At 46.5% G+C, this 288,358-nt stretch overlaps 1 protein-coding gene across 1 annotated transcript; it reads right to left on the bottom strand.

Moving 5' to 3' along the window:
• Positions 1 to 61,859: 61,859 nt before the first annotated feature.
• MDGA2 (MAM domain containing glycosylphosphatidylinositol anchor 2) lies at positions 61,860 to 287,059 on the bottom strand. Its single transcript, XM_054400689.1, has 18 exons — positions 287,036 to 287,059; positions 286,886 to 286,937; positions 278,554 to 278,693; positions 248,610 to 248,784; positions 216,054 to 216,250; positions 209,020 to 209,152; positions 191,564 to 191,833; positions 171,642 to 171,971; positions 152,530 to 152,823; positions 128,035 to 128,304; positions 108,754 to 108,902; positions 89,491 to 89,668; positions 79,456 to 79,476; positions 73,133 to 73,288; positions 70,652 to 70,810; positions 65,628 to 65,758; positions 63,297 to 63,402; positions 61,860 to 61,948 (listed from the first exon to the last, which is right to left on the bottom strand). Exons 1-18 carry the CDS (start codon positions 287,057 to 287,059, stop codon positions 61,860 to 61,862), a joined length of 2,874 nt encoding a protein of 957 aa, XP_054256664.1.
• Positions 287,060 to 288,358: the final 1,299 nt, after the last annotated feature.

Here is a 288,358-nt window from a genome sequence, read left to right as displayed (position 1 = left end):
CTGCTGGAGAACTGCATCCAATTCTGGGGTCCCCTGTTCAAGTTGGTGTCTTCTCCCAAGTAAGAAGTGACAAGATGAAAGGAAACAGTCTCAAGTTGGACCAGGGGTGGTTTAGGTTGGACATGAAGAACAATTTCTTTCCCAGAAGAGCTGTCAAGGCCTGGACTAGGGCAGTGGTGGAGTTTCTGTCCCTGGAGGAATTTAGGATCATAGAATTCTAAAGATTGGAAACGATCTCTAAGATCAGCACCATGCTCATTAAACCATGTCCCAAAGTGCCATGTCTACATATCTTTGAACACCATCTTTGGGATGGTGTCTCCACCACTTCCCTGGGCAGTCTGTTCCAATGCTTGACATTGTGTAGATGTGGTGCTTAGAGACATGGCTTAGTGGCAGACTTGGCAGTGTTACTTAAATGGCTGGACTCAGTCTTGGAGGTTTTTCCAACCTTAATATCCTATGATTCTATGATGGCTAAGCCACCAAAAGGCATATTTACATGAGTGGTGACTCCAAAATAGTCCAAAACCAAGCAAGGTTGCAACCATCAAAAACCTCTTTGAAAGGAAATCTCTCTCTAGAGAACAATTCTTGTGAAGAGCAGCTGAGGTTTAGCCTGGAAAAGAGGAGATAGATGGGAGACCTCATTGCTCTCTACAACTCCTTGAAAGGAGGTTGGAGTGGTCCCTAGTTACAAGTGGTAGAAAGAGAGGATATAGCCTCAAGTTTCCCCAGGGGAGGTTTATGTTGGATATTAGGAATAATTTCTTCCCAGCAAGAGTGGTCAGGCACTGGAACAAGCTGCCCAGGGAGGTGGTGGAGTCACCATCCCTGGAGATATTCAACAAACCTGTGGACATGGCACATGGAAACATGGTTTAATGACCATGGTGGTGTTGGGTTGATTGTTGGATCTTATAGAAGGCTTGTCCAACCAAAACAATTCTATGATTCTATCATCTTATGATCCTCTTCCAGCAGCAGAAGCATGTTTCAGCTGTGCACTTAGCTTGAAACCCACACCAGCTCAAAACCTGAGTGCTTGTCCATCAATCTCGTGCCGTGGATTGAATTCATGTCTTCTAAATGAGCTGTCTTTAAGGCATGGAGATGAAATGGCACTAACAGCACAGCATTTTCTGGCACTCTCTGCTGCTTTTCATTTAAAAAAAAAAAAATCTAGGTCAAGATTATTTGAAAAGCAGCTTTCCCAGGGAGAAGCATCACTCAGACATTGAACATTTGCCTGAGAACAGTGAATAGAGAAGAGGTACAAAACTGCCAGATAAGCACAGGGTGCAAAAAAAAAAATATGTATATCTATAATTCCTGCTTCCTCTAATGTCTCAGCAGCTTCCCAGCACATAAAACCCAGCTGTAATCACACATTTCACTTTACTTCTCTCCATCACACTGATGGGACAATTTATCCACCGCAGCATGTTTATGGCATCCAAATTCGTCTCCGGCGCGGATGCTGCATCGCCTCGGAGTGCGAGAGGATTTAATTGAGGCAGCACGAGAGAGCTGGTGAATGGGAGGGTTGCAACCAGGGAACTGGGGCTGGGGTGGAATTTCAATGGAGGAATTAAAATACAACTCTAGCCATCCTTAGTAGGTAGCAGAGATGATAAAACTGTGCTCAGTTTTGGGGCTCTCACTCTAAGAAGGACTTTGAGGTGCTGGAGTACAGGCAACAAAGCTGGTGAAGGGCCTTGAACACAAGTCCTATGAGGAATGGTTGAAGGAACTAGGGTTCTTAGTCTTCAGAAGAGGAGGCTGAAGGGAGACCTCATCACCCTCTACAACTCCCTGAAAGGAGGTTGGAGCCAGGTGGAGGTTGGTCTCTTCTCACATGCAAAAAGTGACAGGACAAGAAGAAATGCCCTCAAGTTGTGCCAGGGGAGGTTCAGGTTGGATATAAGGAAAACTTTCTTCACAGAAAGGCTTCTCAGGCGTTGGAACAGGCTGCCCAGGGAGGTGGTGAAGTCACTGTCCTTGGAGGGATTTAAAAGATGCATGGATGTGGTGCTGAGGGACATGGTTTAGGGGTAGTGGCTTAGCAGCAGTGGTTGGGATTGTGAGCTCTAGGTGAGCAGCTTGATGATCTCAAGGGAAAAAGAGTGGCCTCTTCTTGACACTCACCCTTCCAATATTTGTAAACGTTAATGAGATCCTCCTCTCAGGCTGCTCTTCTTCAGAATGCACAACCCCAGGTCTGTCAGCCTTTCCTCATCAGACAGGTGTTCCAGTCTCTTCATCATCCTCAGAGACTCCACTGGACTCCCCAGTAGCTTCCTGTCTCTCTTGATCTGAGGAGGCCAGAAAAGGATACAATAATCCAGATGTGGTCTCTCCAGGGCGGAGCAGAGGGAGAAGAGAACCCTACAAATCCATATAAATGGAATCAAAGAGAGAAAATACGAGTTAAGGAATCCAGCTACCATAACTCTATCTACACATTAATATTATTCATTGCAATTGAGACATTTCACTTCTTCTGTGAGCACAACCTCATCGCTTTTTCCTTTTCTTAAGAGCTATTTGAAATGTCTGTGTATTATTCTACCTACCTTTGTTATCTGAATATCCTGTTTGTGGTAGATCCATTCTCATCAGGTGAATAGCAGCCCAACATGATGTGGCCACTGTGACTTCCAGTATTTATTATTTCCCCACTGCCTCTTCTTTTCTACCTGAAACATTCACATGGACACTTACTACAATTATTTGTTCCAGGAGTGTAGTAGAGGAAGATATCATCTATTTATCTAAATGTTACTCTGTAGAGCAGGAAAAAGAAAATAATTTTCACAGCTGAAGCTTGGTTTCATAAAAGAAAAAAAATTGGTTGCTTTATTTATTTAAATTTTCTGCTCAGCAGTTACCAGAAATTTAAAATGACAAAACAATTTGGAGGACAATAGACCCATCATGAGGCTTCTGTAATAACTGGTGGCAGCAGGGAGTTTATGGAAAGCTCTGCTTTGGATGTGGTGTGATGTTTTTGTGATGGCAGAACATCAGAAAACGTGCTGAATTTTGCCCACTACGTTATACAATCACCAAACTGCTTTGGCTGGAAAAGACCTCTAAGATCATCAAGTCCAGCTGTCAACCTAACACCACCAAGGGGATTAAACCATGGCCCAACGTTTTTTGAACACCTCCAGGGATGGTGACTCCACCACCTCCCTGGGCAGCCTGTTCCAATGTCTGACCACTCTTGCAGGAAAGAAATTGTTCCTAATATCCAGCCTAAACCTCCTCTGGTACAACTTGAGGACATTTCTTCTTGTTCTGTCACCTGATACCAGGGAGAAGAGATTAACCCCCACCTCAGTTAAATCTCTTCCACCTCCTTTTCCCCAGGCTGAAATACCCCAGGTTCCTCAGCTGCTTCACACCAGACCTGTTCTCCAGACCCTTCACCAGCTTTGCTGCCCTTCTCTGGACCTGCTTCAGCCTCTCAAATATATTTCTTGGACTGAGGGGCCAACAACTGAACCCAGTACTCAAGGTGTGGCCTCACCAATGCCCAGTGCATGCCCCACCATTTCTGATCCAGGCCAGGCTGCTGCTGATCCCTTTCAACCTGGCATTCTGTCATTCTGGGATATGGAAAGTATATGTGGATTGAATGCAAGACCTCCCAGAAGAGCCAGAAAATGCTAATTAAAATCCAATAGTTGCTTCATTACCTTCACAAATGCAAATAATGTACTCTAAACACTTGCAAATAAGTGTTATTGATCCTTCTGAGTCAAAGTAGCCCCAGTGCTAACAGGACTCTTTGGAAGCCTTCCCTCAGCATAGAGATTAATTGTACTCCCCTACCTCCTGGTAGACCTCATCTGTCCAAGTCTGCTGAGTGGCCATGGCTTTCCAGACTGAGGTTGTGGGTTTGCACAAAGTTAAGGCTGGAAATCTGTGAACTGGTCAACTATTAAAGTGATCTTTTGTTTTACAGTATAGTGGGCTTTTGAAGGGACCTTTGGAGATCATCCAGTCCAAGCCCCCCTGCTAAAGCAGGGGCACCCCCAGCAGCTTGCCCAGGATCACAATGACCAGGTGGGTTTGGAATCTCTCCAGAGAAGGAGACCTCTCTGGGCAGCCTGCTCCAGGGCTCCAGCACCCTCACACCAAACAAGTTTCTCCTTCTCTTCAAATGGAACCTCTTGGGTTCCAGTTTATACCTGTTGTTCATTGTCGTGTTGCAGGGCACCACTGAAAATAATCTGACCCCATCCTCCTCTCCCCCCACGGGTCCTTTAGCTCTTGCTGAGTGCTGAGACAATGAAGCTCTTGCTGAGTGCTTGAACAGGGGTTCAAGGTACTCTTCTCCAGGCTCAACAGCCCCAGGTCTTTCAGCCTTTCCTCCTCACAGAGATGTTCCAGGTCCCTCAGCATCTTTACAGCTTCCTTCCACTGGACTCTTCTCCGGTACATCTCTGTTTCTCTTGAGCTGGGACCCCAGAACTGGACCCTGTCCTCCAGGTGTGGCCTCACAAGGGAAGAGTAGAAGGGGAAAAGGCCCTCCTTTGACCTGTTGGCCACACTCTTCTTCAGGCACCCCAGGAGACCAGCAGCCTTCTTAGCCACAAGGACACATTTTTGTCTCATGGGGAGTTTATCACCATCACTCCCAAGTCTTTCTCTGCAGAGGTTCTTTCTAGCAGGTCACCTCTCACCTGTACTGGTGCAGTGGTTTATTCCTTCACAGGTGCAGGACTTTACCTTTGCCCTTTTTGAAATTCGTGAGGTTCCTCTCCAGCCATCATTCCCAGCCTGGCCAGGTGTCACTGAATGAGAGCATATCCTGATGGAGCGTCAGCCAGTCCTCCCATTTCCATAATCCTTGACTCTTCACCATCCCAATTCAACACTCAGCAGCTGAGCTACTCCCATTCTCCAGCTTTGTTTTTTCCCGGCATATCAAGATGCACCATCTCATACCTGCTGAAGAAGGTGACATCCTCTCACCCTGGCTGTACCATGGTTTTCTGAGCATCAGATTTATTGTCCAGCCCTATAATGTGTTAAGTTGTTATGACACATTTTGCTTGGTGAGAGGAGCTACAGTTCTAATTAGAATGAAAACCAAGTGATGACCTCAAGTTCAGTAAAAACAGCACATCAATCACATCCCCTTAACTTCAACGTCGGCTGAGCAGCCTCATGACTACAAGCAATGTAGCAAAACAATTGTTCCAATTAAAAGGAAATATTTGGTTAAGCTAATCTAGATGTTAGTCCAGTCTTAGCTCCATCACAGCCTCTCACCAGCTTGCCCATTAAGAGAGAAAAATCAAAGTCATTAAATTGAATTATGGATTCGGATCTTGTTGACAGGCACTGGAGAGCAAGGCACTGCTCTCTAAGCAGACAAGAAGCTGCAGGAGGCTCGTGGTCAAAATCAGAGGTGTTTCACAACTCTTGCCACTCGTTCTGATGGGAGGGTTGTAAAACTTGAGGTGACCACTGAGGTCTTACAGCTTGTCCTTCTACTCACACTAGATTCTGGATAGAGCAAAACAGTTGGAAAACCAGAATAGCAGCCTTGAAACATCACTGCTAGCTTTGCTGAATCATTCCAATTAATTAACCACCATTGGCTGAAGAAGAAAAGAAGCTGGAAGAGACTCATGGGCAAAATTAGATGAAACTCAACAACTCCTGCCACTAGTTCAGGTGTTTGGGTTGGAAACTTGAGACTTACAATTTGTCCTTCTACTAGCACCAGTTTCTGGATGTTAAAAAACACAGGATGGAGAAAAACAGTTTGAGAACCAAAATACAGCATGGAGACATCACTGGTGGTTTTCCAAGATAGTTCTAATGGTAATTAACCACCACTAGCTGAAGCAGCCAAGCAGGCAGCTGGATGCATCCAGACTGGGGATGAACTTAAATCCTTCAGAAGAACTCAGGAAATGCTGGTTGGTCTGGTGGAGGTAAAAACAATGAGCTCAGAGAGTCCAAGTACCAGTGGGATGTGAAGGGACCCTGTTTGGGACCAAAGGTTGGGTGTTGTAGATTGTTAACCACAGCTGGCTCTCAGACACAGGACAGACACCTGGAATTTTCTGGTGGTGGGTTTTCCCTCCTCTCTGGTACATGTCAGTGATTTATATAGGGCCACTAGACCAAGCAACAAGAGACATTTATGTGCCAAGAAAATATAACACAAAGCCCACCTGAGTACCCCCTAGATGATCTCTAGAGGTCCCTTCCAACCTCCACCATGCTGAGATCCTTGGTACTCCTTCTACGTATCTCTGCTGAAGTCACCAAACCATAAAATCATAGAACTGTTGAGGGTAGAAGAGGCATTGGAGATCATCAAGTCCAAATGCTTACCTGGGGCTCACAATCACACCACTGTTGCTAAGCCACTATCACTAAACTACATCACTCAACACCACACATTTTTTAATACCTCCAGGGATAGTGACTTCACCACCTCCCTCAGCAGCCTGTTCCAGGGCTTAATAACCCTTTCGGTGAAGAAATTTTTCCTAATTTATCCAACCTGAACCTCACCTGGAACAACTTGAGGCCCTTTGCTCTTGTCCTGTCACTTGTTGCATGTGAGAAGAGACCAAACTGCACTTGACTCCTCTGAAGTAGTTGCAAGGTCATCATCTGGCTGAATTAACTGGTTTGCAGTAGCCTCTTCCTGTTGATTTGAGAAATAAAACTAAAGCAAGTTAAAATGACCTGTACTTGGTTTGAAAAATCCCATTCACTCCTGTTTTATTTATGAGCTCTGCAGTTCCTGCTGATCCCACCTGCATGTATGTGTCTCCAGCTCCAGCCACATTTAGTCTCCTCAATATTTATATAAGCAGGAGCTAGTCATTAAAAGCTTTGCTGACTTCTACTAAAAGTTGTCTTTAAAATCCAATTTTTCCTTTCAGCAGTGTCATGAGGGAATTTGAAGCAGGCAAGGAAAGATGCTGAAACATCTCCAGCAGATGATCATTGGCTTCCACTAAAGGCCTTTGAAAGGATTAAGCTTTAGCTGACTGATCTGTTTTATTGAGTATTGGTCTGTGGATTTGTTGAATGGAAGATGAAAAGCTCTGGGCATTCTCTCTGCTTCTTTGTGAAGTACACCCTGATGCCAACATGAGTGGCATCACAGTCACAGAAAGCTCATCTTCACCTCTCCTAAGCACTGTCCAATGTATCTACTTCAGGAGATATTTGTTTAAGACCTCTTCTACGTTCTGTACAACTCTTTAAATGCACCAAATCATAGAAGTGTTTTGGTTGGAGAAAACCTCTAAGATCATCAAGTCCAACCACCAAGCTTGACAGCTATGGCCATTAAACCATGTCCAAAACAGTGCCATGTCCACAATTTCTTGAATGCCTCCAGGGATGGTGACTCCACCACCCCCCTGGGAAGCTTATTCCAATGCCTGACCACTCATTAAGTAAAGGAATTTTGTCTTTTGAAATGCATATTTAAATCCATCTTTAAAAAACATCTGCATTTTGGCATGAATTTGTAAATAAACAATGATTTGTATTTGGGAGGTAGGGGGATGCTGAGCTGTGAGGGGAAACCCACACAAAGCAAAACTAAACATAGAATCATAGAATCATAGAATCATAGAATCAAGAAGGTTGGAAGAGACCTCAAAGATCATCAAGTCCAACCTGTCACCCTAAACCTCGTGACTATCTAAACCATGGCACCAAGTGCCACGTCCAATCCCCTCTTGAACACCATAATGCTCATGACTGTGCTTTGCCTTGAAATAGTGAACATAACCTGTGGAGAGGAACTTTGTGAAGTTCAGCTAGGGCAAGTGTAGGGTCCTGCATCTGGGGAACAATAGCCCCCTGCACCAGTACAGGTGAGGGGTGACCTGCTGGGAAGCAGCTCTACAGACAAGAACCTGGGAGAGCTGGTGGGCAACAAGTTCACCTTGAACCAGAAATGTGCCCTCATGGCCAAGAAGACCAGTGGTCTCTTAGGGTCTGTGAGGAAGGGAAGGTTCTCTTTCTCTTCTACTCTTCCCTGGTAAGGCCACATCTAGAGAAGTGGGTCCAGTTCTGGGCTCCCCAGTTCAGGAGAGACAGGGAACTACTGGAGAGAGTCCAGTGGAGGCTGCAAAGATGCTGAGGGGCCTGGAGCATCTCTGTGAGGAGGAAAAGCTGAGAGACCTGGGGCTGTTGAGCCTGGAGAAGAGCAGCCTGAGAGGGGATCTGATCAATGCTCAGCAAGAGCTAAAGGCTGAGAAGCAAGACAATGGGGTCAGACTCTTCTCAGTGATACCCAGTGACAGGACAAGGGGCAATGGGCACAAACTGGAACCCAGTAGGTTCCACCTGGGTGATAGCACAGCCTTCTGTTGTGTCAGCCATTCCTCCCAGAAGAAGTTGTTTTGATTATTCACAGTTTCTCATGTCTGTTGGAACAAATGCTTTCCAAGCATCACAGAAGCATAGAAGTTGGAAAAGACCTCTAAGATCAAGTCCAGACATCAACACATCACCACCATGACCATTAAACCATGGTGCCACAACAACATCTATTTTGAACACTGAGATCAAAGCACCTAGTCCACAGGCAATAAAATACCATTGAGGTCACAGAATCACAGAATAATAGGGCTTGGAAGATTATGGATCTGGAGATCATTTAGTCTAACCACCCTGTTCAAGCAGGGTCACCACAGCAGGTCTACAATGTCTGTCTCAATGTTAATATACTTTTATAGACTGGGATTCCCCTAAGTGCCTCATGCTATGGAGTTCTTGCTTTTAGAGTTGTCATGGAGAGCTGCAAGGTTTCACAACCTGGTGTCAGCCCTGACAAATGTCCTAGCAGAGGGGAGCCTTCACACACTAAATCAGAAATGATTACTCCAGGAGCAACTTGATGGATTTGGAGAACACCAGAGATCGTTTCCTCACCAGATAGTTAGTGAAACAAATGAGTGCAAAGGTTGGAGGGATGATAAGAATTGGGACAAACATGTGTTGTGAGCAGCTACTAATGTCCCTTCCTTGGTGGAAGTGATTATTTTTCATTTAGCAGATCTGAACAGCTAAATAACTCACAGCCTTGTTCTTTCCATTCCTTAACATTAAATTACTGTACAAAGAGGAAAGTTATCCTAAGGGTAAAGAAAGAAAATAGAGTAATAAATTAAACCTGAGTTGTAAGTAATCCTGTATTTTCTGAAACAGCCTTTTAAAAATACATTTTCTACACTCCTTGAATGTGGGTTCAGTTTTGGGGCCCTTACTCCAAGAAGGACATTGAGGTGCTGGAGTGTGTCCAGAGAAGAACAACAAAACTGGTGAAGGGTGTGGAGAACAGGACTGGTGTGGAGCAGTTGAGAGAACTGGGGCTGTTGAGCCTGGAGAGAAGGAGTTTGAGGGGAGACCTCATTGCTCTCTACAACTCCCTGAAAAGAGATTGGAATGAGGTGGAGGTTGGTCTCTTCTCCCAAGGAACAAGTGATAGAACAAGAAGAAATGGCCCCAAGTTGCACCAGGGGAGGCTTAGGTTGGACATTAGAGGAAACTTCTTCACTGAAAGGGTTCTCAAAGACTGGAACAGGCTGCCCATTTTTGGAAGCTGTGGAAAGCTTTGGCTTAATGACGTTTTTTGTTCATCTTTTCCTGAAGATATGTCTGCTTAGAGATCTTTTCAGAAAATGCCTGAACATGAACAACTCATTATTGATGGAGACTACAAGCATCTGTTTCTGCTGTGGGCAGGCAGAGAGAAATTGTCTCATCTGTTGTGATCAGAGAAGGGGTGATAGGTTTAAACTAAAAGAGGAAAGATTTAGATTAGAGGAAAGGAAGACTTTTTTTTATGATGAAAGTAGTGAGCCCCTGTCCCAGGCTGCCCAGAAAGGTGGTAGATCCTTCATCCCTTGAAACAATCAAGTTCAAGTTGTTTGGCACTCTGAGCAGCCTGCTGTAGTTGGAGATGTTCCTGCTGACTGAGAGGGGGTTAGACTAGATGAGCTTTAAAGGTGCCTTCCAACCCAACCCAATCTATGATTCTATTATCTCTCACTTCAGGACATTAGATCTTTCACATGATAAAGCATCCTACCATCTTTTTCTGCTGATGAATCCAAGTCCACATAAGAACACTGATGCTCAAACAGTTTTTGTTAGTTCCTGTTTTGCATTTTCAGCTAAAGCACACAGCATGGGCTCTTCCTGATGTCCCCTCAACTTCAGAAGGAAAAAGTCTTCATTCTTTGAGGACGACCAATGATTTGTGTTGGTGCCTCTGTGAAAAAAAAAAATATTAATAATTTTAAAACTACAGTAAGTGGTGTCTGCAGTGGAGACACAAAGGGAGACTGAACAAGGTCAGAGCAATAGGATGTGCTCTATAGAGAACACAGAATCCCAGAATCTAATCATGGTGGGGGGTGGAAGGGACCTCTGGAGATCATCCAGTCCAACCCCCCTGCTAAAGCAGGGTCACCCACAGCGGGTTGTCCAGGATCACAATGGCCAGGAAGGTTTGGAAAGTCTCCAGAGAAGGACACTCCACAGCAGTAGGTAACAGCCCCAAAGGGAACATGGCCCAGGAATAACCTATGTGATTGCCCTGTTGAACCTCATCCCACTGGCCGTGGTCCATCCATGCAGCCTGTCCAGATCCCTCTGTAATAGGATCACATATGGACAAAGTTTGAATTTAAAGTTGAAATTTATCTGGAAATTTGCACAAAAAATCCATCTTAGCTGTGTGGCTGTGCTTTCTCCATCAAAGAAGATCTATGGCTGCACTACACTGACCAGCTCATTATGCTTTCAGCTTGGAGGAAACTCACCAATCACCTGCAGAGGGGCAGTTTGTTGTCTTGATGTTCCAGAAGAATTCATATCTACTTTCCCAAATTACCATCTGCAGTAAATAAGAGGAAAAAAACCCCAGCCAACAAACCTGCAACAATTTCTCCTGCTGCTGAGAATGATGAATGCCACTTAACCAGAACAAAGCCATAGCTTAGGTATCAATTCCCATTCTCTGTTTAAGATGATCTATCATTTTTTTTCAGGGTAGGCCAGTCTTGCTGGGGGAGGGGGGTGGAATTTCCTGTTTTTCTCCCTGACAGAATGTTGAGAGCTGTTACAGTGACATTTTAATAGATGAATGCCTGCAGGGTAGGAAGCAGATCCATCCTTTAAATATTAAAACATACAAACCAAGGTAAATGCTACATAATAACTCCTCCATCATCTCCTGAGCATTAAAATAGAGGTAAGATTTATGCAAAAAATGGCATTACTAACATTGTTGAGCCTGGTAAACAACAACCAGATTTCTGCTTAAATGATATTTTAAGATCATGTAGACTTGACACAGGAGGTGTTGAATCATAGAATTGCAGAATTGTTTTAGCTGGAAGAGACCCTTAAGATCATCAAGTCTGTGATTCTATGATTCTAATCCAACTCTATGATTCTATAATTCTAAGTCCAACCTTCATGACAACTCCCTACCCAAGCTTAGATCTGACAGCCAAACCCTGTGCAAGGGAAGAATATTTCTTCAGTTAATTTCATAGAATGATTGGATTGGAAGGGACCTCAAAAGGTCATCTAGTCCAACCCCCTCTGCAGTCAGCAGGGGATCCTCAACCAGATCAGGCTGCCCAGAGCCCTATCAAGCCTCACCTTGAATACCTTAAGGGATGGGACCTCAGCCACTTCCCTGGGAAACCTGTTCCAGTGTTCCACCACCCTCATGATAAAGAACTTGTTCCTAACATCCAATCTAAATCTGCTCTTCTCTAGTTTGAAGCCATTGCTCCTTGTCCTGTCAACACAGGCCTTTGTAAATAGTTCTTCTCCATCCTTCTTGTAGGCTGCCTTCAGGTACTGGAATGTTGTTATTAGGTCCCCCCAGAGCCTCCTCTTCTCCAGACTGAACACCCCCCGCTCCCTCAGCCTGTCCTTGTAGCAGAGGTGCTCCAACCCCATGATCATTTTCATGGCCCTCCTCTGCACCCACTCCATCAGATCCATGTCCTTCCTATATTGAGGTCCCCAGACCTGGACACAATACTCCAAGTAATGTCTCACCAGAGCAAAGTGGCAGGATCACCTCTCTGGATCTGCTGGAAATGCATCTTTTGATGCAGCCCAGGATGCAATTGGCCTTCTGGGATGCAAGCGCATGCTGTCTGCTCATGTCCAGCTTCTCATCCACCAGCATGCCCAAAACTTACAGGTGAGGCATTGGAGCAAGCTGCCTGGGGAGGTGGTGGAGTCACTATTCCTGGAGGTGTTCAAGAAACGTATGGACATGGTGATGGTGGGTTGATGGTTGGACATGATAATCTTACAGGGCTTTTCCAGCCCAAGCAGTTCTATGATTCCATGCATTCCCTACCTCTCAACTTTTGGCTATCTGGTGCACAGAGGCTTTCAACACTTTAGGACCAAGGTTGTGGTGCCAGATGTTCCTCCACGCTTTGCTGTGATGAGTAGCTTGTCTTGGCTAAGGCATGTGTAGAGTTGCAATAGTAGTGATCAATATCAATGTGTGAACCATTGCTAATTAACATGAATGAAAGTCACTTCCTGAAGGATGAAACCTCAGGATGTTGACCTCCATTATCATTTTGTAACAATTTGGGACTTGATTTGCTGTTTGTTTTGCTTTTTTTTTTTGTTACACACTAAGTATTTTGTATCACTGGAGTCACTTGCAGCAGACTAGCAGATTTTTGTGCCTTTAATACATTAGTGTTGTGGAATATTACCTACTTCTTTCAGTCTCAACCAGCACTCCTCATGATTTATGACAGCTAATGATACTTGATGGCATAACCCACTTATTTATTTTAAAATCTCTGCTGTGCAAAGCACTGCACAATGAAAAATGTCTTCTTCTTTTTTTTTTTTTTTTTTTTTTTTTTGGCACCTGGAAGATTCAGAAAGAAAAGGTAGAACTATGGAGTGCAGCACTCCCTAGTTCCATTCTGGCAGTCACATTCATTAAAGCAATTAAAATAAATTGAAATTAACTTCAGAGTATCTTTCACATGCTTAAAACAATCTATTTGCCTATAGGTTTGTTTTTTTTTTTTTTTGTTGCTCCTATTCTTTTGACATTACTGCCTAATCACTTCAAGAAATGATGATTAATGACACTTAAGAAATGATCTTGATTGCCCTGAGTGCCTGAACCGTTTATTTATTACAGTATTGGAAGGCTGAGCACAGAGTATTGATTCTCTTTCCTGAGAGGGTAGGACTTCAGTCCCCCCTACCCTCACAGGGCTTGTCACTTCACTGCCATAATAAATGATCGTCTTTCTCAGTTTCCCTCATCACACCTCAAAGCACTTGACAAACATAGTTATGTGTCTTCAAGGAACTGAGGCAGGTGAAGGAAAAGGAGTCAAACCTCCTGGTTTAACACCAGGCTTGGTAGAGTTAGTGTAACAGTGTGAGAGCTGAAATCCCCTTCCCACACTGACCATGACCAGGCTAGCTCAGTCTGGAAGCAAATGAAAGCTGTTTTTACAAGCAGATCTACAATCTGTGATGAAATGCAATGAATATGTACAAATACACACTATTCACAACATTTACTAATATGTACAACCAACAGAAAAGCACAACCAAGATCCCTTTGCTTCCCCCAAGGGGCCTTCCCCCCCCAAACCAGAAGGAATCCCCCCAGACTCCCCTGGCAGAAGGCAGAGAGTCAAGAAGCAGAGAGGCTGTTAGCTCATCAAGGTCAGTGGTTATCTTCAGCCAGAAAAGAAGCAGCAGCAGACAGACAGACAGAAGCCCAGCAAGCAAGCTGAGTCCCCGACTCAGACTGCCCCCAACTTTGTTTTGAGTAGTAGTTCTTAAACATTTCTACCTCTCCAATGGAAGTGTATAAAATAATCATTATTTTGCCTTCTTACACCCAATAGTGATTTATTTACATTCTTTCCCTTTCTCTGCTCGAGCTCTGTGAAGAAAAATCAAGAAGACAGTCTTAAAACCATCACAGTTAGATAATGGTTGAATTTGATGATCATGGAATGGTTTGGGTTGGAAGGGACCTTAAAGATCATCTAGCTCCAATTACCCTGCCATGGGCAAAACCACCTCTCACCAGACCAGGTTGCTCAAAGCCTTATCCAGGCTGATCTTAAACATTTCCAGAGCTGAGGCATCTACAACTTCTCTGGGCAACCTGTTCCAGTGTCTCATCACCCTTATAGTAAAGAGAACTTCTTCCTTATGGCCAATCTAAATCTACCCTGCTGTAGTTTCAGACCATTGCCTCTTGTCCTATCACCACATTCCCTTATAAAAAGTCCCTCCCCAGCTTCCTATACACCACCCTTCAAGGACTTTTCTGACTGAAGCAATTCTGTAACTCTGTGTCCTCAAGCCAGGAGTATTTATTCTCCACTCCAACTGAATGTCTGCTTAGCAAATGGAATTCTGGGGCCATGGAAATCAGAGGTGAAACACATCCCACCAGTGTCATAGAATCATTGATTTGTTTCAGTTTGAAGAGACCTCTAAGTTCATCAAGCCCAGCCATCAAGCCAACACCACCATGGCCATTAAACCATGTCCCAGAGTGCCATATCCACATGTTTCTTGAACACTGCCAGGGATTCTACCACCTACCCAGGCAGCCTGTTCCAATGCCTCACCACTCTTTATGGAACAAAACTGTTCCTCACATCCAACCTGTGTCCCCTGGCACAATTCCAGGCCATTTCCTCTTGTTCTATCACCTGATATTAGGGAGAAGAGACCAACTGCCACCTGGCTTTAATCTCCTGTCAGGGAGCCATAGAGAGCAATGAGGTCTCCCCTCAGCCTCCTTTTCTCCAGGCTGAACAGCCCCAGGTTCCTCAGCTGCTCTTCACCAGACCTGTCCTCGAGACCCTTTCCCAGCTTTGCTGCTTCTCTCTGCACCTGCTCCAGCCCCTCAATGTCCTTCGTGGAGCGAGGGGCCCAAAACTGAAGCACAGATTTAAACATCAGTCTGAGCAATGATCAAAGTGAACATTAGCAGAGATAAAATCTCTCTAGCTGCTTTGGTGTCAGGAAGATGTGCAGTATCTGGGACAAAGTGTTATCAGCATCTCAAGTTTCAAAGCTATTGACAAGAAGAGATGCCCAGATTTTAATAGTTCTTTTGGTACATTATTAATTACATGGAGGAGAATAATTTCTTTTTCTTTTTTTTTTAGTTGCCTGTAAGCTCCACATTACAGTTCTAGTTAAGGGAATTTTTTTTTTTGCTCTGTAGATGTTGCAGGCTGCAGATTTTGATGCAGGCCATTTGTATCTATTATCCCTACATAAAGCCATAAAGGTGGCAAGACAAAAAGTTCCCAAGCAGAACCCAAGAGTTCCCAAGAACCATAGAATCAGAGAACATTTGAGGTTGGAAGAGACCTTTGAGATCATCAAATCCAACCACTCACCTGGAGCTCGCAATCACAGCACTGCTGCTGAGCCTCTGCCACTAGACCACATCCCTCAGCACCACGTCCATGCATCTTTTAAATTCTTCCAGGGATGGTGACTTCACCACTTCCCTGGGCAGCCACTTCCAATGCCTGAGAACCCTTTCTGTGAAGAAAGTTTTCCTAACATTCAACCTCTCTTGGCACAATTGAGGCTGTTTCTTCTTGTCCTGTCACTTGTTGCATGAGCAGAGACCAACCCTCACCTGGCTTCAGCCTCCTTTTAGGGAGCTGTAGAGAACAATGAGGTCTCCCCTCAGCCTCCTTTTCTGAAGACTAAACAACCCCACTTCCCTCAATCTCTCTTCAGAAAACTTTTTTTCAAGGCCCCTTGCCAGCTTTGTTGTCCTTCTCTATACCTGCTCCAGCACCTCAAAGTCCTCCTTGGAGTGAGAGCCCCAAAACTGAGCACAATTTTGTCATCTCTGCTACCTGCTAAGGATGGCTAGAGTTGTATTTTAATTCCTCCATTGAAATTCCACCCCAGCTCCAGTTCCCGGGCTGCAACCATCCCATTCGCCAGCTCTCTCGTGCTGCCTCAATTAAATCCTCCCTCTGGGAGTGAGGGACCCAAAGCTAAAGCCAGTGCTCAAGGTATGAAAAGACCAAGGTGTGGTCTCACCAGTGCCCAGTAGATGGTTCCAAAGGACAAAGGTTAGTGAACAAAATAGCTTTTGGGACACTTAGCAGCAATTCAGAGGCAATATAATAATAATAAATACAAGAGGGGAGATTTAAGCTAGATATTAGAAAGGATTTTTTTTTATTACACTGAGGATGGTGGGACCCTGACTTGGGTTGCCCAGGGAGACGGTAGATGCCCCAGCCCTGGAACCACTGCAGGTCAGGTTGTCTGAGGCTCTGTGCAACTTGCTCTAGTGGCAAATGTCCGTGCTGACCAGGGAGGGGCTGGGCTGAATGGCCTTTACAGATCCCTTCTCACCCAAACCTTTCTGTGCTTGTATGACAAAAGGTGTGGTGGTCATGTATCACTCCTCAGCAGTGAAGATCACATGTGCTGTGTTCTAAGAGCATCTTAACTCAGGGATGTGAAAGATGGTTGTGACTTGTGATGGTTTGAAACTGTCTTTTTAATTTTTCCTTGCAAAGTTCAGAACAGAGAAAGTGAAAGAATGTAAATAAGTCACTATTGGGTGTAAGAAAGCAAAATAACGATTGTTCTAAACACTTCCATTGGATAGATAGAAATGTTTAAGAACTATTACCCAAAACAAAGCAGGCATTCTGCACATTCTGCGTTCGGCAGTGGGGGCAGTTGCTGGGCTGTCTGGCTGCTGTTTCTTCTTCTCTTCTGGCTGAAGATAACACGTACTGACCTTGGCAGCTAAGTTAACAACTTTCTGCTTAACTAACTCTGCTTCTCTGTCCAGGGGGGTCTGGGGGGGAAGCTCCTGGGAGAGGGAGGCCCCTTTGGGAGGGTCCCCTTGGGGGGAAGCAAAGGGAGATCGGTTGTGCTTTTTCTGTTGATTGTATATATTTGTGAATGTTGTGAATTTTGTATATTTGTACATATTCATTGCATTTCATTGTAGATTTTAGACTCTGCTTGTAAATACAGCTTTTCATTTGCTTCCAGACTGAGCTAGCCTGGTTATTGTCGGTGGGGGGGGGAATTTCAGCTCACACCGACACACTTTTTATTTTTGGCGCTCCAACTCAGGGCTCGATTGCTTGTGATTTATTCCTGCTCAGATTAGGAAGCAAAATGAAGCTGTTTTGGATTTTGAGTCATTCTATTTCCTCTGTTATCGGTGTGATTGTCTACAGATGGGCTGTTTCCTGCATGATAGACAAGATTGTGAGATATGTGGCATATAAGTCGTTTCTTTGGGTTAAGAACAAGTTACTGAATGTTGGTGAATTCTGTTGTGGTCTTATTGGGCTAAGAAGCTATGGTAACTCAACTATGGATCTGCTAGCAGACACATATGAGTTTGTTACTCCTCTTACAGCTACAGAGGGTCTTTGGAACCAGTGGTACCCTAGATATCTTGTGCTAGCCTTAATCTTAATTTTGTTGCTTCTTGGAATAATCATATGGCTACTGATAGCACTGTATCAAGAAAGACATAAGGCTACTTGCTCTTCCAACTCTGCTGTGAATGTGAAAACCAATCCAGTAAATTTGGTGGCCACTGTAAACAGAAAGCGTAAAGGAGCTGCAGGAGGAGATGCAGATGCTGCAGGAGATGGTGCAGATGGAGATGAGGGTCCTTCTATTCAGGGTCCCTCTGTTAAGAAAGATCCTTCTGATGAGGAAGAGAGGGTTAGCCTGGCACTTCAAAATTTCAGAAGTACAGGGCCTTGGTTGACACAGGAGCTCAGTGCACCATAATACCATCAAATTATCAAGGGGGAGAATCTATAACTATTCAGGGAGTCACTGGTGGATCTCAAGAGTTGTTTAAGATAGAGGTTGATATAAGTTTAACTGGGAAGCAGTGGAAGAAACATACTATTGTAACAGGTCCTAATGCACCTTGTATTTTGGGAATTGACTTTCTGAGAGAAGGGCGTTTTAAAGACCCTAAGGGTTACAAATGGGCTTTTGGAATAGCAACTGTAGAAATTGATGGAGGGAAATTGAAGTTGTCCATTAGACCTGAGCTTTCAGATGAATCTGCAGTTGTGGGACAACATGAGATAGAGGATGTAAAGCTGCCGGTTGCTTCTCAAACTGTGCATCACAGACAATACAGAACCAACCGTGACTCTTTGGTGCCCATTCAAAACTTGATTCGTCAGTTGGAGAGTCAGAAGGTCATCAGCAAAACTCATTCACCTTTCAACAGTCCAATCTGGCCTGTGAGAAAGCAGAATGGAGAGTGGCGTCTGACAGTTGATTTCCGTGCCTTGAATGAAGTAACTCCACCCATGAGTGCAGCTGTGCCAGACATGATGGAACTCCAATATGAGCTGGAATCCAAGCAGGCCAAATGGTATGCTACCATAGACATTGCTAATGCTTTCTTCTCTATTCCCATAGCAGAGGAATGCAGGCCTCAGTTTGCCTTCACCTGGAGAGGCATTCAGTACACATTCAATCGTTTGCCCCAGGGGTGGATTCCCAGTTCAACCATCTGCCATGCAGTGATCCATGATGCTTTGGAGAAAGGTGGAGCTCCAGAACACATTCAGTTCATTGATGACATCATCGTCTGGGGTGAGACTGCTGAAGAAGTCTTCGAGAAAGGTAACAAAATCCTTGACATTCTCTTGCAAGCTGGTTTCGCTATCAAGCGAGACAAGGTGAAAGGACCTGCCAGAGAAATCCAGTTTCTGGGAGTGCGGTGGCAAGATGGTCGCCGTCACATCCCAATGGATGTGATAAACAGAGTCTCCACCATGGCAAATCCCATCAACAAGAAAGAAACTCTGAGTTTCTTAGGCATAGTGGGATTTTGGAGACTGCACATTCCTGGATACAGTCAGATTGTGAAACCTCTCTATGATGTGACTTGAAAGAGAAACAGTTTCCAATGGGGTCCTGAGCAACAAGCAGCCTTTGACCAGATCAAGCGAGAGGTAGTCCAAGCGATGGGTCTGGGACCTGTCCGAACTGGTCCAGACATTAAGAACATTCTGTACACGGCCGCGAGTGACAATGGTCCAACCTGGTGCTTATGGCAAAGAGCTCCAGGTGAGACACGAGGACGTCCTCTTGGTTTCTGGGGTCGTGGCTACAGAGGCTCAGAGGCAAACTACACTCCAACAGAGAAAGAGATTTTAGCTGCTTATGAAGGAGTGAAAGCTGCTTCTGAAGTGATTGGAACTGAGTCACAACTTCTTCTAGCTCCTAGATTGCCAGTTCTGAATTGGATGTTCAAAGGCAAAGGTTCTTCACCACATCATGCAACAGATGCTACCTGGTCTAAGTGGATGGCTCTGATAACACAGAGAGCTCGAATGGGAAATCTCGAAAGGCCTGGTTTGGTGGAGGTGATCACAAACTGGCCAGAAGGCACAAGCTGTGCAAAACCTCCAGAGGAGAGAGTAACTCGTGCTGAGGAAGCTCCTCCTTACAGTGATCTGTCTGATGATGAAAAGAGATATGCTTTGTTCACAGACGGTTCCTGTCGTCTTGTTGGGAACAAGCGGAGGTGGAAATCTGCAGTGTGGAGCCCAACGCGCAGAGTTGCAGAAGCAAGAGATGGAGAAGGAGAATCCAGTCAATTTGCAGAGGTAAAAGCTGTCCAGCTAGCTCTTAACATAGCTGAACGTGAGAGATGGCCAAAGCTTTATCTCTACGCTGACTCGTGGATGGTAGCCAATGCCTTGTGGGGTTGGCTGAAAGACTGGAAGAAGAATGGCTGGCAGAGGAAAGGAAAGCCAATCTGGGCTGCAGATCTGTGGCAAGACATTGCTGCTCGCATTGAGAGAATCCCAGTGAAAGTGAGACACATCGATGCTCACATTCCTAAGAGCAAAGCTACTGAGGAACAACAACACAACCATCAGGCAGATCTAGCTGCAAGAGTTTCCCAGGTGGACACAAACTCTGATCCTGATCCTGATCTTGACTGGAAACACCGAGGTGAGCTGTTCTTAGCTCGGTGGGCCCATGACTCGTCAGGACATCAAGGCAGAGATGCAACCTACCGATGGGCTCGTGACAGATCCATTGACATTTCCATGGTTATTGTTGGTGGGGGGGGAATTTCAGCTCACACCGACACATGACTCCAGTTATGGATCCAGAAGTGACAGAGGCTTCCATTGGCCTCTATTCAAATGGAATTATTGTTACAGAATCACAGACTCATGGATTGGTAGGAGTTGGAAGGGACCTCTGGAGATCATCCAGTCCAAGCCCCCTGCTCAAGCAGGGGCACCCACAGCAGCTTGCCCAGCATCACAATGGCTAAGGGGGGTTGGAATCTCTCCAGAGAAAGAGACTCCACAACCTCTCTGGGCAGCTTGCTCCAGGGCTCCAGCACCCTCACACCAAAGAAGTTTCTCCTCCTGTTCAGGTGGAACCTCCTGGGTTCCAGTTTGTGACTGATGGCCGTGGTCCTGTCACTGGGAATTGTCAAGAGCTTGGCCCCATCCTCTTAACCCCAGAGGTCCTTTATCTCTTGCTGAGCATTTAAAAGATTCACTCGTAGGCTGCTCTTCTCCAGGCTCAACAGTCCCAGGTTCTCTCAGCCTCTCCTCACAGAGATGCTCCACTTAATTACTGCACAACTCAGCCTTTAAAGGCTATCACCCCACTTCCAAACTCCTGGAAGCCAAGCAGGAGGATGGAATAAGTTGCCTTCTACCGTCCTGTGGAGGGCTGGACCATTCTTCCTCTCCCAAGCATTTCCAAAGCAACAGTCAATAGTTCTCTTGTTGAGACAACAGTCTATTGCACTCCTGCTGAGAGGAATTTGCATTTCATTTGCAGCTTATTACACCCCAGGCTTACTCTAAACTGCTTTCAAATTTCCTCTGCTCCTACTTGGTCTTCAAATCTATTTCTAGACAGGGTTCAGAAGCTGTATGTTATTCTCAGGTCATCTACAAGACCATATGTTTCACCCTAAGAAGTTTGTAAGAAGGAAATGCCCATCATTTCCCACAGCTAGGTAATGGAAAATGGACAGATTAATACATTCAGGAGCAACCACCTTCTCTTGCATCTCCATGGATAGATGTTTGAGAAGTAAAGTGGAGGTATGGAAAGTAACTGGCCATCAAAGGTTAAAAGGTTGGACCAAATGGTCTTTGGGGTCCCTTCCAACCTGGCTTTCTGTGATCAAGGCTGAACTTGTTTTGGAAGAAAAAAATGTTTCATAGGGTCATGGAATCTTTAAGGTTGGAGGCAGCTCTGGAGATTTTCTGAACAGAAAGAAGTCCACTGCTGTGTCCAACCATGTTTGACTGTCTCCAGAAATGGAGTGACAAACTCAGAGCATGGTCAGTCTGCTGTGGAGTGAAAGGTGGAATCCATAGCTTCCACCTTCCAACCCACCACCCATAGCATAGAGCATCCCCATCCAAGTCTTCTTACCTGGTTTGGTTTCAAGCAGGTCTTCACCACTGCTTTTGGTCTTACAAAACTATGTGATCCAATTGTGCCTCACATTGACAGCTTCCTGCATTCCTTCTGTGTTCCTGTTGCCCATCTCACTCTTCCATAGACTGTGGGATGCTGTCTGAGTGTAATTTGGAGCAGACAGAAAAATGAATTTTACCCCTCCCAAAAAGGAGTAAAACAAAGCCACCCCACACCAGAACTGGAAATCCAAATGGCTATGTGGTTTACAACTATATACACTATTTACAAATATAGAGGACTCCTGGGTCCACATTTCAGCAGGCTTCCATGCCCTCCCAGCCCTCCCACTCCTTCTCCCTACCCTCCCAAGCTCGCCTGAACTGGGAAACAGGCCTCCCCCAAATCACAGGTGGTAACTGCACTGAGAGAGAAGGAAGAAAGCAAGCCAGGAAAAAGAGAGAGAATGATATCTGCACCCCCATTATGCAGTAGTGTGGGGGGTTGAAAATTCCCCCCCTCCAACATTGACTTTGCCAGACCAGCTCAGTTTGGAAGCAAATGAAAGCTGTATTTAAAGGCAAATCCACAGTCTACAATGAAATGCAATGAATATGTACAAATAGATTATCCTTGTGGTCCCTTCTAACCCTGACTGACTCTATGACTCTATGATAAATATATTTACAATAGGGACAGGTATTTACAAGTAACAAAGAGCACAAGGAGGCCAGAGGAACTGCAACAGCTTCTCTCTCCCTGCCTCCCCCTTACCCCACTGTGCACAAGGGAAGAGAGAGAGAGAAGCAGAGAGATTAGATTTAGCCAAAATAAAAGGGATGCAGCCAAGGTCAGCAAAAAACAGTTAGCATCTCCCCAGTGAAGAAGCAAGAAGAGAGAGAAACTGATTTGGGAACCAAATCTTATGGGACATCTCTCTCCAATGGGATGGGTTAGAATAATCATTATTTCCCTTTTTACACCCAGTAGTGATTTATTTACATTTTACTACTTTCTGCTCAGGATCTGTGAAAAATTTTAAAGGCATAGTGTAAAACTACCACAGGTAGACACAAGGCTTATGGGGTAAAATCACAGCACTTACGATTTCCAGGGGCATCCAGCCCTAACCCACAACAGATGCCAACTGGCTCCTCTGCACTACAAGGGCTGCATGAAGAGAAACCCCAACTCTCCCAGCTTTGAGATGATCTACTGCATGGTGGGGCTGAAGATGATGTTGAAAGTCCTGCAATAAAAAAACGGAATAGAATTAGAAAAAAAGAAAAATTCTCTTTCCTCTCTGCAAGCTGTGGGCTCCTCAATTCAAGAGAGATGTTGAGGTGCTGGAATGTGTCCAGAGAAGGGCAATGAAGCTGGTGAGGGGCCTGGAACACAAACCTTATGAGGAGAGGCTGAGGGAGCTGGGGGTGTTTAGCCTGGAGAAGAGGAGGCTCAGGGGTGACCTCATTGCTGTCTACAACTTCCTGAGGGGAGGTTGTAGCCAGGTGGGGGTTGGTCTCTTCTCCCAGGCAACCAGCAGCAGAACAAGAGGACACAGTCTCAAGCTGTGCCAGGGGAGGTATAGGCTGGATGTTAGGAGGAAGTTCTTCACAGAGAGGGTGAATGCCCATTGGAATGTGCTGCCCAGGGAGGTGGTGGAATCACCATCCCTGGAGGTGTTCAAGAGGAGACTGGAGGAGACTTAGTGCCATGGTCTGGTTGATTGCTTAGGGCTGGGGGATCGGTTGGACTGGATGATCTTGGAGGTCTCTTCCAGCCTGGTTCATTCTATGATTCTAAGCTGTTGCCTCATTTCCCAGGGAAGGTGGGTTTGGTTTGTGTCCCTTCCCAAAACATTCATTGGGCATGTAAACCCATGAAATCATTGCAACACTGTTGATCATCTAAAACAGTAAATGTCTAAATGAACCTGGAGGAACATCATCCTAATGTCCTTCAAAAGTGTGACAAACACTCCTGTCTCACTGCTTGTTACATTACCTAGCCATTAAACATGTATTATCTTTGGAAGGAAAAGCAGAGATTAATGGCCTGAACCACAGTGATGGATTCACTGTGCAAGATGAGGCAGACTTCTGAAACAAGCCAGACAACAGAGGGAAGAAATATTAAAACTTGATAAATAATAGAACAAGAAGGTCAAAGAAGGAGAAATGAGTAAGTTGTTATTTTAAAATCTTTGATTTCCATTTGTTGAACCATAGAATTACAGAATCCCTTTGCTTGGGAGAGAATTTTAAGATCATGGAGCCCAAAATTTAACCCAGCACTGCCAAGTTACCATTAAACCATGTCCCTCAGCACCACAGCTCTGAAACTCCTTCAGAGCTGGGGACTCAACCACTGCACTATGCAGCCTGTGCCAGGCCTTGACAAATCTTCTGGGGAAGAAGCTGTTCCTCATGTCCAATCTAAACCTCCCCTGGAGCAACTTGAGGTAATTTCTTCTTGTGCCTTGGGAGAACAGACCAGCTCCCACCTGGCTCCAGCCTCCGCTGAGGGAGGTGCAGAGAGTGAGAGGGTCTCACCTCAGCCTTCTGTTATCCAGGCTAAACAATCCCAGTTCTCCAGATCCTTTCCATGTATTGAAAAAAAACTATTAACCCAAACATCCCCTGCTAAGGCAGGGTCATCCACAGCAGCTTGCCCAGCATCACAGTCTCCAGGTGGCTTTGGAATCTCTCCAGAGAAGGAGACTCCACAACCTCCCTTGGCAGCCTGCTCCAGGGCTCCAGCACCCTCACATAAAACAAGTTTGCCCTCCTCTTCAGATGGAACCTCCTGGGTTCCAGTTTGTGCCTGATGTCCCTTGTCCTGTCACTGGGCACCACTGAGAAGAGTCTGGCTCCATCCTCTTGACCCCCAGCTTTGGCTGTTGCTGAGCACTGAGGAGATCCTCTCTCTCCCTTACTCTTCTTCAGATTCAACAGCTCCAACTCAGCCTTTCCTCCTCACAGAGATGCTCCAGGCCCCTCAGCATGTTTGTAGCCTCCACTGGACTCTTTCCAGCACTTCCCTGCCTCTCTTGACCGGGGGAACCCAGAACTGTACCCAGTACTCCAGCTGTGGCCTCACTAGGGCAGAGAAGATCAGGAGAGGTATTTTGACTTAGAAACTCGAAAATTTCAATCATTCAACCATTCAAACATTCAGAAAGGTGGTGAGAAGAGGGGGAAAGGCTATTAAGATATGAAAATGAAAAGGGACAAAGGAGAAATTCATAGATTCATAGAATGGTTTGGGTTCAAATGAGCCTTAAAGACCATCTAGTTTCAACTGGACTCCCCATTCCCACCTTTGCTGTCACACTGGAAAATGCAGCGAAGCAGCTCTGAATAACCACACTTCTGGATTTTCATTCCATCCTCTTTGGAACTCACACAAGAATTACCTCTGCTGGGGTGGGAATTGGTTGCATGAAGGATATCGATGCAGTTTATAAGAACAGCAATCACCCAGCAGTGGCCCTAAACACATCCAATAAGTTTTTAATGATTTTGGTGGGTTTGCTCCTTTTTTTTTTTTTTTTTTTTTTTGGGGTAATTTGCTACCATAAAGTCACTGGGCCAATTAATGTCCATTTCATCTCCAAGAGGAGGATTTCTGATCTGAGTTGTTTGAAATGTTGGCATTTTTCTCCTGATGTTTGGGCATACAATCATCTCAAACATCACTGACCATTTGCAGGGGCAGTTTGCTCCCAGGGTTGATTACATTCTGTAGAGAGGAAACTATTTGCATTTATGGTAAGGAGCATGCACTGAGTGGGCTGTAAGGACATAAAATGCATAAAGCTAAAGCAGTTACTGGAGCTCCATGGCAAGGAGTCTGTACTGGTTTGAGGTCACCCAGAACTAGTTCTGGTCACTGCTGTAACTTCCCAGCTCAGTCTCTGCTCAGGGAGACACTTGCTGAAGTTCAGGGCAGGTTTGCACAGCCAGGGGCTGCTTCTAGCAGGGAGAAGCTGATGAGAAGAGTTCCTGCCAGGGGCTGGGCTGCAGAAAGCCTCTGCTTCAGACTCTGCACACCAAGGGCACTGCCACAGTTTATGCCCCAGCTTGGGGGGCAGGAAGGCAGAGGTGGCACCGGTGGGGAGGAGCAGCCAGGACAGGTGACCCTCAACTGCCCAACAAGGGATTGCAGCCCATGGAGGGCATCTTCAGCAGCAAGGTGAAGCATCCCCAGGCCCAAGTCTCTTCTTCCCTGGCTGGTGTCCCAGGAGGACTTGGTCCCTTCTGCCTTCTATCCCAATCCCTCTGTTCCTGAATCCAGTTCCAGAATCTGGTTCCCATCTGCTGCTGAGATCAGTCTGGGACTTGCCCAGTGCCTGCCCCCAACATCAGTGGTGCCAATGATGCTGTCATTGCCATCAGGGCTCGGGCTGGCTCTTGGGTTGTTTCTCTGTGTCTCTATTCCATGGGATTGTTCTTCTTTCCATTGCAGCTGGTTCTGTTTCTTTCCCAGCCCATCAGTGACTTTCACTTCTTCCCTTTGAGCAGGCAGAGGGCTTCATAGGGTGCCTCTGGCACTCCTCTGGTGGCTGACCCAGCCCTGACCTTTGACACAGCAACAATGCAGATGACTCAACAGGTTGGAAAGCCATTGTGGGTCTCTCATTTCACAAAGAAAGGCACTGACCATCACAGGTGTGAGACCTCTTGCCTCTCCAAAACTGTAGCATCCCTTCTAGCTGCAGAGGACACACATTGCTTCATGACAAATGATTTTTGTGGTCCTCCACTAGTGATTCACATAGAATCACAGAGTAGTTTGGGTTGGAAGGCACCTTTCAGGGTCTAGTCCAATCCCTCTACACTCAGAAAAGACTTCTTACCTTGAGTGTTTTCAGTGATGAGGCACCAGGGATGCACAGCACTTCACCACTGGTTCTGTCTCCAGCTCAGGTGCTCAGTTTGCAGTAGAGAAAGGAAAGCCCTGACTTTATTCTTTACCAGTAACCTTCCCTGAGAACTGCAATGAGGAGGAACAAACATCAAGAGTACAAAAAGAAATGGGGATAAACAAGCCATTTGCCTGTGCTGTGACAAACAACTTCAATAGCAGGACAAAGACTGGGGGGTTGTTAATACAGGCACTGCTGCAGCAGCCTGATGTTGTCCTCTTGGATTTGAAAAGGTATCCCAGGTTAGAGCTGCCTTTGGAGCAGAACAGCAGGAGTCCATGTGGAGAGCAAAGCTAAGAGGAGTAAGTGCACTCTAAAAGCAAAATGGTTGTTAGGGAGGAGGGAGTCGGAACTCAGCATGAAGGCTGGAGGAGACTGAACCTGCTGTGCAAGAAGAGAAGGAGGAAAATAATCATGAAAGGAGAAGCACATTCTGGAGGTGAGGATGCTAAGTGTGATGCCTTTGGGGTATTTCAAATATACATTGTGTTTAGAAACCTGGATTCCTGCTCAGCCAGGCTGTGATCATAGAATCATAGAACTGCCTGAGTTGGAAAAGCTCTCTAAGGTTTAATCGAGTCCAACCATCCACCCAACACCACCACAGCCATTAAACCCTGTCCCAAAGGGCCACATCCACACATTTCTTGAACACCTCTGGGGACAGTGACTCCACCACCTCCCTGGGCAGCCTGTTCCAATGCCTGACCACTCTTGCAGGACAGAAATTTTTCCTAATATCCAACCTTAACCTCCTTTGGCACAACTTCAGGCCATTTCCTCTCATTCTATCACCTGATACTAATGAGAAGACACCAACCCCCACCTGGCTCCAACCTCCTTGCAAGGAGTTGTGGAGAACAGCCTCCTTTTTCCCCAACCCCAGGCCCCTCAGCCACTCCTCACAAAAGTTCTCCAGACCCTTCACCAGCTTCACTGACCTTCTCTGGACACTTCCCAGTCTTCCCAGCAGTGACTAGACATGCTAGTCAGGGCAAGGAGCACTTGTTCATAGCTTGAGAGGAGCACAGTTCATGGGGTGCTGAGTACCATTGTAAAATATTCACCCATACATGCTCCTTCTAACAGCACCTTAGGTCACTCAGTGATTGTGCTATGGCAGGAGACGATGGATGTGCTTTGGGTAAGGAATGTGGTTGGTTCCAGGACTTCCCACTCCCAGCAGAAGTGGAGCTCCTTGCAGTACCCAGATGCTCCTGGCAGATTGCTGCCTGATAGAAGGACTGACTGTGCTATGCTGAGGAATGAAATGATCATCACATTGTTTTGCTTCAAACAGCCCCAGGTTTCTTAGCCTTTCCTTCTCAAACAGATTCTCCAGGCCCCTCAGCATCTTTGTGGCCTCCACTGGACTCTCTCCAGTAGTTCCCTATCTCTCTTGACCTGGGACCTAGAACTGGACACAACAGTTCTCACTAGGGCACAATAGAGGGTAAAGAAGGACTTCCCTCATCCTGCTGGCCACACTCTTCATGCACTCCAAGATACCATTTGCCTTCTTAGCCACAAAAGCACATTGCTGGCTCATGGGGAACCAAAACTCCCAGGTCCTTCTCCACAGAGCTGGTTTCCAACCTGTAGTGGTGCCAGGGGTTATTCCTCCCTAGGTGCAGGACCCTACACTTGTAGTTCCTGAGCTTCATGTGGTTGCCCTGGAAGAGGTTGCTCAGAGAAGATGTGCTCCCCCCCATCATTGCAGTTATTCCAGGCAAAGTTGGATGGAGTTTTGAGCAACCTGTTCTAGTGGAAGGTGTCCCTGCCCATAGCAAGGGGAGTTGGATGAATTTTCGAGCCCCTTCCAACCATTCTAGGATAAAAGACAAAAGAACTTTAGCCAGTAAATGGAACATATGTTTTAAGATTAATTCTTCCCAGCCACTTGAGGTCTGTCACCCCAGATCATGCACATAGCTATTAGGTCATTTATTCTCTGAGTCATTACTACCAACTGTGCTAACTAATGTGAAGGAAAAAAACCAACCAACCAAAGACTAATGGATTGCTTGAGGGAAAATCCATCTGCAGGGTCAACTATATTACTCTTTTTTTTTTTTTTTTTTTTTTTTGTGTGTGTGTTTTCAAAGAGGCAGGCAATTATCCCTACTTCTCATTTCATAATGTCTTCTTTGAGTATCTGTCATATTTCTTGGAATAAAAGTCTCCAAATTGGAGCATTCACTTGAAATAGAATCATTGATTCCCCTGACATCCAATGCACCACCTCATAATCAGAGGCAATGAAAAGCTCCTCTCTCTTCCACCCAACAGTGTCAAGCTGTTTGCACCAACCAAGAAATGCTGAAGAGCATCACCAAAAAAGGGAGCATGATTTGAGATGAATGATGGGACTTACTGTTCAGCCCAACCCTGTGAGATGCTGAGGGTCCTGAGGTCAGCTGGCAAAATATCAGAGAGTTTTCTTGTCATCTGTCAGGGAAAAATAGCCACAATTACTGTGTTGTAAGTAAGATCAGAGTAGATTTTGAGAGCAAGTATTGCATGGACAACAGATCTGAAAGGGGCGTACAAGAAAGCTGGAGAGGGACTTTTGACAAGGGCTTGTAGTGATAGGGGGAGAGGCAATGGCTTTGAGCTGGAAGAGGGGAGATTTAGACTGGAGATTAGGATGAAATTCTTGATGGTGAGGGTGGTGAGACACTGGAACAGGTTGCCCAGGGCCGTTGTGGATGCCATCGTGCTGCAGATGTTCAAGGCCAGGTTGAATGAGGCCTTGAACAACCTGGTCTGGTAGCAGGTATCCTTGCCCATGACAGGGGGGTTGGAACTAGATGATCTTTGAGGTTCCTACCAGCCCAAACCAGTCTATGAATCTTGAGCCAGTAGTAGAGTGATGACCAAGAGAGGATTTCTTGTAAAACACATTTTAACAGAGAATGACCTATGGTGGCTGGTTATTAAGCAAAAATTTGGGACTACTTTCATTTCATATTTTGCACTCAAGCACAAATAACCCTTTTTTTTTAGCTTGAAGGTAATGTTTAGTGGTACAGTGAGAAGGTCTCCCCTCAGCCTCCTGTTCTGCAGGCTGAACATCCCCAGTTCCCTCAGCTGCTCATCACCAGACCTGTTCTCCACACCCTTCACCAGCTTTGATGCCCTTCTCTATGCCTGCCTCAGCACCTCAATGTCTTTCTTGGAGTCAGGGGACCAAATCTGAACCCAGGAAGTTGTAGAGAGCCAGAAGGTCTCCCCTCAGCTTCCTTTTCTCCAGAGTAAACAATCCCAGTTTCCTTGGTTGCTCCTTAGAAGACCTGTTTTCCAGACCCTTCACCAGCTTCATTGCCCTTCTCTAGTCTAGTCCCTCCTGGAGTGAGGGGCCCAAAAACTGAATCCTGGATTCAAGGTGCATCCTCAAGTCCAGGGAGACAATAACTACCCTGGTCCTGCTGGCCACACTTCCTGAGCTCTCCATTTCATTGCAGTCACTGGCCCCAGAAATTCAGTCTGTTTGCAGAGGCAGACTTCAGAGTGTGGGTAGCAGGTTCCTATCCATTCCTCCAGGGTCTATATCCTGACTGGCTTATTAAGGAATACATTCAATATGAATTCACAGCAGACTCTAAAATAGCCCCCATTTGTAACAGACCCATGGGCAGCACTGCCATGCCTGCTTTCATCTGGTGAATTTCTTGTCTGCTGTAAAATAGAATCATAGTTTAACAGAATGGTTTGGCTTGGAAGGGATCTCTAGAGGTCAGCCTGCAGTCAGCAGGGACATCCCCAACCAGATCAGATTGCTCAGGGTGCTAGAGCCTGAAGCAGGCTGCCCAGAGAGGTTGTGAAGTCTCCTTCTCTGGAGACATTCCAAACCCACCTGTATGTGTTCCTGTGCAAGCTGATCTAGGCAGACCTGCTTTAGGAGGGGGGTTGGGCTAAATGAATCTCTAGAAATCCCTTTCAACCCCCAACACACTGGGATTCTGCAATTTGTTTTCCATTAGTTGCAAAGAAACGAGGGAAACCTACTTACCTGCTGGTCCCCAGGTAGAGCCTTGAAGAAGAAAGCAAGATTTTAAATTATGTGGGCTGCTAGAAATGCTAACATTAAAGTAGGAGAGGTTGAAAGTATGAAATTAAAAGGAAGAAAAGAGAAATTACAGCAAATTTGAAAGATTTTTAACAGGAAAACATTTTCTCCTCTGCTCATTGAGAAAGTGTGTCACGAGCCTCCAAAACAAAATGTAGAGAAAAGGAAATTACTACCAGGAGTAAGTGCATTGTGGAGGGGGTTTTCAGAACAGCACTAAGTGCTGGAAGACAAATGAAAATTCCCATGACCACTGTCAACTAAAAGCAAATTAGCTGCTCTCATCTCCCTATGACAGGGCTGTGGGCGTATTAACTCTGCTCTGCACACAGCTGGGACACACACAGGAGGTGCCTCAGCAGTTGCTGAGAGAGTGGACTATGTCCTGTTCCTGCACTGGGACATCAAACCTCTACTGCAACACCACTACCAGAAGTCTGGCTCGGTTGAACCAAGCACTACAGGGCTAATGGATTGCCAATTACCCTTTATCAATGGGCAGGGATGGGCTGGCCACCAGAGGAGTGCAGAGGCTCTCCATGAAGCCATCTGCCGGCGCAAAGGGAAGAGAGAGGGAAGAAGGGAGAGAGGCTGATGGGGTGGGAAAGAAACTGAACAATCTGCATGGAATAGAGACAAAGGGACACAAACCAAAAGCCAGTCCAAGCTCTGATGGCAATGACAGCACCATTGGCACTACTGGTGCTGGGGACAGGCACTGGGCAAGTCCCAGACTGGACTCAGCAGCAGATGGGCACCAGATTCAGGAGCACATGGATCAGGACGGAAGGAACAGAGCCCTCCTAAGACAGCAGCCAGGGAAGAAGAGACTTGAGCCTGGGGATGCCTCAGCTTGCTCCTGAAGATGCCATCCATGGGATGCAGTCCCTTGTTGGGCAGTTGAGGGTCAGCTGTCCTGGTCACTCCTCTCCACCAGTGCCACCTCTGCTTTCCTGTCCCCGAAGGTGGGGCACAAGCTGTGGCAGTGCCCTTGGTCTACAGAGGAGCAAGTCTGAAGCAGAGGCTTTCTTGCAGCCCAGCCTTGGCAGGAACTCTCCCCATCAGCTTCTCCCTGCTAGAAGCAGCCCCTGGCTGTGCAAAGCTGCCCTGAGCTTCAGCAAGTGCCTCCCTGAGCAGAGACTGAGCTGGAAGTCACAGCAGTGACCACAATTCAGTCTGGGCAAACTCAGACTAGGACACCCCCATACCAATTTTCCCCACACACATGGGTCTGTCCAGCAATTAAGCCAAGAAAATGGAGAAGCTGTCTAATGGAGGTGTCCCTGCTCAGTGCAGGGGGTTGGACAAGATGACCTTTGAGGGTCCCTTCCAACCCAATCCACTTTGTGAATCTATGAATAAGGATGGGTTGCATGTTGTGTGGTGTATGTGGGGCATGGGTGGTGACTGTGCTTGTCTGCTTGTCTTCTGCAGTCTCTGCTTAGAACAAAGATGTGGTCAAGCTGGGAGAGAGTAGGGAAGAGGTCACCTACTGGGCCAAAAGGTTCTGGGAGGGATGGAGGAGAGTGCAAAAAGATACATAAAAAAAAAAAATATAGGAAGGAGAAGTTACCATAGCAACCAGCACCACTTCGGCCAGAGAAAGGAAGAGAGGAGGAATCAAAGATAAGAAAGAAGTAATCAAAGAACCTTAAGGAATATAAAAAATAGAAATTGTTTATGAATTATATATCAGGCTGCTAAGAACACTTATAAATCAATTCCAAGGAAAATAGATCTGTGAATGAGTTTAAAGAAGAGGAAAAGATACTATTTGCATTCTAACATTTGGCCATAAATTATGGATCTCCTTAGTTTGGCTTTGGTTGGGAAACAGCTCAGTGAGGGAAATGAACTAATGACAATCCAAATATTTAAATATAACTCAGACTGTGTCATGGAGCTGTCTTGCTGCTCACAATGGCACAGGATGAGCAACCACCAGTTTGGGAGAAGAGGCACAGAGCCGCTTGGGGTTCCGCCGCAGGACTCTTTTGGGTGCCCTGTAAAAGGGTGGAGGGATTGAATTAGCCTGAAAGGTAGCTTGCCCTGAAATTAAAATAGTTTCATGCTTATCCTAAAGAAATTAATTGCCTGAGGTAATTTTGTGCTCAATGTCCCTTGTCCTGTCACTGGGCAACACAGACAAAAGTCTGGGGCCATCCCCTTGGCCCTGCAGGTCATAGAATCATAGAATCAGTCAGGGTTGGAAGGGACCACAAGGATCATCTAGTTCCAACCCCCCTACCATGGCCAGGGACACCTCACGCTAGGTCCTTTAGCTCTTGCTGAGCATTGAGAAGCTCCTCTCTCAGGCTGCTCTTCTCCAAGCTGAACAGCCCCAGCTCTCTCAGCCTTTTCTCCTCATAGAGATTCTCCAGGCCCCTCAGCATCTTTGTAGCCTGCAGTGGACTCTTTCCAGTAGTTCCCTGTCTCTCTTGAACTGGGGAGCCCAGAACTGGACACAATAGTCTGGATACAGAGTAGAGGGGGAAATGAACCTCCCTTGATCTGCTGGTCACACTCTACTTCATGCACACCAGGAGCCATTCTTGGTCACAAGGGCACATTGCTGGCTCATAGGGACCTTGTTGTCCAGCAGCACTCATAGGTCCCTCTCCACAGAGCTGTTTTCCAGCAGGTCAGCTCCTCACCTGTACTGATCCAGGAAGTTATTCCTCCCCAGCTGCAGGGGAACTGCCCTTGCTGAACTTCGTAAGGTCCTCTTCTCCAACGCTCCAGCCTGGGCAGGTCTCACTCAGTGGGTGGAAGTCGAGGCATAGGAAGTTCCATGGCAACAGGAGGAAGAATTATTTCCCTGTGAGGGTGGCAGAACACTGGAACAGACTGCCCAGGGGGGGTGTGGAGTCTCCCTCTCTGGAGGTATTCAAGACCCACCTGGGTGCCTTCCTGTGTGATCTGGTATAGGTGATCCTGCTCTGGCAGGGGGGTTTGGACTAGATGATTTCCTGAGGTCCATTCCAGCCCCTGACATTCTGTGATTCTGTGAATGCAGCACAGCCTGACCCAGTGTCAGCCACTCCTCCCACTTTTGTACCATCCAGCCAGCTGAGCATACATCCCTTCAGCCAGGTCACTAAAGAAGCTGTTAAGCAAGACTGCACCCAGTCCTGACCCCTGCAAGCTACAGCCCTCAAACTAAATTCTGCTCTGCTGATCACAATCTGTCCCCAAGGTTTGCTTTGCATCTTCCATTTGTGTACTCAAGCAGTCAGAGCCAGGTTGTTGCTCTTTCTCCACATCCTAACTAATGCCATTAATCACAGTCCCATTGACATGCTGCTTGTGTTCCCTCATGAGCTGCTCAAACATGCTCCACAGTTCCTTGCTCTGAGGATGTCCTTGATGCAAGACCTCTCTTTACATTCTGCTCCTCTGCTCTACCCAAGTACATTAAAGTCTTGCTCTGGAACAAGCATCCCACTCAGATGCATCAATCTTGAGCTCCTAAAAGCAACTGCACTGAGAAAGAGGTTTATTTATTAATGGCCATGTTAATCTGAAGTGCCAGCTGCTGTCACAGTTGTTGTTTTAAATACATAGACCAGCCAGAAAGTTCCAGCCAGAAGTCAAACCCCAGGATATGGACACCACCCACTCATGCAGATGTACTGGTCTCTGAAGAGGAGTTCCTCATAGCATCATTTTGGTTGGAAAAGACCTTTGCAATCATCAAGTCCAAACCTTCTCTAACTCTACCCAGGCTGGTGCTAAACCATGACCCTCAACACCACATCTCTGACTTTGAAACACCTTCAGGGATGGGGATGCCTCCCTAGGCAGTCTGTTCTAGTGTTTGAGAACCCTTTCAGTGAAGAATTCCAAACTAAACCTCCCCTGGAGCAACTTGAGGCCATTTCCTCCTGTCTTATCACTTGTTACCAAGAAGACACCAACCCTACCTGGCTCCAGCCTCCTTTCAGGGAGCTGCAGAGAGTGAAGAGGTCTCCCCTCTGTCTCCTCTTCTTCAGGCTGAACACCACCAGTTCCCTCAGCTACTCCTCACCAGACCATCTTCACCAGACCTGTTCTCCAGACCCTTCAACAGCTTTGTTTCTCTTCTCTGGACCTGCTCCAGCACCTCAATGTCCTCCTTGTAATAATGGCAAGAAACAATGGAGGCAGCAGCAGCAAGCAAAGCATAGAATCATAGGATGCTTTGAGTGGAGAGGGACCTTTACAGGTCACCTACTCCAGTTCCCCTGCAGTCAGCAGAGACATCAGCAACTAGAGCAGATTGCTCAGAGCCTCAAACAACCTGACCTGCAATATTCCAAGGATGGGGCATCTACCACCAATAGGTATAACCTGGGTCAGACCCTCACCACCCTCAATGTCAAGCATTTCTCCCTTCTCTCCAGTCTCAATCTCCCTAATTTAATTCAAGCTGAAATTCCCCCCACACCAACAATGACCAGGCTGGCTCAGTCTGAAAGCAAATGCAAGCTGTTATTTACAAGCAAAATCTACAATCTATGATGAAATGCAATGAATATGTTCAAATATACACAATTCACAACATTTACAAATATATACAATCAACAGAAAAGCACAACCAAGATCCCTTTGCTTCCCCCTAAAGGGGACCTTTCCCAAGGGGCCTCTCTCTCCCAGGGGCCTACCCCCCAGACCACCCTGGCAGAAAGCAGAGTTTTCTAAAGCAGAAAGTTGTTAACTTAGCTTGCCAAGGTCATTGTGTTATCTTCAGCCAGAAGAGAAGAAGAAACAGCAGCCAGACACCCCAGCAAGCTGCCCTGACTGCAGACTGCCCCACTTTTGAGTAGTAGTCCTTAAACATTTCTATCTATCCAATGGAAGTGTTTAGAACAATCATTATTTTGCTTTCTTATACCCAATAGTGACTTATTTACACTATTTAGCTTTCTCTGCTTGAACTTTGCAAAGAAAAATTAAAGAGACAGTTTCAAACCATCCCACTGGGCTCCCAGCACAGGGCTTGCAGCCCTCCCATAATTTTTCTGACTTTCCTGTAACTAGCCAAGGGGGAGGGCAGCTGCAGGAGAGGTGGTTTTCCTCTGCTAGTTCTGGTTTTAGCTTCCATTGGCTTCTCAAGGCACCACTTCAGCTGTCAGGTGGTAAATTGGAGAAAGTGTTGAGAGCTGTGCTGAGTGTGTCTAGGTGAGTAGAAGTGGAGCCAGCAAGCACCAGGAGCAGAAAGCAATGCTGAGCAGACACTGGAGTTTGTGCTGCTTACAGCAGAGCAAACCACTTCATGCAGCACCCACCTCTGCCAGGCTGTGGTTGGAACCATCAGTCTCCTACCTGTGTCACTGCTGATGGCAAGTGTGGAGCATGCTGCCGGCTTCCCATCATTTCCATGGAGCTGGTTTTGCTACTGAAGCACTTCAGATGCAGAAGAAGCTGAAATCAGTACCTGGTTCTCCTTTAAATGATGATTTTTCTGCTGTCGCCAGGCAATTGTAAGAGTATTTTAAAGGAATGCAGTGGGACAGTCATAGAATCCTAGGATGGTTTGGGTGGGAAGGAGCCTTCAAGTTCATCTCTTTCCAAATCCTGTCCATAGGCAAGAACTCCACTCCATCAGACCAGGTTGCTCAGACTCCCACCCAACCTGGTGTCCAGCGTCTCTGGACAGCCTACTTCAGGGCTCCAGCACCCTCACACCAAACCAGTTTCTCCTCATTTTCAGATAGAACCTCCTTGCCCCTTGTCCTGTCACTGGACATCACTAACAAGAGTCTGGCCCCATCCTCTTGTCCTCCACCAGGTCCTTTAGCTCTTGCTGAGCATTGTGAAGTTCCTCTCCCAGGCTGCTCTTCTCCAGGCTCAACAGCCCTGGGTCTCTCAGCCTTTCCTCTTCTTAGAGATGCTCCAGACCCCTCAGCATCCTTGTACTGGACTCTCTCCAGCAGTTTCCTCAGTCTCTTGAACTGGGGAGGCCAGAACTGGACCCAGGATTGCAGATGTGGCCTCTATAGGGCAGAGCAGAGAGGGAGGTGAACCACTGTTGACTTCTGGCCACACTCTTCTTAATGTATCCCAGTGAATATGGAAAGCATCCAGTTCCAAAAGTGTACTATTTGACATAATAGAAGCAATTTGCTTGTCAGGACAAGAACTGGGCTGTTATTCCCTAATCAGTTGTCCCTAGGAAGCATTCCAGAAGATATAAATGTTCTAGTGAGTTAATCCAGCTTGCCATGAAAACCCTCAGTGATGAAATTATTTCAATCCAGAGCACTTTAAAGTCATTATAAATGACCTATCCATCTTCCTGATTCAACCCAGATCAAAAAGTACTTAGGAAAGTACCTTGTGTCAACATGGATTGGGAAAAAAATTCTACAGGGATGAAAGAGAAGAATCTCTGGTTTACCATTGACTAATCATAGAATTGTTTTGGTTAGAAAAGATGTCTAAGGTCATCCATCAATCCAACAATCACCCCAACACCACCATGGTCATTAAACCATGTCCCCAAGTGCCCTGTCCACACATTTCTTGAACACCTCCAGGGATGGGGACTCCACCACTTCCTTGAGCACCCTGTTCAAACGCCTGACCACTCCTGCAGCAAAGAATGTTTTTCTATCTAGAATGAAGAGATAGATTGTCTGTTTTCTTCCATTTGCTGTCAGGAGGTCATACCAAGTCATCTTGGTTTTAACATCACCTTGTGCTTTAATTACACACTTGGGTTTATCAAAGTAATACAGATCATTTTATATTTAAGTGCATTCTAAGCATTAAGATATCCTGGTGCTGGGCAAGCTATTCCCATTGGATGTTTGGATAGCACAAAAATAACTTTGCCAAGGTTTGACTTAAATTTTAAGAGCCAAATCAGGTTGGCTTGACTGATAACTACAATACAGTCAGAAGGAGACCAAATGTAAGTCAGAGTTTGCAGACTATGAGATCACCACATGTAAGATAAATTCCTTTCTAGGTCAGATGCACCTTGGAGAGAAAAAAAATACAAATAATCAAAAATTTTATATTCTTAGCAGTCAGCCAGGAGCTGTATGACTACGGAAATTGCCAAGAATCATGTCCTTGTTTCATTAATAATTCAGCTATTAGGTGGGTGCATGAAGGAGAGTGTGGCCAGCAGGTCAAGGGAAGCTCTTCTCCCTCTCTGCGTTGCCCTAGTGAGGACACATCTGGAGTGCTGGGACCAGTGCTGGGCTCCCCAGTTCAAAACAGACTGGGAACTACTGGAGAGAGTCCAGTGCAGGCTACAAAGATGCTGAGGGGACTGCAGCATCTCTGTGAGGAGGAAGGGCTGAGAGACTTGGGGATGTTGAGCCTCAAGAAGAGCAGCCTGAGAAGGGAACTTCTCAATGCTCAACAAGAGCTAAAGAGCCTGTGGGAGGCAAGAGGATGGAGCCAGACTCTTGTCAGTGGTGCCTAGGGACAGAAGGGACAATGGATACAGACTGGAACCCAGGAGGTTCCATCTGAAGAGGAGGAGAAAATAGTTTGGTGTGCTGGTTCTGAAGCTCTGAAGCAGGCTGCCCAGAGAGGCTGTGAAGCTTTCATTTCTTAATAGGTTCCAAACCCAGCTGGACTTTGTGATCTTGCACAAGCTGTTTTGCATGACCCTGGATGATCTCCAGAGGTCCCTTCCAACCTCAGCATATGGGATTCTGAGATAGAGGAAAAGGAATCTTTCTGTAAGTGTGTTCTAGAGAATCCTACCTGGATGGTCAACCATCATTTTCTTTAGAAATCTGTGGATGTCCATGTTCCAATTGAGGAAGAAGGGACATCCCCCAGCTTGTAGCAAGCCAATTGGTGTACCTCAATTGAAGTGCAACAGCACAGATCTGGCCAAGAGCTGAGCTACCTGCCCCTTGAGTAAAGAGATCTCATAGCCTCTGCCTATAGAGTAGAGGTATAGAACAAGGGAAGAGAGTCCAGATTTCCATGGTTTCTTAAACACAGAGCTATAAATAATCTAAAGTCCTCTCATTTATAATTCAGACACCCAGAACTATGTTGGCTTCATTTGCAAGTAGAGTGAATAAACTACCTGTCTGTCTGGAAGCTGGCAGACACAGCTGTAACCACATCCATCACACATTCCTCAGGCTTTCATGGTTACTAAATCACCTTCTTCTCATAGGCTTTGGTCCTAGTCTGATTTGTAGAGATTTCATGGCTCTATGACTCTTTGTATTTCACTGATAAAATACTTTCTCCCCTCCAAAGCCACCTTTGCAGACTATGGTTTAAAAAGGATCACACACAGAATGTTAGGGGTTGGAAGGGACCTCCAAAGATCATCAAGTCCAACCCTCCTACCAGAGCAGGACCATAGAATCAAGTGCAGGTCACACAGGAACTCATCCAGATGAGTCTTCAAAGTCTCCAGAGAAGGAGACTTTAGTTTGCCTGGAAATCATCTTAAGGTGGATGAGACCCAAGACAGCCTAAGAGTTGCATGTATGGTGAGAGCCTACAATGGAAGTGACCCAGGAAGGTTGTGGGTGCCCTCTTCCTGGAGGTGTTCAAGGCCAGGTTGTACAAGGCCTTGAGCAACCTGGCCTCGTGGGAGGTGTCCCTGCCCTTGGCAGTGGGGTTGGAACCAGATGATCATTAAGGTCCCTTTCAACCCAAACCATTCTGTGATTCAAGGATTCAACACAGCAGAGACAAAGCCCAGTGAGCTCTTCTGCCTGGATTTAACAAAGTAGGAAATTAAGTAAATGACCCCATTTTACTGGTGAGTCATTAACTGCAAAGACAGCTGCCAAGGAAAACGTTTGCTGTTCACCTCTTAAAAGCTACAAGAAGACTTAACCTTCCTACAAGGCATCTCTTCATCCATCACACAGAATCACAGAATGCATCAGGTTGGAAGGGACCCCCAGAGGTGACCTTGGCCAACACCCCTGTGGTAAGCAGGGACATCCCCAGCTACAGCAGGTTGCTCAAGACCCCATAAAGCTTGCTCTTGAATGTCTTTGGGGACTGAACCTCAACCACATGCCTGGACAACCTGTTTTGATTCCATCACAAACGATAAGGCAGAATTCAAAGCTAATGAGGGAGCAGGATGGCCTGGGCACAGAAGTTCTCAGAGGGCTTTGGATTTCTGCTTCTAGCTACAATATAAAACTTACCCCACTGGAAGTACAACGTCCCAGGAGGAAAACCTGCTCATCAAGAAGCTCAGACACGGTGCAACTTGAAGCACAAAGACGAAGAAACCTGCCTTTGGTTTCCACTTAAATTGAAGCCAAGTTAGTCCAGACAAAATTTGGACTATCTGGAAGAGGTCAGTGATCAGCTAAAGGATATTAGAGGGGTGACCTTTCTAATCACAGAATCCCAGCATAGTGGTGGTTGGAAGGGACCTCTGGGGACAATCTAGTTGATCTCCCTGCTAAAGCAGGAGCAACCCACAGCAGCTTGCTCAGGATCACAATGTCCAGGTGGCTGTGGAATGTTTGCAGCGAAGGAGACTCCACAACCTCTCTGGACAGTCTGCTGCAGGGCTGCAGCACCCTCAAAATAAAGAAAAAAGAATAATTCTCAGGACACTTGGTGTGTTTGAGCACGAATTTCCCTTTTTGTCCATCAGTAGTTCCTTATGAGTCTCAGGAAAGAGGACCATATAGGAAAAAGGAAGATCTTCAATCCTTTAAATCATTGATACTCATCTGGCTGCTCTCCAGTATCTTCATATAAGCAAAAACTCTAGGGTACCTTTTAGGAGCTGTTGTACCTATTTGTCTCTCTAAGTGCCTTCTTGGCCTTGAAAATGCTTCTCCTTGTTCTTTCTATGAGTAATGGAGAATCATTCACACAATGGTTTACACTGAGGACAACCAAACTCTTTCCATTCACCAGCCATGTATCCTCTGGGATGAACCCCTCACAGACGTCCCCATGTATCTTTTAGGCCCCTTTAAGTATTGAAAGACCACCAGAAGGTCTCTGTTCTCTCCTGAAAGCTGAACAACCCCAACTCTCACAGCCTGGTCTGACAGCAGAGGGTTTCCAACCCCTGGATTTGGCTTCAGATCCAGCTGAAGCATGGAGCATTGCATGCTCGGTCTTCCTTCTGGAACCAATCAAGCACTGTGCAATCTGGTCCACATGTGTCTTGAACACCTCCAGGGACAGTGACTCCACCACCTCCTTGGGGCAGTGCCAGAAGGTGTCACTGCCCATGGTGGGGGCGTTGGAACTAGATGATCTTTAAGGTCCCTTCCAATTGCAACAGTTCTGTGATTCTATGAGTGTCCAAATTATTTCAAAAGCAGAGCATAATGGGTGTTGGTAGGACTCTATAGGTTCATGCAAAGATGGAATAATTAGAATTAACATGAGGTTGTCTAGATTGGAAAAGAGGAGGCTGAGGGGAGACCTCATTGCTCTCCACAACTCCCAATCCTGTTGCAGTGAGGTGGGCATTGGTCTCTTCCTAGAATCAGATGACAGAACAAGAGGAAATGGCCTGAAACTGTGCCAGGGGAGGTTTAGGTTGGAGATTAGGAAAAATTTCTGTCCTGCAAGAGTGGTCAGGCATTGGAACAGGCTGCCCAGGGAGGTGGTGGAGTCACTATCCTTGGAGGTGTTCAAGAAACATGTGGACATGGGACTTGGGGACATGGCTTAATGGCCATGGTGGTGTTGGGTTAATGGTTGGACTCAATGATCTTAGAGGTCTCTTCCAAGTGAGACAATTCTATGATTCCAAAAGCAGAGCATAATATGGGTTGCTGGGACTCTGAAGCTTCATCCAAAGCTGGAATAATTAGAACTGACATGAGTTTTCCATGGGATTAAAATAACCAAGACAAAAAGAAATCTGAGCAATAGAGCCAGCATATGGAGGTGTGCCTGGAAAACTGATGAAAATACATGGGGGAAAATAAAAAAGAGAGAAAAAAATTATTCCAAAGCTGGTTGCTTATGAAGTCTTTTCTCTGTTAAGGTTAATCAAAAGAACTAATAAATCTAATCCATTCTGACTAATGTCTACAACTGGCAGCAAAACACAGAATTTGCTCTGGATCACGTTCCTTCAGGGACTGAAATTCAGCTTTATTAGTAAAAGAGGGAAAAAAAAATATAATATCCCACTTACAAAGGGAAAGGGAACCTGTAGTCCTGGTAATGAAATTAAATTTCTCTCCATACAGCAAGAGCAGAAGTGGGTAGATTAGTGCTTCAATTAATTTTTCATCTTAAATAATACAGGAAAAAAAAAAAAGTAATAAATCTCTATATTCTAGAGGAAATACATTTACTGTGCCAGCCAGCTATAGAATGTGTGCCCCAGATGTGAGAAGATTTTCATTAGGGATGACAAAGCAAGAAAATGTGGTCCTCTGCACATCAGCAAAGGAACAGTTCAATTCCATTAAGGACTTTTGATTGAGGTACCCATTCTTCAGCCTTCTCTGAGGGGGCTGTAGAATCATTTATGTTGGAAAAGACCTTTAAGATCATCAGGTCCAAGCATTAACCCAGCACTGCCAGCTCATCACTAAACCTTGTCCTTCAGCACCACATCTACATAGCTTTGAAACCCCTCTGGGGCTTTCTTCAGTGAAGAAATTTCTCCTTGTGTTCAACCTAAACCTCCTCTGGTACAACTTAAGGCCAATTTTCCTTGTCCTATCACTTGTTCCTTTGGAGAAGACACCAACCCCCACCATACCAGAACCTCCTTGCCATGAAACCTGCCAGCTTCCTAAGCTGTTTAAACATGCTGTGCAAGAGAGAGACACAGCTCTGATGTGTTCAGTGGCCCTCTTTTGGTACCACATTGCACACACTGCTTGGCTGGCTCTAGGAGGACAGAGCATGCAGTTCTCCATGCTTCAGCTGGGGCTGAAGCTGAATCCAAGGGCTGGAAGCCCTCTACTATGAAGGCAGGCTGAGAGAGTTGGGGTTGCTCAGTCTGGAGAAGAGAGGGCTCCAGGGAGACCTTCAGGTCACCTTTCAGTACTTAAAGAGTCTGTAAAAAAGCAAGGGGATGGACTTTTGAGCAGGGTCTGCTGTGACAGGAAGACAAAGGTTGATGATCCAAACTAAAAGAGGGAGGGAGATTCAGACTGGAGAGAAGGGAGAAATATTTGACACTGAGAGTGGTTATAGCCTGCCCCAGGTTGCCCAGAGAGGTAGGAGGTGCCCCACCCCTGGAACCATTGCAGGTCAGGTTGTCTGGGGCTCCGAGTAACCTGCTCCTGTTGCAGATGTGCCTGCTGACTGCAGGGGGGTTGGACTACATGACCTTTAAAGGTCTTTTCCAACCCAACCCATTCTGTGATCCCATGAGGTGCTGCACAGAAGGTGACACAGCCATGCTGCCTTTTCTGGTTACACTCTTCAGTTCCACAAATTTTGTGAATTCTGCTGAACAGGCTAAATGCAACTGGGGCAAAAGCTGCCATCTGCCCTCTTCTGGCTTCTGCACTGCAGAGACCATGATGAGAAGCACTACAGCATGATACAAAATCATCCATCAGCTGGAACTGGCTAGAGCTGCTTTTACATGGGCCTTCTGGCAGGGACTATGCACACCACAGATCCTCTGAAGAGCATCAGGTTGGACATAGAAGCCTGGCTCGAGCTGCTGGAACTCCAAAAGTTCTTGGCAGGCTCTGAAATGACATATGGTGTACAAAGGCTGCAAGGGGTGGTGGTAGGACCATGTTTAGAGTGCACAGGCATCTCCAGAGCTAAGTGGTATCTGGTCAGAGGTTATTTTCATTGCAATATTGGAATCTTGTGCCAAAACCTTTAACAGATAAAGCCCTCCAGCATCAATCACAGCATCTTCACTAGACCAGGGAAGAAGATGACAACAAGAATGTTTCAACTTGTCCTGTCTTTAAAGTACACACTTGCACCCTCACCCCAGAGTCCTTCCAGCCTCTCACTGCTGCTGGTGCTCCTCTCTCACAGGGATTGAGGACAGATTAGCCATGAGAGCACATCAGCCAGCAGGAGTGAGTCAGCAGCAGTGCCAGTCAGCAGCTTGATTGCCACATACTGTTCTAGGACCCAAGCACAGGCCAACCCTTTCCTTCCCTTCAGGGACACATCCTAGTATCAGCTCTGGCTCTTATCTCCAGGTGCCTGCCCTTGCCCAGAGCTCCAGTATTCCACCCAACCTCCCCAGATCATCCTCACTTACAGACTCCCTAGACTGTTCTTTGCGACACTGAGTCCTGTTGGAAAAGATTTCACAGCCTTCATCTTCTCCAAAACCAACCCAGTGCCTTCAACTTCTTTCTTAAAGTTGCTTCAAGCCTTGGTGTCTCCCAATGTCCACCAAGGTGGACAAGTAGTGATAGCAGTGCAGGAGATAATGGACTTGTGGAGAAGGGTTGAGCTTTCAAGGAAGAGGTGGAGAAGGGAGGAGGACCACAATGATGGGGCTGATCCTGGCAAAGTTGACAGCCAAACTTATTTGTAGGGCCCTTTGTTCAGGCGTTTAAATAGTTTGCCCAGGGAGGTGGTAGAGTCACTGTCCCTGAAGGTGTTCAAGGGATGCATGGACATGGCACCTGTGGATGTGGTTTTGTGGGATGAAGGTTGGACTCCATGACCTTAGAGGCATCTTCCAACGGAAACACTTCTGATTCTGTGCTCAGCTTTGGCCGTGCTGTGACAGGCCACACTGACTGCTAGATGACAGAAGCTCATGGAAACATGACCTGCAGTCATGAATTCTCCACAGAGGGTGATTTCAATGTTCTCTCCAAAGCCAACCTCCACCAGCTGCTCTGCAAACACCCACCACATGAATCTCCCTGCTCCCAGGGCATGGATGAGGGATGGATTTGTGAGAGTCAAACCCTGGATGGAGAAGTCCTCGCTAAGCAGGGCCTCATTTCACAGGTCTATAAAAGCCTGAGTTACAACCAGGAAGGCACCACATGTTTCCTGACAAGGTTTCTGCCTTGATACACAAAACTGATATAAAAATCATGCCTGATTACTCATGGGGAAAATCACCTTCTGCACTGACGCTGCAGTGGCTGCACAGAGGCTGCAGAGGCTGCAGTGTCTGTACTGAGGCTGCAGTGTTTGCACTGAGGCTGCAGTGTCTGCACTGAGGCTGCAGTGGCTGCACTGAGGCTGCAGAGGCTGCAGTGTCTGTACTGAGGCTGCAGTGTTTGCATTGAGGCTGCAGTGTCTGCACTGAGGCTGCAGTGACTGCACTGAGGAGGCAATGTCTGCACTGAGGCTGCAGTGTCTGCACGGAGGCTGCAGTGACTGCACTGAGGCTGCAGTGTCTGCGCTGAGGCTGCAGTGTCTGCACTGAGGCTGCAGTGTCTGCGCTGAGGCTGAAGTGGCTGCGCTGAGGCTGCAGTGTCTGCACGGAGGCTGCAGTGTTTGCACTGAGGCTGCAGTGTCTGCACTGAGGCTGCAGTGTTTGCACTGAGGCTGCAGTGTCTGCACTGAGGCTGCAGTGGCTGCACTGAGGCTGCAGAGGCTGCAGTGTCTGTACTGAGGCTGCAGTGTTTGCATTGAGGCTGCAGTGTCTGCACTGAGGCTGCAGTGACTGCACTGAGGAGGCAATGTCTGCACTGAGGCTGCAGTGTCTGCACGGAGGCTGCAGTGACTGCACTGAGGCTGCAGTGTCTGCGCTGAGGCTGCAGTGTCTGCACTGAGGCTGCAGTGTCTGCGCTGAGGCTGAAGTGGCTGCGCTGAGGCTGCAGTGTCTGCACGGAGGCTGCAGTGTTTGCACTGAGGCTGCAGTGTCTGCACTGAGGCTGCAGTGTTTGCACTGAGGCTGCAGTGTCTGCACTGAGGCTGCAGTGGCTGCACTGAGGCTGCAGAGGCTGCAGTGTCTGTACTGAGGCTGCAGTGTTTGCATTGAGGCTGCAGTGTCTGCACTGAGGCTGCAGTGACTGCACTGAGGAGGCAATGTCTGCACTGAGGCTGCAGTGTCTGCACGGAGGCTGCAGTGACTGCACTGAGGCTGCAGTGTCTGCGCTGAGGCTGCAGTGTCTGCACTGAGGCTGCAGTGTCTGCGCTGAGGCTGAAGTGGCTGCGCTGAGGCTGCAGTGTCTGCACGGAGGCTGCAGTGTTTGCACTGAGGCTGCAGTGTCTGCACTGAGGCTGCAGTGTTTGCACTGAGGCTGCAGTGTCTGCACTGAGGCTGCAGTGGCTGCACTGAGGCTGCAGAGGCTGCAGTGTCTGTACTGAGGCTGCAGTGTTTGCATTGAGGCTGCAGTGTCTGCACTGAGGCTGCAGTGACTGCACTGAGGAGGCAATGTCTGCACTGAGGCTGCAGTGTCTGCACGGAGGCTGCAGTGACTGCACTGAGGCTGCAGTGTCTGCGCTGAGGCTGCAGTGTCTGCACTGAGGCTGCAGTGTCTGCGCTGAGGCTGAAGTGGCTGCGCTGAGGCTGCAGTGTCTGCACGGAGGCTGCAATGGCTGCACTGAGGCTGAAGTGACTGTGCTGAGGCTGCAATGTCTGCACTGAGGCTGCAGTGTCTGCACTGAGGCTGCAATGGCTGCACTGAGGCTGCAGTGATTGCACTGAGGCTGCAATGTCTACACTGAGGCTGCAGTGTCTGCACTGAGGCTGCAATGTCTGCGCTGAGGCTGCAGTGACTGCACTGAGGCTGCAGTGTCTGCGCTGAGGCTGCAGTGTCTGCACTGAGGCTGCAGTGTCTGCACTGAGGCTGCAGTGACTGCACTGAGGCTGCAGTGTCTGCGCTGAGGCTGCAGTGGCTGCGCTGAGGCTGCAGTGTCTGCGCTGAGGCTGAAGTGGCTGCGCTGAGGCTGCAGTGTCTGCACGGAGGCTGCAGTGTCTGCGCTGAGGCTGAAGTGACTGCGCTGAGGCTGAAGTGGCTGCGCTGAGGCTGCAGTGTCTGCACGGAGGCTGCAATGGCTGCACTGAGGCTGAAGTGACTGTGCTGAGGCTGCAATGTCTGCACTGAGGCTGCAGTGTCTGCACTGAGGCTGCAATGGCTGCACTGAGGCTGCAGTGATTGCACTGAGGCTGCAATGTCTACACTGAGGCTGCAGTGTCTGCACTGAGGCTGAAGTGGCTGCGCTGAGGCTGCAATGTCTGCACTGAGGCTGAAGTGTCTGCACTGAGGCTGCAATGTCTGCGCTGAGGCTGCAGTGAATGCACTGAGGCTGCAGTGTCTGCGCTGAGGCTGCAGTGTCTGCGCTGAGGCTGCAATGTCTGGGCTGAGGCTGAAGTGGCTGCGCTGAGGCTGCAATGTCTGCACTGAGGCTGCAGTGTCTGCACTGAGGCTGCAATGGCTGCACTGAGGCTGCAGTGACTGCACTGAGGCTGCAGTGGCTGCGCTGAGGCTGCAATGTCTGCACTGAGGCTGCAGTGTCTGCACTGAGGCTGCAGTGGCTGCGCTGAGGCTGAAGTGGCTGCGCTGAGGCTGCAGTGTCTGCACTGAGGCTGCAGTGTCTGCACTGAGGCTGCAGTGTCTGCGCTGAGGCTGCAGTGTCTGCGCTGAGGCTGAAGTGTCTGCGCTGAGGCTGATGTGGCTGCGCTGAGGCTGCAATGTCTACACTGAGGCTGAAGTGGCTGCGCTGAGGCTGCAATGTCTGCGCTGAGGCTGCAGTGGCTGCGCTGAGGCTGAAGTGGCTGCGCTGAGGCTGCAATGTCTGCACTGAGGCTGCAGTGTCTGCACTGAGGCTGCAGTGACTGCACTGAGGCTGCAGTGGCTGCGCTGAGGCTGCAATGTCTACACTGAGGCTGAAGTGGCTGCGCTGAGGCTGAAGTGGCTGCGCTGAGGCTGAAGTGGCTGCGCTGAGGCTGAAGTGGCTGCGCTGAGGCTGCAATGGCTGCACTGAGGCTGCAGTGTCTGCGCTGAGGCTGCAGTGGCTGTACTGAGGCTGCAGTGTCTGCGCTGAGGCTGCAGTGTCTGCTCTGAGGCTGCAGTGTCTGCACTGAGGCTGCAGTGTCTGCACTGAGGCTGCAGTGGCTGCGCTGAGGCTGAAGTGGCTGCGCTGAGGCTGCAATGGCTGCACTGAGGCTGCAGTGTCTGCGCTGAGGCTGCAGTGGCTGCACTGAGGCTGCAGTGTCTGCGCTGAGGCTGCAGTGGCTGCGCTGAGGCTGCAATGGCTGCACTGAGGCTGCAGTGTCTGCTCTGAGGCGGCAGTGGCTGCGCTGAGGCTGCAGTGTCTGCACTGAGGCTGCAATGTCTGCACTGAGGCTGCAATGTCTACACTGAGGCTGCAGTGTCTGCGCTGAGGCTGCAGTGGCTGCGCTGAGGCTGCAGTGGCTGCGCTGAGGCTGCAATGTCTGCACTGAGGCTGCAGTGGCTGCGCTGAGGCTGCAATGTCTGCACTGAGGCTTCATTGGCTGCGCTGAGGCTGCAATGTCTGCACTGAGGCTGCAGTGAGTGCACTGAGGCTGAAGTGTCTGCACTCAGAATGAACTCCTAGGGATTAAGTGGAGATGCAAGTCTTCGATCCCCTGGCTCATAACCTGGATGTCACAGCCCATTAAACTTCATTGGCAAGGCCTTTAGCCACTCTGATGGCAGTCAGTAAATGGCTGGTTTCAGTCTTTGCAAAATAGGATAAGCTGTGCCTCAGGAGACCAGTGTGCTGTGGAAGTGCACACAGGGAATTGAATAGATGCCCTGTGTCATGGGGAGCTTTAGAGGAAAGCAGGAGGGAACAAAAGAGTCTCTATTAGCTCACAGAACACTGAATCTCCACTGAATCAGTGGAGGTCATCCAGTCCGATACCACTGCTAAAGTAGAGGTCACCCACAGCAGCTTGCCCAGGATCACAATGTCCAGGTGACTTTGGAATCTCTCCAGAGAAGGAGACTCCACAACCCCTCTGAGCAGCCTGCTCCAGGGCTCCAACACCCTCACACCAAACAAATTTCTCCTCATCTTCATCCTGGATTCCAATTTGTGTCCATTGCCCCTTGTCCTGTCCCTGGGCACCCCTGAGAAAAGCCTGGCACATCCTCTTGCTCCCCAGAGGTTCCCCTCAGATCCCCTCAGAGGCTGCTCTTCTCCAGGCCAAACAGCCCCAGGACTCTCAGCTTTTCCTACCCACAGATACTCCATACACCTCAGCACCTTTGTAGCCTCCACTGGACTCTCTCCAATAGCTTCTTGTTTCTCAGAACCATAGAATTATTAAAGTTGTAAGAGATCTCTAGGATCATAAAGTCCAACCTTCTACCCAACACTCCTATGACTTGGGGAGCCCAGATCTGGACCTAGTCCTCCAGATGTGACCTCACCAGGACAGAGTACAGGGGAGGAGAACCTCTCTTTACCTGCTGGTCACACTCTTGTTAATGCACATTGGTGGCTCATAGGCAACTTATACACAAATTGTTTCACTTGGTCAAAAATTTCTGCCTGATCTGCAAGCATGCCACCTTACCTTAAATAGATGAAGGAGAACCATCAGGAGAGAGCAGCCGAAAGTTCACCCTGCTCATTCCACCTCATTCAACTCCAGCTTTAGCAAATCTCTCTGCTTCAACTCAACAGCAAGTAAATCCAACTAGAACAAATGAAAGCATCTGGGTCTGGAGATGAATTCCTTCCTGGCACCTGCAAGCAATTGCCTGAGGTCATGAGATGGGAGGTTTGATTATAATCACAGTCTTCATATGTTTGGAGCATGCTTATGGCAAGACAGGCTTTTCTCTTCTTCCCTTGCCCATGAAGGGTGGGTAGAAGGTTGTGAAGAAACACAGATCCCAAAGTCAAAAAGGACCACAAATGCTGACTGTAGTTGGATTTCTGCTCCCAGGATCAAGATTTTTATCTTTTATGTTGAAATCTAATCTGACCTAACACACCCAAAGCAATGGTAAACTCACAGTTTCTCACAAAATCCCAGAACCTCAGCCTGTTGGGGTGTGGTGATGACCTCTGGAGATCATCCAGTCCATCCCCCCTGCTAAAGCAGGGTCACCAACAGCAGCTTGCCCAAGATCACAATGCCCAGGTGGGTTTGCAGTCTCTCCAGAGAAGACTCCACAGACTCTCTGGGTAGTCTGTTCCACTGCTCCAGCATCCTCACACCAAAGAGTTTTCTCATCTTCAGGTGGAACCTCCAGGGTACAAGTTTGTGCCCATTGTCCCTTGTCCTGTCACTGGTCACTACTGGAAAGAGTCTTGCCATGAAACCACAGAAATGAAACCATTGGGAGTAGATCTGCCATGAAACAACAGCAGAGAATTGATATATGACTTCAGTTCTCCTTCCCCTGGAGAAAAGGAGGTGGAGGGAAGCCCTTCTGGATCTCTACAACTCCCTGAAAGGAGGCTGGAAGGACATGGGGGTTGGTCTCTTCTCCCAGCTAACAAGCAACAGGACGAGAGGAAATGGTCCTGAGGTACACCAGCAGAGGTTGAGGTTGGACATTGGAAGAAACTCCTTCAATGAAATGACTGTCAAGCCCTGGAAGAGGCTGTCCAGGGAGGTGGTTAAATCTCCATCCCTGGAGCTGTTTCAAAGCTGCAGAGATGTGGTGCTGAGGGACATGGTTTAGCACCAGTCTGGGCAGGGCTAGAGAACTGTTGGACTGGAGGATCTGAAAGGTCTTTTCCAACCAAAATGATCCTATGATTCTATAAAGAGAAAATGTCAGGCTGTACTTTCAGCCCATTATCCTGATAAATAAATCTCTTTAATTAGAAAGAGCTCTTGATTTTTTTTATATTTTTCTTAAATCAAATCAGATCTTTTCTTTCAAGTGGTCAGTCTTCCCAGCATTAACTTCCTATTAGTATTCATCTGGGCTCAGGCCCAGCAGGGAATGGGTCTTGCACTGAGAAGTCTCCTGCTGAGAGAGTCAGACCCATAATAACCATTAGGAAGAGGTTTAGAGGCTCTTGGAGCCTCTCTCAGTGCCTTCACACAGGATGCAATCACCACCTATTAGCCATGAAGACAATTTATTAGGAAGTTTTTGAACATTTCATCCATTAAAGCCAAACAAGATTTGTATCTGTTTCATTTCCCACTTTCTGGAAGGAAAAATGAGCCTAGGAGCATCATTAACTCTTTGTAATGGTCTCTCCAAGGGTAATGAAAAGAGGGGAAGGTGCAAGCCAGCTTCAGTGATGTGTCACAAGGGAAAGAGAAGAATAATCATAGAATCATAGATCATAGATTCATAGAATGGTTTGTGTTGGAAAGGACCTTAAAGACCCTAAGGTCCCTTCCAACCTCAACCAGTCTATGATTCTCTGGTCATCTAGGTCCACCTCCCCTGCCATGGGCAGGGACACCTCCCACTAGACTAGGATGCTCAAGGTCTTGTCCATCCTGGCCATGAACGCTTCCAGGGAAGGGGTATAGAATCACAGAATCACAGAATGGTCCAGGCTGGAAGGGACCTCCAGAGGTCAGCCAGGCTGACCTCCCCACACTCAGCAGGGACATCCCCAACTAGATCAGGCTGCCCAGGGCCTTGTCCAGCCTTACCTTGAATATCTTCGTGGAAGGAGCCTCAACCACCTCCCTGCACAACCTGTTCCAGTGTTCCACCACCCTCATAGCGGAGAACTTCTTCCCGATACCCAATCTAAATCTGCCCTTCTCTAGTTTGAAGCCATTGCCCCTTGTCTGTCACTGCAGGCCTTTGCAAACAGTCTCTCTCCATCCTTCCTTTAGCCCCCTTCAGGTACTGGAAAGCTGCTATCAGGTCTCACTGGAGCCTCCTCTTCTCCAGACTGAACACCCCCAGCTCTCTCAGTAGCAGAGGTGCTCCAACCCCCTGATCATTCTTGTGGCTCTCCTCAAGACAAGAGTAAATGGCCTCAAGTTGCACCAGGAGGGGTTTAGGTTGGACATGAGGAACTATTTCTTCCCTGAAAGGGTTGTTAAGCTCTGGACCAGGCTGCCCAAAACAGTGGTGGAGTCCCCATCCCTGGAGGAACCCCTGCAAACCCTCAAAGCTATGCAGGTGTGGTGCTGAGTGAGATGGTTTAGTGGTGACCTGGCAGTCTTGGGTTAATGGCTGAACTTGATGATCTTCAAGGTCTTCTCCATCTAGAACCATTCTATGTTTCCACGAACCTTTCCATGATCCCTTCTACCTCTCCCTGTGTAGATGGCAAAGGCAGAAAGGCTCCAGACAGTGAGTCCTACCAGGACTTGGTGCAGCTATTTTGAATTCTGTTTGTGCCCTGAGTCATTAAAGTGCCTCACTAACACCTAATTATCAGAGTCAGGTAGTTCCTGATCCTGTCCTCAGCACCTAGTTCTCAGCCCCTGATAGTTGAACTGGTTGCTGGTGGCTACACTGAGCCCAGGAGACCAACCAAAACTCTAGGAAACCCAGAAAATAATAATAATAAAACCTCAAGAGATTCCCACCTCTCCATGGTCACTTAATGAGGTAACTTCTGGAAGTTTCTTAATGTACCTCCTGCCTTAATTCAGCTATGGCAGGATTGGGCCAGAAGGTATGTTCAGATCACAGGATGGTAGGGGTTGGAAGGGACCTCTGGAGATCATCCAGTCCAACCCCACTGCTAAGGCAGGGACACCCACAGCAGCTTGCCAGGGATCACAATGTCCAGGTGATTTTGCAGTCTCTCCAGAGAAGGAGACTCCACAATCTCTCTGGGCAGCCTGCTCCAGGGTTCCAGCACCCTCATGAGAGAAGTTTCTCCTCCTCTTCAGATGGAACCTCCTTGGTTACAGTTTGTGCCCAATGTCCCTCCTCTGGCCACTGGGTACCACTGAAAACCAGACTGTTCCCATCCTCCTGACACCCAGCATTTACAGTATTTACAGTCATTGAGAACATTCCCCCTCAGTCTTCTCTTCTTCAGGCTAAAGAGCCCCAATCCCTCAGCCTTTCTTCATAAGACAGATGCTCCAGTCTCCTCAGCATCTTTGTAGCCCTCTGCTGCACACTCTCTAGTAGTTCCCTGTCCTTTTTGAACTGGGAAACCCAGAACTGGACCCAGGACTCCAGATAACCACAGCAGAGGAGGAAAAGAACCTCCACTGATCTGCTGGCCACACTCTTCTTGACATACCCAAGGATCTCATTGGCCCTTCTTGGCCAGGAGGGCACATTACTGGTTCATGGTCATCTTGCTGTCCACCATGACTGCCAGGTCTTTTTCCACAGACCTGCTTTCTGTCAGGTCAGCCCCTATGCAGATGTCTGCAAGGACATGACTTTCTCTCCTGTTGTCCCTGGCTGCATTCATTTCTTGCTGGCCACTAAATCTTGGCACATTCAAGAAACATTCAGCACAACCTCACCCTCCACTGGAGCAGTAAAAACCTCCATCCTCACCTGGTGGCTCCTTTCTAAAAGAATCCTCACCTTTCATTAAACAAATTCTTGGTGTGATCTCAACAGCCCTTCAAGCTCATGTGATGTAAAACCAGAACTTCAGGCCTGATTAAAATGAAAGGACAGAGACACACAAAGCAGCTCTGAGGAAGACTGTGTCAGTCTCATTCCCTGAGGACTCAGGTTTAAAATGTCAACTCTGTTTGGTCTCTTCTGCCCAGTATGTGTCGACATGGCACCTGGGGACATGGTGTGATGGCCACAGTAGTTGTAGGTTGGTGGTTGGACTCAATGATCTTAGAGTGGATCCAAGACTCTAAGTGGAACAGATCTATGCTTCGAAGTATTACTGAACACAGCAAAACCACACACTTTTGCTGTGTCCCAAATAATTTGGGATTTACATCCCTCATCAAAATGCCACTTTTAAAAATAACTTATTTTTTCTATTATTTCTACTCCATAATTAAGGAAGTAGAGAGAAGCATTAGGTTCTGGTGGGATTAGAGCAAATAAAAGGGATTGTGAAAGACCCAGAACCACTCTAGTAATACTTTAATCCTTGTAAATACACCCCTGTCCTCCTGCCTAACATGAAAAAGGCAACATGCCACAAAAAATCTCTGACAAGAATAAGAAACATTCCCTAGGGAGACAGATCTGACAGCCCTGGCAGCTTGACATGCTTGCCACTCACACCCAGAGCACTGAGACACCAACTCCACAAAAATAAGCAGCTGATAAGGAGGAGGCATTGACTTAGACATGCAGGCTGTCTTAAAAGTTTAGGACATTTGGTCCTACCTAATTTTAATCTGAAATGATCTTTGGGTGCTACAGGTGAAAAGTTTCCATGATCCAAAAATCAATTAAAATCTATCCAAGAAACTTACCTGTGAGGCATTTTTTAAGGAAAGATATAACAATCACAGAATCCCTTCTTGGGGGATGTTGGACCTCTAGAGATCAACCAGTGCAATCCCTCTGGTAAAGCAGGGTCACACCCAGCAGCTTGCCCAGGATCACAATGGACAGGTGGCTTGGAATCTCTCCAGAGAAGACTCCACAATCTCTCTAGGCAGCCTGCTCCACTGACTGTGCTCATAGAAGGTTTTGGGCTAGAAGTGACCTTTAAAGGTCACCCTCCTGCAGTGAGCAAGGATGTCTGCAGCTAGATCATACTCCATGGTATGTGCCCTTGCATGTTCTCCTAGCCCAAAGTGGAGCAAATATGGAATTAATAAGTCAGGGAAGGGAGAGAAGGTCAACGTGTCTGAAACAAAGGGAAGAAAATGCTTCAGCCAATCAGTGTGGGCATCCTAAGGAAAGGATGAAGATGCTCCCTCCCTGCAGGTGTTCAAGGCCAGGTTGGACAGGGCCTTGAGCAACCTGGGGTAGTGGAAGGTGTCTGTGTCCATGATGGGGGGGGTGGAACTAGATGTTCTTTAAGGTCCGTTCCAACCCAAACCACTCCGTGACTCAATGACAGGTAGAAGGTTTTGGGCTGTGAGATCCAACAGGATAGCGAGATCTTTTCAAGCTGAAAAGTGAAAGACAAATCTTTTTTTTCCTTTTCTTTTTTTTTTTTTTTAAGTTGAGATTGTCAGTGTGCTGCTGTTTGTCAGCCCCTGTGGTGGAGGCCACAGGAGAGCTTAGAAGCTGACAACCAACAGTCACAAATCTAATCAAGAAAATGATGGAGGCAAGCACCGCAACTGAAAAGGGCAAAGAAATGTCAGCCTTTGCAAAAATGGAACAAGAAACAAATTAGTTTTTTATTTATGTAAATTGTGGGCTCATTTCTTCCACAATAAAAATAGACTTCTAATCCTGAGGGGTTGTATAAGGTTTGTCTCCATGGAGTCCAGCACAACTCAGCCACAGAAGGAACCACAAGATCCTTCTTCAACGTTGGATGGATTTTGGGGGGTTCATTTTCCCAGCAGTGTGCCATGGACACACACATGGCCAAAGGAGATGGCAGCACTTTACCCTTGATTTGCCCCACCACCAAACATCAGAGAAGTTCCATGGTCTACTTAGGCCCTTTCAAAATATCTAATAGACAGTGAAAATCCAGCACCATGGAGTCACAGAATCATTTTGGTTGGAAAAGACCTTCAAGATCATTAAATCCATGCATCAGCACAGCACTACCAGGTCACCACTAAACCATGCCCCTCAGCACCATGTCTCCACAGCTCCTCCAGGGATGACAAATCCACCACTGCCCTGGGCAGCCTGCACCAGGGCTTGACAACCTGTCTGGGGAAGAAATTGTTCTTCACATCCAACCTAAACCTCCCTTGGTGCAACTCCAGGCCATTTCCTCTGATTCTATCATTTGTTCCTTGGGAGAAGAGAGCCACCCCAACCTGGCTCCAATCCCCTTTCAGGGAGTTGTAGGGAGTGAGAACATCTCCCCTCAGCCTCCTCTTCTCCAGGCTGAACACCACCAGTTCTCTGTAGGTGGAATGAGATGGACAAGAATCAGAAATACTTAGGTCATGCATGCAGCAGAAAATGGGCAAAAATCCCATGCCTGCTGCTGTCCAGATGGGATCTTTCCACCTTGGATCATGTAGCCACTGACCTTGACAAATCCAGGCTGCTCATGCAGTAAGGTCCATGTTGGCTGTCAAGATGCTGTGCTACATCTCATCACACAAAGGCAGAAACAGGGTGGACAGCTGTGTGTGTCCATCATATCTATACCCAGCCCAGTCTGGCATGGCAAACACATCTTCATGCTCTTGAGTTCCTTCTCAGGGATTGTGTGGCCATGATGGAGTAAAACAAATGATCTTCAACCCCCAGCTGTCCATATGTGTGGGTCAAACCTTGTTATGCTATGGGCACCAAGCAAGACAAGGAAAGGCCCCAGAAGAGAAGAAGGTAGTGCCATGGCCTCTTCATGGTCCAACCAAAACCCTTCAATACCTAGCAAGTAGTGGAGGGATGGGATGGGATAAGATTGGAAGGGATAGGATAGGATTAGAAGGGATGGGTGGGGTGGTCATGGAGGTGTTGGGTAGAAGGTTGGACTTACTGATCTTAGAGGTCTTTTCCAACCTTAATGACTCTATGACTCTAGGATGGGATGGGATAAGATGAGTTGAGATGGGATAAGATGAGATGGGATGGGATAAGATGAGATAGGATGGAGAAGGACAGTCCTCCTTTCTTCTATCTCTCAGGAAAATAGGGACACACCAAGCAAGAAATACTGACCACCAAACCCAGTCCCTCCCAGCTGACCTCCACTCTTCACTGTGGTGGATCTGAGGGAGGTTGGAGCAAAGTCAACATGCAGCCAACAAGCAAAAGACAGAGAATACAGCTGGCAATTGAAAAGGTAACCAAAAATACTGAGTGATATTTTTTTTTCTTTTCTTTATAAAATGTACATAAAGAACAGAAACTCTTGGAGGTAAAAGTGAGACCAGTTTGGAATTCAACCAGAGACATTAACAATGATGGCAAAAAATAAAATAAACCAATCTACAGAGGGTGGTGCTAGTAAAAGAAGAGACCAAAATTTTGGCTCTGTACAAGACTTGAGATTGTTAAAAGGTAATCATCAGAATATATACATTAAGTACATACAATTACAGTTATTTATAGGCTATTTACACACAGACACAGATGTTTCACCCTTTGCAGTCAGCAGCATGCCAGCAGAGGCACGTCTGATCTTTCCTGAGAAGGTGCCCAAGGTTGCTATGCCTTACTTGCCATCACAGGTAGCTCCTCAACCTCTTTTGTGGTCACATCCCCTCAAAAAGCAATTAATTGGATTTACAGGTGTGGTTGTTGCAGTGTTCCTGCTTCTTTCCTACAAGTGGAGGACTCCAAACCTCCAACCTGTAAAGCAGAAGCCTTGTTTCATGCAAAGATCTTGGATTCCTGAGGAACCAACAGTGATATTTCTCCAGCCATCACCTTAGCTGTGAGCAAACTGATTTTAATATTAATTTCTCCAAGCACTTCCCAACATTCAAGCGTCTTTCCCAATGGGGAAAAAAAAATAACAGAGATTAAAAATGGAAAGAAATTGGTTTCAAGTCACCTGTCATAGGTCCTTGGTAGGCTTTGATAACATGACATACAACCTGATTATGGAGTCATAGAATGGTTTGGGTTGGAAGAGACCTTTAAGGTGATCTAGTCCAACCCCCCTGCAGCCAGAAAGGACATCTTCAACTAGAGCAGGTTGTTCAGAGCTCCATCCAGCCTGACCTTGAATGTTTCCAGTGATGGGGCACCTACCACCATTCTGGGCAGCTATATTATACAAAGAACCACCTAGGAGGGGCCATGGGAGGTGAGGCTACCAGGATTCATGGAGACACATCTGCAGAGGGAACACAAACATAATCATCCTATTTATGTCTCACCTTCTTGCCAGGCATCCAACAGAGGTTTTATAACTGAAGTTCCAGGGTTGTAACTAATTATGGAATATGCCAAATGGCCAGGAGCTCGTTGCTGAATGTGGATGGGTTTGGGTGTTTGGTGAGGGTCACAAAGGGAGGAGGGAATTACCTCCCACGTGTACAGATTCCTTGTACTCATAGAATCATAAAGGCTGGAAGAAACCCTTAAGATCATTGAGTCTAAATGTTATGCCCACACTCCAAGTCCACCACTAACCCATGTCTTTAAGCACCAAATCCACACAGTTTTTGCAAATTCCCAGGGACAATGGCAACCTGTTCCAACCTCTTTCGTTGAAGAATGTTTTTTCCTAATATCCAACCTAAACCTCCCCTGGCACAACTTGAGGCCATTTCCTCTCTTCCTATCACTTGTTCCTTTAGAGAAGAGACCAACCCCCAGCTGGTGCCAACCTACTTTCAGGGAGTTGTAGAGAGCCAGAAGGTCTCCCCTCAGCCTTCTTTTCTCCATGTTGAACAATCCCAGTTCCCTCAGCTGCTCCTCAAGAGACCTGTTCTCCAGATCTCTCTCCAGTTTTATGGTCCTTCTCTGGATCTGCTCCAGCCCCTCCATGTCCTTCTTGAAGAGAGGGGCCCAAAACTGAGGTGCTTCACAGTTGTAGATGGAATTTTCCAGTCACACTGCATGCTTTGTTGGAAGAATGTCAATGTAATGTCATTTTTCTTCTCCTAAGCCATGGAATCCCAGGATCCCAGCATGGTAAGGGCTGGAAGGGACCCCTGAAGATCATCTAGTCCAACCTGCCTGCTAAAGTAGGGTCATCCCAGCAGGATTTCCCACATCATCCTGAGAAAGAATAAAATTTTTGAAAGATGCTTCTATGATGCTTCTCCTGACCTGTGCTGATTGACAGTGTCCAAATTTCAGGTTACTGTTTTTGGAAGGGATAAATTTGAGGGAAAAAAGGGAAAATACTTTAAAGGGAATGGAATGCTTCATGTTTTACTTCAAAATGACTGACAACTTGCCAATCATTTTTCTTTCCATATTCCTCATTTCATCTCTTCAGGAGAGTGACATCAAGTAGCATAGAACAGAGCAGAAAAAGGCTTGTCATCAGCTTAGTGTGGTGAAGTGAGAGCTTGTGTGCCCATCCCTGACCAAGGAGGACCTCACATAATCCTTGTGGTTGGAAGAAACCTTCAAGATCATCAAGTCCAACCATTAACATAACACTGCCAGATCACCACTAAACCATGTCCTTCAGCACCAAATCTCCATGGCTTTGAAGCCCCTCCAGAGATGGAGACCCTACCACCAGCCTGGGCTGCCTGGTCCAGGTCATGGAGCACCTGCTGTGGCTCCAGCCCAGATCCAGTCAGGAGCTGCTCAAAGAGAATCCACCCAGATTTCATGATGGCCAGAGACAGAATGGGAAATGTAACAGGATGATTCGCAGGAAAAAAACCAAACCCACAACCCTTGCATCATCTACTGGCAGGGCTCCCAAGCACCCTTGGACAAAACCAGCCCCAGCCACACCAAAGAGAAGCCTCTCAGATTTTTATGAGGCTTTTATGAGAGAGCAGCAGGAGGATACACATGAAGGTGTGCTTTTCACAATTCCTGGAGTCACACCAGCCTCCTAAACAAAAATCTGCATCAAGCTCTCACCATAGCATTCACAGAATTATAGAATTGTTTGAGTTGGAGAAGACCTCTAAAAATCATCCAGCCCAGCTGTTGACCTAACACCTCCATGGCCACTCAGCCATGCCCTGCACTGTCACATCTGTGGTTTTTGAACATCACCAGGGATGGTGGCAGCAAAGGATCTCCATACCTGACCTGGTCTGCAAATAGAACCTCAGTAGAAAATCTGGTTGGGGTTTTTGAAGCTGTCAAACCCCACAACCCACTCACACCTCAGAGATTCCACCATCCTCTTGAGCAACGTTCCCTCCATGCTGCAGGGGATTAGAGACACCAGGGATTACAGACACCACAAAGCATCTATAAATAAGGACCTGAAAGCATCCGTGGCAAACTCCATCCCTTGAACACCAACCAGTAGGGACCATTACATCTTCAGACAACACCAGCTGATGAGGGGAACCATCCCAGTGGCATCAATTTGAGGTTCACTGCTCAACAAACACATGTACCACTCTGACATACCTTACCTGGAAAGAGGCTTTATTGAACATAGCTGTAAAATTATCTCTTCAGTTGAATTACTGAATTTGCACAAACATTTCTCTACAGAATTAAAAAATAAAATAAAATAATTAATAATAATAATAATATTAATAATCAAGCCTTGTCACTGTTTTACTGCATCTTGTGCTTTGCTTTCTTTTGTTTTGTTTAGACTCATATTTGCAAATAGACTTGTTGGTTGGTTTGTTTTGCTGTTTGTACTCCAATTCCTTGCATATCAGCTTGGTTTTTTTGGAATCCTAGGGCATCAAGAGAACACAGGATAATAATAATAATAATTATTAGAATAATAATACTCTTTAGACAAAAGTCTCTTTTTGTTGTTGTTGTTTTCTTTTTCTGAAAGGAAGTTAAAAGCTGAAACAATTTAAGGAAAAAAAAAAAGACTTCAAGATGTCAGAACCAACTGTCAGGGAACTTTTCCAATGCAGTGGAAAACCAGTTGGCTGAGGGAAAGTGTTGGGGGTAGCTCAAAATCGTTTGTCCAGCTTTTGTTTTGCTTCTCTTTTTTTGTTTGTTTTGTTTTTTGTTTTATTTTTTTCCTTAATTTTGCTACAGTAACAAAATAATCTTTCATGACCTGCACAGAGTCTGGCTCCAGGACAGAGGCACAGCACCCCTGGGTGCAGGGAGCTCAGTGCTGTCTTGTTGCTGTCCCACCGCCACATCCCAACCAACCACCTTGTCAAAGGAGGTTGGAGCAAGAGAAAAACTAAGATTAAAAAAATCACTGTTTTTACCACCTTTATGCTCTAAGTGCATCTCAAACAACCTTCTCCTCTGGTTGACCCACTTGATAACCTGTAAAAAAACAAAACTAAACCCAAAACAACAACAACAATCCCCCCCCAAAAAAGTGCTGCTCCCATTATCCAGGACCAACGGAAACTAATTCTCTAATGGATAATAAGCTTGAAAGGCCATGGCTGGCTGGAAGGTTAAACAACAAAACATCTCATCCATAAAGGGCTTACGCAGCAGCTCAGGTCCATCCATCTCCAGAAGCAGCGTCATCTCCTTGCCCACAGTCTGCACACTCAGGCTCTGTAGTTTGTTTAGAAAAGAGGTTGCACAACCCAAAGAGTGTTCACAACCCAAAGAGACTGCGCAAACCAAAGAGGTTGCACAACCCAGAGAGCGCTCACAGCCCAAAGAGGTTGCACAAGCAGAAGAGGCTGCAAAACCCAGAATCTGGAAAAACCCAAAGAGTGTTCACAACCCAAAGAGTGTTCACAACCCAAAGAGTTTCCACAACCCAAAGAGTTTCCACAACCCAAAGAGTTTCCACAACCCAAGGAGTTTCCACAACCCAAAGAGTTTCCACAACCCAAGGAGTTTTCACAACCCAAAGAGTTTCCACAACTCAAAGAGTTTCCACAACCCAAAGAGTTTCCACAACCCAAAGAGTTTCCACAACTCAAAGAGTTTCTGCAACCCACGTTTGTGCAGGGCGAGCTGCCGGTGTGTCGAGACTATCATCCTTATTCTACTTTACTTCTCTTGTTTGTTTGTGTTCAATCAGGCTTGTTTCATTGAAGGCACTTGGTTTCCATGGCAAATTTATAAAAGACGGTGGTTTGGTTTCTTCACGCCGTTAGAACAGATGACTCAGGTGGGGAGGGGAGAGGGGTGGTTCGAGTGGCTGCAAGCAAACTCCGAGAGATCCTGTGTCATTATGTAAGCCCAGGTGGCACATCCTGGATAGTAAATGCATGCAAAAGGAGACAGCATAACAGTTAATCAAGCAGAGCCATGAGAAATGGAACAGAAATGTCTTTAAAATAGGTCGGACTGAGGGTTATTTTCTAGGGGAGGTGACAGCCAAAGTAGAAAGAACCTACAACTATTGACCTCTAGGCTCAAAAACCTTCTGGAAGGGGAAAGAATGAATGCCAGCTCTTCATATACCCTGTTTACAGTGAGGTGTTTCTCTCTGTTTTGTTTTTTTTGTGTGTGTGTGTGTGTGTGTGTTTCTTTCCTCTCTCTCTCTCTCCATCCTTTATTTTTTTAACATATTTTCTTTTTTTGGCAGGCCATTAGGTTTCCATGGTAACAAGCAAACTATTCATTTGAAACAAAACCAGCCATGACTTTTGTGCTTTGACAAGGGTTTTTCTATAGCTCTTTCTTGTTCCGAGAGTTCAACCAGACGATGCTGTGTAAATTCAGGATTGACCACAAAAAGCACCTGAAGGTCTCTTCTTCCATCCTCAGGCCAGATCTCCTTCTCACACATGGTTCATAATGAGTTACACTCTCATGATGCCTTTTTTAGGTCCCCAGTGCTTGGTTTGTTTTTTTTTTTTTAACTATTAGGTTGGTTGGTTGTGTGTTTTTGTTTTTTTAATTATTATTTATTTATGTACTTATTTAACTTTTTTTGAGTCAGTCAGTGGAGGAATCTTTGGTAGTTTGTTTTTTAAATGTCCATTTTACAAAGACTCTTTCTTCATGCCGGTGCCTGGTGAATTCTTTTGTAGCCTCTGCCAGGATAAGGTCACCTCTGATGACTTAAGACAGACATGAGGATGATAACTGGGATGAGTCGTATATGTTCTAATGTCCCAACAGCACCTGATCGTAAATCTACACAAAGGGAGGAAAAAGTTACAGTTAAAGAGCTGGCCAGAGACAGTCACAAAGCTCAGAAGACAAGATCAGCCACCATAGCTTGTCACATGAAATTCCAAACTCCCAGCATGGTGGAGGTTGAAAGTCATCTCTGGATCCAGCTTGCCCAGGATCACAATGACCAGTTGGGTTTGGAATTCTTTCCAGAGAAGCAGACTCCACAACCTCTGTGGGCAGCCTGCTCCAGGGCTCCAGCACCCTCACACCAAAGAAGTTTCTCTTCCTTTTCCTGGGTTGTGCCCATAGCTCCTTGTCCTGTCTCTGGGCACCACTGAAAAGAGTCTGGCCCCATCCTCTTGGGCCCCACACTGTAGATATTGACAAGCACTGAGAAGATCCCCTCTCAGTCTTCTCTTTTCCAGTCCACTTCTTTGTCCTCCATACCCCCATGGAGGCAGCCAAGGAGGACAAAAGTGTGGTGCTCACCCAGGATGTCTCTGCTTGTCACACTGAGTGCCACCAACCTCCTCTGGCAGAGCCTTGCTCTCTATTGGGTTAGTGCTCTACAACTTCATCTCCTACAATGAGGGCAAGAAGAAACCCTAATGGCTCCCCAGCCAAAGGAGGTAGGAGAAGTTGGGATGAAAAACCATCTGACTGTGTAGCTAAATCTGCATAGTAATGCACAAGAGAATCACAGACTGGTGGGGGTTGGAAGAGGCCTCTGGAGATCATACAGTCCAACACCTGTGCTGAAGCAGGAGCAGCCACAGCAGCTTGCCCAGGATCACAATGTCCAGGAGGGTCTGGAATCTCTCCAGAGGAGCAGACTCCAAAGCCTGTCTGGGTAGCCTGCTCCAGCGCTCCACGATCATGACAAGGGAGAAGTTTGGACATGCAGGTAGAGGGGGAAAACAAGGTCCACATAGAATCATAACACCGATATTCAATAATTTCACATTTTTTTTTATCCTATGAGCACTTTTTAATCATTCTTTCATCTCTCTATACATCTCAAATCCCTGTTTCCCACCCCATGGAATGCTATGACCTCTGCCCAATGCCCATCAGCCTTTCACTTGCATATTTGCTACACCATCATTTTCCTATCTGAAGAAAGACATTTTGGCTCCAGAACCTGCCTCATAGAATGGTTTGGGTTGGAAGGGACCTTAAAGATCATCTAGTTCCAACCCTCCTACCCTCCATGGGCAGGGACAAGGAAGGAAAATGTTTAACTCTAAGCCTCTTCAGCTGAACCCAACACCACATTCTTTTGGATAAAATCCAGTTTAGATGGCACCTCACACTGATGACCACGAGAAGCAATTTGTTCTCCTCCACAAGTGGAGTAGTCACTTACTGTTGGCTGGTTGGTCTGATTTCATACACTCTCCTTCCACAATTGATACATCATCAATAGCAATGTCCCCTTCGATGCCGGGGCCTCGGATCCCTTCAAATATGAGCTGGAAAGAAAAGAAGAAAAATCAGATCAGAAAGTGAGAAAGGGAAAATGTCCACCTCTGGTTTGCATTAACTACTTTGATGGGCTTGGCTTCACCTATGAAAAAAAGCTCATCTGAGTTCACACATCATTATAGGGTGAATTCAGAGGATGGAAGAGCTGTGGAAGCAAGGTCTGTGCTGCATACACTAAATCAACCTGAGAGCTGCTCTGGGAGCAGGAGACTCCACCAGGATTTCATGGAAGAGAGATGCTGCAGGTTAATTAAAATAACAAGGTGGATATTAATGCAGCAGGAAACTTCAAGTGGGAAAACAGGAAGTTTTTCCATAGAATCATAGAAGTCTTGCAGTTGGGAAAGACCTTTGAGATCATCAAGCTCAGCTGCTCACCTAGAGCTCACAATCCCACCACTACTGCCAAGCCACTACTACGAAACCACATCCCTCAGCACCACATCCATGTGTGTTTTAAACACCTCCAGAGATGGTGACTCCACCACCTCCCCGGGTAGCTGGTTCCAATGCCTGAGACCCCTTTCTGTGATAGTTTTGCTAATGTCCAACCTGAACCTCCCTTGGCACATAACTTACCCTGTTGGCTGAAAACAGTGTTTCAAGTAATGACCCCTCTGACAATATTTTGACTCTGCCCTTGATGCTGGGAAATACTCAGCTCAAGAGGGAAGCGTCTTCTCCTCCCCCAAAGTACAACTCCTTGGCAGCAGGCATGAAACCAGTCAACAGAGTTGAAAATCAACTCTTCCCTGATCATGAAAACCAGTTTCCAGACAAAAGGATTCTACACAAATAAAACAACCAGCATTTAATTAAAATCTGCATTTGGCAGCAGGTTTTAATGGCCTGGGACATGAGGCAGCTATCAGCCAGCTTGGCCACATGCTCAGAACAAATGACCACAGATGAGTGTTGGCAAAACATGGAACAGCATCCAGCCTGAGGTTCTTAGCTATTTGCAGGAGGTGCCAGATAAGCAGAATTCCCTTTCAGTGTCCTGTACAACCTAGGAACTGCACCTCCCTGACTTTAGAAAGCTGTTTTTAACAACATGGAATTCCAGAAGCACACAGAATTGTGGAGGTTGGAAGGAGTGCCTGGAGATCACCCAGTCCAATGCCCCTGCTAAATCAGGGGCACCCACAGCAGCTTGCCCAGCATCACAACAACCAGCTGGGTTTGGAATCTCTCCAGAGCAGGAGATTCCACAACCTCTCTGGGCAGCCTGATCCAGGCCTCCAGCACCCTCACACCAAACAAGTTTCTCCTCCTCTTCAGATGGAGCCTCCTATGTTCCAGTTGATGCCCATTCTCCCTTGTCTTGTCACTGGAGCACCACTGAGAATGGTCTGTCCCAATCCTCTTGCCCCTCACAGGTCCTTTAGCTGTGTTTGAGCCCTCTCAGATTGCTCTTCTCCAGGCTCAACAGCCCCAGGTCTCTCAGTCTTTCCTCCTCACAGAGATGCTCCAGGCCCCTTATCATCCCTTGTAGCCTTCACTGGACTCTGTCCCATAGTTCCCTGTCTCTCTTGAACTCAGGAGCCCAGAACTGGACCCAGTCATGCAGTTGTGGTCTTACTAGGGCAGAATAGAACCAGAGGATAACCTCTCTTTACCTGCTGGTCACACTCTTCTTCATGTACTCCAGGAGTACATTGGTGGCTCCTGTGGAACTTGCTTTCCACCAGCACTTCCAGGACCTGGTCCATGAGCTGCTTTCCAGCAGGTCACCCCTCACCTGTACTGGTGCAGGGGTTATTCTTCCCCACATGCAGGAGTCTATACTTGCCCTGGTTGAACTTCATGAGGTTTCCCTCCACCCAGCTCTGCAGCCTGTCCAGAAAATGCCTGTGTATTATGAAACCTCTAATAAATCACTGTACCGTGGTAGCCAACTTTTTTTTTCCCAGATGACTAATTTCCTATTCCAGTTGCCAATCTGAAACTGAAAACATTTTATAATGGCCACCAGCACCTTCTGAAGACTGGAAGACTTCAAACTTCAGTCCAATAGCTACTGTTTGTCCACTAATTGAGTACATTATTAAGCTCTGTGGTGCTCACCTACTAAAGCAAGGACAACAATCATCTATCAATGAAGCAGCTGTGAAATCCTCTGTCAGAAGGAAGGGTTCCTCATACATGGTTGTCCCCCACCCTTCCAAAAGCCAACTTCTCCAGTTCCTGGTGGTGATGCACAAGCCATTACCTGAAATGAAGTGGGGGGGTTTATATTCACACGGGCTTGGTTCCAGTGCTGTCCTTTATTTCCACTTGAAGACCACAAGGGGTTCTCTATTGCTGTCTGACCTTTCAGCCGCAGGTAGACGTTCAAGCTTCCTAGAAGAGAGGTGGAGAACTGCAATTGGTTAGATGGAATGATGGAGCAAGGATGCCGGGGTGGGTCCAGCAATAGTCCCCTGTCCACCCAACCCCTGCCCATTTTGCCAGGCTCTCTGCTAGGACTGAGTGGAGATGGCAAGCTTCTTGTCATCAGTTCAACAGGTTTAAGCTTCGGGGTGCTGCGAATTGGGGATGTGAACTAACAGTGAATGAACTTTTCACTTAAACAGAAGGAGAACCCAGGAGGTTCCATCTGAAGATGAGGAGAAACTTTGCTGTGAGGGAACCAGAGCCCTGAAGCAGGCTGCTCAGAGAGGTTGTGGCGTCTTCTCCTCTGGGGAGATTCCAATCCCACCAACACATATTCCTGTGCAACCTGATCTAGGCAAAACTGCTTTAGAAGGAGGTTGGACTAGATCATCTCTAGAGGTCCCTTCCAACCCCCACCATACTGGAATTCTGTGTCACTTCTCCATGCTCTAGTGTAAAGGAGGCACTGAGAACCTCCTTATCCAAGGAAAACCAAGCCCCTTGGTTGCTTTATGCTTAGCCCTTGCTCATCAAGGCTGTCCAACTTCTTTGTACATCATTTAACTCATGGAGTCCCACAGAACATGGCACACCTATCTCAGATATAGATGTGATTCCCTTACTCCTGCTAAAGAGGAATTTTGAAGAACAACATAATCCTGTGAGTTAAAATAACTTTGGTAAAGTCCCTCACCATGGAGAAAAACCCCACAGACCTGGGTCTTTCACATCCCACCACTGCTGAACTTCATTCCACTAGAAGTTTTTTCCACCCAGATGTGTGAGGGAGCGATCTCTTTGTTCTGTGTGAATCATTGCATCCTGCTCTAGGAGAACCTGCTCTGGCAGGAGGTTGGACTAGATGACAGATGAGGGGCAGTGGTTTGAAACCAGAGAACAGCAGATATAGGTTAGATGTTATGAGAAAGTTTTTTACCATGAGGGTGGTGAGACACTGGAACAGGTTGCCCAGAGAGGTGGGGAGGCTCTATCCCTGGAAACATTCATGGTCAGGCTTGATGGGACCCTGAGCAACCTGATCTAGTTGGAGATACCCCTGCTGACTGCAGTGGGGTTGGACAAGATGACCTTCAAGGGTCCCTTCCAATCTGATGCATTCTGTGACTCTATGATCTCCAGAGGTCTCTTCCTACCCCTATCATTCTCTGAGTCATTGCCCACTATGTTGGTCAGTATGGATGCACATTCCTGATCCTCATGGCTGGATACCCACACATTCCTGCCCAAAACAGGTTAACCAGGGAGGTAGTGGAATCACCATCCCTGGAGGTGTTCAAGAAATGTGTGGACATGGGACTTTGGGACATGGTTTAGTGGCCATGGTGGTGGTGGGTTGATGACTAGATTCAATTGTAGAGGTCTTTTCCAACCAAAACAATTCTGTTTCAAGAAAAGTCACCAAAACCAATGAAACCTGCAGCAGATGCTTGTCCTTGGAATTCTCTCAGTAAGCTTTTGGAAAAGTTCTACCTCAAAGCTGCTGTTGGGTTGGTTGTAGGGTTCATACTGAGACGTGTCTATCAAGAATTCACCTAAAGATTTCAAAGCACAGCAGATTCTAGGTAAATGGGTAATGAAGCAATGCTTGAACAGCAGAACAGCAGACAAAACCAGTAAGCAAGAGCAACAACTATGGATTAGGGAATGAAGTTGACTTTTTGACAGCACCCTGCCTAGTGCTCTGAAGAATGTCACCAGCTGCCACACTGAGGTGGCACTTTGAGTGCTCATCACTGTGTGAACACAAGCAGCTTTCACACTGTGCTCCGACAGCACGTTCTGCTTCCACGTTCTGGTGTTTGGTGGCTCTCTCATGACAAGAAAATATTACTGTTCTTGGAGCATCACTTAGAAATGTCTTATTTTGGGGTGCAGATTTAAAAAATAGGAAATACAGTCTTTTTTCATGGTGACAGCCATAATGGAGCTACAACCTCATTTTGTCTCAAAGGAGAGAGACAACAAGGAGAGCTGACTCTTCATTTTCTTCTTCCCCAACAATGGCTTACTGTTTGCTGTAAATCAAGTAATGAGATCTTCTGTTTTCCTAGTATCTGTCCTGGTGTGAACTGAAGCAGAACTGGCTCTGGTCGCTGCTGTGAGTTCCCAGCTCAGTCTCTGCTCAGGGAGGCACTTTCTGAAGTTCAGGACAGGTTTGCACAGCCAGAGGCTGCTTCTAGCAGGGAGAAGCTGTTGGGAGAGTTCCTGACAAGGGTTGGGGCTGCAGAAAGTCTCTGCCTGAGACTTGCTCATCTGTAGAGCAAGGGCACTGCCACAGCTTGTGCCTCTCCTTGTGGGGCATGAAGGTAGATGTGGCACCTGCAGAGAGGAGTGGACAGGGCATGTGACCTTCAAGTGAACACAGTATCTGAGGTGAAGCTTCGCCAGAGCCCAGCACAAGAGGACAATCACTGCCTTGCTCCTGCAGGCCACACTATTGCTGACCTAAGGTTGCTGTTGGCCCTTTTGGCCACCTGGGAACACAATGGCTGATCTCCAGCTTGGTTGTCAACCAACCTCACCTGGGTCCTTTTCTGCTGGGCAGTTTCTAGCCACTCTTCCCCAGTCCTGGAACACTGCATGGGGATTTTGTGGACCAAGTTCAGGATCTGGCACTTGGTCTTGTTGAACCTCATCCCATTGGCTTTGGTTGATTCCTTCTTATGGGATGATAATTCACCCAACAAATCCACTTATTTCTGTGGCAAGCAGAATCCTACACCTCTATTCCACAAGAAGTGGTTAAAGTGATTTAAAGAGGAACCATTCCCAACCTCTACACCACCCTGAAAGTCACTTTCAGTTCTCAATTATTAAGTCAGGTCAAGAATCAGCAGCTCTTGGTTATTCAACACAGACATTCTACAGCAGAGAGCCTTATGAGTAGTGACTGAGGGAACTGGGGTTGTTTAGTCTGGAGAAGAGGAGGCTGAGGAGAAACCTCACTGCTCTCTACAGCTACCTGAAAGGAGGTTGGAGCCAGGTGGGGGTTGGTCTCTTCTCCACAGTAACAGGTGGTAAAACAGGAAGCAATGGCCTGAAACTGTGCCAGGGGAGGTTAAGGTCACGTATTAGCAAAAACTTCTTTCCTGCAAGAGTGGTAAGGTCTTGGAACAGGCTACCCAGGGAGGTGGTGGAACCACTGGCCCTAGAGGCATTCAAGAAATGTGTGGTCATGGCACTTTGGGACATGGTTTAATGGCCATGGTGGTCTTAGTTTGTTGGTTGTTCTTGATCTTAGCAGGTGTCTTCCAGCTGAAGCAACTATAATTCTGTGATGTGCAAAGTCTCATTTAGCAGGTCCTATTCTGATCTTGTGAAGAAATCCATGACAACACATAGTAGATGGCTTCCTGACTGGCAGCACTCATTCCCAAACAGGGATAAAAACCACCTTCTATGTGTTGGCTGCAAACTCCAGAGCGCTGGAGAAGGGTCAAGGCTTCTAGCAGCTTGTGATAAACCAGCCAATCTGTTTCAGCAATAAGATTTAGAATTAGCCACGGGGTATTAATCCTTCATAAAAATGTCATTCTGCTGAAAAAAAAAATATATTACTGACTGAAGATTTCCTAGAGAATTGTGGAGGCTGGAGAACCTTTGGAGATCATCCCATCCAAATCCCTGCTCAAAGCATTAGAGCAGGCTGCCATGTGAAATCCAATTTTGGATATCTCCAAGGACAGAGACTCCATAATCTCTCTGCAAAACCTGTGCCAGTGTTTGACTGTGACCAGCAGGACAAGGGAGGTGACTCTTCCTCTCTGCTCTGCTCTCATGAGCCCCCCACCTGGAGCACTGTGTCCAGTTCTGGGGTCCCCAACACAAGAAGGACATGGAACTGTTGGAGTGGGACCAGAGAGGCTGTGAAGACGATCAAAGGGCTGGAGCACCTCCCCTATGGGGACAGGCTGTGGGAGTTGGAACTGTTCCACCTGCAGAAGAGAAGGCTATGGGGAGAACTTAGAGCAGCCTTCCAGTACGTGAAGAAGGCTACAAGAAACCTGGGGAGGGACAGTTTACAAGGGCTTGTAGTTGTAGGAGGGAAGGGCATGGATTGAAGCTTGAGGAGGGGAGATTGAGACTGAAGATTAGGAACAAATTCTTTACAGTGAGGGTGCTGAGACACTGGGACAGGTTGCCCAGGGCAGTGGTAGAGGTCTCCTCTCTGGAGGTGTTCAAAACCAGGTTGGATGAGGCCTTGAGCAACCTGGTCTAGTAGAAGGTGTCCCTGGCCATGGCAGCAGCGGTTGGAACTAGATGATCTTTAAGGTTCCTTCCAAACAAAACCCTTCTATGAATCTATAAATTCCTTCATAATTAGAAGCAACAACAAAAAAAATTTCCTATATTTGAATAGAAATGACTCAAATTTGTGCCCAGTTCTGTCCTGTCCCTGAGCACCTCTCAGCTCCATCTTATTCACACCCTCCCTTCAGGTATTTATACACACTGATAAGATCCCCAGTCAGGCTGCTGTTCTCCAGGCTTAACAGCCCCAGATCTGTCAGCCTTTGCTCCTCACAGAGATGCTCCAGTCCTCATTTTCATGTGGAACCTCCTGGGTTCCAGTTTGTGCCTGTCACCCTTTGTCCTATGACCACTGAAAAGAGCTCTGAAGTTGCCTCACACTTGCCCAAAACACTTCCCAGATCTTCTACTGTGATCATCATCAGAAACCCAGTTTTACATCAGACTGGATGCTAACAGCCACCTGCCTTGCTAGTGTTGGCTGCAACTGACCCTTGATGGTGTTGGCAGGCCTCCCATGCTTTTCTTTCATACAAGTGGACACATCTCCTGCTCAGTTAACAGACCAAGCCATTGGCTTTCTCTCACCTATGTGCTGTCCATACATGTGATAGTAGAAGCTAAAACAATAGGCGGTGTTCGTAGCTCCGTAGGGGTTTTTGGGAGCGACGCTGAAGACAGGACTAACAAGTCTGGCCTTTTCTCCTTCCAGCCTGGGACGTGATGTCTCAATGTACATGTAGAAACCTGGGGGAAGAAGCCCAAATTGAATCAGTTAGGTTGCCATCTTCAGCATTCAACCCCTATGCATGCAGGAAGTCACCTACAAAGCGTCTTGATTCATTTTGCACATTCATCCAACATCACCTTCTCTTCTGGGACATAGTTCTTCTGCATTAAGCTCATGTGTTTTCTACAACTGCTTCACAGACATCTTTTCCACCAAGAGTAAAATCAGGGTTAGCAGGTCAGGGCTCATCAACAACTTCAAATCAATATAGCATTGTACATTCATGGGAAAAGAAAAGAATCTTCATTCCTAGCGGTCATGAAGATGTTGCCTTGATCAGCCTGGTCTAGGGGAAGATGTTCCTGCCCATGGCAGGGAACTAGATGATCTTTAAGGCCCCCTCAAATCCAAACCATTCTATCTTTCTATGAAGGTTGGGCACGATGTTTTTTAGAGGTCCTTTCCAATCTTAATGATTCTATGATTCACGATGGTGATAAGACTTCAGGTGTCCATTTGGTCCTACCTCCCAACAGTCAGTGGGGAGGACTTATAAAGGGGAAATACCTTGATGGGAACTTTTCAAGGAACATTTTCAACTGGCCACATCAATCACACATTTGAGAGCTCACTTTCATGAAAAGAGACAATTTTCATCTATTCTGATCCTGGATGTTGTTGTTGGCACATTAATGACAAAGTCTAGGATCAAAATTGATGAATATAGAATCAGGGAATTGTTTTCAATTGAAAAGACCTCCAAGATACTAAGTGCATCTATCAACCTAAGACCACCATGGCCTAACTGCCATTCCCACACATTTCTTGAACATCTCCAGGAATGGTGACTCCACCACCTCCCCGGGCAGCCTGTTCCAGTGCCTGATCACTTTTCAGTGAAGGAATCGTTCCTAATATCCAACCTAAACCTCCTGTGGCACAATGTCAGGCAATTTCCTCTCATTCTACCATCTGATTCTAGGGAGAAGAGACGAACCCCACCTCACTCCAACCTCTTTTCTGGGAGTTCTAGAGAGCAATGAGGTCTCCCTTCAGGCTCCTTTTCTCCAGGCTGAACAACCCCAGTTTCCTCAGCTGCTCCTCACCAGACCTGTTCTCCAGGCCCTTTGCTAACTTTGTTGCCCTTCTCTGGACATGCTCTACCCACTCAATGTCCTTCTGGGAGTAAGGGGCCTAAAACTGATCCAGTACTCAAGGTGTGGTCTCAGCAGTGCCCAGTACTGGTGGACAATCACCTCCCTACTCCTGCTGGCCACACTATTGCTGATCCAGGCCAGGATGCTGGTGGCCTTCTTGGACACCTGGGCACACACTGGCTCATCTTCAGCTGGCTCTCAACCAGCACCCCCAGGTCCTCTTCCACCAGAAAAATTTCCAGCCACTCTGTCTCACTCCTGGAGCATTGCATTGGGTTGTTGTGACCCAAATGCAGGACCCAGCACTTTGCTTTCCTGAACCTCATCCCATTTCACTCAGCCTATCAATCCAGGCTGTCCAAGTCCCTTTGCAGAGCATTCCTACCCTCCAGCAGATCAACACTCCCACCCAGTTTAGTGTCATCTGGAAATTTACTGAGGTGCCTTTATCCCCTCATTCTGATCATTGATAAAGACATTAAACAGAACTGGCACCAGCACTGTGCCCTCAGGAACACCAGTGGTGACTACTGGATTCAACTCCATGCTCCACCAACATTCATTCACCACACCAACAACAGGGAGAGTTACTTAATCCAAACAAACAAATACAACCCAAAGAGATTTTTTCCCCCCCTTTGTGATAGTGCAAGCAGGGGGTAGACAATAAAATAGCAATTGGTTACCTCAAGACTGATAAATTCAACATATGATGCCTGACTTTTCAAATGCAAATATCCACAGTGTGCTTCTGCTATCCAGGGAGGAGAGCAGATTGGAAATTACACATTTTAGTAACACTCAAAGTAATAATGGGTTAAAAAAAAAAAGGAAATCTTTTTGTGACAGTCTGAGACAGCCCAAGTTAGCATTTAAACGACATAAACCAGAAGAACACATCAAGATGTGCCAGCTTATGTCCCCACTACACTAGAAGATGGAAGAAATCACTCTGTAAAAGGGATGCTAGAAATGGTGCAAGACAGTTAATGGCACCATTAGTGAGTTATGTGCTGGGACCAGCTACATGCCTAAGCATGGGCAATATCTTCTCAGAGTCCATCAAGCCCTTCTTGGAATGATCAGGAAAAGCAACACAGCTGGTTGAAATGCTTGTCCTTGACAGTCTCTCAGCCAAGAGAGCTCCCGGTGCCGAGGTCCCAGCAGGGAACTGGAGCTTACCTTCCTTGGAGCCGGTGCGATCGGCGTTGGGCCCCGTGTTCGGGGTGTACTTTGTGTCCCTAGTGGCAGTGCTTTGTTTCGTCCAGTCAAAGTTGTCTGTGTCATCTTGAGTGAAAAGGCAAATGTTACCATCCTCAAACCCACAGTGGAACTCTCCTGCCAACACAGAAAATGAGCACAGATTTAGTGGCTGAAGATACTCAGGCTGGGGTTGGAGTGGCTGGAGAGCAGCCAGGCAGAAAGGGACCTGGGGGTACTGGTTGACAGCAGCTGAACAGGAGCCAGCAGTGTGCCCAGGTGGCCAAGAGAGCCAATGGCATCCTGGCCTGCATCAGGCATAGTGTGGCCAGCAGGAGCAGGGAGGTCATTGTACCCCTGTACACAGCACTGGTTAGGCCACACCTTGAGTACTGTGTCCAGTTCTGGGCTCCTCAATTTAAGAAGGACATTGAGATAACGTGTCCAGAGAAGGGCAACAAGGCTGGGGAGGGGTCTAGAGCACAGCCCTATGAGGAGAAGCTGAGGGAGCTGTGGGATTGTTTAGCCTGGAGAAGAGGAGGCTCAGGGGAGACCTCATTGCTGCCTACAACTACCTGAGAGGAGGTTGTAGACAGGTGGGGGTTGGCCTCTTCACCCAGGCAACTAGTGGCAGAACAAGAGGACACAGTCTCAAGCTGTGCCAGGGGAAGTTTAGGCTGGAGGTGAGGAGAAAGTTCTTCATAGAAAGAGTAATTGGCCAGTGGAAGGGGCACCTCCACTAGGGAGGTGGTGGAGTCACCGTCCCTGGAGGTGCTCAAAAAAAGATTGGATGTGGCACTTGGAGACATGGTTTAGTTGTCAGGAGGTGTTAGGTATTAGGAGATAGGTTGGACTTGGTGACCTCTCAGGTCTTTTCCTACCTGGTTGATTCTGTGATATTCATTCAATCACTGAATCACAGAACAGTAGAGCTCGGAAGATCATCATCTCACCTCTGGAGATCACCCAGTCCAATCCCCCTGCTAAAGCAGGGTCACCCACAACAGCTTGCCCAGGATCACAATATCCAGCTGGGTCTGGAATCTCTCCAGAGAAGAAGACTCCACCATCTCTCCGGACAGCCTGCTCCAGGTCTCCAGCACCCTCACACCAAACAAGTTTCTCCTCATGTTCACATGGAACCTCCTGGATTCCACTTTGTGACCATTGTCCCTTTTCCTGTCCACTGACAGGAGTCTGGCCCTATCCTCTTGCTGAGCATTGATCAGATCCCCTCTCAGGCTGCTCTTTTTCAGGCTCAACAGCTCAAGCTCCCTCAGCCTTTCCTCCTCACAGAGATGCTCCAGGCCCTCAGCACCTTCAGAGCCTCCACTGGACTCTCTCCAGTAGTTCCATGAAGAGAGCTTCAACTGGGGAGCCCAGAATTGGACCCAGATGTGGCCTCACTAGGGCAGAGTAGAGGAGCATAACCTCTTCTTCATGCACTCCAGGAGACCCTTGGCCTTCTTGGCCATGAGTCCACATTGTCTACCAGCACTCTCAGGTCCTTCACCACAGAGCTGCTTTCCAGCAGGTCACCCCTCACCTGTGCTGGTGCAGGGGGGGTTATTCCTCCCCAGGTGCAGGACCCTACACTTGCCCTGGTTGAACTTTATGAGGTTCCCCTGTGCCTGACTCTCCAGCAAGTCAGCTCCCAAATCAAAGATTCAACATTCCAGCTTGATCCCAGAATAGAATAAGGCCCCATGTTGCAAAATGTGCAAAAGCTTCATTTTCTGCAGAGGAAGAGCTCCTGCTGGGTTTATTCTTCCAGCAAAGTCAATTGATTTATCTGAGAAAACAAGCAAGTCTCTCTTCTCCAGGGAGAAGGCAGCTGTCTGCACACTGTGTCAGCTCCAACCTCCTTTAGAGGGGTGCAATTTATATTCATTGTTGGGAGGAACTCTAACACCAGGCGTACTGGGATTATTCATCTGCAGTACAGCGAGAAGGTATATAAATGTTTGCAGGTTTGGGCTTTTTGGTGAACTATAAATCCTCTTAAGCCACTGGAGCTTCACTGTAAATCAGTAAAGACAGAAGGACCTGGAGCTTAGTTTGGAGATGTAGTGCTAGACAAGGATGCTGGGCTGAAGCTTAGTTAAAGTTAGGTAATGCTGCAGGCTGAAAAAAAAAAAAACAACAAGCTTGAAACCTTCATTCCAAACCAGAATCAGAGAATTGGTTTGGTTAGAAAAGACCTCCAAGGTCATTGAGTCTGACCATCAAACCAGCATCATCATGGCCATTAAACCATAGTAGGAAAAGATGCTTTGCAGTGAGGGTGGTGAGACACTAGAACAGGTTGCCCAGGGAGGACATGGATGCCCTCTCTGGAAGTGTTCACATCCAGGTTGAGCAGGGCCTTGAGCAGCCTGGTCTAGTGGAAGGTGTTCCTGCCAATGGCATAGGAATTGGAATTAGATGATTTTTAAGGTCCTTTTCAAGCCAAACAATTCTGTGTTTCTGTGTCCCAAAGTGCCACATCCACACTTTTCTCAAACACCTCCAGAGGCAGTGACTCCACCACCTTCCTGGGCAGCCTGTTCAAATCCCTGACCACTCTTTCAGCAAGGACATTTTTCCTAATATCCAACCTAAATCTCCACTTCTGCCACTTGAAATGATTCTCAGGCCCTGGAACAGCTGCCCAGGGAGGTAGTGGAGGTGTTTAAAACACACATGGATGTGTTGCTGAGGGACATGGGTTAGTGGTAGGAGCTGTAGAGGTGGGATTGTAAGCTCCAGGCAAGCAGTTGGAGTTGATGATCTTGCCCCATCCCTGAGCGTGTTCAACGTCAGGTTGGACAAAGCCTTTATCAGCCTGGTCTAGTGGGAGGTGTCCACACCCATGGCAGGGAGTTGGAACTAAATGATCTTTAATGTCCCTTCCAACCCAAACCAACTAGATGATCCTTGTGGTCCCTTCCAACCCTGACTGATTCTATGATTCTATGAAACTTCTCTTCTACCCTTAACAGTTCTATGGTTGAGGGCATTTCATGAAGTTCGTGAATCTGTCCTATAACTTGTTCCCTGGGAGAACAGACCAACCCTAAAATGGCTCCAACCCCCTTTCAGGGAGTTGTAAAAAATTAACACTAAATATTTTTGCTCCATTCAGCAGTTTGATACAAGTCCTGCAGTACCTTAAAAGCTCTGTTTCCAGGTCTCACCATGCCCTCAGAACTTCATTAAGAAACTCCACATCAGCACAACAAAAGATTTTTCTTCCAGTTAAAAAAAAAAATAAAAAGAAAGAAATCAAAAAGATTCAGGGCTGAAGGAAAAAGGAAGTGGAAGTGTGACACTTATTTAATGGGAAAACACTGGGTTTAGGTGGGAATCCATCGTCTGCAAAGCATTGGAAAAGCTTAGTGCTATATATCCTTAGCACTAAACACTGCTTAAAAAAAGGGACAGGGGAAAAAAAAAAAGTTCCCCAAAATTAGCTCATGCAAGAAGTAGGAGCAATGAAATAGACCTAAGGGGTCTTGACCTGTTCATTTAATACCTTTATCAATTATCTGGATGAGGGGATCAAGAATACCCCCAGTTTGCAGGTGACACTCAAGCTGGGTAGAAGTTGTTCAGCCCAGAGAAAAGAAGGCTGAGGGGAAACCTTCTGGCTCTCTGCAACTCCCTGAAAAGGAGGTTGAGCCAGGTGGAGGTTGGTCTCTTCTTGCAAGCATCAAGCAAGAGGATGAGAGGAAATAGTCTGAAATTGTGCCAAGGGAGGTTTAGGTTGGCCACGAGGAACAACCTCTTCTGTGGAACGGTTGTCAAACCCTGGGACAGGCTACCTGGGACAGTGGTGGAGTCCCCATCCTTGGAGATGTTCATAAACCCTGGAGAAGTGGCAGGCTGGGACATGGGGGCATTGGGTTGACAGGTGGACCCCGTGATCTTAGAGGTCTTTTCCAGCCTTAATAATTCATGATTCTAAGTTACACTGGGAGCCCTAGAGTGCTGGTGGGCAAAGTTTGCCATCACCATCAGTGCAGAAAGAGGTAGATCTAGAAAGCAGGTGAAGAAAATGATGAATGAGTTGCCAGAGATGTTGTCCCTCCCATTAGCTTTCCTACAAAAAGGCTTCTCAGATGCCACCTCCGCTCCACCACAAGCCTACTAGAGCTATAGATATTTTGAAACCAGGCAGTTTCAGACCTTAAAAGCATAAAGAACGATGGTGAGAAGCACTTGGGACTGCAAGGTGGTTTTTGTCTTAACACCCCAGAGTATATATTTAATATATTAATTAGCAAAGGCCTTATCCACTGCTCATTTCAGTCAATGGGAATGGTTCCACCAGCTCCCAAGAGCTTTGAGCTGAGCCCTGATTAATTATTGATGCATTGCTCAGAATCTTCTGCAAATGAGTTTCAACTTTCCATGTGTTATTAAAAAGAAAGAGTAATGTCAGAACAGGTTGGGACAGCAAAACACACATTTGCTGTGGTGTGGAGGCAAATCCTGAAGCAGAGAGATGTGGGGACTGGTAAGAAGGGGATGATTTTATTAGGACATAAAATCATAGGTCTGTTTGGGTTGGAAAATACCTCTAAGATCACCATGGCCATAAAATCATATCCCAAAGTGCCATGTGCACACGTCTCTTGAACACCTCCAGGGAGCGAGGCTCCACCACCTCCCCGGGCAGCCTGTTCCAATGATTGACCATTTTTACAGCAAAGAAATTGTTCCTCATGTCCAATGTATACCTCCTCTGACACAATTTCAGGCCATTTCCTCTCATTCTATCATCTGATACTAGAGAAGAGACCAACCCACACCTCACTCCAACCTCCTTTCAGTGAGTTGTGGAGAGGCAGGTCTCCCCTCAACCTCCTCTTCTCCAGGCTGAACAACTCCAGTTCCTTCAGCTGCTCCTCACCAGACCTGTTCTCCACATCCTTCACCAGTTTTGTTGTCTTTCTGTGGACCCACTCCAGCACCTCAATGTCCTTCTTGAAGTGAGTGGCCCAAAACTGATTCCAGCATTTGAGGTGTGGCCTCAGCAGTGCAATCACTTCCCTACCCCTCTTAGCCACACTATTGCTAATCCAGGCTGGGATGCTGGTGGTCAAGAAGGCCACCTGGGCACACACTGATTCATATTCAGCTGGCTGTCAACCAGAACCCCAAGTCCTTTTCTGCTTGGCAACTTTCCAGCCATTCTGCCCCAAGCTTGAAGCATTCATGGGGTTTTCGTGACCCAAGTGCAGCACCTGGCACTTGGCCATGCCCAGTCTCCTGTCCAAGACGTTAAGGAAGTTTGGTGCCAATGGACAAGTGGAAGAACAAACTGTGGAAGTTGTTCCTACTCTGCTGTATCTCTGTGCCCAAGCACCAGCATGAGTGACCACACAGAGTTTGCATTTCCAGTCATACCTGTGGAGCTGTCTCTGGGGAGTCCTTCACACCCCAATTAGACTTTAGGTGTCCACAGAAGTTCTTTACTATGAGACTGGTGAAATAGTGGAACAGGTTGCCCAGGGAGATGGTGGAATTCCCATCCCTGGAGACATTCAAGGCTTACTGGGGCTTTGAACAACCTGCTCTACTTGCAGGTGTCCCTGATGATTGCAGAAGGTTGGACTAGATGACCTTGAAAGGTCCCTTCCAACTCAAAACATTCTATGATTTCACTGTGTAAATAAGTTCTGTGATTCCTGTACACCCTGCATAATAAAATAAATAAATAAAATAAAATAAAATAAAATAAAATAAAATAAAATAAAATAAAATAAAATAAAATAAAATAAAATAAAATAAAATCTTCCTTTGTTTTTGAAACTACAGGTGAGCCTCTGATTGCCTTTGGAAGTACCAAAACAACTCAAGAACTGCAAATGCAGTTTTTACACATCATAAATGAAGTCAGAACATTCATAAACTGACTTTTCCTTCACAATTCTTGCCATAATTGAGGTGCAGACACAGTTCCTACACAGTACTTGAACTTCCAGCTCTTTAACTGCTCCCATGACTACACCACAGCACCACACTGAGGGGCAGTGCCCAGAAATGGATGCTTTTTCAGAATGTTAATATTTTCCTTAGGATCAACAATTTGGGCAGCAGGAAAGATGAGATGAGGCTATAATTCATCTTTTCTCCATCTCCTCTTCCAGAACAAGAGGAATGAGACCTTCAGCCGCCAGACCAGCTTGCACACAAAAAGTGGTCCCTGAAATTCATGGGCTGCCACTGAAAGTGAAGTATTTCCCATTGGCTTATTAACTGTAAGGGACAAGGGGTGCTAGGGCAATTCTTCATACATAAAGAGGTAAAGAAATACTTACGGAGGTGTGGATTTACTGGAGCTGCAAGACAGAGAAAAAAATACAATTAGCATGAAGAAGAAGCTCTAATCCATCAAGATTCAGAATATTCCAAATTTCTCATGGTTTCCTCCCCATCAAGACAGTTATCATAGCTCCTACAATACCAAGAGAGAAACAAAAGGAAAAGGAAAGGAAAAGGGAAAGGGAAAGGGAAAGGGAAAGGGAAAGGGAAAGGGAAAGGGAAAGGGAAAGGGAAAGGGAAAGGGAAAGGGAAAGGGAAAAGAAAGAAGAAAAGAAAGAAGAAAAGAAAGAAGAAAAGAAAGAAGAAAAGAAAGAAGAAAAGAAAAGAAAAGGGAAAAGAAAAGAAAGAAGAAAAGAAAAGAAAAGAAAAGAAAAGAAAAGAAAAGAAAAGAAAAGAAAAGAAAAGAAAAGAAAAGAAAAGAAAAGAAAAAGAAAAGAAAAGAAAAGAAAAGAAAAGAAAAGAAAAGAAAAGAAAAGAAAAGAAAAGAAAAGAAAAGAAAAGAAAAGAAAAGAAAAAAGAAAAGAGAAAAGAAGTGGCAACTTCTTTTTTTTTTTTTTTTGAGTAAGTTTTGTGGTTGTCTGGAAACCCCAAAGCAATGATTTCAGTGAGAAACCATCTCCTATCCATGATGTCTAAGGTCCATCAATAGCAGCTGCACCATGAGGACCAAGATGCCCTCACTAAGCACCAAATCTAAATTATTGTCTAGGTATGGTGAAGGTTGGACTCAATGATCTTGGAGGTCTTTTCCAACCTTAATGAATCTGATTTCATGTGGTAAGGATGGGAACAGCTGCCCAACAGAGTAATACCTTCACAGAGGAATTCAACCAAAACTACAGAAAGGATGAAATCACCAAAAGCAGAGGAGCATTGGACCTGGATCATCACTTGAAACTTCCTTTTGGAGTTGTTCAAGAAAACATCATGAGTTAGCCCTTAGCTCAGGGAATAAAAATATTCTTCAATTTAAGATGTCTTTGTCCATTTAAGTCTTAAGAAACAGGAAGAACTTGCATCCTTCATAAAAGTGCAAATTTCCTTCTTAAGCAGCAGAAAAACAGCACAGCAACTTCAGGAGAAGAGGTTTGATCTTATTAGATCAAGAGACACAACAAAGGAAAAAAAACATGAGAGTCCTCAGGCACATAAACCCTCTTCTAGGGAGGTTGTACTTTAGAGAAATTTAAAAGATGACAAAGGAATCCCAGAATCCCATCATGGAGGGATGAGAAAGGACCTCTGCAGATCATCCAGTCCAACCCCTCTGCTAAAGCAGAGTCACACACAGCAGCTTGTGCACCATCACAATGCCCAGGCAGATGTGGAATCTCCACAGAGAGGGAGACTCCACAACCTCTCTGGGCAGCCTGTTCCAGGGCTCCAGCACCCTCAGACCAAAGGAGTTTCTCCTCCTGTTCAGATGGAACCTTATGGGTTCCATCTGTTTGTGCCTGTCTCCCCTTGTTTTACCCCTGGGCACTACTGATGAAAGTCTTGCCCCACCCTCTGGGGGGTCCCATCCCTGGCCCCCACAGGTCCTTTACCTCTTGCTGAGCATTAATAAGATCTGATTTCAAGCTGATCTTCTCCAGGCTCAACAGCCCCAGGTCTCTCAGCCTTTCCTCCTCACAGAGATGCTCCAGGCTCCTCAAAATCTCTGTAGCCTCCACTGGACTCTCTCTAATAGTTTCCTGCCTCTCTTGAACTGGGGAGCCTAGAACTGGACCCAGTCCTTCAGATGTGGCCTCACTACAGAAGAGCAGAGGGGGAAAAGAACCTCCATTGATCTGCTGGCCACACTCTTCTTCTTGCACCCCAGGAGACCATTGGCCCTCTTGGCCACAAGGGCACATTGCTGGCTCATGGGGACCTTATTGTCCACCAGCACTCCCAGGTCCTTCTCCACAGAGCTGCTTTCCAGCAGGTCAGCTCCACACCTGTAGTGGTGCAGGGGCTGTTCCTTCCCAGCTATTAAGAATTGGTTTGTAGCATCATTCTGCATGACTCAGAAGAACGAATTTTGTGGAGTTTTTTTGTTAGGTTTTGGTGGGTTTTTTTCTCCTCGCTGATGACATTTCATGAGTTCATTCTAACTGCTTTAATTTGTTTTTCTGCTTTTGTCAATCAGTGTGAGCTGAGGCCTACTTGGCACAAAGCCTTTTTTTTTCCCCTCTGCTGTGAGCAATCTCAACAGCCTGACTCAAGGTTACACGCTAATGATAGCTTCCATAAAAAGCCCCTGCCTTTAGTTACAAATCAAGCATCAGTAAATGTAGTTCCCCAGCAATTCCACCTCCTTCCAAGTCCAATCACTCAAGGATTTCACAAAATGAATGTTTCTTGGAGAATGGAAGGTAATTTGTTAGCAGAAGCTATGAGGTTTATCTAATACAATGTAATGACTGAGCTCCTGAAGAAGATTGCACTGGGGCAAATCATTGTTCACTTGTTTCACAGATGGGAAGATGAAATGACAGAGATGCTAACTTAGAGCTGCCTGGGAAACTTCAGATGGAATCTAGTCACAGAAGCTGAGACTGGGGTCACCAACCAAGAGTTCCTGGCTCTGAACGTAGCATGGGAACAGCAGCAAGAGAACATCAAGTGCAAGGTTCTGCACCTGGGGAGGAATAACCCCCTGCAGCACTACAGGTGAGGGGTGACTTGCTGGAAAGCAGCTGCATGGGGAAGGTCCTGGGAGTGCTGGTGGACAAGGTCACCATGAACCTGAGATGTGTCCTCATCACCAAGAAGGCAAATGGTCTTCTGGGCTGCATGAAGAAGAGTGTGGCCAGCAGGTCGAGGGAGGCTCCCCTTCCCCTCTCCTTTGCCCTAGGGAGGCCACATCTGGAGTCTTGGGGCCACCTCTGGGTTCTCCATTTCAAGAAAGACAAGAAACTACTGTAGAGAGTCCAGTGGAGTCTCCAAAGATGCTGAGGGGACAGGAGAACCTCTGTGAGGAGGAAAGGCTGAGAGACCTGGGGCTGTTGAGCCTTGAAAAGAGCAGCCTGAGATGAGATCTTCTCAATGCTCAGCTAGAGCTAAAGGCTGGGGGGGCAAGAAGATGGGGCCAAACTCTTATCAGTAGTGCCCAGTGACAGGACAAGGGGCAATTTGGATAAAGGGAAATAAATAGAGAAAAATTAACAGATGAGTGAGGGAATAAGTTCCCTAGGCTGGATGTGAAATGTCTGGAAAATCTCTGCACATGAGAGGGTTATCACTGCTCTGCTCAGCACATCCTGGCTTGTCCTGCAATAAAAGCTTTTCTGGTGGAGAATCTTGGGTGGAGAACAAAGTTGCAGGAAACATTTTAGCCTGATTAGGGCCAAACCATATGATTCCTTATCTTCCTTCCTTTCCTCCAGCAAAGAAAGAATAAAACTTCCTGGAATTTCAGTTTGTTGGATGATTTTACTTTTTGGTGGTCTATATGTGCATGTCAGGGGAGAAATGTGTGGGCTGCAAGTTAATTTCTTTAGGAAGTGTTTCAGAACTCAGCTGAGTCTCTCTGCAGAGCACTGGCACAGAAAGTAGAGCTCCTGCAGGGGATGCATGTTTCCTGCATTACTGGTGTGCTCAGAACTCCAACAACATGGGGTGACACAGGTCTGGAAGATCCTGAGACCATAGGAGCACAGAATGGTTTGGGCTGGAAGGGACCTTTCAAGGTCATCTTGTCCAATCCCTGTGCAGTCAAGCAGGGACACCTGCAACTACAGCAAGTAGCTGAGAGCCCCAAAACAACCTGACCTGGGATGTCTTCAGGGATGGGACAACCTGGACCAGGGTCTCATCACCTTCAGTGTGAAAGATTTCTCCCTTCCCTCCAGTCTGAATCTCCCTCTTTTAGTTCAAACCATCATCCCTTCTTCTGTCACAGCAGGCTCTGCTCAAAAGCCAGCCTCCATTTTTTTTATTGGCTGTTCCCATCTTTCCTGTCCTTCCCAACATCAACATGTCCAGCTTACAGTGAGGTGGCCTGCAGAAGCTGCAACTTTATCCCCCACTTTCAAAAAAACAGCTGCAAATGGAATGTTCTGGATGACAACAAGCAAAAGGCAGAGGTAAGTAGAATGCTAGATGGTTGTTTTCTCTTTTTTTTTACCCTGGAAGCTGGTTATTTGTGATAATTACTAACAGCACCTAAAAGCTTTAATTAAGACCCAAAGTCCATCCCTCTAAAGCACTGGGTTTGCACAGGAAAAAAGCTATTTTCACTGTAAATATTGTTCCTCTACTAGGAGAAGGCTTTCTTTCTCCCATCATAGCAATTATCCTGTATCACTACAACACTGGAAAATGCTGGAAATGTGTCCATACAAACTTAGAAATCCTATAATTTAAGCCCTATTTGGTGCCAATTTCATGCCTATTTTTTTTCTGGAGCTAGAAATGCAATAATAATAGCAATAGCAATAAATAATAATCATGATTAGAGACTCTTCTTCCACACAGAATCTGGGGAGTGGCTAAACCTCCCATGAAAACACACAGGCTGGACCACAAAGCAGGTGGCCACCATCATCTATCTACCACTGATGGGTACCAATGAAAGTAACCTTGGGTTGTTGACTTTTATCTCAGAAGGGTGTTAAATTTGCTTCTTTGATTGCTGTTTAACTTTAAAAATACTGAAACAGTAGCCTTGGGGAGAAGGACTTGGGGGTGTCTGTTGATGATAAACTCAACATGGGCCAGCAGGAGTCACCTGCAGCCCAGAAGGCAATTGTGTCCTGGACTGCAACAAAAGCAGCATGACCAGCATGACCAGGGAGGTGATTTGGCCCCTCTACTCTGCCCTTGAGACCCCACATGGAGTACTGTGTCCAGTTCTGGTGCCTCCAACACAAGAAGGACATGGAACTATTGGAGAGGGTCCAGAGAAGGCCAGAAAGATGATCAGAGGGCTGAAGCACACCCACTATGGGGATAGATAGTGGGATTTGGGGTTCTTCAGCCTGGAGAAGAGAAGGCTTCAGGTTGCCCAGGCAGGTTGTGGATACACCCTCCCTGGAGGTGTTCAAAGCCAGGTTAGATGGGGCCTTGAGCAACCTGGTCTAGTGGAAAGTAACCCTGGCAAATGCATGGGGGTTGGAACTAGATGATCTTTAAAGGTTAGATGATGGGACAGTGACATGGATTGGAAACTGGCTCAGGAACAGATTTCAGAGAGCTGTGATCCAGCCCAGCTGGAAGCCTGTGGCCAGTGGTGTTGCCCAGGGATCAGTACTTGGGTTTGGTTTTGTTCATACCTTCATTGATGACCTGGATGAGGGGATCCAGTGAGTGCAAGTGCACTGATGATGCAAAATGAAGGGGGTAGGGGGTGGCTGTGCTGCCATCCAATGAGATCTGGACAGGCTGGAGAGCTGGGTGAAGGCAAACCTCATAAAGTTCAATAAGGACAAGTGCAGAGTCCTGCATGTGGGGAGGAATAACATCAGTACAGACTAGGGGTCTGCCCCATGGAGAAAGATCTTGGAGCCCTAGAGGACAGCAAGTTCTCCATGGCACAGCAATGTGCCCTTGTGGCCAAGAGAGCCCATGGTATCCTGGGGTGCATCAAGAAAAGCGTGTCCAGCAGATCTAGGGAGGTTCTTCTCCCCTTCTACTCTGCCCTGGTGAGACCACACCTGGAATATTGTGCCCAGTTTAGGGCTCCCCAGTTCAAGAGAGACAGAGACCTGCTGGAGAGAATCCAATGGAGAGCTACAAGGATGACTGCAGGACTTGAACATCTCTCCTATGAAGAAAGACTAAGAGACCTGGGGCTGGTTAGTCTTAAGAAGAGAAGGCTGAGAAGGGACCTGCTGAGTGTCTATAAATATCTGAGGGGTGGGTGTGGAGATGAAGGTGTCAGGCTCTTTTCAGTGGTGCCCAGTGATAGGACAAGGAACAGTGGGTACAAGCTGGAGCACAGGAGGTTCCACCTCTACATGAGAAGACACTTTTTTATGGAGAGGGTGATGGAGCACTGGAACAGACTGCCCAGAGAGGTTGTGGAGTCTCCTTCTCTAGAGACTTTCAAAACCCACCTGGATGTGCTCCTGTGCAACCTGCCCTAGGTGATCCTGCTTTGGTAGGGGGATTGGACTCCATGATCTCTGGAGGTCCTGTCCAACCTCTAACATTCTGTGATCCTGTGAGCAATCTATCTAGTTGGGGATGTCCTGCTGATTGCCTGGGGTTTGGAATACATGACCTTTAGATGTCCCTTCTAACACCAAGCATTCTCTAACTGAAGGAGCTGGAGGACTTTACAGCCTGTGTATTTCAAACAGGCTGACACAGATTTATGTAAAGTGATAGAGAGAATATTTAAACTGCTACTACAAGATGTATCTGCTGTTACTACCAGACATATCTGGTTTGTATTAGCCTACAAAACACTCATTAGTGCTACTTAAACTGCTCTGCTTGTATTTATTCAGCAGACTGTGCTCAGGAGCAGAGGAACATATGTGTCTACCAAAGAACTTGTCAAGTGATGTCTGGCTGTAATTATCAATGTCACTCCTACTGTGCTGTTTGCTCTTTTCTCCCATCCTTTCAGCTTCTGGAGGAGAAAATAATTCATGGCAGGCAAGGGATTTCCCTATCAAATTCGTGAGCCCTGGGTTAAGTTTTGGATTCATGGGCTTGGATACTGAGGAGGTTTTATTGTCTATTTACAGCTCCCACTTGAGATGGCAGGGGATGTTGTAAAGAGCTTATTACTGAGGTGTTCCTGCTTTAATAGTCCCTTTAGTTTGGACATTCAGGTGGCTACCAGCAGGTTAGAACATTGGAAGCTGTTAGATTTATATATTAACAATTTCCAGGTTAATCTCCAGGTGTGGGGTTTAATTGGGAAGGTGATGTGCTCTGCATCACAAACAGCAGTGGAACCAAATCAAAACTACTTCACAGGTAGAATTAATCTGGCTTCTTTTTAGTGATCTAAGAGTGCCATTGCAGGGTGTCTAAAGTCATTGAGGGAGAGATATAGATATGTCCAGAGGTTCTTTCATCCACTGCAAGAAGCCTGGACAAACCATCTGATGGTGGGACTCAATGACCTTAGAGGGTTTTTCCCATAAAAAAAAAAAAAAATCTAAGACTCTATATATATACACACTCTTTTTTCCAGTGTGGCACCAAATACAATCAATACACTAGAGATGTCAGAAAATCACAGAGTCCCAGCAGGGTGGGGCTTGGGAGGGACCTCTGAAGATCATCCAGTCCAACCCCACCCTGCTATAGCAAGGGTACCCACAGCAGCTTGTACAGCATCACAATATCCATGAGGGTTTGGAATCTCTCCAGAGAAGGAGACTCCACAGCCCCTCTGGGCAGCCTGCTCCAGACCTCCAGCACCCTCACACCACACAAGTTTCTCTTCCTCTTAGATGGAATCTCCTGGGTTCCAGTTTGTGCTGGTTCTACCTCGTCCTGTCACTGGGCACCGCTGACAGGAGTCTGGCCTCGTCCTCTTGCCCCCCACAGGTCCTTTAGCTTTTGCTTAAGTACTGAGAAGATCCCCTCTGGTGCTGCTCTTCTCCAGCCTCAACAGCCCCAGGTCTCTCAGCCTTTCCTCCTCAGAGAGTTGTTCCTGGCCCCTCAACATCTCTGTAGACTCCCCTGGACTCTCTCCAGTAGTTCCCTGTCTCTCTTGAACCAGGAAGCCCAGAACTGGACCCAGGACTCACTAAGGCAGAGGAGAAGGAGCAGGAAAAGGGCTGACACTGCTGGAGCACAGATCAAAACCAAACACACAGAGGCACAAGCCACACACAAAATCCCACCAAATTTATGGACACTGAAATGTTTTCCTCCTTGCCTGAGGTCTCACAATTAAAAAGGAAAAAAAAAAACAACCCACAACTATATAATGGGAGAAAAATGTAAAAAAATATCTTAGTTGTGCTTTTAAGACCCATTTACATGATGTCTCTTATTTTCTTTATATGGCTTATAATTACTTCCTGGTGAAATTGATGAAGGCTGCTGCTGTGCATCCCACCAGCCCAGTAACTGCTTTTCCATTATTCCAGCATCCCAGATTGCAAGGCTTGGATCTGCACAACCATTATGTCACCATTATTTTACAGTCCAAGCCATAACATCTTCAAAATGAGCCTGGAAACAGTTTGGGATACAGTTTGCTGACGCTACAGTCACTAGATGAACTCTGAGATAAAAAAAGAAAATGCATCTTTCCAGTACACAAAACTTCAGTGGTTTTGGGATCCCTCTCCAAGGGGAAGTTACTTGATGGATTAGCATCTGGCTCCTGAAGATGTGGATCTGGCACAAGTTACAACTGATAGGACAAGAGGAAATGCCATCATGTTATGCCTGAGGAGGTTTTGGTTAGACATTGTTTGATACACCTGAAGGCTACGTGGCCATTTGACCAGACCTGGACAGCCTGGAGAGCTGGGCAAAGGGGAACCTCATGAGATGCAACAAAGGTTAAGTGCAGAGTCCTGCACCTGGGGAGGAACAGCCCCCTGCACCACTACAGGTGAGGGGTGACCTGCTGGGAAGCAGCTCCATGGAGAAGGATATTAGAGCCATGGTGGACAAGCTATCCATGATCCAGCCATGTGTCCTTGTGACCAAAAAGGCAAAAGGGACAAAGGACAATGGGCACAAACTAAAACAAAGAAAGTTTCACCTCAACATGAGGAAAAACTTGTTTGGTCTGAGGTGGTGGAGCCCTGGAGCAGGCTACACGTAAAGGTTGTGGAGTCTCCTTCTCTGGAGAGATTCCAAGGCCTCCTGGACCTGGTGATCCTGGGAAGCTGCTGTGGTTCACCCTGCTTTAGAAGGGGGGCTGGACTGTATGATCCCGCAGAGGTCCTTTCCATGATCCCCCACTATGCTGTGGGATTCTTTGTTCTGTCTCTTTCAGAATTGTTCATTAATTTGTTAATTCAGAGATGTTCAGGCTCTTTCTTGATCCATCCCTGGAGGTGAGCAAGAAATGTGTGGGCATGGCACTTTGGGAAATAGTTTAATGGCCGTGGACATCTTAGTTTGACAGCTGGACTTTCTTAGTTTGACAGCTGGACTTGATGATCTTGGATGTCTTTTCCAAGCACCACAACCCCGTGATTCTGTGAACCAAACCCACCTGAACATTGTGATCCTGGGCAAGCTGCTGTGGCAACCTGTTTCAGTGTTTCACCATCCTCACTGTAAAGAATTTCTTCCTAATATCCTAATTTCCAGATTCATAGATTTAGTAAATAGATTTAGCAAACAAGTCCTTTTTATAATTGAGTTTTCATTCTCAGGAGCTTTGGGCAATGTAGTCTTTGAAAACGCTTTCTTGTAATGGGATAAAACCAAAGATTCAGCAGATCTGACATTTAGTGAAATGTTCCAAAGTGTTCTTTAGAATTGAGCTTTGAGATTCTTTAATCTCATTTCCCCCCCCTTGATATTAATACAGTGATGAAAACCATTTATGAGGAAATGGATTCTCATGATTCATCATGCTGAGATGCATGATACATTTTACTTCACCAGCAGCAAAGATGGTGAAAGGTCTGGAGAACAAGTCTGGTAAGGAGCAGCTGAGGGAACTGGAGTTGTTTAGTCTGGTGAAAAGGAGGCTGAGGGGAGACCTCATTGCTCTCTACAATTCCCTGAAAGGAGGTCGGAGTGAGGTGGGGGCTGGCCTCTTCTTCCTAGTAACAGGTGAATGAACAAGAAGAAATGGCCTGAAATTGTGCCAGGGGAGGTTTAGGTTGGATATCAGGAACAATTTCTTTCCTGCAAGAGTGGTCAGGCATTGGAACAGGCTGCCCAGTGAGGTGCTGGAGTCACCATCCCTGGAGGTGTTCAAGAAACCTGTGGACATGGCACTTTGGGAGATGTTTGAATGGCCACGGTGGTGTTGGGTTGAAGGTTGGATGCAATGATCTTAGAGGGCTTTTCCAACCCAAACAATTCTATGACTCTATGATTCTATAAGGACTGACCATGAAGAGTTGCACATGTGATGTACAAAGCATTTCTTCACATCTTCTTACCACTGTACTTGATGACCCGAATAGTTGAGTCCCCTTCTCCAAATCTGGTGATGGGTGTCAGGCGGACTTCATAGGCCTCAGGTTTGATCAGCTCAGTCAGGTTGTAGGTGATTAATTCTCCCTTTTGGATGTTTCCATTCACAGTAATTTCCTGTTCCCACCAACGCTGTTGTCCAGCCTACAATCAAACAGAAGATGCAAATATCAGAGCTTTTGTGAGGGATGTTGTCTTTGCATCAGAATCATGGAATCAGTCAGGGTTGGAAGGGACCACAAGGATCATCTAGTTCCAAGCCCCCTGCCGTGGGCAGGGACACCTCACACCAGATCAGGCTGGCCAGAGCCTCATCCAGCCTGGCCTTAAACACCTCCAGGGACGGGGCCTCAACCATCTCCCTGGACAACCCATTCCAGGCTCTCACCATTCTCATGGGGAAGAACTTCTTCCTCACATCCAGCCTGAATCTCCCCACTTCCAGCTATATTCCATCCCCCCTAGTCCTGTCACTACCTGAGATCCTAAAAAGTCCCTCTCCAGCTTTCTTGTAGCCCCCTTCAGATCCTGGAAGACCACAATAAGGTCATCTCGGAGCCTTCTCTTCTCCAGATTGAACAGCCCCAATTTTTTCAGTCTGTCCTCCTAGGAGAGGTGCTCCAGCCCTCTGATCATCCTGGTGGCCCTGAGATTAGAAATGAAGGAGAGAACACATAGACCTGTAAAAACTGCAGGTGGTTCACAGAATCACAGAGTTGTGGTGCTTGGAAAAGACATCCAAGATCATCGCGTCCAACTGTCAAACTAAGATGTCCATGGCCATTAAACTATTTCCCAAAGTGCCATGTCCATACGTGTCTTCCTCACCTCCACGGATGGATCAAGAAAGAGCCTGAACATCTCTGAATTAACTAATGAACAATTCTGAAAGAGACAGAACAAAGAATCCCACAGCATAGTGGGGGATCATGGAAAGGACCTCTGGGGGATCATGCTGTCCAACCCCCCTTCTAAAGCAGGGTGAACCACAGCAGCTTCCCAGGATCACCAGGTCCAGGAGGCTTTGGAATCTCTCCAGAGAAGGAGACTCCACAACCTCTCTGGATAGCCTGCTCCAGGGCTCCAGCACCCTCACACCAAACAAGTTTCTCCTCCTCTTCAGATGGAACCTCCTGGCTTCCAGTTTGTGCCTGGTGCCCCTTGTCCTGTCACTGGGCACCACTGACATTGAGCCTGCCTCATCCTCTTGACCTTTACCCTCTACCTTACAAGTAAGATGGAGAGGCACATCCCATAAGAATACGTTGTGACAGGACAAGGGGAGTTGTTTTAAACCAAAAGATGGAGATTCAGACTGGAGAGAAGGAAGACATTTCTTACACTGAGGGTGGTGAGACCCTGTGCCAGGTTGCTCAGAGAGGTGGTAGATGCCCCATCCCTGGAACTATTTCAGGACAGGTTGGTTGGGGCTCTGAACAACCTGCTCTAGTTGCAGATGTCCCCCACCCTTTAGCTCTTGCTGAGCATTGAGAAGAGTCCCTCTCAGGCCACTCTTGTCCAGGCTAAAAAGCCTTCTCACAGAGATGCTCAGATGATAGGTTGCAAAACTGTCATCCCCAAAGCCACCATTGCTGCTGTTTTCCCATCCTTCTCTGTTCACACCAAATCATGGTTAGCCAAAGCTCCATGAGCTGAGTTCTATCTCCTCATTAGAAGCAACAATATTTCCCAGTTGTCATTTGGGGCATGATTTGAAGTGCATGGAAGAGCTGAAATGTAGTTTTATTTCCAAGTACTCTGTTGGTGAGTGAGAAAGGAATAGGCTGGCTATTAATGACCTTAAGAGTCATGACCAAAGGCCAGGTTGTATAGGGCCTTGAGGAACCTGGTCATGGAAGTGTCCCTGCCAAAGGCAGCAGGGTTGGAACTAGATGATCTTTGAGACCCCTTCCAACCCAAACCATTCTGTGAATCTATGAATTACTATGCAGCAGAGTGACTTGCAATATGACTTGCAGACACTCTGACTTAATACATATGGTACCAGCAGAAGACAAAGATCATTAAATATTTACCATGCATCCTAAAATAACTGCAGAGATGCAGTGAAGCTGACATGAGATGTTCCACTCAGCTTGCCAGCATGCTGAAGTTCTCACCTAGTACACAGAATCATAGAATCATTTCGTTTGGGAAAGGCCTTTAAGATCATGCAGTCCAACCTTTCTCTAACTCTACCAAGTCTGGTGATAAATCATGACCCTCACCACCACTTTTCTGCCTCTTTGAAACACCTCCTGGGATGGGGATTCAACAACCTCCCAGGGAAGCCTGTTCCAACCTTTGAGAAGCCTTTCAATGAAGGAGTTTCTTCTAATGTCCAACCTCAACCTCCCCTGGTGTAACTTGAAGCCATTTCCCATCATATTACTCTTATCACTTACAAAAACCTGCCTGGATCTGTCTTTAGAACCACAAAATTGCTTTGGTTGCCAGAGACCTTCGGGACAATCAAGTCCAATGATGAACCCAGCACTGCCAAGTCACCACTAAGACATGTCCCTCAGCACCACATCTACATGGCTTTGAAACCCCTTCAGGGACCAGGACTCCACTACTGTCCCAGGCAGCCTGAACCAGGCTTTGGCAACCCTTTAATGAAAAAGTTGTTCCTCATGCCCAACCTAAACCTACCCTGGGTCAACTTGAGGCCATTTCATAGAATCATAGAATCACAGAATTGTTTCATTTGGAAAAAAAAAAACGAGTCCAAGCATCAACCCAACACCAGCATGGCCATTAAACCATGTCTCAATGTGCCACATCCACACATTTCTTGAACACCTCCAGGCACAGTGACTCCACCACCTCCCTGAGCAGCCTGTTCCAATGCCTGACCACTCTTGCAGCAAAGACATTTTTCTTCATGTCCAACCTAAACCTCTCCTGGTGCAATTTCAGGCCATATTATCCTATCACTCGTTCCTTGGGAGAAGAGACCTCTGTCTCTCTCCAGCATCCTTCTTTGTCTTCCTTACCTTTGAATTTTGAGAACTCCTTGCTCCCTAAAGCTGGCAGAAAACCAAAATGCACTTCCCTGACATCAGAAGAAGGGGACTGCAGAACTGTGGCTGTTATTTTATCGCAGCAGGCTGAAACAATCTCTGAGCTGTCAACAAGAAGGTATTTCTTCTGTGCCTGCTGTGGAGGCACACTCTATTCTCCAAAAGACTTCAACACATAGATTTCCTGAGAAATTAATCCTATGGGATGATTAAATATTGATTGCTTATATGCACAGTTATGTTTCTAACAAATAAACACCTCCTTAGCCCATTGTGCTCAGCATATTGATTGGAAGAGTGAATTTCTTCATTGACTCCAAAAGTCAGGCAAGCATCTCTTTAACTAATGACAACTGGATGCAACCTTAATTAATCTACTGTACACCCCTATGAAAAACGGCAGTGGCCCTGAAAGGAATTTCTTTACAATTTATAACAACAGTCAGAATTGATTTTCCTGAACAAAAGAGTTTTCTTTTGCTGTTAACTATATGTAATATAATTGCTCAGTTCCTGGGCAAACACTTCTTCTAGAATTCCAGACTGGTTTGAGTTGGAAGAGACCTTTAAAGGTCATCTAGTACAGCACCCACTGCAGTCAGCAAGGACATCTGCAACTACAACAGGTTGCTCAGAGCCCCAAACAACCTGACCTGGAATGGTTCTAGGGATGGAGTTTCTACCATGTCCCTGGGCAACATGGACCAAGGTCTCACCACCCTCACTGTAAAATATTTCTCCCTTCCCTCCAGTCTGAATCTCCCTCTTTTACTTCAAACCATCACCCCTTGTTCTGTCACAACAGGCCCTGGTTCAAAACTCTGTCCCAGCTTTCTGACTGGCCCCTTGAACCACTGAAAGGTCACCAGAAGGTCTCCCTGGAGAGGAGGGAGGCTCCTCAGCCTGGACTCACAGCTGAGGGCTTCCAGCCCTCCCATCATTGCTGTGGCCTCCTCTGGCCTGGCTCCAACAGCTCCATGTCTCTGCTGTGCTGAGGGCTCCAGAGCTGGCCCCAGCACTGCAGGTGGGGTCACAGCAGAGTGTAGCAGAGGGGTAGAGTTCCCTCTCTCTACCTGCTGCCCACTCTGCTGGGGATCAGCCAAGGAAAAGGTTGCCACCATCTATCTTCACAGCACAAAAGGCAAACTCCCATTCAGTATTCACACTATTGGACCTTCAGAAATCCACTGGCTGCTCCTTAACCATTTTGCCCAGTACCCATAGAAACATAGAATTGTTCAGGTTGGAAAAGACCTCTAAGATCATTGAGTCCAACTGTCAACCCAACACCACCATGGCTATTAAATCTTGTCCTGAAGTGCTATGTCCACAGACTTTTTTAACACCTCCAGGGACAGTGACTCCATCACCCCCTGGGCAGCCTGTTCCAATGCTGCTATCTGGTTATAAATATAAACCTTATCATGTAGGTGGCTTCTGTGTCATCTTCATTTCAAAGGATTATTAGGGTCCTGAAATGATTCCCAGTGCCCAAAACCTGTACTTCGAGCCAAATCAGCAAGGCCAGCTACAAAGCATGTTCTGCCATGTCCAAACCAAACATTTGCTGGTACAACTTAATGTTTTTCCTGTTGTCCCATCAATTATTACTTGTGAAAGAAGACCAACCTCCCCCCTGGCTTCAACCTTCTTTCAGGGAGTTGTAGAGAGCCAGGTCTCCTCTCAGCCTCCTTTTCCCCAAGCTGAACAACCATAATCCCCTCAGCTGCTCCTCACCAGACCTGTTCTTCAGACCTTGCACCGTCTTTGTTGCTCTTCTTTGGAAATGATCCAGCACATCAAATAAAATAACTTGTAACAGGTATGAGTTCTTTTAGTCAGAAAGGCAATAAAATCTACCCCTTTTCACTTTTCCCTTCACCCATCTGCTGCATATCTGTACCTGAAGGGCCATGAGAAGTGTGCTACAGCATGGACAGAAAATTCTAGGGTAGAAAATTTGGAGGCATTGACTTTTCCCTTCACCCATCTGCTGCATATCTGTACCTGAAGGGCCATGAGAAGTGTGCTACAGCATGGACAGAAAATTCTAGGATAGAAAATATGGAGGCATTGACAATGCAACCTTCACAGAAATCCCTCCTACCTGCACATAAAATATTTGTGACTACTTCTGACCCTGTCCACTGCTGAGTGAACCCAGAAGTTAGAAATACAATGAAGCCAAGCAGTGACCAGAGAGAACTGGCTTGCTCTGGGCTGTTTGAAGAGACTTGTTCGTTATCAACTGACTAGGACCACAGACATCTGTAGACTGGAAATAAAAGGAAGGTGGGAACTTTACTCTTTCAAACAGCAAGCCTGAACAAGTTCCTGTCTGGTTTACAGGTATGAGGTGACTTTTTATTACTTCTTTAAAGTGGAGCCATTCATTTTCTAGGTCACCACAGCTGCATCGCTGCTGGCAGTACAGGGAACCTGCTGAGGAGCAGAGAGAGCAGAGAGCAGAGCTGTAGCCCCTTCATGTCTGCTCTGGGAACGTCTTGCTTGTTTCATTTGCTTTCATCTTGCTGACAGTAAATATCAGAGTGCTGGAAGCACTTGCTCATTGCTGCTTGAATGTTTGTGCAACTTGGGATGCACTCTTATCACTGATAAAATCACAGAATTGCTTAGGTTGGAAGGGACCTTAGAGATACCTACACCAATTGCTGTCTTTAGAATCACAGATTTGTTTGGGGTGGAAGAGACTTTCAAGATGATCAAGACCAACAACCCAGCACTGCCAGGTCACCACTAAACCATATCCCTCAGCACCATATCCACAGGGCTTTGAAACCCCTCCAGGGATGGGGATTCTACCGCTGCCCTGAGCAGCCTCAGACAGGCCTTGACAACCCTCAAGGGAAAGAAATTGTTCCTCATGTCCAACCTAAACCTCCTCTGGTGCAACCAGATCATTTCCTTTTGTGGTGTCACTTGTTCCTTGGGAGAAGAGACCAACTCCCACCTGGCTCCAACCTACTTTTAGGGAGCTGTAGAGAGCCAGAAGGTCTCCCCTAAGGTTCCTTTTATCCATGATGAACAATTCCATTTACCTCAGCTGCTCCTCAAAGGAGTTGTGCTCCAGACCCTTCACTACCTTCACTGCCCATCTCCGGGCCTGCTCCAGCATCTCAGGGGTTTTGATGAAGATAAGCTATGGAATGGGAACACCTCCTCATGATTCCTAGAAGGCATTAGAACTGTTCTGAGCAGCTGCAGTTAATCATGGAATCAGTCACAGCATGGCTTGTGTTGGAATGGATCTGTAAGATCTGCCATGTACTGGGACACCTCCCACTAGACCAGGTTGCTCAAAGCCTCATCCAGCCTGGACTTAAACACTTCCAGGGATGAGATGTCAAGAACTTCTCTGGACAGCCTGTTCCAGTGCCTCATCACACTCATAGCAAAGAACTTCTTCCAAATGTCCATCTAAATCTACCCTGCTCTAGTTTCAAACCATTGCCCCTTTGCCTATCATCACAAGCGCTTACAAGAAGTCCCTCTCCAGATCTCCTGTAGCCCCTTTCAGGTACTGGAAGGTGGCTGAAACATCTCCTTGGAGCCTTCTCTTCCCCAGGCTGAACAGACCCAACTTCCTCAGCCTGTCCTCATAGAAGAGGTTCTGCAGCCCTCTCAGCAGTGGGAGCTGCAGGTAATGCCACTGTCCCCCACTTTGGAGCTGCTGAGGAAAAGGGCAGAGACATTCACAGATGCTCAAGCAACACTGAATATGTGCTCAGTGAAGCAAATGCTGGAAGGTGAGGTCCAAAAAGTGGGTTAGCTCTGGGTGGATATAATTTCAGGAGTATAGAAACATGGTGAGCAAGCTTTGGGATCATTTTGGAATGCACTTTGGAAATATAGAAGGAAAATGTGAAGGCAATTCTACATGTTGGGTTTCATGGCCTTTTAACACAATATGCTGACATTGTCCATGTCCTTATGTTCATTGAAGCCATTTTATGACTTGGATACTTTATTTCATGACTTTCAGGCTCCCATTCCTGTGACTGACCATCACTTTTTTCTTGGTTTTTTTTTCTCCCCAAAAACATGGACCTGTTGGAGCAGAACCAGAGGAGGTCACAACAATGATGGGAGGGCTGGAAGCCCTCTTCTGCGAGGCCAGGCTGAGAGAGTTGGGGTTGTCCAGCCTGGAAAAGGCTCCAGGGGCTGATCAGAATGCTGGGGACAGACTTTTGATCAGGGCCTGTTGCGACAGGACAAGGGGTGACGGTTTGAACTACAGGAGTGAGATTCAGACTGAAGAGAAGGAAGGAATTATTCACACTGAGGGTGATAAGACTGTCCAAGGTTCCCCCTAGAGGTGGTAGAAGGTGGTTCCATCCCTGGAACCACTGCAGGTTGGTTGGTTGGGGCTCTGAGCAGCCTGCTCTAGTTGCAGATGTCCCTGCTGACTGCAGGGGGGTTGGACTACATGACCTTGAAAGGTCCCTTCCAACTCAAAGCAGTTTGTGATTACCAAATAGCTTTTCAGAAAAGCAGCTACTGAAACGCTGACCATCTCCAAAGGCTGAGCAGGGGACACATACAAGGCTGCTTTGAAACACAAAGAAATAGAATAAACTGGGTCACTAACTCCAAAGACAAAATCCAAAGCTGAAATAAATTAATGTCAGAATATTCTTCAGAGAGTTATTAATGAGACAGAAAACTTCTGCATACATCCTTATCTGCATACATCTTGGCAAACCTCAGCACCTTCAGAAACAAGTAGAGGGTGACCAAGTCTATGCAGATCTCCATGACAAGACACACAAGGTTGTCTTCACCCTTCAGCTTGAGTGTTGAGCAAGATCGTTACAAATGTAAGGCTATGGGCAAGAGTGACCCTGAGAAATGGAAACTCTGTCCTCAGCACTGATTGTTCAATGAATGTGACATGCAAGAGGATTTATAGTCTCCTGAGGTAGAGTGTGAGGCAGCACAGGTGTTCTGATTGTATCCCATGTGCCAGCTTTACTGCTGATCAATTTTGCCTTCATCATCACGATTTAAATTAAAAACCTCAAATCCCAGCATGGTGGGGGTCAGAAGAGACCTCTGGAGACCATCAAGTCCAATATACCCCTGCTAAAGCAGGGTCACCCACAGCAGCTTGCCCAGCATCACAATGTCCAGCTGGGTTTGGAATGTCTCCAGAGATGCAGACTCCACAACCTCTCTGAGCAGCCTGCTCCAGGGCTTTCCAAACAAGTTTCTCCTCTCCTTCAGATGGAACCTCCTGGCTTCCAGTTCTTGCCCATTGCCCCTTGTCCTGTCACTGGGCACCACTAGAGCAAGGCCTCATCCAGCCTGGTTTTGAACACCTCCAGGAAGGGGGCATCCACAACACTGAGAAGATTTCTCTCAAGCTGCTCTTCTTCAGGATAAATGGCCCCAGGCCTTTCACAGGTGAACCTTCTCTGGCAGGGGGATTGGTCTAGATTTCCAGAGGTCTCTTCCAACTCCTACCATGCTGTGGTTCTGTTCATGGTGTAGCAAATTGTTAGGTTAAGAGATTTGTGCAAGAACATGTGGTCATGGCACTTTGGGACATGGTTTAATGGCCATGGTGTTCTTAGCTCTCTTCCAACTGAAACAATGCTATGATTCTATGGTTCTCTAGACAGCAGCTTCATCCCTTCTCTGGCTCTTGGAGAACTCTTCACTCTCTGAACCATACATCTGTTCAAACTGAACACAACCCAGCCAGCTTTTCACAAAGCAGATGAGCACCCCACTGCAAAGCATCTGTGTTCTGCAGCTGATCTAAAACATCACATTTCCATGTGGAGGACTTCATTAAGCATCTAGTATCCATTTCCTCTCTTGCATGTTGCAATTGCCTTCAGTATTTCAGAAATGCTTTGCTATAACAATCATGCTCATTTTTTGGGGAATGATAGTTGAGCTCATTTCTTGGGGAAAACCCAACATTTTTAGTTAAAAAGCTAAGCAAACTGTCTGCTCACTTCTCCTGGCAATGCACTTTGGCATCATGCACTTGTCTTCTCACATTGTTACTCCTTGATCTATTTATGCAGAGACTTGTGTAGGTGGTTTAAACTGCAGCCTTGTTTTTCCACTTCATTTCCCCAAGACAACCTTGCTGGTTAGCAGCACTGACTAAGCAATGAGGCTCCAATGTGCCCTGCATCTGGAGGGCTGGGTTTTATCACCCTGAGTGCAGCTCCAGTCATTAATTTGTCACTGTGTGATTATTGCCTATGAAAAAGTAGAGAATCATAGAAGTGCTGCAGTTGGAAAAGACCTCTAAGATCATCAAGTCCAACTGTCAACCTAACACCACCATGGCCACTAAACTGTGTCCCAGAGTGTCATGTCCACAAGTTTCTTGAACACCTCCAGGGATGGTGACCACCTCCCTGGGAAACAATTTGTAAACAGCTTCTAGAAAAGACAAGAAAATTACTTACATTAGTAGTGACAGGAGGGCATTGTCTGTTGTTTGAGATCCATCCAAGAAGACTGTATCCTTGTTGGATGCTCTCTAAGTTGCCACCACTGCAGAAGGTCAATTGCTTCCTGGGCTGATCCCCAGCAGGGTGGGCAGCATGTGAGATTGTGCCCCTCTCCTCCACTCTGCTGAGATCTCACTTGCAGTGCTGGGGCCAGCTCTGGAGTCCTCAGCACAGAGGAGACATGGAGCTGTTGGAGCAGGGCCAGAGAAGGCCACAGCAATGCTGGGAGGGCTGGAAGCCCTCTGCTGTGAGGCCAGGTTGAGAGAGTTGGGACTGTTCAGCCTGAAGGAGAGAAGGCTCCAGGGAGACCTTCTGGTGGCCTGTCAGTGCTTCAAGGGGCCAATGAGAAAGCTGGGGACAGGCTTTTGAGCAGAGCCTGTTGTGACAGGAGAAGGGGTGATGGTTTGAAATAAAAGAGGGAGATTGAGACTGGAGAGAAGGGAGAATTGTTTGACAGTGAGGGTGATGAGACCCTGGCCCATGTTGCCCAGAGTGGTGGTAGATGCCCCATCCCTAGAAACATTCCAGGTCAGGTTGCCTGGGGCTCTGAGCAACCTGCTCTAGTTGCAGATGTCCCTGCTGACTACTGGGGGTGGGGGGAAATGACACAACCTTGAAAAGTTCCTTCCAACCCAAACCAGTCTGTGATGCTGTGATACAAAGGTAATGCTACAGAAAGCGAAAGATGGAGACAAAAGATGATGGAACATTGCAGCAAGATGATGCCCTTCTCTGCAGAGCTCCCACACCTGGGCTCTGTCCTGCACCCTACACCAGCTGTCCCTTACAGTCATTAAGGATGCTGACAGGAGTCCTGCTGGTGAAGTCTCAGCTTTGATCACTGGTACAGGGGCAATCCATCTAATTTTTCTTTTTCACATCTTAAGGTCTGCAGCACTCATTCTGTAATTGCACTCGTGAATGGCACAAAGAAAAATCCAGGTAGACCTCAAACAGATCTAATTGCTTCAGCTCATCCACCATCAACAGGTACAGACACATTCAACTGGAGTGGCTTTGGAAACAAGTCAGGGAGCTCAGAAGACAAATATTCCTCTAAATTGTTGCCAGAACTGCTCATGCCAGTGCAATGGGGAGATGCTAAGGGAGGTGACAGCTTTCTTTTGACATACAGTATTTCCATTTATCAAAGATCAGAAACAGAGAATCACACAGAATGGTGGGGGTGGAAGGGGCCTCTGGAGAGTATCCAGTCTGACACCCCTGCTAAAGCAGGGGCACCCACAGCAGCTTGCCCAGCATTACAATGTCCAGCTGGGTTTGGAATGTCTCCAGAGAAGGGGACTCCACAACCTCTCTGGACAGCCTGCTCCAGGGCTCCAGCACCCTCACAACAAGCAAGTTTCTCCTCATCTTCAGATGGAACCTCCTGGCTTCTAGTGTCCACCCACTGTCCATTTTCCTGTCATTGGGCATCACTGATGAGAGTCTGACCCCATCCTCTTGCTCCCCACAGGTCCTTTAGCTCTTGCTGAGCATTGATCAGATCCCCTCTCAGGCTGCTCTTCTCCAGGCTCAACAGTCCCAGGTCTCTCAGCTTTTCCTCCTCACAGAGATGTTCCAGGCCCCTCAGCATCCAATAATTTCCTCTCTCTCTTGAACAGGAGAGCCCAGAACTGAAGCCAGTACTCTAGGTGTGGCCTCACCAGAGCAGGAAATACTTGACTGACAGAAAAATCCATTACCAGGGCTGCTGTCATTTACAGATTATTATTTTTAAAAAATACTTCTGCATTACAGGAATTCATCTCAGAATAAGGCAGAGAAATCAAAAAGATTTCCAGGCAATCATATTTTTCATTTTAAATCTGCATCTGATCAGCATCAAACTGCTGCCTGCCTGCTGTTAGCATTCAGTGAGCAACTCCAGAGCAGCAGGGTGAAAATACCATCATGAAAACACACATCCCATCTGATCAGCCCTGCTGCTGTTTGTACTGCAAGTGGAGCATGTTCTTACTGTGGGTAACTCAACAACATAAAGAAAAGCACATCCTGGTTTGGATGATGAAGATGATTCCTGCAGTTCAGACACTCCAGCTGAGTTGTTGGCTGCAGTACCATAGAACCACAAAGGTTTGGGCTGGAAGGGACCTTCAGAGGTCATCATCTAGTCCAACCCCTCTGCAGTCAGCAGGGACATCTGCAACTAGAGCAGGCTGCCCCACACAGCCTGACCTAGAATGGTTCCAGGGATGAGCATCTACCATCTCTCTGGGCAACCTCAGACAGATCACCATGCTCAGGGTCAAACGTTTCTCCCTTCTCTCCAGTCTTTTAGTTCAAACCAGGATCCCTTGTTCTGTCACAACAGGCCCTGCTAAGAGGATTGTCCCCAAAGTCAGCACTGTGCTTCAGTGTCATAGAATCATAGAATTGTTTCAGTTGGAAAAGATCTCTAAGATCATCAAAAGTCCAACCATCAGCCTAAGAGCACCACAGCCAGTAAACCATACCCCCAAAGTGACACATCCACAGAGTCACCAGAAAGGAGACTCTCAACCCTGCAAGAAGAGTTTAATTGCAGAGAAAAAGTTAATAACGCCTTTACTACAACAAATTCCTCCAGCCTCAGCATTTTCTCTCCCTAAATTGCTCCTTAGTTCACTTAATTTTCTCCTGCATCTTTCCTAAAGCTTGACTGATACCCTGCATTTGTCAAATCATCAATTCATAGTGCAGAGCTTTCTGCTGAGGCACAACCAATGCAAGCTGAGTGTGGGCACCATGCACGAGGCTGACACTACAGTGTGAGGTTTGCTTTTAGCAATGCTGGGTGAGAACATGTGCTCCTAACTACAAATAAGGCTCTGTTTGTTAGGCACTGAAGGGAAACTTGCCAAGAAAGCCTCATCCCCATCACTGCTTTTTCCTCAGAAGGGCTGTCAAGCCCTGGATCAGGCTGCCCAGGGAAGTGGTGGAGTCCCAATCCCTGGGGAGGTTTCAAAGCTGTGTATATGTGGAGCTAAGAGACATGAAACAAAGATGGAACATGAGCCACTGTGTGCCTGGGTGGCCAAGAAGGCCACGAGTACCCTGTCTTGGATTAGAAATCACGTAGTCAGCAGGAGCAGAGTAGGGATCAGGCCCTGTACTCAGCATTGGTAAGGCCACAGCTCGAAAACTTGGCTAAGTTTTAGGCCACTCACTCCATGAAGGACACTGAGGGGTCTAGAGAGTGTCCAGAGAAGGGCAACAGAGTGGTGAAGGGTCTGGAGAACAGGTCTGGTGAGGAGCAGATGAGAGAACTGGAGTTGTTCATCCTGGAGAAGAGAAGGCTTAGGGGAGACCCTCTGGCTCTCCACAGCTCCCTGAAAGGAGGTTGGAATGAGGTGGGAGTTGGTCTTTTCTCCCTAATAACAATTGATAGGACAATAAGTACCCTGAAGTTGTACCAGGGGAGGTTTAGGTTGGATGCCAGGAACAATTTCTTCCCTGCGAGGGGTCAGGTATTGGAACAGGCTGCTGGCAGAGTCACTGTCCCTGGAGGTTTTCAAGCAACACATGGGCATGGCACCTGGGGACATGGTTTAACAGCCATGGTGGTGTTGGGTTGATGGCTTGGACTTGATGATCTTAGGGGTCTTTTCCAAGTGAAACAGTTCTATGGTTCTACAGTTTAGTGGCAATGCTGGGTTAATGGTTGGACTTGATGATTTAAAGATCTCTTCCAACCACAATACTTCCATGATTCTAAATGGCAATTAAAATCCCTTGCTACAAATATCATCTGACATCTCTCAGCTTGCTACTTCGAAAAAAAACCAAACCTCAGCCTTGTGAGGAACAACCACAGGAGGTATCAATACCTGAGACTGAAAATCACACAACAGAACCACTGCGTCTCCAGTTCAATTTACCAAGCCCAACAAAAATCAATAAGAAACCTGCCTTTACATGTTGCACTCTTTATTTTATGTTACCAAATTCCATCTCATTTCACATGTGCAGAAAGAACAGGAAGAAAACAAAACTTTGCTTCAACATTACCAAAAGTGTGAAGTTTAGGTTGGACATTAGAAAAAATTTCTTCCACTGTTCCAGCAACTAGAGCAGGCTGCTCAGAGCCCCAGCCAATCTGATCTGGAATGATTCCAGGGATGGGGCACCTACCACCACTCTGGGCAACCTGGGCCATGGTCTCAACACCCTCATTTCTTCCTTCTCTCCAGCCTGAATCTCCCTCTTTTAGTTCAAATCATCACCTCTTGTCCTGTCACAACAGGCCCTGCTCAAAAGTTTGCAATTATTTAATCAATATCTAAGCCTTAACTCCAGCAGATGCTCACTCAGGGACTCCTCAGAAGAGAAGGGGGCTCAGGAAAATACAGGGCAACTTGTAAACTGCAAAAGGGGTCCTAAATAAAAATTATACCAAAATATACTCAGCCCAGCATTAATACCAAACATGAAGGCAGCCCTTATGAGCAGCAAAGGAAAGAGGAACCCAAAACCCAACAGGATGTTCCAAGCTCCACTCCCCTCCCCAGATTTCCCCTTTTATACTGAGTGTGTTGCTGATGGTCTGGGAACTGGCTGGCTCCCAGCTGCAGCCCATGACTGGCCTGGAATCCTGTCCCAGCAACACCAGGACATCATCTTTCTTATAGAATCATTAAGGTTGGAACAGATCTCTGAGATTACCAGCTCAAATCATCAGCCCAACAGGCCCACTAAACCACATCCCATAGTGCCATGTCTTGAATGTCTCCAGGGATGGTGACACCAGCACCTCCCTGGGCAGCCTGTTCCAATGCCTGACCTCTCTTTAAGTGAAGAAAATGTTCCTAATATATAATCTAAACCTCCTCTGGTGCAACTTGAAGCCATTTCCTCTCATTCTATCACCTGACAGAGAAGACACCAACCACCACCTCACTCCAGCCTCCTTTCAGGGAGTTGTAGAGAGCCAGAAGGTCTCCCCTCAGCCTCCTTTTCTCCAGACTGAACAGCCCCAGTTCTCTCAGGTGCTCTTCATCAGGCCTGTTCTCCAGACCCTTCACCAGCTTGGATGCCCTCCTCTGGACAGCACCTCAGTGTCCTTCTTGGAGTGAAGGGCCCAAAACTGAACCCAGAATCCAAGGTGTGGCCTCACCGGTGCTGAGTACAGGAGGACAATCACTGCCCTGGTCCTCCTGACCACACCATTGCTGATCCAGGCCAGGTTGCTGGTGGCCTTCTTGGCCACCTGGGCACACAGTGGCTCATCTTCAGCTGCTGTTAAACACTTTTTGCACTGGGCAGTTTCCAGCCACTTTGCCCCAGCCTGGAGCATTCATGGGTTTTTGTGATCCAAGTGCAGGACCCAGCACTTGGCTTTGTTGAACCTCATGCAATTGACCTTGTCCCCATTTAAGTGCTGGAAGGCCACAGGAAGGTCTCCCCAGAGCCTTCTTTTCTCCAGCCTGAACAACTCCAATGCTCTCAGCCTGTCCTTATCAGACAGTGCCTGGATCTTGCCTCAAGTGAAGCAACAACACACAGGTCAGGTAACTCTGATTTTCACATTCTCAATACCAAAGCAATTTACTGATCAGATAAAGCTAATGGAGCTAATCGAACCCAAAGCAGATCCCAGCACCCTGTCCTTCTGCAGAGCCTGCTGGCAGTGTTTTGCAATGCATTAGGAGATTAAAACAAAGATTAAGAGCAGTCACTCGTTTTGCCTGATAGCATCATGCTGTGCTACAGGCTGCTCTTCAGCTCAGAGCCTCCCTCTACCTGAACATCCTCTTTCTGTGAGGGATTTTGCACAGCCATGAGTGGTGTTTTCTGCCACTCCCAAATGATGTTTAGCCTTTTTTATTTTCTTAATTATTATTCTTAAATAAAAAACACAGTAAAAACTAGTGACAAATACATGGCTTAACCAAACTATCTGCCCATGTGGCCAAGAAGGCAAATGGTGTCCTAGGGTGCATCAAGAAGAGTGTGACCAGCAGGTCAAGGAAGGTTCTTCTACCCCTTTATTCTGCCCTCAGGAGGCTTCATCTGGAGTCTTGTGCCCAGTTCTGGGCTCCCCCATTTCAAGGAGGGCAGGCAACTGAAACAAACGTTTACAGCAAATGCTACAAACCAATTTGGTTGGAAGAGACCTTGAAGATCAAGTCCAATCAGTAACCCAAATCTGACAGGTCCACCATGAAACCATGTCTCATAGCACTATGTCTCCATGGCTTTTAAATCCTCTAGAGATGGGAGCTCCACCACTGCCCTGGGCAGCCTGGGCCAGGCTGTGACAACCCTCAAGGAGAAGTAATTGTTTCTCATGTCCAGCCTAAACCTCCCCTGGTGCAACCTGAGGCCATTTCCTTTTGTCTTAGTTCTTGTTCCTTGGGAGAAGATACCAACCTCCACCTGGCTCCAACCTCCTTCTAGGGAGCTGTAGAGAGCCAGAAGCTCTCTCCCTGGCTTCCTTTTTTTCCAGACTAAACAAGCCCAGATGCCTCAGCTGCTCCTAACAAGACTTGTGCTCTAGACCCATCACCAGTTTCACTGCTCTTCTCTGGGTTTTCTCTAGAACCTCAATGTCCTTCTTGTTTGGAATGTAATTTGCTGGTAGGTGTCAAAAAAAAAATAATTAAGGAGTTAATTATCGGCCTTTTTCAGTGGGAATTGCTGCAATAATAGATGAGTGTGTCCAGATGGCTCACTAGGTTCCAAATCACCCACATTTTAAATGTGGCTTCAGACAGAGGAAAGGAAAATATTTTGATTAGCCTGACAGAGAGTGTTGTCACCAAATTAGAGTATAGTAACTCTAGGTGATTATATAAATAGGTAATTAAAAGTAAATTAAAATGAAATTAAAAAGAAAAAAAATGGCAGCTAAAAAATCCTAATGCAATTAATTTTCTCATATATTCATTTACTTCAGCAAATTCTCCTTTGAATTTAATAATTCCTCTTGGGTACTGGGAATAGCGGGACTGATTTGTGCCCAGTGATGCAAGCAGTTGCATAAACATGCCTTAAAAGTCACAGATTTTCATTCCAAATTAGTTAGATCCCAGCAGAGACAAAGTCTAAGTGTAGAACAGCCAGCAACCTCCAGGTATCCAAACCCTTGCCTGGACATATCATAGATTCATAGAATGGTTTGGGGTGGAAGAGACCTTCGAGATCATCCACTTCCAACCCCCCTGCCATGGACAGGGACATTTTCCACTAGACCAGGCTACTTAAGACCCCATCCAACCTGACCTTGAACACCTCCAGGAGAAGGGGGAACCCACAAACTCCCTGGGCAACCTGTTCCAGTGTCTCATCACCCTCACTGTAAAGAATTTCTTCCTAATTTCCAGTCTAAATCTTCCCTCTTCCAGATCACATCCATTGCCCCTCATCCTAGCAGTACAAGCCCTTGAATGAAGTTCCTCCCCAGCTCTCCTGTAAGCCCCCTTTAGGTATTGGAAGGCTACTCTAAGGTCTTCCTGGAACTTTCTCTGTTAAATGTCCCAGTTAGCTCCACAACCACCACAAAAGTTATGCAACCCCAGATCTACTCAGCATAAATAACATATTCAAATGGTGTATTTATTTTGGAGATTAAAAAGCTCATCTCAGTTGGAGATCTGAGGGACAGAAAATCACTTTCTCCCCTTATTTATCTAAAATATACCTCTTCAAGAATCTGTCTTAATCCCCCAATCTCCTTCTCCCTCCATGAACTATTATTTCAGGCACTGAAAAACCAAACATCTTCTTTCTACATCAATCAATTGTGGTGGTAGTTAAAGAAAAGAAAAGTAAACTCAATGGGAGAGTGTAAACTGAGGGGAAAACAACATCAGATGGGTTCTCACAAGTAAGAAGCAAAACATCACAGGCCAGGTGACCCTCAATGGCTCAACAATTGATTGCATCCCATGGATGGCATCTTCAGGGGCAAGCTGAGAGATCCCCAGGGTCAAGCCTCTTCTTCCCTGGCTGATGTCCCAGCAGGACTCTGTCCCTTCTGCCTTCCATCCTGATTCATGTCTTCTTGAGTCCATTTCCAGAACCCAGCTCCTAAATCCTGTTCCCACCTGCTGCTAAGTCTAGTCTGGGACTTGCCCAGGGCCTGCCCCCAGCATCAGTGGTGCCACTGGTGCCATCAGGGCTTGGGTGGGCTCTTAGTTTGTGTCTCTGTGTCTCTATTCCATGGGAATGTTCTTCTCTCCATCCCAGCTGATTGAGTGTCTTTTCCAGCCCATCAGTCTCTCTCCCTTCTTCCCTTTTTCTTCCCACGAAGAGCCTCTGGCACTCCTCTGGTGGCTGGTCCAGTCTTGACCCTTGAAACAGCCCAACTGAAAATATATGACTTGGAGGTGGATGCTCATAGCAAATAAAGTTAATCTCAAACCACATCTTATTTCTTGAGATAACCTACAAATGGCAAACCCCAAGCTGGTCGTGTCAGTCTCTGGTATATTCATAGAGTTTGTCATGGAGATATTATGAAGTGATACAACACAACAATTTCCTTCCTTTAAAACATAAAATGATGAGATTTTGTATGATCTTTGCTGTAGCAACGTGCAAATTTCACTCTACTCTGCAAAGGGAAGTGGAGGTGCTGCCATTCACCAAGAGTTTAATCAATGCACAGATTTGGTTCTTTCCCTTTAATTGATCATTAAAAATCAAGTTTTGTTGCAATAGCCTTCAAAGAATCCATGAAGACATCATTTGTGATCACTCTAACATCTTGGTTCTCCAGGATCACCATGGAGGAAAGCTATAGCTATCCCTATATTGATCTGTTTACATGGAACATCTCATCAAAGCTCTGCAGATACATACAGAGAGACTGCAGGCTCCTTTCATGCCTATCTGGAGCCACAGCCTCTGCAAAGCCTCCGAGGAGCAGCTCTTTAATCTCTGCCTTTCACCCTGCCAATGTGCAAATGAGTTTCCAGCATCTGCAAGAGGCCTGCAAACTTTCTAAGAGGAGAAGGAGAAACAACCACAACTCCCACAAAAATGAAAAGAGGGAAGAAAAAGTACATAGAGTAAAATAAGTTTGAGGAGAGGAGAAAGGGAAAGGAAACAAAGAAAAAAGGGAAAAAGGGAAAGGAAAAAAGGAAAAGGGGAAGGGGAAAGGGGAATGGAAAGGAAAAAAGGAAAAGGGGAAAGGGAAAAGGGAAGGGGGAAGGGGAAGGGGAAGGGGAAGGGGAAGGGGAAGGGGAAGGGGAAGGGGAAGGGGAAGGGGAAGGGGAAGGGGAAGGGGAAGGGGAAGGGGAAGGGGAAGGGGAAGGGGAAGGGGAAGGGGAAGGGGAAGGGGAAGGGGAAGGGGAAGGGGAAAGGGGAATGGAAAGGAAAAAAGGAAAAGGGGAAAGGGAAGGGGAAGGGGAAGGGGAAGGGAAGGGGAAGGGAAGGGAAGGGGAAGGGGAAGGGGAAGGGGAAGGGGAAGGGGAAGGGGAAGGGGAAAGGGGAAGGGGAAGGAAAGGGAAGGGGAAGGGGAAGGGGAAGGGGAAGGGGAAGGGGAAGGGGAAGGGGAAGGGGAAGGGGAAGGGGAAGGGGAAGGGGAAGGGGAAGGGGAAGGGGAAGGGGAAGGGGAAGGGACAAAAAGCACTAAGAACAACAACAACAACAAAAATTAAGACAAATAAAATAAAATTAATAAGCAATAAAGTAAAAGAAAGGCCCAGCAGTCATTACAGAGCTCCAAAGGGCATGTTCTGCACAACCAAACCTCTTCCCTCACCTGCCTGATCCCTAAGCGATAGGCAAGGATGCGATCGACAGCATCGGGGTTCATCTGGGTCCACTGGAGGCTGTAGGAGTAGACACGAGGTCTGTTCTGCCACAGAGGGTTGTAGGTGTCATAGTAGAACTCAGGAGCGTAGGCTTTGCCTGCAGGAGATGGGGAAACAAGGGGAGAGTAAAGAAATTAGACATCAGTCAGGCAGCCAGTTTGGGATCCAACCTCCAACTACCTTCCCTGTCTATGTGTCTTCCAGAAACACATTTTGGAATTCTTTGAAGGCTTTGTGGTGATGATTTGCCCTTCATAGAACGACACAACAGTGTGGTTTGGAAGGGACCACTGGGGATCATCCAGTCCAACACCCCTGCTAAAGCAGCTTGCCCAGGATCACAATGTCCAGCTGGGTTTGGAATCTCTCCAGAGAAGGAGACTCCACAACCTCTCTGGGCAGCCTGCTCCAGGCCTCCAGCACCCTAAATTAAAGAAGTTTCTCCTCATGTTTAGATGCAACTTCTTGTGTTCAAATGTGTGCCCATTGCCCCTTGTCCTGTCACTGGGCACCACTCACAAGAGTCTGGCCCCATCATCTTGCTCCCCACAGGTCCTTTAGCTCTTGATGAGCATTGGGAAGATCCCCTCTCAGGCTGTTCTTCTCCAAGCTCTACAGCCCCAGGTCTCTCAGCCTTTTTTCTTCATAGAGATGCTCCAGGCTACTCAGCATCTTTGGAGCCCTTTTCTGAACTTAGTTCCCTGTCTCTCTTGAACTGGGGAGTTCAGATCTGGACTCTGGGCTCCAGCTGTGGCCTCACTAGGGCAGAGCAGAGGAGCTGGAGAACCTTCCTTGATCTGCTGGTCACAAACAAGTTTCTCCTCCTGTTCAGATGGAACCTCCTGGCTTCCAGTTTGTGGACAGTGCCCCTTGTCCTGTCACTGGGCACCACTGAGAATGGTCTGGCCCCATCCTCTTTCCCCCCACGCTTTAGATCTCGATAAGAACTGATAAGCATTGATATTAACTCACTCTTTAGTGGCATCTATGGACCAGGTGTGGGCATGGAAGGGTAAAAATCCACAGAGCTAATCAGAAGGACAAGCTGGAGCCATGCAACTTATTTTTCATGGCCCAGCTGCCTCAAATAGAGATATCAAAACAATCTGCCCTAGAGTGAGCAGAGAAAGGCCCAGTGACAGCTGCTCCACCTGGCAGAAGTCACAGGAGCTGACACCCGTGGGCTGGGAGCACAAGCTGGCTGTTTCCAGCCACGGCTGCCTTCATCACATCTTCTCCTCTCGAGATGCCCAGGTGAAGAGGCACACAAGTCGTCCTTCAGCGCACATGCTGTCAGAGCACGTTATGTAGCCTAACCCCTCGATGTGTACCACAGGCGACAATGACATCTCACAGGGCACCTGGCCCACATCAGTGTTTCACCACGAGGTTCTTATAACTTTCATCCTTTAGAGAGCTAGAATCATACCATTCTTTCCCTTGGAGAAGGCCTCTAAGATCATGGAGTCCAACCATCGACCCCACACCACCGTGGCCATTAAACCACGTGCCCAAGTGCCCATGTCCATATGTTTCTTAAAAACATCCAGGAACTGTGCTCCACCACCTCCCTGGGCAGCTGGTTCTGATAACCTGACCACTCTTGCAGGAAAGAAATTGTTCCTAATATCCGACTTAAACCTCCCCTAGGACAATTTCAAGCCATTTCCTCTCCTTCCATTACCTGACAGTAGGCAGGAGAGACCAAAGCCCACCTGACCCAACCGCCTTTCAAGGAGTTGTAGAGAGTAATGAGGTCTCCCTTTAGCCTCCTCTTTTCCAGAGTCCAGTTCCCTCATCTGCTCCTAACAAGACTTGTTCTCCAGACCTTGCACCAGCTTTGTTGACCTTTGTTTCCAGCCACGTAACAGAAAAATTGCTCAGATTTACCAAAACTGAGTTCTGTTTGACTTAAACCCAGGAACACCAGCGACACCTTGCCATGCAAATTCCCTTTGTGCCTTTAAACCATCCCATAAAGATTGATTTGTCTAGAATAACCAGAATGGCACATGGTCCTCAATCTGTTCACCTAGCCATGGACAAGTAGTAACATCTGAGATGCAGCAAGGCAGCTGAGCCATCTAGGCTAGGTGGAAGATATGACACAAGAGCTGTAAGAGACCTAGGACCTGATACAGACATAGTGAGAACTGTGTGCATCACCCTTGGAGCTGTGTGCCTCTTCCTAGAGCACCCTATATACCATCAAGCACCTTTTATACCACCAAGCACCTGTCTACAATCAAATAAGCTCAGTTTATAAAGGCTAAGAGCAGGTCTGGGATAGGAGTGTCTGCAAAAAGCATTCATGACTCAGGATCCCAGAATGCAGCAGATTGGAAGGGCCTCTCAGAGGTCATCTTGTCCAACCCCCCTGCAGTGAGCAGGGACATTTCCAACTAGATCAGGTTTGATTTAATGTTTCCATCAGGAGCTTGTGCTGCAATGAACTCTATATTAAGGTATTCTCTCCTCAAAATTATTCTTCTCTACAGGTGTAAATAGAGAGGGATCACAAAACGGTGGGAGTTGGAAGAGACCTCTGGAGAGCATCCAGCCCAAGCCCCTGCTAAAGCAGAAGCACCCACAGCAACTTGGCAAGTGCCGCAATGAGCAGGAGTGTTTGGAATCTCTTCACAGAAGGAGACTCCACAATCTTTCTGGGCAGCCTGCTCCAGAGCTCCTGCACCCTCCACCAATCCAGTTTCTCCTCATCTTCAGATGGAACCCCTTGGCTTCCATTTGGTGCCCATGGCCCCTTGTCCAGTCACTGAGCACCCTGACAAAGAGTCTGGCCCTATCCTCTTGCCCCCACAGGTCCTTTAGCTCTTGCTGAGCACTGAGAAGATTTCCTCTGTGTCTGCTCTTCTCTAAGACCAACAGCCCCAGGTCTCTCAGCCTTTCCTCCTCACAGAGATGCTCCAGGCCCCTCAGCATGTTTGTAGCCTCCACTGGACTCTCTCCAGCAGTTCCCTGCCTCGCTTGAACTGGGGAACCCAGAACTGAGCCCAGTGCTCCAGCTGTGGCCTCACTAGTGCAGAGCAGAATGGGAACATGGGGAGGTATTTTGACTTAGAAACTTTAAAATGTCAATCATTCAGAGAGGTGGTGACAAGAGGGAGAAAGATTATTAAGAAGATATAAAAATGAAAAGGGACAAAAGAGAAATTGATAGATTCATAGAATGGTTTGGGTTTGAAGCAGCCTTAAAGATCATCTAGTTTCACCCCCCCTTGCCATGATGTGAATATTCACCAATCTTGTCATTATCCATCAAGCTTTTAAGTGTGCCATCCCCTGCAACCACACTTTTCATCTCAAAGCCCTTTGAGTCAAGACAGTTCTGCCAATTGCCCAACGATGATGCACGCTCAATTAGATCAGACTAGAGCAGATACATCAGATCTGAAGTCCCAAACTACACCACTCCAAGGGAGAATCAGCAAATCAAAAGCTGAGGGAAAAAAAATAAGAGAAATGAAAGAGAAGGGAGCAGAGGATCAGTGGTGGAAAGGATTTGTTTGCCTTGTTTATGTGGAGCAAAAATAACAGAGAAGACCTCATGCTGAATGCAAATTATACTCTTCCCCCTTATACTGGAGGTGGACATAATGGCATCTCAGGGAGCCTGCAGAAAGGAGCCATCATTAGATGCTTGTTACAATACGACCACTCGAACAACACAGTCACCTTCAGAGAAATAATGAGGACCCATGAAGAGCTGCATTATCCTAAATCCCTCCAAACTGAAGAGCTGTCTGGTGTGAATGGAGCTGCTGGAAATTTAACAACACAACATTAAGACCTTGACTGGCAAGCTCTAGAGGTAGAAGAAAGCTTTGGAGTACATGAAAGGAGATGCATGGACAGGTTTGGGTTGGAAAACCACCTAGTTTCAACCCCCCTGGCACTGGCAGGGACACCCTCTACTGGACCAGGTTGCTCAAAATCCTATCCAACCTGGCCTTGGAGGTGTGAGACACATCACCAGCCTGCCTGGGCTTGGCAGGTGTTCCCCAACACCACCACCATTTGAAGTGACTCCAGACAAAGACTCCAAACCTGTCACTACCCAACCATACCTCTTCCAGAGGCAAGGCTGTCCAGCAAAGTTTATCCTCTACCAGAGAAATGAAGGGATGACACATCCCTTGGCTTGGAATAACTTGACTGTGGGCAGACAGAAGCTCACTTGGAGGAAACCATCTGCAGTTAGGTTAGCTCAGCAGCCAACTTCAAGCCCTGGGCATGAGGTTATCACCTAGTTCCCACTTGCAGAGCATGCAGTGCATGAGGCTGCTGGCCCTCACGCCCCATTTGGGCATCCCTTGGGGCTGCCAGCTTTACCTCATAGAATCACAGAATTGTTTTGCAAGAGACCTTTAAGATCATCAAATCCAGCACAGCACTGCCAGGTCACTACTAAATCACATCCCTCAGTACCACATCTACATGGCTTTGAAACCTCTCCAGGGATGGGGACTCCACCACTGCCTTTGTCAGCATGGGCCAGGCCTTGGCAACCTCCAAGGCAAAGAAATGGTTCATCATGTCCAACCTGAACCTCCTCTGGGGTAACTTAAAGCTATTTCATCTTGTCCAATGGCTTGTTAGGCTGGGATGTGCTTGTGAATCCAGATGAATAGGAGTGGAAAATTGGGTGCTGGGTTGTTTGTTCTTTTTTTCATTTGGTCGTTTTGGTTTTGGTTGGGTTTTTTGTTTGCATGTTTTTGGGGGTTTTGGGGGGCTTTGGGTTTATTTTGTTTTGGGTTTTTGTGGTTTTTTTGGGGGGGTTGTTTGTTTTGTTGTTGTTTGTTTTGGGGGTTTGGTTTTTTGTTTTTCTCTTGTGCTAACCTGAGAACAGAGATAGAGATGTGATAGAATGCAGCCCTGTGGAAATGGCCTTGGCGGTGCTGGACATGAGCCAGCAATGTGCTTTGCACCCCACGGCCAGCAGGTCAAGAGAGGTGATTTTGCTCCTCTGCTCTGCTCTGGTGAAACTTCATGTGGAGTAGTGTGTCCAGCTCTGGTGACCCCAACACCAGAACGATGTGAACCTGATACAGAGGGTCCAGAGAAGGCCACACAAATGATCAGAGGGCTGGAGCACCTCTTCCTGTGAGGGCAGGCTGAGGGAGTTGGGGCTATTCAGCCTGGAGAAGAAAAGGCTCCCAGAAGTCCTTATTGTGGCCTTTCATCACCTAAAGGAGACTTACAGGAACAATGGGGAGGGACTGTTTCCAAGGACTTGTAGTGCTAGGACAAGGGGCAATGGTTTAAAAATAGAGCAGAGTAGATTTAGATTGGCTATTAGAAGTTCTTCACTATGAGGGTGGTGGAACACCAGAACAGGTTGCACAGGGAGGTGGTGCAGGCCCCACCTGTGGAGATAGTCAAGGTCATGCTTGATGGGGCTTTGAGCAATCTGCTCAAGTTGCAGATGTCCCTGCTGCTGAAGGTCCCTTCCAACCCAACCCATCCTATGATTCTATGAGAATCCAGGACAGCCCAGGTGTGTATTTAGCCATAACTGATAACTGCATACCTTCTGTGCAGGTGCTCTTAGGTTGATGGAACAACAGCAACAAGTACAGCAGGATGTATAATTGTGCTGCTCATGCTGGGTGGTCTCCACAAGCATACCAGGGAGAAATCCACACTTGATTTTAGAGTCTTCAAACACAAACATTTGGTCTGTTTATGCCTTTTTGTGTAAGGCAAGGACCAGCCCAGAGGGACAAAGCCACTGCTGGTGTTACCTCTCCTTGCCCCAGGTGCACACCTCAACCTCCTTTGTTTTGCACATGCTACACATTCAGAAGGTGACAAAGTTAAAGGTTTTGTTCTTGAAAGGAAAACAAACAATAGTCTCCAGAACAAACTGTGCCATGGATCCTCTCTCTGGCAGAGCCCCAAGTGTCGCAGTTACTTAGATTCCCGCAGAGTGAGGACAGAGGGAGGGATTCATTAAAAATAGTGCATGATAATGAAGCTCTAAACCAGAGTTCAGGTTGCCTTAACAGACACAAAAAATATCCTGGAATTAAATTTCTCTCCCTCAGGACTTGCTGGAGAGGCACAGAAATAAGAAGCTTCCCTTTCTAGGGATGAAGTGCTTCTGAAACTATAGAAGGTGTGCACGGAAGACACTCTGTTGTCCCTCACAGAATCACAGAACACATTGGGCTGGAAGGCACCTTTAGAGGTTAGCATCTAGTCCAACCCCCCTGCACTCAGCAGGGACATCTGCAACTAGAGCAGGTTGCTTAGAGCCCCATCAAGCTTGACCTTGAATATCTCCAGGGTTGGGGCCTCAACCACATCTCTGGGCAGCCTGTTCCAGTATTAGACACAAACAACACAGAACTAAGAAACAAGCAAAGAGAAAAGCTACTTCAAATGGCTACCATTACATTCCATCAACATCCCACAGCAGCACTGGGATCTCAGCAGATACCTAAGTATGCTCCTGAACAGAAGTGAACTGCTGTACTTACTGAAATATAACTATAGAATCACCTGGTTGGAAAAGACCTTGAGAATGCCAAGTCCAACCATAACCTTACATCTCCCTATACACAGCTGCTAGACCAAATAGGTCTTCAACTGGGAGAGAAACACTTCAACCAAGCACAGGAGTTCTCTCAGGGGTTCATTTCAGATCATGAATCATCATGACAGAATGGTGGGGGTTGAAAGGAACCTCTGGAGATCATCTAGTCCAACCCTACATTTAAAGCAAGTTCACCAAGACAAAAGGGTTGCCCTACATCACTCAGTCCTTTATCCACCAGAAAATCTAAAAAAGAAAACCATCCTGTAAAGGGATTGCTTCCTTTCAGCCACCAGCACATGATTTCCAGAGCAATGTAAGGAACCGAGGACATGCTCTGCACATCTACACCACGAGTGCCAACACGACCCACTGACTGCCACCCAGGGTGACAAACTGAACAACAACCTTCTCACCCTAATTACAGCACCTGAGCCATACCCCAGACATACCCCAGAGGTTCCCAGTTTGAGTTGCTTTGTCATGCAGAAACAAACAGCAGTGACTCTGCAGGCACCAGTATCAGTGACAGCTTCAGCAGACATGCAGACAGAGCACTAAAGGAATCTTTTCCTTGTGCTGTCTGTTGATGTTCTCCGTGCCTTTGTAGCTATTTCTGCTAATTTCAACAATGGCAAGTGTAGGGTCTTGCACCTGGGGAGAAAAAAACCCTGCACCAGGACAGGTGAGGGCTTGGCCTGTTGGAAAGAAACTCTATGAAGAAGGACCTGGCAGTGATAGTGGACAAGGTCACCATGAGTCAGCAATGTGCCCTTGTGTCCAAGAAGGCCCATGGTCTCCTGGGGAGCAGGAGGAAGAGTGTGTCCAGCAAGTCAAAGGAGGTTCTCTAGCTCCTCTACTCTGCCCTAGTGAGGCCACAGCTGGAGCCCAGAGTCCAGATCTGGACTCCCCACTTCAAAAGAGACAGGGAACTAAGTTCAGAAAAGGGCTCCAAAGATGCTGAGGGGCCTGGAGCTTCTCTATGAAGAAAAAAGGCTGAGACACCTGGAGCTGTAGAACCTGGAGAAGAACAGCCTGAGAGGGGATCTTCCCAATGCTCAGCAAGAGCTAAAGGACCTGTGGGGAGCAAGATGATGGGGCCAGACTCTTGTGAGTGGTGCCCAGTGAGAGGACAAGGGGCAGTGGGCACAAACTGGAACTCAGGAGGTTCCATCTGAAGAAGATGAGAAACTTCTTTAATTTAAGGGTGCTGGAGGCTGGGAGCAGGCTGTCCAGAGAGGTTGTGGAGTCTCCTTCTCTGGAGAGATTCCAAACCCAGCTGGACATTGTTATGCTATGCAAGCTGCTGTGGGTGCCCCTGCTTTAGCAGAGGCATTGGACTAGATGATCTTCAGAGGTCCCTTCCAATTTCCACCATACTGGGATTCTGTGACCTTCCAGTGTGAACTGGGGATGGACGGGAACAGTGTGATCAGTGATGGTGGAAATCCAAACCAGGGATGAAGAGAGCTGGAAGGTTTGAGATTACAGGAAGGCTGGAGGTGATAGGGATGATTCAGCCACAGGACTATCATAGAATCGTTGAATTGTTTAAGCTGGAGGAGACCTCTAAGATCATTCAGTCCAACTTCAAACTGAGACCACCATGGCCATTTAACCATGTCATGTTCACACATTTCTTGAACACCTTCAGGGCTGGTGATTCCACCACCTCCCTGGGCAGCCTGTTCCAACACCTGACCACTTTTGCAGGAAAGAAATCGTTCCTAGTATGCAACCAGAACCTCCCCTGGCACAATTTCAGGCCCTCTGCTCTCATTCTGTCACCTCATACTAGGGAGAAGAGACCCATCCCCATCTGGCTTCAACCTCCTTTCAGGGAGTTGTAGAGAGCAATGATGTCTCCCTTCAGCCTCTTTTTCACCAGACTAAACAACCATGTTGAGAGGAAGAGCAGATGTAGGAGAAGACATCTATTTCCTGTCACATATGCAAATAAAGAACAAAATAACTTCTTTGTCTTCTTGAAAATCCTTCATAAAATAAATATCCTGTAATAAAACAGAGCCCAGAAATGGGCAGCATTTTTCACAAACTCTGCCTCTCCTAATATTCCCCCCCTCTTAAATATATTGTTTTGTTTAGGATTTATGCTGTTCTTGTATTTTAAAGACAGAATGGTCTGGAGCTGAATGTGCCAAAATGGAGACGCATTTGTAAATCTCTGATTTTATGTTGGGGTTTTTTTTCTCCATAAACGTTTATAGCTGATGTTATAAAGTGCAAAACACCCCTGATCATCTCTTATACTGAGCTGCCTGTCATGATAAGCTAAAGTGCAGATGTGCTACCACTACAGAACAGAGATGGCCAAGATGCTGCATTCATCAACCATCTAACACCAAGGAAATTACAGGATTCCAGCATGGAGTGATTTGAAAAGGACCTCTGAAGATCACCTGCTGCAACCTCCCTGCTAAAGCAGGGGCACTCACAGCAGCTTGTCCAGATGGGTTTGAAATCTCTCCAGAGGAGATTCCACATCTCTGGGCAGCCTGCTGCAGGTCTCCACCACCCTCACCCATTTTACTTCATCTTGAGATGGAACCTCCTGGTTCCACTCTGTGTCCAGTGTCCCTTGTCCTGTCACTGAACACTACTAAGAAGAGTCTGGACCCACATTCTTGTCCCCCACCCTTTAGCTCTTGCTGAGCATTGAGAAGGTCACCTCTCAATTTCTCTTTATCTCTTGGAGTGTGTTACACATTTCATCCATGAGATACCTTCTCCATGTGCTTTTTAATAACTCCTATCCCATGGGATCTCCTGCTCAGATCCTCATCCCAGCCCTGGTAGCTGCAGCACTGCAGCACAGGGATCTGATGTCTCTCCAGTGATAACCAAACATGACATCTGCTGGCTGAGCCCTGGAAGAGCTCCTACTATTATCTGCAATTCCTCCCCCTTCCAACACGACACCCACAGTAAAACACCACTGTTCCTTTCCACATGGAGACCACATGAGTGGCTGCTTCATTTCATGGAATCAAAGAACAATTTGGGCTGGAAGAGACCTTGAAGATCAAGTCCAACCATGAACCCAACACTGCCAGGTCACCACTAAACCATGCCTGTCAGCACCACATCTGCATGGCTTTGAAAGCCCTCCAGGGATGGAGACTCCACCACTACCCTGGGAGGCCTGGGCCAGGCCGTAACAACCCTCAAGGAGAAGAAATTGTTCCTCATGTCCAACCTAAACCTCCCCTGGGGCAACTTGAGGCTGTTTCTGCTTGTCCTATCACTTGTTCCTTGGGAGAAGAGACTGATCCTCACCTTGCTTTAGCAAATGGGTTGAACTTGATGATTTCCAGAGATGCCTTCCAAGCCTCAACTTTCCATGTTTCTGCAATTCCACTGGAATCAGTGGTACAGCAAGATGATTGTCACAGGGGAATGAGTAGTATGGACAAGGATTTCAAGTTTCAGACCAAAGACACTAAGCTGGGGCGGGGAGGGATGGAAATGAAACAACACACGGCCAGTTTGACTCAAGATGTGAAACTGGAATATGAGACCACTGTAATCAGTGACACAATAAGAAATCTTCTCCTTTCCTTGGGAAAGATGGAAATGCTACTGCAACTATCATTAAGCTTTACATGAAGGACTGTAATTTATATAGTTTATAGCATGTAACATTTCTTTGGACTTACTGGAAAGCAATTAACTTACAGCTAATAACTCATGGTCAGCTTGGAATCCAACCTGCCTTCCAGACACAGTGCTCCAGACAGCAATGATTTATGGAGAGTTTCAAGGGTTGTCTTCATTAAGACATAAATTCATCCCAACACTAATTCAGACCACTTGCTCTGCCCTATTGAAATGCTCATATTTAAATCTAAGAGTCTGTGGGTGCTAAAGGAGACTCAGCTCCACAGAGTTTCTCATGATCCTGCCTCCAACTCACAGTTCCTCAGCAAAATGAAGAGATTTTCCCATCAGTCTCAAAGGCCCCACTTCATGATACAAATTTGCACTGAGGAAGGGGAAAATCATACAGTTATTTCAGTTGGAAAAAGCCTCTGAGATCATTCAGCCCAACAATCAACCCAACATCACCAGGGCCATTAAAACAGGTCCCAAAGTGCCATGTACAGATGTTTTGCAAACACCTCCAGGGATGGGGACTCCACCACCTCCCTTGTAAGCCTGTTCCATTGCCTGATCACTCTTGCAGGAAAGAAATTTTTCATAGTATCCAACCTAAACCTTCCTTGGAACAATTTCAGGCCACTTCTCATTCACAGTATCACAGTATTATCAGAAGCTGGAAGGGACCTCAAGAGATCATCAGATCCAACCCCCCTGCCAGAGCAGGATCACTTAGGGTAGTCTGCACAGGAATGCATCCATGTAGGTTTGGAAAGTCTCCAGAGAAGGAGACTCCACAACCCCCTGGGCAGCCTGTTCCAGGGCTCTGTCACCCTCACTGGAAAGAAGTTTCTCTTCATGTTGAGGTGAAATCTTCTATTCTATCACCTGATACTAGGGTAGAAGAAATCAACCACCACCCAGCACCCCCAAGTGTTTTTCTGCCAGGAAAGTTTCCAGCAATTCTGCCCCATGCTTGGAGCATTGCCTGCGGTTTTTGTGACTCAGGACCTGGCACTTGGCCTTCTTGAACTTCATCACATTGACCTCAGCTCATGATCCAGCCTGGCCAGACACCTTTTCAGAGCCTCACCAGCCTCAAGCAGATGAACACTCCCACCCAATGTAGTGTCTTCTGCAAACTTTCTGAGGGTGCACTCAATTCCCTCATTCTGATCACTGATAAAGATGAAGGCTTGAACCTGTTCATTGTCCAGGATTTAGCTCATTTTATTTAGTTACTGTCCATCCTCAATCCTTCCTCTGTGTTTCAGGCTGATTTAAGGAATAATGATGTCACTCCTAGAATCATAGAATCATTAAGGTTGGAAAAGACCTCCAAGACAATTAAGTCTAACCTTGTCCCCACCACTTCCATGAGCATCCCACCCTCTGCTCCAGAAAACACCATTCCCAGAGTACATATAGATCCTTACTGGTGGCAAAACTGATTGAGGGGGAAAAATTAACCTTGTTTGAGCAGCTTTAATAGGATCTCTTTTCTGGATTCCTATGAATTATTTAGATGACCAGTGACATAAATATTGCATTTGAGGGAGAAAAAAAAAAAAAAAGCTGTGTTTTACTGCTCTGAAGGAGGTGGTTTGATGTTTGGTTAGGGTTTCCTTCCAGCTTAGCCATTTTTTAAAAAGCATTTTCCATTTTTTTGGGTTTACCTCTCTGACTTCATCTTTGAAGGCCTCCATTTCTTCCTAAATCTGGTGGGAAAAAAAAAAAGCCATTCCTGTGCTGAGCCAAATAAGGATTTGCTGGGTTGGTTTTAAAAGACAACCCAATTTTCTCTTTCGTTAATATTTTGAGTTCTTCAGGAATATTCTATCTCATACAAATGAGAAATTCCAGATGATGAGGGTGGGAAGGGACCTCTGTAGATGATCTAGTCCAATGGCCCTGCTACCGCAGGATCGCCCACAGCAGCTTGTTCAGGATCACAATGTTTAGGTGGGTTGGGAATCTCTTCAGAGAAGGAGACTCCACTGGAAAGCAGTTTCTCTTCATCAGGATAAGGAGCAATGGGGCAAAAACCAGAACCCATGAGGTTCTATTTGAAGAGGAGGAGAAAATTCTTTGGTGTTAGGGTGCCCAGAGAGTGGAGTCTCCTTCTGTGGTGAGATTGCAAACCCACCTGGTTACTGTGATTCTGAACAAGCTGCTGAGGGTGGACTGGATGATGTCCAGAGGTCCCTTCCAACCTCTGCTACTCCAGTCCTACTGAGGTGAATGGACTCTGCCCTTGCTGAAAGCCAGGAGAAGGAGACAGCTGGTCTTGTTAGCATTGTAAAAAGAAAGAAAAGGAGAAAGAAAGGGGATGGAAGAGCCCTGTTCTCCACTTTTGCATGGTTTTAAGACAACTTTCCCAAACAGACATCACAGCGATAACATCTTTGTCAGGGCTGTAATTCAGCAGCAAAGAGATGAAAATTCAATCTGAGGTTTTCAATAGCAGTGCCCAAGAGGAGAAGATAAAGAGGGAAGGGAGTGGGACCTCAGCCTCAGCCTGGCAGATTTCAGACGGATAAGCATTAAAACAAAGGGTCTCCAGCGCCTGCTGACAGCCGGCGCCACGCTGCCAACCACCCAAGGCCAAGCTACCAGAAGTGTCTCAGCGGTTCAGGGAAATGTCATGGCTAATCTGGAGGCAGATGAAGTACCTAAAAGCAATGAGTAGGGTAGTGTTTCATGGTCTGGAGCCAGCAGCCAATTACAAACAAGCAGCACAATTTCAGACAAGGAATTCAAGCAGCACTTAGATGTCCTCAGGCAACATACTGGAAGAGGTTGCCCAGAAAGGTGGTTGAGGCCCCAACATGAGGTCAAACATGATGGGACCCTAAGCAACCTGATGTAGTTGGAGATGTCCCTCTGACTGCAGGGGGGCTGAAGATGATGAACTTTGAATGTCCCTTCCAACCCAATGCATTCAGCAACGCTATGAGCATGTACATGCTCCAAGATGATTTGGACAGTGAAGAGCCATACTAAATGATTTCATTTAAAATTATCTTTATGGCAGGATAATGAATTAGAGAATAACTAATTTGTTTAACTCTCAAAAGAAGACCTCTCAACATAGAGAGTTTGGATGGAGGGAGGAGATAAGGCACAGAACTTCAATGAAATATAGGACAGGGGCATCCAAACACCTGAAAGCATAACCCAGCTTTTTGTGAGGTTTTTGTGCAGGTTGTTGGTATGTTTTGTGGACCTCATGATTTATTTTCTTTTTCCATGCTTTGAAACAATCATGGGCCACGTTTGGAGAATGAAGTGGAGAAGGTTTAACAAGGCAAAGTGCCAGGTCCTGCACTTGGGACACAACAACCCCATGAACACTCCAGGCTTGGGGAAGAGTGTCTGGAAATTGCAAATCAGAAAAGGATCTGGTGGTATTAGTCAGTAGCTGTCTGAGCATGAGCCAGTCCTGGCCTGGACCAGCAGCAGTGTGGCCAGCAGGACCAGCACGGGGATCACGTCCCTTTACTCAGCAGGGGTGAGGGCACAGTCTGAGTACTGGGTTCAGTTTTGGGTCACTCACTCCAAGAAGAATGTTGAGGAGCTGAAGCAGGTCCAGAGAAGGGCAACAAAGCTGGTGAAGGGTCTGGAGAACAGGTCTAGGGAGGAGCAGCTGAGGTAACTGAGCATATTTATTCTGGAGGAGGGTGAGGGGAGACCTTCTGGCCTGAAAGGATGCTGGAGTCAGTTCTCCTCTCTTTAGGAACAAGTGATAGAACAAGAGGAAATGGCCTCAAGCTGCCCCAGGGGAGGTGTAGGTTGGACATGAGGAACAATTTCTTTCCCAAAAGGGTTATTAAGACCTGGCCCAGACTGCCCAGGACAGTGGTGGAGTCCCATCCCTGGAGGGGGTTTCAAAGCTGTGTAGATGTGGCGCTGAGGGACATGGTTTAGTGGTGACCTGGCAGTGCTGGGTTAACTGTTGGACTTCATGATCCTTGATTCTATAAGGGAGAGAATGAAATGGGTAAAACCAGGGAGACAAGAGGATGACCTCCCACAGCCCTCTTCCCCTCCTGTCTCTCCCATTGTCCAAGTCCTAAATTTGGTTGAAGCTGGAGGGAAAGGCTATCAAGTGCCTAACAAATGCTCTAAGGTGGAAGAAAACTAAATTGAATTTTCTCATAACGTGGCAGAGCACTGGTGAAGACTCACAGCCCTTGGGGCACCCAGCTGCAAAGGCAAGCCCTGCTCTGCATTAAGATGATAAAATGACCAAAACACCCCCCAAAACAAACAAAAAAGAAAGAAACAAAAAAAACCAAACCCAAAACTCAAAGAAACAAACAGGAATAATAACACTGACAAGGGGATCTTTAGATGAAAAGTTAATGGCAGCTAGATACAGGCACCAGCAGGTCCAATGCCTGACCAGTCTTGAAGCAAAGAAATTGTTCCTAATCTCTAGCCTAAACCTCCCCTGGCACAGTTTCAGGCCATTTCCTCTTGTTTTGTCACCTGATACTAGGGAGAAGACACCAAATACCACCTGACTGCAACCTCCCTTTTCTGCATGTCATTTACTTTGTTGTCATCTTCTCAATCTGCACATGCAGTAAACCCAAGTTTTGAAAACTCTAGGGCCAGTAGAAATCTTTCCACCCAAGCTGCTTTAAATCCTGGACTGGAAACCCTTCTCGCATACCAATGCTTATCTGCAGCCCCTGCAACCTGAGCACTGCAGCATGAAAATCCAGAAATAAACCCAACTAAACTAGGTGACCCTGCTCTGGAAGGTGGGTTGAACTTGATGATCTTCAGAGGTCTCTTCAAACCTCTACCATTCTGTGATTCTGTGTGTAAATGTGGTCCACAAAACCTCCCATCATCCCACCCAGAAGAAAACTCTTCTGCTATCACCTGATTCCTGCCATCATGTTATTTATTTGGCTTTTATCTCTATGTCTGTGTCTAAAACCTGACCCATTTCTTACCTATCTTCACATTTCCAGTGAAATGTAAAGCTCCTTCTGAACTACTTTGTCATTATTCTTTTCTACATTTCCAGTTCCCCAGCACTCAAACTTCATCTGTCTGCATGAGTCTTGGAAGCATAACACAGAGTCCCAACACTGTGGGAAGGGACCTCTGGAGATCATCCAGTCCAACCTGGGGCATCCACAGCAGCTTGCCCAGGATCACAAGGGCCAGGTGGCTCTGGAACCTCTCCAGAGAAGGAGACTCCACAACCTCTCAGGGTAGCCTGCTCCAGGCCTCCTGCACCCTCACACCAAACAAATTTCTCCTCTTCAGATGGAACCTCCTGGGTTCCAGTTTGTGCCCATTGCCACTTATCCTGTTACTGGCCACCACTGACAAGAGTCTGGTCCCATCCTCTTGCCCCCAAGAGGTCCTTTAGCTCTTGCTGAGCATTGAGAAGATCCCCTCTCAGGCTGCTCTTTTCCAGGCTAAACAGCCTCAGGTCTCTCAGGTTTAGCTCAAGCCTTTTCCTAACTTCTCATTCAGGGCTTGCATGGAGATATTTTCACATCCACTGATTTATCCAATTCTTTGGAATTTAATCCAAAACATGGCTCTGATGGAAACTAGAGAAAAAGTCTTTTCCCTGAAATGAATAAATACATTTCAATTTAGTGTTCATCAGCTTTGGTCCCAAGACTGGGGAAACCTATTCTAGGGCAATTATTTGTCCAAGATTGGGACAATCTGAGTGGCTTTCAATGATTTATTAGCATGCCAAACCAGACCAGAGAACTGAAAATTATTACAAAAAAGGGTTTGTGATGTGCTCTGTCTCATGTCTCTTCCTGTGCTTGTCGTTTCTGGGTCATATCACCACGAAAGTTGATGCTGTGAGGTTGGGTTAGGGATGCTGAAAGGAACACTCTGATTTTTATATTTCTTCAGGATTTTAAGGTTAAAACCAACATGTTTACAGAATCACAGAATCAGAGAATGTTAGGGGCTGGAAGGGACCTCAAAAGATCATGTAGTCCAACCCCCTGCCAGAGCAGGATCACCTAGACCAGATCAGAGAGGAACACATCCAGGAGGGTTTTGAATATCTCCAGAGATGTAAATATGTTCTTTGACACATGGAGATAAAGCTGCTCTCCAGAAAGAAAAGTGACTCAGGGAAGAGTTCAAGGGAGAGACAGAACTACTGAAGCCAGTTCTCCCCGTATACTCTGCCCTAGTGAGGCCACAGCTGGAGGACTGGGCTCTGTTCTGGGCTCCCCAGTCCAAGAGAGACAGAGGACTACTGGAGAGAGTCCAAGGGAGACTACAAAGCTGCTGAGTGGCCTGGAGGATCTCTATGAGAAGGAAAGGCTGAGAGACCTGGGACTGATAAGCTTGGAGAAGAGCTGTGGTGTTGTGTTCTAATTTCAAGAATTCCTTTACTTTTTGAGAGAAGGAACAAATTTCAGCACCCCCCTACACTCAGGGAACTTGAAGTTGCTTGAGACTGTGGTCTGCCCACCATAGTCCCTGAGCTCACTGAGGGTACCAAAAGAGAAGAAGAAACTCAAACCTTATCACAAACTTCAAACAGAAGAGATCTGCTACCTGTTGTCTCTCTCAGGCCTCTCTCAAAAGCATACTGAGATGCCTACAGAGAAGGGATAACTGAAGAAAGGAAGATGCCTTAAGCCACTACTGTATGTTCCATGATGCATCCATGAATCATAGAATTGTTTTGGTTGGAAAAGACCTCTAAGATCATGGAGTCCAACTGTCAACTCAACACCACCAGGACTATCAAATTACACCCAAAAATGCCATGTCCACATGATCCTTAAAGACCTCCAGGGATGGTGACTCCACTACCTCCCTGGGCAGCCTGTTACAACATCTGACCACTCTTGCAGGAAAGAAATTGCTCCTAATATCCAACCTAAACCTCCCCTTGCCCAACTTCAGGCCATTTCCTCTTGTTCTATCACCTGGTACTAGGGAGAAGACACCAACATCCACTTCACACCAACAGACTTTCAGAGAGTTCTAGAGAGCAGTGAGGTCTCCCCTCAGCCTCCTCTTCTCCAGACTAAACAACCCCAGTTCCCTCAGCTACTCCTCACCAGATCTGTTCTCCAGACTCTTCACCAACTTCATTGCCCTTCTTGACATGGTCACAGCCCCTCAATATCCTTCTTGGAGTGAGGGGCACCAAACTGAACCTAGTACTCAAGTTGCAGCCTCACTGTGCCCAGCACAGGGGGACAATCCTTGCCCTGGTCCTGCTGGCCACACTATTTCTGATCCACGCCAGGCTGCTGGTGGCCCTCTTGGCCACCTGGGCACACACTGGTTCATGTTCAGTGGCTGTCAACCAGCACCCAGGTCTTTTTTTCTGCCAGTCAACTTTCCAGGCACTCTGCTCCCTGTCTGGAGTGTTCATGTTGTTCTGATGCAAATACAGCCCCTGGCACTTGGCCTTGTTGAACCTCCTACCATTGTCCTTGGCCCATCAATCCAGCCTGGCCAGATCCCTTTGCAGAACCTCCTGACCCTCCAGAAGATCAAGACTTCCACCCAGTTTAGTGTCATCTGCAAACTTAATGAGGGTGCACTCAATTCCCTCATTCAGATAGAGATATTAAACATAAAAGAACTCAGCCCTGAGCCCTTGGGAACACCATTGCTGACCATCCACCAACTGGAGTTAACTCTATTCCCCACCACTTTTTTGGGCCCAGCCACCAGCCAGCTCTTAACCCAGCAAAGAATCCACCCAACTAAGCCATGAGCAGCCAGTTCCTCAAGGAGGATGCTGCAGGAAACAGCATCCAAGACTTTACTAAAGTCAAGATAAACAACACCCATAACCTTTCCCTCATCAGGTAAGCAGGTTGAAGCACTACTCTGCTCTGGAGAGATCTCACCCAGAGTACTGTGTTCAGGTCTGGAGCCCTCGATATAGGAAAACATGGACCTGATGGAGAGGGTCCAGAGGAGGGCCATGAAAATGATCAGGGGTGTACTGGTTTCAGGCCAGACAGAACGTCTCTTGTCCCGAAAGGGACAAAAGAATGACACTCACACAAACGGATTGGAGAGCGATGGAAAGTTTAAATGGAAAAGCAATTGGTGAAGCTACAAAAACACTACAAAGCATAGTGGCAAAGAACATCCTAAAACATACAGAGTCCCTTACACAATTCCCAGAGGCTTCCAATCCTTCCCTCCTCCCACCTGAGGGTCTACCCAAAACCCCCAGGGCTCTTTCTTCCCCCCTCCCACTGCTAGGCTAGTCTCAGGCTGGCCAGGTCTGAGACTGCCCCCCCCGCTCCATTCTCCTCCTGGCATTAGGCCTAGTCAGGCCTAAGGGGCCTGAGATACTCCCCCACTGTTACCTGATAAGAGAGCATCTCCCACGGGGGCAGAGAGGGAAGAAAGAGAAAGAGAATGACTCTGCAGATGGATTTATAGGGTGCAGGATTTATGGGTAGAAATACACCGTTTCCTGTGTCCACCCCTATTGGGCGGGCACCCAGGACACCAGAGGTGTATCTCATGCAGCAGTGGCAGGGGGCACCCAGCCTAAACTGCCACACAGGGGGTTGGAGCACCTCTGCTACAAGGACAGGCTGAGAGAGCTGGGGGTGTTCAGTCTGGAGAAGAGGAGGTTCTGGTGAGACCTGATAGCAGCTTTCCAGTACTTGAAGGGGGCTAAAGGAAGGATGGAGAGAGACTGTTTGCAAAGGCCTGCAGTGACAGACAAGGGGCAATGGCTTCAAACTAGAGAAGGGCAGATTTAGATTCGGTATCAGGAAGAAATTCTCCGCTATGAGGGTGGTGGAACACTGGAACAGGTTGTGCAGGGAGGTGGTTGAGGCTCCTTCCACGAAGATATTCAAGGTAAGGCTGGACAAGGCCCTGGGCAGCCTGATCTAGTTGGGGATGTCCCTGCTGAGTGTGGGGAGGTCAGACTGGCTGACCTCTGGAGGTCCCTTCCAGCCTGGACCATTGTGTGACTCCATGTCTTTGGCAACTCGTTAGCTGCAGCAGTTCTGCACCACGCTGAGTCCAGCCCTGGGTGCCGCGATCCCCCCACACCCACCTGTGACGAGGAAGCTGCAGCGGCCAGCGCCTGCCTCGTTGATGATGTTGCAGTTGTAGATGCCGTAGCTGTCCCTGGAGAGGCTGCTGATGGTGTACTCGGTGGAGTCCTGCATGTCGAACTGGCCGGTGCGTAGCAGCTTGGTGCCCAAACGCCACTCGTAGGTGAGGACCCTGGTGGGATATGCCCTCAGGACCCGGCAGCTCATGGTGATGCTCCGGCCTTGGCCTTGGCGAATCTCCAGGAAGGTGGGTTCCACAGCTGGGGGGTCTGCAGCAGACAGCAAAGAGGAGGAGGAGATTCATAAGCAAATCATTGTGACGGACAGAGCTAACCGTAAGCTGCCGAAGGCTGGAGAAGTGCAGCATGATCCAGCATCCACGAGAGGACATCTCAATAACTGTGAGTATACAACCTTGATAGATACCAATCAGCCAGTAACAGAAAGCTGCTCAGCCAAAGCAGTGTCTTCTGCTTATTGATGTGTTCTGCTGAGCACTTGAAGACTGTGCTGCTTCACTGACCTTATCACTTCAGATTGTCAAGGGTCAGGGATGGGCCAGCCCCCAGACAAGTGCCAGAGGCTCTTTGTGAAGTCCTCTGCATTCCCACGGGGAAGAAGGGAGAGAAACTGATAGGGTGGGAAAGAAACTCAATCAGCTGCAATGGAAAGAAGAACAATCCTGTGGAATAGAGACACAGAGACACAAAACAAGAGCTAACCCACCCCTGATGGCAATGACAGCACTACTGATGCTGGGGGCAGGCACTGGGCAAGTTCCAGACTGGACTCAACAGCAGAGGGGAACTGGATTCAGGAGCTGAATTCTGGAACTGGATTCAGGAACACATAGATGAAAGGCAGAAGGGACGGAGTCCAGGGAAGAAGAGGCTTGGCCCTAGGCATCCCTCAGTTTGCTCCTGAAGATGCCATCCATGGGATGCAATTGATTGTTGGGCAGTTGAGGGTCACCTGTCCTGGCTGCTCTTCCCCACAGGTGCCACCTCTGCCTTCCTGCCCCCCAAGCCAGGGCACAAGCTGTGGTAGTGCTCTTGGTGTGCAGAGGAGTAAATGTCAGGCAGAACCTTTCTGCAACCCAGCCCTTGGTAGGAACTCTCCCCACTAGTGTTCTCCCTGGTATAAGCAGCCCTGGCTGTGCAAACCTGCTCTGACCTTCAGAAAGTGCCTCCCTGCACAGAGACTGAGCTGGGAACTCATAGCACTGACCAGGACCAGCTCTGGGCTAGCCCAAACCAGGCCAGAGATGCAATTAGAGGTCCCACGCTCATGTAGTACAAGAGGCTCCCAAGCCTCACAGAGGAACCACAGACTCAAAGACATAGGACTTTCTGGAAAAGGAAGGCAATAAAAAAGACACAAAAGCCTTGCCTGGGTTTAGATGAAGTGCACAATGATCCTGGCACAGAGGTGACACAGCAATTCTGTGTTCAGTTGGGACCTAACTTTGCAGTGGCAGAAGATGGATTGATGAAACAGCATAGACACCTCTCCACAAACCATCCCAACAGCTGCCTTGAGGCTTCAACAAATATATAATCCCATGTTCATCATTTCTGTTCACTCAGGTGTTGTATTTGATATTCCAGTAAGCAGAAAAAGGGACATCTTCCCATAGCTTGAATTAAACTGCATGCTAAATAATTTGGATTTACAGATACCGACACTGACAGACTGGATTCCAGCAAAATACCAAATAAATACAAAAAACCCAACGTACACTACATGTAAAAACCTAACTGCATCCTTGGTAACTTCAGCTGTAACTTCCTGGGTTGCAGTTTGTGCATGGTGCCCCTTGTCCTGTCACTAGGAACCCCTATGAAGAGTATGGATCCTTTCCTATTGCCCCTCCACCCTTTAGCTCTTGCTGAACATTGATCAGATCCCCTCTGGGGCTGCTCTTCTCTGGATGCAACAGCCCCAGGTATCTCAGCCTTTCCTCCTCATAGATATGCTCCAGCCCTCTCAGCATCTTCAGAGCCTCCACTGTCCAGCAATTCCCTGTCTCTCTTGAACCAGGGAGCCCAGAACTGGACCCAGCACTCCAGGTGCAGCCTCACTGGGGCAGAGTAGAGGGGCAGGAGGACCTCCTTCAACCTGCTGGCCACACTCTTTTTAATGCACCCCAGGAGACCACTGGCCTTCCTGGCCACAAGGGGACATTGCTGGCTCATGGTGAACTTGCTGTCCACCAGCACTCCCAGGTCTTTCTCCACAGAACTGCTTTCCAACATTCAACCCTTCAGGAGTACTGGGTGCAGGGTGTTATTCCTCTGCAGGTGCAGGACTGCACACTTCAACTCATGAATCATAGAATGGTAGGGACTGGAAGGGAGCTCTGGAGTCCAACTGTGAAACTGAACTCCATGAGGCTGCCCTCCATCCATCTTCTCTAGCCTGTCCAGGTCTCACTGAATGACAGCAGAGCCATTTGATGATCCAGTCAACAATAATTCTCTCATCTCCTCTCCTTGCTGTCTGTTCTTTAATGACTTTAAGCATATATTGGTATTCAGTCCCCTCTTCCTCATTCCCCTGTTTTATTTACTTATGATATACTTGAGGCTTATAGATAGCTTTTAAATGAAAGCTTCTCCTGTCTTTAAGGTCAAAACAGTCTTTAAAATCCAAAGTTTCCATCTATCCAGGACTGGATGATACCCAGTGACAGAAAAAGAAAATTAACTTGGGTTGCTCATTTCCAAGTTACACTTCCAGAGGTAATAACCTTAATGGAAAAGGAAAGGGATGATAAAACCCAACAATATATGAGAGTAGCCAAAGCTAACAATTTCCTTTTTTGGGTTTTGTTTTTAGAAGATTAGTGACTTCAAAGCTAGTGAAGGTGTCTTGGCTGTCTTCTGAGAGTACCTGAAGGGGGCTTACAGGAAAGCTGGGAAGGAATTTTTTCCAAGGGCTTGTAGTGAGGGAGTGGAATGAAGGGAGGGAGGGAATGGACTGAAGCCTGAAAAGGGGAGATTTAGACTGGAGATTAGGAAGAAATTCTTTACAGTGAGGGTGATGAGGCACTGGAACAGGTTGCCCAGGGAGGTTATGTAGAAAGTGTCCCCTGCCCACAGGGGACTAAATAACATTTAAGGTCCCTTTCAACCCAAACCATTCTATGATTCTATGAATCTAAGATGGACATTTCCTCAGAAGGAAACTCACTACGTAGCTGGTTGGAACTTAAACGTGTTTTTAAACATTTGGTGGGGGGTTTATGTTTTATCTGTTTTAACAATTATTTTAAATTTAAACAAACAAACAAAACCCAACCCAACCCAAACAAAGAAAACCCCAGAACATCCCCAAAAAACCCCAAACCCACAACATTTCTAAATGTTTTACAAAAAATAATTATTTGCATGAGCTCTTAATGGAAGCAGAAAATCACAGAATGGTAGGGAGACTTCTAGAAATCACCAAGTCCAACCCCCCTGCCAAAGGCAGCATCACCCAGAGAAGGTCAGACAGGAACATGTCCAGGTTTGGAATCTCTCCAGAGATGCAGACTCCACCTCTGCGGGCAGCCTGCTCCAGTCCTCCATCACCCTTACATTAAAGAAGTTTCTTCTCATGTTTAGATGGAACTTCTTGCATTCAAATTTGTGCCCATTGCCCCTTGTCCTGTCACTGGGCACCACTGCAAAAAGCCTGGTCTCATCCTCCTGACACTCACCTTTTAAGTATTGATCAGCATTGATGAGATCCTCCCTCAGTAAGCTCTTCTCCAGACTATAAAGCCCCAATTCTCTCAGTCTTTCTTCATCAGAGAGATGTCCCAGTCCCCTCAGCACCTTTGCTGTACCCTCTCCATCAAGTCCTTGTCTTTCTTGAACCAAGGAGCCTAGAACTGGACACAACACTCCAGATGTGGCCTCAGCAGGGCAGAGTAGACAGGAAAGATACTCTATGATATGGACTGAGTGATGTAGGAGGTGGGACTCAGATGATCTCAGCCACAGAACGATGCTAAACCAGGGCATAGCTAAATTGCCAGCCAAGCTGAGACAATTTAAGCAAGCCCTGCTTCCAATATCTGATTGAAACATACTGTAAATTATTTGATTGCCTGAGGGAAGCAACAGTGGAGAGTCAAAGTCATTCTAGCTTAAAAAAGGCAGCTTTGCTTCTTTCCTTCTTATTTTCCTTTGTGTTTTTGAGGGCAGGTTTGTCTGTGAGGGAAGTTCCTTGCTAGGATTTGCATCCTCCCTGGTAATGAAGGCTTGAGCTAGGCACTCATAGTTTTATTTTCTATAGTTGGTACCTGTGCCTGTGCCTCTGATATGTCAAGCCCATGATCTGACAACTACTTTCAGGAACATGATGTGATGTTTCTCCAACTTCCAGCAGAGGCAGCACATCATATCCCAGGCCACACAGAGGAATAGAATGCATCAAGTTGGAAGGGATCCTCAAAAGTCATTTCACCCAATCGCCCTGCAGTCATCAGGGACATCTCCAACTAGATCAAGTTGCTCAGGGTCCCATCAACTTTGACCTTGAATGTGTCCAGGAATGGGGTTTCCATCACATCTCTGGGCAACTTGTTCCAACATTTCACTATCCTTATTCTGAAGAACTTCTTCCTAATTTCCAATCTAAATCTACCCTGCTCCAGTTTCAAACCATTGCCCCTTGTTCTGTCACTACAAACCCTTCTAAAAAGTCTAAAAGCCTTCCTGTAAGGTCCCCCTGAGGTCTCACCAGACTGGAGCAGAGAGTCAGAATCACCTCTCTCAATCTGCTGGCCACATCAGCAAGTATTTAATGTAGCCTGACCAGGCTACCCTTAGAGGTTGTGGACTCTTGTTCTCTGGAAACTTTCAAAACCCACCTGGACATTGTGATCCTGGGCAACCTGATGCAATCAAACCTGTTTAGCAGTGGGGTTGGACTGGATGACTTCCAGAGGTCCCTTCCAACCCTTCCATTCTGTGATTCTGTGATTACAGAGTAAATATCACATATTACATTGCTGGAAATGCTGGGTTGTGTGTGCTCTAAACAAAATGATTCTTTACAACAGCTGTAAATACACCAGAATTTGATGCTTGGACCTCTATGTGCCTGTACAGATCAAAAGAGTCAATATAACATATGTCACTTCAGGACATGGTTTAGTGGGCATGATAGTGTTGGGCTGATTGCTTGACTTGTTTTCATGAGATCAGTGTTCATTAGTGGAGCAAAAAAACTGATGGCTGAAGCTAAATAAAAGGAATCATAGAATCAAAGAATGGTGCAGGTTGGAAGAGGCCCCCAGCATCCAGGTGAGTTCTGAATAACTCCAGAGAAGGAGACCCCACCACCTCTCTAGGCAGCCTGTTCCAGTGCTCTGTCAACCTTAAATTAAAGAATTTTCTCCTTACATTTATATGGAACTTCTTATGTTCAAGTTTGTGCCCCTTACCCCTTGTGCTATCACTGGGCATTGAAAAAAGACTGGCTCCACGCTCCTGACATCCACATGACACCCTTTAAGTATTTACAAGCACTGAGAAGATCCCCTCCCAGTCTTCTCTTTTCCAGGCTGAAAGGCCCCAAGTCCCTCTGTCTTTCTTCATAAGAGAGATGTTCTATTCCCCTCCCCATCTTTGCAGCCCTGGAGATGATTAGGGGACTGAAGGAGGAGATGTTCTAGTTGTTTTTGTAGCCTTGAAGAAGATGCTTAGGGCACTGAAGGAAGAGACCCAGGAAGATATGTTCTAGTCCCCTCATCATCTTCACAGCCCTGAAGAAGATGATTAGAAGACCAAAGGAAGAGACTCAGCAAAGCCATCTTGCAAAAGCCAGGAATGATTCCCTTATATAAAGTTCTGCAGTCTTTTGGGCAATTTATTGCCATTGTTTGTTGTTCTAGAGGTTAAAATCAGGATAGAGTCAGAGCTGGTCAGGCACAATCCACCTATGAGCAGCTGTTAAAGCTGGTGGTGGGAAAGGAGCCTCCAGCAGATCGCTGGATGCTGAAACATGCTGGGGAAAGATCACTCTTATTCATCTGCACTGCAGGACTCATTACCATGCTGGCAAAGCCTTACATGATTTCCACCCCTCTGCAGTCATTATTCCTGTGTTTCTCCATTCTCCAGCTGTTCTTTTAGGGCACCTCCAGCTAGTCTGAGGATTATTTCTATATGCAGCTGAAAACTGAAACATGAAATGGCATTTAAAGCTTTCCAGGTCCTGACTTGGCTTTATTTAATGCAGTAGAAGACAAAATATCTCACCCCAAAAAAATCAATGCAAGTTTGCTTCCTGGTTACCATGAAGGAGCAAGGGCTAGAGAGCTCCAACAGTGCTCCTTTCCAAGAGGTTTGCATAAATACTCAACTGTGACCATTAAAACACTCTAGACCCAGCTCTGCTAAACCAAACTACCCACCAAAGCCTCTCTGATGGCAAAGGATGTGTCCAGCACTGTAGCTGGGAGTAGACAGCTGCTTTGCCTGTGGCATCCACCCTGCAGTGATGATGATTTGATGGACTGGTGATGGATTTCATGATGGATTGAGGATTTGGAAGTTTACCTGCTACAAAGAGCCTCTGTGGAGAAAGATCTGGGAGTCCTGATGGACCAAAGGATGACCACAAGCCAGCAATGTGCCCTTGTGGTCAAGAAAGCAAATGGTCTCCTGGGATGCATCAAGAAAAATATGACCAGCAGGACAAGGGAGGTTCTCCTGCTTCTCTGCTCTGCCCTAGTGAGGCCACCTCTGGAGTCCTGGATCCAGTCCTGGGCTGCCCAGTTCAAGAAAGACAGGGACTTGCTGGAGTTCTGGGGTCTCCAACACAAGGACATTGAACTGTTGCAGTATATCCAGAAGAGGCCACAAGGATGCTCAGAGGGCTGGAGCACCTGCCCTGTGGAGACAGGCTGAGGAAGTTCTCTCTGGAGAAGGAGATTCCACAACCTCTCTGGGCAGCCTGCTCCAGGGCTCCAGCACCCTCACACCAAACAAGTTTCTCCTCATCTTCAACTGGAACCTCCTGGGTTCCAGTTTGTCCCCTTTGCCCCTTGTCCTGTCACTAGGCACTACAGACAAAGAGTCTGGCCCTGTCCCCTTGAGCTCCACCCTTTAGCTCATAGGTCAGATGGAGAGGCACTTCTCACAAGAGTATGTAGTGACAGGGGTGATGGTTTAAATTAAAAGAGGGAGATTCAGACTGAAGAGAAGGGAGAAATGTTTGACATTGAGGGTGGTGAGACCCTGGACCAGGTTGCCCAGAGAGGTGGTAGATGCTTCTCTCACTGGAACCACTCCAGGGCAGGTTCTGAGCAACCTGCTCCTAGCCGCAGATGTCCCTGCTTACTGCAGGGGAGTTCCACTAGGTGACCTTTAGAGGTCCCTTCCAATCCAATCCATTCTTTGATTCTCACATCAGCAAAAGGTCACAGGAGACAACAACTGCCAGCAGGTGCCTTTTGAATTGCTTTTCATACCCCTTTTGAAACCCTAAACTTGAACTCACAGCAGTCTGCTGGGGAAGCTGCACTGACACCATGATGTCGCATGAGATCTGTCTGACATCTGAGGAGGTGCAACTAGGTAAAATCAACAAGAAAAAAGCCATCTTTAAAGTCTGTTACTCTTTTCCTGATTTCTATCCAGCATCCAGGAGGAGATATCTTATGAAGGATGTCTGTCAGAGCTGAGTTTCAGGTAAAAGTGAGGGCTGCCCAGCCCAAAGCACCAGTAGAAAAGCAAGCCAAACCCACGTGCTACAACCAGAGTCTATTCAGGGCAGGAAGTGGTGATCCCTCCTACGATGCAGACAACTCCTGCAATGAAGAAGTGGGAAGAATTGAGACAGTTGGGGGTTATATTCCTGGTAGACAAAATGTCATCTTAGCTACAGGGCTGAGACTGACTTTCACACTTCATCCAGCCTGGGGACAGCATGTGTCAGACTGAACTCCTGATGGAGTCTGCAGTTTTGCAGATGATTGAAATTTCAGACCTAACTAGGTCTGACCATGCTAGTGCATGCCTTCCAGAGAGATTTACAACCATAGAAAGCTACTCACCATTCTCCAGAGTTTGATAACTTTCCTAGAATCACTGTTGTTGGAAGAGGCATCTAAGATCTTTGAGTCCAACAATCAAACCAGCACTGCCTGATCACCACTAAACCATCTTCCCCTCACCACTAAAACATCTTCCCCAGCACCACACCTCCAAGGCTTTGAAACCCCTCCAGGGATGGGAACATTTTGTTTTCATTCCGCACTTCAATGACTCAAAGATTAATTGAGAACCTAGAAAAGTTTCCAGAATGGTTTGTCAGACTGAGCAGTGCCCTACCAATCTCCTCCACAGAAGCACCACAAAAATACATTTCAAGGTCAAAAAAGCATCATGGTAACATCAGACAAATCATTAAGCACTTTTCTTTCTTCTCTTTCTCTCCAATCAAGATGACAGAAACCAAACTTTGAAAACCTCAAATTTTTCTTCCAGAATGACTGAATCATAGAATCATTTGGGATGGAAGAGACCGTCAAGATCATCAAGTCCAACCACTGACCCAGTGCTGCCAGGTCACCACTACACCATGTCCCTCAGCACCACTTTTACATACCTTTGAAATCTCTTCAGGAATGGACACTCCACCACTGCTCTGGGCAGCCCCAGCCAGGGCTTAGCAACCCTTCTGGGGAAGAAATTATTCCTCATATCTAACCTAAACCTCCCCTGAAGCAACCTGAGGGCATTTCTTCTCTTATCACTTGTTAGCTGGGAAAAAAGACCAACCCCTACCTGGCTCTAATCTCCTTTCAAGAAGCTGCAGAGAGCCAGGTCTCCCCTCAGCCTCCTATTCTCCAGGCTGAACACCCCCAGTTCCCTCAGCTGCTCCTCACCAGACCTGTTCTCCAGACCCTTCACCAACTTTGTTGCCCTTCTCTGGACCTTCTGCAGCTGCTCAGTGTCCTGTTTGATTTTCTGATTCGAGCAGCTTCCACTGGCTGCAGAAATCTGCTGTTTTCTTTCCTGGCTGATTCCTCTGTCCTGTCTTGACTTCTTGACAGGACAATCAATTTGGTGAACATAATGAAGAAGCAGCAAGCATCACGCAGCAGCTCTGAGGACGAGGAGATGAAATATTTGTGCTGCCACACGTGAAACTTTTGCAAAGGGAAAAATATTCAAATGAGCAAACAAACAAGCAATAACTTGGGGAGTGAAGTTGCTACAGTAATTTCCCCACATATCTGCAGATCATGATTTGCTTTCTTTGAAGGGATGGAGCAAGAACATGGCTGGTGAATAATAATGAGCTTCTTTAAAAGGCATGAAACTGGTACAATCAATGGTGTCTACTCTGCTGATGAGCTTTTCTGGGCCATGCTGCTATTCCTCAGACTTGTGAAGATTGTGGTTTCTGAAAATATAAATCATTGACAAAACCATGGCAACACTTTTTAATTTGACAAGACATCATGTAGGAAGCAGCATCTTAACCCTTCACAAATGTCCCTCCCTCTGTGGTAGCACCTAAATTTGTCTTTCCTCTCCTGTCCCAGGACTGAGGAACTACTGGATAGAGTTCAATGGAGGCTGCAAAGATGCTGAGGGGCCTAGAGCATCTCTGTGAGGAGGAAAGACTAAGAGGCCTGGGGCTGTTGAGCCTGGAGAAAAGCAGCCTGAGAAGGGATCTTCTCAATGATGAACAAGGACTCAAGGACCTGTGGGGGGCAAGAGGATGGGGTCAGACTCTTGTCAGTGCTGCCCAGTGACAGGACAAGGGACACAAACTGGAACCCTGGAGGTCCCACTGAAAGATGAAGAGAAATGTGTTTGGTGTGAGGGTGTTGGAGCCCTGGAACAGGCTGCCCAGAGAGGTTGTGGAGTCTCCTTCTCTGGAGAGATTCCAAACCCAGCTGACCATTGTGATTCTGGGCAAGCTGCTGTGGGTGCCCCTGCTTTATCAGGGGGATTGGACTGGGTGATCTCCAGAGGTCCCTTCCAACACCCACCATGCTGGGATTCTGGAATATTTCTGCTTGGCTTCTGGATAAAAGTACAGATTTGAAAAGCCAAATAGCATCAGTTTGAGATTTGGATGTCTTCAAACAGAAGTTAACTTCTTCCAATGTCCTTCAAGCACTGGCAGACAAATAAAAGTTCAGAATGAAAGCAGCAAATCATTCATAGACTCATGTTCTTTATAATGAAATCTTACAGAGCAATTTGCCACTAATTTATGGCATGTAGCAGCCAGAATCTACCACTTATGTTTCATTTCCAACAAATTAGAATGGTCCAGGGTCGGAATTACACCTGCAAAGTTATTCCTTTTCATGTAGAACATGTATGAAGGTTCTAAACACATGGTCATTGCAATCCTCTTCCTATCAACATCCCAGCAGCACTGTTTTATTTGTGCTCTGGCACAAACAGATCCTCTTCCATGAATGAGGATATGCAAATTTCCATCATTGTGCAGATACATGAGGAGAATTACAATGCAGTGCCTGCCCCCAAATTAAATAGGGTATAAAAATAGCAGCGACTTCCATGACGGCTGGAGGCATGATTAATGACGACGCAGTAAATGCCTCGACTCAACTTAATCACTAACACATCAGTTAATATTGACAAAGAGGAAATGAATGAGAGAGAGGGTTTTACACCCAAAATCAGCAGGACAGGGTGCATATTAACTACTTTGGGTGGCTTAGCACAGGTAGAAGCCATAGGTCAGTCATAGCGTTGGATCCTGCATGAGTGCTGAATCAGAACCCTGCTGAGCTGACATCACCAACCACACCTTTATAGAATCATAGAATGGTTTGGCTTGGAAGGGAACTTCCAGATCACCCAGCACCAACCCCCTGCTATGGGCAGGGACAGCTTCCCCTAGACCAGGTTGCTCAAGGCCCCAGTCACCCTGGCCTTGAATACCTCCATAGACAGAGCACTCACAACCTCCCTGGGCAATCTGTTACAGCTTATCACCACCCTCACTGTAAAGAATTTCTTCCTAATCTGCTGTCTAAATCTCCCCTCCTCAAGCTTCAATCCATTTCCTCTCATCCTATCACCACAAACCATTGTATCTAAAGCTCCTTTCTGGCTTTCTTGTACTGGAAGGCTATGGTCCTGGTGACTGCAGAGTCATCTGGTGGCTAATAAATCCTCCACGAATCAATCTTTCTTTTTTTTTTTTTTTTTTTTTTTTAGTTATATATAGATGAAATATTTAGATGCTTGACATATTCTGGAACTTTCAAGGTAACAAGTAATCTGACCATGAGGAAAAATTTCTTTCCTGAAACAATGGCCAGGCTGCCCAGGCAGGTGGTGGAATCACTATCACAGAACCACAGAATGTTAGGGATTGGAAGGGACCTCTAAAGATCACCAAGTCCACCCCACCCTGTCAAAGCAGGAGGTATCCAAGAATTGTGTGGATGTGGCACTCTGGGGCATGGTTTGACAGCCATGGTGCTCTTCGGCTGAAGGTTGGACTCAGTGATCTTAGAGGTCTTTTCCAATTGAAACAGTTCCATGATTCTATGAATAGAATATACCACAGAATTACAGACTCATAGAGTGCATCAGGCTGGAATGGCCCCTCGAAGGTGATCTTGTCCAACCCCCCAGTAGTAAGCAAGGACATATCTTACTAGATCAGCTTGCTCAGGTAGCAGAATGGAGATTGCAAAAGCCACATGAACATCACCGTGCACAAGCAGTTCACCACAAGGTCCTGGCACAGCAATGAGCAGCTGGGGAAGCTGATAGAGGCAAGAAGGACAGGAGCAGATCTCTGTGGGGAGCACCAGCACCACCAGCTTGCAAACACTCCCACTGTCTACATGTTAAAAAGGTTCTTAGGAGAGAGTCCACGAAAAAGCCAGGAAACTGATCCAATGGAGACACAAATGGTTTATCAGAAGCAGAAAAACAAAGAGTTTGATCTGTTTGACTCCACAAAAGGAAGCGATGGATTCGCTGTTCCATCCCTGTTCTCCTCAGGCTGAGCTATTGACACAAGTCATTGACACAAACAAGTCAGTGCCAGCTGGGTCAGCACCAGACAGGAACCCTGACAAAAGGATTTAACTGCACATTTCAAACACTCTGACTCCCTTCTGCAACTGTTTCAAGAGCTCTTCGCAGTTTTCCAGCACGAAGCAAGGGAGCTGAAGTCCAGAGGAGCAGCCAGCAGCAGCCTCTGCCATCCCATAACTACAGACATGCAATGGCCAGGTGGATTTGCAAGCTCTCCAGAGAAGGAGACTCCACAACCTTTCTGGGTAGCCTGTTGCAGGGCTCCAGGATCCTCACATCAAGCAAGTTTCTCCTCACCTTCAGATGGAACTTCCTGGTTGCCAGTTTGTGTCTGTTGCCCCTTGCCCTGTCCCTGGGTACCACCGAGAAGAGTCTGGCCACATTCTTCTGTTTTCTTTTAAACTTGCCACAGATTGTCTTTATAACCCTCCAGACAATTTTTCCTCCAGGTTGGAGCCCATTCTCTCTCATTTTTCATGGCTGGAATGGAGACCCAAGCTGAGTTGCCTCCAAGATTTAAATCCCTGAGCCCTGCATTCACAAGCCTGGACCTTGGCTACTTGAAATAAGACCAGCTCAGCCATCTACAGTGTGGCTGCATCCTTTGATCTTTGTTGTGTGTCCCAGCATCTAAAGGAGATGAAAGCCCAAAGGTACCACCATAATGCAGCTTAATGTAAAAAAAAAGGCTCCAAATATCCTGAGAATAGAGTCAGTCCTGACAAAAAGAGAAAGAAATTTGTTTTTGTGTGCTCAGATCAACAAAAGAAAACCCCATTTGGTTAGAAAATGACCTTGTCCACCAGAGAAATAAAGTGTGTTGGTGAAGAAGTTGATATCTCCTTCAAGCCAAACAAAGGGTTCTCTGAACACAAGCCAGAGCAGCAGTAAAAATATTTTTTTCTGGGTTGTTTTAAGTCCATACACTTGTTTTATGTTCACATTTCCCTCTCTTTTCTGCTCTCTTCAGAACATTTATTTGCCTCCCTTTGTCCAGGTAAAAAATGTTTTTTTTTTATTGCAAAACATTGAAGAGAAATCTCCCCTGGGTGTTTGCAGATGTACTCTGTTCCTCACCCAGTGTGTCTCCACTCTGTCTCCTCCCCTTCCCTGCTCTGGCAGATTTATCCCTCTCCCATTTCTACCTAAGGCTTTAATGTCCTTCTGCAGGAGGTTGTGGAAGATGGTATGAAAGAGGCTAGATTCAGGGTAGATATTAGGAAGAAGTTCTTCACTGTGAGGGTGGTGAGACACTGGAACAGGTTGCCAAGGGAAGTTGCGGATGCCCCCTCCCTGGAGGTGTTCAAGGCCAGGATGACTGGAGCCTTGAGCAACCTGGTCTAGTGGAACTAGATGATCTTGAAGGTTCCTTCCAACCCAAACCACACAGTCTGGGCAGTGCTTGGTCATGGCTGCAATGAGATGACTCCAGGAAGCCCAAGCTCACAGTTACTCTGAGGGATGTTGGAGTGGGGCCAACTCTTCACCTAGCACTGCCAGACCACTACTAAACCATGTCCCTCAGCACCACATCTCCACAGTTTTGAAGCCCCCCCAGGGAAGGGGACTCTACCACTGCCCTGGGCAGCCTGAGCCAGGCCTTGACAACCCTTCTGGGGGAAGAAATTTTTTCTCATGTCCCACCTAAACTTCCTCTGGTGCAACTTCAGGCCACTTCTTCTTGTCCTGCCACTTTTTGCTCAGGAGAAGAGACTGACCCTGACCTGGCACTAACCTGCATTCAGGGAGTTCACAGATTGCATTAGACTGAAGAGACCCTCAAAGGTCATCTCATCCAACCCCCCTGAAGTCAGCAGGGACACTTCCAACTAGATCAGGCTGCCCAGGGCCACATGAAGCCTGATCTTCAATTTCTCCAGAGCCAGAAAGTCTCCCCTCAGCCTCCTTTTCTCCAGGCTGAACAACCCCAGGTCTCTCAGTTGCTCCTCACCAGAGCTGTTCTCCAGACCCTTCATCAGCTTCATTGCCCTTCTCTGGACCTGCTTCATTACCCTAATGCCCTTCTTGGACTGAGTGCCACAAAAGTGAACCCAGTCTCCCAGTGTCCTAACCCTTACCTTGAGATGTGCTGTGAATCTTTCTGGAACAGCACTGAGAAAAAAAAAATAAAAAACAACACACCACCACAACAAAACAAAACCAAGCAAAGCCAACCCAGAAATCAGTTTCTAAAGCTTCTGTGACACTTTAATCCACCTCCAGTCCTTGCTTTGACAAGACATCTCGCTGAAAACATCCTATTAGATCATCTCAGGAGCTGGGGGCTATGACAGCTCCGCTTGTGATTTGGAACATGCCATAATTCAACTGAAGAACAAAACAAAGCACACACTGCAAAAAAATGTATCTGCTGCCCTCTCTGATGAAATGTGAGGCTCCCTAAAAATAAACCAGAGCAAAGCAGCCACAACAGTGACAACTACACACTCCTAAGAACTTCAGAATCTATTAATGATCATTACTACTAAGAGGAAAATAACTCAGTTCTGAGTTTTGCCCAACAAACCACAACTTGCTGGATTTTGGGTCATTTTTGGATGACCTGAATAAATGCTTTGGAAAAGAACTGGTGCTAGAAAAAGCAGGAACACAACAGAACCTCCTAAAAGCTTTTCAGTGGTGCCCTGTGACAGCACAGGAAGCAGCAAGTGCAAACTTGAACATAGCAAGTTCCATCTAAACATGAGGAGGACCTTCTTAATGATGAGGGTGGTGGAGCACTGGAGCAGGCTGCCCAGAGAGGTGGTGGACTTTCCATCTCTGGAGTAATTCCACCTGGAATTACCTGGAATTCACCTGGAAGCTGTCCTCTGCAGCTTGCTCTAGGTGAGCAGTAGTGTTGGACTCGATCTCTAGAGGTCACTTCAAACCCCCTCCACTCTGTGATTCATACTTCTGGTAGTCACCCTCAGATCATATTCATGGCCTCCTCTAGACCCATTCCAACAGGTCCATGTCCTTCTTGTTGAGGGTCCCAGAGCTGGATCCAGTACTTCACGTGAGGTCTCAACAGAGCAAAGCAGAGTGGCAGAATCACCTCTCTCTACCTGCTGGCCACACTTCTTCTGATGCAGCCCAGGATGCCATTGGCCTGCTGGGCTGCAAGTGCCCATTGCTGGCTCATGTCCAGCTTCTCCTCCCCCAGCACCCCAAAGTCCTTTTCTGCAGGGCTGCTCTCCATCTCATCATCCCCCAGCCTGCACTGATACTGAGGATTGCCCTGACCCAGGTGCAGGACCTTGCACTTTGCCTTATTGAACCTGATGAGATTCTCCTCAGCTCACCTCTCCAGCCTATCCAGGTCCCTCTGGATGGATCCCATCCTTCAGTCTTATCAGCCACACCACTCAGCTTGGTGTTATCTGCAAATTTCCTGAGGGTGCCCTCAATGTTGCTGTCCCTGTCACTGATGAAGATATTGAACAGCACCACTCCCAGCACAGACCCTCGAGGGACACCACTTATCACCCATCTCCGCTGTTGTCCAATACCCTTTGGATTCCATCATCCAACCAATTCCTTAAAACAAATAAATGCAGAAGTTGCTTAAAAGAAATAAAGGCAGAAATAAAGAATGTAGTTTCTCTTTCTGGGGTTGTTTTTGGGGGCAGCCAGATTCGTGTTCTACATCCAACAATATTTATGCAGCAGGGGATCAAATTCAACATTTAATTGTTTTCCTCCTCCTGAAGGATTTCATAAAATTTTATCTTATTTCTTCCAAGTCTGGGTTTGTTGTCTGGTTGCTTTTATTTTTTTCCCCCAATGTTTTACACATAATTGCCTTTTTGTTTTCAGTAAATTCATATATTGCTATTCACTTTCTTCCAGCTGTTTCCTCTACTGTTCTACTTCATCTACCCTCTCAACCAATTTTATCAAGCTCTGTTTTATCTCCAAAATTGAATTTTCAAGGTTATTGAAGAACTATGTTGTGGTTTCTTTTATTTATTTATTTTGTTTATTTATTTATTTATCATTCTCTACTTTCATTTCCTCACTGAACTCTACCAGGGTTTGTCTTAGATTTATTTCAGATCTCTGCATAGTTAGTGGTGTTCCAGGGTTCATTTTGCCTCCTTGTTATGACAAATAAATGGGAACATCCTTCCTAGGAGCCCAGTCTTTACTTTCCCCACCATTCCACTCCACACATATCAGATTTGCACAGAATCACAGGATGGTAGAGGCTGCAATGGGCCTCTGGAGAGCATTGAGACCAACCCTCCTGCCAAGGAAAGGTCACCTAGAGAAGGTCACAGAGGAACACATCCAGGCAGATTTTGAATCTCTTCAGAGAAGGAGGCTCTGGGCAGCCTGCTGCAGGGCTCCAGCACCCCTCACAACAAAGAATTTTCTCCTCATCTTCAGATGGAACCTCCTGGGTTCCAGTTTGTGCCCACTGCCCCTTGTCCTGTCACTGGGCACCCGTTGTCCCTTGTCCTGGGCACCACTGGCAAGAGTTTGGCCCCATCCTCTTGCTCCCCACAGGTCCTTTAGCTCTTGCTAAGCATTAAGAAGATCCCCTCTGGGTCTGTTCTTCACCAGGTTGAACAGCTCCAGGTGTCTCAGCCTTTCCTCTTAACAGAGATGCTCCAGGACACTCAGCATCTTTGGAGCCTCTGCTAGACTCTCCCCAGTAGTTTTCTATCTCTCTTGAACTGGGGAGTCCAGAACTGGACCCAGTATTCTACATGTGTCCCCACTGGGGCAGAGTAGAGGGGGAGGAGAACCTCCCTTGACCTGCTAGACATGAGTATTGCTCATGCCTTGCTCCTCTGTGTCCAAGCCAATCCAGCCACAAGCAGGACAATGAAGATGGATTCAATCAATTAATAGGTACAAATAAAGTAAAATGAGAAACTACACCAGTAATAAATATAAATGATAAAATAAATCTCAGTAAGCTTTTACACATTGAGGGAATTTGTTAATTAACAAATCACTAAAAATTGATTTAATCATGATGATAACTATTGATGGGTATAACAATTGAAAAGTAGCCTGCAAAAAAGTGAAAAATATGGATCAGTTATGAATGGTTTCAATAGATTTTCAAGGGTCTGCACCACCTAGAAACAACAATTCCTCTAAAAACCTGGAGTAGGGTGTTGCTGTTGCTTGCACACAACAGTTTTTATTCACTGACCCCAGAAAATGAAGGAAAGGTGTGAAATTTCCCTTTGATTAGGTGGCAAGCTTCTGACTTGAAAAAAAAAGGAGAGCATGAGAAATCCTGTTACAAGAAATTTTCCATCATGAACTTTCCTTGAGAAAGCAGCTTGTGCAGCCACCAGCTTGCAAAGACCCTCCCATGATGGAAGTCTCCCCCCACAGGAGATGACTGTGATCCAAAAGCAAGACATGGAGGTGGGAGCAGAGTGTGATATTGCTGCTTGGTAACATGAACCTCTTGGAACAAGCAGAACAATGCACATCAGGACAGTGGTGGAACACGTCAAATCCATACCCTGCCAAGCCACTAGCACAGAAGATGCACAACCCATCTGCCCAGTCCTCTTTGACCCTGGATGCCACCTCTAGGAGTAGCAGAGCTTTCAAAGCCACCCTACAGGTTATTTACAGAGGTGGAGGAGTCACCACCTGGAGGTGTCCAAGAAGCATGTAGACATGGCACTTCAGGACATGGTTTAATGGCCATGGTGGTGTTAGGTCAGTGGTGGGACTCAATGATCTTAGAGGTCTTTTCCAGCTGAAAAACTTCTATGATTCTCTTTTGATCCTTCATACATTAAATATAGATACATAACATTTACATCTCCCATTCCTCTCTTCTCCTTAAAAAGGCAAAAACATTTTTTGGGTCTTTGCTCTTGTCCTCAGACACTGCTGTGAATTTCTCAGTGGTGTAAAACAATCTTCTCCATGATCAAGTGTCACAAAGAACCCTCTATGTATAATTCACTTGTTTTCAATAACATCCATGATTATGCTTCAGGAGTTGGGATCCTCCCTGCCACACTGTCTTACAGAAGTTCTAACAAGTTAAAGCTACATCTCAGGAGGTACTTTCAGCAGATAAAAATTTAATATTCAGTAAGAAACAATTCAGATGACCTCATTCTTATTTTCACTTTTCCATGTTGCCAGCATTTGCATATTCATTACATCTCAGGGTCACTGGACATGGGTTGTTTCTGACCTTGCTAAATGCTCAAAACTTCCCACAATATTGCTTTGTTTATCAAGTCATCCCTTATGTCCCTGGATTTTTTCCTCCTTTGCTTTCTTCAGATAAATTACCAAGATATCCCTAATTGCTTATGCTCAATGCTGAAACCTGCAAGCCAGGGATGTGGAGGTCCTCCACCACCACATACCAGGATAGAACAAACGACTTCAGAAAGCAAATCAAAATCATACAAGCAAGTTAGTTCAGCATATATATCAAAGTTGTAGAGTTGATAAAGCCAAAGCCATTTATTAATTCCCATAATCCAAAAACACTTCAAAATGGCCCCAAAATCACAGAATCACTGTGGTAGGAAAAGATCTTTAAGATCACCAAGTCTAAACAAGTACTTGACTCTAACAAGGTCAATTACAAATATAAAAGCAGCAAGGCCAAGTTAGAATCATGGAACTGTTGAGGTTGGAAGAGACCTTTGAGAACTGCTCACCTAGAGCTCACAGTCACAACACTACTCCTAAGCTAAACCTCTTTCAGCCTGTCCTGTGTCCCACCACTCTGAATCCCACACAAATCCCATCTAGAGAAGAGGAAGTTGTTCAGAACATTCTAGGAATGTTTTGAGCCATAGACCATTTTCCTGAATATTGATGCAGGCTCTTCCACTAATCTTCAATCATAAAATAAGGGGAAAAAATATAACTGTGATGCAAACAACAGCAATGTAAGATGTAAATAGTGACTTCCTTTATCCACTCATTCTAGGAATGTTTTGAGCCATAGACCATTTTCCTGAATATTGATGCAGGCTCTTCCACTAATCTTCAATCATAAAATAAGGGGAAAAAAATATAACTATGATGCAAACAACAACAATGTAAGATGTAAATAGTGACTTCCTTTATCCACTCAACCCACTTAAAAATCCATTTCAATGAGTCCTGGAAGTGCTGGAGACAGCTTCACCATGAGACAGCAATGTCCCTCATGGCCAAAAAGGCAAATGGTCTCCAGGAGGGCATGAAGAAGAGTGTAGCCAGCAGGTTGAGAGACGTTCTCCTCCCCCTCTACTCTGTCTGATGAGGCCAAAACAGGAGGACTAGGCCCAGTTCTGGAGAGAGTCTGGTGGTGGGTCCAAAGATGCTGAGGGTCCTGGAGCATCTCTGTGAGGAGGAAAGGCTGAGAGACCTGGGGCTGTTGAGCCTGCAGAAGAGGTTGCATCTGAAAATGAGGAGAAACTTGCTTGGTGTGAGGGTACTGGAGCCCTGGAGCAGGCTGCCCAGAGAGGTTGGGAAGTCTCCTTTGGAGACATTCTAAACCCATCTGGACACTGTGATCCTGGGCAAGCTGCTGTGGGTGATCCTACTTTATTCACTTGGACTGAATGATCTCCAGATGTCCCTTTCAACCCCCATCAGGCTTGGATTCTGTGACAACTCTTCTCCACTCTACTTCTTCAAAAAATTCTCATAATTACTTTCCCAAATATCCACGAGTTTTCAGCTCATTAATCCTGGTTTACTTCTGGATGGAGAATATCTCATTCTTCTCTTTTGCAAGAACCTTTTATTTAATTATTCATATTATATATATATTTACATTTAAATATTTCATCAGGCACATGTTTAGTCAGTTACAGAACAGATAGGTAATTTTTTCTAAGCTATTAAATTGCCTCTTTAAAACACAAAAGAGATTTTTTTTCCCCCCATTTTTGGTTATAAATAGCATCTACTCTGAAAGCAAAGTGGAACAAGTTTTGAACTCTCCTGCCATTGTAGCACAGAGACTGATAGAGGATGGGAGGGACCTCTGGAGATCATCCAGTCCAACCTCCCTGCTAAAGCAGGGTCACCTACATCATCTTGCCCAGGATCACAATGTCCAGGTGGCTTTGGAATCTTCCCAGAAAAGGAAATTGCACAACTTCTCTGGAAAGGCTGCTCCAGGGCTCCAGCACCTTCACACCAAACAAGTTTCTCCTCCTTTTCAGATGGAACCTCCTGGCTTCCAGTTTGTGTCCACTGCCCCTTGTCCTGTCACTGGGCACCACTGAGTCTGGCCTCATCCTCTTGGCCCCCACAGGTCCTTTAGCTCTTGCTGAGCATTGAGAAGATGCCCTCTGTGTCTGCTCTTCTCCAGGCTCAACAGCCCCAGGTCTCTCAGTCTTTCCTCCTCACAGAGAAGCTCCAGGGCCCTTAGCATCTCTGTAGCCACCACTATAGTTCCTTGTCTCTCTTGAAAAACCTAGACAATAAATTTCTGCCCCACTGATACTCTCCATCTTTGCAATGATGCACCTGAGATCATCACTCAGCCTCCTATTTCTCACTAATTAGCTCTGTTCCATGTCAAAGACAATCCCTGAAGAACATTCCCTTTCCAGCATGATTCCATTAGTTATTTTGGATTTATTACCCAGTTGGAATGACAGATACAGACTCCAACTCAAACTGAAAGAGAAAGTCAGAGCAACACAACGTGTGGTCAAGTGCTCTGCCAAGCAGGTCACCACGAAATATCTGTGATGCTTGCAAGAGGCTTCACAAGGACTTGGAGAGAGATGCATTTGGAGAAGAGTTTATATTATCAACAACATTTTATGTGGCACCAAAGTTAAACTGGGTGCATAAAATGCCAGCCCAGCACACAGTGATGCCCTCTGAGAAATGACTCTGCCCTTCCTGCTACCATCACTGGAGAAGGCACACCATGTAAACACCTGATTATATTGTACCTGGTGGCATTTTTATTTCCCAAGCATTCTCTTCCAGCAGTAAAAATGGTGCATTTAAATGATTCCTGGGTTGCATCCCATCTGCCAACAGCAGCATTTATTCACTTATTTGACCTTTGATTTATAACAGAATCACAGAATGGTCTCTTCTTTTTTAAATCATAGAATCTCTTTTATGATAGAATCATAGAATGGCTTGATCTGGAAGGAACCTTAAAGATCACCTAGTTCCAACCCCCCTGCCATGGGCAGGGACATCTCCTACTAGACCAGGTTGCTCAAAGCCTTATCTAGCCTGGTATTTGACACTTCCGGGGATGAGGCATCCAAACTTCTCTGGGCAACCTGTTCCAGTGTCTCACCACCCTCCTAGTAAGAAACTTCTTCCTAATGCCCAATCTAAATGTACCCTGCTCTAATTTTGAACCATTGCCCCTTGTCCTATAATGGCAAGCCCTTGCAAAAAGTTCCTCCTCAGCTCTCCTGTAGCCCTCTTTAGGTATTGGAAGGCCACTATAAACTCTCCTTGGAGCCTTCTCTTCTCCAGCCTGAACACAGAATCATTGAATCATAGGATCAGAAAATTGTTTGGGTTGGAAAAAGATCTAAGATCATTGAGTCCAACCATCACCCTAAGACTACATTGGACGTTAAACCATGTCCCAAAGTGCATTTACTGAACTCCTCCAACTGAAATCTACCCTGCTCTAGTTTCAAACCATTAACCCTCATCCTAACACCACAACCAAACAGTCCCTCCCAGCCTTCCTGTAGGCTTGATTCAGATACTGAAATGCAGCTGTAAGATCTCCCTGGACCCTTCTCTTCCCCAGGCTAAACAACCCCAAGTCTCTCAGCCTCTCCTCATAAGAGAGCTGCTCCAACCCTCTGATCATCTTTGTGATGAAGGGGCATGTACCCAGCTACCAGTGTCCTGGGAGATGCCTCCTTACACACCCACATGGTACATCCAACTTGAAATCAATATGTTATTCCAGAAATAAAAGGGTTTCAGCAAATATGTGGTTTAGAACTGACAGAAGCATCAAAAATAAATATTAGAACATTACTGGGAAAACCTGATGTTGATGACAATTGGCTAAATGCTATGCCAGGCATGGAAATGATGCTGAAGTCAGTGTGAAGTTAGGTCCTTCCCTCCCACATGCAAAAAAAAAAAAATAATAATCAAAGCATTATATAATCTCTGCTTTGTCCACTCCCTTCCAAATTGTCACTTGCCAACATCTGAACAACATTGAGTGGAAATCAAAACAGGACCAGATGAAAGAAATAACCTCCTGTAAATACCTGTTACACTCCTGCTGATTAGGAACCATTTTCACCTTGTGTCTCTCTTCTCTTTCAGAATGTAAAGTGCTGCATCTAATGCATCACTAAAAGTACATTTTAAAAGAACTGTGTTTATTCTTTTTTTTTCTTTCTTTTTTTTTTTTTAACCAGAAAAATATTTTACAATAGTAGGAAAAGTAATCATCCACCAGCTGCTGGAGTCAAAAGGACTCATCCCACTGGGTCCAGAAAGGTCTGGTTTATATCCTGAGGAACCTGCCCTGGCATAACTTGAAGCCATTCCCTCTTGTCTACCACATTTTACTTCAAAAAAGAGACCAACCACCACCTCACTCCAGCCTCCATTCAAGGAGAGCAAGAAGGTCTCCTTTCAGCCTGCTCTTCTCCAAGCTGAATACCCCAGTTCCTTCAGCCACTCCTCACAAGACACATTGTCCAGACCCTTTACCAGCTTCTCTGGAAGTGCTTTGGGCCTTGGAGTGAGGGGCCCAAAACTGAACCTAGGATTCAATGTGTGACTTCAGAAGTGCCTTATTTAGAAGATGTTTTAAGTCATTTTCTGCAATCCCTAGAGATGGAGCCAAAGACACCTCTGATCCTCCTTTACATACAGCAGTGCAGATGGGTGAAATTAGACCTAATGCATATGAACCCACAACCAGAAGAATCATAGAATTGTCACAGCTGGAAAAGACCTCTAAGACCATTGAGTCCAACACCACCATGGCCATTAAACCATGTCCCAAAGTGCCATGTTCACATGAACACCTCCAGGGATGGGAACCCCACCCTCTCCCTGAGCAGCCTGTTCCAATACCAGACCACTCTTGCAGGAAAGAAATCACTCCTGATTTCCAATCTAAACCTCCCCTGGCACAATTTCAGGCCATGTCTTCCAGTTCTGTCACCTGATACTACACAGAAGAGACCAACTCCCACCTCATGCCAACCTCCTTTCAGGGAGTTGTAGAGTGCAATGAGATCTCCACTCAGCCTCCTTTTCTCCATAATAAACAACCCCAGCTCCCTCAGCCTCTCCTCATAAGAGGAACCCATTTAAGAAGGCTCCAGCTTGTCTGCAGCTTTGACCCTTGGAAGGATCTTGATGTCATCAATCCACATGACTGCTGGCTGAGCCAGAAGGATGCTTTGATAAAACAAGCCTCTGCCAGAACATCAGCAAATAGCTCTGATAAAACAACAGCAGATACCACAACATGTAACCCAGTGCATCAATAATTTGTTACACAACAGGCCTTGGGAAAAACAAATCAGTTGATTATTAGCAATAACTGGGGATATGGCAGCATCTGATCCCTGGAGGCACCAAATGAGGTCACTTCTGCTCTGCATTGTTAAAAGCAAATCTGCCATAAAATTTGGCAGCTGGAACCAGAAGTGATTACGGTCAGTGCTGTGAGTTCTCAGCTCAGTCTCTGCTCAGGGAGGCACTTTCTGAAGGTCAGGGCAGGTTTGCACAGCCAGGGGCTGCTTCTAGTGGGGAGAAGCTGATGGGGAGAATTCCTGCCAAGGACTGGGCTGCACAAAGGTTCTGCCTGAGATTTGCTCATTGCATGCCAAGAGCACTGCCATAGCTTGTGCCTTGCCTTGGAGGGCAAGAAGGCAAAGGTGGCATCTGCAGGGAGGAGTGGCCAGGACATGTGACCCTCAACTGCCCAAGAAGGGGGAACGTGCCCATGGGTGACATGTTCAGGAGCAAACTGAGGGATCTCCTGGGACAAGTCTCTTTTTCCCTAGCTGGTGTCCCAGGAAGACTCTGTCCTTTCTGCCTCCCATCCCCATCCCTGTGTTCTTCAATGCAGTTTCACAGCCCAGAATCCTTGAAAAGACCTCTTGGATCATCAAGTACAACTGCCAACCTAAGACCACCACAGCCATTAACCCATGTCCCAAAGTGCCATGTCCACACATTTCTTGAACAACTCCAGGGTTGGTGACTCCACCACCCACTTGGGCAACCTACTTCAATGCCTGACCAAAAAAAAAAAAAAAAAGCATTGGGAACACAATGATTGCTTCACACTTCTTTTATAATCCAAATGAGACTCACATTAATTTACATGAAAATAACAGAACCTCAGAACCAAAGGACATGGCAACAAAAATATAACATCCCCAAGATTCCCTTCAGCGTATTTAGAGGAGAATTAAATACATTTCTTCGTGTCAGCAAAACCACAAGGAAAGAAAATCAGGGTCTACTTACACTGTACAATGAGTTGGACCAAAGCTTCCCTGGGTTTCACATTAAACCCATTGTATTGGCTGGTCTGGCACCTGTAGGTCCCCGTCATCTCCCTGGACACGTTCACTATCCTCAGGATCCCATCATAGCTCTCTGTCTGCATCCCCCCGTCTGGCATCGCCACCTCCTTGTCAGCTCGGGACCACAGAATGATGGGCTTGGGCTTCCCGGTCACCTGGCACTGCAGCTCGATCGTGTCCCCTTCCCGGGTAACCAGGGGTGACTTTTCTTGAGGAACAGTCAGATTGGGTGGGACTTCAAAAGAGAAAAAGAGACAGTTCAACGATTAGCATTCTGGAGACACACAATCATGGGATCATAGAATCATGGACTCACGGGATGGTTTGCCTTGGAAGAGACCTTCAATATCATCAAATCCAACCATTAACCCATTACTGCCAGGTCACCATTAAACCAGGTCCCTCAGCACCACATCTTTGAAACCCCTCTAGGGATGGGGACTCCACCACTGCCCTGGGCAGCCTGTTCCAGGATTGCCAACCCTTTTGGGGAAGACATGGTTTCTCACGTCCAACCTAAACCTCCCCTGGTGCGTTTTGTGGCAGTTTCCTCTTGTCCTATCACTTTTTCCTTGGGAGAAGAAACTGAACCCCACCAAACCCCAATGCCATTTCAGGGAGATGTAGAGAACCAGGAGCCTCAAACTCTTTTTCTCCAGACTAAACAACCCCAGGTCCCTCAGCTGCTCCTCACCAGACCTGTTCTCCAGATCCCTCACCAGCTTCGTTGCCCTTCTTTGGACACACTCCAGCCCCCCAACATCATTTTTGGGGTGAGGGGTTCAAAACCAAACCCAGTATTCAAGGTGTGGCCTCACTGGTGCCCAGTACACAGGGCCAATCCCTTCCCTGGTCCTGCTGACCACATCCTTGCTGATCCAGGACAGGATGCTTGTAGCCTTCTTGACCACCTGGGCACACATTGGCTCATCTGGAGCTGCTGTTGACAGCAGGTGGCTTTCTGGCTAGGAACTTTATATGAAGATTTAGTCTATACACAGAGAGCAGTGAGTTCATATATTGGAAGACTGCACTGCTGCTGCATTTAGGAGACAAAGTCCTCAGCTGCCTGAACTGGAGAAGAGAAGATTTAACAGCCTCAGATGTGACACTTGTTTAAGTCACAGTGCATCTTTGATGTACCAATGTGGCACACTGGTGTACACCAGTGTGTGTACACAGGTCACAGCCAATGCTTTATCACTGCAAGTTAGGATTTCCCTTTCTTACAAGTTTTTGGTGCTAAATCCCTCAATCAGGTCTTTAAGAAATGTGTGGACATGGCATTTGGGGACATGGTTTAATGGTTTAATGGCAGTGATGTTGCCGTTGTTGCCAATGGTTGGACTCAATGACCTTAGAGGGGTTTTCAAACAGTTCTATGCTTGTATGATTTTATGATCAGCTCAAGATCTGAAACCAAAAGCATGTTGGCATCTTTCTATCAAGCTGGTATTTTTTTGTTCTAAGAAATCCAGAAGGAGTAGGGGAACAACTGCTTCCAGTAGGAGTTGGCCCCATGGGTGAGGAATTCCTGGTACTACAGCAAAGAGAGTTGGTGATGACCAAGAACACACCTTCTTCCTCTCCACAGCCCTCTAAGAGTAAGTCTGTCTAATTGTGTCTCCAACTTATCATAGAATCATGGAATTACAGAATCACAGAATGGTTTGGTTTGGAAGGGACCTTTAAAGGTCATCTAAGTCCAACGCCCCTGCCGCCAACAGGGACATCTACAACTAGAGCAGGTTGCTCAGAGCCCCAAACAACCTGACCTGGAATGGTTCCAGGGACGGGGCAGATACCATCTTTCTGGCCAACCTGGGCCAGGGTCTCACCACACTAAGCACCAAAATTTCTTCCTTAGATTTGGTCTAAGCCTGCTTCTTTTAGTTTAAACCATCACCACTTGTCTTGTCACAACGGCCCCTGGTAAGAAGTCTGCTCCCATCATTCTTCCCCATCCTCTTCCAGTGCTGAAGGGCCTCAAGAAAGTGTTCCCAGAGCCAATGTCAAGAATGACAAAACACATCCTACACCATAACTCTTTTCTACCAAAAAAAAAAAAAAAAAAAAAGAGTCCAAGTAACTATTTTAACTTCCCTGGAGACAGAAACAACAGACTTGTACCAGTGAGGAGGAACCATTCTAGTTTTCCCCTGGGATCTACCCTCTGTCTACAGACCTGACAAGCCTGCTAGGAATCAGACTTTCAATCATGGGCTTTCACAGGTTCCAAAAGGCTGGTTTCAGCTGGTTTGAAAGCTTTAATAGCTCCTTCTGAATCTGGTGGGACATGTAAAAGTGGAAATAATGTTTTGGGGTTGTTTTTTGTTGTGTTTTTCTTTTTCCACAGTAAAGAAAAAAATATTTTATACTTTAAGAAGTAAAAAAAAAACCAACCCACACACACATAAAGAAAGGGGAATGGTTAATAAAACATTCCCAACATTAATAAATCATTCCTATTTTTCACTTATGTTCATGTGAGACACAGCACATCCTAAGTACAAGAGCCTTGGACAACTTGGAAGGAGCCTAGAGAACCACACCATAATAATGCCCAAAATACCCTGGTGAAGAAGGGCTGCAGGACATGAGATGGTCCACCTCAGCAAAGGGAGGGTGGTAATGTCCCAGTTAGAGCTAAATCAGAGCTAATTCTGGTGAGTTCAGTGCATTCCCAGCTCAGTCTGAGGCTCATTCTGAAGTTCAGCCCTGACAAGGGCTGGGCTGCAAAAAGCTTCTGCCTGAGACTTGCTCCTCTGCAGTCCAAGGGCACTGCTACAGCTTGTGCCCCACCTTGAGGGGCAGGAAGGCAGAGGTGGCACCTGCATGGAGGAGTGGTCAGGACAGGTGAGCCTCAACAGCCCAACAAGGGATTGCATCCAATGGATGGCATCTTCAGGAGACAGCTGAGTCATCCCCACAGTCAAGCCTCTTTTTCCCTAGCTGGTGTCCCAGAAGGACTCTGTCCCTTCTGCCTTTCATTCCTGTTTCAGAATCCAGCTCCTGACTCCAGTTCCCATCTGCTGCTGAATCCAGTCTGGGACTTACCCAGTGCCTGTCCTCAGGATCAGTGGTGCCAATGGTGCTGTCATCGCCATCAGGGCAATGGTTGGCTCTTGATTTGTGTCTCTTCCATGAGATTGCTCTTTCCATCCTAGGTGGTTGAGTTTCTTTCCCAGCCCATCAGTTTCTCTGTTGTCTTCCCTTTTTATTCCCTTTGGGAAGGCAGAGGGTTCATGGAGAACCTGTGGCACTTGTAGCCAGCCCTGCCCCTGTCCCTTGATAGTTCCAAAGCTGTGAAAGCAGCCTTGTCAGAGCTCAGAAAGAAAATACAGAGGGAAAAGGGTGCTGACTCTGCTCTGGGGTTCTACAGGCTACTCTGCCTGCACTTCTCCATCAGCATATGCCCTTGTGGACATGGCACTTTGGGACATCGCTTACTGAAACTGGTGGTGTTGGGTAGATGGTTAGACTGGATGATACTAGAGGTCTTTTCCAACCAAAACAATTCCATGATTCTATGATTCCCTCTCCTTCATTCCTATATCCCATGCTTTTGCTGTGCAGTCTGTAGCACTCCTGTTGGACTCCTATCTGCCAGGTGCTTGTGGTGGGATTCCTCCACCTTGTCTCTTGAAAGTGAGCACATCAAATAGCCACCAAACAGCTACTCCCTAAGGAAATGCTCTATGAAATCACAGAGTAAACTGGGACAAAGATGGTGTTCCAAGGAGGACAATAGAGTTTAAAGAGAAGCTTTGAAAGCACACTGTGCCCTGCCTGCAGGAAGGAAGGAAAGAGCTTCCTTCTGAAGATGTTTTCCAGCTCACCTGTCTTGTGGCCTCTCAGCTTAGTTGAAATGATACAACAGATCTGTCTGGATCAGTAAAACAACATTTGTATTGTCTCTTCTCCCTCTGGGCAGTAGATCTGCACCCTGCTGTGAATGCACTTTGATCAAAGCATGTCCCAGTTGGTAGGGATGCTTCAGGCACTCTGGTAGCTCTCCCCTTGCTCCCTGTCCCTCTGGTACCTCCAGCTGCTCTGGAGAAGCACAACCTTCTGCTGTCTCAGGGATTCACTGACCGTGAGAACTTTGAGGTCAAGACCAGGGAGTTACAGCCCTCAAACAAAATACCTGCTGTCAAGAGGGACAAGGGCTGCTAGCTGTTGTGGAGGAGCCTACAGCACTGTAGAATCAAAGAATCATACACTCAGTGGTTTGTGCAGCAAAGAACCTTAAAGATCACCTTGTTGTCCTCCCTCTCTGCTCTGACTTAGTGAGGCTACATCTGGAATCTTGGGTTCAGTTCTAGAGTGCCCAGTTCAAGAGAGACAGGGAAATACTGGAGACAGTGCAGGGGAGACTATGCAGATGTTGAGGGGGCTGGAGCATCTCTGTGAGGAGGAAAGCCTCACAGAGGCTGGAGAAGAGCAGCCCCAGAGGGGATCTGATCAATGGTCAGCAAGAACCAGAGGATGGGGCCAGACTCCTGTCAGTGGTGCCCAGGGACAGGACAAGGGGCAATGAGCCCAAACTAAAGCCCAGGAGGTTCCATCCGAACAGGAGGAGAAACTTGCTTTGTGTGGGCATGCTGGAGCCCTGGAGCAGGCTGCCCAGAGAGCTTGTGGAGTCTCCTTCTCTGGAGAGATTCCAAAGCCACCTGATCTTTGTGATCCTGGGCAAGCTGCTGGGGGTGTCCCTGCTTTAGCAAAAGGGTTGAACTGGATGATTTCCACAGGTCACTTCCAACCCCCACCATGATAGGATCCTTTGTCCACGGAGGAATGTGTGCAGAGATGTATGAATGTAACTAAGGTATCATGAAGGCTTCCTCTCCACACAGCCAAATCATGAGGCTGCATGAAGGCACCAGCCCTGAGCTCTAGCTGTGTGAGCCTGTCAACAACAATATCCCAGACTGTGAGGCAGGGGACATTCAGAGCAGACTATGAATCACATCAGGAAGAAACCAAGAATAGGTTGCCCAGGGGGTGGTGGAGTCACCATCCCTGGAGGAGTCCAACAAATGTGTGGACACAACATTTTGGGACTTGGTTTAATGGCCATGGTCATCTTGGGTTGATGATTGGACTCAATGAGCTTAGAGGTCTTTTCCAGCTGAAACAGTTCTATGATTCTGTGATTCTGCTTCTACTAAAGAACCTTGCTTCTCATGCTCACATGGCTTCCGGGGACATCTGAGAAGTAGAGGGAATGGCAGAGGACATGCACCTTTTGGAAAGAAATACAATGCATGCCAAAAAGGTCCTGTGCAACTGTGTGCACAGCAGTGACTCTCTCCCTCAGTCAGTTTTCCTTCTGAAAATCAGAGATAACAGCACTGCAGAACCTGCGCTCTGCCAAGATAAGGGCCACAGAGCAGGAGGTCCTGCAGGCAGGCTGATAAGATAGGTTGGATCAGTGCCCCAGATGGAGTGATATCTTCAGATACCCTGACTCCTCTTCTCTCATGGCATATCTGCAACACAACCACTATGGGTCATGTTGTGAGCCAGCTAAGAGATTATGATGGTTTGGTGCCTTTGTTAATGGTCTCGTTACTGGAAACAGCGAAGGGAGAGAGGAGGGACAAGGAATCTGTCAAAAGAGGTCATCAGATGGACAGTGAAGTAAAGAATCTGGCTGCAGATTCCATCTATTGCATCTGACAGAGTGTCCTACACAAGTGTCTCCCAGCTCCCACCAAACGTTTCTCTGCCCCTACCACAGTGGCTGTAGATCCTACATAACATGGATGCTGATTGTCTACTGTCTGATGCAATTGGGGGTTGGACTAGATGATCTGCGAAGGTCCCTTCCAACTCAATGCGTTCTATGATTATCATTAATTTATGGGCAAGAGCAAGGTCCTGGACTTGGATTGGTGCAATACCAGGTAATAATTCAGGCTGAGGGGTGAAGGGCTGGTGAGCAGCCTGCTGGAGAAGAATTTGGGTGGTGAAAAGATGGACAAGAGCTGGCACTAGGCACTCACACCCCAGCCCCAGCTGTGTCCTGGATTGATCCCCAGCAAAGTGGGCAGCAGGTAGAGGGAGAGGATTCTACCCCTCTGCTCTCTCTATGCTGAGACCCCACCTGCAGTGCCAGGGTCAGCTCTGGAGTCCTCAGCACAGCAGAGACATGGAGCTGTTGGAGAGGGGGCAGAGGAGGCCACAGCAATGATGGGAGGGCTGGAAGCTCTCTACTGTGAGGACAGGCTGAGAGAGTTGGAGTTGTTCAGTCTGGAGAAGAGAAGGCTCCAGGGAGACCTTCTGGTGGCCTTTCAGTGCTTCAAGGGGCTGATCAGAAAAAGCTGGGGACAGACTTTTGAACAGGACCTGTTGTGACAGAACAAAGAGGGTTTGAAACTAAAAAAAGGGAAATTCAGACTGGAGAGAAGGAATAACCTTTTTCACACTGAGGATGGTAAGAGCCTGTCCCAGGTTGTTCAGAGAGGTGGTAGAAGCCCCATCCCTAGAAGCATTGCCAGTCAGGATTTTTGGGGCTCTGAGCAACCTGGTGTGGTTGCAGACATCCCTGCTGACTGCAGGGGGGTTGGACTAGATGACCTTCAAAGGTCCTTTCCAACACAATTCATTCTATGATTCTATTCAGATGGAAGGACAGCAATGGATCTTTGCTCAGGGAGCATTTTTGATGGGGTTTCCCTTTTTTCTACCCACTTATTCATCTGCACACACTCAGAGGTACTTAATTATGTCTGAGGTGTTTAGTCTGCTGTCAGATTTGGTTTAAATTAGCTACAGGGTCAAAAAACAGCAGGGGCTGTGGGGGATTGAGAGACACCAAGTGACAGGCACTGGCAGCCTGATCATGTGGGACTTGTGTTCATAAACAATAAAGCTGAAAAAAAACTACAAGGGAAACTTAGATCAATGCAATGTCCACAGAGAAATCAGCAAAATGGGGAAAGATGCAGATAGGTGAGCTAGAGAATAGAGAAGAAAATAGTCCCTTGAAGCTTTCTTCCCTTACTACAACCCAAGACCTAGGGAGATCCCAGGTCCAGGAAGCTGAGCTTGTTGTGGAAGAAGCCCCACCAAGTCTGAAGAGTGTGGGTGTAAAGATGTAGAATTATTGTGGTTGGAAAAGACCTTTTAGATCAGCAACTCCAATGATTAACCCAACACTGCCAGTTCACCACTAAAGCATGTCCCTCAGCACCACATCTTCACATCTTTGAAACCCCTCCAGGAATCCACCACTGCCTTTGGCAGCCTGTTCCAGGGCTTGGCAACCCTATTGGGGAAGAATTGTCACAGAATCAGAGAATGCATCTGGTTGGAAAGGAGCCTCAAAGGTTATCTTGTCCAGCTCCCCTACAGTGAACAGGGACAGTGCCAAGTAGAGTAGGTTGCTCAGGACCCCATTGAGTTTGACTTTGAATGTCTCCACGATGGGGCTTCAGCCACATCTCTGGGCAACCTGCTCCAGTATTTCACCACTCTCATGTCCAACCTAAACCTCCCCTGGTGCAACTTGAGGCCATTTCCTTTTGTCCTATCCCTTGCTCCTTGGAAGAAAAGACCAAGCCCCACCTCATTCCAACCTCCTGTCAGAGAGTTCTGGAGAGAAACAACAGAAGAAGGATGTCTGGGCAAGGGTGGACAAGCAAAGATGAATCATTAGAATTGGGTGGCCAAGGGGCACAAGCTGGAGTGCATGAGAAAGGTGCATGAATGTGGGTGTGCTACCAAAGGTGCAGGCAGTGGGGCAAGCAGAGAGGGGTGTCAGCCAAGCAAGGAGAAATATGCAAGGCATTGCCAACCATACCAAGGTACTGCCAACTGTTTTGGGGTGCTGCTGGCCACGGTGGGGCACTGTCAGCTGTGCCAGGATGCTGCCAACTGTGTCATCCTCCCTCTCCCAGCAGATGCTGCTGTGGCACAAGCAGAGCCTCAGAGGGGCTCAGCCTTCCTGGATGAGGCATCAGCATGTCTCCTGCAGGACCATCTACAGTCTGCTACAATGAAAGGTCAATTCTTCTCCTGCTTGTCCAGAATGATAAATTAGCTAAATCCTGTGTTGGTAACAACAAATATTATAGCTTACTCACACAGCAAGTGGCTGAAAGAGTAAGTTACTATGCTTAATAGTTAAATCTGTGACTGTTATCACTTGTAAAAACAAAGCATGAGCAACACTAAAGTAGCACCTACTTTAAAACCATCAACCCAACACAAGAAGGACACCAAACTGCTGGAGTGGGTCCAGAGGAGGCCACAAAGATGATCAGAGGGCTGGAGCACCTCCCCTAAGGGGACAGGCTGAGAGAGTTTGGGCTGTTCAGCCTGGAGAAGGTTCCAGGAAGACCTTAAAGCAGTGTTCCAGTACCTGAAAGGAGCCTACAGGAAAGATGAGGACGGACTTTTTACAAGGGCTTGTGCTGATAGGATAAGGAATAATGGCTTTGAGGGGAAAGAGGGGAGATTTAGACAGGATATTAGGAAGAAATTCTTTACAGTGAGGGTGGTGAGACACTGGAACAGATTGCCCAGGGAGGTGGTGGATGCCCCCTCCTGGGAGGTGTTCCAGGTCAGGTCAGATGGGGCCTTTATCAATGTGGTCTAGTAGGAGGTGTCCCTTGCCATGGCAGGGAAGTTGGAACAAGATGATCTTTAAGATCCCTTCCAACCCAAAGCATTCCATGATTCTATGATTAGCCTTTAAAACTGGCAGAAGCACAAACAAAAAAACAGGGCTACTGTTGATATACCTCCTCTCCTGGCTCTTAAATAAAACGGTCTGGGACAACCTTTGCCTCCTTAAGTCACTGACTCACCAGAAGGTCAGCTGGCAGAAGGTATTACTATACTCATGTTCTTTTTTTTTTTTTTTTTTTTGTGCTAAACTGCTGCTTAGGCAGATGTGCCTGAGTGTTACTGGAGGCAAGAAACGAGATTAGACCCTTCTGAGCATTACTGGAGATACATGGTTTAGTGGTGACCTGGCACTGTTGGGTTAATGGTTGGACTTGATGATCTGAAAGGTGTTTTCCAGTCAAAATGACTCTCTGATAACACTGTAAAACACCACCAGCCTCTGAAGAGACAGATTTTAAACCCAGAACATTCACAGCCAGCAGCAAATTAGCCAAATTAGCTTTCAGTGATCTCGCAGGAGTCATGCTGAGGAGCTCCATGAGCCATATGCAACATGAGATGATGAGTTGATTTCACAGCCCTCTAGAGAAGAATAAAAGAGCTGGAAGACAGGAGATTTAGACTGGATATTGGGAAGAAACATAGAGAATGTGGAATAGATTGCTCAGGTTTTGGATGCCCTCCCCTGGAAGGTGGTCAAGGCCAGGCTGGATGGGGCTTTGGGCTAACTGGTCTAGTGGAAGTTATCCCTGCCTATGGCAGGGGGTTGGAACTAGATGATCTTTAAGGTCTCTTCCAAACCCAAACCATTCCATGATTCCATGATAAAACAGACTCTGCAATACATGGCCACTAAAGAGGGTGTCTAAGTCATGAAATAATAAATTGTTTCTGTTGGAAAAGCCCTCTAAGACAATTGAATCCAACAATCAACCCAGCAGCACCCATGGCCATCAAACCATGTCCCCAAGTGCCATGCCCACACATTTCTTGAACACCTCCAGGAATACTGACTCCACCACCTCCCTGGGCAGCCTGTTCCAATGCCTGACCACTCTTTCAGCAAAGACATTTTTCCTAATATCCAACCTAAACCTCCCCTGGCACAACTTCAGGCCATTTCCTCTCATTCTACCACTTGATACCAGGGAGAAGAGACCAACCCGCACCTCACTCCAGCCTCCTTTCAGGGAGTTGTGGAGAGCAATGAGGTCTCCCCTTAACCTCTTTTTTCCAGACTGAATAACCCCAGTTCCCTCAGTTCCTCCTCACCAGACCTGTTCTCCAGACCCTTCACCAGGAACCCAATGTTGGGGAGAGAAGGGCTGCAGAGCAGGAGGTTACCCATCCTCACCCCCATCCTTGCAGGAGCAGGAAGCCAAGGAGGTTGATGGGAAGGGACAGCAGCTCCCAGAAACAGAACTGAAATAAAGAAAAAAATTCTCTGCACATGAAGCACTAAAATGGAAATAAAAAGGAAAAGCTTTTGAACAAAATCCAGCATTTATCTGTCCCTTCTGGTCACCTCTTTCTGTCAAAGATAAATCCCAAACAATGGTTCACAAACAAGCCAATCAATTTACTGTCATAACGCCACCTCTATCCATTTACTGCTATCTCACGAGGGTTTTGTGCAAATGATCACCTTGGACAGTGCTTGAGGTTTACAAATATATCATAACTGGGTCACTAATTATCTCCCAAACCCCATTTTCCTCGTCATGCAAAGAGGCAGTGGTGTGATTTCAGTAAACATTGAGAATGAGAACGAAGGTCTCTTTAGTGTATCATCAAAGGAAGAACAAGATGACCAGAGGACACATATTTCACAAAAAGACCAAGGCCACATGTTCTAACACATCAGCCTGGATGCTTAATTCATTTATTGCTTAAGAGATAGCTGATTAGCTTAACAAGGAAGCCCTCATCATCCTGCAGGGAGGATACAGCCTCCTTTACACTTGTTCTTCAGGAACAGTCTCTGGAAGTTAAACCAACCAAATCTATCAACATGACCAGCCTTGGAAGTAGAACGGAAGATCCAGAGGCCACCAGTCTGCCCTGTGCTGATGCCTAAAGATCATGCTCCCCTCTGGCATGTGCATATCCCAGGGTACACAGAGGGCAACACATTCAGAACATCTTCAAGTTCACCCAGAGATGAGGAATTTGGTTGATGTGTTTGTCTGGTTTGACATATCTGCCAGGTGGATACGCCTGAGGGATGAGATACCATCCAAAGGGACCAGTGTGAACCTCACCATGTTCAACAAGGCTAAGTGCAACATATTGCACCTGGGTTGGGGCAGCCCCTGGTATCAACATAAGCTGGGGGCTGAAGGGCTGGACGAGGACTTGGGGGTGCTGATGGGGGCAAAGCTGGACCTGAGTCAGCACTGAGTGCTCACAGCCCAGAGCCAGCTGTGTCCTGGGGTCATCCCCAGCAGCGTGGGCAGCAGCTGGAGGGAAGGGATTCTGCCCCTCTGCTCCGCAGTGCTGAGACCCCACCTGCAGTGTTGGGAGCAGCTCTGGAGTCCTCAGCACAGCAGAGACATGGACCTCTTGGAATGGTGCCAGAGAAGACCACAGCAATGATGGGAGGGCTGGAAGCTCTCTGCTGTGAAGCCTGACTGAGAGAGAGTTGAGGCTGTTCAGCCTGGAGAAGAGAAGGCTCCAGGGAGATCTTCTGATGGCCTTTCAGTGCTTATAGGGGCCAATCAGAAAGCTGAGGACAGACTTTTGAGCAGGGCCTGTTGTGACAGGACAAGGGGTGATGGTTTGAAACTAAAAGAGGGAGATTCAGGCTGGAGAGAAGGATGAACTTTTTCACACTGAGGGTAGTGAGACCCTGGCCCATGTTGCCCAGAGAGGTGGTAGATGTCACAGTCTCACAGTATATCAGAGGTTGGAAGGGACCTCAAGAGATCATCAGGTGCAACCCTCCTGCCAGAGCAGGATCACTTAGGAACAGCAATGCATCCAGGTGGGTTTGGAAAGTCTCCAGAGAAGGAGACTCCACAACCCCCCTGGGCAGCCTGTTCCAGGGCTCTGTCACCCTCACTGTAAAGAAGTTTCTCCCATCTCTGGAACCATTCCAGGTCAGGTTGTTTGGGGCTGTGAGCAGATGTCCCTGCTGACTGCAGTGGGGTTGGACTAGATGACCTTGAAAGGTGCCTTCTGACCCACACCACAGTGGGCAGGAATGAAACAGCACAAAGGATTCTGTTAGGAAAAAGAAGGTCACCAACACCTCTGTCCTGGCAGTATCAGCCATCTCCTCCATCCAGCCCTTCAAGCATCAACTCAGAGAATGAAGTAAAACAACTCCCTTGAAATAAGAACTCACCTCACTGCTCAACTGCACCTTGAGGGAGAAGATGAAAAGAGAACATGCCAGGAGTGGCAGATACTACACATCCTACTGCTCCAATACTGATTTTAGGAGAATGAAGATAAAGTAGGAACCCATTTTGAACTGAGTAGGCCATACATCACCCAAAGCCTTATTCTTCCTGCTTTGAATACAATATTTAAGGCAGAAGACCTGTTAGAATGACCAACACACTCTCCTGATCCACCTCTCTCCTTTTGCTCACCCTGAGTCTGTTTAACTGGACTGGGGGGGTTGTTGCTGTTGAACATCATCTGCCCACAGAATCCCCATGAGATGTCCACAAACAGAAGAGCCATCATATCTCTCAGAAACATCTGCCCAGGGTTGATTTTTCTGGATGACAGGGTAAATATTTATAGAGTAAATATTCAACATTTTGAGCATTTTCTTCTTTTTTTTCCACTATTCAGTGACCTATTTTATGGAGATATGAAGGGGGTGGGGTGGTGGTGGTAGGCTGCTGGGGGGATTACTTCAGGTCCGTTTATAGAAGATACACAACATGAAAGCACAACATGTCAAGGGAAAAATATGCCTGATAGGTGCAGTCCTGAGTATGCCAAGAGGCTGGCATGTTGCTTGCATTGCCACATATCCCATTGCTATCTGCTGGAAGACCTAACTGCCTACCTTCTTCCTTGTGAGGTGCCTCCTTCTTCAAGTGTTGACTGCAGGAGCAATCACAGAATGGCTTCAGTTAAAAGTGATCCTCAAAGTGATTCTTGTCCAAGCCCCCTGCAGTCTGCAGGGGAATCTCCAACTAGAGCAGGTTGCTCAGGGCCCCACTGAGTCTCACCTTGAATGTCTCCAAGGATGTCACCACATCTCTGGGCAATCTTTGTATCCAGGATGTGGATGAGAAGAACATGATAAGAACATGATGCTATGCTGTATTCCTGGCTGAGAAACCAAGTGTGATCTAGTGCCTACAACAGGTTTCCAACCTAGTTTTTACTTAAGAACATAAAAGGAAGAGGGGAAGATTCTCAGTTGGTTCTCCTGGAGTCTCTTATCCTACCTACAATTTGTCAGGGAAGGTTTTCCAACCACCAAGGATGATATTTGGCTGCTTTTTGGGAGCAAGTTAGGAGGCCTTGTTCAAATAACAAAGCTCTGAATATAAACAGCAATGAGAAGGGAGGGTTGGAGAGATGACAACTACTTGACTTTCAGCATGTTGCACCATTCTCTGGTCTGTCTGCAGGGCATTTATGTTCCTACTGGTGTCTAGAGAACATTATGCTGCCTGGCAAGGGAAGAGAAAAGGCATACAAGGCAGAATCTGGCTGCAGAATACCCTGCAGGACCTATGCAATATCTGTGCAATATCTGCAGGAACTTTGTTGATCTCAGGAAGAGACAACTCTACCCCAAAGCAGCAGACAGACACAGCACAACATTGATACACCAGTGTTTTGGTTTGACCTGTTTTGGAATGGCCTCCTTGGAGCACGTCTGTTCCTAACAGCTGAAACTTGTATCCATCTGGAGGAAGAGGAATCAGAATCATCCCCCTTCATCAAGTTGGATATGGAGGTTTTAAGTTCCTCCTTCAGCTCTTTCATGCAATTCTTCATTTCTCCAGACAAAGTTTCAATGGCTGAAACCAAAGAAGTACGTGCAAGACTATCCTCCAACTGCCTCATTTGGTCAGTGAAATGGCCAACAGTGGGAGGCACTCCACCATAATTTCTTGCCACAATCCTGCTTGCCAGAATAGTAGCATAATTAGGAGGAGCAAGCTTAATGAGCTTTTTGGCAAGGCCTGTTCCAACAGGAATTTCATCAGGATTCAGAGTCTTATGATCTCCATACATTACTTCTCTCACAGCAAACTCTCTCAGACGCTTGATTCCCTCAGCTATTGTGGTCCAAGGCTTAGGGTTCCATGGTAAATCATCTCTGCTGGGGTACCTCAGCGAGACTGCCAGTAGGAGGCGTGCCCACAGAGAAACTTTACCAATGCACTTGCCTAGGTGCCTGTCTATGCCTGTATCCTTTGAGAGCATCCCCAACTGAGAGGCCGACTTGTCGCCTACCACCAATGCTGGGGCTCCCATATCAAAACACCTGGCTAGCCAAGACAGGACTGGCTCATTATCTCCTCTGATGTAATCCTTCCTCACATGTCTAATTTCCTGTCTGGGTGCATTAGCTGACTGTATGTCATCCTCATCATCATCATCCTGAGGTCGCTGTCCCCATAATCCTATTTTAATCCTCCGTTGAATTTCCTTGAGTTCAGAGGCACTGCCTGCAGTTGCTAATTCAGCAGGGTCTACATCTCCATCATCCATGTGGGGTCTCAAGAGGTCTACCAGAGTTTTAAGGCTAACCCTCTCTTCCTCACCAGAAGGATCTTTCTTAACAGAGGGACCCTGAGTAGAAGGACCCTCATCTCCATCTGCACCATCTCCTGCAGCATCTGCATCTCCTCCTGCAGCTCCTTTGCGCTTTCTGCTTACAGTGGCCACCAAATTTACTGGATTGGCTTTCACATTCACAGCAGAGTTGGAGGGAGTAGAGGAATTTTGTGCAGGGTTAGCAGGAGCAGAGGGAGTCTGTACAGGGTTGGCAGGAGGTGTGCTTTGAGATCCTGCAGCCACTGCTGCGTCCATCTGGGCAGCAGAGGGAGGAGGAGGAGACTGTGCCTCGTTAATGGTGTCTGCCTGCACAGCTATGTCTGTCTGCGCAGCCATTTCTCTCTGTGTAACTATGTCTGTCTGCACAACCATTTCTCTCTGTGTAACTATGTCTGTCTGCACAACCATTTCTCTCTGTGTAACTATGTCTGTCTGCACAACCATTTCTCTCTGTGTAACTATGTCTGTCTGCACAACCATTTCTCTCTGTGTAACTATGTCTGTCTGCACAACCATTTCTCTCTGTGTAACTATGTCTGTCTGCACAACCATTTCTCTCTGTGTAACTATGTCTGTCTGCACAACCATTTCTCTCTGTGTAACTATGTCTGTCTGCACAACCATTTCTCTCTGTGTAACCTATGTCTGTCTGCACAACCATTTCTCTCTGTGTAACCATGTCTGTCTGCGCATCCATTTCTCTCTGTGCAGCTGTGTCTGTTTGTGTACCCCTGTCTGCCCGTGCACCCCTCTCTGCCTGTGTAATCGAGTCTGCCTGTGTCGCCGAGTCTGTCTGTGTAACTATGTCTGCCTGTGTACCCGAGTCTGTTATCTCAGATTCTGGCAAGGGTCCTGCAGCTACTGCTGCTGGCTCTGAGTCAAAACTATCGGCAGCTTTCTCACAAACCTGAACTGTGATTTCCTGGTCACCGTAATCAGAATCAGAAACCAATTCCGAACCTCTCTGAGCTTTTCTATGTTTCCTCTTACATCTACGCAGGTCGGAAGAGCAAGTAGCCTTACGTCTTTCTTGACACAGTGCTATCAGCAGCCATATGATTATTCCAAGAAACAACAAAATTAAGGCTAGCACAAGATATCTAGGGTACCACTGGTTCCAAAGACCCTCTGTAGTTGTAAGAGGAGTAACAAACTCAAATGTGTCTGCTAGCAGATTCATAGTTGAGTTACCATATCTTCTAAGCCCAATAAGACCACAACAGAATTCAACAGCATTCAGTAACTTGTTCTTAACCCAAAGAAACGACTTATATGCCACATATCTCACAATCTTGTCTATCATGCAGGAAACAGCCCATCTGTAGACAATCACACTGATAACAGAAGAAATAAAATTACTCAAAATCCAAAACAGCTTCATTTTGCTTCCTAATCTGAGCAGGAATAAATCATACAAGCAATTGAGCCCTGAGTTGGAGCGCCAAAAATAAAAAGTGTGTCGGTGTGAGCTGAAATTCCCCCCCCCCCCACCGACAATAACCAGGCTAGCTCAGTCTGGAAGCAAATGAAAAGCTGTATTTACAAGCAGATGAAATGCAATGAATATGTACAAATATACAAAATTCACAACACTTACAAATATATATTATCAACAGAAAAGCACAACCAAGCTCCCTTTGCTTCCCCCCAAGGGGACCCTCCCAAAGGGGCCTCCCTCTCCCAGGAGCTTCCCCCCCAGACCCCCCTGGACAGAGAAGCAGAGTTAGTTAAGCAGAAAGTTGTTAACTTAGCTGCCAAGGTCAGTGTGTTATCTTCAGCCAGAAGAGAAGAAGAAACAGCAACCAGACAGCCCAGCAACTGCCCCCACTGCAGAACGCAGAATGTGCAGAGTGCCTACTTTGTTTTGGGTAATAGTTCTTAAACATTTCTATCTCTCCAATGGAAGTGTTTAGAACAATCGTTATTTTGCTTTCTTACACCCAATAGTGACTTATTTACATTCTTTCACTTTCTCTGTTCTGAACTTTGCAAGGAAAAATTAAAAAGACAGTTTCAAACCATCACAACCAGTGCAAGCCCTGGCATTTTGAAAGATATGATTGTGCTTAGGCCTTATGTTCATAATTACCACAGCAATTACTGATGAATCAGTGATGACCTTCAAAAGCCCACTGAAACCATTTCATCTTCCACTTCATTGGGTAAGGAACTCAGAAGAAGAGGCAGAAGTTTTTTTAAAATAAAAAGTAAGGTTGATCCCAAATTTGAGACACAGAATCCCATCATGGTGGGAGTTGGAAGGGACCTCTGGAGATCACCCAGTCCAACCCCTTTGCTAAAGCAGCGGCACCCACAGCAGCTTGCCCAGGATCACAACGTCCAGGTGGCTTTGGAATCTCTCCAGAGAAGGAGACTACACAAGCTCTCTGGGCAGCCTTGCTCCAGGGCTCCAGCACTCTCACATCAAACAAGTGTCTCCTCATCTTCAGACGGAATTTCCTGGCTTCCAGTTTGTTCCCATTGCCCCTTCCTTGTCCTGTCACTGGGCACAGGTAGCAGGTTTGGAATCTCCACATGTGTCCATTTTGCTTGTGTGGCCACTATCTCAATCACATGGCTTTACCTCCTAGCTCCAACCCAAACCACAGCTCAGTCCCATCTCATCTCCCTGTCTCTGCATACATAGTATTCTTCAACCAATCCTTTAAAGTGGTCAAACCATCCAGACTGATGTCTGAAGCAAAATGGTGATCAAGTGGGATCTATGTCTCCAGCATCATACTGAATCAGCCTTGGGCTGGAAAGGGACCTTTAATGTTCATCTTGTCCAAACCTTTGCATCACCAAGGACACATCCAACTACAGCAGGTTGCTCAGAGCCCCATTAAGCCCAATCCTGAATGTTTCCAGGCACGAGGTCTCCATCACCTCCCCACATAACCCATTCCGCTGTTCCACCAGCCTCATACTAAAGAACTTCTTCCTACTGTCCAATCTAAATCTACCCTGTTCTAGTTTCAAACCACTGTCCCTTGTCCTGTCAGCCCTCCCCTAGCTTTCTTGTAGACTCCAGGTACTGGAAGGGCCAACAGAAGGTCTCTCTGGAGCCTTCTCTTTTCCAGGCTGATAAATCCCAACTTTCCCAGCCTGTCTTTGTTAGGCTCCATCACTCTTACCATTTTGTGTCCTCCTCTGGACCTGTTTCATCAGATCCATATCCTTCTTGTGTTCAGGGCCATGTGCTGGGCAGGCTTTTATACTACAATTTTCCTGAAGGTGTTCAAGGCCAGGCTGGATGAGCCAGCAACCTGGTCTAGTGGAAGGTGTCCCTGCCCATGGCAGGAGGGCTAGAACTGGATGATCTTTAAGGTCCCTTCCAACCCAAACCATTCTATGATTAATGAATCTAACCAATAATTTATCATGAAATGGTATCAAGAGGGATTGTTTAGATGTGACATTGAATCACAGAACACATCAAACTGGAAGGGACCCTCTGGGGTCATCCTGTCCAACCCCCTGCAGTAAGTAGGGACATCTAATTGCAAAGCATTTCTGATGGTTGTAAAATTTGGAGAAGAGAGCTGTGGATGTGCTCTTTGAGGCAAAAGTGTGCTTTTAATCTTTCTGCAAAAGCAGAAAGCATAAATTTGAATGTGTTTGGTAAAAAGGGGTCAGCAGATGCCTATTAAACATCTTTCTTCCATGATAGAAAGATGTTTTCCAGTGTGTTCTTTGTTGTCTTACTTCTGAACATTGATCCCCAGTGGGTAACAAGCACGATCTGAGAAACACAGCAACTCTTCATGTAAAAGGCAGGATGAGAGTAGATATAAGATCCACACAATTTCCCTCTCTATTTCAACATAAAATAGGTTCTGAAAACAAAAATGTCCTTTTTTTGTTATTCTTCTCACCAGAAATCAATCAGCAGTAACTCCTTTTTGTGGCTGCAACTCTTTTTTTGGCAAGATTCAGTTTGGTTAACATAACACAACACCATCCTCCTTCTCCTTGTATCTTCCTATTAGTTGCTTTTTCCCATGCTGCTGGATGCCCTGAAGTCCTAAATGAAGGCCAAAGTCCTTTTACAGAAGCAATAACTTTTCTGACAGTAAAAAAGGACACGTCTGGGTAAATCAGACATTGGTGTCTTCTTGGGAGAGTGCACCATGTGCCACTTACTCAGGTTTCTGACCTTTAATCAAAGCAGTTCTGCCCCTGGTCTAGGATCTGCTTGGGTATATAAGGAAGGCTTTATGCTGAGGCTAGTGAGACCCTAGCCCAGTGCCCAGAGAGCTGGTAGATGCCCAGGATGGTGGTGGAGTCACCATCCTTGGAGGTGTTCAAGAAACGTGTGGACATGGCACTTGGGGATATGGTTTAATGGCCATGGTGGCTTCATGATCTGAGAGGTCTTTTCCAACCCAAGCAATTCTATGATTCTATGCCCTGATCCCAGAACCATCCCAGGTCAGGTTGTGTGGGGCTCTGAGCAACTGCTCTAGTTGCAGATATCCCTGCTGATTGCAAGGGGGTTGGACTGGATGACTTTTAGAGGTTCGTTCAGACCCGAATCATTCTCTGAGTCTGTGATACCCTCATGGTGAGAAGTGCTCTGTGCATATGTATTGAGTCAAGGAAGGTCACGTCCTGACTGTAGCCAACTTCAACTGGCACCACAGAGAACCTCCTTACCTGTACTGCTGGAGATGTTGACATCAATGCTGATATCTGAGATCCCACCTCCCTTCAGTGACGCCACACACGTGTACGTCCCAAAGTCAGTGAACTTTAAGTCAATGATGTCCAGGTTAGTGGTGCCAGGTGAGACATCAGGGTCAGTCTGTGTGATGACCATCCTCTCAGAGCTCCGCAGGGGACGGCCATTTTTAAACCAGCTGAACGTCAGCTCCTCCGAAGGGATGGCTTCCACCTGGCAGGAGATTTTCACCTCTCGCCCGATCTGGATGTTGTCGTCTTTGTGGTATGGGTCAGGAGTGATCCAAAACCGTCCCTTTTTTAAGGCTGAAAAAAACCCAAACAAACAAACAAACAAGTCCAAGTTTGCTGTAATCAAGCACACATTTTGCATACTCAGATTTTGCAGACCTTTTATGCCTACACTTCACTTTATGCCTACGTATGAGTTCAGCAACCCAGAGCAAGCAATCTGGTGAAGGGCCTTGAACACAAGGGAGCAGCTGAGGGAACCAGGGTTGTTTAATCTTCAGAAGAGGAGGCTGAGGGGAGACCTTCTGGCTCTCTACAGCTCCCTGAAAGGAAGCTGGACCCAGGGAGTTGGGCTCACATGCAACTAGTGACAGGACAAGAGGAAATGGTGTGAAGTTGTGCTGGGTAGGTTCAGGTTGGACATTTGGAAAAATTTCCTCACAGCAAGGGTTCCCAGGTCCTGGAACAGGCTGCCTAGGTAGGTGGTAGACTCACCATCCATGGAGGCATTTAAGAGTCTATTATCTCTTAAATGCAGTTTAGTGTCAGTGACTTAATGGTGGAATTGTGAGCTATAGCCAAGCAGCTGGACTTGATGATCTCAAAGGTCTCTTCCAAACTCAACAGTTCTGTGATTTTCTGATTCTTTGACAAGGGCTGATGGTTTTAAACTAAAAGAGGGAGATTTAGACTGGAGAGAAGGAATAACTTTTTTCACATAGTGAGATAGTGAGATAGTGAGACCCTGGCCCAAGTTGCCCAGGTGGATGCCCCATCCCTGGAATCATTCCGGGTCAGGTTGTCTGGAGCTCTAAGCAAACTGATCTAGCTGAAGGTGCTGAGCAACTGGATCTAGCTGAAAGTGTTGTTATTCACTGCAGGAGGGTTGGACTAGACAACCTTTAAAGGTTCCTTCTAACCCAAATCATTCTGTGATTCTATGATGCTTGGAAAGTCACTGAAGCTGTAAATGAACACATGTAGAATGTGGTTAATTTTTTGTAGGATCAAATATTGATCAATTATTATCACAGAGTGGGCATCACTGAAGTACTTGTCATCTCCAAAATTAATAAGAGGGAAGTCACAGCATCCAAATCTAAGCTGCTGCTAACTCAGGAGTAACCAAAATAATTCATGAACCTTCCATGTTTGTTAGCTGTGTCTGGAGGTGTTTACAAGCCCTTCTTCACCCCCATGCTATCAGAACACTGGGAGACCAGAAAACAGAGGTATCAACCTAACATCACTAATACAACCAGCAGCGTCATCTCCAATCTATCTGGAAACAAACAAGGCCATGCAAAACAGCTTTGTGAGAGGAGGTGAGCAGATGCCTGAGGCTATAGCCTGCCCTGGTTTGCAGCACCCTGCTCCATCTCCAGGGCTGCCTGGAGGCTGGATGCCTTATCCCACCTAACAGCAGAGCAACAGCAGCTGACTGAGCTGCACGGTTCAGGTGAAAAAACTGCTGCCAGCTTTGAAAGTTAAGAGGGCTGAGAGCACATTTTTAGGTGATGGTCAACAGAAATAGGCCAAAAAAAATGCTCTTCTGAGATGTAACCATTCAGGAGAGTCGGTCACCATCCCTGGCAGGATCTAAAACATGTTTAGATGTGGTGCTGAGGGACATGGGTTAGTGGTGACCTGGCAGAGCTGGGTTAAAAGTTGGACTTGATGGTCTTAAAGGTCTCTTCCCACCAAAATGATTCTATAATTCTATAGTTTAGTGGGGAGCTGACAGTGTTGAGTTAATGGTTGGACTCGATGATCTTAAAGTTCTCTTTCCACCAAAATGATTCTATGATTCTATCATCACAGTCATCTTGGTTGCACTTCCTCAGCCAGGCACTGTCAGATGAGGCTGAAGGTTGCAACGCAGCTGCAGGAAGAAGTAGATGTGACACTCTGGGACATGGTCTACAGGTCCTGGAGGTGTTGGTTAGAAGGTTGGACCTGATGATCTTAGAGGTCTTTTCCAACCTCAGTGATTCTATGAAGAATATTATAATTTACAGAGGCACAGTGTATCCCAACCACCTGTATCTGCATCCAAGACTATCCTAGCCTGGAATACAAACCAAATTAATTCTATAACCCACCACAAAGCACTGATCAGGAAGTCTCAGGATTTCACATAAGCACTCAAATGCAGAGGAGCTTTTTGAGGCCATCTCAAAGGCTGGCTCAGTGCTCAGGAGTGTCCTACACTCATGTAGAGACACAGCAACTCTGAAAAATATTATTTCACAGAATCACAGAATGGGGGGTCTTGAAAGGGACCTCCAGAGATCAGAGAAGAGTAGGCTCTGGGGAGACCTTGTAGCGGCCTTCCAGTACCTGAAGGGATAGAAGAAAGCTGAGGAGGGACTTTTTACAAGGGCTTGTAGTGATAGGAAAGAGGCAATGGCTTTGAGCTGGAAGAGGGGAGAGTTAGACTGGAGATTAGGAAGAAATTCTTTACAGTGAGGGTGGTGAGTCTCTGGAACAGGTTGCTCAGGGAGGCTGTGGATGCCTCCTCCCTGGCAGCATTTAAATCCAGGCTGGATGAGGCCTTGAGCACTTCAGTCTAATGCAAGGTGTCCTGTGCGTTGCGGGAGGGTTGGAACTAGACAATCTTTAAGGTCCCTTTCCAATCCAAACCATATGATCCTATGATCTAGTCCAAACCTTCTGATAAAGCAGGTTTCCACCATCTTCCCAGTGAAACCAACATCTTTTACTATCAGATCTACTGCACAAGAGGAAAAGTCTACTGCAACTCCCTTATCCGATGTTTCTTGTCGCTCCTTAAATGAGCATAAAATCACCCAGAAACCATCACCATTTACATCAATAAAGTGATTGCTTTCAAGCAGTGTTGGCATGATACTTACTTCAGCAATAGTGGTTCTGCATCAGCCATTAAGTCTTCCAAACACACATATATTTTGCTGTGTTGAATATAAAATGCTACTCATACAATCCCAAGATCCCTATCCCCCTCTCTCTGTGTGCATAAGTCTGGATGGATGATTATGTATGTGATATCCAACTGGAAAGTCCCACAATATAAATACCCAGCAGAAATGATATAAACAAACACCCAGGTTCAAAGCAAGCATTAAAGGACAAATATGTGGAACTCCCACAGAGCTCAGTTGAATGTTAAAGGAGATGCTCCATGTTTCATAGAATTGTTTTGGTTGGAAAAGCCCTCTAAGGTCATCAAGTCCAACCATCAACCCAACACCACCACAGCCATTAAACCATGTCCCAAGTGCCATGTCCACACTCTTCTTGAACCCCTCCAGGGATGGTGACTCCCTGTGCAGCCTGTTCCAATGCCTGACCACTCTTTCACCAAAGACATTTTTTTCCGAATACCCGACCTAAACCTCCCCTGGAACAATTTCAAGTCTTTTCCTCTCATTTTATCACCTGATACTAGGGAGAAGAGACCAACCGCCACCTGGCTTCAACCTCCTTTCAGGGAGTTGTAGAGTGCCACAAGGCTCCTTTTCTCCAGGCTGAACAACCCCAGTTCCCTCAGCTGCTCCTCACCACACCTATTCTCCTGACCATTCACCAGCTTTGTTACCCTTCTCTGGACATGCTCCAGTACCCTCAATGTCCTTCTTGGAGTGAGGGTCCCAAATATGAACCCAGGATTCGAGGTACAGTCTTGGATAGATCCCATTCTTAGGGTTAGGGCAATAAGTGCTTTCCCCTTGCTGTGTATAGAAACTAATCACACCAAATGGGAATGGATGCATGAGGCTACAAGCACCCTATGGAAGCAGAGTCCATCAGCTCCTTACATCTCTATTAGTAGTAAAAATGCTAATTGAGACTCAGTTTTGTTTCCTCGGGAGCTCCCTGAACAAAACAGTTCTTTGGAGCTGGGAAATCCCAAGCTGAATTAGCACTTTCCCAACTTTGAGAAGAATCAAATTAACATTTAATTAATAATTAGGCAGTCTTCTCCAATGTGGTAAAAAGCAGCACAAAGTCTGACTACTTCTGGACACCTCCTCACGCATAGTGTGAGAAACTCCTACAACTGAGCCAACCCTTTCAAACAGAGAATATAAAATGGTTGCATTTCTTTTGCTGCTCAGCAATGACAAGTGCTTTTTTATTCTTTTTGGGTGCTACTCTTGAGTTTGTGTAGTCAAGAGTCCAATTTTTTGATGTATTCTGAAGAATTTATGAGTAATTCATCTATTTAAGTGAGTTTTTTGACTTTTATCATGATTTTGCACAAAAATCCTCTTGTCTTTACTGAGCATCTCTCATTCCCTTCTATGATCTTCATCTCGTTCTCCAACACTCACTTTGATTCCAGAGGATGAATCACACCTCATGTGACAACTGGAAGCTGTCACAGCAAGGAACTTTGAAACATGAGCTTAACTTTTTTTTTTTTTTGTGTGTGTGTGTGTTGGAGAATGAAAGAGCAAACAATGCTTACACACACAAAACCCAGCAAGTATATTATGCAAATCATGTTCAGACAGGGAAAAAGAAAAAAAAAAAACACCAAACAACTCTGGAGGCACAATGAGCAGCACGTTTCAACCAGAATTAGTTGCTGATAACCTCAATAAATTATTTTTACTTCTGAATTCTTATCCTTTGCTTTGAGAGGTGACAAAGACCTTTTCAGCAGTTCCTTATTCCTCTAAAGGAACAACAAAGTCTAAAGGAGAAGTGACATTAACTTTCATCTGTCCTTTCTTGTGGCTGATGTTATAGTATCATCTGCAAGCCAAGATTCAGTGTACAGAATCTCAAGCTTTAGGCCATATGCCACTAACTTCAGAATCAATTTGGTTGGAAAAGGCTTTTAAGACCATCAAGTCCAACAGTTAACCCAGTGATGCCAGGTCATCACTAAACCATGTCCCTCAGCACCACATCTACACACCTTTGAAATCCCTCCAGGGATGGGGACTTCATAACTGCCCTGAGCAGCCCTTTAGAGATCTTGACAATGCTTTCAGGGAAAAAAATTTCTCCTCACATCCAACCTAAACCTCCCCTGGTGCAACTTGGAGCCATTTCCTTTTGTCCTGTCACTTGTTCCATGGGAGGAGAGATCAACCCACACCTGGTCCCAACCTCCTTTCAGGGAGCTGTAGATAGCCAGACCAACCCCCTCCCCCTTCTTCCTCTTCTCCAGGCTGAACAATCCCAGTCCCCCCTCACAAAACATGTGCTCTAGACACTCAACACTGTTGTTGCACTTCACCCAGCATAAATGTATTTCTGCAATAAAAAAAAAGTAATTTTTATTATTTGGTCTGAGGGAATTGGGTCTGCTCATTCTGGAGAAGAGAAGGCTCTGGGGAGACCTTATAGTGGCTTTCTAGTACCTGAAAGGGGTTACAAAAAAACCTGGGGAGGGACTTTTGACAGGAGCTTGTAGTGCTAGGATGAGGAGAAATGGCTTTGCACTGGAAGAGGGGAGATTTAGACTGGAGATTAGGAAGAAATTCTTTCCAGTGAGGGTGGTGAGACACTGGAACAGGTTGCCCATGGAGGTTGGGGATGCCCCCTCCCTGGAAGTGTTCAAGGCCAGGTTGGATGAGGCCTTAAGCAACCTGGTCTAGTGGAAGGTGTCCTACCCATGATGAGGGGCTTGCAAGTAGATGATTCTTAATGTCTCTTCCAGTCCAAACCATTCTATGATTCCATTCTGTAATTCACTCCTACCACAGAAAGATGAATAGAAATCCCTCTGTGACATTTCTCTCTTCATTAACATGCCTACATCTATCAAACCAAGAGAAGAAAAATAAAGTCCCTATCATAAGATCTAAAGAAACTTAAAGCCTTTGTTTATTGTGGCTATGGGGAGCAAAGTTGCCTTGTTTTCAATATGCTACAGGATATTGCCACAAACTATGTTATCAAATAGCTAAGTTGAGCACAGACAGTTGAACAACTGTCCAAAATCTCTTCTTCACTGGCAAATACCACAGGGTGATCAGTTAAATTTAACTCTGTTACACCAAAATATGTTTTGACATTATTTTGAGTTTAAGAAACACTGCAAAAGTTGCTTTTACTAGCCAAAAAAAAAAAAAAAAAAAAAAAAACAACCCAAAACCCAAACACTTAAAAATGGAAATAAGAAAATAACTCCATGTTACCTTCTTCTGGCCCAGTTCTCAAGCAAAGAGATGAACGTTTGCAAAGACTCCCTCTCCATAATGAAAGATTATCTGGATTGTAACATCTTCACCATCTGCACATCAATTCCAAACAAAGAGAAGCCTACTCCAAAGTGTCCTGTAGATAACCGCTTCTCCTCCTTTCTGACGAAACACAGTTGTCCATCATACCCAGAGCTGCCATGGACACATAACCATGTGTGTCCACACGTGGGGGTTGGAACTAGATGATCATTAAGGTCCCTTCCAACCCAAACCATTCTGTTATTCTGTGATGTAGAGAGAAATTCAGTAACAAACAGAAGACCATGTTCACAGCCTGAACACTTTTTTTTATGACCACTTGGTTCTGCAGTGAACATGGCTTGAAAGAGAAAACTAAACCATCTGGAATGGAAAGAACAATTCCATGGAATGGAGACCAAGAGACACAAACTAAGAGCCCACCCAACCGTTGATGGCAATGTCAGCACCACTGATGCTGGGGGGCAGGCACTGGGCAAGTCCCAGACTAAACTCAGCAGCAGATGGGCACTGGATTCAGGAGCTGGATTCTGGAACTGGATTCACGAGCACAGGGATCAGCATAGAAGGCAGAAAGGACAGAGTCCTTCTGGGACAGTGGTAGCAGTGTCCTTGGTCTGCAGAGGAGCAATTCTCAGGCAGAGCCTTCATGCAACCCAGCCCTTGGCAGGAACTCTCCACATCAGCTTCTCCCTGCCAGAAGCAGCCCCTGGCTGTGCACACCTGCCCTGAACTTCAGAAAGTGTCTCCCTGAGCAGAGAGTGAGCTGGGAATTTACAGCAGTGACCAGAACCAGTTCTGGGATAGCTCAGACCAGGACTGTATCAAACCATTTTTGTGACTTCTGGAGAGGGGAAGCTCTCTTACCCTACAGCTCATCTGTGCCAGCCCAGAACTGCTTGCTCCACTGCAGAGATATGAAAACTTTCCTGCTCTGAAAGGAGGTCTGCACATTTTGATCAGAATTAAAAAGCCAGCCTAACATCAAATAACATCACACAGTGCAAGCTTCACCTGCCTCAGCAACAAAAAACCCTATTTGATGTCTTCACATCAGAGAACTCTTGCTAGCAGCAAACACACCTGCAGAGCACTCAGACAAGGTGCACTTGCTTGGGTCATAAGGAGAACTTTAACAAACAGCATCATTACAGAAACATTCACAGAGCTTTTAGAGAGAGTGCACCAACAGTGACCAACCCCAACATTTAAATTCCTTAAATACAGTATGAGGGACTCTGCAAGATAATTGTGACAAAATCATGCTGCCTAAATGTTCAAAAGTAAGTGTGGGGTCCTGCATGTGAGAAGCAATAACCCCCTCCATCACTACAGGTGATGGGGTGACCTGCTGGGAAGCATCACTGTGGAGAAGCACTTGGGAGTGCTGGTGAACAAGTTGCCCCTGAGCCACCAATATGCCCTTGTGGCCAAGAAGGGCAATGGTCTCCTGGGGTGCATCAAGAAGAGTGTGGCCAGCTGGTCAAGGGAGGTTCTCCTCTGCCTCTACTCTCCCCTAGTGACAGCTAGAGACCAGAGTCCAGTGCTGGGATCCTCTGTTCAAAAGAGACAGGGAACTACTGGAGAGGGTAGAGTGGAGGCTGCAAAGATGCTGAGGGGTCTGGAGCATCTCTGTGAGGAGGAAAGGCTGAGACCTGAGGCTGTTTAGCTTGGAAAAGAGCAGCCTGAGAGGGGATCTTCTCAATGCTCAGGAAGAGCTAAAGGACCTGTGGGGGCAAGAGGATGAGGCCAAACTCTTCTCAGTGGTACCCAGGGACCAGACAAGGGGCAACAGGCACAAATTGAAACCCAGGAGGTTCCACTGGAAGATGAGGAGAAACTTGCTTGGTGTGAGGGTGCTGGAGCCCTTGGAGCAGGCTGCCCAAAGAGGTTGTGGAGTCTCCTTCTCTGGAGGGATTCCAAAGCCAGCTGGACATTGTGATCCTGGGCAAGCTGCTGTGGGTGCCACTGCTGGAGCAGTGGGATTGGACTAGACAGTCTCCAGAGTTCCCTTCCAAGCCTCACAACGTTGGGATCTTGGGATTCCTTACAGTCCTTTTTTTCTCCAAATACAGCTTTGAAGTCAATTCTTGCTAAAAAAAGACCCACAGTTTCAGCATTTTACCAACAGTTCATTTTCGTTCTGTCAACATGGGTTTTAGCTTCAAATTCTGTAAAACCTTAACTTTCAGGAGCTATCAGAACAATTAAGTTGTCAAGCATCTTCTAGGAGAGCATCTCTAAACTTTTTTAATATCAAGTAATTATTTGGCACTTTATAAGACCTGATGCACTCAACATTTTCAATTTAAATGCAAATACTGGGGAAGAGATTTCAGGGTTTGGCTCTATTTTTATAAATGCTTCTAATTTTTTAAGAGAAAAAGGATTTATTATTCTGGAGATGCCATGTGGCAGGTGCCTGGTTTTACTCATGCTCCAGTTAATTAGCTCCTATTTTTTTCACTGCTTTGCTTTGGAAGGAAAAGGAGGATCATAGCTCTTTGGAACAAAGAAGATTTCAGTTTACAAGTTGCTCAGGATATGATCCATTAAATAGATGAAGCCAACATCACAGGATGTGAAACACAACGTGGTTTCTCTTTTAACTGCTTTTAGAATTAAATATTCAAGAGAAATAAGCATCATCAGAATCACAGAATGTTTTTCATTGGAAGGGACCTTAAAGATCATCTAGTTCCAACCCCCCTGACACAGGCAGGGACATCTTCCACTAGATCAGGGTGTTCAATGCACCACCCAACGTGACCTTAAATGCTTCCAGGGATGGAGCATCCACAACTTCTCTGGGCAACCTGTTCCAGTGTCTCACCCCCCTCATAGTAAAGAACTTCTTCCTAATGTCCAATCTAAATCTACCCTCTTCCAGCTTCATTCCATTTTCCCTTTTCCAGCTTCATTCCATTTTCCCTCTTCCAGCTTCATTCCATTTTCCCTCTTCCAGCTTCATTCCATTTTCCCTCTTCCAGCTTCATTCCATTTTCCCTCTTTCAGCTTCATTCCATTTTCCCTCTTTCAGCTTCATTCCATTTTCCCTCTTTCAGCTTCATTCCATTTTCCCTCTTTCAGCTTCATTCCATTTTCCCTCTTCCAGCTTCATTCCATTTTCCCTCTTTCAGCTTCATTCCATTTTCCCTCTTTCAGCTTCATTCCATTTTCCCTCTTTCAGCTTCATTCCATTTTTCCTCTTTCAGCTTCATTCCATTTTCCCTCTTTCAGCTTCATTCCATTTTTCCTCTTTCAGCTTCATTCCATTTTCCCTCTTTCAGCTTCATTCCATTTTTCCTCTTTCAGCTTCATTCCATTTTCCCTCTTTCAGCTTCATTCCATTTTCCCTCTTTCAGCTTCATTCCATTTTCCCTCTTTCAGCTTCATTCCATTTTCCCTCTTTCAGCTTCATTCCATTTTCCCTCTTTCAGCTTCATTCCATTTTCCCTCTTTCAGCTTCATTCCATTTTCCCTCTTTCAGCTTCATTCCATTTTCCCTCTTTCAGCTTCATTCCATTTTCCCTCTTTCAGCTTCATTCCATTTTCCCTTGTCCTATCCCCGCAAGTCATTATAAAAAGGACCAATCTTGTCCAACCTGGCCTTGAACACCTCCTGGGAGAGGGCATCCACAACCTCCCTGTTAAAGACATACAGAGTCAGGAATATCACAGAATCACATTGTGGTGGAGATTGGAAGGGACCTCTGGAAATCATCTACTCCAGCTGCCCTGCTCAAGGAGGGTCACCCACAGCAGTTTGCCCAGGATCACAATGGCCAGGTGGGTTTGGAATCTCTCCAGAGAAGGAGACTCCACAACCTCTCTGTGCAGCCTGCTCCAGGGCTTTGCTCAGTTAGGAAGGGAGGTCAGGAGGCTTGTATAACAACCTCCTGGTCAAAGCAGGGACAGATATAAGTTCAAGATCAGGATATTTGAAGCTTGAAAACATTCAGGGGTGGAGAAGGGACCTTGCAAGGTCATCTAGTCCAACCCCCTGCAGTCAGCAGGGACATGTGCAGCTAGAAAAGGTTGCTCAGAGCCCCAAACAACCTGACCTGGAATGGTTCCAGGGATGGGGTTTCTACCTCCTCTCTTGGAAACCTGGGACAGGGTTTCACCACCCTCAAAGTCAAACATTTTTCCCTTCTCTCTAGTCTGAATTTGCTTGTTTGAATGTGAAACTGTCACCTCTTGTCTTGAAAAGCAAAAAATAAAACCCTGAAACTTTTTCATCTGGTACAAAATCCCACACTGTTCCTACTGGTCAAGACAACATTCCATGAGCAATCCCAGGCAGAGCCACTGACTCAAGGTTGCCCCATCCCACCAACTGACCACCTTGCAGGAATACTGGATCTTCACAAGTCTCATCAGAAGGCAAGGACTGGGATATAAATTAAACAATTTGGAGAAGCTGACACAATCCCCTGTGGGCTGTGCACTTGCCAAACAAATTATAAATCCTCTGAACATTACAACTGGGTGTTTTCCAGGGCTGATCCCTTTCTAAAGCTGATTTTTTGAGCCAAAGCTGTCAAAAAAAAAAAAAAAAAAAAAAGAAAGCTTTGCTGAACTCTCCTGGATGCCCCAAAGCAATATATTGCAAATCTTTACTCTCCTCTTTGGCCACACAGTGCAAATGAATCTCAGAACTTGTCTTTCTGCCAAAACCTACATCAAGCCTCCAGTTTCCAAGGCTTCCACCCAGGATTGTCCCCATCTCCTTCTTGGGTGGCTCAAGAGCTTTGTTCAGCTGCAGGATTTTGTTAGAGCTGGGATTTGATCCAACACAGAATGTATTTCCCCTCAACATTTTGTTTTCACTCCACAGTTCAATGCCTCAAACATTAATTTGGATCCTAGCAAAGTTTCCAGAATGCTTTGTCAGACTGGGTAGAGCCCTTACCAACCTTCTTCACAGATGCCCAATGCAATACAAGGAAGCACCATAAAATACATTCTGAGGTCATAAAAGCATCTTGGTGATATCAGAACAAATAATTATGATAGAATCATAGAATGGCTTGGGTTGGAAGGCACCTCAAAGATCATCTATTTCCAACTCCCTGTGCCATGGCAGGGACATCCAACTAGAGCAGGTTATGCACTGTTCCCTCTCCCTCCCTCTCCCTCTCCCTTCAAGATGAAACCAAACTTAAAAAAAAAAAAAACACAAGATTTTTTTTCTACCAAGCTGATTGAATCACAAAATGACTTTGGTTGGAAGAGACCTTTAACATCATCAAGTCCAACCTTTAACCCAGCACTGCCAGGTCACCACTAAACCATGTCCCTCAGCACCACCTCTACACAGCTTTGAAACCCCTCCAGGGATGGGGACTCCACCGCTGCCCTGGACAGCCTGGGCCAGGCCTTGACAACCTTTTCAGGCAAGAAATTGTTCCTCATGACCAACCTAAACTTCCCCTGGTGCAACTTCAGGCCATTTGCTCTTGTGTCATCACTTCTTTGGGAGAAGAGAACTCCCCCCACCTGACTCCAGCCTTCTTTCAGGAAGTTGTAGAGAGGATAATGTTAAGACTGCACAAACCTCATCTCATGTTAGTCCACCAAGATCTAATACAATATTAAACTACAACATCACATTCCTGGATCAAAAAATTACAACACATTAGCCACCCAACAGTAACAAGGATTTTTTCCTTGCCCCTGCAGCAGCCCAGACAAAGGTTAGAACCAGAGAGATCAAATGAAAACTACCTCTTGAAATCCATTCTGATAGATCTTGGGTTCATCAAGAAGAGTGTGGCCAGCAGATCAAGGGAGGTTCTCCTTCCCCCTCCACTCGGTCTTAGTGAGGACAGAGCTGGAGTCCAGAGTCCAGTTCTGGGCTTCTCAGTTCAAGAGAGAGAGGGAACTACTGGAGAGAGTCCAAGGGAGGCTATAAAGATGCAGAGGGCCCTGGAGTATCTCTGTGAGGAGGAAGATTTAAGAGACCTGGGGCTGTTGAGCCTGGAGAAAACACGTCTGAGAGGAGATCTCCTCAATGCTCTTCAAGAGCCAAAGGATCTGTGGTGGGCAGGAGGCTGGGCCCAGACTCTTTTCAATTCCAGGAGAAGGGCCAACAGGAACAAACTGGAATACAGGAGGTTCTGTCTGAAGATGAGAAGCTCGTTTTTTGTGAGGGTGCTGGAGGCCTGGGGCAGGCTGCCCAGAGAGGTTGTGGAGTCTCCTTCTATGGAGAGATTCCAAAGCCACCTGAACACTGTGATCCTGGGCAAGCTGCTGTGGGTACACCTGAGTTAGCAAGGGGGGTTGACTAGATGATCCCCAGAGGTCCATTCCATCATGCTGTAGTCTGTGATTCTGTGATCTTTACAGGTATGTGGTGCCAAATAGCCACCACTCGATGTTTTGCAGAGCAGCAAACTTACATAAAAATAAAATGTCTCCCCACTAAAATGCTGGGAAGTCCTAATGAAGGGACAGGAAACCATCTACATTTTTATATGCAGCCATTTTATGAACTGATCCATGAAACACTCCAGCCTGACAGAGAGCATATATGTCTGGGTCTGTTATTGCAGATAGTAAAAATAAATGGACTTCTTAAACTCAGAACCTCAACTTTTTTACACATTCATTCTCAGAGCTGTAAACTTTTAGGATAGCACACTGGGAACTTATGGCTGTAGCATGTGCTGGAAGATCAACTTTTCTAGCCTACATCCCCAATGTCTCTGTGGGTTTGGAATCTCTTCAGAGAAGGAGACTCCACAACCTCTCTGGGCAGCCTGCTCCAGGGCTCCAGCACCCTCACACCAAACAAGTTTCTCCTTATCCTCAGGTGGAACCTCTTGGGTTCCAGTTTGTGCCCACTCTCCCTTGTCCTGTCACTGGGCACCACTGAGAAGAGTCTGGCCTCATCCTCTTGTCCTCCACAGGTTCTATACTGCTTGCTGAGCATTGATCAGATCCCCTCTGGGGCTGCTCTTCTCCAAGCTCAACAACCACACGTTTCTCAGCTTTTCCTCCTCACAGAGACAGTCCAGGCCCCTCAGCATCTTTGCAACCTCCACTGGACTCTGTCTAGTAGTTCCCTGTCTCTCTTGAAATGGGGACCCAAAAACTGCACGCAGTACTCCAGCTGTGTCCTCAGTAGGGCAGAGTAGAGAGGGAGGAGAACCTCAGTCTGGAGAGGAGAAGGCTCAGAGGTGACCTTATTGTGGCCTTCCAGTATCTGAAGGGGGCCTACAAGAAAGCTGGGGAGGGACTTTTTAGGATGTCAGGTAGGGATAGGACTAGGGGGGATGGAGCAAAAATAGAAATGGGTGGATTCAGATTGGATGTTAAGAAGAAATTCTTCATCATGAGGGTGGTAAGACACTGAACAGGTTGTCCAGGGAGGTGGTAGAAGCCTCATCCCTGGAGGTTTTTTAAGGCCAGGCTGGATGTGGCTCTGAGCAACCTGATCTAGTGTGAGGTGTCTCTACCCATGTCAGGACCGTTGGAACTGGATGATCCTTGATGTCCCTTCCAACCCTAACAATTCTATGATTCTGTGATTCTCCCTTGACCTGCTAGCCACACTATTCTTCATGCATCCCTAGAAGACTATTTGCTTTCTTGGCCATGAAGGCATGTTGCTTGCTTAAGGTAAAGTTGTTGTCCACCAGCCTTCCTAGGTCCTTCTCCACGGAGCTGGGTTCCAGCAGGCCAGCCCCTCTCCTGTACCAGTGCAGGGGTTATTCCTCCCTGGTGCAGGACTCTACACTTTTCCCTTGTCGAATTTCACGAGGTTCCTCCCCACCCATCTCTCCAGCCTGACCAGCTCATACCTATAATGATAGCTACAGAGAGATTTTATTTTCATTTTCCCCTTTTCAGTGTCTTTGGAGTATTTGCTCTCTCATAACTCTAAGTACTGAGTTTGAGTCATGTTGAAAATGAGTAATTTTCCAGAAGCTGCAGACATATGATTATCTTGATTCCTGCCTCTTTTTGACATTTCCAGTTGTCACCCCAAATCTGTGTGCTATTATGATTACTATGCTTTCATCTTCTACCCCAAGGATTAGAAGGCCAATATTACCATTTCTCTAATGCCTTTTGCTTTCCTCTCCAAATACACATTGAAAAGAGTATTTTAAAGAAGTAAAATAACCTTGACAGCAAAGTCCAAAGGAACCTCGAGTTGGAAGAATCAAGGAATCACAACCGGAGGCTGGAAGGGATCTTTGGAGAGCATCCAGTCCAACCCCCATGCTAAAACAGTCCCCCACAGCAGCTTGCCCAGGATCACAATGTCAGGTGGGTTGGGAAGCTCTCTAGAGAAGGAGACTCTCTGGGCAGCCTTCTGCAGGGCTCTGACACCCTCAAAGCCAAGAAGTTGCTCCTCTTGTTCAGATGCTGGGAGTGGGATGATGGCAGGAGTGGTGATTGGAGATGCTGGCCAGCTCCAGCATTCCAAGTCTGCCATGTTGGGTTTTCTGTATACCTAGAAGGAGCTGTGTTTTCATCCCCCTTTTCCCCCTCTCTCTACATTATGGGAAGGTCTCAAGAAGTTTCTCCTGATGCCTCCTTACATAATCAGTGTATATGGTTTTGCAAAGTATCCCTGTTCCGCCAAGTCAATGAGCAAGCACCCAACTTCTGTTGGAGGGATTTTCACTTCCTTTTAAATTATACAGGCCAAGATGAAAAAAAAAAGTTAAGAAATGTATCCAAAGATGGTGATGACTAAATGGGTTCCTTGAAGAAATGAAAGCTTTAGTCTGTTATTTATTTTAATACCAAACATCTCCTTCTGTGCCAACACTTTCTGGAAGAGGAGGAAATGAATTAACAGCAGAAAAAAAACAAAGAACATAGAATCATAGAATAGTTTGGGTTGGAAAATAGATCATAAAAGATCATAAAATCATAGAACTGTTGAGGCTGGAAGAAACCTTTGAGATCATCACATCCAACTGCTCGTCTAGAGCTCATAATCACATCACTACTGCTAAGCCATTGCCACATCCAGCACTGCATCCAAGTGTTTTCTACACACCTCCAGGGATGGTGCCTCCACCACCGCCTGGGCAGCCTGTTCCAATGACTGAATCATTGAGTCTTAAATGCTTGCCTGTATTAGGAGGTTTCTGGATAAATCCTGGGTGCTGAGAAGCAGAAAGCAAGGCACTGAGAACATTAGTGACAACTTCCATCCCATAACTCCTTCAGCAGCATACAGTGACTGCAGAAACCTGCAGTTCTGGGGCCAGCTCTGGAGTCCTCAGTACAGGAAAGATGTGGACCTGTTGGAGTGGGGCCAGAGGAGGCCACAGCAATGATGGGAGAGCTGGAAGCCCTCTGCTGTGAGGCCAGGCTGAGAGAGTTGAGGTTGGTCAGCCCAGAGAAGGAGAATAGAGGTCTCTTCTCAGACTCCTTTTCTCCAGACTAAACAATCCCAGCTCCCTCATCTGCTCCTCAGAACATTTCTTCTCACAACCACAAGGGGAAGAAAACGCTCAAAAGAAAATATCAAGAGCTGCTGAAGCTAAGGTGACCACCATGAAGTGAAGAACATCCAAACAAAGCTGGGTTGAGATAAAGTCACAATGAAATTGAGTGAATTTTTCAAAGGAACAGATTTCATCTGAGCCCTGATGGTGCTTTGAGACAACTGTCCATTCCCTTCTGGGTAAGATTAGGGGATTATTGTCTAATCCTGGGATTGGTAGTCTACCTGCCAGAAGATGTGAACTCCATTTACTAAATGCTTCCCTTGCAAGGCTTAGATGCTATTTCAAGTCAATACTCTTTGCTCCTCAGCTGCTGTGTGAAAATGCTGATATAAAAATGAAAAACCCAACCAAGAAAAAAAAATGGAATTGAGGGAAGCAATGAGCTGTAGGAAAAGAAGATATTAACCAAAAGAAATCCAAGCTCTGATGTGAATTTCTCTCTCTTTTTTTTTCCCCATCATTTTAAATAAAGATGAATCAGCCAAGATTTTATTCTACAGGACGATTCCTGACCTTCAACAGAAAAATTCAGGTGTTCATCATAGCAGCTATCAGTGCATTGGGGCTGGAAGGGAGCTGACATTCACTCATGTTATGGCTTCTTCCTGGTTATTCCAGGGGAGGAATAACCCCCTGCAACAATACAGGTGAGGAGTTGGACTGCTAGAAAGAAGCTTTTGGAAGTGCAGGTGGAAAACAAGTTCCCCCTGAGTCAAGACTGTGCCTTTGTGGCCAAGAAGGCAAACGGTCTCCTGAAGTGCATGAAGAAGAATGTGGCCAACAGGTCAAGGGAAGTTCTCACACTCCACTTTGCCATAGTGAGGGCACATCTGGAGGACTGAGTCCAGTTCTGGTCTCCTAGGTTCAAGAGAGACAAGGAACTAACCACTGGAGAGAGACCAGTGGAAGCTGCAAAGATGCTGAGGGGCCTGAAGCATCTCTGTGAGGAGGAAAGGCTGAGAGCCCTGGGGCTGTTGAGCCTGGAGAAGAGCAGCCTGAGGGGATCTTCTCAATGCTCAGCAAGAGCTGAAGGACCTGTGGGGGGCAAGAGGATGGGGCCAGACTAATGTCAGCAGTGCCCAGTGACAGAACAAGGAGCAATGGGCACAAACTGGAAGCCAGGAGGTTCTACCTGAAGATGAGGAGAAACTTGTTTGTTGTAAGGTTGTTGGAGCCCTGGAGCAGGCTGTCCAGAGAGGTTGTGGAGTCTCCTTCTCTGGAGGGATTCCAAAGCCACCTGGACATTGTGATCCTGGGCAAGCTGCTATGGGTGCCTCTGCGCCTTCCAATTTCTTCTGTCCTGGGATTCTGTGACTCTCAGAATTAACAGGGTCACACAGCAGAGAACAAAGAAGAGAAACGTCTCCTCAAATGCTTTAATGATTTTTCACCATCTCTCAGCTCCTAGGTATCTCATGGGCATGGTCCCATGAGAGGGCATAACCACATGAGGGCACGCTATTATTATTCTTCTGTGACTCATGAAATTTGGACCTGCAGGAAGCTTGGGACTTTGTTTTTTCCCTCATGGCTGACTAGTGCTGTCTCCTAGCTCATTTTGAATAGCTTGCCCAGGGAGATGGTGGAGTCACCATCCCTGGAGGTGTTCAAGAAATGTATGGACATGGCACTCTGGGACATGGTTAAATGGCCATGGTGGTCTCAGGTTGATGGTTGGACTCAATGATCATTTCAACCAAAATAATTGTATGATTCCATAATAAAAATATTGAGATTTCTTTTCAAACAAGGCCTTTACTCTCTGTTTTGCTTGCTCTGAGGACATGCTTCACTCATATCTACCCTTCACCACTGTAAATCACAGCAGTTTCCTCTAACACCTTCTGCCTCTTGACAACAACACCCCTAAACCAACCATCAAAAATATAGATGGAAATACAACATTACAACTGAATCTGTGGCCATCTCCTGATGAGGCCCTAGGCTGATGCAACGCTCCCTTCATGATCCCAGGAACAGAAATAGCTTCTCATTCCTTGACTTCCTGAAGAGCATGAGGTGTTGGGCAGTAAGAAATGAACAAGGGTTATGGCTCTCATAAAATATTCACACCAGTGGCTCCCCATCCTGCAGTTTCTCCGGAGGATGATTAATCACATTCCATTATTCAGAGCTCCTATAGTGTGGGAGTTTCTGTTTCACCACCATTCATGGATTAGACAAAATTTGTTTCAGATGAAGTCTTTGGTTCGGGTAGATTAATTCAGTCTGACAGTGCTCATCAGCCAATCGAAGTTCTCCCAACCAACTGGCCACGTCCCTGGGGGTATCCTGAGAGCCATAAACAACTGGGGAGAGTTTCTCTCAGAATCACAACATTGTTGGAGTTGGAAGTGACCTATAGAGATCATGCCGTCCAAACCCCCCTGCTAAAGCAGGAGCACCCATAGCACCTTGCCCAGGATCACAGTGTCCAGGGTTTGGAATCTGTCCAGAGAAGGAGACTCCACAACCTCTCTGGGTAGCCTCCTCCAGGGCTCCAGCACCCTCACAACAAACAAGTGTCTCCTCATCTTCAGGTGGAACCTCTTGGGTTTCAGTTTGTGCCCACTGCCCCTTGTCCTGTCACTGGGCACCACTGACAAGAGTCTGGCCGCATCCTCTTGCCCTTAACAAGTTCTTTAGCTCTTGTTGAGCATTTGAATAATTCACTCAGGCTGCTCTTCTCCAGACTCAACAACCCCAAATCTCTCAGCCTTTCCTCCTCAGAGAGATGCTCCAGGTCCCTCAGCACATCTGTAGGCTCCACTGGACTTTCTCCAGTAGTTCCCAGTCTCTCTTGAAATTGGGACCCCAGAACTGGATTGAGTCCTCCAGATGTGGCCTTACTAAGACAGAGCAGAGAGGGAGGAGAACCTCCTTAACCTGCTGGCCAAACTCTTCTTCATGCACCCCAAGAGACCATTGGCCTTCTTGTCCACAAGGATGCATTGCTGGCTCATTGTGAACTTGCTGTCCAATAGCACCCCCGTGTCTTATCCTGCTCTTTAGTGTCATTAAAGCATAGGTCCTAATCTAAAGGTCCTACTCGGGGAGCAGTCACTTGAGGGCAGCAGATTTACATCATGGACAGCACCCTTAATTTCAATACCATATTTAGCTAATGAGCAGGAAGAAAAGGTTCCAGTAGCTAATGGCATCTCCAGGAACTTCAGATGCCAAGATAAGAATGTGCAGGGGACTGGCACAGGCAACAGCCAGAGGTCATGGTCTCCTTTGGTGACAATTTTTCTCTGCTTTGGATGGGAGAGCTGCATCATTTCCAGAATGCAAAGAGCCACTGTGTCAGCCTTGTTTCATCTAAAGGCTCTGAGCATAAGGAGGACTTCAAAACCTGCGGGGATGGAGGCTACAGAACATTCTGCCTGTGGTTACCTGCTTGGGACAACCAGGGGTTGCCCCAGTGGTGTCATAGATTTGTTCTGATTGGAAAAGATCTTTAGATCATCAAGTGCAATGATTAACCCAGGACTACCAGGTCACCACTAAGCCATGTCCCTCAGCAACACATCTCCACAGCTTTTCAGTCCATCTAGGGATAAGGACTCACCACTGCCCTATGCAGCCTGATCCAGGCCTTAACAACTCTTTTGGTGAAAACATTTTTCCTAATGTCCAACCTAAAGTGTCCTGTAGCACAGCGTGAGGCAGTTTCCTCTCATACTGTCACTTGATACCTACTTGCTTCAACCTCCTTTCAGGGAGCTGGAGAGAGACAGGTCTCCTCTCAGCTTCCTTTTCTGCCGACTAAACAACCCCAGTTCCCTCCACTGCTCCTCACCAGACCTGTTCTCCAGACCCTTTGACAGCTTCGTTACCCTTCTCTGGACCTGCTCCAGCACCTCAATGTCCTTCGTGGGGTGAAGGACCCTTATTAGAAACACCCATTTGGAAACTTAGGACACCACCATTAGAACACTGCTATCAGTTCAGGATTCAGTTCACCTTCCAAGATAAAGATCAATAGTTCTGCAGCTCAGCTTACCTCTCACGATGATGTTGGTGGACTTTTTGGCAGGGTTGCCAACGTTGTTGTTGGCGATGCAGCTGTACGTCCCAGCATCTTCTGACGTGATGGCTGGTATCGTTAAAGTGCCTCCGTTCAGCACTGTCTTCTCAGGCAGGACACCAGCAGACCTCACCCACGTCAGGCTGGGGGCTGGCTCCCCTCCTGTGGTCACACAGACTAAAGTGATAGCTTCTCCAGGGTTCACCACTATTGGGTCATCCACAAGAAGCTTAATTGAAGGAGATGCTGCAAAATACAAGAGGAAAAGGAAGTTTTAGTGAGGCTATGTCTGTTCCTCAGTCTTGTCAAGCACACTCAAGCCACCTGAGATCACAGAATCATAGATTTTTGTTGTTGTTGTTGGAAAAAACCCCTAAGATCATTGAGTCCACCCATCAACCCACCACCACCATGGCCATTAAACCATTTCCCAGAGTGCCATGCCCACAGGTTTCTTGAACATCTCCAGAGATGGTGACTTCACCATCTCCCTGGGCAGCCTGTTCCAATGCCTGACCACTCTTTGAGGAAAGAATTTTTTTTTCCTAATATTCAACCTAAACCTTCCCTGGCACAATTTTAGGCCATTTCCTTTCATTCTACACCTGATAATAGGGAGAAGAGACCAACTCCCACCTCACTCCAACCTCTCCTTGCACAATTTCAGGCCATAGCAAGTCACATCAGCCTCAGGGCTCTTCAAATGACTATGTGCCCTTTGAGAAGGGTGTTCCCCATCCTGATGCTCCCCCTGACACCTCATTTCTGTCATCATCATCATCTGTCCAGCTGCAGATGGACAATACTGCAACTGTGCTTGTGAAGTAATGTCTCCTGATTGAGACAGGTGCCAGCAGACTGGAGTGGAAGCCCTGGAAGTAAAGAATTACTGGTGAGACACTGGAATTGGTTGTCCAGAGAAGTTGTGGATGCATCATTCCTGCGAAGTGTTTAAGAGCAGGCTGGATGAGGCTTTGGGCAACCTGTTCTAGTGGGAGGTGTCCCTGCCCAGGGTGGGGGGAGTTGAAGTAGATGATCTTTAAGGTCTCTTCCAACTGAAGCTATTCTATGACTCCATGATTCTGATTTGGCAAGGGAAGCATCTGCAATTCAGCGCATCAGACCCTGCCCATAAAAAGCAGCCCTCTTAATCCACTTGCTTCCTCTGTAAACTCCTTGGGACTTGGCTGCCAGCTGAAATGAATTTCATAGAATGGTTTGGGTGGAAGAGGACTTCAAGATCATCCAGTCCCAATGCCCTCCCATGGACGGGGAGATCTTCCACTCTACCAGGTTGCTCAAGGCCTCAGGCAATCTGGTCTTGAATATCTCAAGGGAGGGGGCACCCACAACCTCCCTGGGCAACCTGTTCCAGTGTCTCACCACCCTCACTGGAAAGAATTTCCTCTTAAATTTGTAGATTGTGAGTTGGGTCTGTTGAAGCAGGAAGAATCATCTCCCATGGGACATCTGCTTGAGCACAGAGAAACAAGAATCCAGCCAGATGCTTATACCTGTCCTACCACAGAGAGAACAGGGAACCTCCAGCCAGGAAAATATTGGAGAGCAGGAGAGCTGAGGTTGACAAGTAAAGCTGCCTCTTCCAGCTTCTCCTGGCTTGGAATCCTGTAATACCTCCCAGCATAAATTCCTGGATTCATCTAAACAACTTAAAGGTGAAGAAACTGGGTGTACAGTTAAAATACAGGCAGAAAACAAGTCAGCAGTACATGTGTCAGTATCATGTCCTCCAACCCCATATTCTGTCACCAGCTGATGCATCCATCAGATGGTGGACCCTGCTTTGGCATTACAAACTGGGCTGTATATCATGTTTCACGCTTAAGTAGATTTTGCTGTGGTGAAGGTGGCAGAAAAAGGGATCCAGGTGCCTGATGTACAGCTACAAATGAGCTCCAGATCTTAGGTGTTCATCCACACCAAGTGGAAGAATTCAGCTGGCCCCTCCTTGCTCCCTCATTTTTGACTTTCATGATTCCTCTTGGTGGACAAGTTCACCATGAACGAGTCAGTAATGTGCCCTCATGGCTAGGAAGGCCAATGGTCTCCAGGGGTAGAAGAAGAAACATGTGGCCAGCAGGTTGAGAGAGGTTTTCCTCCCCCTCTATTCTGTCCTAGTGAGGCCATATCTGGAGTACTGGGTCAAATTCTGGGCTCTCTGGTTCCAGAGAGACAGAGAACACTGGAGAGGGTCCAGTGGAGACTGCAAAGATGCTGAGGGGCCTGGAACATCTCTGTGAGGAGGAAAGGCTGAGAGACCTGGGGCTGTTGAGCCTGGAGAAGAGCAGCCTGAGGGAATCTTCTCAATGCTCTGCAAGAGCTAAAGGGGAGGAGGAAGGGGCCAGACTATTTTCGGTGCTGTCCAGTGGCATAATGAGGATCAGTGGGCACAAACTGGAGCCCAGGAGGCTCCATCTGAAGGTCAGGAGAAACTTGATTGGTATGAGCATGCTGGAGCCCTGGAACAGACTTCCCAGAGAGTTTGTGGAGCTGCCTCCTCTGGAGAGATTTGAAACCCACCTGGACACAGTGAACCTGCATTAGCAGAGGGATTGGACTGGAAGATTTTCAGAGGTCCCTTCCAACCCCCATCAGTCTGCGATTCCGTGAACAGCCTCGACAAAGAGCTGCTCCCTACTCCCACCAGACATCAAGCCACGAGACAGCAAACAGGAGAGCCACAAATAATGCTTCAAAACTTAGAACAAAAAGATGAAAGCTCTGACAACACCAACCCAACCTGGTGGTGCTGTTTACCATAATGGCCTCATCATCCTCCAGATGAAAGCAGGCCCTTTGCCATCCATCAGGTAGAGAGGTAGGGAGAGCAGCTGATGTGATAAAAGGCTGTGAGACATCACTGGGCTCACAACAGTGAGTACATGACAATTATGGTTTGCATACAGCAGTTTCCCTTTGCTTACACCACACATTTCACTTCACTACAACCCATCCCACCAGACAAACACAAATATTCACCGATGCTCTCGACTACAACCCTGAAATGCCTGAGCTGAAATAAAGAATAAGAATATTCAGGAATTCAGAAGACATCCTAGAACCACAGAATCATAGGACTGAGCAGGTTGGAAGAGGCCTTTGAGATCAAGACCATCCACTCACCTACAGCTCACAATCCCATCGTCACTGCTAAGCCTCTACCACTGAACCACATCCCTCAGCACCACATCCATGCGTCCTTTAAACACCTTCAGGTAGGTGGAAAACTCCATCACCTCCATAGGGAGCCTCTTCTAATGCCTGACCACTCTTTCAGCAAAGAAATTGTTCCAAATACCCAAACTGAACCTCCCTTGGCACAACTTGAGGCCATTTCCTCTTGTACTGTCACTTGTTGCAGGTGAGATGAGATCGATTCCCACCTCACTCCAACCTCCTCTCAGGTAGTTGTAGTGGGTAATGAGATCTCCCCTCAGCCTCCTCTGCTGAGGTTTACAGCAAAACCACAAAATCATTACAGCTGGAAAATACCTCTAAGATCATTGAGTCCAACCACCAACCCAATACCACCATGGCCATTAGACCATGTCACAAAGTGCCATGTCCACACGTTTCTTGAACACCTTCAGGGATGGTGATGCTACCACCTCCCTGGGCAGCCTGTTCCAGTGCCTGACCACTCTTTCACTGAAGAACTTTTTCCTAATATCCAATTTAAAATGCACATAGAGGGTCAAAAATCTGTTATGAGGAGAATATGAATCCACAACGAGTTACTACAATACTCAGTGAGTAACTCTGTTTCAATCCCTATGTGTAATCTGCACTGTATCACAAGGTACCAACAACATGGAACCTCTTATTTTCAGCTTTGTCACAGAATCTCAGCATAGTGGGTGTTAGAAGGGGCCTCTGGAGAGGTTGCCCAGGATCACAATGTCCAGGTGGCTTTGGAATCTCTCCAGAGGAGGAGACTCCAGAACTTCTCTGGGCAGCCTGCTGCAGGGCTCCAGCACCCTTACACCAAAAAAGTTTCTCCTCATCTTCAGGTGGAACCTCCTGGGTTCCAGTTTGTGTTTGTTACCCCTTGTTCTGTCACTGGGCACCACTGACAAGGCTCTGGTCCCATCCTCTTGCCACCCACAGGTCCTTTAGCTTTTGCTGAGCATTAAGATCCCCTCTGGGGCTGCTCTTCTCCAGGCTCAACAGCCTCAGGTCACTCAGTCTTTCCCCTCACAGAGATGCTCCAGGCCTCTCATCATCTCAATGCAGTCAACATTGACCTCTTCTCCTTCCAGCCAGGGATGCAGAAGGTGGTAGTCAGCACTGATCTGATCATGTCACAAACATGAACCTGCATTGACTCCTCTATGTCAGCTTAGACCTAGATGTGGAAACCAATGGAGCTAAAACACAATTTAGTCACCTGATGGAAGACTTGTAATAATTTACTTGAGTTAATTACAGAATCATAGAGCAGTTTAGATTAGAAGAGACCTCCAAGATCATCAAGTTAACCCAGCACTGCCAGGTCACCACTAAATCTTGTCCCTCAGCACCACATCTACATGGCTTTGAAACCCCTCCAGGAATGGGGACTCTACCACTGCCTTGGGAAGCTTCTTCCAGGCTTTCACAAGCCTTTTGGGGAAGAAATTGTTCCTCATGTTCAACCTAAACCTCCCCTGGTGGCGCTTGAGGCCATTTTCTCAGTTTTTATAAACCCTCTTAGATGTTTGCACTTTCAGAAACATGAAATTTTGGCCTGATCTTCTCACAAACAAAAAGGATTTCTCTTATTTATTTTACTTCTAAACACTTCTGGGACTGAACACCACAGGGGGTGTAAATCCAAGCTGTGCAATTCATCACCAGACTATGGTTATTTTTTTTTTGACCAGCACAATTAAAAAATGGAGTAGGCATTTATAAAGATGACAAGATGATCCAAAGCAATTAGAATAGTTGATGATTATATCAAAATATTGTTGAAGGATTATTAAAACTCATGCTTCGGGGCATAAAATGTGTCTTGTTCTGCAATGGGAGGGCAGACTATCACAGAGCTGTCTACAGCAGTCTTCTTAGATGTCTCCTGCTGGCTCTTGTTAAGGACAGCCAGGAGATCTCATCCAAAAGGATAATGCCTATGTTTATACACCCCTTCTATTTCTAAAGCATCCAGCAGGATTGAAGCCCAGCAAGGAGACTCACCACACAGTCCCAGCAGCTCCAGCTTTGAGATTTGTTTAGATAGCAGGAAATAACAGAAATACAGTCAGAAGAATGTAGAGATAAAGTCTTCTCCAAAAGATCTAACTCTTATTCAAATGACAGTATTGTTTGGTATAACCTAGCCCAAAACTTGTCCTGGTGGATGCTGTGACTTCCCAGCTCAGTCCCTGCTCAGTGAGGCTGCTTCTAGGAGGAAGAAGCTGGTGGGGAGAGCTCCTGCCAAGGGCTGGGCTGCAGAAAGGCTCTGCCTGACATTTGCTCCTTTGCACACCAAGGGCACTGCTACAGCTTGTGGCCCACCAGTGCGGGGGGCAGGGAGGAGCAGCCAGGACAGATGAGCCTCAACTACCCAACAAGGGATTGCATCCCATGGATGGCATCTTCAGGAGCAAGCTGAGGGATCCCCAGGACCAAGCCTCTTCTTCCCTATCCAGATTGTGACGACCCTCCTCAGTGATGCCCAGCACCAGGACATGGGCCAAAAGGCACAAAGAGGAATCTAGGAGGTTCCATCTGATTAGGAGGAGAAACTTGTTTGGTGTGAGGGTGCTGGAGCCCTGGAGCAGGCTGCCCAGAGAGGTTGTGGAGTCTCCTTCTCTGAAGGGACTCCAAAGCTACCTGGACATTGTGACCCTGGGCAAGCTGCTGTGGGTGAGCCTACTTTAGCAGGGGGGTTGGACAAGATAATCTCCAGAAATTCATTTTAAACCTGACATGTTGGGATTTGAGGATTCTGTGGGTACCAAGAACAATTACAGAATGATAGAATCATTTTAAATGGAAAAAAAAAAAACCACCAAACCCCAAAACGTTAAGATCATCAAGTCTAACCAAGACACTTCACTGGCAGGAAGAAGGTAGCTACCACAGATGTAGCCTACAGAAAAAAAGTGATGTGTATAATATTTACACTGAGACCAATATTTGTGTTTAGGCTGAGTCTATGGAATGGAGAAAATGTCACAACTGGCTTTAGGGATTAGTGGAAATGCAGAAGAAAACTAATACTTTAATAGCAGTATCAAAGTAGAGGCAGAAAGTCATGTCCTTGACAACTTGCTCGGCTAGATGAAAAAAATGAAAGTATCTTAATTCCTCTGGGTTTGTGAATTATTTCATATGAAGAGCTGAAGGAATTGAAAGTAATTGAATTATAGTTTCATATATACATGTCTGTGAGTTTCTAGCCATCCATTTCACTTCCAGCCATGATTTCTTGCAGGAATACAATGCATGCCCTCCCAACTACACGTTATGAATAATCCCTTTCGAGTCAGAGCAGAAAGAAAGAGAATATTTGAGGTACCTGCTGGGCTGGGAGCATCATTTCTCTACTTATTTCATAGAATACTAGAATGGTGTGGGTTGGAAGGGACTTCAAAGATCATCTAGTTCCAGCCCCTGTGCCATGGGCAGAGGCATCTTCCATTAAACCAAGTTGCTCAAGGTTCATTTAGTTTAAACTAAAAGAGGGAGATTCACACTGGAGAGAAGGAAGAAATTTTTTGATGGTGGCCTATGTTTCCCAGAGACATGGGAGATGCCCCATCCCTGGAACCATTCCAGGTCAGATTGTCTGGGGCTCTGAGCAACCTCCTCTAGTTGCAGATGTCCCTACTGACTGCAGGGTGGATGGACTACATGACCTTTGAAGGTCCCTTCCAGCCCAAACTATTCTGTGCTTCCATGATGTACCAGCAGTCACTGATCCATTGGAATACCCTGCCATGTCAGAGATTAAAAAAATCTCCTGTTTTTTCAGTTTCCTCTGAGCTTACCAAGAAAATAAAGTGGTTTAAAAGTTGAATAAAGTAAAGATCATTTTGTCAAGAATGGGAAATGATGAGGTAGCAGGGGAGGCAGAGAGGGGAGTTACAGGGAAGAAATAAAGCAAAGATTGAGATCTGAAACTAGAGCATGGGAGATTTAGGTTGGACACTAGGACAAAGTTCTTTGCCATAATTGAGGGTGGGGGAACACTGGAACAGGTTGCCTGGGAAGGTAGTGGAAGCTCCATCCCTGGAGACATTCAGGGTCAGGCTTCACAGGGCTCTGAGCAAGCTCATCTAATCAGAGATGCCCCTGCTTACTGCAGGGAGGTTGGACTAGATGACCTCTAAAGGTTCCGTCCAATGCAGTGCACTCTATGTTTCCATGATCATATTTGACAAGGTCCATCGTCAGCTGGACTTTGTCTTTATTTGTTCACATCCATGTGGCTTGTAGTGATAGGATGGGAGGGAAAGGTTGAAGCTGAAAGAGGGGAGGTTGAGACTGGAGATCAGCAAGAAATTCTGTAGAGTGACAGTGGTAAGACACTGAAACAGATTGACTGGGGAGGATGTGGATGCCCCCTCCTAGGAGGTGTTCAAGGTCAGGGTGGATGGGACCTTGAGCAAGCTGGTCTAGTGGAGGGAGTCCCAGCACATGACAGTGGGGATGGAACTAGATGATGTTGAAGGTCCCTTCCAACCCAAACCATTCTATGATCCTAAGATTCCACGATTCCATGAAACTGGCTTGGAGCACCAACTCAACAGCTTGATTTTTTTTTTCCCTCCTCCAACACTTTTTTTCCCCTGAATTCCTCTATTTTTCAGCCAATGAGGGCTGCAGGCAGCTTTGGTGACTCATATCTTTATTCCTGCTTTGCCTGGCTGCTTTTCATCCAGCAGCAGCAGCAGCAGCAGCACTTTGATGACTCGCGCTTTGCTCGTGCTGCCGTTCACGCACAGATGTGGCATTGAGAGCTCCAGCAGAGAGGAAGGGAGGAGGAGACGTTTGCTATTCAGAGCACTTCCTCACTGGTTATGCTCTGGAGATGACTACAATAGCTCACAGCTCCCACACTGTAGGAACCATTCATTCTGTGGACATTTTATCAGGAGGAGTCTGAAGGGAAGACAGGAGCCTCCCTTTAGCAGCAGAGAGGTGTTAGATCAGCTTAACCCAATCATGGAAGCTGACCTTTCACCACTATATTTAGGTGCAGGTTTGTAGATGTAGGTTTGAATTAATTTCAGAAAATTTCGACCACTGTTAAGGGTCAGGGCTGAGCTGGCCACCAGTGGAGTGCCAGAGGATCTCCATGAAGCCTCACAAAAGGGAAAAGATAGGGAAGAAGTGAGAGACACTGATTGGGTAGGAAAGAAACTCAACCAGCTGAGATAGAAAGAAGAACAATTCCATGGAATAGAGACACAGAGACACAAACCAAGAGGCAACCCAAGCACTGATGGAAATGACAGCACCATTTGCACCACTGATGCTGGTGGCAGACACTAGGCAAGACCCAGACTGGGTTCAGGAGCAGATGGGAACCAGATTCAGGAGCTGGATTCTGGAACCGGATTCAGGAGCACAGGGATCAGGATGGAAGGCAGAAGGGACAGAGTCCTCCTGGGACAACAGCCAGAGAAGAAGAGGCTTGGCTCTGGGGATCCCTCAGCTTGCTCCTGAAGATGCCATCCAAGGGATGCAACCCCTTGTTGGGCAGATGAGGATCACCTGTCCTGGCCACTCCTCCCCACAGGTGCCACCTCTGCCTTCCTGCTCCTCAAGGTGGGGCATAAGCTGTGGCAGTGCCCTCGGTGTGCAGAGGAGCAAGTCTCAGGCAGAGCCTTTCTGCAGCTCAGCCCTTGTCAGAACTCTCCCATCAGCTTCTCCCTGCTAGAAGCAGCCCCTGGCTGTGCAAAGCTGCCCTGACCTTCAGAAAGTGACTCACTGAGCAGAGACTGAGCTGGGAACTCACAGCACTGACCAGAATCAGTTCTCTTCCAGCTCAAACCAGTGCAACCACCCCAAAGTCAGTCAAAACCCCCTGCACTCTGATTTTCACCTGTTCTCTATGTCACAGTGGTCCTGTTGGTCTCCTACTGATCTCAATATCATGTTTTAATGGTCACCTGAACTAAGTAACCTGAACAAGCCACTAATATACAGACTAACACACATTTTCAGAGTAATCTGTACAAGAAAAAAATGCTCTATAGATCAAGACAGAATATTTAGTTCCTCTTACTCCACTATATTAGAAGAAATTTAGAAGAAGGTCAGATCTTCTATGGGTTTCTGGGTAAAGATTCCTTTCTCTGGCACTTTGAAAGAGCGAAGACTCTTAAAAGCATCCATTCAGGTTATTATTAGATCTGGGCATTCAGAAGCACGATCCAGAGTTATCTGTAGCTCAAGTGACTTTTCCCAGCTCTGAAGATGAAATGGTGGCTCACATGCAAACTGGTGACAGCTTTTAATATCATCTGTCAATAATTCAGAGTTGACACAGAGTAGAATCGTGCTTGGAACAGCACCATCCCTGCATTTCTAAAGGAGGCTGCATTTGTTCCTGCTAAGCATCCTCCAAAAGAAGCCCCTCCTGACCAATGTATGGACAAGGCTAAGGCAGGGTGATAGGTCCTCAGGACCTTCCTCAGTTCTTACATGCTAGGGAGAGAAGATGATACTGAATTCAAACAAGAGCTTCCACAACACTCTTGCATTTGAATGTCCTTGCTTTTCCTCACAGCATTGCAGAGTGACCTCCATCAGAACGGATCTCTGGAGGCCTCTGGTCAGAACCCTGCTTGAAGCACTTCTGATTAGATATTGGTTGCTCAGACCTCAGTGTCTTCGCCAAAGCAAGCAAACCCAGCTCCTTCAGCTTCCTCTCATGTGTCACCTGCTCTAGCTCCAGAGCATCACTGTGGTCTCCATTGGTTTTGCTCCAATCTATCCATGCCTTCCTTGCTCTAGGAAGCCCCAAACTCGACAGAGGAGTCTGACGGTGTCCACAGGGGCAGAGCAGAGGGGAAGGATCACTTCCCTAGATCTGCTGGCTGCAGCCCTGCGTGCTGTTGGCCTTTTTGGCATGGGCACACTGCTGGCTCATCTTCAGCTTGTCTGTAGGACAACTCTGCTCCCTTTATGCAAAGCTGATTTCTAGCCAGTTGCCCCCAAAACGCTGTGGTAGATGGGTTGGTTGTTCCCCTCCAGGGACAGGATGTGGGGTTTTTACAGCCTGTCAAGACCCTGTATTAACCCCCACTCTCAGTTTGGTATCTCAGAAGATTTAATTTGGGGTACAGCATGGACATACTGAGCCAGCAATCTGCTATTCTTGCCAAGAAGGCCAATAGTCTCCTGGGGCACATGGAGAAGAATGTGGCCAGCTGGTCAAGGGAGATTCCCTCCCTTCTACTGTGCCCTACTGAAGACACATCTGGATTCCTGGGTCCAGTTCTGGGTTCCCCAGTTCAAGACAGACAAGAAACTACTGGAGAGAGCCCAGGGCAGGCTACAAAGATGCTGAGGGGCTTGGAGCATCTCTGTGAGGAGGAAAGGCTGCGAGACCTGGGGCTGTTGAGCCTGGAGAAGAGCACCCTGAAGGGATCTTCTCAGTGCTCCACAAAAGCTAAAGGACCTGTGGGGGGCAAGAGAATGAGGCCAGTCTCTTGTCAGTGGTGACCAGAGACAGGACAAGGGGCAGTGGGAGCAAACTGGAACCCAGGAGATTGCATCTGAAGATGAGGAGGAAGTTCTTTGACGCGAGGGTACTGGAGCCCTGGAGCAGGCTGCGCAGAGAGGAGCTCTCCTATGGAGAGCTTCCAAACACAGCTGGCCATTGTGATCCTGAGCAAGTTGGTGTGGGTGACCCTGCTTTAGCCAGAGGGTTGAACTGAATGATCTCCAGAGGTTCCTTCAAACCCCCACCATGCTGGGATGCTGTGACTTAAGCACACAGACTAAGACAAGCATCAGGGCACCTGCTTTTTGTCAGAACAACTCCTTGACTTTGTTGCAGAGCAGCTGCACTTGGCTTTACAACTCCTGCTTGCATTAACTCACCCAAATTAACATCTACGTGCTGATTTTAGAGGGACACAGCCTGCTAAAAACAAATGAGTCCTGTAAAAATGAGTCCCTTTGCTGTTTCTTCCTCACATCTTGACTTCTATTTCTGTTCCTGCCACTCACCAGCAATCTGCCAGCAGGTGAGTCACTTCACAGGGCTTCTGCTTCCCTGCAAACTCCTCATCTATTTAGATCATCAATTTGCAGTGTAATAGTCCTCTTTAGATACAAAGTGAGTCTGTGCTCAACAAGCATCTCCACCTGCTGCTCTACAATATTACTGCTAATTGTCATCTTGGACTTTGGCATATGGATGGTCACATGCTCCTGAGATGATTTCAGGTTCTCATTACAACATCCACTTTGGGGTTTTCACAAGGAGCTGCTGGAGAGAGTCCAGCAGAGGCTCCAAAGATGCTGAGGGGCCTGGAAAACCTCTTTTACTGTAAGGGTCACAGAGCACTGGAACAGACTCCCCAGAGAGGCTGTGGAGTCTCCTCTGGAGACTTTCAAGACCTGTCTGGATGCATTCCTGTGCAACCTATGCTAGATTCTATGGTCCTGCTCTTGCAAGGGGGTTGGACACCTGATCTCCACAGGTCCCTTCCAGCCCCTAACATCTTGTGATCCTGTGACCTAGGGGGTACAAGAAGATGGGGCCAGATTCTTGTCAGTGGTGCCCAGTGGCAGGACAAGGGGCAACAGGCAAAATCTTGAACCCATGAGGTTCCACCTGAAGATGAGAATCTTGTTTGGTGTGAGGGTGCTGGAGCCCTGGAGCAGGCTGCCAGAGAGGTTGTAGAGTATCCTCTTTTGGAGACATTGCAGACCCAGCTGGACATTGTGACCCTGGGCAACCTGCTATGGGTGCCCCTGCTTTAGCAGGGGGCTGGACTGGATGGTCTCCAGAGGCCCCTTCCAACCACCACCTTGGCTGTTTTTTTAATTGGTGTGCACTGGACCAAAGAAATCCATGTGTCTGTCAAGTGATGCCAACTCCATCCAACTCCTGCAGAACATCCAGGCACATGATGCTGTGTGGAAGGCTTCAGACTCACAACAAGCAGATGTAATTAACACACTGCTATTGAATGAAGGAGATGTCCTTGAACCTAATTATTCCTATATCTAACACTTCAAACCTGTATCCTGTCCAAAGTGTAGTGATGAAGATCTGTTCACCTGATGGCATAAGCTTAATTATCTCTCAATTATTCAAGCAGAAGCATGTAGAAACTTTCCTTTGCATTGGTTTTGTCCCAGTAATTGATTGTTACTCCAGTGATGCTACAACATGCAATCAAATAATAAGCAAGACAGAGTGAGCCCAGACAGCAAAAAGGTCACAGGGACAAGCTGGAGGGTGGCACTGAACAGAAACCTGAACTACTCACCCAAAGACATGTCTGGTGCTCCTCAAATTAGCCTCTCAACTCAAGTGTGTGCACAGGAATACAGATGGATGAAAGACCCTGCAGCATAAACAGTGGCAGCAGAGCACCTGGATCTGCAATTCTCTCCTTGAAACAAATGTCTGCGTTCATCCCCAAGTCACCTGAAGCTGCTGGTGAGGGGAGGTGAGGAGACTTGAGAGAGAGAAAGAGATAAAAACAACTGCTCATGTCCCTCTGTCACAATATTTTCTATAATATGAGAAGATAATAAAGCAGAAGTGACTTGAGGCCACATCTGGAGAACTGGATCCAGTTCTGGGCTCCCCAGTTGAAGAGAGACAGGAAAATACTGAAGAGAGTCCACTGGAGGCTACAAAGATGCTGAGAGGCCTGGAGCATCTCTGTGAGGGTGCTGGAGTCTTGGAGCAGGCTGCCCAGAGAGGTTGTGGAGTCTCCTTCTCTGGAGAGATTCCAAATCTACCTGGACATTGAGATCCTGGGAAACCTGCTCTGAGTGCCCCTGCTTTAGAAGAAGGGGAGAACTAGATGACCTTTAGAGATCACTTCCAATCTCCACCATGCTGGCATTATGTGTGGCCCTCATCTGCAAGAGGCTCAGCGGCCCCGATGCAGAAAGTAGTCAAGATAGGAGCAGACCACCATAAGAGCAGTCAGGATTTCCAGGCACACTAACAGTTACATGAAGGGTTTTTTTTTTTCCACATCTGCTGAACAACCTTCCCCAAGCACAATCTGCCAACCCTCACTCCATGTGGCCAGTGCTGGTCACAGAGCGTGGAAGCCATGCTGCTCAGCAGCGTGCAGTGGCAGCCAGGGAGTGCCAGTGGGGAGCCAAGGTGCTCCCTGCAGCACAGCACCTTCCCAGCCACTGTGTGCTCACCATATCAATCAACAGAGGTGAGTGGCAAGCCACCACACACAGATGCTCCACAAAGACTTGCAAACCTCAGCTGAAGGTTGGGACAGAGCTGGCACCTGTAGGGAGGAGCAGCCAGGAGAGGTGACCCTGAACTACCCAACAAGGGATTGCATCCCTTGGATGGCACCTTCAGGAGAAAGCTAAGGGATCCCCAGGACCAAGCCTCTTCATCTCTGCCTGTTGTCCCAGGAGGACTCTGTCCCTTCTGCCTTCCATCCTGATTCCTCTGTCACAGAATCCAGCTCCTGAATCTGGTTCCTATCTGCTTCTGAGTCCAGTTTGGGTCTTAAACAGTGCCTGCACCCAGCACCAGTGGTGCCAATGGTGCCATCATTGCTATTAGGATTTCAGTGGGCTCTTGGTTTGTGTCTTTTTGTCTCCATTCCATGGGATTGTTCTTCTTTCCATCCCAGAAGGCTAAGTTTCCTTCCTGCCCCATCAGCATCTCTCCCTTCTTTCCTTTCTCTTCCCTTTGGAAAAGCAGAGGGTTTTCCAAACCAACCCTGACCCTTGAGAACACCCTTCTCCCAAAATGAAGACATGGGTAAGGTGGGAATACCTCATTCTTGCCAAATTAGATCTTGATCACCTGTCCTCATTTCAGAATAGCTAATGATCTTCCATCATTACTCTGATATACAGAATCCCCTGTTGTAGAGGAGGTCCAACAGGGACGGAGGCTGTTCTGTCTCCCCCAGCAAAATTACCACCTCAACACAAAGGCAAGTGGCAGCAACTCTCATACTGTTATCATGGATGAGGATAGATGAAGGAAAGTTTCTCCCAGCTACCAGCTGCACCTCCACATGGCAGACAGGCTTCCCTTGTTCTTCTTGTATGAAATCATAGAATGGCTTGATTGGGAGGAACCTTAAAGATCACCTAGATTCAAACCTCTTGACGTTGGCAGGGACACCTCCCACTAGCCCAGGTTGCTCAAAGCCTCTTCCAGCCTGGACTTAAATACTTGTAGGGATGAGAAGTCCACAAGTTCTCTGGACAATCTGTTCCAGTGTCTCACCACCCTCATAATGAAGAACTTCTTCCTAATATTCCAATCTAAATCTCCCCCACTCAAATTTCAAATCATTCCCCCTTCTCCTGTCACCACAGGCTCTTATAAAAGTCCCTCTCCATCTTTCCTTGTAGCCCCCTTCAGGTACTGGAAGGCTGCTCTAAGGGCTCCCTGGAGCCTTCTCTTCTCCAGGCTGATCAGCCCCTGCTCTCTCAGTCTGCACTCACATGAGAGGTGCTCCAGCCCCCTGATCATCTTTGTGGCCCTCCTCTGAACCCTCTCCAATAGATTTGTGTAATCACAGCAATCAACAATGACAAACCTCACATTATGATCTTTTTTTTCCATTGCAAAATTAATTAAAGAGAGTAAATTAAGGGGTTTCCAAATTTTTTTTTGCCAGGACAAGGGGTAATAGGCACAAACTTGAGTATAAGAAGTTCCATCTGAACATGAGATGGAACTTCTTTAATTTGCACACCAAGGGCACTGCCACAGCTTGCAGCCCACCCACGGAGGGGCAGGAAGACAGAGGTGGAACCTGCAGGGAGGAGCAGCCAGGACAGATGAGCCTCAACTGCCCAACAAGGGATTGCATCCCATGGATGGCATCTTCAGGAGCAAGCTGAGGGATCCACAGGGCCAAGCCTCTTCTTCCCTGTCCAGATTGTCACGACTCTCCTCAGGGATGCTCAGCACCAGGATATGGGCTAAAAGGCACAAAGAGGAATCCAGGAGGTTCCATCTGAACAGGAGGAGAAACTTGTTTGGTGTGAGGGTGCTGGAGCCCTGGAGCAGGCTGCCTGGAGACGTTGTGAGCCACCTGGACATTGTGATCCTGGGCAGCCTACTGTGGGTGCCCCTGCTTTAGCTGGGGGGTTGGACAGGATGATCTCAAGAAGTCCCTCCAACTCCTAACATTCTCTGATACTTTTGGAGCTGACTGCAGTCCCCTACTGCCAGTGACAGCTTTAAAGCTGAGCCCTGAATTTACTTTGCAGTGGGCTGTGTACACTCATTGTAGGTACCAGGGGTTTTTAAAGTCCCTGCTGTCACATCAGAAATTCAGAAATTGCTGGAGGCAACTCCTTGGAATAAAGCCACCAGGACAGAAATAATGTGAAATATGCAAGTGCAAATACAATTCATAGTTCTTCTTGGGCACTCTCAGCATTTTAATGCCTCCACTGCCTTTTTTTTTCCTTTCTTTTTTTCTGCTTGCTACCTGTTTTCAGCACCTTGAGGCAGAGGTTATTAAGGCAGAACTCAAACTAATCTAACCTGAAGTCTTCAAGTGATACTACATTTCCTGCAGAATTGCTCTCCAGAAAACACTTTTCTGAAATTCCTAATTATGTCATACTCTAAACTGAGAATTTTTACTCTTTGGCACCTGGTTTACAAATTACTTTGGACAGATACTGGACACAGAACCTTTAGGAGAAGCCTCTCACTCCATGAATAACATTGAGGTTATTGAGCACATCCAGAGCAGAGTAACAAAGCTGGTGAAGGGTCTGGAGAACTGGTTTGGAGAGGAGCAGCTGCAGGAACTGGGATTGTTCAGCCTGCAGAATAGGAGGCTGAGGGGAGACCTTCTGGCTCCCTACAACTCCCTGAAAGGAGGCTGGAGTGAAGAAGGAGTTGGTCTCTTTTCCCAGTAACAAGCAATAGGACCAGGGGAGGATTAAGCTGGACACGAGGAAGAATTTCTTCCCCAAAGGGGTCATCAGGCATTGGAACAGGATGCTCAGGGAAGTGGTAGAGACCCCATCCCTAGAGGTGTTTAAAAGACATTTAGATGAGGAGCTTACAGACATGGTCTAACAGTTGTGTACAGGGAGATGTTCAGTTATGATTGGACTCAATGATCACAGAATCATAGAATAGTAGGGGTTGGAAGGGACCTCTGGAGATCATCCAGTCCAATCTCCCTGCTCAAGCAGGGTCATCCTCTGTAGTTTGCCCAGGATCACAATGTCCAGGTGAGTCTAGAATCTCTCCAGAGAGGGAGACCCCTCAATCTCCCTCAGAAGCCTGCTCCAGGACTCCAGCACTCTCACAGCAAAGAAGTTTCTCCTCAAGTTAAAACTCCTGTGCCCTAGTTTTTACCCATTGTCTCTTGTCCTTTCCCTGGGCACCGATGAAAAGAGCCAAGCTCCATCCTCATGATAATTACCTATTTCTATTTATTTATAAGATGCTATCTCATTTTTCTCTTTTCCAGGCTAAAGAGACCCAGGTCTCTCAGCCTCTTCCTGTAAGAAAAGAGTTCCTTCAGTTCCTTCATCATCCTTGCAGCCCCCAGTTCCTTCATCATCCTTATAGCCCTGTGATCCTAAGTCTTTTCCAACCCTTCCTCAGGATTATAAAATCTGCAGTTTCCATCCTTCCCAACCAGCATTCCCAACTACACTTCTTGAGATCAACCACTGGTGTGAGGATTTGGATACACACAGCAGTGATAAGCCCCAAAGAGGAGGAGATACACAACCCACTGCTTGGACCAGGTGCCCAAGGCTCCATCCAGCCTGGCTCTGAACACTTCCTGTGACAAGGCATTCACAACTTCTCTGGGCAATCTGTTTCAGTGCCTCACCAGCTTTGTGGTGAAGAACTTCTTCCTAATATCTAACCCAAATCTACCCTCTTCCATACCATCTTTGTAACAATTTTCCTCTCAGACACTGGAGGAAAATCTCAGTCATAAAAATCATAGAATAATAGTGTCATAGAATGGTTTGGGTTGGAAGAGACCTCAAAGATCATCTAGTCATAACCCCCCAGCCATGGAAAGGGACAGAGAAGTATAGAATCAACATTATTCTTCAGATACTAACTTAGGAAAAAAAAAACAGACCAGAAAACATCTTCAGTTGGCTTCTCCACCTCGCTCCTGGGTACCTCCACCCTCTCGTTAGCCACACAGGGTCAGGTAGGCTTTAAGCAGGAGATCACCAATGAAAGATAAGAGATGAGGAGGACATCAAGTGTCAGGTGGCTGCTGGAGACTCACCTGTTTTGTTCGAGAGTCGGAAGGACACCATCTTATCAGGGATGCTGCAGACATTCCTCACCGAGGCGATGCAGCTGTAATTAGCATAGTCCTGAGGTCGGAGGTTCTTCAGCTTCAGGATCTTGGTTTCTCCCTGTGTGTGCAAGACAGAACGTTAGGAAGGGACTGAGGGAAACACCAAAATTGACTTTTAGGAGGCAGGAAGAATATGTAGAGAGTTTCATCAGGAGCAGCTGAAGTAACTGTGGTTGCAGAAGCCTGGAGAAAAGGAGGCTGAGGGGAGACCTCATTGCTCTCTACAACTCTCTGAGAGGAGATTGGAACCAGGGTGGAGCTGCTCTCTTCTCCCAAGGGAGAAGTGATAGAGCAAGAGGAAATGGCCTTGAATTGCACCAGGGGAGGTTTAGATTGGACATGAGAAACAAATTCTTCTCCAAAAGGGTTGTCAAGCCATGCCCCAGGCTGCTGGAGTCCCCATCAAAGCAACGTAGATGTGGTTTTGAGGGACATGGTTTAGTGGTGACCTGGCAGGGCTGGGTTAATGGGTGGGCTTGATCTTAAAGGTCTTTTTGAGTCAAACCAATCCTTTGATTCTAAATAGAGGCAGATGTTGAAGTGGTCAAGAAAACACATTTAATATTAAAGGCAATAAGAAAAGAGAGCACAGAGTGGGAAATTGGTTGGACAGTCTTGAAGTTATTCTTTGGGATAATAAATCTTAAGGTAAAGTTTATGTGCTGAAAAATAAAAACAAAACCAAAAGGTACAAAAATGCTGCTCCTTTCCTTTCAAAATGGGCTGCTGCTGAATTGGGTTTAAAGCCAGCAGTAGAAATAATGGAGCACGGACCTGAATGGGATATGGAATGAAGGAGTTCCTTCAGCCACAATCAAAACTGGAAAAGTAGAGATTTCCCCTGCAAAACTGGAAAACAGGACATTTCTACTACAGCATGATATGAAATAGGCACCACAGAACCAGAAACTCAGAAGAAAGCAGCAAGTTTCTGAGATACATATTTTAAATCTTACAGTATATTACCAGACGTCCTGTCCCTGGAACCACTGCAAGTCAGGTTGTCTGGGGCTCTGAGCAACCTGCTCTAGTTGCAGATGTCCCTGCTGACTGCAGGGGGGTTAGGCTAGATGATGGTTAAAGGTCCCTTCCAATCGGAGGATCAGGGATAGTGTGGCCAGCAGGACTGGGGAAGTGATTGTGCCCCTGTACTTGGCACTGGTGAGGTTGCACCTCAAATACTGTGTTCAGTTTTGGGCCCCCTCACTCCAAGAAGATCATTGAGGGGCTGGGGCATGTCTAGAGAAGGGAACAAAGCTGGTGAAGGGTCTGGAGAACAGGTCTGGTGAGGAGCAGCTGAGGGAACTGGGGTTGTTCAATCTGGAAAAGAGGAGGCTGTGGGGAGACCTCATTCCTCTCCACAACTCCCTGAAAGGAAGCTTGAGTAAAGTGAGAGTTGGTCTCTTCTTCCTGGGAACAAGTGACAGGATGAGAGGAAATGGTCTCAATGGGTTAGGGATGAGAGGAAATGGCCTCAATGGGTTAGAAGGGACCTCAAAGGTCATCTATTTTCAACTCTCCTGACAGGGACAGAGATATCTCCCACTAGATCTGGTTGCTCAACATCCCACCCAAGATAATACCTGAAAAAGAGGGGGTAAATGCCCCATCCCTAAGAGGTGGTAAATAGTCCAGCAGAGAGGTGGAAGATACCCCATCCCTAAGACATGGTAGATGCTCCAGTAGAGAGATGGTAGCTGCCCCATCCTTGGAAACACTGGAAGCCAGGATTTGTCTGGACTAGAGCTTAGTAGGATCACATCTACCAAAGTCGTTGAGTTCTAGAGACACAGACCAGCTGCATCCTATTCATTCATTCCTTAGCTCTGGACTCCAAGCTGAACTTGTGGGCTGAACTCACAATGGTTTTTTGGATCATGTCCCCAGCTTGCAGAGATGGAGAAAAATGTATGTATTTTCTTCACTGGGTTGGATAATTAGCCTAATCATGTCTAATTGCATAATTATTGTAAATACAGCAAATTTAATCTTGTACTCCGGCTGCACAATCACAATACGTGATGAGGACGATGCAGGCTCTTAGAACAAAAAAAATCTGTTTCAAGATGGGTTTGGAACACTTCAGGATTTAAAACACTCCTCCAAGATAAGAACCAGAATCTTTGTTCATTTCTTTTTTCCCCCGTGGCAGCTAAAATAAGTTATCAGTGTTCTCTGAGTCATCAAAAGAAGAAAAAAAAAATCATAGAATTGTTTTGGTTGGAAAAGACCTCTAGGATTATCAAGTTCTACCATCACCACTATGGCCATTAAACCATGTCCAAAGTGCCATGGCCACATGTTTCTTGAATACCTCCCAGGATGGTGACTCTACCATGTCCCTGAGCAGCCTGTTCCAATGCCTGACCACTTTAGCAGCAAAGACATCATTCCTAGTATCCAACCTGAACTCCCCTGGCACAGTTTCAGGATGTTTCCTTTCATTCTATCACCTGATCCTAGGGAGAACAGACTGCCCCCATCCCACTCTAACAGCACTGGGAGTTGTAGAAAGTTCTTCCCTCAGTCTCTTCTTCTCCAGGATAAACAACTGCAGTTCCCTCAGCTTCTCCTGATCAGACTTGTTTTCCAGACCCTTTGTTGCCCTTCTCTAGACCTGATCCAGCACCTTAATGTCCTTCTTGGAGTGAGGGTCCTGGAACTGAACCCAGCATGTGAAGTGTGCCCTCACCAGTGCTCAGCAAAGGGGGACAATCACTGCCCTGGTTCTGCTGTCCCCAGTGTTACTGCTCCAGGCTAGGATGCTGTTGGCCTTGCTGGCCACGTGGGCACACACTGACTCATCTTCACCTGCTGTTAACCGGCACCCCCAGATAGTTTTCAGCCCAGTAACTTTCCAGACACTCTGCCCGATGCCTGAAGTGTTTATAGGGTTGTTGTGACCCAAGTGCAGGACCCAGCACCTGGCTTTGTTGAACCTCATCCCATTGGCCTCAGCTCATGCAATTTAGTGTCATCTGTGTCAGTTTAAAGAATTCCTTTATGTCCAGTTTCCAGGTGCCTTCTACGTTTTCATAAGACAACAGTGGGAAAAAATTGGACTTTTTGGGGTACAACTATTTAGAAAATTTAATTAATAGAATGGCTAGAGTTTGGAGGAACCTCAAAGATCATCTAGATTCAACCCTCCTGCCATGGGCAGGACATCTCCCAATAGAACAGGTTGCTCAAAACCATCCAGCGTGGTCCTAAGCAGTTCCACAGAGGATGCATTCACAACTCTTCCAGCCAATTGTCTTACTACTACTTTTCCTTTACATTTAATTTGATTTTCAGGCTGATAATCCACCTGCACACATTCATTGATTGGGATTTTAAGATCATCTAGTTACAATCCCCTTACCACAAGCAGGGACACTTTCCACTAAACCAGGATGCTCAAGGCCTTATCCAACTTGGCTTTGGATGCCTCCAGCAAAGGGGCATCCACAACCTCCCTGGACAACCTGTTCAACTTTATCACAATCACTGCAAAGAATTTCTCCCTAATCTCCAAGACTAAATCAACCCTCCTCAAGCTTTAAAGACATCCCTCCAAAAAATGCCACCTCACATTGGTATCTCTTTATGCTCAAACCCCCTCTGTCCCTCTTCTCATCAGCTCTTACTGTTTGCTAAAATATCAGATGATGAAGGAATTAGGCAGAGATATCCAGGAGACATTCATGGCTCTGGACCCTTTAATTACATCTTTTCCTCTTAAAACTATATATCAGATCTTATAGGAACACTGACAAGATACACTAATTCAACATGACCTCCAATAAATGTAACAAGGTGATGGATAGGTTTGGGACTATCAACATGACAAGCTGATCTAGGCATTCATTCAGGCAAGACAGAGATTCTAGGAAGAATGCTCCTAGTAACCCCAAAATAGGTTTCTTTGAAAATAAACATTGCCTCTGATTTCATGTGATACACATTTGCTGATGATACCAAGCTGGGAGGAGTGGCTGACACCCCATCAGGCTGTGCTGCCATTCAGTGAGAGCTGGCCAGGCTGGAGAACTGGGTGAGGGGAACCTCATGAAGTTCAACAAGGGCAAGTGCAGAGTCCTGCACCTGGGGAGGAATAACCCCCAGCACCAGTACAGGTGAGGGGTGACCTGCTGGGAAGCAGCACCAAGAAGAAGGAGTTGGGATTGCTGGGGGATAACAAGTTGCCCAGGAGCCAGCAATGTGTATTCATAGCTGAGAAGGCTAGTGGTCTCCTGGGGTGCATCAAAAAGAGCATGGCCAGCAGGCTGAGGGAGTTTCTCCTAACCTGGGAGGCTAGGGAGGCCACATGTGGAGTCCTGGGTCCAGTTCTGGGCTCTCCATCTTAAGAGACACAGGGAACTGCTGGAGAGAGACCATGGATCCCTGGAGCAGGCTGCCCAGAGAAATTGTGGAGTCTCCTTCTTTGGAGAGATTCTAAACCTGCCTGGCCATTGTGATCCTGGGCAACCTGCTGTATTTGATGATCTCTGGCTGTCCCTTCCAATCCCACCATGCTGGGATTCTGGGACACAGGTTATTACATGTGCTCTGATTAGATGACAGGAAAGATAATCATCAGCATTTCCATATTGAAAGATTAACTCTGAAAGTCCCATGTCAGGGGAGCCTCTCACTTTTTACCCAAAACATTACAACCCTGCAGATTAGACATGGAAAGGAGCCACAAATGTACTAAACTGGGTCCATAATTGTTACATTCAAAGTAATCTCATCACATTTAGGAGACCAACAACTTGACTGTTTAATCTAATTCTCATCTCTGCAAAGTTCCAGGCAACATGTTTCTCAGGGAAGGACCAAGCTGCTGTAGCAATATAAAACTGTCAAGTCCAATAAAAAGAAAAAATAAGAAGGTGCTCTCAAACTATTAACTGGACAATATTTATGAAAGTTGCAGGTTGTTTTCTGCTATGAAGACCAAATTACCCTGCAGTTTTCAACTCTGGTATTACTTGAGACATTCCAAACCATTTTTTTTCATTGAATCACAGAATTTTTTCACTTCACAAAGACCTCAAAAATCCTTGAGTCAACAAAACACCACCATGGCCATTAAACCATGTCCCAAGATGCCATGTCCACAGGTTTCTTGAACATCTCCAGGGAAGGTGACTCCACGACCTCCTTGGGCAGCCTGACCACTCTTGCAGCAAAGAATTGTTTCCTAATATCCAACCTAAACCTCTCCTGGCACAATTTCAGGCCATGTCCTCTCATTCTGTCACTGACAATAGTGAGAAGAGACCAACCTCCTTTCAGGGACTTGTACAGAGCAATGAGCTCTCCCCTCAGCCTCCTCTTCTCCAGGCTAAACAACTGCAGTTCCCTCAGCTGCTCCTCACCAGTCCTGTTCTCCAGACCCTTCACCAGCTTTAATGCCCTTATCTGGACCTGCTGTCACCCCTCAACGTCCTTGGAGTGAAGAGCAAAAAACTTCTTTTTTTGACAAACTCCATCACACACTTTTTTTCAGTTACGTTTCTTTGCTGAAAGAGCAGTCAGGCATTGGAACAGGCTGCCCAGGGGGGTGGTGGAGTCACAGTACCTGGAGGTGTTCAAGAAACTTTGGGCCATGGTTTAATGGCCATGATGGTGTTGGGTTGACGGTTCGACTTGATGATCTCAGAGGTCTTTTTCAACCCCCAAAATTCGGATTTTATTTCCAGACTGTGCAAATGTGCTAACGGCAAATTAGATCTGATTCAGTCTGACAGAACCTTTTGATGGCTCAGTCTGAGCTAGAGCTCCATTTGTGCCACCTCATCTTTTAAGCGTGTCATTCTCCAACAAAAATTGCTATTCAAAGAAGTGAAAAACAGAATAAAAGGGGGGAAAAAATCCAACCTAAACCTAACAGAGGGAGTTGCCATAGAGTTTAGCCTCTTTGAAATGCTTTTCAGACTGGAACATCTTTGCAGAATCATTTTGCATTGTAGTGGAAAAGATTAGGGAATAGCACAGAAATCAGAGGTTTGGCCTTGCAGAGCCCCAGCAGAGACTTCAAAGAGGCTCATGCAGACAGCACTCAATGAGCATCTTCCCATAGCTTCCTAGTCCATAATTTTACAAAAAAAAAAAAAAAAAAAAAAAAAAAAAAAAGGAATACTAGGAAGTGATATAGTACCATATGAGTGGATTTGTTTTGGAGGTGTAGTTATCTGGAGGGTATCAAATGATGGAATTGTTTAGGTTGGAAAACACCTTTAAGATCATTGAGTCCAGCTGTAAACTCAGCACTCCAAGCTACCACTAAACTGTGTCACTCAGCATCACATCTCCATGGTGCTGAAACTCCTCCAGACATGGGGACTCTGTCACTCCAATGGGCAGGCCTTGATAACCCTTTTGGGGTAGAATAGAATCATAAAATTGTTTTGGTTGGAAAAGACCTCTAAGATCATTGAGTCCAACTGTCAACCCAACACCACCATGGCCATTAAACCATGTCCCAAAGTTTCTTGAACACCTCCAGGGACGATGAATCCATCATCTCACTGGGCAGCCAGATCCAGTATCTGACCATACTTTCAGTGCATAAATTCTTCCTGATATCCAACCTAAACCTGCCCTGGTGCAACTTGAGGCCATTTCCTTTTCCCTATTGTTTGTTCTTTGGGAGAAGACACCAACCCCACCTGGTTCCAACCTCCTTTCAGGGAGTTGTAGAGAGCCAGAAGGTCTTCCCTCAGCCGCCTTTTCTCCAGGCTGAACAACCCATTTCCCTCAGCTGCTGCTCACAAGACTTTTGCTCACAAGACACTTCAGCAGCTTTATTGCCCTACTCTGGACCCACTCTAGTGCCTCAATGTCCCTCTTGGAATGAGTGGCCTGAAACTTGCCCAACTCACAAACCCGGCAGGCACACACAGGCAGATCCAGTCACAAGGAGGTGCAAGTTGATTAAGGAAATTATAACATCTAACCTTCATTCCTACCTGGGTAAAGAAGGGCTCGTAGATCTCCACTCCTTTATCAGACCCTTGCAGCAGTACCTCCTGGCCACGTCTCCAGCTGTACCGGACTGGTGGGTTGGAGTTGGCAACGCACCTGAGAAACACTGTCCTCTCATAGTAAAACTGCTCCTTGGCTTCCCCGATGCTCTGGTGCACTGTTACTACTGGGTCATCCAAATCTGGAAAGACAGAGAGAACAACCCAGGCATAGTCAGGCCTCAGCAGACTCCATGATGGAGTTTCTGAAATGGTTCATAGAGTCTTTCTGATGGGAAGAGTCTCTGTAATGAGAAGTCTCTACAGTGGGAAGGTCTTTACCATGGGAAAGGTCTCTAATATGGGAGGGTCTATATGATGAAAAGAGTCTCTATGATGGAAAGAGTGTCTACTATGGGAAGAATCTCTACAATAGAAAGAGTCTCTACAATGGGAAAAGTCTCTGCTATGAGAAGAGTCTCTACAAGGGGAGGAGTCACTGCAATGGGAAGATCTCTGCAATGGCAAGACTCTCTGCAATGCACATGCATCACCTTGCAGACAAGTCAACAGCAAGAGAGACTCAACACAGCTCCAAAAGCCCCATTTTTAGGATTTTTGCAGTAGAGTCTAGAGTGTGTTTTCCCCTGCACAACACCAGGCACAACTGGATCGTCGTTTACCACTCAGAATTTTGGCTATAACAATACACACAATACCATATCTGATAATGCCAATCACAGTTCTATTATGTTTCCACTAATACTTAATTTCCTTCTGTTTTTCATCTTGGCTCCTTGTTTCTTACATATGATTTTCATTTAAATATCTCTTAGACAAAATACTTTCTAAAGCTTTGGAAATAAATAGCCAGACTCATTTGCATCCTAATGGCAGGATCCACCAGCACATAGATCATGTGCATGCAGCTGTTTTCCTTTAAAGCAGCAATTTAATGGAGTAATTTAATGCACATTCCCCTTCTTTTAGCTCCATGCATTTACTGTCGAGCAGGTAAACTCATCACAGGCTTTAGAACATACTTCTCTTGATTAAAATACAGATATCAAATAATTACTGCAGCTATATCAGCTTAAAGAAAATTTCATCCCCACAACCAAATTCACTCAGCTTACATAGGGAGTATTTAACAATAGTCCTTGGAATGGGAGAACACTAACAATTTGGGCTCTAGTCCATCAGGAACAAGTAGATTCCTGGCAGCAGGATGTTACTATTGTTTATTATTCATAGAATGGTTTGGGTTGGAGAGGACCCAGCTCAAACCCCCTGCTACAGACAGGAACACCTTCCACTAGACCAGATTGCTCAAGGCCTCATCCAACCTGGCCTTGAGCACCTCCAGAGAGGAGGTATCCCTGACACCCGGGGCAACATGTTGAGAGCTTTCCCTACAAGAACAAATGGATTGAAGAAGGAAAAAGAAATTAACCTAGAAAAAAAGTAGGTTTTTTTACTAAGTACTTACTAAAAATCACTCATCCTTCCAAATCATGTGGGAGGCAACACTCTGGTGAGTTTCAGGGAGAGGTTACACTACCTTCAGAGCTGCAGAAGTTCATAGAATCATAGACTGGTTTGGGTTGGAAGGGACCTCTGAAGGCCATCTAGTCCAATCCCACTGCAGACAGCAGGGACATCTACAGCAAGTAGACTAGGTTGCTCAGAGCTGCCAATGATGACCTAAATAATCAACAAACTCCCATGCTGCTCCAGACCATATCTGCCCAAGATGTGTTACTGAGAGCTGGAGTCTATCAATGAAGAAACTATGACTGCAGAAAAGTAACCAACACTTGGTGATGCACTTTTACAGAGCAAATATTTGCTTTATTCTTCTGATGAGGTGAGAAATGGACCTGAGTCATAACCACTGAGTGAACTCTTCACACCAGCAAGTCCTAACAGCATAGAGAGGGTGGCACAGGCTGTGTCATAAAATCACAGACTGCTTTGGGTGGGAAAGGAGCTTCAAAGGACATTCAATCTGACCCCCTGCAGTGGACAGGGATATCTTCAACTAGAGCAGGTTGCTCAGAGCCCCAAACAACCTGACCTGAAAGGGTTCCAGGGATATGACATCTACCACCTCCAGGGGCAACCTAGTCCAGGGTCTCAGCAAGCACACTCAGTGTCAAACATTCCTTTCTTCTCTCCAATCTGAATCTCCCTTCAGGGTTTCAAACCCTTGTCCTGTATCAACAGTCCCTGCATCTTATCAAACCACTTAAGGTGAGGCAGAGGCAGGTGGGACCATCATTAGTAACTTTAATGGATGAGCATGTTTGAGAAGTCCAGATTGAAAAGAAATTTGAGCTTTAAAATGATTCTTTAGCTGCTTGCACTTTGCCGAAGAAGAATAAAGCTCAAGAGTCTCTTGATTAATGAGCAACAAACCACGTTCCCAAATTTCGGATAATTCAAGCAATAATCTCTTGTAACAGCTCACGGATTGTAAGTAAATGTTACCTTCCTTTCTCCTCCACAAAACGCTTAATTTAATAGCTCAGAAACAAATTATGAGCCATGTTGCTCCAAATTAGGGTGGCATTTCCTAATGAGCTTTCAGTTTTTGTTGTAAAGGTTATTTCAAAGCACTGCAGCATTTGAAAAGGGACGAGACAGCTGAAATACTCTGTCTTCTACTTGTGGAAGAGAAAAAGAAAAAAGAAAAGAAGAGGAAAATTAGCTTACTGCAGTTTTTTAGGGCAAAACACCTGTTCCATCTCTTGTGATGAGCAACAGAACATTTCACACATGAATGCTTTCCACCCTCTGCTGGTTAAAGCACATCCTTAGACAACAAACAAGGATGACTGGCAGCCAAGAGCTTCCAACACCAAGTCATAGAATCAGGGAATCATAGAATTGTTTCGGTTGGAGAAGATCTCTAAGATCATTGAGTCCAACCATCAACCCACCACCACCACAGTCATTAAGCCACATCCCTCAGCACCACATCCACGTGTCTTTTAAACACCTCCAGGGACAGTAACTTCACCACCTCCCTGGGCAACCTACTCCAGTGCCAGGTCAGAAGACCCCTCTGTGAATTTCTCACCTTAGATGAAGGTTTGAAGCTAGAGCAGAACTGATTCTGTTCAGTCCGGTTGAAGTCAATGATCTTAAAGGTCTCTTCCAATCAAACGATTCTATAATCAGAGAGGCTGCAAGATAGCATCCTCAGAGACATTCAGTGTTTGACTGATCACAGCCCTGAGCAATCTAACATTATTCTGGAGTTGCTCTTGGTTTGAAAAATAGGATGGACAAAAAGTCGTTTCCAACCTAAATTGCTCCATGACATCATGACCTGTGCTGATATTGCTTGCTTGAGCCACCTGCTCCCTTGTGATGGGTCCCTGGTGGATGTACGGCTAATCCTCTGCTGCTGGTACTTCTTCATGACAAGAAGAAGAAACCATCTTTCTACATGATGCTGTACCATTGGGGAGGGAGTTTTCACAAGGGCTTGTAGTGATAGGAGAAGAGCGAATGGACTGAAGATGGAAGAGGGGAGATGTAGACTGGAGATTAGGAAGAAATTCTTTCCAGTGAGGGTGGTGAGACACTGGAACAGGTTGCCCATGGAGGCTGTGGATGTCCCGTCCCTGGAAGTGTTCAAGGACAGGCTGGATGAGGCCTTGAGCAACCTGGTCTAGAGGAAGGTGTCCTACCCATGGCAAGGGGGTTGCAACTAGATGATCTTTAAGGTCCCTTTCAACCCAAACAATTCTGTGCTTCTATAACAGGGGATGGATTTTGTTAGGAGTATAAGGAAACCTCAAAACTATTTCACTTGGGAATGTCAACATGGCAAGTCCTCTGCCAAAGCTCTTCATAATGAGCAATTAATGGAGAATTCCCACTGTGGAACTCTACCAATTTTTCCATCAGCAGTACTGGAAAGATCTCAACAGCTGCATCAAAGCAAGAGAAGCAGCACTAATAAGAGACAAAAGAATGCTTGCAATTGTTGTGAAATTTCACCCAACACACCACTGCCTGCACTGTTGTTGGGCAGGCTTGGCCAAATACCCTGCTGGGTTGTTGTTATGTAAGAGTCTACTTTGCTCAGGCACTGGAGATGCTTCAAACATCATCCAAAATGTGCTTTTTTGATACCACTATCAAGGTGTTCTGCAGAGTTGTCATGACAGAGGCATGCAACTACTGAAGTCATTGTCTTTAGACTGGTGATAGGATGAGGGACAATGATTTTGAGCTAGAAGAGGGGAGATTTAGACTGGCTCTTAGAAAAAAATTCTTTACAGTGAGAGTGGTGAGACACTGGAACAGTTTGCTCAGAGAGGTTGTGGATGATCCCTTCCTGGAGGTGTTGAAGAGGAACTTGGGCAGCCTGGTCTAGTGGAAGGTATCCCTGCCCTTGGCTGGGGGATTGGAACTAGATGATTTTTAACATCTGTTCCAACCCAAACTGTTCTATCATTCTATGATTTTTAAATCAACTCATCTTGGTGGCATTGATGCTCACTTGTCAAAGCTCTCCAGAACTCTAGCTTCAGTGTCTAATTGAATTTTTACTAATTGATATTCAAATTTCCAAACAGACTCTACAAAACCCAACTATTTAAAGCCCTGCACATAAGTGTGAGTGTCTGTGGGTGTTTGTTCCCTAAAGGCACTAGAACAGTGAGGGACTCAGCAGTTTGGGAGGGAAGCTATGGACTTTGGGAGTGCACAGAATTGAGACTCATAGAATCATAGAATGGTTTGGGTTGCAAAGGAAAGGTCATCTTTGAGATCTTTCACTACAACAGGTTACACAGAGCCCTAAACAACCTGACTTAGAATGGTTCCAGAAAACGGGGTATCTACTACCTCTCTGGGCAACCTGGGACAAGCTTTCACCACCCTCAGTGTCAAATATTTCTCCCTCCTCTTCAGTCTGAATCTTCCTCTTTTAGTTTCAAACCATCACCTCTCATCCTGGCACAACAGGCCCTACTCAAAATCTGTCCCCAGCTTTCTGACTGGCCCCTATATGCATCTGAAAGGTCACCAGAAGGTATCCCCAGAGCCTTCCCTTCTCCAATATCAACAACCTCACCTCTTTCAGCCTTGCCTCCTAGTAGAGGGCTTCCAGCCCTCCCATCATTGCTGTGGCCTCCTCTGGTCCTCTCCAGCAGGTCCATATCTCTCCTGTGCTGAGGACTCCAGAACTGGCCCCAGAACTGCAGGTGGAGTCTCAGCAGAAAGAAGTAGAGTAGAATTCCCCTCTCTCCACCTGCTGCCCATGCTGCTGAGGATGCAGCCCAGGACACAGCTGGCTCTGGTCTGGATGAGCACTGTGCCAGCTCATCACCAGCTTTTTCCACCAATGAACCAGTTGGTGGAAAGGGAACCACTCAGGAAGAGGGAAGAAGGGAAATCACAATGGAGACAGGGAAATCTTACTGAAGCAGAGAAAGATTTAGCATTAAGAAGCTCAGCTGGATGAATCATTGAAGTGTGAGGAGGAAAAAAAAAGCTAAAATTCTCATTTTGGGTTGATGAAATTATGAAGAGTTAACTGACTAATCACTCTTTAAATTAAGCTGAAGTCACGGGTGTTGCAATGTCGTTAAAGCCTATTAATCAAAATGAAAATAATTACAGAAGTATGTTTTCCACAGAGGTTTCTGCCACCATTAGGTTCAATTTTTCAGTCTTTAATCTTGGAATTGAACCCAACCATTTCCCAAACCCAGATGGCACAAGCATGTTAAGAACAGCATTGGAAGAATTCCTTTCCCACATCCCTAAGGCCCCAAACAAACACAAACCTCATAGAAGCTTCTCAATCGAGTATCACAGAATCATTGAGGTTATAAAAGACCTCTAAGATCAAGTCCATCAACCTAACACCATCATGCCTACGAAATCATGGTCCAGAGTGCCACCTTTACACATTTTTGAACAACTAGTATCACAGAATCATAGAATTATTGTGATTGCAAGTGACCTTTGAGATCATGAAGTCTAACCATCAAAACAACACCACCATGCCCACTAACCATGTCCCAGAGCCATGCCTACACGCTTTTTTAACACATAGAATCACAGAACTGTTGAGGTTGGAAGAGACCTTTGAGATCATCAAGTCCAACCACTCACCTAGAGCTCACAATCACACCACTACTGCTGTGCCACTACCACTCAATGCATCTAATCTAAACGCACTGTGAATTGTACCACACTGGTCAGTGATGCCTGGGTAGAAGGTGAACAGAAGTGTGGCAGATACTACACCTATCCTCTCCATGCTCACCTGCAAAGCACTGGAGGTACCACGCTGTCTCTTGGGAGGACAGTTGATGTCCATGATCTTGGAGTTCTTTTCCAACCAAAACAATTCTATATAATTACATGAAACATGGAACATCTCCTCCAGCACCACCCAAGCATTGGAGGAGTTCCACATGCCCAAGGATTGAGCAGGATCCCAGGGCTGGATTTGCTCTGTTGTGGTTTGTCTGCTTTCTGTTGCCCTTTTGTTTTTTTTTTTTTTAATTCCCCAGCTTCTAGGACCTCACAGTTTGCTGATTTCAGTTGTTAATTAGCTGCCTTTGTCTTCAGATGTTCAAAGCAAGCAACACTTGGAAGTCAGGATAATAATAAAGCACGCATCTGGTAAACTGATTGAAGCTGCTTCATCAAGACACCCGGAGAGGAGAGAGCAGTGACGTGTATATTTAGCCTGCCTAATTCCTAAGTTATTCTTAAATACCAAAATACAACATTTTTTCCTACTATTTTCCTCACTGTGTCCTCCATGACCCAGCACAAGGTACTGATAATGACATGGTTTGAAGTAATTTGTGGTGCTCTGTGATATAAACATTTCTGCTTCAGAACATCAGATAAATCAGGGGAAAAAAAATCTCAAAATCAGGGAAAAAAATCAAAATATCAGAAAAATCAAGAAAAAAATCAGAAAATTCAGACAATCAGAAAATCCCCAGGAGGTGGTGGACTCACAGTCCCTGGAGGTGTTTAAAAAAATGCATAGGCATGGCACTTTGGGACATGGTTTAGTGGGCATGGTGGTGCTGGGTTGACATGATTGGTGATGTTGGTTGGACTTGATGATCTCAGGGGTCTTTTCCAAACTTAACAATTCCATGAAATGCACAAAAATCCAACAAATTCCTACATCTTGTACACCTAGGGAACAGATAATGATGTGTCTTGGTGCCATCCATTACTACATGTAAGAGACTCAAGAATCACAGAACTGTTGAGATTGGAAAGGACTTTTGACATCACCAAGTCCCACCACCTGCCTAGACCTCACTACTGCTAAGCCACTACCACAAACCACATCCCACAGCACCCACATCCATGCATCTTTTAAATACCTCCAGGGATGGGAACTCCACCACCTCCCTGTCGAGCCTGTTCCACAGCTTGAAAAACCTTTCTGTGAAGAATATTTTTTTCCTAATATCCAACCTAAACCTTTCCTGGCACAACTTGAGGCCTTTTCCTCTTGACCTGTCACTTGTTGCATGTACCAACCCTACCTGGCTTCAACCTCCTTTTAGGGAGTTGTAGATGTTGAAGAAGTCTCCCCTCAGCCTCCTCTTCTGAAGACTGAACACCAGTTCTGTCTGTCAGCTTGGTTGCTCTTCTCTGGACACACTCCAGCACCTCAATGTCCCTCTTGCAGAGCTCCAAACAAGCTGGGAACAGGGAAGATGAGCTACCCAGAGTTCCACATTTTCCCCTCTCCATCCTTTTAGAAGTCGTTTATTAAGCATCTGCAGTGCCATGCTGCATGTGCAGCACAGAGACACCAGCAGCAAACAAGCTTCATTTACAAGGCCAGATCTTTGGGAAAAGTGAGTCTTTCTTCCTTGCTCCTATGAGACCAAGAGCATGACCCTGGGAGACCTCTGATGAGCTGTTACTGATTTCCAATACCATTCTGGGAAAATCAAACACACGCTAGAAGGCTGCTAACATGCTCAAACACAAAAGGACAAACAGAATGACCTTAGTAGTCAACAATACCCTGTGCAGCTCCAGACCACGTCTGCCTGAGATGCTTTACTAAGAGCTAGAGTCTATCAATGAAGAAACCATGAGCAGAAAAGGAACAAACACTTGGTGATGTAGTTTTACAGGGCAAATATTTGATTTACTTCTGATGAGGTTATAAATAGACCTGAGCAAAACCACTAAGTGAACTCTTAATACCAGCATGTCCTAATGGCATAGGGAGGGTGGAACAGGCTGTATCATAGAATCACAGAGTGCTTTGGGTGGGAAGGAAGCTTTCAAGGTCATCTAGTCCCCCTGCAGCGGGCAGGGACATCTGCAACTAGATCGGGTTGTTCAGAGCCCCAGACAAGCTGACCTGAAATGGTTCCAGAAATGGAGCCCAGACATCCTTTCCAATCCCATGGATTCCAGTGATAACACCAGGGGTCCCTTCCAATTCCAGGGATGATCTCCAGAGGTCCCTTCCACCCCTCACCATGCTGGGATTGTGTGAAATACAGATTATTACATTCAGTAGAAGAACTGCTGTGAAAAAGAACCCCCTGATAGATCTGTGAAGCACAGGAGGTCAAACTAGACTGATGTGGTGGTCGAGTTGAGTATTCAATGTTATGAAAAAAATGTGATTAAGGAAAGACTTGATTAACGAATTCCAGATCATTAACATTAAATCAAGTACACTTGAATCAAGAAATGGACTTATTAAACTGTCTTTGCATTCCAGTAGCACTAAGCTATGCTGGAACATCAGCACACTTTGGTTCCCCACCTCACAGGCTGCTTTGGATGGAAAGGGACCTTTCAAGGTCATCTAGTCCAACCCCCCTGCACTCAGCAGGGACATCTACAACTACAGCAGGTTGCTCAAATTCCCAAACAACCTGACTTGTAATGGTTCCAGGAATGGGGCATCTCCCACATCTCTGGGTAACTTGGGCAAGGGTCTCAGCACCCTCAGTGTGAAAAATTTCTTCCTTTTCTCCAGCCTCTTTTAGAGGAACTAAGAATGCCCACACACAAAGCAAGTAAGAAGCGAGAGTTTAAGGCACTTCTCATAGATTCACAGATTTACAGAATGGTTTGGGTTGGGAGAGACCTTAAAGATCATCTTGTTCCAACTCCCCTGCCATGGTCAGGGACACTTCCCACTAAACTAGGTTGCTCAAGGCCTCACCCAATCTGTCCTTGAGCATATCCAGGAAGGGAGTATCCATAACCTCCCTGGGCAACCTGTTCTAGTGTCTCACCACCCTCACTCTAAAGAATTTCTTCCTAACATCCATTCTAAATCTCCCTTCCATCAGCTTCAATCCATTCCCCCTCATCCTATGACAACAAGCCCTTGTAAAATGTCCCTCTTCAGCTTTCTTGTGGCCCCCTGCTTTGGGTACTGGAAGGCTGCTATAAGGGTCACCCTGGAGCTTTCTCTTCCCAGGCTGAACAGAAACAACTTTTATACTGCATGCATTGAAAGGAGAGCTAGATAACACACCAGCAGTTATTAAATATCCATAATATATAACTCTGATGCAGGATTTTCACTTTCTGGTGATTCATCTTCCTTTTATGAACTAAGATTCAGATCTAAGCATGTTGGACAGTCTTCAAGAGACACAAATTCTTATCCCAATAAATAAAACTGCTTGAGGATGACTTCTGTACTAACTGCCTTGCTCTTCTCCTTGTTTTTTATCCTTGTTTGTAACTTGTTCTTATTCTTGTTTTTAAACATGTAACCTTGGTCTTTTTGCTTTTTTTCTGTAGCTATGAAAAAGTGAATAGATGATTTGGGACTAAAGCATCTCTGTGAGAAGGAATGGCTGAAAGACCTGCGGTTGTGGAGCCTGGAGAAAAGCAGCCTGAAAGGGAATCCTCCCAATGCTGAGCAAGACCTATAGGTCAAGAAGACAGAGCCAGATTCTTTTCAGTGGTGCCCAGCAACATGACAAGGAATAATGGGCACAAACTTGAACCCAGAAGGTTCCACTTAAAGATGAGAAGAAAATTCTTTGCTGTGAGGGTGCTGGAGCCCTAGAGCAGGCTACCCAGAGAGGCTGTGGAGTCTCCTTCTCTGGAGAGATTCTAAACCCACCTGGACACTGTGATCCTGGGCAAGCTATTTTGGGTGACCCTGTTTTGGCAGGGAGCTGGACTGGATGATCTCCAGAGGTCCCTTCCAACCCCCATCATGCTGGGATTACATTATAAAAGAAAAAGGCTTTACCTCTCACATGAGGAGAAACAGGCACCAATACTAAATGCCACTTGATATCCATGAAACATTACTAAGAATAATTGTTACAAATAGGTATTTTTAACCTAATAAGCAAGACGTTATTGGCTGCAAAATCCCAAACCTAATAAATGCTTGTTCCTTCATCTTGTAAAGAAAGGAAACTTAGTTTTGTCTAAGTAATGAAAAAAACATAGAATCACAGAATTGTTTCAGTTGGAAAAGCCCTCTAGGATCATCAAGTCCACCCATCAACCCAACACTACTGTGGCCATGAAACCATGTCCCAAAGTGCCATGTCCACAGGTTTCTTGAACACCTCTAGGGATGGTGACTCCAGCACCTCACTGGGCAGCCTGTTCCAATGCCTGACCACTCTTTCAGGATTTTTTTTTTTCCTAATATCCAATCTAAACCTCCCCTGGCACAATTTTAGGCCATTTCCTCTTGTTGTATCACCTGATACTAGTTGAGATTTACTTGTCAACTACTTCCATCTCTAATTAACGGCTTCTGTAGAATTCTCCCAGATACTACTCAAAGTTTAAAACACTGTTAAAAATATATGTTAAAAATATAAAACTGAGTTTAAACCTTGTAAATTTTAAACATATCAAGTGCTAACAGTTGTGCCTTGGAGAGAAGAGCTCCTTAAAACACTCCACTATTCTCTTTCTGTCTTCTGGACTTTGAATGTTCAAAAATGAGCTCAAACCCCATTTTACTTCATGAGAAAAAATAAATATCTGAATCCATGCTTAAGTGCCAAGTTTCTTGCTCCCCACCCCTTACATGTCCTGCTCATCCAAGATTCACATTTATTTTCCAGCCTTAAACTCTTCACCATTAAAAATGTCAGTGCAGGGATCTCGCCAGTGTTCCACATACTTTCTCCCCATCCCTGCACTTAAAGAAGGCCATAATTTTTCCCTGTATTACTTGAACAGAATACAAAATACACATTTTAGGGGAAAAGAAATAAAAAAAATATATATAAAAATAAGCCAGGACTAGAGGAAATAAATAATGGTGAGTGGATGATGAAAAAAAGGAAGGCATGTTATGGATCTCCTTGGAGGCAAATGAAGATGACAAATCAAACAAAACTACAGCAAAGAGGGAGAGGAAAATGAACCTGCCCAGAAGATTTAGTGCCCTAAACCCAAAGAAGTGAAGTCTTTCTGCTGACTTGAAAGAAATCTCCCAGACATTTCATGTTAAAAGCACAGATTAAGATTCTGTCCACCTTGGACAACACCCTTAGGAGGTCACCTAGTCCACATCTTGATGACTTTTGTCACAGTCCCTCACAACATCCTTCTTTCTAAGCTGGAGAGATCTGGATTTGATGGGTGGACTGTCCAGTGGAAAAGGAATTGGCTGGATGATTGCATCCAAAGAGTAGTGGTCAATGGCTTGATGTGCAGGTGGAGACAGGTGTCCTTCAAGGGTCTGTACTGGGACCAGTGCTGTTCAGTATCTTCATCAATGGTACATAGACAGTGAGATTGAGAGTGCCCTCAGCAAGTGTGCAGATGACACCAAAATGAGTGGCACACTTGATAAGACTGGAGGATGGAATGCCATCCAGAGGGACCTGGACAGGCTGGAGAAGTGGGCTGAGGAGAATCTCATGAGGTTCAGCTTCTGTAAGAAGTTTTATTAATCCTGATCTAATTGTACCAAATAATGTAGAGTTATGAGGGTGGATGACCTTGAGCTGTTTGATATCTGGTTAGATGGCTCCTGGTGGCCCTAAACATGTTGACTTGCAGGGTTAAGCCTTCCCCTGCACCTTCTGCTCCTCAGATAAAGAATATGAAGTGAAGACATGCCCTTATAACATGACAATCTACACTCAACCTCTTCAGAAGAGCAGCAAAGCTGCACCTCCCGGAGAAGCTGCCTGCAAAACTCGCTCTAGGTGAGCCCCCACTTGAGGTGCTGGGGCCAGTTCTGGAGTCCTCAGCACAGGAGATATGAACCTGTTGGAGCAGGGCCAGAGGAGGTCACAGCAATGACAGGAGGGCTGGAAGGCCAGCCTAAGAGAGGTGGGCTTGCTGAGCCTAGAGAAGGCTCCAGACAGACCTTGTGGTGATCTTTCAGTGGTTCAAGAGACCAGTCAGAAAGCTGGGAACAGACTTCTGAGCAAGGCCATAACAAGGGGTTATGGGGTTAAAATAAAAGGGCCACGGTGGTCTTTGATTGATGGTTGGACTCCATCTTGGAGTTCTTTGCCAACTGAAACAATTCTGTGAGTCTATGACAAAAGAGGCAGGTTCAGACAAGAGAGAAGGAAGAAATGTTTGACCTGGAGGGTGGTGAGACCTGAGCCCAGCTTGCACAGAGAGGTGGTAGATGTCCCCATCCCTGGAATCACTCCAGGTCAGGTTGTTTGGGGCTCTGAGCAGCCTGCTCTAGCTGCAGACACCCCTGCTGACTGCAGAGGGGTTGGGCTAGATGACCTTTAAAGGTCCCTTCCCAACCCAAACCATTCTCTTGACTCGATGAAAGCAAGCCATATACCAGGGAAGTTTTCAGCTAGGTACAGCTGGCAGAAGAGGAGTTCTCCAGTTAGCAGCAGCAAATCTGAAAGCTATCATAAGCCATAAACTTAGTGCTTTACATAATTTGAGCCGATTTCTATTACAGCTCAGCTCAGATTCCTACAAACAGCCTGAATTTTCAAGCCATTACCATGGTCTCTCTTTCCACTCAAGGGATATTTACAGCATCAATTATCTTGAACCTCATCTGACACGTACTCATCTCAGCCTGCTCTAACTACAGCTATTATCCTGTGTTGGAGACAGTTTTAATTTAGACAAGGAATGGCATGAAAGGCATTAAAATAACCTTAGAGCACCACTTTTACTAGATATTTGTCAAGGGAAAAAAAAATAAAATCTATACAAGCAGCCAGGTAATACCTTGGAATTAATACTTTGCAATTAATTGTAGGTTGGATTTTTTTTTTTCAGTTAAAAAATACTCTTGTCAGGAGCATTCTATCAAACAAATTCTGCAAGGTACCTCCTCAGCAGCTATTCAAGGCGTATTAACGATCTCACCATGAAAATAAGAATATTCTTTGGCTGATTCCTAATAGAAACATCACAATTCCGTTCCTTACCATATGTGTATTTCATCCTTGTGTCTTAATTCCAACAAGCAAGGATGTCAGGATGTGTTATTCTGCTATATTGCTGTGAAAAAGAATTTTTTTTTTTTTGATAACCAGAATCCACAATCTGCTTGGCCTCCTCTCACTTCTGCTGACCAACACCATTCCAGTGATTCCTTGTTTTCTGGCTGCATCCATCATCTCTTTTTTTATCAGAAACTGTACCTCTCAGCATTCTGTGTAAATACATCACTTAGGATCACACTTGTAGTCTCTCAAAAGTCAGGGCTAGGCTAGCTTGGCTGCCAGTGGAGTGACAGAATATCTCCATGAACACCTCTGCCATCTCAAACGGTAAAAGAAAGGAAAGAAAGGAGAGAAATTGATGGCATGGGAAAGAAACTCAACCAGCTGTGAGGCAAAGCAGAACAATCCCATGGAATAGAGACATGGAGACACAAAACCAAGAGCCAATTCAACCACTGATGCTGAGGGCAGGCACTGGACAAGTCCCAGACTGGACTCAGCAGCAGACGGGTACCAGATTCAGGAGCTGGATTCTGGAACTGGATTCAGGAACACACAGATTGAGATGGAAAGCAGAAGGGTCAGGGAAGAAGAGGCTTGGCCCTACTGATCCCTCAACTTACTCCTGAAGTTGCCATCCATGGGATGCAATCACTTGTTGGGGGAGGCTCACCTGTCCTGGCTGCTCCTCCCCACAAGTGCCACCTCTGCCTTCCTGTCCCCCAAGGTGGGGCACAAGCTGTGGCAGTGCCCTTGGTGTGCAGAAGAGCAAGTCTCAGGTAGAGTCTCTCTGCAGCCCAGCCCTTAGCAGGAACTCTTCCCATCAGCTTCTCCCTGCTGGAAGCAGCCCCTGGCAGAGCAAACCTTCCCTGACTTTCAGAAAGTGCCTCCCTGAGCACAGATTGAGCTAAGAACTAACAACATTGACCAGAACCAGCTCTGCTCTACCTCAAACCAGGGCAAGTTACCATAATATAAGTGGTACAATTGTCATCACAATATTCACCCACAATTAACATAATTGCATGTGCATATTTTAACCTAAGAGAAACATAATCTTGATTTTGGTTCATTTAAAACCTGCTCCTTTCAGAGCATCCCTAAACCAGTAAAATCTTTAACACAGCTACAGGCAGACAAGCAGAAGTCAGTAGACAGCAGACCCACCAGTCCCTGAGTCACATAGTGCCAGAATCCCAGCATGGCAGGGGTTGAAAAGCACTTCTGGTGATCATCCAGTCTGACCCTTCTGCTAAAGCAGGGTCACCTACAGCAACTTGCCAAGGATCACAATACCCAGGTGAGTTTGGAATCTCTCTAGAAAAGGTGACTCCACAACCTCTCAGAAATGGCAAATGCAAGGCAGATGGAGCAGAGAATCTCTTTTTTTTTTTTTTTTTCATAAACAGCAAGAAATCAGAGCATGCAAGGGCTGTGAATTTGAGGTGGGGCATTTAGAAGAGACATTAAAAGGGAGAAACAACTTCACATCCAAATGGGAATGGGTTACAAGACACCAAAGCTCCCAATGGTGATTTTGCATGCTCATGCCTGGCACATGAGGATGGGTGCTCCTAACTCGGTTCCCCTTCCTGCCAGGTACAGCAGTGCTTTGGGCTCCTACTCTGAAGCAAAGCATAACTCTTCCTCTTGTCTATCTTGAACTGGACAGCCCAGAACAGGACATAGTTCTCCAGATGTGGCCTCACCAGGGTAGAGTAGAGGGGGAGGACAACTGCCCTTGGCCTGCTGACCACACTCTTTTTCATGCCCCCCAGGAGACCATCAGCCTTCTTGGCAATGAGGGCACATGGCTGGCTCATGAGGAACTTCTTGTCCATTACCTCCTTCTCCACAGAGCTGCTTTCCACCATGTCACTGTACTGGTTCAGGGGGTTATTCCTCCCCAGGAGGAGGACTCTACACTTGCCCTTGTTGAAGTTAAAGATCCACAAATAAATAGCCTGAGATAAACTTCCCCCCCACACTCTCAGAAAATAACAAGTGTCAAGTACACACTGGGATGCAATCAGGGGGATGAAAAAGTGGTCAGATGAGAATTTCAGAGTGGTTTCTTTTGTGGAGCCAGAGGCTTGACCTTGGTTTCTTGGCTTGCTTTTATTGAAATTGATGTAATTTTAGTCAAATTTGCTAAACGTCTCTGAATGCCTGCTCTGCCTCCTGGTTTGTGTCTTCCTGATATCCATCACTTGGTAAGAAAACAAGCTCACACAAAAGAAATCTTTTGCAATCCCTGATAATGAGCAACCCTGGGTTTGGGGTGATATTTCAAGAGAGCAAAGCAGGGACTCGAAAAGTACAGCGTTTCTCTTGTCAACATCAATGGTCAAGTCACATCAGAGACTTCTTTTCAAGCAGAGTGATTGCAAATGAAAGCACAGTAGAGCAAACTCTGCATTGTATTATGATTTGATGTCACTCATCAGCAGCCAAACTGTACTTGATGGATTTAAGTCCCATTGCTTATTGAAGTCCTGGAAAGAAGGGAAATGCCCACAGTGGTCAGACAGCAGGGTAAGATCTCCCTTATTTTTTAGCAAAAGTCACAGAATGAACACCTCAAAAATAAGAAGCAACATCTTTAACTAGAGCAGGTTGCTCACAGTCCCAATCAACTTGACATGGAATGGTTCCAGGGCTGGCACACCTACCACCTCTCTGGGCAACCTGGGATAAGGTTTCACCACCATCACAGTGAATAATGCCTTCTTCTCTCCAGTCTGAATCTCCCTGGTTTAGTTTAAACCATCACCCCTTGCCTTGTCACAACAGACCCTGTTCAAAGGTCTGTCCTCAGCTTTCTGATCATCCCCTTTGAGCACTGAAAGGCCACGAGAAGGTCTGCTTGGAGCCTTCTCTCGTCCAACCTCAGCACCCCCACCTCTCTCAGCCTGAGGACACAGCAGAGGGCTTCCAGCCCTCCCATCACTGCTGTGGCCTCCTGTGACCCCACTCCAACAGATCCATGCCTCTCCTGCACCGAGGCTCCAGAGCTGGACACAGTACTCCTGTCCTACTTACTGTTCTTTGTGTCATCGTCCTAGCAGAGAAGTTTAGTTACACTGACATGAGCAACTCCTACCTCTGCTGGGCCACACAGATCTGGAAGGAAGCTTCCTGCTTTTTTCTACATTGAATAAAAAGATAGCAAATTGTACATGCATTAGGGTTTTTTTCTCCAGCATGGCCATGGCCAGGCTTGGCCAGCCCCTGCAGCCTGTTACCAGGAAGGAGCCTCTGGTTCACAGGCTGGCTTGTAAATAACCCTCCCAGAAAGTATGTTAAATAAAAGAGATTTCTATGTGGACTTCGTGAACTTCCATCTATTTCCTTCCCAGTCAATGTCAAAAAGAACATTCATCATGATACTTAACATCTGTCTGCTCAGAACTGGGGGGCATCTACAAGTTCAGCAAGGGTAAGAGGAGAGTCCTGCCCAAGGGGATGAATAACCCCCTGCATGAGTACAGGTGAGGGGATGACCTGCTGGGAAGCAGCTCTAAGGAGAAGGACCTGGGAGTGCAGGGGGACAAGAAGTTTTCCATGAGCCTGTAATGGCCAATGGTCTCCTGGGTGGCATTAAGAAGAGTGTGAATCAGGAAGGTTCTCCTGCCCCCCTGCTCTTCCCTAGTGAGGCCACATCTGCAGGATTTGGTCCAGTTCTGGGCTCTCCACTTCAAGAGACAGAGATGATCCAGGCACTTCAACATGTTTGGAGATTCCACTGGACTCTCTCCAACAGTTCCCTATCTCTCTTGAACTGTACTCCAGCTGTCAACTTGGGAGGGCAGACTAGGGGTGGAGAAGAACTCTACCTGCTGACCACACTCTTCTGGCTGCTTTCCATGTGCATACTTTCAGCACTGAAGCGATGAGTTGCACTCCAGAGGACCATCCCACTCCAGTCCACTGCAGAGAGATGTCTTTGTTTATGGATGCCAACGATGGGTTAAGCTTCACTTAAAATTGACTGTATTTCAATTGTCTAGCATTATTTTTCAGACAAATTAAAAAAGGGAGTGAAAATCCATGCTCAGAGCTTGTTCAAACTCACATCTCAGTCAAGGGTTGGGACTAAATGTGTTATTAGGAAGATGGTAAACAAGCCTCCTTTTTTGGAAACCCAACCTGCTCCACCATTGGCCCCTTCAAACATTTTTCCTTCCATGTGCCTTAATTAAAATGTTAGGGGTCAGTATTTCCTTGAAAGCATCTAGAGGAGGTTTTCACTACTGTGTAATTGCTCTGCAGATAATGCCAGAGGAAAGCAATCAAACAGCTGGCAGAGCAGCTCTCTGGTGGGATATTTGAGCACATCCCATCTTAATCTATTTCCATTTCACATCGAACCATGTCAATCACAGCCTCCTAGACCCTGCTGGTGTTGGGTTCTGCTGATTCACAAACACTGTGAAACCAGCTCTGGGTTAACTGATCTCCTGGATCCAGAAAGAAAACAATCACCAAACTGACCTGGACAGGCTGGAGAGTCGAATGGAGATCAATCTCATGAAGTTCAACAAAGTCAGCTGTAGAGTCCTGAACCTGGGGAGCAATAACCCCCTGCACCACTACAGGTGAGGGGCTGATCTGCTGGGAAGAAGCCAAGTGGACAAGGACCTGGGAGTGCTGATGGACAAGTTCCACATGAGTCAGCAATGTGCCCTTGTGGCCAAGAAGGCCAATGTTCTCCTGAGGTGCACCAAGAAGAGTGAGGCCAGCAAGTCAGAGGAACTTTTCACTCTCTATTCTGCCCTAGTGAGGCCACAGCTGGAGCCCTAGGTCCAGTTCTGGGCTCCCCAATTCAAGAGAGACAGAGAACTACTGGAGATGCTGAGGGTCCTGGAGCATCTCTGTGAGGAGGAAAGGCTGAGAGACCTGGGGCTGATGAGCCTGGAGAAGAGCAGCCTGAGAGGAGATCTGATCAATGCCCAGCAAGAGCTAAAGCACATGTGGGGTCAAGAGGATGGGGCCAGACTCTTGCCAGTGGTGTCCAGTGATAGGACAAGGGGCAACTGGCACAAACTGGAACCTGGAAGGTTCCATCTGAAGGTGAGGAGAAGTTTGTTTGGTGTGAGCATTCCGGAGTCCTGGAACAGGCTACTCAGAAAGGTTGTGCAGTCTCTTTCTCTGGAGAGATTCCAAACCCACCTGCCTGGGCAGGCTGCTGTGGGTGTCCCTGCTTTAGCTGGGGGTTTGGACTGGATGATCTCCAGAGGTCCCTCCCAACTCCCACCATGCTGAGCTTCTGTGAAGTAAACACTGTTAGTCTGTGGGAATTCAGGCCCAAAGCTTCAAAAACATCTCCAGTCTCCTCTCAGCACTGACAAATTTATGCAAAGATAAAGTCAATAATGGCCTCTGAGCTGTTTTGCATTTTCTGCCTTCAAAAGAAACTAATTATTATTTCAGACAGAAAAAAATAACACCAGCAGCAGCCTCTCTGCAACTCCCTTGAGCTGTTGATATATTTAATATCATCCAGAATGAGCTGTGCTTCTGTTTTCTGGGGTTTGGGGGTATTTAGGGAGTGGGAAGGGGTTTATTTTATTTCCCAGTTTAGTTTTCATTTACATAATCTTGGTTTCCTCCAATGGATCTTCCTCACAGATTCACAGAATGGTCTGGGTTGGAAGGCACCTTAAAGATGCTGTAGTTCCAAGCCCCCTGCTATGGGCAGACAGCCCTTACTAGACCAGGTTGTTCAAGGCCTCCTGCAACTTGGCCTTGAACACCTCCATTTTTTTCCTTCTTGTAGAAATGCCAAGATTGTCTTTTGAGGAAACTACATCACAGCCCTGGTCAGGATTGATACTGAGAGTACAATCATGGGGGAAAAAAAAAAAAAAAACAAAACACACACACACAAAAAAAAAAACAAAACCACAAAAAAACCCACAAAAATAAGCTCCACCACTGCCAGTACTGGAAGATGTCCCTCTCCTCTCTTCCAGAGATAATCATAGTATCCCAGGTTAGTTTGGGTTGGAAGAGACCTTTAAAGGTCATGTAGTCCAACCCCCCTGCAGTGGGCAGAGACACCTGCAACTAGAGCAGGTTGCTCAGAGCCCCAGACAACCTGACCTGGAATGGTTCCAGGGATGGGACATCTACCACCTGGGACAAGATCTCACCACCCTCAGTGTCAAACATTTCTTCCTTCTTTACAGTCTGAATCTCCCTCTTATAGCTCAAACCATCACCTCTTGCCCTGTCACAGCAGGCCCTGTTCAAATGCCTGTCCCCAGCTTTCTGATTGTCCCCTGTAAGTGCTGAAAGGTGACCAGAAGTTCTTCCTGGAGCCTTCAACATCTGTTTCTCCATAACAGGAAATGGCCTCAGGTGGCACCAGGGAAGGTTAGGTGGAGTCACCGACCCTGGAGGTGTTCAAGAAACATTTGGATGTGGCACTTTGAGACATGGTGGTCTTAGGTTGACAGTTGGACTAGATGATCTTAGGGGTCTCTTCTAATCAAAACAATTCTATGATTCTGTGTTATATGATTCTATGTTTTGCTTCATCCGTGAGAACTCCTTGCAATGTATGTTCCTCCTCCACTGGAGTTCCTGTTTCAGTATCTGCCCATCTCTACCATAAAAAATTTTTCATGCTGGGTAACCTAGAGCTCTCACTGCAATTTAAGCCAATTATTGTCTGTCTCATCCTCTTCAGTTAAAATTGTTCTTTTCTTCTGCCTTCTTCTGAAGGCTCCTATTAACTGCACTACGCTTTGGCCTTCTCCTTTATACCATGAAAAATGCTCATGAATCATTTCCCTCCTGCATCAGAAACCTGTCACTCCTCTGACCTTTTGCACCAATTCACATCTTCTTTGAGGTATGACCATAGAACCATCAAATTGGTTTGGTTGGAAAAGACCTGGAAGATCAAGTTCAACCATCAACCTAAGACCACCACGGCCATTAAGCCCTGATGCAGCACTCCCTAGCCCAGGAAGCACTACAGCAGAAGTTCTACTTGCCTTTGTTACAGAACTATCCATCAGCTCCTTCCCAGTGCAATATTTCAGCTTTCCAAAACTCAGAAGGTTTAGACTCACTGCAAGACACAGACCCTCCCTCCCTGCTATTTCCCTCTGCAGAAAGCTGTAGATCATGGAATCATAGAATCAATGAACAGTTTTCGTTGGCAGAGGCTTTCAAGATTTTTGGGGCTGTTCAGTCTGGAGAAGAGAAGGCTCCCAGGTGACCTTATTGTGGCTTTCCAGTATCTGAAGGGGGCCTACAAGAAAGCTGGGGAGGGACTTTTTAGGATCTCAGGTAGTGACAGGACTAAAGGGAATGGAATAAAGCTGGAAGTGGGGAGATTCAGGCTGGATGTGAGGAAGAAGTTGTTCCCCATGAGGGTGGTGAGAGCCTGGAATGGGTTGTCCAGGGAGGTGGTTGAGGCCCCATCCCTGGAGGTGTTTAAGGCCAGGCTGGATGAGGCTCTGGCCAGCCTGATGTAGTGTGAGGTGTCCCTGCCCATGGCAGGGGGGTTGGAACTGGATGATCCTTGTGGTCCCTTCCAACCCGGACTGATTCTATGATTCTAAGATCATTGTGTCCAACCATTACCCCAGCACTGCCAAGACCACTATTCAGCACCACATCTACATGGCTTTGAAACCCCTCCATGGATGGGGTTTCCACCGTTGCCCTGGGCAGCCTGGTACAGGGATGGACAAACCTTTCTATTAAGAAATTGTTCCTCATGTCCAACCTAAGCCTCCCCTGAGGCAACATGAGGCTGGTTCCTCTTCTCCTATCACTTGTGCCTTAGGGACCAACCCCCACCAGGCTCCAACCTCCTTTCAAGGTGTTGCAGAGACCGAAGTTCTCCCCTTAGCCTGCTTTCCTCCAGGATAAACAACCTCGGTTCCTTCAGCTGCTCCTCACCAGATCTGTTCTCCAGACCCTTCAACACCTTCATTGCCCTTCCCTGGACATGCTCCAGCCCCTCAATGTCCTTCTTGGAGCAAGAGTCCCAAAACTGAACTGAGGACTTTAAGTGTGCCCTCACCAGTGCTGAGTACAGGAGTCAATTCCTGCCCTGCTCACAGCATCACTGCTCCAGGCCAGGATGTTGGTGGCCTTCTTAGCCACTTGGGCACACAGTGACTCATCGTCAGCTGGCTGTCAACCAACCCCCCCAGGCCATTTTACACTTGGCAGTTTCCAGCCACTCTGCCCCAAGCCTGAAGTGTTCATGGGGTTGTTGTGACCAAAGTGGAGGACTTGGCACTTTGCCTTACTGAACCTCATCCCAGTGGCTTCAGGTCATCAATCCAGCCTGGCCATTGGCTCCTGGCACCTCCTTACCAAAACACTTTTCACACATCACTTTTCCAATCTGCCTTTAACCTCTTTCTGAGGCATTTTTCCATTTTTTTTTTCAGCCTGGTGTCACATGGTATCATTGAACAAGAAGCTCCAAAAAGCCACTGGAGAGACATCAGCTGTTTCAAATCCTGGTTATGGAATCTTTCAGGGTTGGGGTTTTTTTTTGGCCTTTTTTTTTTTCCCACTAATCAGGGTCTGTTTAATTTATGAGCAGTGCCTCCAGCACTCTGGAGCAAGATAAAACAGGAGACCCATTAAATTTTGACATGATACATGCTCTTCCATTTCATTAGAAGTTATGGGTTGCTCCAAATTCCCAACTCATAGCATCAGGGCTATGTCACAGGTGGCTTATATTACAACTAACTTTAACTACACTTTTACTAAGTGTAAGCAATGCAGATGCTTCCACAACTGGAAAGGAAATGTGAACCACATATTTGGATGCGGAAACCGAAAAATATCTGGGAAGACAGAAAATCCACCCCTGCCCACCAAAAAATCCAGTCAGGCATCTATAGATAGGGACACTTGCATTCCCACAGCTGCCCTCTGCCCTTATTCTTCTTTAAACAATCATAGAATCATAGAATTGTTGGAGTTGGAAAACAACTCTAAGGTTATTGAGTCCAAGTGTCAAACTAACACCACCATGGCCATTAAACCATGTCCTGAAGTTCAGTGTCCACATGTTTCTTGAACACCTCCAGGGACCATGACAGCATTACCTGGACAGCCTGTTCCAACACCTGAAATGCCTCTTCCCTAAGCCTGTGACAGTCAATGGAGTTATTGTGGCCCAAGTGCAGCACTCAACATTAATTTTCCCCCTGTACTGGTCATTGGTGAGGCTGCCTCATATAATGGGTTCAGTTTTGGGCTCCTCATTCCAAGAAGGTCATTGAGGTGCCAGAAGAGTTACAGAGAAGGGCAATAAAGCTGGTGAAGAGTTTAGAGAACAGGTCTGGTGAAGAGCAGATGAGGGAACTGGGGTTGTTCAGTCTGGAGGAGGCTGAGGGGAGACCTCATTGCTCTCTACAACTCCCTGAAAGGAGGCTGGAGCCAGGTGGGGGTTGGTCTCTTCTCACGTGCAACAAGTGACAGGATAAGAGAAAACAGCCTCAAGTTATGCCAGGAGAGGTTCAGGTTGGATATTAGGAATAATTTCTCCACTGAAAGGTTTGTCAAGCCCTGGAACAGGCTGCCCAGGGAGGTGATGGAGTCAGCATCCCTGGAGGTATTTAAAAGATGCATGGCTGTGGTGCTGAGGGACATGGTTTAGCAGCAGTGGTGTGATTGTGAGCTCTGGGCAAGCAGTTGGACTTGGTGATCTCAAAAGTGTCTTCCAACCTCAACAGTTCTATGATTCTGTGGTTCTGCTTAAAGGAGATTTCATAAAGACCAATTTAAGGGTACTTTGATGGGGGCCACTATCAGTGCAGGCTGTCCACAAAGAAACAGGAGATGCAGCAGCTTGCAGCTTCAGTTTTCCATAAGGCACTGCACGGTTGGAGGGTTCCAGATGTAATACCCCTACATCCCTCCTCCTCCCCCTTGGTGCTGCCAAAAGAAAGCTGCTGCAGCACAGCAATTAAGCACTGCAGGTCACGTTTCCTCCTTTTTGCATGGAGCTTGATGGGGTGATGAAGGCCAAAAAAACAAGGGAGAGTGAAAAAGAGGGAAGGAGCATGAATAGATCCCCTGGAAGCTGTAGATCAGTAGGTATCCAGGTTCCTATTTTACTGGAAAAATGCAGATTAGAGAAAAGCCTGCAATAATGCTGGAAGGCTATTTAAAAATCCATCAGACCTCTAAAATCTGCTATTAGGGACTCTGCAGTCCCAACACCTACTGCATAAAAAAATCCCAGGCTATTAGGCAAACCAACATCATTTCAGATCAGGCCATCAGCAGGTTGCCAAGTCTTAAAAATAGCAGCTGCCTTGAAAATTGTCTTTAAACAAGAGAAATGGAGAAATTCAGCTCTTAAATCCAGAGTTGAGGTGCAAAAGGTGAGCTGGGATGGAGCTGCCAAGAATGCAGACACTGGAGGGATGTCTAAAAAATGTGAGGTGGTCCCCCATAGATTGGGTTGCACCTGAAACACATTTCAGAGTAACAACACATGGAAATCGTGCTACAAGAGGTTGCTGACATGTTGCACTCCAGGTTTCTTTCATGAAGTTATTTTGCATAAATTTGTCAGTGATGAGAGGAGGCTGGAGATGTTTTTGAAGCTTTGGGCCTGAATTCCCACAGACTAAAAGTATGTACTTCACAGTAAGTGGTGGGAGTTGGAAGGGACCTCTGGAGATCATCCAGTCCAACTCTTCTGCTAAAGCAGGGACACCCACAGCAGCTTGCCCAGACAGGTAGGTTTGGAATCTCTCCAGAGAAGGAGAGTTGACAACCTGTCTGAGCATTTGTTCCAGGACTCCAGCACCCTCACACCACAAGAAGTTTCTCCTCCTATTCAGATGGAACCTTCCAGGTTCCAGTTTGTGCCAGTTGCCCCTTGTCCTGTCACTGGGCACTACTGACAGGAATCTGACCCCATCTTCTTTCTCCCCACAGGTCCTTTAGCTCTTGCTGAACATCAAGAGATCCCCTATTGCATTGGGTTGGAAGGAATCCTCAAATTCATCTTGTCCAATGGCCCTGCAGTGAGCAGGGACAACTCCAACTAGATCAGGCTGCCCAGGGCCACATCAAGTCTGATACTGAGTGTCTTCATGAATGGGGCCTCAACCATATCCCTGGGCAACCTCTTCCAGTATTTTACCAATCCCATTGGAAAGAACTTCCTCCTTAGGTCCAACCTAAATCTATCCTGATCCAGTTTCAAGCCATTGCTCCCTTGTCCTTTTCCAGGCTCCAGGTCTCTCAGCCTTTCCTCCTCACAGAGATGCTCCAGGCCCCTCAGCATCTTTGGAGCCTCCACTGGACTCTCTCCAGTAATTCCCTGTCTCCTTTCATCTGGGGGGCCCAGAACAGGACACCACACTCCAGATATGACATCACTAGGGCAGGGTAGAGGCAGAGGAGAACCTCCCTTGACCTGCTGGGCACACTATTCCTCATGCAGGTGGAAGATGAGGAAGATAAGCAGAAACTTCCCTTGTGTCCAGCACCCTCCAGAGGCTGCAATGTCACAATGCACACATTTGAGCTTAGAGAGGGAACACTCAGAAGCCCACAAATTCAATTTGTATTTCCCTCATGTTGAAAGATGAGAATCATCAGCACTGCAAAGCTTTTAGATGCTTTCTCCATCTGCATAATATCTCATTTCAAAGTGTCTTCTTTTATTGTATCATGCAAAGAAAAAGATAATGATGAAAGGTGAATTTATTTCCTTTCCTTCCATGCCAGTACTTCTACTTTATATTAATTTTTCTCTCCCTCCCCTTCTTTTTTTAAAGGTGTGTTTTAATTTGCATTGTTTCTGTTCTTTCATGCAACCATTTGAACAAAGATTTCAGCATGTCACTGGCCTTCTAATAAATGAAAGGCCAAAAAAAAGAAAAACCAAATCTACCTAGAAGATCAAATAATGTATCACTGAATTTTGGAAGATACCAGAGATGGGAATTAAAAATGTCACTGCTGTAAGAACACAACTTGGTGCAGCCAGCACCAGGCAAACACATGCCAAACAGGCAGCAGCAGCAATAATGCAGATGCTGAACTACATTTACAATCCCTGAATTGTATCTTAATTGTGGTCAGAGGACCAACACAACCTAGAATTATGATGTCATATGATAGAACCTAGATGACCTTTAAAGGTCTCTTCCAACCCAATGCATTCTATGATTCTATGAAGAAGCAGAAACTATGCACTAGAAATGTGTGGGAATGTGTGGTCAATCTCTTCTCAGTGGTCAGTGAGAGGACAAGGGGCAACAGGAACAAACTGGAACCCAGAAGGTTTCATATGAACAGGAGGAGAAACTTGTTTGCTGTGAGGGTGCTGGAGGCCTGGAGCAGGCTGCCCAGAGAGGTTGTGGAGTCTCCATCTCTGGAGAGCTTCCAAAGCCACCCAGACATGGTGATCCTGGGCAAGCTGCTGTGGGTGCCTCTGCTTTAGCAGGGCAGTTGGACTAGATCATCTCCAGAGGTCCCTTCCAACCCCCACCATGCAATTTAACACTCTTGTTTGATGGGAACTGGAGCACATGGGATGCTGGAAGATTGAAACACATCAATAATCTAAGGAGGTACTTTAAGACTCATCAGAAAGCACGATCTTCAGGAGTCACTTTTCCTGCCAGTGTTGAATGCCCATACCCAATAGCCCCTTCCTATAAATCCTCCCTGAACTAGTAAAAGCAGATTTAGTAAAAAGTAGATTTAGTAAAAGCAGAATGGAAGAACCCAATTTTGACTATTTTTCTATGTAAACTTCCTCACACTCATTCCTTCCCAGTATCAGAATGACTTGGTCATATACTAGCAGTGTAAGCAAAAGGAATGGAAGAGCAACCTTCTTATCATTCAAGAAGAGCAGACAATTATCTCATCCAGATAAAAATAGCACTCTGAGAGAAAGCATCACCTCCCTCCTCATCCCAACAAGTTTAAATCCAGATTCTTAGGGCTGTGGTGAACTGGAGGAAGCTGTGAAGGACATGTGAGGAGAAGCTGGCAAATCCAGCTAATTCCCTTAACTGATCCCAACACTGTAGCTTCATCATCAGATGTATTGCTCTGCATAAGCAAGCCCAGGTTACTAGTTCTAGGGGCACATCTTTAGGTCCCATTTCCAACAAAAGCCACGAGTTTAAGTTACTTTTTCAATTTAACCTGCTTAAAAATCTGTTTTAATGAGTTCTGCAAATGCTGGTGGATAAGAAGGTCACCATGAGTCAGCACTATGCTCTTGTAGCCAAAAAGGCTTCTTCATGCACTCCAGGGGTGCATGAAGAAGAGTGTGACCAGAGGCAACATCTGGAGTACTGTATCCAGTTCTGGGTTCTCCAGTTCAGTTGAAAGAGGGAACTATTGGAGAGAGTCTAGGGTGGTGCTAAGATGATGCTGAGAGGCCTGAAGCATCTCTATGAGGAGAAAAGGTTGAGAGACCTGGGGCTGTTGAGCCTGGAGAAGAGAACCCTGAGAGGGGATCTTCTAATCCAACACTACTGCTCAAGCAGGGTTACTCACAGCAGCTTGCCCAGGACCACAATATCCAGTTTGGAATCTCTCCAGGTAAATAAACTCCACAACCTCTCTGGGCAGCCTGCTCCAGAGCTCCAGCACCCTCACAGGAAACAAGTTTTTCCTCATTTTCTCATGGAACCTCCAGGGTTTCAGTTTGTGCCCACTGCCCCTTGTCCTGTCACTAGGCACCACTAACAAGAGGCTGGCTTCATCCTCTTGATCCCCATCCTTTAGTTCTTGCTGAGCATTGAGAAGATGCCCTTCTCAGGCTGCTCTTCTCCAGCCTCAACATCCTCAGGTCTCTCAGCCTTTCCTCCTCACAGAGATGCTCCAGGCCCCTCAGCATCTTTGTAGCCTCCACTGCACTCTCTCTCCAACAGTTCCCTGTCTCTCTTGAACTGTGGAGCCCAGAACTGGACCCAGTACCCCAGATGTGGTCTCAAACAAAACAATGAAGCAATTCATGATGCAAGAGGGAAAAAAAAAATTGTTGAAGAAGTTTTTACTTTTTATTTGTTACAAATTCTTGTATGTTCTCCTTCAGGAAGAAGTAGAAAAGATTTCTTGTAGGAGCTCTGCTTCTTTAAATAAAAATACTTAATTTCTACCAGAAGTTTCCTGCCTTATAAAACGAGAAAGTGTCCTCCATAGGTCAAACAAAAATCTTCCTAGGAGTCAAGTACAAAAGCTTTTTCTTCAAAGAGGAAAGATGAGATGTACTTTAAAGAGATACTTCCAGAGAAAGAAGAAAAAGAGTTGAAGTCTAGGATGAATTCAGCTTGGATGGATAAGAGAGAGTTTCTTCTCCTGGTGGCTCAGCAAGACTGGAAACCTCTCTCCAGAGAATATACTGTCATGAGGACCCAGTGTATTGGTTTTAATTAGATGTAAGAGAAGAGCATCTTCAAACAAAGGTGTGAAAGAAAAAAAACTCGGTTCTTGAGACATGAAGCAAGAACAGAAAGTTTTCTTCTACAGAAGAGATTCTTACCAGTTATCTTACTATTTATCACAGCTGTATCCCTCCAGAAAGCAAAAAGGAGATCTTTATAAAACAAATTAGAAAAGAATCACACAATCATTTCAGTTGAAAGAGAGCTGTAAGACCGTCAAATCCAACCATAAACACAACACTGCAAGATCACCACTAAACCACATTCCTCAGCACCACATATCCACATCTGTGAAACCCCTCCAGGGATGGGGAATCCACCACTGCCCTTGGCAGCCTGGTCTGGCCACAGGCCTTGACAACCCCTTCGGGGAAGAAATTGTTCATCATGTCCAGCCTAAACCTCCCCTGGGACAACTTGAGGCCATTTCCTCCTGTCTTACTGTTTACTCCTTGGGAGAAGAGACCAGCTCCCACCTGCCTTTAATCTCCTTTCAGGTTGTTGTAGAGAGCCAGAAGGTCTCCCCTTAGTCTCCTTTTTATCCAGGCTGAACAACTCCACTTCTCTCAGGTGCTCCTAACAGGACTTGTGCTGTAGAATGAAAAGGAAGAAGAGTTGTGATGTGTTTGAAGGAAGGTTTTTGCCTGTCCAGGAGCAGGGCTGGTCTCTTTGCTCTATCCAAGAGTCACTGCAGATGAAATAAGGACTTTTGCAACACTGATCTGCCCTTTTTATCTTTCCCCCCCCCACACCCCCCAACCATTTTTTTAATTCAGTTATTTGGGGCTTTTGAACCTGGAGAAGAGCAGCCTGAGAGGAGATCTTCTCAATGCTCAGAAAGAGCCAAAAGAACTGTTGAGGGCATGAGGATGGGGCCAGACTCTTATCAGTGGTGTCCAGCAACACAACAAAGTAGTAATGAGCACAAACTGGACCCTTCCAGCCCTCAGTCCTGTGATTTTCACATACCCTGTAATTCTGATTTACTTATTTCTTAAAACTGTTTGGCTCTTAGTCTTGATTATAAGCTGCTTGAGCACAGAGCATTGTTTTCTGCTCTAAGAATTTAAACAAAACCCCAGGCACTTCACAAGTATGTTCATGGGGAAGGAACACAGCTAAGGAGCTTACAAGCAAGTTGGTGTGAACACTCTGCAGCCACACAAGAGCTTTAGTTAGATCTTCTTTGCAGAAGATATATCAAGCATCTTTTGAATACCTAGGATGACCTGGTCATAAGATTTAGACAAAGCCATCTGAGATCATGGAGAGTGATAATCATAAAATGGCTTGAGTTGGGAGGGACCTTAGAGATCATCTAGTTCCAACCCCCCTGCCCTGGGCAGGGACACTTCCCACCAGGTTGCTCAAAGCCTCATCCAGTCTGGTCTTAAACACTTCCAGGGATGAGGCATCCATGACTTCTCTAGGTAACCTGTTCCAGTGTCTCACCACCCTCTTTATAGAGCTTCTTCCTAAAGTCCAGCCTAAATCTACCTTGCTCTAGTTTCAAAACATTGTTCCTTGTCCTATCACCAAACGCTCTTGAGAAAAGTCCTTCTCCAGCTTTCCTGAAGGCCCTCTTCAAGTACTGGAAGGACACTGTAAGATCTCTCTAGAGCCTTCTCTTCTGCAGGCTGAACCGCCTCAATTCTCTCAGCCTGTGCTCATAGGAGAGGTTCTTCAGCCCTCTCAATCTTTGTGCCTTCCTTTGGACCCCTAATGTTTTGAGATTTCACAGAATCCTGGAACTGTTTGGATCATTGAATCATAGATCTGTGTTGGAAGGGACCTTTTAAGGTCATCTAGTCCCACCTAACACATGTTGATCCATGCAAAGCATCTGGCAAATTCTGATGGAGCCTCCCTCCAACAAAGAGAAGACTAAAAACACTTTCCAGCCTGCAGAAGGTCCATAAAGATAATGGATCCACCTCCTCTTCTCTCCCACAGCCCAACACTCTGGCTTGTTTGCCACTTTTATCTGTATAATTAATTATTGCAGTAGCTGCAAATGTGGCTCCAAGAGCTGTTGAATGCCAGAGCTAACTGGAAAATGAAACCCAGGAAATTACTGGAGAGTGAGATTTCCCATCCAAATGTTGATATTAAAATGCCCAAGCAGCCAGCAAGTCAATAATGGAGATGAATGAGGAAACAAAGGGTTTCTGTGGATTTTGTTCAACCATTCATTTTCCAGCTATATGCATACAGGGCCTCTTCAAATGGTAAATTAGAAACCAAGACTTAAATCATCTCTTTGGAAGTGCTCTGGATCCAAAGCTAATGTGGACCACAGCTTTAATATCATTTTCTCTCTTTATCTTTGCAATTCAAGATGCTGGCAAGTGGATTTTGTCATCCAGGTCTGAGCTACAGCAGAACTGATTCTGCTCAGTGCTGTGACTTCCCAGCTCAGTCTCTGCTCAGTGAGGCTCATTCTGAAGATCAGGGCAGGTTTGCACAGCCAGGGGCTGCTTCTAGCAGGCAGAATCTGTTGTGGAGAGTTCCTGCCAAGGGTGGGATGCACAAAGGCTCTGCCTAAGACTTGCTACTCTGCTCACCAAGGGCACTGCCACAGGTTGTGTCCCACCTTGAGGGGCAGAGGGCAGAGGTGGCACCTCCAGGCAGAAGTGGCCAGGAAAGGTGACTCTCAGCCACCCAACAAGGAATTGCAAGGAGAGCAACCTGAGGGTCCCCAGATTCAAGCCTCCTCTTTCCTGGCTGCTGTTCTAGGAGGACTCTGTCCTTTCTGCCTTCCATCCTGATCCCTGTGTTCCTGAACCCAGTTCCAGACTTCAGCTCCTGAACCTGGCTCCCATATTCTCCTGCGTCCAGTCTGGGATTGTCCAGTGCATGCCCCTAGCATCAGTGGTGCCATCATTGACATCAGGGCTTGGATTGGCTCTTGCTTTGCATCTCTGTGTCTCCATTCCATGGGATTCTTTTCATCCCAGCTGGCTGAGTTTCTTTCCCATCCCATCAGTCTCTCTCCTTTTTCCCCTTTTTCTTCCCTTTGGGCAGGCAGAGGGGTTCATTGAGATTCTAGCACTCCTCTGGTGGCCAGTCCAGGCCTGAGCCTTGATATTTTCCCATATAAAGAATTACAAACATTTTCCTTTTTTCTTTAAAGATATGAGTGATTTTCAATAATAATTACATTACTCAATAATTAAAACCACTTCTTTCTTGCTCTAATGCTAAGGGTTAGCTTTCAAAAGGGACTGTCATCTGGTGGAATATCATCTGCTGTCCACATGTTGGTTTTGACAGTTACCTAAACTGTTGGGTAAAGGCTTTCCCCCAACCCCAGCCTTTCTCACAGCTAGATCCAGTCTTTGCTGGCACCTAAGTGCACCACAGCACTACTCTCTGCCTGCAAATATTTGTTCATTAACAGATGAAAATACCCAGTGAAATACCCAGCCTGCAGAAAAAGAGTAAACACCTAGGATTTAACCACAGCTGGAACCTGAAGTTTGTCATGTCCCAGAAGGACATCAGCTGTATTTGAGTATATTAAGAAAGAGCAAAAGACACAAGAACCCAAATTAAACCCATAATAATCCCAGGCAGCAAATCCAAGAACACATATTAATAGCAAAACAAAATATGATACAAGGACAAAGACATTCCAGAAGGAATATGAATGAAATTCAAGCAATATCAGCATTTCAAAACAATCTTTCTCAACCCTTCCTGGTCAGATCATAGATTCACAGAATTGTCTCTGCCTGACTAAATCACTGAGACCATGACCAGCACCTGCTAAGCCCTGAATGATGCCTGGAATGAGCATCCTGCTCATCTTTCACTGCAAATCTCCAGCCAGTCCCACTACAAACCTAGAATGCTTTGCGTGGTGTCCTTATGTGCAGTCATTCTGGTTGCCTGGGCATTTACTGGACTCCAACAAGTTAATGAGCAATTACTTGCTAATTCAATTATTGTTCATAAAGAATTTGCAGATTTGGGTGTGGTATCTTCTACCTCATTAAACACAGAAATTCATAGAATCGTCTTGGTTCGAAGAAACCTTTAAGATCATCAAGTGGAACTGTTAACCCAGCACTGCCAGGTCACCACTAAATCATATCCCTCAGCACCACATCTACACAGCATTTCAATCTCTCCAGTGATGGTAACTCCACCACCGCCATGGGTAGCTTGGTCCAGGCCTTGACAACCCTTTGGGGGAAGAAATTGTTCCTCATGTCCAAAGTAAACCTCCCCTAATGCAACTTGGGGCTGCTTGTTTCATGGGAGGAGAGACCAACCCTCACCCTGTTCCAACCTCCTTTCAATAAGCTTTAGAGAACCAGAAGGTCTCCCCTCAGCCTCCTTTTCTCCAGGCTGAACAAACCCAGTTGCCTCAGTTGCTCCTCACCAGACCTGTTGTCCAGTTCCTTCCCCAATTTTGTTGCCCTTCTCTGGACACATTCCAGCATCTCGATGTCCTTCTTGGAATAAAGGGCCCAAAACTCAACATAGCATCCATCTTCTTACCAAAACCTTGTGACTTTAAACTATTTAAAGACGTTTCCATATGCCCCATGCTTCACCGCGAGCAGCTACAGGACTTCTGACCACAAACCATCCCAACAGCTACAGAATCTGCCCTAAAATTCTGTTTAAAATAAGACTTCACAAAGAGCTGGCCAATTATTGTAACACCAAAAACTGCAAGGAGCTAATAAAAGGCATAGCAAGAACTTCTCAAGTGGTTTACTCACAGTAGACGTCCACTCGTATAGACTTGATGGCTGGTGAACCCAAACCGTTCTCAGCCTTGCAGTAGTAGCGTCCTCCTTGGTGTCGCTGGATGTTGGATATCCTCAAGGTTTCATTGAAGACACTGGAATCTTGAAATCTGTCAGAGGCACTTCCTGCTGTTTTGGTCCACCTGATCTGAGCAAGGACCAAAAAAGACTGTTACTTTAAGTCACTAACAAGGAGGAGCGTACAGCCGTCTTCAGAAAACTGAGAAAAACATCCGTGGTGGCCAGAACTTCTCCAGAAAACTTATCCTTTCATAGCACTTCATCCAGAAGAGTAAATCTTGCTCTTAGAATCATAGCCAAGGAATTGTTTCGGTTGGAAAAGACCTCTGAGATCATCGAGTCCAACCACCAACCCAACACCATCCTGGCCTTTAATTAAACCATGTCCAAAGTGCCACATCCACACATCTCTCCAGGGATGGTGACTCCACCTTCTCTTACATATAGTCGATTACTTTTGATGGAAACACTCCACAAGAAATGACATGTCACTAGCAGAAACACAAAGAACAAATCAGACCACCATCAGTGACACACAGGTGGAATGGCTGCAGAAAAGTCCCATCTGAACATGAAGACCTCAGCAGAGTGAGGTGTACTTGTGCACTGAACATGGCGAGGTTTCATTGTATCATAGAATCATCAAATGGTTTAGGTTGGAAGGGACCCTTAAAGGTCATCTAGTCCAATCCCACTGCAGTGGGCAGGGACATCTGCAACTAGAGCAGGTTGCTCAGAGCCCCAAACAACCTGACCTGGAATGGTTCCAGGGATGAGGCACCTACCACCTCCCTGGGTACCCTGGGACAGTGCCTCACCATATTCAGCATCAAAAATTTCTCCCTTCTCTCCAGTCTGAATCTCCCTCTTTTAATTCAAACCGTCACCTCTTGTCCTGTCACAACAGGCCCAGCTACAAAGTCTGTCCCCAGATTTCTTTAAGTCCTGAAAGGCCACCAGAAGGTTTCCCTGGAGCCTTCTCCAGGCTCAACAACCCCAACTCTCTCAGCCTGTCCTCCAGCCCTTGGACCATTTTTGTGGTCTCCTGCAGACTCATTCTTACAGGTCCATGTCTGTCTTGTGCTAAAATAATGTTCACAGAAGACAAGGACACATTGGAAAACATTTTCAAAACAACTGATGGATCATCTCAATACCTTCTTTGCCTTAATTTTGAACGGTAAGGCAGGAGGGCTTCAGGATAACTGGCCTCCTGAACTGGTTGATGGGGTCAGGGAGCAGTGTAGTACCCCTGAATTCTATGAGGAATTAGTTCGGGACTTGCTGAGCCACTTGGATACTCACAAGTCCATGGGACTGGATGGGATCCATCCTAGGGTACTGAGGGAGCTGGCAGAGGAGCTCATCAAGCCTCTCTCCATCATTTACCACCAGTCCTGGCTCACTGGAGAGATTCCAGACAACTGGAAACTGGCCAGTGTGATGTCCATCCACAAGAAGAGCTGGATGGAGGATCCTGGAAAGTACAGACCTGTCAGCCTGACCTCAGTGCCAGGCAAGATTATGGAGCAGATCATCTTGGGGGCAATCACACAGCACCTGCAGTATGGCCAAGGAATCAGGCCCAGCCAACATGGATTCAGGAGGGGCAGGTCCTGCCTCACCAACCTGATCTCCTTCTATGACCAGGTGACAGCCTGGTGGGTGTGGGGCAGGCTGTGGATGTAGTCTACCTGGACTTCAGCAAGGCCTTTGACACTGTCCCCCACAGCAAACTCTTGGCCAAACTGGCAGCTTGTGGCTTGGACAGCAGCACTCTGTGCTGGGTTAGGAACTGGCTGGAGGGCCGAGCCCAGAGAGTGGTGGTGAATGGTGCCACATCCAGCTGGCAGCCTGTCACTAGTGGTGTCCCCCAGGGATCAGTGCTGGGCCCCATCCTGTTCAATATCTTTATTGATGATCTGGATGAGGGGATTGAGTCCATCATCAGTAAATTTGCAGATGACACCAAGCTGGGAGCAGGTGTTGATCTGTTAGAAGGTAGAAGGGCTCTGCAGAGGGACCTTGACAGGCTGGACAGATAGGCAGAGTCCAACATGATGGCATTCAACAAGTCCAAGTGCCAGGTGCTGCACTTTGGCCACAACAACCCCATGCAGAGCTACAGGCTGGGGTCAGAGTGGCTGGAGAGCAGCCAGGTGGAAAGGGACCTGGGGGTACTGATTGACAGCAGCTGAACATGAGCCAGCAGTGTGCCCAGGTGGCCAAGAGAGCCAATGGCATCCTGGCCTGCATCAGGCATAGTTTGGCCAGCAGGAGCAGGGAGGTCATTGTACCCCTGTACACAGCACTGGTTAGGCCACACCTTGAGTACTGTGTCCAGTTCTGGGCCCCTCAATTTAAGAAGGACATTGAGATGCCCAGAAAAGAGCAACGAGGCTGGGGAGAGGCCTCAAACACAAACCCTATGAGGAGAGGCTGAGGGAGCTGGGAGACTGGAGAAGAGGAGGCTCAGGGGTGACCTCATTGCTGTCTACAACTACCTGAAGGGAGGTTGTAGCCAGGAGGGGGTTGGTCTCTTCTCCCAGGCAACCAGCACCAGAACAAGAGGACACAGTCTCAAGCTGTGCTAGGGGAGGTTTAGGCTGGAGGTGAGGAGAAAGTTCTTCACAGAGAGAGTTGTTAGATGTTGGAATGTGCTGCCCAGGGAGGTGGTGGAGTCACCATCCCTGGAGGTGTTCAAGAGGGGATTGGACGTGGCACTTGGTGCCATGGTTTAGTAGTCATGAGGTCTTGGGTGACAGGCTGGACTTGATGATCCTTTGAGGTCTTTTCCAACCTTATTGATTCTGTGATTCTGTGTTCTTTGAGCAGCATTAAAGCCCAGTCAAATGATCAAGTTACTTGAAACTGCAACAAAGATTTTTTTAAAAGGGAACTTTCTAATTCCAGACCCATAAAAATGCTAGTAACAACCCACTACATCCAACAGCAGCGCCAAGGTGGCTACACCTATGGCTAACACCCATACTTGATGACAAAATTCCTTGCCTGCAGGACTCAGTTGACTAAGCTATCATAGAATCATTTTGGTCGGAAGAAACCATTAAAACCATCAAGTCCAACTTGTTAACCCAGTGCTACCACGCCTGCCACTAAAACAACTGCTAAGCATGATCTGGATGTGTTGTGCTTCCAGCTTTGTCCCACACACATGAAGAAAGGTCCCATGCATGGGCTGGGCAGCCCCTGGTGGGCACCAAGATAGCCTTTATAGAATTGTTTCAGTTGGAAAAGACTTCTAAGATCATTGAGTCCAACCATCAATCCAACAACACCATGGTCGTTAAACCATGTCCCAAAATACCATGTTTTCACATTTCTTGAACATCTCCAGGGATGGTGACTCCACCACCTCCCTGGACATCCTACTCTAATGCCTGACTACTCTTTCAGTGCACAATTTTTTCCTGATATCCAACCTAAACTTCCCCTGGAACAAATCCAGCCTTGCCTGGCTGGAGGTTATTTGCCCAGAGTACAGAGACACTTGAGCTACACTATTCCCAGTCTTGATGCAGAACTGGGGTCCAGGTCCCACTAACTTGCACAAGATTGGCAGAGGTCAACCTTCCTTTCATCAGGAACTTCTTCTGGACAGGAGGGATCTTCTACAAAAGGCTCCAAAATGAAAAATTCATGAGCAGCTGTAGCCTAAGTATTTTCTTCTCCCCTTGAAACCAGAGCAGGTGTGGGCTTTAGAGGCTGGAATTTCAACAAACAATACATCAAAACCATTTCCATCTCTTTCTGTCTCATTAAATTCATGTGTTTGACCAGCTTTGCCCTCTTGCCAAGTGACCTGCAGAACCCTTACACATTTCTGCTGCTCTGGGAAGAAGCAAAGATGCCAAACTGCACCTCTATAGCGTTGGGTCTGCATGTGAGAGAGCCACAATTGGCACTGCTATATTTACCAGCCTCAAGCTGTCTGCTCTTCTATTCTAAACTCTTGGCTCCAAGGCTTTTGAAATCATCCATCTCCATGTGCTGCTGGATAATTTGGGAACACAGCTTCTGACTGCTGCAGAATAAGATTTTATCAGATATGTGTATTTCAAATGCTCTGCTCTAGTGAGGGCACAGCTGGAGCACTGGACGCAGTTCCGGGCTCCCTGGTTCAAGACAGACAGGGAATTACTGGGGAGAGGCTAGGGCCAGGCTAAATAGATGCTGAGGAGCCTGGAGCATCTCTGTGAGGAAGAAAGACTGAGAGGCCTGGGGCTTTTTAGTCTGGAGAAGAGCAGCCTGACAGGGCATCTGATCAGTGCTTATGGGGAGGTCTTGAGGATAGGCTGGGCTCTTTTCAGTGGTGCTCACTGACAAGACAAGGGGTAATGGGCACAAACAGGAACCCAGAAGGTTCCATCTGAACAGGAAGAGAAACTTGTTTGGTGTGAGGGTGCTGGAGCCCTGGAGCAGACTGCCCAATGTGGTTGTGGAGTCTCCTTCTCTGGAGATATTCCAAAGTTACCTGGACATCATAATGCTGGGCAAGTGTGTCAGTGTGAGCTGAAATTCCCCCCCACCGAAGAGAGAAAAATTTAAAAGACAGTTTCAAACCATCACAGTAAGCTTCTGTGAGTGACCCTGCTTTAGCATGGAGGTTTAGACTGGATGATCTCCAGAAGCCCCTTCCAACCCCCACCATGTTGGGATTCTGGGACTCTGTGATACTGACACTAAAAATCCCAGCAGGCTTCAATTTCACCTGAAGACAGAAGACAAGTTAATATGCAGCAATGGGAATCTGTCAGAGTTGAAGGAACAGAGTAGTCACTCCAAAAAGACCAAAGGTGCCAACAAATCCAACTTCTACACTTGCCACAATTTTCATAGAATCATAGAATCAGTCAGGGTTGGAAGGGACCACAAGGATCATCTAGTTCCAACCCTCCTGCCCTGGGCAGGACACCTCACACTAGATCAGGCTGGCCAGAGCCTCATCCAGCCTTTTCCCTTTTCCTTGGCATTGATTTCTTTGCTATTGATAGTGCAAAGGCTTTCTGGAGCTTTACCTCACCAAGGCTCAGTTCCCATGAGCTTATGGCGCAGAGCCCATCTCAGCTTTGTCACAGGCAGGACACATGGTGATGAGGTAGTCCATAGCCGCAAGGTGGTGGAACGGCAGGAAATGATGTGCTTTAGGTAATGACATGCCCCAAAGAAGACTATCATAGAATAATAGAATCATTTCAGTTGGAAGAGACCTTTAAGACAATCCAGTACAACCATTAACTCAGCACTGCCAGTTCACCACTAAAACTATTTTCCTCAGCACCACTTCTACACAGCTTTTCAATTTCTCTAGCAGGGGGGACTCCATCACTGACCTGGGCCTGGCCTTAACAACCCTTCTGGGGAAGAAATTGTTCCTCATGTCCAACCCAAACCTCACCTCTGGTGCAATGTGAGGCTGTTTCCTCTTGACCTATCAACAAACCCTTTGGTGGTGTTGTGGGTTTGGTTTTTTTTGTCTTGTTTTTTTCAGGTTATGCCTCAATTGGACTTTCAGAGAGGTTTTCTTTAATGACAACATTTTAAACCAGAATTTCTCCAGCGCTACAATTTCAAGGTAGAAAGGATGATTTCACTGTTGTTCAATTCAAATGGCTCTTGCCTCAACCTGTTCATGATGTCATCCAAACTCTTGATATTTAGGCATCACCCAGGTTTAAGACATTGGAAGACCAAGAATTAAGAATTTATCTTTAAAAGTGCAGGGGAAGGATTTCTCCCACTGAAAGGCTGAAAACCTTGAGATTAACTGGATTTAAGTGAAGAAACTTTGTGTGATGACTCGACAACTTGAGTTGAAGTTAATGAGAGGATCTTGAAGAAAAGAGCATTCAAAGAATCATAAAATGTATTGGCTTGGAAGAAACCCTCAAAGGTTGCAGTCAGCAAGGACATCTCCAACTACATCCTCAACATGAGGAGAAACTTCTTTACAGTGAGGGTGATGAAGCACTGGAACAGGCTGCCCAGGGGGCTTGTGGAGTCTCCTTCTCTGGAGACTTTCCAAACCCACCTGAATGTATTTCTGTGCAGACTACCCTAGGTGATCCTGCTTTTGGCAGGGGGGTTGTGCTCAGCGATCCCTGGAGGTCCCTTCCAACATCTAACATTCTGTGATTCTGTAATTAGGTTATACTCAGGGCTATCAAGTTTGACCTTGAATGTCTCCAGGGACAGGGCCTCAACCACATCTCTGGGCAACCTCTTCCAGTGTCCCAAGAACTTCATTGTGAAGAAATTCTTCCTCATGTCCAACCTAAACCTACCCTGCCCCAGTTTCAAATCATTGCCTCTCATCCTATCCCTACAAGCTCTTCTCAACAGTCTTTCCCCAGCCTTCCTGTAGGTCCCCTTCAGATACTGAAATGTAGCTGCAAGGTCTCCCTGGAGCCTTCTCTTCTCCAGACCAAACAGCCCAAACTCTCAGCCTGTCCCCACAGGCCACGTGCTCCAGCCTTCTGGTCATCTTTGTGGCCCTCCTCTGGACCCATTCCAACAGTCTTATATTCTTCCTCTGTTTGGGCCTCCAGAGATGGACAAAAGTCCTCCAAGTGAGCTTGCACCAGAGCAGTATGGCAGAATCACCACTCTTTATCTGCTGGCCACAACGATAAGCCATCAAAAGCACTGGGTTAAAAGGCTGAAAAAAGAAATCTTGTTTGGATCCTCTTTATAGCATCTGGTTTAGTTGAACCAGTCCCTGCTTCTTTATGATAAGGTAATGGCTGAGGAAACATCTATACATACTTTCTGAAACCATCCTTGTGTAACCTGTTAAATGATTAATTGCAGCAATTTATCCTAATTTGACAATAACGTTTTTCCTTATGACTTCTAAGCTGTTTCACTGCTACACAAAAAATTAGCACTTCTACACCGAATAATCAATACACATCTGGCTATAAATATCACACTGAAGGGTGGAGGTTCTTTCATTGTGCACAGCAGGAAAATCCTTCTCTAGCATCAACAAGGAAGAAAAAGTTCAATGGATTTCACAATGCCTTGCTTCCACTGAGGTCACTTAAAAATCATTCATAGCTGGAGGACTTAAAAAAGCATTCACAGAATCCCAGCCCAGGCTGGAAAGGGCCTCAGGGGACCATCCAGTCCAAGCCTCTTGCTAAAGCAGGGGCACCCACAGCAGCTTGCCCAGGATCACAACATCCATGTGGCTGTGGAATTTCTCCAGAGAAGGAGACTCCACAACCTCTCTGGGCAGCCTGCTCCAGGGCTCTGGCAGCCTTACACCAAACAAGTTTCTCCTCATCTTCAGATGGAACCTCCTGGGTTCCAGTTTGCGCCTGTTGCCCCTTTTTCTGACACTGGGCACCACTGACAATTGTGGCCCCAACCTCATGTTCCCCACAGGTCCTTTGGCTCTTGCTCAGTATGGAGAAGACCCCCTTAGAGGGATCAACAGTCCCAGGTCTCTCAGCCTTTCCTCCTCACAGAGATGCTCCAGGCCCCTCAGAATCTTTCTGGCCTCCACTGGACTCTCTTCCAGTAGATTCCTGTCTCTCTTGAAGTGGGGAGCCTAGAACTGGACCCAGAACGCCAGATGTGGCCTCCCTAGGGCAGAGGAGATTGGAAAGAGAAGCTCCCTTGACGTGATGGCCACATTCTTCTTCACTCACCTCAGGAGACCATTAGCCTTCCTGGTCATGAGGGTACACTGCTGGTTCATGGCAAACTTGCTGTCCACCAACACTTCCAGGTCCTTCTTTGTGGAGCTGCTTTCCAGCAGGTAAACCCCTCAGCTGTAGTGGTGCAGGGGGTTATTCCTCCCCCTTGTCTTGCAGTCACATCTTTCTGATGGGTAACTATTGACTATCCACAAACTAAAAGCTGAGGTAGTACCACAGCTAACCACATGCTCCACACCAGTTCCACCACTACTCTGAACAGCCAGTGAACCAAAAAGGGGAGAGATCATTTTGTTGTATAAAGCATAAAATAATCAGATAGATTAGAAGTTAGAAGTTTTAAATTGTGTCTACCTGAAGCTTCTACAACTGCCCTTGGAATAATCTCTATAGTGATAGTCCTACTCTGATGGTTATAGCCCAAACAAGATCATAGAAGTACTTATATTGGAAAAGACTCTTAAGAACATTAAATCCAACCATAAAACCAGCACTACCACATCCACCAATAAACCATCTCATCTACAAGACATTGAAGAACAGGCAAGGGTACAGGGAGAAGCCACAGGACTCATTAAAATGACACAAACAGGCTCAAGAGTGCAAGTATCAAACAAAAACTCATGGATAAGCAATCAACATCTGGAAAACAGACACAAGGGACCCAAATTCAATAGCAGATCAATTGTCAACATAAAAGGCAAAGTCAGGGCAACAAAAAAGTGGATTAGAAATCACTCTTCATTTGCTCAGCCAAAGATGTTAATGTGCAACCTCTTGAATCCAAGACAAAATAAAAGTCAGCAACGTCCAAGCACTTTCACAAGAGTGCTGGAGCTTCAGCATACATCTAGTAATGACAAATCTCCTTGCAGTCATCACCAAAAACCTGCTCTAGAAGCCACACCAACACCTAGTACTGGATTTCCACCACTCAGTACCTCTAAACAACTACAAGCAATGCGCTGTCCACATAGGGACCAAAGACATGAAAACATAGGATCTGTGCAGAGGAATACCCCTGTGCACCAGTACAGGTGAGGGACTGACCTGCTGGAAAGTAGCTCCATGGAGAAGTGCCCAGGAGTGCTGGTGGACAAGTTCACCATCTGCCAGCTACATTACCTCATGGCCAAGAAAGCAAATGGTCTCCTGGAGTGCATCATGAAAAGTGTGGCCAGCAGGTCAAGGGAGGTTTTCTTTCCCCTCTGCCCCAGTGAGGCCATATCTGGAGTATTGTGTCCAGTTCTGGGCTTCCCAGTTCAAAAGAGACAGGGAAATACTGGAAAGAGTCCAATGAATGGTTAGAGAGATTCTGAGGGGCCTGGAACATCTCTGAGAGGAGGAAAGGCTGAGAGACCTGGGGCTGTTGAGCCTGGAGAAGAGTAGCCTAAGAGGGGATCTTAGTGCTCAGCAAGAGCTAAAGGACGTGAGGGGGGCAAAAGGATAGGACCAGACTCTTGTCAGTGGTTCCCAGTGCAGGACATGAGGCAACAGGCACAAACTGGAACCCAGGAGGTTACTCCTGAAGATAAGGAGAAACTTGTTTGGTGTAAGGCTGCCAGAGCCCTGGAGAAGGCTGCCCAGAGAGGTTGTGTAGTCTCAGTTTCTGGAGAGATTCCAAACCAAATTGGACATTGTGATCCTGGGCAACCTGCTGTGTGTGACAGGGGGGTTGGACTGGATGATCTCCAGAGATCCCTTCCAATCCTTAGCAGTCTGTGATTCTGTGATCGGTGGAACTCCACTTTAACCTAAATAATTCTTTCTTTCCCAGTTTTGCAAACAAAGGACATTGCATGGCTGGTGGTCTTCCTCGCACAGCCTTTCAGAACCCCATTTCACCCAAATTCATTACTGGCATGCTGCCTGACCCAGAGTGGTACCAGTCACACCAGCTGGTACCCAGAGGTGATCCCTTCATCCAGTCTGGGCACAGGGATGTTGGAGAAGGATGGAAATCTGAGGAGCTACTGTTCTACCACAGCACAAACAGCAGCTGGAAACCAGACACCATCAACTCCAACGTTCCCAGAACTCCTTGTCTCCCTCAAGAGCAATAAAGGCATAAAAATGTGTGTCTGTCATCAAACTCAGAAGAGTGGAGTCTAAACAGAGAAAAAAAAAAAAAGCAGCTGCTAAAGTAGGATTTTTCTCCTTTAAAGTCATTCTACATAACAGAAATGCATTTGAAAGTGACAAAACCACCTTCAGATCCAGGCAGCTTTTTTTGCATTCCTAGCAATCCTTTTAGGTAGTACTTCTGCTTCTCATTCTCTCCAAATAATCACAGAATTGTTTTAGTTGGAAAGCACCTCTAAGATCATCAAGTCCAACCATCAACCCAACACCACCATGGTAATCGAACCATGTTTCAAAGTGTGATGTTCACACATCTCTCTCCAGGTTCAGTGACTTCACCACCGCCCAGGGCAGTGTGTTCCAGTGCCCAGACACTTTTGCAGGAAAAATATTTCTCCCAATATCCAACCTAAACCTCCCCTAGCCACTTCCTCTCTCCTATCACCTGATACTAGGAAGAGATCAACCCCACCTGGCTCCAACCTCCTTTCAAGGAGTTGTACAGAGCGATGAGGTCTCCCCTCAGCCTCCTTTTCTCCAGACTAAACAACCCCAGTTCCCCAGCTGCTCCTCACCAGACCCGTTCTGCAGACCCTTCACCATCTCTGTTGCCATTCTCTGGACATGCTCCAGCCCCTCAATATCCTTCTGGGAGTGAGTGGCTCAAAACTGAACCCAGTACTCAAGGTGTAGTTCAGCAGTGCCAAGAGGCATAATCCCCATCCCTACGCATTTTACTCCCTCAGCAAGACCCTCAGGAGAAAGAGACTATTCACCAACATCAGGTTTTTCAGAGCACACACCAAATGCTACCACAGACTTACAAGGACAACTGAGAAAGACAAAAGAAAATGTTTCTCCTCTGGTTGCTTCAGTAATACAACTCTTGATGCCTTCCTGCAGCAACCATCAGAGGAGACAATTTTGGGTAGACATGAGGACTTTAAGCTGACTGACAAATGTCACAAATAAAAGAAGAAAACAAAAGGAGCAGTTGCTGATGTCAGCACAGCTGAATATGGGGTGAAAACCACATTGGAGCAAAAGGTGTTTCTGTCCTGATGGTGAATGGTATGAGGTAGAGAACTGCAGACACATAGCATTGGTGAGCTGCCAACAGAAAGAAACACCTGGAAGCACAGAATCATAAAATGGTTGGAAAGGACCTTTTAGGGTTATGTTGTTCAATCCCTCTGCAGTCAGCAGGGAAATGTGCAATTAGAGCAGGTTGCTCAGAGACCCAAACAACCTGACCTGCAATGGTTCCAGGGATGGGGCACCTACCACCTCTCTAGGCAACCTGGGGTAGGGTCTCACCATCCTCCAGTTCAAACATTTCTTCCTTTTCTCCAGTCTGAATCTCCCTCTTTTAGTTCAAACCATCACCCCTTATCCTGTCACAATAGGCCCTGCTCAAAAGTCTGTCCTCAGCTTCCTGGTCAGCCCCTTTAAGCACTGAAAGGCTACCAGAAAGGTCTCCCTGGATCCTTCACTTCTCCAGGCTCAACAACCCCAACTCACAGAATCACAGAATGTTAGGGGCTGGAAGGGACCGCCAGAGATCAAGTCCATCCACCCTGCCAAAGGAGGATCATCTAGGGCAGGCTGCACAGGAATGCATCCAGGAAGGTTTTGAAAGTCTCCAGAGAAGGAGACTCCACAACTTCTCTGGGCAGTCTGTTCCAGTGCTCCATCACCCTCACCATAAAGCAGCATCTTCTTGTGTTGAGGTAGAGCCTCCTGTGTTCTAGCTTGTACCCACTGTTCCTTGTTCTATCACTGGCCACCAGCAAAAAGAGACTTATCACCTTCATCTTGACACCCACCCCTCATATATTTATAGAGGTTAACAAAAACCTTCAGCCTGGCCTCACAGCAGAGGGCTTCCACCCCTCCTATGATTGATGTGGCCTTCTCTGGCCCTGCTCCAACAGGTCCACATCAATCCTGTGCTGGGGACTCTAGACCTACAGGTGGGTTCTCAGCAGAGCAGAGTGGGTAGAATCCCCCCTGCTGCCCACACTGCTGGGGATCAGCCCAGGACATGGCTGTCCTTGGTATCATTGAATCATTTAGGTTAAGAAGAGCTTGAAGATCACTGAGTTCAACCATCGGCTTGCTTTCCTTCTGCTCAAAAACTAAACCAACTTTATTTTTCCAGAACATACTTGTACCTCCAAGGGCTATGTGCAGAGTTTAACTCTTTAGCAGACTGCAAAACCATCTCTAACCCAGCAAACCTCAAATCTGCAGAAGACAAGGTGCCACCATGCACACTACTGCATCATTGCAGGTTGCCCAGGGATGTGGTTGAGGCCCCATCCCTGGAGACATTCAAGGTCGAAGTTGATGGGGCCCTGACTAACCTGCTCTAGTTGGAGGTGACCCTGATGACTGCAGGGGGGTTGGACAACACAGCTTTTGAGGGTTCCTTCCAACCCTTGCCCATTCTGTGTGTGATCATCCCATGCACTCCAACAGCAACCCAGGCACGTTCCCGGCCTGCATCTTCTTGAAGAAATTAAACCCACTGAACTTGAACATCATAAAACACAGGGTATAAATGGCTCTTTTTCCACTGCACTGTCTTCTGCAAATAACAGCCAGCTTATTGATTTCTTGAGCTGCAATATCAGGCTGTTGACTTAAACTAGTTCCCATTTTAAAAACTTCATAAAATGTAATCTGGAAAAGTCATGCTGTGCTTCAAACCTCTCTGATAGCAGGCTTCGGGCACAAAGAGACTCTGAGTAAAATCCCCTCCAAGTATGGAAAGCTGATGACTGCTAGGCTCTGTCTTTACATTTGTGTTGGATCTCATCATCATCTCCCACAGCACATCCTGTGCTGCATCCCTCTGAGACCGTAGACACATCCTCATCCTTATTTCCAGACACCTTTCTGAATTAAACCTTAAATCTCAGTGATCAAGGAACATCAGCAGTGTTTTCTCCTGGTTTGAGCTGGAGTAGAACAAATTCTGGTCAGTGCTGTGACTTCTCAGACAGTGAGGCACTTTTTGAAGTTGCACAGCCCTAGCAGGGAGCAGCTGATAGGGAGAGTTCCTGACAAGGGGTGGGCTGCAGAACAACTCTGCCTGACACTTGCTCCCCTGCACACAAAGGGCACTGCCACGGCTTGTGCCCCACCTTTGGGGGGCAGAAAGGCAGAGGTGACACCTGCAGGGAGGAGTGGCCAGGACAGACAAGCCTCAACTGCACAACAGGGCATTGGATTGCATTCCATGGATGGCATTTCCAGGAGCAAGCTGAGGGATCTCCAGGGCCAAGCCTCTTCTTCCCTGGTCGCTGTCCCATCAGGACTCTGTCCCTTCTGCTGTCCATCCCAACCTGTGTTCCTGAATCCAGTTCCAGAATCCAGCTCCTGAATCTGGCTTCCATAGAATGGTCCAGGCTGGAAGGGATCTCCAAACGTCATCTAGTCCAACCCTCCTGCAGTAAGCAGGGGCATCCTTAACTAGACCAGGCTGCCTGCTACTGAGATCAGTCTGTGACTTGCCCAGTGCCTGTCCCCAGCATCAGTGGTGCCAATGGTGCCACCATTGCTATCAAGATTTCAGTTGGCTCTTGGTTTGTGTCTCTTTGTCTCCATTCCATGGGATTGTTCTTCTTTCCATTCCAGTTGGTTGAGTTTCTTTCCCATCCCATCAGTCTCTCTCCCTCCTTCCTGTTGTCTTTCCTTTGGGCAGGCAGAGGGCTTCATGGAGAGCCTCTGGCACTCCTCTAGTGACCAGCCCAGCCTTGATCCTTGACAGCTTCATCTTCCACAGGAACAAACATTCACACATGCTGAACTACACCTTAGAGTCACACTGAGCTAAAACTGGGAGTGAGATCCTGAGATTGAACTTGTGTTAGCAGTGATGACAAAGAAAGGAGATGACATTTTATTTTGCTTGTAAAGTGGGAGAATTGGGAAGGGGGGCAGCAGAGAGAAAAGGGAAAAGAGAAGAAATGTTGACAACAGACAGTTGGCAGCTCAGCTGAGAAGGCAGCTTGGTACAAAGTGCTATCAGCAGAACTTAAGGCCAGAAATCATCAGCAGTTGCTGAGCACAAGCCACAGACACTACACCAAGGCCACAAGCTCCTGTAATGTATGAAATCAGAGGCATGGTCTGAAATAATCAAACACCAAGGGCTTGGTTTAGTTTCTTTTTTTTGAAGAACCCTTTTTTTCCCCCCCTTTGAAATACAATGTGTTATTGTGGTAATTAAAAAACACCCATTATTAACCAAGACAAGAAAAGAACTCCAGGGATCTAAAGTAATTCCAACAGAGAGAATATTCACTGAGAGGACTTAGATCCACCCAAACCTTCTTACCACAGCCACATAAAACCTTTTAACCTAGCAAGTTTCCTCTAAACATGAGGAGGAATGTCTTTACTTTGAGAGTGGTAGAACCCTGGAGGAGGCTGCCCAGAGACGTGGTGGAGTTTCCTTCTCTGGAGTCATTCCAAATCCCTGTGACCCTGGGCAAGCTGCTGTGGGTGACCCTGTTTTAGCAGAGTGGTTGGACTGGATGATCTCCAGAGGTCCCTTCAAACCCCTATGATGCTGGGATTCTGTGACCAGGAAATTCAGAAAGAGCAGAGACTACAGGATTAAGTACCTCCTATCCACACTATTCAAGGTATTGGACAAGAGATAGGACTAAGGACATCTGGGCTCAGTGCAAGGTTTCCATTCCAAAGTGACAGTGACAGAGCCCAAAACAGCTTTTGCTGACAGGATTTGGTATCTTCTTTCCCTTCATTTCGGAGGATGAAGTACTGGCAAAGTTTCTTTGGACACTGAAGTAGCCCAACAAAAAAAAAAAAGCCAGGAAGGAACTTTTCACAATGGCTTGCAATGATAGGATGAGGGGCAACAGCTTTGAGCTGGAAGAGGGAAGATATAGACTGGAGTCTAGGAAGAAATTCTTTACAGTCAGGGTGGTGAGATACTGGAACAGATTGCCCAGGGAGGTTGTGGATGTCCCCTCTCTGGAAGTGTTCAAGGCCAGGATGGATAGAGCCTTCAGTCTAGTAGGTGTCCCTGACCATGGCAAGGGGTTTGCAACTAGATGATCTTCAAGGTCTCTTCCAACTCAAACCACTCTATGATTCTAAAATAATATTAAAGATCAATGATAAAAGGTCTCTTCTAGCCCATATCTGGCACAGCTAAGAAAGGTTTTGGGAAGACATTTGTTCATGGAAAAGAAACTGAGCACATGTTTGTGTCCTGCTGCCTTTGAGATTTTAATTAATTTTTTTCCCCCCAATTCAGAACCCAAGGAGGAGAAGATGTCTGAAAAAAAAAAAAAAAAAAAAAAAGCCAGTAATCACAAATAACATCATTCATGTCTTGTTGAGCTTTCCTGGCATACCTTTAAATGACTCCCACGAGTGCCAAAGAGAAGGATCTGGGAACAGTTCCCATAGATCAAGAGAACTGCAAATAGACATTAAGAGAAAAAAAAAAAAAAAAAAAAGAACAAGACAAAAAAAAAGCATCTGGTTCAGCTTGCAGCTAGAAACTTAATATCTTAAAGGCCTCCTCTAACCAAAATGAGTCTATAAAAGCAGAGTGAAGAGTAAAGAAGTCATCAAAAGGTTTGCAGCAACAGCGAACTGAGGTAATTTTCAAAGAGAAATGAAGATACCTTGAAAAACCATAGAACAGAATCATTAAGGTTGGAAAAGACCTCTAAAATCATCAAGTCCAACCTTCTACCCAACACATCCATGACCACTAAACCATGTCCCAGAGTGCCACATAGATTCGTTTTCTGAACACCTCCAGGGATGGTGACTCTGCTACCTCCCTGGGCAGCCTGTTCCAATTTTGGGAATATTTAACACTGGGAAAAATAACACAAGGAAGAGGTCTCACCTTAGTCTCCTTTTCTTCAGACTTAACAACTCAGGTCCCTCAGATACTCTTCACCAGACCTGTACTTCAAACCCTTCACCAGCTCCATTGGCCCTTCTCTGGACCTGCTCCAGTTCCTCAATGTCCTTCTTCAAGTGAGGGACCCAAAACTGACTGCAGAATTTGAGGTGTGGCCTCACCAGTGCCCAGTACAGAAGGACAATCCTTACCCTGGTCCTGCTGGTCACACTATTGCTGGTCCAAGCCAGGATGCTGTTGTCCTTCTTGGCCACTTGGGCACATGCTGGCTCATCTTCAGCTAGCTACAGACCAAACCCCTCTGTGCAATTTCCAGTCACTCTGCTCCCACTCTGGAGCCTTCATCAGCTCTAGAAGTACAAGTGATCCAAGTACAGAACCACTGGGTCTTGTTGAACCTCATCCCACTGTCCTCACCCCATTTATCCAACCTGTCCAGATCTGTCTGTAGAGCCTCCTGAACAACAGAAACGCTCCCACCAGAAGGTGTCATCTGCAAACTTGCAGCAGGTGCTGCTGGACTCTCTCCAGTAGCTTCTTGTCTCTTTTGAATTGGAAAACCCACAATTGAACACAATACTGCAGATGTGGCCTCACTAGGGCAAAGCAGAAAGAGAGAAGAACCTCAAACTGCTGGTCACACTTTTCCTAATGTACCCACCCTAAATGGCCAGAGCTGGCTCTTCGAGTTTTTAGACTGAAAGGGTGATTTAATTTTTTTTTTATTGTCATTTTACTTTCTTTGGCTGTTGTGAAAATTTCCTTGATTTTACAAGAGATTTTTAGTTAATTATGTATTTACCTAGTTAGCATAATTGTCTTCAATTATGTAATTAGAGTTCATATGTGTAATCATTTGAACATGTAATTATATTTAATTACACCATTAAAACGTGCAAGTCATAAATATCTTTATCAGTTTGATTGACAGACATATGGGGAGGGGGGGGAAAAAAAAAAATCAAATCTCATGTTATTTTAATCTCCTGGATCATGAAAACTGCAAAAGTAAGGGGATACAGGTTATATATTGCTGCAATTATTTCTAAGGACCTATTTTAGACAATAGCAAAGGTGAGATCTTTCCAACAGAGGTAGAACAGGTCAAACCACTCAAAACCAAGGAGCAAAGCATCAGCCAGTGCTGTTAAAAAGCCACTAAAAAGAATCATAGAATAATTTGGGTTGGAAGGGACAATGAACAGGGACACCTTCCACCACACCAAGCTGCTCAAGGCCTCATCCAGCCTGGCATTGAACACCTCCAGGGAGGGGCATCCACAAGCTCCCTGGGCAACCTGTTCCAGTGTCTCACTACCCTCACTCTAAAGAATTTCTTCCTAATCTCCAGTCTAAATCTCCCCTCTTCCAGCTTGAAGCCATTGCCCTTTGTCTTATCACTACAAGCCCTTGTAAAAAGTCCCTCCCCAGCTCTCCTGTATCCCCTTCAGATACTGTAAGGCCACTCTAAGGTCTCCCTGGAGCCTTCCCTTCTTCAGGCTTAACAGTCCCATAGGTAAGGTGCTCCAGCCCCCCATCGTCCTCCTGGCCTCCTCTGGACCTGCTCCAGCAGTTCAAACAGTCTTAAAAAGAAGAACATTCCACACAGAAATATAACTATACACAAGGGCATAGAATCACAGACTGGTTTGGGTTGGAAGGGACCTTTCAGGGTCACCTAATCCACCCCCACTGCAGTCAGAAAGGACATCTGCAACCAGACTATCCAAACAACATGACCTGGAATGGTTCCAGGGATGGGGCATCTACAGCCTCCCTGCGCAACCTGGCACAGGCTCTCACCACCCTCAGCGTCAGAAGATTCCATCCTTCTCTCCAGTCTGAATCTCCCTCTTTAAGCCATCACCCTTTGTCCAGTGCTTAAAGCACTGAAAAGCCACCAGAAGGTCTCTCTGGAGCCTCCTACTCTTCAGGCTGAACAACCCCAGCTCTCTCAGCCTGGCTTCACAGCAGAAGGGTTCCAACCTTTTGATCATCTTCATTACCTCCTCTGGACTCATTCCAACTGGTCCACATTTCTCCTGCACGAAGGATTCTAGAGCTGGACACCACTCAAGGTGGGATCATTCGTTCTGCTGCTCGTCAACTGATCAACTGCTCGTTCTGGTGAGAGATGCTGTAGCCCAGAAAGGCATTTTAAAGCTCCTCACCCTTTTTAGCTCGCTTTGAGACAACTAACATATCCTTACCTATCAGATGAGCAACACTTTCTAGTCTGTTTACCTTCATTTCAGCAGCTCTTCTGTAGTACAGGACCAGAATAAATACCAGCTGCAGGCCAAACGAATGAGGACAACAGCTGACTCCTCTTTTTAATTGCTTTTGGCTAGGAAGGCAAACATTTACTCATGGATTAAATAGTTAAGCTTATTTAAAGTTCAGCTTCTCTTCAGGTTCTGATTTCTTGCCTTTACTAACATCCAGAACATCCAAACAAACCAAGCCCAAAACAGAAAGAAAACAAACAAAGAAACCCAAACTGGGAGGAGGGTGGAAAGCGATGCATAACCCAACAACTAACAGAACAAGAGCTCTTCAACACCACTTGGGACCAAGCCTCAATTATAGAGCATCCTTCAGCACAAGACAGATGGGGCTTAGAGGTTTATAAGCTCACTCCATCTCTGAAGAGCATCCAGGTACAAGTCCTCAGGTGGATGACAGCAAAAAAAAATAATTTCCATTACCTCCTGGTGCAGCCACTCCCTGCTGCAAGTGGCTGAAGGAGAACTGAGCTCGTGATATAATCGTCTAGAATAGCAGCACAGAGAATAAAACCACACAGAAGGATCACAGACAGGTTTTTTTAATTCTCAGGCTAGAAACAATGCAATTTCTTCAAACTCTACCACCATCAGACACCTCAGATGGAATAGGTTTTGAGCAGCATTTCTGTCCTTAAAATGCAAATCCCAAGAACCTTCCTTAACAGTTGAGAGTAGAGCTCAGGTACCATGAAGTGACAAAGAATCCCAGCAATGCACAGGTTGGAAGGGACCTCTGGAGGTCATCCAGTCCAACACCACACACCCCCCCTCCTGGCCTCAAGAAGGGACACCCACAGCAGCTTGCCCAGGATCACAATGTCCAGGTGGCTTTGGAATCTCTCCAAAGAAGGAGACTCCACAACCTCTCTGGGCAGCCTGCTCCAGAGCTCCAATACCATCATACCAACTAAGTTTCTCCTCATCTTCAGATGGAACCTCCTGGGTTTCATTTTGTGCTTGTTGCCCCTTGTCCTGTCACTGACCACCACTGACAAGAGTCTGGCCCCATCCTCTTGTCTCCTGCCGGTCCTTTAGCTCTTCCTGAGCATTGAGAAGATCCCCTCTCAGGCTGCTTTTCTCCAGGCTCAACAGCCACAGGTCTCTTTCTCCACTATATAAAGACTAAACAAGTCTTATATTTGCATAAGGTTATGTCCAGGTAGGTTTGGAATCTCTCCAGAGAAAGAGACTCCACAACCTCTCTGGGCAGCCTGCTCCAGGGCTCCAGCACCCTCACACCAAACAAGTTTCTCATCTTCAGATGAAACCTCCTGAGTTCCTCTATGTACTGACAACATCAAGAAGTGAGCTACAGAAACAACTACAGACATTTCCAGCACCCATGGTAAGTCATAACATCACCAAATATTACAAAACCCTAGTCTGTGAGCCTTTGGAACTGATAGATGGTTGATGTTCTCTAGAAACAGCTTCACTCACTTCTCTTTCCAGCTCCAACAGACAAGGTGGAAGCTCAGTAAGCTATCTCCATCCACAGCAATGAGTACCTGTGGCACATTATAGACACACCTTCATTATTTAAGACGTGTAGCACCCTAATTAACAGATGTGATTAGTGCAGCTTCCTGTAATGACTCAGCTCAGAATCCTGCCTGCACTTTATTAGTGGCTGCAAAGAAAACAATTATTTTTTGGTGCTCCAGCCATTAAAGGAGAAAAAAGCAACATTTCAGGTGAACAAAACAAAACCCCAACACAGTGTTGGCTTTGATCAGCTGCAAGAGAGGGGTAAAAGGCTCCTCTGAGGGAAAATGGATGCTACATTTTCTATGCTAATTGATAACAATTCCCACTAAGTGCTGATGTGGCTGGAGAAAACGCTTCCAAAGACCAGAGCAGTAGTTACCCCATCATATCCTACACATCCCTCTAAGTAACTGTACTTCTGTTAGAAATCTCAGCACCCCAGCACGGTGGGAGCTGGAAAGGACCTCTGGAGATCATCCAGTCCAACCCCCCCTGCTAATGCAGGGTCACACACACCAGCTTGCCCAGGATCACAATGACCAGGTGGGTTTTGAACCTCTTCAGAGAAGGACACCTTCCTCTATATCAGATCTCCCTGGTGCAGTAGAAGATGTCCCTGCCCATGGGAGGGAGATTGGACTAGATAGCTTTTAAGGTCCTTTCCAACCCAAACCAGCCTATGATTACATGATTCTATAAAGGAGACTCCACAGCCTCTCTGGGCAGCCTGCTCCAGGGCTCCAGCGGCCCCACACCGAACAAGTTTCTCCTCATCCTCAGATGGAACCTCCTAGCACCACTGACTAGAACCTCACACCCATGTTACTGTCCCCATGCCATGGTCCAGTGGTAGGTGATTTGGCAGATGTTAACCCCCCTTGCTTTCCAGCTGGTCCTCAGACATCAGAGGGGCTGGATGCGGCTCAATCCAGTTGGGTCTCGTACTTACTTAACATTTTCGGGAAGAGAATTAAGACGCAAAGGCAGCCAAGCGCCCGAGCCGCTTTAATGAACAGGCAGCAGTTATACACATCGGGGGGGGGAGGGGCGATCTACAGGGGGCGTGGGTCGCGATCCCGCAAGCGGGGATGGCGTGAACGGGGGGCGGTCTGTGGTGCGGCCAGCTCTTCGCGCCGCCGGCAGCTTTCCGGGTCAGCGACGTCTCTCTCTCTGGGACAGCTCGCAGCGAGTTCCTCCAGCAGCTTCCCAGCAAGCCCCTCCAAACAGTTCTAGCAGCCTGCCGCAGCAACACTTCCGGACAGGTCTTAACAACAGATCCCTTAGCAGAGCTCTTCCGGCCGATTCACGGTAGCCGATTGATTCCCTAGGGGCTCGACCGATTTCCTCCGTCAGCGGCTGTCGATAGGTGCAGCTGCCCTCGCAGCAGCTCTTCCTGGCAGCTGATCCCGCTCCCAGCCCACCATCCTGTGCCGCCTTCTCTAGCCTCACACTGCCGCTGAAGACAGCTAGGCGCCCCCATTCGGCGCGCAGCGCATGCCCCATGCCAGCGCTGGCGGGGCCGACTCCACCGCCAGGGAGTCTCCAGGGTCCTAAAGTCCCTCGGTCGAACTCTGGGGGCAAGGCCCCGCTCCCTGTGCCTCAAACCATTCTCCCAACAATGCTGAGCCACATCTGTGATAATTTCCGGCCCCTTACACCTCTACCCTTTAGCTCTTGCTGTGCATTGAGAAGATCCCATCTCAGGCTGCTCTTCTCCAGGCTCAACAGCCTCAGCTCTCTCAGCCTTTTCTCCGTAGAGACATTCCAGGCCCCTCAGCATCTTTGTACCCTCTACTGTACACTCTCCAGTAATTCACATATTCACAGATTGCATTGAGTTGGAAGGGACCCTTAAAGGTCACGTTGTCCAACTCCCCTGCAGTGAGCAACTAGATCAGACTGTCCAAGGCCACATCAAGTCTGATCTTGAATGTTTCTAGGGGTGAGGCCTCAGCCACATTCCTGGGAAACCTGTGAAAGTATTTTACCACTGCATTGTGAAGAACTTCCTTATGTTCAACCTTAATCTACCCTGCTCCAGTTTCAAACCATTGCCCCACATCCTCTGCCTTTCTCTCATGAACTGGGGAACCCAGAATTGGACCCAGTACTCCAGATGTGGCCTCAGCAGGGCAGAATAGAGGGGCAGGAGAACTTTCCTTGAACTGCTGTCTGATGATGATTTCAGATAACTCTCCTTAGTTCAGGGGAAGGCTTTACAAACATTCAGTGAACACCTGACAAACCCTGCACTGACTCATGACTAAATTACCCTCGATTCTATGCTTAAAAAAAACCAGCTCATTAAAGTTTGACTCAATCCAGCTCACATTTAGCTTTCAGAGGTGGGTATTTCCAGCCTTATTCTGCACAGAAATAAAGACAAGACTAAAATTCCCATCCCATTTTTGCTGCTCAGACTACATAGAGTTTATTTGATGTTTTCTCCCTATAGTAAACCATTCGAATTCACACCTCTGCTGCAGATACATTTGGTGCTCACAACAACCCTCCCCTGCTCTGTCTGACAAGAGAAACAAGCACAGTGTATGCAGCAGTATTTTTGAGGTGAGACCTGCTAGAAAGCAGCTCCAAAAGGACCTGGGACTGCAGGTGGACAAGTTCAACATGAGCCAGCAATGTGCCCTTGTGGCCAAGGAGGCACAAGCTCAGCAAAAGCTAAAAGTCCTATGAGGGGTAAGAGGATGGGGCCAGACAGGACAAGAGGCCATGGGCACAAACCTGAACCCAGAAAGTTTCATCTGAACAGGAGGAGAAACTTGTTTGCTGTGAGGGTGCTGGAGCCCTGAAGCAGGCTGCCCAGAGAGGCTGCAGAGTCTCCTTCTCTGTGGAGATTCCAAATCCACCTGGCCATCTTGGTCCTGCACAAGCTGCTGTGCATGACCCTGCCTTAGAAGTGGGATTGCACTGGATGATCTCCAGAGGTCCCTTCCAAACCCCATCAGGCTGTAACAAGGACCATGTCATCCCAGGCAGTCCTTCTTTCAGAAGATGCTGCTTCCTCTGACTGTTTTGGCCTAAGTGTCATTTCAAACTGCAGGTTGGACATGAGGAAAAATTTCTTCCCTGAAAGGGGTATCAAGGCCTGCACCAGGCTGCCCAGGGCAGTGGTGGAGGTTTTCTTATTGGAGTGACTTAAAAGCTGTGTAGATGTGGTGCTGAGGGACATGGTTTAGTGGAAGACTTAGCAGTGGTGGGTTGGACTTGATTATCTCAAAGGCCTCTTCCAAGCCAAAGGATTTATTTTCCCCAGCAGTCCCCTTCAGTCAGCATCTGTGCCACTTGGACTGACTTTTTTTCCCAGCTAGATTCCCAACAGGCAGGATGCATGCCATAAATTCATAGAATATTTTTGAGTTGGAAGGGATCAAAGGTCATCTAGTCCACCCCATCTGCAGCAAGCAGGGACATCTGCAAGTAGCACCAAGCTCAAGAAGCAGAAGGTGTCTCCTAGCAGCCTCTCAACTGCCTGGAGAGTATCTACTTGTTGACAAATGGCCATCAGCACAACACTCCACTCCTACAAGCAAAAAGAAAACAGAGGCAGGGTTGAAAATTTTGGGGCTTCCAAAAGCAAATCCTCCCATGCAGTTCTTTCCGGGAGAGCCAGTCTCTTTGCCACCCTCCTCACACACAACCAGCGATAAGTGCAGGTCTCAGCTCCTTGATTTCAAGGGGAAGAAGTGCCATCGTCTGATAGCACTGCATAGGCGAAGGGTGCCAAAAGGATGGGAGGAGGTGGAAGCTGCTGTGGTTGTGCAGAAGAAAGTCTCAGTGATCACTAGAATAATAGAATGGAATCAGAGTTATATTGGTTGAAAGATCTTTAGGATCATCAAGTCCAACCATTAACACAGCACTGGAAGGTTCAGATAAGCTCCATCCCTCCCTAGGCTGTGCAAGAGAGAATCAATAGTGTAAATAAAATGTCACCTTCTAGCTACATCCAGCAGCAAGCAACTGTCCTTGTTTGGGCTAAAACAGAACTAGTTCTGGTCAGGGCTGTGAGTTCCCAGCTCTGTCTCTGCTCAGTGAGACACTTTCTGAAAGTCAGGGATGGTTTGCTCTGCCAGGGGCTGCTTCTAGCAGGGAGAAGCTGATAAGAAGAGTTCCTGACAAAGGTTGGACTGCAGGAAGGCTCTGCCTGACGCTTGTTCCTCTGCACACCAAGGGCACTGCCATAGCTTGTACCCCTCCTTGGGGAGCAGGAAGGCAGATGTGACACTTGCAAGTAGGAGTGGCCAGGACAGATAAGCCTCAACTGCACAACAGGGCATTGGATTGCATCCCATGGATGGCATCTTCAGGAACAAGCTTAGGGATCCCCCAGGGCCAAACTTCTTCTTCCCTGGCTGGTGTCCCACCAGGACTACCTCTTCTGCCTTCCATCTCAATCTGTGAGCTCCTGAGTCCAGTTCCAGATTTCAGCTCCTGAGCTGATGGTTCCCATCTGCTCCTGAACCCAGTCTGGGACTTGCCCAGTGTCTGCCCACAGCATCAGTGGTGCAAATGGTGCTGTCATTGCCATTAGGGCTTGGGTTGGCTCTTGCTTTGCATCTCTGCATCTCCATTCCATAGGATTGTTGTTCTTTCCATCCCATCTGATTGAGTTTTTTTCACCCCATCAATCTCTCTCCCTTCTTTTTATTCCCTTTGGGAAGGCAGAGGGCTTCATGGAGATCCTCTGGCACTCCTCTGGTAGCCAGCCCAGCCTTGACCCTTGACAACCAGGGCTGTGGTGAATTGGACCAAAGTTTGTGCTGCTTTTTAGCAGTGGGAAATCCTGGGGAAAAGCACTGAGAGGGGTCTGGCAATAGAATGAGAGTGGATGCAAAATCAGCAAGAATCAGAATTAGATGTACAAGGACATCCCTGAGAGGTTTCAAAGCTGTGGAGATGTGGTGCTGAGGCACATGGCTTAGTGGTGACCAGTGGGTTAATGGCTGGACTTGATGATCCTAAAGGTTTCTTTCAACCAAAATTATTCTATGTTGGGGGTGGTGGATTGTGTGCACCATAGTGTCTGGACATTCTGCTGCCTTTTTGTCCTTCTCATGACAATCTGCATGGTGTGAGGCTGTTTGTGGTGGGTATCTGCCACTGGTGGAAATCTAGGAAGAGGAATGGAGGCTTTCTGTTATTTTTTCTTTCATGCCAGCCCTCCTGTGTGTTTTAGCAAAGTGCAGGTTTAGTCCTTTTTGTCTTTCCAGGCATTGCTTTTAACTTTTTGATCAATTGATGTTGTTCCGTAACAGGCTGATGACTTCAATGTGCCACTTTGTGATCTGCTCCAAGTCATCTTGAAATGAGGCTGCTCTATCGGGGCCTCTCTTTGAAAACATTGCTTCAGATTTATTCTTTACTCACTTCCCACTATATGTCACAAAAAATGTTCCTTCTGATTAGTTGCAAGCAGGTGGAGATGGGGAAATTCACCTACTCAGAGTGTTGGTTCTGTATCAAACTGGAAACTGTTCTGAAATTTGGGTTCAAATTTGTTGAGGTCTCATCGATATCAGTGAGGTCTGAGGGGAGAATAATGTCACAGCAGTTATTGCAAAGGGAAAGTAATCATGGAATCACAGAATTGTTTTGGTTAGAAGAGACCTTTAAGATCATCAAGTCCATTAACAGTTCTTAACCCAACACTGCCAGGTCACCACCAAACCATGTCCCTCAGCACCACATCTCCACAGCTTTGAAACCTCTTCTGGAATGAGGACTCCACCACTGCCCTTGCCAGCCTGAAGCAAAGGGCTTCAACAACCCTTTTGGAAAAGAAATCATTCCTTATGTCCAACCTAAACCTCCCCTGGGACAACTTGAGGCCATTTCCTCTTGTCCTAGCACTTGTTCCTTGGGAGGAGAAATCACAAACACTTATGAAATGTTGCTCAACAAAAATTAGCCTCATTCACTACTAATCTCATTCACTACTAATTACACAGAAAGCTCTGAGCACTCCAACCCATCACTGCATGTCTGCTTGTCATCCCAGTAATCCCAGTCACAGTGGGGATTGGAAGGGACCTCTGGAGATCATTCAGTCCAACCCCCCTGCTAAAGTCAAGTCACCCAGAGCAGGTTGCCCAGGATCACAATGTCCAGGTGGGTTTGTAGTCTCTCCACAAGATTATCTGTGAGGTCACAGTGTAGCATTTGATATCTAGAATCATAGAATCAGTCAGGGTTAGAAGGGACCACAAGGATCATCCAGTTCCAACCCCCCTGCCATGGGCAGGGACACCTCACACTAGATCAGGCTGGCCAGAGCCTCATCCAGCCTGGCCTTAAACACCTCCAGGGATGGGGACCCAACCACCTCCCTGGACAACCCATTCCAGGCTCTCACCACTCTCATGGGGAAGAACTTCTTCCTCATGTCCAGTCTGAATCTCCCCACTTCCAGCTTTATTCCATTCCCCCCAGTCCTATCACTACCTGACACCCTAAAAAGTCCCTCCTCAGCTTTCTTGTAGCCCTCTTCAGATACTGGAAGGCCACAATAAGGTCACCTCAGAGCCTTCTCTTCTCCAGACTGAACAGCCCCAACTCTTTCAGTCTGTCCTTATAGGAGAGGTGCTCCACCCTCTGATCATCCTGGTGGCCCTTCTCTGGATGCCTTCCAGCATGTCCATATCCCTCTTGTAATAGGGGCTCCAGAACTGGACACAGTACTGCAGGTGGGGTCTCACCAGAGCTGAGCAGAGGGGGAGAATCACCTCCCTTGACCTGCTGGCTACACTTCTCCAGATGCAGCCCAGGATCTGGTTGGCTTTCTGGGCTGCAAGTGCACACTGACAGCTCAGGTTGAGCTTCTCATCCACCAGCACCCCCAAGACCCTCTCCTCAGGGCTGCTTTCCAGCCAGTCACTGCCCAGCCTGGATTCGTGCTTGGGATTGCCTCGACCCAGATGCAGGACCTTGCACTTGGTCTTGTTGAACCTCATGAGGTTGGCTTGTGCCCACCTCTCCAGCCTGTCAAGGTCCCTCTGGATGGATCCCTTCCCTCCAGCATGTCTGCTGCACCACACAGCTTGGTGTCATCAGCAAACTTGCTGAGGGTGCACTCAATGCCACTGTCCATGGCACCAACAAAGATGTTGAACAGGACTGGTCCCAGTGATGATCCCTGAGGGACTCTGCTTGTCACTGGCCTCCCCTGGGACATGGAGCCATTGACAGCCACTCTTTGGGTGCAGCCATCAAGCCAGTTCTTTATCCATCTCGTGGTCCACCTATCAAACCCATGTGTCACCAGTTTGGAGACCAGGATGTGGTGTGGGACAGTGTTGAAGGCTTTGCTCAGGTCCAGGTAAATCTCACAGTTATTCATAATTTGCAGCATTCCTGTGCACAACACTCATCTATTAAATGCACCATTAGTTGCCATAGAAACGAATTTTCCTTGATTAATGTTTTCAAATGCCATATCCCTGCCCAGGTGAAGCTAACTGTGGGTGGGCAGATGCTGCCTTTTTTCATCAATTGCTGCTTTCAGGATTTTAGCCCCAAGTTGGTTTGGATTTTTAAACACAAAGTACTCCTGCTGTTTTGGAATGAGGCCAACACAGAATCATAGAATGGCTTGAGCTGGAGGGGACCTTAAAGATCATCATGATGAGTCCTGTTCTGTTTGTGGCTGGCCCGTGGTCTGTGTCTGATTGGCTGGAGCCTGCAGGGTGTCCCTTGAGGAGATCAGTTGCAGTGTCACCCTTTGAATCCATCCTTTTGCCATATGATAGCCTAGGAACCAATTGTTGTGCTGTACCTATGACCAGAGGTGTGTAGGGATGTGCTACAGCCACTTACTCCTGTGATGGAAATAAGCTGTTGTCAAGGGATGAGCTGGCCACCAGAGGAGTGCCAGAGGTTGTCCAAGAACGCCTCTGCCTTCCCAAAGGGAAGGAGGGAGAGAGACTGAATGGGTGGGAAAGAAACTCAACTAATTGGGATGGAAAGAAGAACAATCCCATGAACAGAAACAATGAGACACAAAACAAGAGCTAACCCAACCCCTGACAGCAGTGATGGCACCATTGGCACCACTGATGCTGGGGGCAGGCACAGAGCAAGTCCCAGCCTGGACTCAGTAGCAAATGGGAACCAGAGTTCAGCTGAGGGTCACCTGTCCTGTCCACTCCTCCCCACAGGTGCCACCTCTGCCTTCCTGCCCCACAAGCTGGGGCACAAGCTGTGGCTATGCCCTTGGTGTGCAGTGGAGCAAGTGTCAGGCAGAGGCTTTCTGCAGCCCAGCACTCGGCAGAAGTTCTCCCCATCAGCTTCTCCCTGCAAGAAGTGGCCCCTGGCTGTGCAAACCTGTCCTGAATGCCAGAAAGTGCCTCACTGAGCAGAGACTGAGCTGGGAATTCACAGAACTGACCAGAATTGGGTCTGCTCCAGCTCAAACCAGGACATTGATTAAGAGAAGGCAAATTTCACAAGGCAACTAGTCCAGGGGACTGCAGCTCCCATGTGTCAACATGTAAATTTTCACTGCAAAAAGCTATAAAGTCTTAGCCATTTTTTTTCCTTATTTTTTTACTTTCTGGAGCACTAAAATGGAATAAAAATTTAATAGGAAGGTCATAAAAAGGCTAATGTTCAAACACAGCCCTGCCAAGCTTCCTGTATTTTGCTGCAGAATCACACATCTGAGACCACCAAAACTATCCCCCTGCTTTTGGGCAATTAATCAGCAGGAAATATTCTGACTCTTGGAGAGCTGTAACAAGCTCAAAACTAGAGATCAAGAGTGGAGGCCAAGATGTTCGCTGACAAAGAAAATCTATAAACAGGTGAACTCAGGCAAAATCAATTTTTTTTATCCTGAATCCCAGAGGAGAAAATAGAGATTTCTATGAAAAAATAAGGCAGCCATGTTGTTGCTTTCTTGAGAAGATGTTTCAGTGGAACAGTTCTGAGGGTTAGTTTTTGATTCAGCAGCCTTGTTACAGCTTGAGATGGCACTTTTCAGAGCTGGTCCATAGCTTTTCCTGATGGATAACAGCTGGCTTTCTTTGAAGGCCAGGCTGGATGAAGCCTTGAACAAGCTGGGCTAGTGCAAGGTATTCCTGCCAGTGCCAGGGGAGTTGGGAATAGATGATCCTTACCATTCTACTAATCTTAAGCTGCCTTAAGCCTCCAGGCAGGCAGGTTTGAGAAGCATCTTTGATTTCATCTGCACCAAACCTTACCAGCTGCTGGTAAGCTTTGCTGGAAGAGATATCTGAATGAGTCATTGTCCAAGGCAGCTCCCTGGAAGCGTCACTCCACCTTTATCCTGCTCCTTCCCTGTCTTTCAGGACATGGTCTAGTGGTCATGGAGATATTGGGTAGGTTTGACTTGATGACCTTAGAGGTCTTTTCCCAACCTTAATGATTCTATAATTCTTTTCTACCTGCACAAGAGCTTCCAGCCAAAAACACAGCATGTCAAACACAGCTGCATCCAGAACCAGCTGCTTTGGATGGTAAAAAGTTGTTCAATAAGCTTGGATAAGAAAAGTTTGGAAAGAGTGAACGAATCCAACATAACAGGCACCAAGAGACATGGAGTAGTTTCAGAGAGGTTGCTGGGGAAGGCAGCCAGCATGGGGTAGGTCCCCTTTCCACCAGGCTGAATAGCACCTTAGAGAATCATAAGATAGTTTACATTGATTTTAGGTTGAAAGAGACCTTTAAGAGACCCATCACTGCCAAGTCCACCACTAAATCATCAGCACCCTATGGCTTTGAAACTCCTCCAGGGATGAGGACTTCACCACTACCCTGGGCAGCCTGGGCCTTTTGAAAATGAAATTGTTTTTCATGTCCAACCTAAACCTTCCCTAGGGCAACATGTGGCTGTTTCCTCTTGTTCTTTCTCTTCTCCCAAGGAAGAAGTGACCAACCCCCACCTGGCTCCAACCTCCTTCCAGGGAGTTGGAGAGCAATGAGGTCTCCTCTCAGCCTCCTTTTCTCCAGCCTTTTTACTCCAACCCAATTTCCCAAGAGTCCTCCAAGCTCTTGTGTGCCCCAGCTGGTCATTCTGGTGCATAGTGTCTATTTTTAGTTGTCCCCATCCTCAGATTTGTTCTTTATTTCCTTTTACCAACCTCCATGGATCTCAAACACTCACATCAGGACCTCATGTTTAAGTACCATGTAGTTGTGTTGACATTAATATCACACTCCAAGCCAATCACTCAACAACAGACAAACTCTTCTGCTGTTGATGTTTCTTCTGCCACAACCCAATATCAAACTAACAGCCCGGACAAGTCCTCCCCCAACAGATCCTCTCACACTGCTGTCCACCACCCTGCACCAGTCTAGCCCTCAGGAGAAGGTAAAACCAACATCTCAGAGACTGACAGCAAAAGAAAAGATGTGGTGACAGTAGCCACCTGCCAGTGGGCATGGTGGGGGCTCACCTGTGGTCGAGGATGGCCAGTGACCAGGCAGGTCAGCTCCAGTGTCTCGCCCTCCCGGATGGTGTAGACCCTCTCTGAGTAGCGTTCCTCCTCGATGTTGCAGGCCAGGCCTGAGTGCACGATCCGCACGGTGGGGGGAGCTGCAAGAACCAGAGAGGGAGAGAGCAGTGAGTACCAGCACCTGCACTGAGCCACGGGATGGCAGACGTCAGAAGGGACCTCTGGATATCATCCAGACCAGCCCCCTGCTAAGGGAGGGTCACTCACAGCAGGTTGCTCAGGATCACAATGTCCAGGTGGGTTTGGAAGACTATATCTTCCACTATATCAAATCTCCCTGTGGAAAGTGTCCCTGCACATTGCAGGGAGGTGAGACTAGATGATCTTTAAGATCCTTTCCAACCCAAACCAGTCTATGATTCTATAAAGGACACTCCACAACCTCTTCGGGCAGCTTGCTCCAGGACTCCAACACCCTCACAGGAGAAAAAACTCCTCATTTTCCGTGGAATCTCATGGGTCCCAATTTGTGCCTGTTGCCCCTTGTCCTGTCACTGGGCACCACTGACAAGAGTCTGTCCCCATCCTCTTGTGCCCCACAGGTCCTTTAGTTCTTGCTGAACATTGAGAAAATCCCCTCTCAGGGTGCTCTTCTCCAGGCTCAACAGTCCCAAGTCTTTCAAACTTCCCTTCTCATAGAGATGCACCAGGCTCCTCAGCATTTTTGGAGATTCCACTGCACTCTTTCCAAGCACTTCCTTCTCTCTGTTGAAGTGGGAAACCCAGAGTGGAACCCAGTACTCCAGATGTGGCCTCACTAGGGCAGAGTAGAGGGGAAGAAGAACCTCACTCAGCTTGCTGGCTGCACTCTTCACCATGCATCCCTGCCTTTGCTAAGATCTTTCCCACTGCAGCAGCTTGGGATCCCTGTATGCCCCCAGCCTAGAGGCCCATTGCTGGAGCTGAGTATGGAAAAGATCTTTGCTTACTCATCACTTGGCAGCAGCAGAGGTTCCACACTATTTATGAACACCCAGCAATCCTCTGAATGAAACCTTCACAAGCTCATTTGCATGCCAGTTATTTTTTTGTTTCTATTTCCAAACCAACTCTACATTCCTGTTCATTTTTTTTTATTAGATATCTTTCTAAATGTATTATCACACTCATTATGCAAATGAGGAGCCTTAATTAAACCATTCAATTTAAGCAGCAGAAACAGTAGGGACTGATGCTGTTCCCTTTCAATGTCGATACCAAAATCCTGTTGCTGTCAGAGGGATCAGGATTGGGACCAGAGGTTAAGTTCAAGCAGAACCTTTACTTTGATTTTCTTGTAGAGACAACCTGAGCTACAGGATGAGAAGCTGCTCTACCTGTTGTTGGTGTAGGAGAACTTAGTGCTGTTGCTAATCCCACAGGTACAAATTACAGCTCTGCTCCACACATCTCCAAAGCATGTTCCTTGGCTCTACCCCTCCATTTCTCAACCATGAAATTCACAGCTATTAAAATATCTGGAAAGTGGATCAATAGGATGAGAAAGTCGAGTTCCAGTCCTACTGCCAAATCCAGGAACATCAAGAGAGAAAAAGTAATTCCAGTGGCTTTTAAAGACCAAACATTTCATCCTCTCTGCTTGTCACTCCTACTGCCTGAGTAGGATCATAGAATAGTAGGGGTTGGAAGGGACCTCTGGAGATCATGCAGTCCAAACCCCCTGCTAAAGCAGGATCACCAAGGGCAACTAAGACAGAAAGAGATCCAGATGAGTCTTGAAAGTCTCCAGAGAAGACACCACAACCTCTCTGGACAGCCTGCTCCATGGCTTCATCACCCACACAGCAAAGAAGTTTCTCCTGATTTTGAGGTGGCACTTCCTGTGTTCCAGTTTGCTTCCATTGCCCTTCATCCTATCACAGGATACCACTGAAAAGAGATTGGCCCCTTCTTCTTAACAGCCAACTTTCAGATATTTATAAACTTATCTCCTCTCAGTCTGCTCAAAAGTCTGCCTCCACTTTTCTTATCAGCACCTTTAAGCTCTGAAAGGCCACAAGAAGATTTCCCTGGAACCTTTTCTTCTCCAGGCAGAACAGCCCTGACTCTCTCAGCCTGCCCCCACAGCAGAGAGCTTCCAGCCTTCCTATCATTGCTGTGGTCTCCTCTGGGCCCACTCTAACAGGTCCATGCCTCTGCTATGCTGAAGACTGCAGAGCTGGCCCCTGCATTGCAGGTGGGGTCTGAGCAGAGCAGAGGGGCAGAATCCCCTCCTTGGACCTGCTGCCCACACTGGGGGTGCAGCCCAAACCAAGGTTAATGTATGACCTTAAATAGTCTGTTAATCCTCAATTGTTATATATACTTTTTTTTTTTTTTTTTTAAGTAGAGCAGGGCCTACACATCAGGATTTCCAGTGTCTTGGGACATGGAGCATCCTCTTTGATCTACCATGTCCAACAACAAGTATTCTGGGTCCTAACTAGGGCTTTTATCATCTCCTACCACACAAATAACTAAATACTGACATGTTAAATCAGAACTTCAGAGCAGAAAGGTAAAACAAGGTTCACCATACATCATACGCCTTCAGATAAAATTAGAAGAGTCAGCAACATTATCCCAACATCCTGCTGCCTTTTAAACTCAGATTACATTAATATTGCATTTTTGTTCATATTATATTCATATAACTTCAAATTGCATTTGAAGTGTCCTTCATTTTAGTGTCTACACCACTTCTACATGTCCATTAGGTTTGAGAAAGCAACAGAGAAAAGAGAAAATACCTGCTGGTATTATTAGGAGAAAAAAATACTCTGGTTTAACAAAAGATCAAAAGAATCAAGTGAAATAAAGACTACTCCTAGTTCCTTAAGTTTTTAAGACTTATGGTTCAGCAGCCATGGCATAATTATGAGATGTCACCTCCCTCTCCACTGCAGGAATATTCATTACAGCTCCTTCTGAAATATGCCCTCAAGAATTTAATGCCAGGCAAGATGTTAAAGTCACAGAGCCTCAGCATTTATTCTGTTTGTGGCACTTGAGGAGAATTTGTCTTCTGATCATACACAGTAAATATTGCATGAAGGGATCCATCATGGTGATGTTCCCAGCAATGCATACACTGGTGAAGGAAAGCTCAGAGTCAGGTCAGAATGAATCATAGACTGGTAGGGGTTGGAAAGCACCTTTAAGAATCATCTAGTCCAAAGCCCTTGCTAAAGCAGGGGCACCCACAGCAGATTGCCCAGGATCACAATGTCCAGCTGGGTTTGGAATCTCTCCAGAGGAGACTCCACAACCTCTCTGGGAATCCTGCTCCAGCACCCTCACACCAAACAAGTTTCTCCTCATCTTCAGATGGAAACTTCTGGGTTCTAGTTTGTGCCTGTGACACTTGTCCTGTCACAGGACACCATTAAAAAGAGACTGGCCCCTTCTTCTTGACACCCACCCTCCAGATATTTTTAAAAATTAATAAGATCCCCTCTCAGGCTGCTCTTTTCCTGACTCAACAGCCCCAGGTCTCTCAGCCTTAAACCATATGGAAGAACAATAACAGCAGAATGAAAATCCACCCCACCATGCTTCTACTGCAACGGTGATTTTCATCCCGCAGAAAAGAAGGCTCCAAAGAAACCTTATAGCAGCCTTCCAATACCTGAAGGAGGCTATGGGAAAGCTGGGGAGGGACATAAAAAAGGGCCTGCAGTGATGGGATAAGGGGCAATGGCTTGATGCTGGAAGAGGGGAGATTTAGATTGGAGATTAGGAAGAATTTCTTTCCAGTGAGGATGGTGAGACACTGGAACAGGTTGCCCAGGCAGGCTGTGGATGCCCCATCCCTGGAGGTGTCCAAGGCTAGGTTGGACAGGACCTTGAGCAGCCTGGTGTAGCATGGTGGGGGTTGGAAGTGAATGATCTTCAAGGTCCCTTTCAAGTCAAACCATTCCATTACTCTATGACATGTGGCACCATAAGATTTCTTCTTTCAGAGGCAAAAATGGGGCTAGCTCAATCTTTCACCACATCTTGGCCTATATTGACATTACATAGGCCTTTGCTCATGAGATACAAGTGACCACTTCAGTAATCCAAATCACTTTTTATTTAAAGTCCTGCAATGAGACAAGGATCTCAGCCTACACTTGGGCCCTTCAGTCCAAGAAAAGACATTGAGGTGCTGGAGCAGGTCCAGAGAAGGGCAGCAAAGTTGAAGGTCTGGTGAGGAGTGGCTGAGGGAACTGGGGTTGTTGAGCCTGGAGCGAAGGAGGCTGAAGGGAGACCTCATTGCCCTCTGTAGCTCCCTGAAAGGAGGTGGGAGCTTGGATTCTGTCATCCCAAGAATCAAGTGATAGGATGAGAGGAAGTGGCAGGGGAGTTTAGGTAGGACATGAGAAAAAAATTTATTCCTCCAAAGTGTTGTTAAGCCCTGGCCCAGGCTGCTCAGGATAGTGGTGGAGTCCCCATCCCTGGAGGGATTTCAAAGCTGTGTAGATGTGGTGCTGAAGGACATGGGTTTGTGGTGGACTTGTCAATGTTGGGGCAATAATTGGATTTAATGATCTTAAAGTTCTCTTCCAAGCAAATCATTCTATGTCTGAAGAGTTATCATGGCCTTTTTCGTACCCCTCTCTGAACTGGAGCACACCTCCCCTTCCAGAAACAGCCACTGACTGACAGGTACAAAATATCACAGCTTTTAATACTTACTTTTAATGCTAATTTAAGCCATTAATTTTAAAACCAGTTTTTAACCCTTACCCAGCAGGATGACCAAGAAGCAGCAGTTCCAAGATTTATAAAGGATGGGCGGAAAAAATAAAATAAACCTACCTGTTCCTAGAAACAGCTTTATAGTTCCCCAGCTCTATAGATACTTTGCTGATAAGCTTTGTAGTGTCAAAATTAGGTCAGGCACTGACAGCAGTGTTGGGAAGCAGCAGTGTGATTTAATTAGCTCCATGCCTTCTTCTCTTAGTCCTATCAATCAAGAGGCTTCCTGAGCTCCGGAAACACAGTTTAAATCACAGAGATGAGGGCAAATATCAAACAAGGTGGGAAACGTCAGTCCAACCAAGGAGAAAAAGAGTTGATTTGATCCTTCTCTTGCTACTCTGGTGGGTAAGGTCAGCTCAGGGCCAGCTCAGAAGAGGAGAATAGACCACAGATGCTACCATGTGCATAAAGTGAAAATATGCACAAAACAGTTGTTACTGATGCACAGAATCCCACGTGGTGAGGGTTGGTAGGGGCCTCTGCAGATCATCCAGCCCAACCTGCCTGCTTAAAGCAGGGACACCCACAGCAGCTTGCCCAGGATCAAAATGTCCAGCTGGGATTGGAATCTATCCAGAGAAAGAGACTCCACAACCTCTCTGGGCAGCCTGTTCTGGGGGTCCAGCACCCTCACACCAAACAAGTTTCTCCTCAGCTTCAGATGGAACCCCCTGGGTTTCAGTTTGTGCCTGTTGTCCCTTGTACTGGGCACCACTGAGAAGAGTCTAGCCCCTTCTAGCACCTTCTTTGACCTCCACTCTGTAGGTATTGATCATCATTGATAAGATCCCCCCTCAGGCTGCTCTCATCCACGTTAAGCAGCCCTGAGCTACAGACCATTCCCAGCTATCACTTCATTAGTGGACTGAATATCTCTTTACCAACTTCCAGTTGGAAAAGGACTTCACAAATCCCACATCACCTGCAGCAAAATCCTCTAAACTCCACATTGATGAGATCTACTGCCATTGGGCAGTACCTTCATTATGGCAATACCACTGAGATTCCTGGTCACTTCATTTGCAATTAGTGGCATTAAGAGCTGAAAGGAGTATGAGAAAACTCAATTCCAGGAGCTGCAACCACATTTGCAATTACTTTAAATCTTCTCTTTCTAAAACACCACCAAAAAAAGAAGATTATTTTCTACTTATTATGCTGCAGAACTGCATAAAATTCACTGGGGGCTTCAATCTTGTTAATTTGTTTTATATGGAAAGGCTTCTAGTGCAGAGGAGCAAAGTGGAAACATAAGACAGCAGAAGCAAGAGATGTCCATGTGCAACCATGGGCTGAGGATATGATGGGCTCTGTGGATTGTCCTGGAATATCAGAGCTACCATCATCCATCAACCTTTTCCTAATGCATCCACATTTCTCATTACTACTTCTACCTGAGCTGAGCTACCAGAAAGTCCTCACTCTAAGACCATCTCTGCTTCTGGTTCTGCAGGAGCAAAAGGCTACCAATGAAACTTGCTGAGTCATGATCATGTGTCCCTGCCAAAGCAGAAAATTAAGAATCATTTCCTCTATGCTCTTGTAGGAATTTATCTCCTGTCCTGCCTCTTGCTCTTTCTTTCACACATCAAAAGGTCAGCTAATCCAATTCAAAGAAGATGGACTGCTCTTCTCCACACTGCAGGACCACACAAGCTCTGATAAGATTTACAGAGATTGGCTGCTAAGTTATTCACTCAAAAGAAACGGGAAAACAAGGTGGGTACTTCTGCTTCAACCAGTGCTGCACACGAGACATATGGCAGGAGTCTTTCTCTGGATCTTGCAGATTGTCCTAGTTTCATCTGGGAAAGAGCTAATTGTCTTTTTTAATTGGATGATTGCTTCTCAGTAGAATCATAGAATGGTTTGGGTTGAAAGGGACCTTTCGAGGTCATCTAGTCCACCTTCCCTGCAGTCACCAGGGACATCTGCAAGTAGAGCAGGTTGCTGAGAGCCTCAGACAACCTGACCTGGAATGGTTCCAGGGATGGAGCATTTAGCACCTCTCTGGGCAACCTGGGACAGGTGGGGTCTCAGCAGAGCAGAGGGGCAGAATCCCCTCCCTGCTCCTGCTGAGGATCAGCCCCAGACATGGCTGGCTCTGGGCTGTGAATACTTGGTGCCAGCTCATCTCAAGCTTTTCACCCACCAGTACCCTAAGTCCTTCTCCACAAGACTTCTCTCCAGCCCTTCATCCCCCAGCCTTGATTGATACTGGGGACTGACCTAGCTGAGGTGAAGGACCTTATGCTTGGTCTGGTTGAATCTCATGAGGTGCATGACACCCTTAAACTGCCAATTAAAACTGATCACAATTTCTTGTGCCACAGAAATCTCCTATTTTACACTTTCTGTATTAAAATAGTGGTGCCTGCAATTGGTAATTTTAATGTCCTAGCCTGTTACTTCAGCATGCTCAGAGAATGACCCTGTCATGATTTGTTAGTTGATAGAATTGTTTTGGTTGGAAAAGACCTCTAAGATCATCAAGTCCAACTGTAACCTAAGACCACAATGGTCATTAAACATGTCTTGAAGTGCCATGTCCACATGGTTCTTGAACACTTCCAGAGATGCTGAGTCCACCACCATCCTGGGTAGCCTGTTCACCTGACCACTCTTTCAGCAAAGACATTTTTTCCTAATACCCATTCTAAACCACCCTGCCATAATTTCAAGCCATTTCCTCTCATTCTATCATCTGATACCAGGGAGAAGAGACAGCCTTCCCTCACAACAACCTCCTTTCAGGTCTCCCCTCAGCCTCCTCTTCTCCAAAATGAACAACCCCAGTTCTCTCAGCCACTCCTCACAGGACTTGTTCCCCAGGCCCTTCACCAGCTTTGTTGCCATACCACAACTCAGGTTGATACATCCTTTGCACACAACAAACATGGCATCTTTGCAGGACAGAATCATAGAATCATTTTGGTATGAGATCACCAAGTCCAGCCACTAACCCAACACTGCCAAGTCTAACACAAAACCATGTCCCTCAGCACCATATCTATATGGCTTTTAAATCCCTCCAGGGATGGAGACGCCAGCACTTCCCTTGGATTACAGTGATTTGGGGTGAATTGTAAAGACAAGCATAGAGAGAAACCTTCCCACACTCCATCTTCCTCCCTGAACAGCTCTTTCAGCAGTTTGCAACCCACACATTGTAGGCAGGGGGTTCAAGAAATCTTCTAAAATACAAAATCATCTACAAGGGAGGGATTAATTGAAGCAACACTTTGCAGTTCCTGGCATCACCAACCAGATGATGCTGCCAGACCATTTTCAACATTATTATGCTCTAGGAGTAACCTCTTACTTATTTGATTCTTCTAAGCATTGAGTAATATATTGACTTTCCAATACCTAAAAAGCTAAAGAAACAAAAATCATTTTGATTGGAAAAGACCTTTAAGATCATGCATGATGGCCACACTCAAAGAGTGGCTGTCAATGGCGCCATGTCCCAGGGGAGGCCAGTGACAAGTGGAGTCCCTCAGGGATCATCACTGGGACCAGTCCTGTTCAACATCTTTGTTGGTGCCATGGACAGTGGCATTGAGTGCACCCTCAGCAAGTTTGCTGATGACACCAAGCTGTGTGGTGCAGCAGACATGCTGGAGGGAAGGGATCCATCCAGAGGGACCTTGACAGGCTGGAGAGGTGGGCACAAGCCAACCTCATGAGGTTCAACAAGACCAAGTGCAAGGTCCTGCATCTGGGTCGGGGAAATCCCAAGAACAAATCCAGTCTGGGCAGTGACTGGCTGGAAAGCAGCCCTGAGGAGAGGGACTTGGGGGTGCTGGTGGATGAGAAGCTCAACATGAGCTGTCAGTGTGCACTTGCAGCCCAGAAAGCCAACCAGAGCCTGGGCTGCATCAAGAGAAGTGTGGCCAGCAGGTCAAGGGAGGTGATTCTCCCCCTCTACTCAGCTCTGGTGAGACCCCACCTGGAGTACTGTGTCCAGTTCTGGAGCCCCTATTACAAGGGGGATCTGGACATGCTGGAAGGCATCCAGAGAAGGGCCACCAGGATGATCAGAGGGCTGGAGCACCTCTCCTATAAGGACAGACTGAAAGAGTTGGGGCTGTGCAGTCTGGAGAAGAGAAGGCTCTGAGGTGACCTTCTTGTGGCCTTTCAATATCTGAAGGGGGCTACAAGAAAGCTGGGGAGGGACTTTTTAGGATCTCAGGTAGTGACAGGACTAAGGGGGATGGAATATAGCTGGAAGTGGGGAGATTCAGACTGGACATGAGGAAGAAGTTCTTCCCCATGAAAGTGGTGAGAGCCTGGAATGGGTTGTCCAGGGAGGTGGTTGAGGCTCCATCCCTGGAGGTGTTTAAGGCCAGGCTGGATGAGGCTCTGGCCAGCCTGATGTAGTGTGAGGTGTCCCTGCCCATGGCAGGGGGGTTGGAACTAGATGAACCTTGTGGTCCCTTCCAACCCTGACTGATTCTATGATCATTGTGCCAATCCATTAACCCATCACTGCCAGCTCACCACTACACCAAGTCCCTCAGCACCACATCTACATGCCTTTGAAATCACTCCAAGGATGGAGACTGCACTATTGACCTGGACAGCCTGGGCCAATTAAGAAAAGCATGACCAACAGGCAAGGGAGTTTCTCTTGCCCTATGGAGCCCAAATCTAGAGTATTGTGTCCAGTTCTGGGCTCACCAGTTCCGGAGAGACAGGGAACTACTGGAGAGGGTTGGGCAGAGGCTACAAAGGGCATGGAGCAACTCTGTGAGGAAGAAAGGCTGAGAGACCTGGGGCTGTGAAGCCTGGAGAAAAGCAGACCCAAAAGGAGTCTTCTCAATGCTCAGAAAGAGCAAAGGACCTGTGTGAGACAAGAAGATGGTGCCAGATTCTTGTCAGTGGTGCTCAGCAACAGGACAAGGGGCAATGGGCACAAACTGGAACCCAGGATATTCCAACTGAACAGGAGGAGAAAATTATTTGGTGTGCTGGTACAGGAGCCCTGGAGCAGGCTGCCCAGAGAGGTTGTGAAGGG

The sequence above is a fragment of the Indicator indicator genome, chromosome 4 (genome assembly GCF_027791375.1).
Source record: "Indicator indicator isolate 239-I01 chromosome 4, UM_Iind_1.1, whole genome shotgun sequence".
In the NCBI taxonomy this organism is placed as follows: domain Eukaryota; kingdom Metazoa; phylum Chordata; class Aves; order Piciformes; family Indicatoridae; genus Indicator; species Indicator indicator.
The sequence above is the reverse complement of the archived record's forward strand: the minus strand, read 5'-3'. Positions and strand labels throughout refer to the sequence as shown.

Bases quoted from the DNA above. Each gene is read 5' to 3' on its own strand.
- MDGA2 (XM_054400689.1), bottom strand. From the start codon at position 287,059: ATGCAGGACCTTGCACTTGGTCTT. The intron at 278,694-286,885 runs GCACCAACAAAG...TGGTTCTTGCAG, and splicing joins ACTCAATGCCACTGTCCATG to CTCCCCCCACCGTGCGGATC. The intron at 89,669-108,753 runs GTGAGGGAAGAG...GTTTGATTGTAG, and splicing joins ATCGCTTAGGGATCAGGCAG to GCTGGACAACAGCGTTGGTG.